Source organism: Apus apus, chromosome 24 (genome assembly GCF_020740795.1).
Source record: "Apus apus isolate bApuApu2 chromosome 24, bApuApu2.pri.cur, whole genome shotgun sequence".
Taxonomy (NCBI): domain Eukaryota; kingdom Metazoa; phylum Chordata; class Aves; order Apodiformes; family Apodidae; genus Apus; species Apus apus.
The window spans coordinates 760327-989523 of record NC_067305.1 but is presented as its reverse complement, the minus strand read 5'-3'; the positions used below and the strand labels follow the sequence as shown (position 1 = coordinate 989523).

At 49.1% G+C, this 229197-nt stretch overlaps 11 protein-coding genes across 27 annotated transcripts; 7 read left to right on the top strand and 4 right to left on the bottom strand.

Annotated features, from left to right (window-relative positions):
• Positions 1 to 6400: 6400 nt before the first annotated feature.
• Positions 6401 to 15406, top strand: ANGPTL4 (angiopoietin like 4). Its single transcript, XM_051639902.1, has 7 exons — positions 6401 to 6931; positions 7539 to 7649; positions 8127 to 8259; positions 12380 to 12493; positions 12580 to 12675; positions 12974 to 13249; positions 13815 to 15406. Exons 1-7 carry the CDS (start codon positions 6410 to 6412, stop codon positions 13994 to 13996), a joined length of 1434 nt encoding a protein of 477 aa, XP_051495862.1. The 5' UTR covers positions 6401 to 6409; the 3' UTR covers positions 13997 to 15406.
• A 6806-nt stretch (positions 15407 to 22212) lies between these two features.
• On the top strand, positions 22213 to 40062 carry RAB11B (RAB11B, member RAS oncogene family). Its single transcript, XM_051639907.1, has 5 exons — positions 22213 to 22328; positions 28644 to 28839; positions 31385 to 31578; positions 34102 to 34182; positions 38256 to 40062. Exons 1-5 carry the CDS (start codon positions 22289 to 22291, stop codon positions 38399 to 38401), a joined length of 657 nt encoding a protein of 218 aa, XP_051495867.1. The 5' UTR covers positions 22213 to 22288; the 3' UTR covers positions 38402 to 40062.
• Positions 40063 to 43626: 3564 nt separating this feature from the next.
• MARCHF2 (membrane associated ring-CH-type finger 2) lies at positions 43627 to 82144 on the top strand. Of its 2 annotated transcripts, XM_051639906.1 has the most exons (6): positions 44378 to 44500; positions 48353 to 48555; positions 55887 to 56104; positions 60347 to 60542; positions 76217 to 76426; positions 79377 to 82144. In XM_051639906.1, the coding sequence occupies exons 3-6, from the start codon at positions 55929 to 55931 to the stop codon at positions 79533 to 79535; spliced, it is 741 nt and encodes a 246-aa protein (XP_051495866.1). In that variant the 5' UTR covers positions 44378 to 44500; positions 48353 to 48555; positions 55887 to 55928; the 3' UTR covers positions 79536 to 82144. The 2 variants fall into 2 exon arrangements, with proteins under 2 accessions (XP_051495865.1, XP_051495866.1); XM_051639905.1 differs by lacking the exons at positions 44378 to 44500; positions 48353 to 48555 and adding an exon at positions 43627 to 43702.
• Positions 82145 to 85754: 3610 nt separating this feature from the next.
• LOC127394151 (RING finger protein 39-like) lies at positions 85755 to 90803 on the top strand. The gene is made up of 9 exons (XM_051639960.1): positions 85755 to 86104; positions 86205 to 86257; positions 86612 to 86737; positions 87049 to 87144; positions 87379 to 87603; positions 87814 to 87836; positions 88461 to 88564; positions 89380 to 89439; positions 89686 to 90803. The coding sequence occupies exons 1-9, from the start codon at positions 85780 to 85782 to the stop codon at positions 90198 to 90200; spliced, it is 1527 nt and encodes a 508-aa protein (XP_051495920.1). The 5' UTR covers positions 85755 to 85779; the 3' UTR covers positions 90201 to 90803.
• Positions 90804 to 91233: 430 nt separating this feature from the next.
• LOC127394129 (E3 ubiquitin-protein ligase TRIM11-like) lies at positions 91234 to 94793 on the bottom strand. 4 transcript variants are annotated; one of them, XM_051639910.1, is made up of 4 exons: positions 94508 to 94793; positions 94303 to 94377; positions 93618 to 93799; positions 91234 to 92539 (listed from the first exon to the last, which is right to left on the bottom strand). In XM_051639910.1, the coding sequence occupies exons 1-4, from the start codon at positions 94560 to 94562 to the stop codon at positions 92492 to 92494; spliced, it is 360 nt and encodes a 119-aa protein (XP_051495870.1). In that variant the 5' UTR covers positions 94563 to 94793; the 3' UTR covers positions 91234 to 92491. The 4 variants fall into 4 exon arrangements, with proteins under 4 accessions (XP_051495870.1, XP_051495869.1, XP_051495871.1 ...); XM_051639909.1 differs by having other exon boundaries at positions 91234 to 93147; positions 93722 to 93799; XM_051639911.1 differs by having other exon boundaries at positions 91234 to 93078; positions 93722 to 93799.
• Positions 94794 to 96282: 1489 nt separating this feature from the next.
• Positions 96283 to 108243, top strand: LOC127394123 (butyrophilin subfamily 1 member A1-like). 2 transcript variants are annotated; one of them, XM_051639901.1, is made up of 11 exons: positions 96283 to 96424; positions 97599 to 97703; positions 99641 to 99985; positions 101067 to 101348; positions 103160 to 103264; positions 103841 to 103861; positions 104466 to 104486; positions 105089 to 105109; positions 105582 to 105602; positions 106067 to 106099; positions 106883 to 108243. In XM_051639901.1, exons 2-11 carry the CDS (start codon positions 97619 to 97621, stop codon positions 107398 to 107400), a joined length of 1452 nt encoding a protein of 483 aa, XP_051495861.1. In that variant the 5' UTR covers positions 96283 to 96424; positions 97599 to 97618; the 3' UTR covers positions 107401 to 108243. The 2 variants fall into 2 exon arrangements, with proteins under 2 accessions (XP_051495861.1, XP_051495860.1); XM_051639900.1 differs by lacking the exon at positions 96283 to 96424 and adding an exon at positions 96887 to 97103.
• An 812-nt stretch (positions 108244 to 109055) lies between these two features.
• On the top strand, positions 109056 to 112730 carry GP1BA (glycoprotein Ib platelet subunit alpha). Its single transcript, XM_051639880.1, has 2 exons — positions 109056 to 109309; positions 110241 to 112730. The coding sequence occupies exon 2, from the start codon at positions 110244 to 110246 to the stop codon at positions 112374 to 112376; it is 2133 nt and encodes a 710-aa protein (XP_051495840.1). The 5' UTR covers positions 109056 to 109309; positions 110241 to 110243; the 3' UTR covers positions 112377 to 112730.
• A 1442-nt stretch (positions 112731 to 114172) lies between these two features.
• KLHL33 (kelch like family member 33) lies at positions 114173 to 119270 on the bottom strand. Of its 3 annotated transcripts, none has more exons than XM_051639879.1 (5): positions 119240 to 119270; positions 117925 to 118431; positions 116809 to 117742; positions 115548 to 115718; positions 114173 to 115032 (listed from the first exon to the last, which is right to left on the bottom strand). In XM_051639879.1, exons 2-5 carry the CDS (start codon positions 118424 to 118426, stop codon positions 114456 to 114458), a joined length of 2184 nt encoding a protein of 727 aa, XP_051495839.1. In that variant the 5' UTR covers positions 118427 to 118431; positions 119240 to 119270; the 3' UTR covers positions 114173 to 114455. The 3 variants fall into 3 exon arrangements, with proteins under 3 accessions (XP_051495839.1, XP_051495837.1, XP_051495838.1); XM_051639877.1 differs by lacking the exon at positions 119240 to 119270 and adding an exon at positions 118965 to 119228; XM_051639878.1 differs by lacking the exon at positions 119240 to 119270 and adding an exon at positions 118971 to 119228.
• A 2150-nt stretch (positions 119271 to 121420) lies between these two features.
• On the bottom strand, positions 121421 to 126261 carry NDUFA11 (NADH:ubiquinone oxidoreductase subunit A11). The gene is made up of 4 exons (XM_051639908.1): positions 126133 to 126261; positions 125957 to 126049; positions 123023 to 123145; positions 121421 to 121600 (listed from the first exon to the last, which is right to left on the bottom strand). The coding sequence occupies exons 1-4, from the start codon at positions 126212 to 126214 to the stop codon at positions 121488 to 121490; spliced, it is 411 nt and encodes a 136-aa protein (XP_051495868.1). The 5' UTR covers positions 126215 to 126261; the 3' UTR covers positions 121421 to 121487.
• Positions 126262 to 129327: 3066 nt separating this feature from the next.
• Positions 129328 to 180034, bottom strand: RANBP3 (RAN binding protein 3). 5 transcript variants are annotated; one of them, XM_051639881.1, is made up of 19 exons: positions 179976 to 180027; positions 176378 to 176518; positions 166378 to 166433; positions 157073 to 157276; positions 151657 to 151693; positions 151483 to 151569; positions 149177 to 149248; positions 147997 to 148062; positions 145946 to 146038; positions 144731 to 144834; positions 140361 to 140480; positions 139633 to 139736; positions 138983 to 139061; positions 138215 to 138317; positions 137195 to 137319; positions 136453 to 136573; positions 135690 to 135832; positions 133713 to 133893; positions 129328 to 132688 (listed from the first exon to the last, which is right to left on the bottom strand). In XM_051639881.1, exons 1-19 carry the CDS (start codon positions 179995 to 179997, stop codon positions 132645 to 132647), a joined length of 1902 nt encoding a protein of 633 aa, XP_051495841.1. In that variant the 5' UTR covers positions 179998 to 180027; the 3' UTR covers positions 129328 to 132644. The 5 variants fall into 5 exon arrangements, with proteins under 5 accessions (XP_051495841.1, XP_051495843.1, XP_051495842.1 ...); XM_051639883.1 differs by lacking the exon at positions 176378 to 176518 and having other exon boundaries at positions 179976 to 180034; XM_051639882.1 differs by lacking the exon at positions 140361 to 140480 and having other exon boundaries at positions 179976 to 180028.
• A 12068-nt stretch (positions 180035 to 192102) lies between these two features.
• On the top strand, positions 192103 to 226906 carry LOC127394120 (excitatory amino acid transporter 4-like). 6 transcript variants are annotated; one of them, XM_051639896.1, is made up of 13 exons: positions 192107 to 192472; positions 202801 to 202961; positions 213529 to 213786; positions 214588 to 214725; positions 215518 to 215722; positions 217442 to 217484; positions 218093 to 218433; positions 220574 to 220807; positions 221859 to 222053; positions 222499 to 222633; positions 223590 to 223693; positions 225882 to 225908; positions 226576 to 226906. In XM_051639896.1, the coding sequence occupies exons 3-12, from the start codon at positions 213573 to 213575 to the stop codon at positions 225884 to 225886; spliced, it is 1614 nt and encodes a 537-aa protein (XP_051495856.1). In that variant the 5' UTR covers positions 192107 to 192472; positions 202801 to 202961; positions 213529 to 213572; the 3' UTR covers positions 225887 to 225908; positions 226576 to 226906. The 6 variants fall into 6 exon arrangements, with proteins under 6 accessions (XP_051495852.1, XP_051495854.1, XP_051495851.1 ...); XM_051639895.1 differs by lacking the exon at positions 225882 to 225908 and having other exon boundaries at positions 192105 to 192472; XM_051639892.1 differs by lacking the exons at positions 225882 to 225908; positions 226576 to 226906 and having other exon boundaries at positions 192103 to 192450; positions 223590 to 223996.
• The last annotated feature ends 2291 nt before the right edge of the window (positions 226907 to 229197 follow it).

Below are 229197 nucleotides of genomic sequence, written 5' to 3'. Positions count from 1 at the left end.
CCATCTAAACCCAGACTGGTTTGGGTTGGAAGGGACCTTAAAGCTCATCTAGTCCCAACCCCCTGCATGGGCAGGGACACCTCCCACCAGCCCAGGTTGCTCCAAGCCCCATCCAACCTGCCCTTCAACACTGCCAGGCATGGGGCAGCCACAGCTTCCCTGGGCAACCTGGGCCAGGCTCTCACCACCCTCACAGCAAAGAATTTCTTCCTCATATCCAAACTAAATCTCCCCTCTTTCATGTCGAAACCATTACACCCTCATCCATTCCCATCCCTCCCTGCCCTTGTCCCAAGCCCCTCCCCAGCTTTCCTGGAGCCCCTTCAGGCACTGGAAGGTGCTCTCAGGTCTCCCTGGAGCCTTCTCTTCTCCAGGCTGAACATCCCCAACCCTCTCAGCCTATCTTCATATCCAGGTGGCTCTTAAATAACTCCAGGGATGGAGACTGTCTTGTTGGTCCTGAGAAAAGTGTGGATGAGAGCAGAGCTCCCAGCAAGGTCTGCTGCTGAGGGTTTTCCTGCCTTGCCCATCTGTGTCTCCAGTTATTCATTCTTGCAGTGTTCTTGCAGGGAACCAACCTCCTGAACAAAGCAAGAGATGAACACAGTGTGTGGGAGAGCTCTGGAGGCCAAGCAACACCTACCCAGAGGGTGTAAGGTGTAGGTACACCTATCCTGCAAGGTGTAGGACAGGAGTGCAAGTCTCCAAGGACCAGCACAGCCATCCTGCATATCCTGGAGTGGCTAAAAACCTTCCTGGGCAACATAAGTTACCCCGAGGTTTATCATACCATGCAGCCAAAAAAGCCATTTGTGCTGTGTCAGGAGGTCCAGCTGGCAAGGGGCTGTGCCAGCAGGGTGGAGGGGTCATGGCCACCAGCAGATGCTGACTGATAAGCACCAAACAGTGCCAGACCCACCTCCACCCCCGTAGCAGAGGAGGGGATGGGTGACCAGGAGGGACAAAGGGACAGCGGGTGCACTTGCTGTGGGCTCCACTCACACTTGCCACAGCAGCTCTCTCCTTCCAGAAGCTCTGGGCATCTCCTTCCAGAAACTGTGAAGGAAAAAAGGACATTCAGAAATTCTTTGGAGAAATCCCCTGTGACCCCGTGTCCATCAAGGTCACTTCCGAAGCCACTGTATCAGTCATTAATCAAAGGTTGTTAACAGAAGGGCAGCCACCTTTGGGAAAGCAGAGCCCAGCCCTGGCTTTGGTGGTCCAGCCCTTCCTGCACAGACTAGGGAGCAACCCGAGCACGACAAGGGGCAGCCTCATCCCTGGGGACCTGGAGCTCCCTGCGCCGAGGAGCTGTGAGTCCAGCCAGGAGAGCCCCTAATTCAAAACGCATGTTGTTTAAATCCAGAGATGACTGCAAAAATAAGGGTCGGTTTCTCTGGCCGCCAAACCTCCCACGTTAACCCCAGCCCTCCCGTTTCCTGCCTTCTGGCATGTGTGACCTTCCACACAGTAACCCCGGCACCCCTGGGGAGCCTGGGATGGCAGGAAGAATAAAGGCTGGCGAGGACTTGTGTAACCCTCATCCAGCCTCGCCGGGAAAATAAGGAGGCTGCTTGGGCAGGGGTGTCTTGGGCCTTTTATGTGGGCTTTTCAAGCACGAAAATGGGCTTTCCTGCTGGGGATCCCCCCAGACAAGAGGAACCCCAGGGCAGGGTGGCTGCAACCCTCACTCCCCTCCTCCAGAGCCTGGAGGGAACGTTTCAGCCCGACATCTCTGCTCGCTTGGGCTGCCAGCAGTTGACCCAGGGCTGTCCTGTGCCAGCAGGGAAAGCTGGAGGAGAGAGGATGGGAAAGGAGCGCGGCAGCTCCCGAAGCAGCTGGTCCTTGCTGCGGGTCGACGCCTGCAGCCAATTTTCCGTGTTTCTGACTCATCCTGCTTGGAAACTCATCTCTGCTCAAGCAGCACCATCAACAGCAGAAGGTTTTGTGAACTCACTGAGGGGAATGAAGGAGTGTTCCTGGCCCCAGGGCAAGACGAGGCTGGTGCTCAGGCACCGCCTGCTGTCCCCAGGCCTCTCAGAGGGACAGGGTATGACCAGGCTGGTCACTGAGCAGCTCCAGGCAGGTGGCAGGAGCTGGGCTGGTCCCTCGTGCCCTGTGCTGGGGCCAGGACCCACACAGCCCCTCCCCAGAGCAGGGATCTGGGGAGTCTCATTCAGCAAAGCTTGTGCTTGGGAAGGGCAGGAATAAGTGACTCAGTGCCTGGGGTTCAGCAGGCAGAGCTGTTCCCCTGGCAGGGCTGGATGATAGACACGTCACTGCCAGGACCAGTTCTGAGCTGTCACCAAGGTGGATGGGGTTCCTGCTCCAGCCGGGAATGCTGCCAGTGCCTGACTTGGTGGGACGTGCTGCTGCTCTCAGCCAGGGGCCAGCAGGAAATCCCTGCTGGATGTCTCCCACCTCCGCTGAATCAGAATAACTGCTCCTCTGGAAAACCTAACTTTATTCCCAAAGCAGTGACGGCATCATTCACACATGCCCTGCACCCTGCTCCTTGGATCCTCTCTTAGCTTTGTCTTTTCCAACAATGAGGCAGCACTGTGAGCAGCCTTCCTGTAAGTCAGCATCTCTCCCATCCCGCCCGGTGACGTGAGCCCAGGGCTGAGCAGCTGCAGGAATTCACGGGAGTTCAGACCAGGCTGAACTTTCGCACAGTGACCCCCAGGTCAGCGTGGGGAGGAGTGGGTTGGAGAGAGGCAGAGAACAAGGATACCCATTGCAGCCTGCCTGCTGGCAGCATGCCCTGCAGGGGACAGGGATAGGGATGGGGAGAAGAACAGGGATAGGGACAGGGATGGGAATGGAGACAGGGACAGGGATGGGAATAGGAATGGCACAGTGATGGGGAGAGGGATTGGGATGGGGACAGTGATGGAGATGTGCTGCCAGGTGTGGAGGGCCATTTGGAGGAGCTACTTGAGGTGCATGCCATGGATATTGCCTTTCTTGGCCAGCTGGACTGGGGAGATTCCACGGGGATGGGGTTGGTGATGGGGATAGCAATGGGAATGGGTGTGTTGAGGGATGGGAATGGGAACAACCCCTGTTTCCATGGACAGATGACCACAAAAATAACTTCCTCTGAGTCCACTGTTCCCTCACCTGGGCATGACCCCAGTCAGGGATGACCCGAGCTGGGCAGACCCCAACAAAGCACGCAGGGACCTGGGGGGAGCCCCAAGGGCCACTGCACCCTGCTGCTCTCTGGGCTGCTCCAGGGTCCCAAGGGCTGCAGGGTCTACTGGGCTGGGGCAGGATCCTGTGGGTCCCTCCTGGGGATGCACTCTGCTGTGCTGGGTAGAAGGTCCTTCATCCCCCACAGGAACAAACCTCAGCCCTTCCCCAGCCCCAAATCGGGCTGGGTGGTCAGGGCCCCACAGGGATTTCATCTGAAGCCCTTTTCCAAGCAGGGCAGACCAGGGCTCCCTCTTGACACAAAGAAATGCCCTGGCCAGGCCATTTTAAGCTATATTTAAACTGGACTGTGTCTGGCTGTGCAGAAGGCACTGTCCCAGTGACCCATGGTCGCTCCCAGCCCAGGAGCTCAGGGCCTCCAGGGAATCTGAATTTGTGTATGTTAAAAATTTGTATTTCTCAGGGCAAATTGGAGATGTCCCAATAGGAAAATACAGCCAAAGGAAAACGCATAAATCATGTGTCTTTTCAACAGGCTGTGGCTTCTTACATTACCTCTCTCCTGCCTCAGCACAAACACTAGCCAGTGGCAACACGTCTGCCTCGGCACCCGGCGTAACCCCCTTGTTTCCCAGGACAAGCTCCAGCGTTGGGTAACGGCTGGGCAGGGAGCAGGGCTGCACACAGGATTCATTTCGCCTGACATCATTAACCCAGAGCAACAGTCAACACATGAAATTGTGCTTCCCTGTTTGTCCCAGTGGCTCAGGGGTTGGTGTTTCCTGGTTTGGAGGGCTCTCGGGGTGCTGAGTGCTCCAGGCGCAGGCTCTGCGGGCACAGCTCCTGCCAGATCCCTCTCTCCTAGGATGCTGAAAACTGGTGGGGCCACCTGAAAATAATTAAGTCTAAAAAGAAGAGTGTTCATGTTTTTTTTTTTTCAGGGGGGATGACCACATCTGGGAATTTTTGGCAGAGCTGTGACTGCCCCTCCAGCACTTGGGGGTGGTGGTGGATACAGCGGCAGGTCTGTTCCTTGCGGGGACAGATGTCCAACATCTGGTGTGACCTGGGGGTGCAGGGGCACTGGGCAGCCAGGTGCACCACAAGGTCCCGCACAGGGACCACAGGCCCCTCGGAGAAGCCTTATGCTCTCATCCTGCCAGGGGGTGACTCCTCCCCATCCCCACCTCTCCATGTCCCCAGCTCCCCTCCAGCAGCCGGATGAGCACAGAGGGGCCCTGCAGACACCAAAGGCTTGGAAAAAGCAGCAACCACAATTAGCATTTTTTGTGGTTTCTTTTTTTCCCCTGCAATTACCTATTTTTCCCCTTCTTTTCCTTTTTCCTGATTTGAAAAATTCCTTCTGACCATGGAATAAAATGAGAAATCACCCGCTGGCAGAGGGGGCTGGGGGTGGTCTCCAAACGGCCTGCTGAAATTTTCCACATTCCTCCTTTCTCAATTTCTACGTCTGTGACTCCCTGCTGTGCTGTCCCTGCTGGCTGCCTTGCCCCTCCCTCACCCTTTTCCTTGGAAATTCTTGGATTCAGCTCAGGGTTGGAGTAACAAGAAACCAGCGGCTGGTGTTTATTCCTGCAGGAGCCTCCACACCTTTGTACATAAACACACCCACACAGAAGAGGTGCATCACTCCCAGCAGCAGGGAATTGATCCCCACAAAGGAAAGAGATGGGAAACCCTGAATGTTGGTTGCCTACTTGGGGAAGGGAAAGTAAGTTTGGCTGCTGCAAATGTTGGTTCCACATGTCAGTGGCAGGGGAGAGGCTGGGCTGAAAAGTTACCTCTGCAAAGCTGCAGTTAAAGAGAGCGGCAGATCTGAAATGCAGACCGGGCAAAAAGCCCTCAGGGGAGAGTCCTGCAGGGCAGGAAAACTGCTCCCCACGGCCACTGCCTCTGGGAAGCTCCTGTGCCACCACCCTGCTGGCACCCTCCTGTGACATGGTGACTCCTGGACGGGTAAATCCTGCTGCCAGTCGGTTTTGGACGAGATGAAAAAAGGCTTCCCACAGGCGGGGGCAGGGCTGGGAGGGCGGGGGGATGGAGGCAGAACCGTGCTGGGTTCCTGAGGGCTGAGCAGGGCCGAGCTGGGCCCCAGCCCCCGCCGCAGCCCCGGGCCACGGAGCAGGGCCCAGCAAGGGGCGGGAAGCCGGGATTTAACCTCTAAAGATGGTGAGGAAGGGAACGCAGCTCCCGGCTCTGCGATGGGCTTTGTAAAGGAGGGACTGAGGGCGGCAGCGGGGGGGGAGCCCCAGGGCTGCATCATCTGCTCTGCGCTGCAAGGAGCCAAGAGCGGCTCAGTCGCTGCACAGGAATTCCTTCGTGGGGAGAAAAACAGACTAAAAATCCCTTCAAGGCAGTGGAAAAAGGCAGGACAAGAGGGAAGAGCTGGTAATCCGAGTCCAAACACTTGCAAATGAAACAAGATGCACGTTTTTTGCAGGAGGGTGATTGAAGCCTTAGAGGAGAGAGGAGTTAATCCTTGGGAATCTTGGAGACAGGGACAGAATGTCCTGGTCCTCTCAGGTGCACGGAGGAGCTGATCCCAATCGTGCCCTGCAGCCCCTAATGGGGCATCACGCAGAAGCCCTGTGCCTGCCGTGGGCAGCTGTGCCAGGGGCGCCCAGCAGAGCCCTGCACCCACAGTGGGCACCCACTGCAGGGCCCCAGCACCATGGGGCATGTCCTGGAGCCCTGCAGCACTCGGCCACCCAGAGCCAGCAGCTGGGGACAGGACACGGGTGCAAGCACATGGTGGGGCAGCACTCATGGCTGGGGGCTCCCCGGGGGGCGGGAACCAGCCAGCAGGGTTTGGCGGGGTGAGGGTCCCCAGTGCTGGGTGAGGGGCAGGATGGTCAGCAGGGATGGGGATGAGGATGGGGCGGGGACAGGAATGGGGATGTAGACAGAAATGGGGACGGGGTCGAGGACGAGCACAGGAACAGGAATGGGAACGGGGACGGGGATGGGTGTGAGGACGGGCGGGGCTGGGTTCAGCGGCGAGGGACCGCGGCAGCCCCGTGCGGGGAGGCGGGTGCGGGACTCGGAGCCGTCGCTGCCTCGGGCGGCGGGAACGGGGCGGCCCGAGCCCGGGGCTGGCGGGGGAGGGCGAACAAAGCGGCGGGGCCGCACGGGCGGGGAGGGGCCGGTCCCGGGGCCCTCCCCGCCGCCGAGCACGGGTGGCAATAAAAGCGGGGCCGCGGGAGTGGGGCGCGCACTGGGGGTACTGGGAGCGATGAGGCTGGCGGGGGCAGCGCTGCTGCTGTGCGCTGCGGCGGCGGCCGGGGCACCGGCACCGGCACCGGGACCCGCAGCGGGGCGGCCCGGGGCCGAGCGGCGGGTGGCGGGCAAGGAGCGCAGGGCGCATTTCGCCTCCTGGGACGAGGTGAACGTGATCGCCCATGGGCTGCTGCAGCTCGGGCACGGCCTGAAGGAGCACGTGGACCGCACCAAGGGGCAGATGCGGGAGCTCGGCAGCCGCCTCAGCGCCCACAACAGCTCCCTGGGGCGGCTGCTGCGGCAGGCGCGGGAGGCGCAGGAGCGGGGACAGCGGCTGCGGGACAACGTGCGGGAGCTGGAGGGCCGCGGCCGGCAGCTCCTCAACCTCTCTGACGCTCTGCGGCAGCGCCTGGAGGAGGTGGCGGCCGACAAAGCCGAGATCCAGGGGCGGCTGGAGCAGCTGGAGGGCCGTGTCCGGCAGGCGCTGCAGGCGCGGCCGAGCGGGAACCAGAGCGCCAGGGACCTGGGAGCGCTGCAGGTGAGCGAGCGGCGCCCGCCGGCGGGGGGACCCGCCCCGGGGAAGACCCGACCCCGCACCCGCTGCGACCGGGCGGAGCCGCCCTGGGGGACCCGACAGGACCGGGCGAGACCCGACCTGGTGGGGGGACCCCACCCGCCATCCGCGGCGGCTCGGGGGGACCCGGCTCGGGGGGACCCGGCTCGGGGGGACTCGACCTACCCTGGGGCACCGGGAGCGACCTGGGGGCAGCGAGGGGGGGTCCCTGCCTTCCCGGGAGCGGCCGCGGGAAGGGCGATGGCGGACCTGACTGGGCAACGGGAGCGGCTGGAATGGGGCATCTGTGGGGACCAGCTCTCCCGAGACCCGGGCGACAGCCCGGCAGGGTGGGGGGACCCGTCTTTCGCGGGGCACTGGGAGCAGCGGGCGGGGATCGGCCTCAGGAGCAGTGGAGGGACGTGATGGTCCTGGGGGCACCGGGAGTATCAGTGAACCTGCTGAACGGCGCTGGGAGTATCAGTGGGGACAGCCCCGCCAGGGGGACTGCCCCCCCCGGCTCCCAGCCCTACATGCAGCACAGTTGGGTCTCCCCAGAGCTGCGGGGTTCACCTGGTTCTTCCCCCCACAGTCCCTAATGGATGCACAGAACTTGCGAATTGAGGAGCTCTTGCAGAAGGTGAAGCAGCAGCAGTACAAGCTGGACAAGCAGAATCTGCAGATTAAAAGCCTGCAAAGCAAGGTGAGCTCCCATCCTACTCCGTGGCTGGGCGACCACAGCCTGGTCCTGCTGTGGGGACCCCGGCAGCCCCTCTGGCACCGTGCTTGGTGACAGCAGGACTGGCTGTGCTGCTGCTCCCTGGCTTTGGGGGTCCTGCAAAGGCCATGGCCCTGGTCCTTGTGCCTCAGCATTGGTGCAAACTGCAACTTCCCAGTATTTGCACAGAGCAGTAGGAGGAACTGGTGTGTGGGAACAGAGCCTCTCTGGGCTCCTCCTTTGAGTTTATCTGCAGAATAAACTCGTTAGCATGGGTGTGAAAAGCCACAATAATTTCTGGCTTTGTCAGTCTGGGGTAGCTCCTATTCCTCGAGATTTCTGGGAGAATTCAGCCCCAGCTCTGGTAACAGGGGAGTGGCTGGTGCTGTGGCAGCTCCCCTGAGTACCAGCATTGAAAATCAGCTGCGATAAAATCATTCTGACTTGTACCTGTTTTTTTAGGTCAATCTACTCATCCCCTTACACCTGAAGGACAACAAAACGCAGTCTCTGAAGTGGAAGATAAACCCGAAGAAAAGCCTCAGCTTCACCAACCAGAGCCAGAATGCTAGTGGGGAGCCCATGCTGACACAGAGTGAGTATCACCTCTGGCCCCTGCTCCTCCACACTGGGGCAAACTTGCAGCAGTTGCAACCATTTGGAAACAAAAGGTTCAGTTGTCCTGAGTCAGGATGTGAGATTTGCTTGCAAAACCAGAGTTTGAGAGCTTCGCTAGACTGGGGAGATCTGGAGCACAGGCAGGATCCTCACTTTCTGCATCAGTATTAGTCCAACGGGAATTTAAGGATTTAAGAGGAATTTTTCTGCCTGATATTAAGAATGCAGTGGGGAGCAGGGAAATGCTGCTGGCAGGTATTTGTTCAAGAGGATTGGCAGGTGGGGGTTGAATGCAAGCAAGAAAGGAGATCTCTGCTTCTTGGAGTTAACTCTTGTTCACTTCCTCTACCTTTACCAGACAGGGTCTGCTTCTCAGTCTAACTGCTGGCAGAGAGGAGGGTTAGGGAGCCCTGGACTTGGAGAGGAGAGCTGCATGCTTGTGTGTCCATCTCCCTTGGCTCATATTTAGGGCTCATATGTGAAAGACAAGGGCCTCTGCTCATTCCATGCTTAGGGGAAGGTGCTGAGCTGCAGCAAACACCTGGGCAGCAAAGGCACCAGCTACACCCCGCCCTGGGAAACATACAGCAGGCAGATGAGTGGATGCTGATCTGGAGCTCCTGGCTCTTCTTGCACCATCCTTTCTGCGGGCAAAGGCGCTGGAGCAGCTTCTGCAGAGCATGGGTCAGCAGAGTGGGTGTCCCCAGCAGCACAGGGTGTCCTGCAGCCGCCCTCCCCGCAGGGTTTGCTGCTGGGAGCAGCTGCTCATGTTGTGTCAGCTGAACCAGAGTGCTGGCTCCAGCCCTGCAGCTGTCTGGGGATGTCCAGTGTGAGCCAAACAGAAACCAGGCAGGGTGCAGATGCACAGGGGAATCCTGCCCGGGGCTGGATGCAATGGGAAGACACCGTAGTTTGTATGTGGAGGCTGGAGCTGTCACTGGGGTGCCTGAAGGCTGGGTGGGCACAACAAAGAGCTGCAGAATTGATGCAGATAAAGAGAGAGATGGGACACAGGGCTCCAGCTCTTCTTGGTGCTCAGCTCAGTGGGGCCGGCCAGCCCACAGCAGGGCTGTGTGGGATCTCCCTTGGACAGAGCTGCACTACTGAGCCAGAAAACTGTCTCAAAACCTACTTCTCCTTGCCCTGTTTTTCCCCAGCTCTGCTTTATGACTAGTACTCAGTAGTGTGTCCTAGAATCATTTGTGTTGGAAGGGGTTTTTGAAGGTCATCTAGTCCAACCAACTAGTCCAATCCCCTTGCTCCACTCTCAGGATATGCTGAAAGTGGGGTGCAGGGAGATGAATTCAGGTCTTTGCTACTTGCTGGTGACAGATGTAGGTTGTGTCTTTTGCTCTGTGCTGGCTGATGGTGCTGGGTGGCAGACAGTGAGGTCCCACAGCCCCAGGGACACTGAGACAGTGGCTGCAGGAGCTCAACACCTTCTCATGCCAGACTGAGCCCTGTGGGGACGCCTTGGGCATCCCCAGCACCCTGGGCATCCCCCTCTCCCTTCCACCTGGCTGAGCTGTGAGCTCTCCCATCCCTTGCTCAGCCCCTGGTGTTGACATCACTGACAGAAAACAAATCGCTTTCCTCTCTTTAGCAAGTAGAGTGAGTTTTCTGGCAAATCTTAAAGCACAAAATATCGGGGGGGGCAGCCCCCGTGGCCTCTGGCTGGGGAGGCTCGTGGCTGCTTTTAGAGCAGGCAAGTGGTGGGGGCTCCGTGTGCTGGGCAGAGCTGTGGTGCCAGCAGGGCTCTGGGATACGCTGATGGACTCCGCCAGCCGCCCTTTCAGAAAGACCCTTTTATTTGCATCCAAGGGACACAAGTTTTTTCAGGCTGGAGATGGCTCAGGGCCAAGCGTGTGAAAGTTGAAGGCTCGAAGCAGCCTGGAGAGTGAAAGGTTTAATCGCTTGCAGAAAGAGGATCACGTCTTTTGGCAGAGCCTGGGCCCTGGCAGCCAGCCCAGTAGGGGAAAGGTGGAGCCCCACGCGCTCCCCCCGTGGCACTGGGACTCCAGGATAATTGGGTTGGACTGGGGAGAGTGAGGGGGAGGCGAGGCCGACAGCTCCAGGCATGTCCCACCATCTGCAAGAGAGGGTGTTTATCCTGGGCTGGCGACCGCCCGTCATGCCTGGAGATCCTGTTGGGTAAATACGGGGGTGCCTGGGGCAGCCTTGTTGATTCTGCTGTCTTGTTTGGCTAAATAAAGGGGGAGGGAAAGAAAAACATCCAGAGCAGGCAGGAGGTCTTGTTGTTCTGCTGGTGCTGTAGGGATGTGCAACATGAACTGGAACTAACGAGCGTGTTCCTCAAACAAAAAGATTGAGCTGAGCCTCTTCAAGCAGCTGCATCTCAGTCACTGCTTGAAAGTCCCCATTGCAGGAGGGAAGCAGAAGAGATCCGAGTGCAGGGAGTGTGCCCAGGGCCCAGGAAACAAACATGCAGGGATGGGGTTGGTTTCTGCACCCGCCCAGCACCATCCTGCCCATGCTGGGAAGCGGTGGGAGAGGCAGTGAGGAGCTGCACGAGGCTGGGAAGGCCCAGCATCCCCTGGCACGTCCCTGCTGCTGCTGTTCTGAGCTGGGCTCAGGTGGTGGCTTTTCCTTCCCCTGAGACTGGATTAGTTCCCCTGGCTCCATTCACTTTGGAAGTGGGGATACCAGGATGCCCTTGGCCACCCTGCAGTATTGGTGGCTTTATGTGGTTTTGGTCCTTTCTGCAAAACACTTGCCCTTGATTCACGAGTGCCTGAGCCTGGGTGGGGGGCTGGGGGCTACATGCTTGTCCCTTGGGTGCACTGGTGGGCTCAGTGGCCCCAGTCCTGCACTGGCATTGCCCAGGGGTGTCATTGTGGCTCTGATGCAGCAGGGTGCCTAGCAAGGATGAGGACTGCTCTTGCCCTCAGCAGCTCAAAGTCCCCCTTTTTCTCCCTTTCTGCCCCATGTGAAGCCCCACAGCTGTGGGGCAGGCCCCTCTCCCTGCTGCCACCCCTGACCCTGGGACAGCTCTGGCAAGGGCCCCCCAGGAGACTGCAGGGGGAGCAGCACCCCAGCACAGCCCAGGCCTTGTCTGTAGGTTTCTTCACCCGTCTGTCCTGGGGTTGTGCTGGCAGCAGCTGTGAGCCACCAAAATCCATCCCACCCTGATGGGGGAGAACAGACCCCCTTTGTCTGGGGGTGCTGGGGGCACCTGTCCTGGCTGACAAAGAGCCCCTTGACTGCGCCGGGGGCTGAAGTTCTGCACATCCTCCTGTGGCCTTTTTGACTTGGGTTTTGTAACCGTTCCCCCCCAGCCCATCCCTCCCCGAGTGCTGCGGGTGGTGGCTCCTGGATGGACTTTTGTCAGTGCTGTTGAAATGGTGCTTTGCTGGCAGCTCTGGGCAAAGTCCCCACAGGGGTGGAAGGAGAGGTGGGAGCTGAGCCAGCACAGGATGGAGGGGCCAAGTTGTGGGGCCTCACCTGGGCAATCTGCTGGGGCTCCCTGCAGTCCACCCACCCCTTCCCTTACCCAGTCACTGTGTCTTGGCAAAAGGGTCACCCCAACCTGGCCCCAGGCCTGCTGGTGGCCAGTTGCTCAGTGGGATGCCTGGCTGGGATCACCACAGTCACTGGGAGCAAGAGGCTGAGTGCTGGTCGCTCCAGCACCTTCCCAACATCAGGGCTTTCTGCCCTGAGGCCCTTTGAGAGGGCTTCAGCTCTGGGGTGGGATGGAGATGCTTGCCCCTGGTATTACCCCACCCAGGACAGGCTGCTCCTGCCTGCACAGAGGGAGCTGGGAAGTTCCTCAGGTCTCTCCTCAATGGGAACTCTCCAGCCTAGGTCACCCCAGCTTGGCCTGATGCCTGGCTTCTGCCTTGGACAGAAGCCCAAGGAGCTGTGTTTGGGTAAATGGAAAGATACGGGGTCACAGCACATACAGATGCTGAAGTTGGGGGCCATTGACTCTAGCATGTGTCCAGGGCCATGGCCTCTGCTGCACACAGCTGGCCAGGCTCGTGGCCAGGGCTGCAAGTGCTGGGGCCATGGTAGGAGCAACCTGCTGAGAAAATGGAACTCAGGGCCATCGTCTCAATGGCTGTTTCCTTCCCCCACAGAGCTCCCAGAAGATTGCCACCAGCTCTTCCTAGCTGGGCAGCAAAGCAGTGGTGTTTTCCAGGTGCAGCCTGCAGGGTCTCAGCCCTTCAAAGTCTACTGCAACATGACCACAGGTAAAGCCATGGAGATGTCCCACAGCACTTTGCATGATGGTCTTGCAAATGGTGAGCCCAAATGACCATGTTTTCCCTGCCTGCAGAGGGTGGCTGGACAGTGATCCAGAGACGCACAGATGGCTCTGTGGACTTTGACCAGCTCTGGGATGCCTATAAGAATGGCTTTGGAGACCTTCATGGTAGGTGGATGATGGTGTCTGTCTTCTTACTGAGGGATAAGTGATTTCTTAGCACATGTCATTCCCCCTTGCTGGTCCCTGGAGATCTCTGTGTGCTGGAGCACAGTGCTGGGCTGAGGAGGGGGGATATTGCAGAGCACAAGTCCTGGTCTTTCTGACGTGTCCTGCAGGTGCCAGACAGCAATTCAAATGCTGCAGAGTGCTGGGTTGTCCCTGTTTATTTCTGGAGCCTTTTTATGTGTCTGCTTTGCATGGCCTGTTTGTGTCCCTGCAGCCAATGCAATGTATCTTGTTTCAGGTGACTTCTGGCTGGGCCTGGAGAAGATATATCAGCTTGTCCAAGAGGGAAGATACGATCTCCTGATTGAGCTGGAAGACTGGGAGGGAAATTCCCAGGTGGTTCAGTTTGTCTTTAGCCTTGGTGGTGAGAGCACAGCCTACACACTTAACCTGCTGGGACCTCTGTCTGGAGAGCTGGAAAACGCCATGGGGGACTTCAGGCAGCTGCCCTTCTCCACTCGGGATCGTGACCACGACCTCAAGGCTGACACAAACTGTGCCAAACACCTCTCAGGTTAGTACGAGCTCTTCCTTCCTAGTGACATGCGCCTTTCCTTCAGCACTCCCCTGTCTGGTGGTGGCCATGAGTGGGACAGTGACCGTGCAGGACCAGGCCCTTTTGATGTTGAGCCCAGCTTGTTCCCTGCTTCCCTAGGAAAGCTGCATCCTTGGGAGGGGCCGTGCAGGGAACTGGGAGGGAAGCTGAAACCAGGAGGTCTTAATGGTTGGCCCAAGCATCTGTCTTCATAACAGCTTTGCTGGCTCCTTCTGGTTTGGAAACCTTTCCAGCAAAGCAGAGGCAGGTTCCCAGGCCTGAGATGCAGCTGCTGGAGGGTTTGAGCAGGTTTTGCATGCAAGAAAGCGCAGCAGGGACATGCAGACACATCCTGAAGTCTTACAGGATCCATGCAGAGGTTTCCCTGTGCATGGGACTCATCAAGTGTGTATGAGGTGGTCTTGTAAGGTTCCTGAAGCCCTGGAAGAGGGGGAAAAATGGAGGCAGCAGCTGCCTTGGACCTGGCTTTGTTTTCTCTCTGGAAGTGCTGTGGGTTAAATCTGTCTCTGCGTTGCCTTGGTAGGTGGCTGGTGGTTCAGCACCTGTGGCCATGCCAACCTGAACGGGAAGTACTTCCGCTCCATCCCCCGCCAGAGGCACGAGCGCAAGCAGGGCATCTTCTGGAAGACATGGAAGGGCAGGTATTACCCCCTGAAGTCAACCACCATGAAAATCCAACCTGCAGCAGTGGAAGCAGAGCGCTAAAGCTGCCACTTGAGACTTGACCTTCTCTGTGGAGCACTGACCTCAGCTCCATTACTTGGTGTTTACAGAAAACAACCCCCCCCTCCCCGGGAAGTCCCTGAGGAGGCTTCCCTTGCTTAGCAGCCCTTCAGGGCATGACAACTCCTTGCTATAAGTAAAACAGCTCCATGTTGTTGATACCCCTGGATGGGAGCTCCCTAACAAGAAGAGGAGCCACCAGCAGGGACATGCACCTCCAGAGCATGCACAAAGGTCTTCCAACCTGCCACATGTTGCGGCAAGTTCAAGTTGTCTGGTGCTTTCTGTCCTGTCTGAACACTTCTGTGTGGGTTTTGGTGAGCTGGGACTGGGGGAAGGGGGGCACATGAAGTGTTTTGGCACCCTGGAGCCAAGCATTTGGTTTGGAGCCTCTCTGTATCCTGTCTTCCGCTGCTGTTCCCAGATGTCTTGTGTACTCTCCTGTGAAAGCCCTAGAGCTTCCTTCTCCTGTGGGGGCCTTGGGGCCATGAACCTTGGGCAGCTCCATCTGTGCAGCCCTTGCTCCAGGGCCTTCATCCCGCTGGGAATATGGGCTGTGGTGGAAAGGCTGAAGGACACCCTGTGTGGAAGGGGACCTCAGGCTGACTTAGCTTCCCTGGCCCCCGTGGCTTTGGAGCCCTGTATTTCTGGCTGTGCTGGAATTTGCTGGGCTTCCAGCTCCAGGAGGTGATGGGTGGGATCTTGCAGCTGGTTGCATGAGGGCTGAATCCTGGAGGGCTGAGTTAAGCTCTGCCTGGAGTTTGCCAGCCTGGTTAGGATGGGCAGTACGACAGCACAGGGGCAGAGCAGTGACTGTCCTGGGCAGGACCAGCCCTGCTGTCACCTGTGAGTCCCCTAGAGCTGGGAAGCTTGCTTCTCCCAGCAGACACCCAGTACTTCAGCATGAGTAGCATTGTCCCACTAGTGCCCCAGACCTTGCTCCAAAGGCCCAGCAGGTTTCTCTGCAAAAGCCACCCCAGCCTCCCTGGGTGCCCACCCTGATGTACAGCATCACCTCTGCCTTTGGGGTGGGTGTCTGGGGGAGGTGGGCAAAGCAGGTCCCCAATAACTGTTCTTAACCAAGCTGCCACCTTGGGGCTTCCCAAGCATCCTGCCCTATTGAAGTCATATTGACTCCTGTGCTAGAGCTCCTAGCTGCTAAATATTGTAAATAGTCATTTGTAGGATGGTGGATCTTGTTGATGAATTTCCTGTTTTAATTTGTTTCCATATTTAAATGCAGTGTTAATAACAAAGTGGTGTAATTTATATATGTTGATGCTGGGAAAAAAAAAAAAAGGCAACTGTAGTTTGTGTATTTTAAACTTTTTTTTTTGGTACTAAAATATCTTTTCTGAAGATGTCTTTTAATAAAAAGAAGCCTGTAACTGTCCTGCCTGGATTATTTGCCTGCTGATTTAACAGGAGAAGATCCGTGGGAGCTGGGTGAGGACTCTGGACTCAAACTTGACTTGGGAGTTTGATCTGAGCGCTGCGCTTCCTCCTGGCCTGTTCTCAGCTGCAGCCTGTGGGATGAATCCCTGCTGTAGCCCCAGCAGGAGTTAGTTGTTAGTCTGCTCGAGGTTTATGGGCCTCTAAATTTCTTTCCCCTCTGGAAACCAGGCCCTGGGGCAGCAAGTTTGCAGGAGAGGATGAGCTGCTTTCCTCATTCCCTGCTGGAGTCCTTTGCACCAGGGAGAGGTTCCTTGCAGCTGGCTGGAAAACCCTGTCCTGACTCTGTGACCAAGAGCAGAGGCTGAGGTCGGGGTTATCCAGCCAGATTAAAGCCAGAGCTGATCAGGACAAGCCCCAGTAAGTAGCAGCCTTTTACCTGCTCATACCACACATGCATAATCATCTCCAGAAGCGTTTATGGCAACTTGTGGGGAATGATTATGTATGTAGGAATGAAATGAGCTGGGGGTGGAGTGGGAGCTTTGGTTTTGATGGGTTGAACACCAGCTGTGCTCACAATCCCAGACATGTGGCCTGATACTGGAGCTGGAGAAAGTTGCAAAGGCTTCTTAGCTGGTCAAGGAAAGGGGACAAAAATTGCTCATAACAAGGAAGAGATGAGAGACTGCTCTAGTTCCCCAGAGCAGCTGGATAAATACCTGATGTACTAAAATGTGGCCCCAGCTCCTGTGTCTGTCATCCTTCCCTGGGGAAAAACCTGGGGTTAATGATAGCCCCAGGCAGAACTGCACAAACAGCCCATTAATACCCAGCCCTGTGCTGTTATCTGCTCCCTCCTGCATCCAGAAATACATTTTTAATGTTCCATTTGCTCAACTCAAAGCTTGGTTAGTCCCTGGGTACAGCAGCAGACGCTGGAGCGCTGCGTTCTAGTCCTGATGCTGAGATCAAACTGAGGTGGTTTTGTGCCTCAGCTAGAAACTGCAGAAGGAGCTGCACTGGACTCATTCACTGCCAAGTTTTGGGTTTTTTTTGCAGACCTGGGGTTTGCTTCCAGGGGTACATTTGATCGTCAGCATCTACGGGACGTGCGCAGTGGACAATGCCGGCCAATGCCAGTGCTGAGCTCTTCTCTCTGGTGACCAATGATAGGACCTGAGGGAATGGTGTGAAGATGTGCAGGGGGAGGTTTAGGTTGGACATTAGGAAGAGATTCTTCACCCAGAGGGTGGTGGAGCACTGGAATGGGCTCCCCGGGGAAGCAGTAATGGCTCCAAGCCTGAAAGTTTTCAAGAAACATTTGGACAACACCCTTCAGGGACATGGTGTGAACTTTGGGGTTGTCCTCTTCTGGGGCGGGAGTTGGACTTGGTGATCCAGGCTGTCCAAGGAGGTGCTTGAGCCACCATCCCTGGAGACCTCTAAACAGACAGATGTGGTGCCAGGGGACAGGGTTTAGTGGTGGATGCGGCAGAGTTAGGGTAGTGGTTGGACTCGATGATCTTGAAGGTCCTTCCCAACCAGAGTGATCCTGTGATCCTGTGATTGCAGCCAGGGGGAGGGCTGAATGCCCCACATCTTGGCTGGTCCAGGAGCTACAGCTGCTGCTTTCCTCTGTGTCTCAGCCTCACCCTGTTCTGCTGTGTAAGTCTCCAGGTCCCATCAGTGCTGATGCCACCCCAGTCCCCCAGAGCAGGGTCCCACACTGCAGCATGTGGCATCCTGGGGCCTTTCCAAGGTCGCTCTGCAGAAGAATCATGGAACCGTTTTGTTGGAAAAGACCTTTCAGCTCACCCAGCCCAACCACTACCCCTGTCTCGCAGCACCATCTGCATGAGATCCAAACCCCTCCAGAGATGGGGACTCCACCCCTGCCCTGGGCAGCCTGGGCCAGGGCCTGACAGCCTTTTCGGGGAAGAAATCCTGCCCAAGATCTAATCTAAGAAGCCAGTCCCGGCTTTTCATCTGAAACCCTCCTGCAAACCTCCAGCTCCTGCATTTCAGCGGGTTGTGGCGCTGGAGCAGCCGCAGCACCGGGAGCCGGGGGGGGGCAGCTCCCTCCAGCCACCGCGATGGCAGGGACAGCGGGGGCAAGGGCAGGGGGGCAGGAGGGGCAGGAGGGGCAGGGGGGCAGGAGGGGCAGGAGGGGGCAGGAGGGGCAGGAGGGGGCAGGAGGGGGCAGGAGTGGGGCAGGAGGGGGCAGGAGGGGCAGGAAGGGGCAGGAGGGGTAGGAGGGGCAGGAAGGGGCAGGAGGGGCAGGAAGGGGCAGGAGGGGGCAGGAGTGGGGCAGGAGGGGGCAGGAGGGGCAGGAAGGGGCAGGAGGGGTAGGAGGGGCAGGAAGGGGCAGGAGGGGCAGGAAGGGGCAGGAGGGGGCAGGAGGGCAGGAGGGGGCAGGAGGGGCAGGAGGGGTAGGAGGGGCAGGAAGGGGCAGGAGGGGCAGGAAGGGGCAGGAGGGGCAGGAGGGGGCAGGAGGGCAGGAGGGGGCAGGAGGGGCAGGAGGGGCAGGAGGGGTAGGAGGGGGCAGGAGGGGGCAGGAGGGGCAGGAGGGAGCAGGAGTGGGGCAGGAGGGGCAGGAGGGGGCAGGAAGGGGCAGGAGGGGGCAGGAAGGGGCAGGAGGGGCAGGAGGGGTAGGAAGGGGCAGGAGGGGGCAGGAGGGCAGGAAGGGGCAGGAGGGGGCAGGAGGGGCAGGAGGGAGCAGGAGTGGGGCAGGAGGGGGCAGGAGGGGCAGAAAGGGGCAGGAGGGGGCAGGAAGGGGCAGGAGGGAGCAGGAAGGGGCAGGAAGGGGCAGGGGGGTCTGGAGGGCCTGCCCTGCAGGGTCAAGGGGGTCTGGTCATCCATAGGCTGCGGGATCTGGACGTGGTGGAACAGGGTTTTGGGGCCAGAAGCACTGCAGGACAGGCTGGGGCTTCGGTCCTGGGGGTGACACGAGGCTGGCACCTGCCGCAGCCCCCAGCTCAGCCTCATCAGCCGCTTGAACCTGCTTTGGACCCCGAGATGCTCTCAGAACATCATCAGATCAGGGCGATGGGACTGATGTCCCAACCCAGCTGCATTTGGTGACCCCAGAAAGCGAGGAGAGCCCTGACCCCCTGTCCAGAGCCCCCTCCAAATCCTGCCCGTGCCTGAACAGCAGGAACAACTGCTGGGAGATCCCACAGTGAGTCCTCAAGTTTTTGTTTGTTTGTTTTGTTTTTTTTTTAATGCAACAGCAGCATTCAAGTTGTGTTTTGCAAAGTCAGGCAAAAAGGGAGGATGTTTGTGACCCCCCTGAGCTGCACCGGCTGAGCCTCCTGCACCGGGGCCACGAGATGCTGGGGAGGGAGAAGGCACATGCCTGCCCTGAGCCCACCCCCCTGTGGCCACAAGGAAACAAAAAAAGGCATCTGAAAATAATCTGTAACCTGATGCAAAGCCAAGAAACAGCAAATGAACAAGGGCCGAGTTCCCCACCCACTGACACTCCCCAAGCACCCCCAGCCCAGCCCCCTGTCTCACCAGCCCCAGCAAGAGTCCCATGTCCAAAGGTGTCCCTTACTCCAAAAGCCTCAGGGTGCCTGGAGGACTCCCCCAGTCCTTCCCAGCAACCTCAGCTCTTCTGCTGGAGCTCAGCAGCTTTGAGCACAAATCAGGTTTCCTGTGGATATGTCTTTGCAAGCACCAGCAGCTTTACCAGGGACACCTCCCAAGCAGACTGTTCTGGGGTGGCTCCTCGAGGTGCTCAGACACCCAGAGGAGTGTTGGACTAGACAACCTTTAGAGGTCCCTTCCAACCCAGACATTCTATGATTCTATGATTTCCTTCCAAGCCCCTTCCAGTGCCTGGATGCACTGGGGAGATGCCCAGATGTGGTTTCCCAGCCCAGCAGTGGAGTCACAATGTGTTTGCAGCAGGCTCTGTTTCTCACCCCATTTTCAGAGCTTGGTGCATCAAAAGAATGATTTCCATGGAGCAGGATGTCCCATGGACAGGGAGCTGTTGGTCTGGGAGCTGCCTTCTCACATGCTCCCACTCATGTATTAGCCCTTCTATTTGGGAAATGGGACCCCTTAGAAACCATGTCCCAGCAGGCCCAGGCTGTTCAGGTGTCTGGGGTGTTGAGGGCAGCTCAGTGCCACACGGCCCTGAGGGTCTGAGCCACCATCTCCCTCCTCCTCATCCCCACTCATGCCTTGAGCATCTCCCAAGCTCCACAGTATTAAGTCCAAAGCCATCTTTTGTCTTCCTTGCTGTCTCAGCCTTGCTCCTGTGTGTTACTGGAGAGTCACTAATCCTTTATCAGATGGGAGTGTTCATCTTCCTGAGGGTAGGAAGGTTCTGCTGAGGCTCATGGGCAGGTTGGATGGATGGGTCCAGGACAATTGTATGAGGTTCAACAAGGCCAAGTGCCAGGTCCTGCCCTTGGGTCACCACAACCCCAGACACTGCTCCAGCCTTGGGGAAGAGGGGCTGGAAAGTGCCTGTGGAAAAGGACCCGGGGGTGTTGGTCACAGCAGCTGAATATGAACCAGAGTGTGCCCAGGTGGCCAAGGAGGCCACCAGCATCCTGGCTTGTACCAGCACTGGTGTGGCCAGCAGGAGCAGGGCAGGGATTGTCCCCCTGTGTTCAGCACTGGTGGGGCCAGACCTGGAATCCTGGGGTCAGTTCTGGGCTCCTCAGCACAAGAAGGACACGGAGGGGCTGGAGAGTGTCCAGAGAAGGGCAGTGGAGCTGGGGAAGGGGCTGGAGCACAAGTGTGAGCAGGACCAGCTGAGGGAGCTGGGGGTTCAGCCTGGAGACAAGGAGGTGAGGGGAGACCTGCTGGCTCTGCAGCTGCCTGAGAGGAGGCTGGAGCAAGGGGGGTCGGGCTCTGCTCCCCAGGAACAAGTGATGGGACAAGAGGAAATGGCCTCAAGTTGTGCCAGGGGAGGTTGAGATTGGATCTTGGGAACAATTTCTTCCTGGAAAGGGCTGTCAGGGCCTGCACAGGCTGCCCAGGGCAGGGCTGGAGTCACTGGAGGGGTTTCAAAGCCCTGTAGATGTGGTGCTGAGGGACATGGGGCAGTGGTGGCCTTGGCAGGGCTGGGGTAACAGTTGGACTTGATGATCTTAAAGGTCTTTCCCAACCAAAATGATTCTGTGATTCTACAGACTCCTCCAGGGAAGGCAGGGCAGATGAGTTGCCACGAACGCAGCCCGGGAAGACAAGAAATCTGCTTAATGTGCAGAACGCGTTTCCCTGCACATCACAGGAGAGGGAGGGACTCGGCCTCTTCCCTGGGCGGGTTTGTTGCAACTACAAATCAAACACATTAAACCAGTGGACATGAGGCTGGGGTGTACATGTTGTGTGGGGCCACAGCTGGAAGGGAGGTCACCAGAGCCTGGGGACATCCCTGGGCCTCTCAGCAGCTCCTCTGAGGCAAGCCTGGCAGCTTGTGCGGTACTGGCAGGATGAATGGACATTGGGAAGGGGAAGGGCTTCCAGCTTGGAGCCAACAAAATCACAGAATGATCATGGTTGGAAAAGACCTCTAAGATCAACCCAGAAAAAACCACCATGCCCACTAGAGCATGTCCTGAAGTGTCACAGCTACACGTTTCTTGCATCCATACAGGGATAGTGACTCCACCACGTCCCTGGGCCTGTTCCAGTGCCTGAGCACTTGTGCAAAGAAATTCCTCGTGGTATCTAGTCTGAACCTCCTCTGGTGCAACCTGAGGCCATTTCCTCTAGTCCTATTGTTACTTACTTAGAAGAGGCCAACAGCCCCCTCTTGCTCCAGCCTCCTCTCAGGCAGCTGCAGAGCCAGCAGGTCTCCCCTCCCCTCCTTGTCTCCAGGCTGAACCCCCAGCTCCCTCAGCTGCTCCTGCTCACACTTGTGCTCCAGCCCCTTCCTCAGCCCTGTTGCCCTTCCCTGGACACGCTCCAGCCCCTCCGTGTCCTCCTTGTGCTGAGGGGCCCAGACCTGACCCCAGGAGGCAGGGTGCAGCCTCACCAGTGCCCAGCACAGCACGATCCCTGGTCCCACTGGTCCCACTGGTCCCACTGGTGCCGCTGCAGCCCCGGGCGGTGAAGCGGCCCTCGCTGTTATCACGGGCGCGCTCGGGAAATCGCCTCGAGCCTCGAGCCGGGTCAGGGAAAAAAAAAAACAAGGAAACTGTCGTGTCTCCCTGGGGGGATTTTTTTTTGCCAGAGCAGGTTTTTTCAGCAAGTTTTTAGTGCAGGAAGGTGAGACCCTCGTGATGAGCAGGGCAGGATCCGGCCCAAGCTGCGGAGAAAAGCCAAGACCACGGGCGAGGAAGTGAAGGTGTGACCTGGGGGGCTCAGGGGGCAGCCCCGGGGCCCCTGCCCCTCCGGCTCCTGCGCCCACCCCTGGGCCGAGACACGGGACACGGGACACGGGACACGGGACACGGGACATGGGACACGGGACACGGGAAACGGGACATCGGGACACGGGAGACCGGGACACGGGAGACTGGGAGACCGGGACACCGGGACACGGGACACGGGAGACCGGGACACGGGACATCCCCACCTTGGCACAGCAAGCCCCGCCCACCGCCCCACGCCCCGCCCCCCCCCGCCCACCCCCCCCCCCCACGCCCCGCCCACCCCGGGGCTCGGCACCGCCCCGTCTGTCACGGTCCGGGCTCAGCCCCCCAGCACCGCCCCTCCCCAGCTTCCTCTCTCCATTGGACAGCGGTTCCCGTCAATCAGAGCCGAGCCCGCCGCTCATTGGGCGTCGCTGATGGGTCCGGCGCACCGCCCGCCTCCTGCGGGCTCTGGCGGCCGCTGATTGGCGGCGGCGGGAGCGGCCCCTCGGCTGGGCCGCGGTGGGTGCCGGGCAGCCAGGGGGTCGGCGCCGCCATCGCCATGGGCACCCGCGACGACGAGTACGACTATCTCTTCAAAGGTAGCGCCGCGCCCGCCCCGCCCCGCCCCGCGCCGCGCTGCTCCCCGCGCCGGCCCGCCGAGGCGCTGGGCCCGGGCCGGCCCGCCAGGCCGCGCTGCCCCGGCCGCCGCGGCCTTTGTGCGGGGCGGCCCTGCGGGCAGCGCCCGCCGCCCCCGGTGGCCGCGGGGGCCCGGCTGGGCCTGGCGCCGGCCTCGCTGCCGGGCCGCGGCGGGGGAGCGGCGGCGTGTGGGGAGCCCTGCGGGCCTTCCCCGCCGCGGGGCTGCGCTGGGAGCCGAGCGATCCCCGGGCGGGGAGCCCTGGGGCGGGGGCCGAGGCGCAGCGCTGGGGCCGGGACGGCGGAGATGGGCTTCCCGCGGGGCTCTGCCGGCGGCCTGTGCTGTTGGTCGCCCAAGATCGGCCCTGATGTGGGGCCGGAGCTGAAAAAACTTCGGCTTCAGAGGCGAGCTCCGACACCGGCTGCTGCCTGGATACCTATGGCTGCGGCGAGGAAGCTTAATAGTGTTTGCTTGGCTTTGATTTGGGTTGTTTTGATACCTCTGTCCCCATCCCTGTGGCATTCGGGGTTGTCCAGCAGCTGCGTGCAGGGGTTGTGTGAGAAAACAGAGAACTGGGTGGGTTTACTGCTGCTCTTCTCGTGCTGGGCTGGGTCGTTTTTCTGGTTGATGTCCTGTGTCTGTAAAGGTTGCTGCAGGTCGGTGTCCTGCGTGGGTAAGGATGCTCGGGTAGACCCTTCCCCCAGAGCATCCTATAACTCTGCCTTTGAGACCTAAAGAACAGTGTGGATGGGTGCAGAACCTCCAGCCCTGTGCTCCTCAGCCCGTTTGACACTTTTTCTCCTGCAGTGGCAAGGTGCAAACCCTTCCATTCATCCCAAGAGTTTGCTCTTACAAAACGAGGCAAACAAGTGTGTCTGTGGGTGCTCAGGGGCTTTGGGGGAGTTTGGGGAGCACTTGTTGCCATGATCGTTTCCCTGGAGTTTGGAGTCAGGACACACTGCCCTGACTGTACCTGGTTGGAACACGGACAGCAGTGATTCCACACTGGAGTGTTGATGAAAGAACAATTACTCATCTGGTGGAAATATTTTATGCATGTATTTTTCTGTTTGGTGTGTTTGTTTTACAGGCTTCAAGTTAGTGGCGGGGGTTGAAACTCTTATATCTTTCCTGCCTATAAAGCAGAAGGTTAACCTCCAAAAATATGCTGAACTGTCTGGGCCTAAACTAGTTGCCTTCTGAAGTCGATTTCCCAGGTGGTTTAATAGCTGGGAACTTGAAAGCCTAACAATTTAATTTCTTTTTTTCTTTCTGTGAATAGTCAATTAGGTAGGCAAAACTGCATTCGTCTTTGAAAATAAGCTGTTAAGCTGTTTTGAGATGTGTTTTTAATTTTATCTGGAATGAAACTGAACCTGAAGTGATGTGGTCAGGAACTAGGCTTTTTTGTTGATACTGCAAAGTATCCTGGTCTGCTTCATAGTGCTTAACTTAATGAAAAGTGTGGGGGAGAATTGTATTTTTCTGTGCATCCTTTGGTTCAGGGTAGTTGTGTGGATGTTGTATTTTCTAATAAACAATCCCTCAAAAGCCCCTTCCCTATCTGCTAATCTTTTCCTTCCTTCCTTCTAGGCTTTTGAGACTAGGCTAGAAATAGAGAATATAAATGGGACCAAGTGGGATGGAATCTCCACTGTAGGACCAACTCCCCTTCCTTTCCCTTCTGCCCCCTCCAATCATGGAATTCCATTTTCAAATATCAAGGGGAACTGACATAATGAAAAAAATAATCTCCAGGGGTTTCATTGACTTTTGATTTAGCACCTTAGATACATAGATGGCTTCTCTTCTGTCACACACATGTAGTGGTGAGAGGCAAAAATAATGGTGGAGAAGGGTTGCAGTCTGGGATATTTAATTTTTATTACATTTAAGGTTGCACCATTTCCTGTACCACTTATTTCCAAAGGAAATATGGTTGGACTCTGATTTGCACTTTCACAGTTGTGCTTGTTCGGTAGATTTGCATCCTTGCATTGTAGTATTTAGGATGACTCCAGGTGAATGCAGTGTTGTTTTAAAGTCACAATTATACTTTTTGATATAGTGGAAGATCTGGAACTGCTTGTAGAGGAACTTGGGTCATTCAGCGTTGATTGTATTAATCAGCTTTATAAAAAGTTTAAAAGGCAAAGAGCCCCATTCGTTGTTAGTCTCTCTGATGTGAAATACTGCCTATAAAACAGCTGTTCAGGGGTGAAAATGGTTCAGGGGTTTGTAGCAGCAGTTTCAGTGTGTAGCTGTGACACTGTTCTTGGTGTCCCCTCTTTCACAGTGTCCATCAGCTTGTGCTTCAGCACTGGCCATTTCAGTAGGGCTGCAGGAGAGATGAACATTATTGGCTTTTTGAGTCTCACACACATTAGCCCAAAACTAATGTAAGGTTGGGTGGCACCCTGGGGAGGCCAGTGTGGTTATAGTCAAAGCTGCTCTGCTAAACTAGCACCTCTTTATTCTCAATTTCCCTTTACTTTTGTGTGTGTCCCAGCAGTCAGAGCTGCTTGTTTTATTGATCACAACAAAATGTTTGTTAACAAAATGACTGAGCCAACCTTTGTGAGAACAAGCCGAATGCTGTGTGCAGAGCTGCTGCAGAATAATGAGGCTGTGAGGATCTTGTAGCTGCGTTTCAGTGATGTAACTCAAGCAAAGCCAGTGGTTCCCAATTAGTTTTGTAGCTGGGCTGGTTAAAAAGCAGGAACTTCTCATGATGAGTTTTGAATGGGTTAGATCTGGAATTCAATTAATGACCTTTTAATAATTGTTAAAATATTAGAAGCCTTGTACCTATTAAATGTGATCTGCACATTAATTTTCCTCTCAAGAAAATTAGTTATTATCAGTGTTTATTTTAAAAATCACATTTGATAATGTGCAGATGTGTGCTGGGTCATGAAAAAGGAAGGAAAAAGCACATGTAGAAAAGAGCTTGCTTTTTACCTTTCTGGGGATTTAGACTTTGTCTTTATGTTTAAGTCTTAATTTAGACTTTATGTGCTTAATATTTATTATGAGCTCTGCTTATGTGGTCTCTGCTGGAGGGAATCTTAATCTTCTTGATTGTTCAAAAATAAGTTATTTTTGCCAGATGAATAAACTAGTGTATTTAAAATTCTGTCACAAACTTGATCTTTTTTATCTTTCTTACCATCAGTGTATTGCCCTGGATTTTTAATTCTGTCTTTCACTTGCTTTGTCCCAAGGTCCCCAGGTGTGGGATTGAGCCGTGCTTGGGCAGCTGTAGGTGTGTGTTGTGAGGCCAGACAAGCCATGGGATGCAGAATGGTGATGGTGACTGAGGTCTGGATGCTTTGCTGCTGACAGATGGGTAACCTGGTGAACGGTTACTAGCTGACTGGCATGGGATGGTGGAGGAGAGAAACTGGAGGAAGGCTGCAGGAGCAGTGCCACAGCCCAGGGTGTAAACAGGGCACTCAACAGGGCTTGCTTGTGTACTTCCAGCCATCTGATGATGATTGGTGCTGGTTCTTGGTTGGGGTCACTTCCAAGGTAAAACCAGTGCATCTTTCCATCACCAGTGTGACCCTGAAGACTGTTTAGGAAGTATGACTGTCAGTTCTGGTGAGATGTGTTTAGGGAGTGTTAAGGCTCCTAGAGCTGATTTGGAACATTCTTTTCTACTCTGTTGAGGCTTCTGCATGTGAACAGGCAATGCTGTCTGGTGTCCAAATGTAGGAACTTTCTCAAGATCTAATCACTTAGTCCAGAATCTGGAAGGTATCTTCTTGCTCAGTACACATAGAAAATAAAAGTTGGTTGGTTCTGTTTCCCTGTGGACCTCCAGTCTTTGTGTCCTTCCCCTGGAAGGGGAAGTGCTTGTTAATTCTCAAGATTAGCACTTGAAGACTGTAGGTAGAGAGCATGTTATTGACTGAGTTGGGACCTGGTTGCTGTCCTTTAGTACTTCTGCTTCCAGTAACTTCTCGAAAATGTCCTCTTATGAGCTGTGCTGGAATGTGAAGCAGCCCAGGAAAGGGCAGCCTGGTGCTTTGCTGCCAGGTTGCAGCAGAGGCAAATAACCAGCTAAAGTAGTGCAGGCCCCCCTGAATTTTCTTCCTGCAACAAATGGAGTTAATGACCTGAGAGCCATTGGCATGGGTTATGCACAAAGCTGGTAATTTGAAGATGCCAGATCATAGGAGGTGGCTAGAACCTGGAGAGAGGCTGTGCTTTCCTGTGCTGCAGGTTCCCGAGATGGTAACTCCCTTTGGAAACAGTTGGAAGCTTCAGGGTTTTCCCGAGCTGGTCTAGCTTGTGTGGTGGATGTTCTTACCTCCTTTTGGTTATGGTCAGGGCTTTGCTGTAGGGTCCAGCCTACTCCAAGCCAGCAGATCACTGTGCAAAATGGGTGACCTTCAGCCTGTTCTTGGAACACCCTGTGGAATTAGTGATGAAAAACTGTTGGTCTGGAAAATAAAGCTGACCAAATCCTAGAGTTAGAGCTCGTAATAAAATCTTTTTAATATATCTGTTCTCATACTCTAAAAAAGCCAGTTCAGGCTGTTTGCCAGTGGAGGCAGAGCACTGTGAGGAACTGATTTAAGCTGTCCTGGGTGGGGAGTTGTGGCACCTTGCCACGATCCACACTGGCTGCCCATTCCTACCTCTGTTGTGTTTTGACTGCTCAGCTGTGCTAGCACAGTTGCCCGTCTCTCTGTGCTGTCAGCTGGATGAAATGCTGGGGTGGGGAGTCTGAAGCATTTCAGCCATCTCCCCATGCAGCTCAGGAGCTGTCACAGCAGAGTTATGAAGGGCTTCAACAGAAGGATGGGAATGTGCTAGCAGGGGTGGGGAGGTACAGAACTGGAGCAGTGTGGCTGCCAGAGCTGCATCCTGAAACAATGGCCTGAACAGAAAAAAAGCTGTAATAACACTGACAGACAAGTTTGATCCCTGGCCCCAGGAGAACACTGGTGAGCTCATTCTGGAAGTGTGTAATGAGAAGAGTCTTCTGTAATTTGTTGTGGAGGGATCAGGAATGTTTTCCACCCATATCTGCTTTTCTGTAGGAAAAACAGATCATATGAATGAGGAAGATCAACAAATCTGTACTTTGAACCAAAGCAGGAAACCTTCCTGAGGCTGAAGAAACCTGGCTGGGCCCACCTTTCTCCCTTCTGCTGAAGCCAGGATGCTGGAATGCCAGTTGTGTACAATGCAGTATTTGCTGAGGCTGAGGGAGGATGGCTCAATTGCCTTTAGTTTTCTTTCACTTTAGTTCTATCTTGCTGTAGTAGGTAACACAGAGATTTAAGACAGTGTGTGTAGTTGCCTTAGCTGCACAGTAAAGAACCTTGTATGACAAGTCTTGTCTTTGGAGTTGACAAGAAGGTCTCCTGGAGAGCCTGGTCTGGCATGGCTGGGAAGGAAGGACCAGCCTGCAGAGGTGTGCCCTGGGGTCAGCAAGGAGCTTCAGCCCCAGTGTAGGGGAAGCTCCTACTACAAGATGTACCTTCTATTTTCCTTTCACTAAAGCTGAGGTTTGTGTGCTAAAGATCCCTCTGCTGCAACATTTTCCTGTTAACATGGCAACACCTTGTGTGGAGGCAGAGATTTTTAGCTCATCTTTTAATTCTCGTGCAATCTACTAGACCTCATATTGCTGAGTGTTCTACTTTGCTTTGCATCTTGTTTGTAATATCAAATGTCTCCTATTTTCCCCTTTCTGTGGTGAACATATGAATTAATGAAATTACTGAAATAAATCACCCTGTATGACCCCAATGGGAACTGCAAGTAATTGTTTACTTACCATGTTGTTCATTTGTTTTTAAATAATAAAAGTGAGAGTAGGCTTATAGTGTGCCCAGGCATTTGTCAGGCAGACAGATAGCCTGTTGCCGTGTTCTTGGCTGTAACATTTCTTAAAATGTGGTTTGCAGCCTTCCTCTACAACAGGTTGAGTGTGCAAGGGGACATCTAATCAGCTTGAGTTGCTGGCGGTGACTCGGGGCCTGCAAAGCAACGTTTTGTTGTTGACAGTTGCTGTAGCAACGTCTCATTTCCATCTCTGAGGAACTGAGCAGCAAAAAGGCTCGGGGCTGTTTTGGGGCTGGGGAGGCAAGCTGGGAGTAGTCAAGTCTGAGGTGGTGTCAGCACAACTTTCTCCTGTGTTCATCTGGCTGTGCAGCTCCTGTGGGTGCTGCCTGCAAGGCACTGCAGCAGCCAGGTAGCACCACTGCACTGGGTTAATGCTGGTGTGAAGAATTAATTTCAAAAATAATGTCTTCTCTTTCAGTTGTGTTGATTGGAGACTCTGGAGTTGGGAAGAGTAATCTTCTGTCACGTTTCACACGCAATGAGTTCAATCTGGAGAGTAAGAGCACCATTGGGGTGGAATTTGCAACCAGGAGCATCCAGGTGGATGGCAAGACAATAAAAGCCCAGATCTGGGACACTGCAGGACAGGAACGATATCGTGCCATTACCTCAGCGTGAGTACAGGGTCTTTGCTCAGGCTAACAGCACAGTTCTAGCAGAGATGGTGTAGGTAAATTTATGGGTAGAAAATTAATGAAAATAATTTGGGACACGTGACAAAATAGTGGGATCATAGGCAGACTTCCATGCCAATCCAAGTCATAAAATAGCAAATACTTTTCTGTTCCTTGATTAATACAAATAAAGTAGTTTTTAGATTTTAATGCTATTATTACAGAATAAAAGACAGCTTAAATTAAAAGTGTGGGAAACAATGTTTGAGGCTTGTGTTTTGAGTTCTTTACCTTCCTTTGATGTGCTGTCTTCATGGCATGGAATGAGTGCCATTGCTGATGGAAGCTGGGAGCAGTTTGGCATCAAGTTTTGGTCTAGGCGTGCAAGCTTACCAAAACACCAGAGGGGTCTGGTCTTCATTTGTCTCTTCAGTCTTGAGACTGAGGGTATTTTTAGGACTGTCCACAGCCACAAACTCCCTTGAAATCTCAATGACTTTGAATTAGTTTCAGCCCTGAAAATTAGGTCCAGGAGTGCATGCTGAATAACCAGGGAGTGGAAAGGCAGCTGTGATAGTGCTGACTCTGCAGCATGAGGCACATCCCTGTTTAGAACAGTGGTGTTGATAAGCTTTCATGTACAGCACCTTGTGAATCCACACAGTGTCTTAAGCTGTGACCTCTGGGTGTATCTGTTTCTATGCAGGTGGGAGGCAAAAGCATCTTTTAGAGGAAAGAGAAAACCCTCTTGGTAGGCCTAGTTATCCAGGGCATGTTCTGATCAGTGGGTTGACATTTTTAGGTGTTACAGATGTGTAACAGTTTTTAAAGGTATGAACTTGTTTCTGAATAATAGACAGATGAAGCCATTTGTATTAAACTCAAGGTAAGGGGAGTGGTTTTTTTTTTATTGAGGTGAAATAGGGTAATGTAGAATAGATGGGAGAAAAATAGACGAGCATGGATCCCAAAGGGAATAATCTATAGGGAAGGAAAGCAAAAATGAGGTAATGCAGAAACAGGTGTAAGTGGTGATTTCAAATTGCTTCTTTTCCATAATTATGAGTGTGGTTTTAAGAATTGTTTTAGTAACCTTTAAATTGTTTTGTAAAAGCTTAGCAGAAAAACTGCTGGCTGAGACAGGTTCAACAGCAGACTTGGCTGATGAGAATCAGTGCATCTGTAGTCCTGGGATCCTGCCTCTCCTTTGTCCTGGCACGAGCTCTTGCCTGACACATCGCTGAGCCCGTCCAGCTCGCTAAGCCAGCAGAGCTCCAGCCACCAGTGAGAGGTCCATGTTTTCTGCTGAGGTGGTGCCCTGTTTCGGTTGAACAGTGCTGGTAGAAAGGAGAAATGGTAGGATTGTGTGGAAGAGAGATATGGAGGTTATAGGATTGCTGATCTGGATTGGCTTGTGCTGTCCCGAGTCCTTGGGTTGACTTGAAATGGGCCCAGACTGACACTGAGGAACAGGTTCTATTCTCACTGTGGGTAAGTGTCAATAGAGCCCAGAGTCCTCCTCTGGAATTTTTAAGAGGAACAGAGGAGGCATTGGAAAGTGTGCCCAGGTGGCCAAGAAGGCCACCAGCATCCTGACCTGCATCAGGAATAGTGTGGCCAGCAGGAGTAGAGAGGTGATGGTGCCCCTGTGCTCAGCACTGGTGAGGCTGCACCTCAAGCACTGGGGTCAGTTCTGGGCCTCTCACTACCAGAGGGATGTAGAGTTGCTGGAACATGTCCAGAGGAGCTACCAAGCTGGTGAAAGGTCTGGAGAACAAGTCCTGTGAGTAGAGGCTGAGGGAACTGGGATTGTTTAGTTTGAGGAAGAGGAGGCTGAGGGGAGACCTCATTGCTGTCTGCAACTGCCTGAAGGGAGGTTGTAGGGAGGTGGGAGTTGGGCTCTTCTCTCAAGAGAATAATGACAGGACCAGAGGAAATGGCCTGAGGTTGTAGCAGGGGAGGTTTAGCCTGGATATTAGAAACAATTTCTTTATTGAAAGAGTGGTTGGACAGTGGAGTCACCATCCCTGGAAGTGTTTAAAAGAAATAGAGATGTGGTGCTGAGGGACATGATTGAAGCACTGAACGGGCAGATGAGGTTATGGTTGGTGGATTTAGGTTATGGTTGGACTTGATGATCTTCAAGGTCCCTTCCAACCAGGATGATGATGTGATTCTTTTCCTAGTAGAATAAGTTATAACTTCACAAAAACCTTCTAGCAATACTGATTCTGAAATGCATGGTGAGTTTTCTTGCAGACAGTTTTAGCAGACTAACAATGCCACGGCTTCTGCAGGCTCTTCAGCATTTTGGAACATACTTCAGAATTTTTTTAGGAATGCCATTAAAGAACCCCAGCATTTGGAACATGATTTTAGGCTTAAGAAAACCCAACAACAGTATTTGCACCACCACAACTTCTTCCAGAGAGGGTTGGAATATTTTTAACTCTTTAGGAGTAACTAGGATAAAAGAGACGGATACCAGGTTGGTTGGAGTAACGGGGACAGAGCTCTCTGTAAGGAATGTGCCTTGTGCTTTCAGATATTACCGTGGTGCTGTTGGGGCTCTTCTTGTCTATGACATTGCCAAACATCTCACCTATGAGAACGTGGAGCGCTGGCTGAAGGAGCTTAGGGATCATGCAGACAACAACATTGTCATCATGCTGGTGGGAAACAAGAGTGACCTGCGCCACCTCAGAGCTGTGCCCACGGACGAGGCCCGGGCCTTTGCAGGTTTGTAGACAGTGTGTTCTGGGTTGGTGCTTTCTGAATTTGATGATACTGGTACAAGCTGATGGTTGATTGCAAACAGGATGAGCCAGCAGTCTGCCCTGGCAGCCAGGAGGGCCAACCTTGTCCTGGGGTGCATCAAGCAGAGCGTTGCCAGGGAGGTGATCGTCCCGCTCTGCTCTGGTGCAGCCTCACCTGGAGCACTGCCTGCAGGGTTGGGCACCACAACATTAAAAGGACATCAAGCGATTGGAGAGTGTCCAGAGGAGAGACATGAGGATGGGGAAGGGTCTGGATAGGATGACTTACGAGGAGCAGCTGAAGTCACTGGGATTGTTCAGCCTGGAGAAGAGGAGGCTGAGGGGTGACCTCATTGCAGCCTGTGGTTCCTCAGGAGGGGAAGAGATGGGGCAGGTCCTGATCTCTTCACTCCTGGGACCAGTGACAGGACTGGGGGAAATGGCAGAAGCTGCATCAGGGGAGGTTTAGGTTGGATGTCAGGAGAAGGTTTTTCACCCAGGGGGTGGTTGAGCACTGGAACCAGCTCCCCAGGGCAGTCGTCACAGCACCAAGGCTGCCTGAGTTCAAGAGGCCTTTGGATGATGCTCCCAGGCACATGGTGTGATTCTTGGGGTGCCCTACACAGGGACAGGAGTTGGACTCGTGATCATAATGGGTCCCTTCCAGCTCAGCAGATTCCATGATTCTATGAAGCTGTAATCACACCGTTGTTGTCCAGGACTGAACTTTCACCTTAAGGGTGGGTTTTCTGACATTAAAAAAAGGTGTTTAAGAATTTTTTTTAAAGAAAAATACTTTATCTTATTAAATAGTATGTGTAGTTGGTTTATTTTGGGTTTGTGTTTTGTTTTTTTTTAAATCTAGTGGTAGCACATGTTGTTGAAACGATGTCCTTGAGCTGCCTGATAGCTGAAGATTAAACACTTACTCTAGCAAGGCTAGAAACGGTAAGGAACAGTTAGAAGAGGAAAGGTCACAATATAAAATACCACAGCACAAAATGTCTTTCCTTCCTTCCTAGAGGCCTGGTTCTACTGAGTACATGTCAGTGTGGAGAGCTGCAGATTAATAGTGACTCTTCCCTTCGATGGTGCAGTTTCTGCTCCAGAACACTGATGCGTATAGTTGTGTCATCTACTTTCATTTAGATGCAGTGATGATTGGACTTGGAGATTATCAATTGTTAGGAGAAATCAAGTGGGTTATGTGAGCTTCTCTCTCTTCCTTATCTTGCAGAGCACTGGCCAAATACTGTTTTGCCCTTATAGACCTAGGGACATACAGCTTACCTTTTTGTGGCTATCAAGCTTGAAGGTGGAATTTAAATGTACAGCCTTTAAAATCCTTCTAGGAATATTACCTGGGCTTGCTAAAACATGTTTTCTGCAGTTTTCTAGTAAGCAGGTATCCTGTAAAACCACTTTATATGTTCAGATGAACAAGTGAGCTCTATATAAAGGAAGAAAAACAAGTTAGTAGGCAGCCTAGGTAGTGCATTATTCTGGTTGCTTGGTTTAACATCTTGTTTTTTGTCCCTGACTTTCTACTGAAGCAGTTTTAAATAGCTACTCGTGGCACAGGTGGTGCCATATAAGCTCTGTGCCTGAAACGTGCCTATTTCTGGGCAGATGGTGTGTGCCATTTTAGGTGTGAGTTTAGGTGTTAATCTTTTTTTAAATTAAAAAATATGTATCTTTTGCATTGTAAGAGGAAAGAAGAAAATAGGCTGTATTATTAGGGGTTTTATTGTAATTTGGAGGTGGACTCTGATTAGGTCTGCTTTTATCTTTTTGGTGTTGCTGTGGAGAATTGTGACTCATCTTGCAGCCCAAGTGCTAGCCCTGTGCTATTCCTCCAGGTTCCTCTAGGACTGAGTGATCTGTAACCAGAGGAGAGTTACGTGTGTTGCTTGACTGAACAGGGGCTGCAGTGGGGAAAATGTTCTCACACTGTGGTCAAAGGTGATGCTGCTGAAACACTAGAATTACAGAATCATAGAACATGTTGAGTTGGAAGGGACCCATTATGATCACGAGTCCAACTCCTGTCCCTGTGTAGGGCACCCCAAGAATCACACCATGTGCCTGAGAGCATCATCCTCAGGCTTCTTGAACTCAGGCAGCCTTGGTGCTGTGACCACTGTCCTGGGGAGCTGGTTCCAGTGCTCAAGCACCCTCTGGGTGAAAAACCTTCTCCTGATATCCAACCTAAACCTCCCCTGATGCAGGTTCTGCCATTTCCCCCAGTCCTGTCACTGGTCCCAGGAGTGAAGAGATCAGGACCTGCCCCATCTCTTCCCCTCCTGAGGAACCACAGACTGCAATGAGGTCACCCCTGCCCACTAGCAGCCAACTAAACAGTGCACCAAGTTGTTCCTAGTATAACATGACTAAAAGAAAGAGACTGTGCCCTGGCTGATTTGGCTGAAAAATAAAGGTGAAAACCTTAAAGGTGAAATAAAATGCTATTAAAGTTTTTAACTGAACCACTTGTTATTTATTACAGAAAAAAATAACTTATCTTTTATTGAAACTTCTGCTCTGGATTCAACAAATGTAGAAGAAGCCTTCAAGAACATTCTTACAGGTATGGTTTGTTATGGATTCAGAGGAACTTCTGAGCTAGTGGGTCATCTTCATGGGCATGTTTTCTAGAATGCTTTGGAAGTGAATGTTGGGAATGATGGTTAGTTTGCAAGCCTTCTAATCTTACCTTTCTGTTCTGCCTCCCACCCCACACATATCTTTCTGCCCAAGCATCTGGAGGTTTTTAATCTCCTGTTGTTCCATATATCCAAGCTATTGCAATAGCACTGTTGCAAAGTCACTAGCAGTTCTGTGCCTGCACAAAATTTAGGCAGTGAAGCCACAGCCACACTTGGAAATTAAACATTCCAGTGTGTTGTCTTGCACCAAAGCAGACTGGTGCATTGTATTTTTGTCCAGACTACTGAACTCTTGGCAGCTGCTGGTAAGCAGGTAGGTGACCATGCAGGCTGCCTTCTGGGAGTGTCCCTGAAGAGTCCCAGGAGTTAAGTATGTGAAAATAGTCACAAGTCAAAAGGAGGCGAGAGCTTTGACTTCTCCTGCCCAATGATGTTCCTCAGCACATATAACTGCTGTGGATGTGGCTGCTCAGTGCAGTGTCCATTTGCAGCTTCATATTTGCTGTACATGTGGGAATGCTCCATGGCTCGTGCAGTGGGAGCACTGCATGTAGCATCAGAGGTATTCCACTCTAGTGGATTTAGGCCTCTTCCAGACTGAGGCTTAGAATTTCCATTCCTTAAGATGGAGCTGTTGCCTGCATGTATTTTCTTGGAGTGAGGGAGCACCCCACTACAGGAGGATTCTTCAGGAAGGCTTGATTACTGTAGGTACACCAGCACGTCCTGCTTACTGTGCCAAGCCATGGCCAAAGCAGGGATTTCAAGCTGGTGTTTTGCAAATTTGAGCTGAAGGCTCATTTGGCCTTTGGAAGAGTGCAGCTCTGTTCTGGGCAAAATGTAGGATAGGGAGAAAATGCTGCTTTCCTTCACAGTGAGGTTGGCCAGGAAGTGAGAGTTCTACAGTCATGAGGTAGGAGGAGGAAAGACAGGGTTGAAGTGGTGAGGTTACATGCTGTGTTGTCACTTCAGGTGGGGTGGGTAAGTTTCCCAAACTTGGGGTTTAGTCTAATTTTAGTCCAGTTTTAGTTAGACTTGAGTTTATGTAGGTGTGTCAGCACTGTATGCCTTAGCACTCTGTGTTCCAGAGGATGTGTTCCTCTGGCACCAGTCTGAGGGGACTCTGTGTTTGGGTGGCTCTGTGCCTGAGCTAATTCTTAGAAGCAGGGTCCTGGGAAGCATGGTGCTGTCACACCCAAGGGTGTCAGAAGGAAACTAGTCTGCAGGACTGCTGCATTGGGGCTAAGAAACCCTGATAAACTTGAGCATCTCTGCTTTCAGAGACTTTGCCTTCCACTCTGTGTTCTGCAGTAGTAGTATCTCAAAATACAGTTTGAGGCAACAAGGAAATTGATGTAGTCTTCCAGTCCTCAAATAAAGTAATTGGCAAAAAACCCTTAAAAATCATACCTAAATAGGAAGAGGCCTAGCAAACAGGTATTGGATTACTGTTCTACCTCTGGCTGCCCCGTGAGATCTGAATCTTGTCCTGAAGGAGAGAAAATGTCATGTAACTTGTCAGTGTGTTTGTTCTGTCTCTTGAAAAGCTCTTTAAGATTCATACTGTGAACAGGCAAAGTTGGCAAGATCCAGTTCCTGACTGTGGCTGCCATAGCTGAATTCTAGCCCAATCAACCATCTGTAGTCTCACCCCTCTACACTGCTTTGTGGTGCCTGAAACATGTCCCACAACATCTCAAGATGAGCATATTCTGACCTTTTTTGTAACCAGATACTGATTTTAGTTAAACAAGAAAGCGCCCTCATTCTGGTTCTGCTTGATGACCAGGAAGTGTCTGGTCTATGTTGCTTATTGGATAAACCAGATAATTGGCTTTGTATTATTGTTTCTTGATTCTGTATGAATGAGAGGCTGTTCCTAGGAAAAGAGCTGAGTTTTAATTGATTGAATTCTGTAAGGCAGGCTCTGCTAGGTTCCTTGTGTAGGGTTGTGCTGGAAAGCAGGTAGAAGTGCTGGGATCACTAGGTCTGGTTCTGGCCAACTCTGTTGGTACCAGAAATATGTTGCAATTAGAAGAAGATGACCAAGAAGAGGCAAGCAGGAGATAAAGGATAGCCAAGCTGCCCCTGTAAGTAAGATGCCTGACAGACTAGAAATTGTTTATATTTTCTGCTCAGCAAGATTTGCATTATCAGAGCTACTGGTGAAGCACCTGGAGGATGTTGCTGTTGAGACAAGGCTGTAGAGCAGACCAGCAGATGCCTGAACTGGGACAGCCTCTCATGCAGGGCAGCCTTACAGCAGGTCCCCTGCTTGTCTGTGGCACTTGGCTGGAGCTGAGGCAGCTTGCCTGGTGCTTTGAGATGGGATCCATGGTTTTGGCACTGAGCGTAGTTTTGTGGTTGCCATTCCTCCTGTCTTCCCTTGTAGTGTTGTCCTGAGGCTGACCTTGGGTAGAGAAGATGGCCTAAGGTTGCTCGAGGAGAGAGCCCCGGTGTGGTCTGCTGTGGCAGATGAGATATTTAGGGGACCAGAACTCCAGCTGAGGTCAGGCCTGGGCAAACTGAACTCAAAACACTATCTCTTAGCAGCATCTTGGGCTCCCAGAGGTTGTTCAGTTTAGGAATAGTGAGGATGTGGCTAGAAGGACTGAGTAGTCCTGAAAAGGCTTTTCCTAAAGTGTTTGCCTGGAGGAGAATCATCCTCCTAGGAGTGGAGAAGAAATCTGGGAAAATCTGCTGTGTAGAGCAGTGAGTTGGGAGCCACCATGGGGGACTTGGAGGAGGAAAGAGGGTGGGAGCAGCAGGACAGGACTTTTGTTACTGGCCACCAGTTTGAGGGATCACTAAAGTCTGGGGAAGAAAACCACACCTAAAGAAAACCAAGCAGATGCTACCTCAAGGAAAAGAGAGCTTGGTGAGGACTGAACAGCAGTGAGCACCAAAGGAGGGGGTGTGACATCTCTGAACATCTCATCCCCTTCAGCAAGAGGAGCTGAAGATGGCCAAGGGCAACAGGATCAGTTAAAGGTTTCCATCTTAAACAATTTAAACTTGTGCAGCTTCTTAAAAAAAAAAGCCAAACAAGATACATACCCACATAGTCCCCCATGATTTTGAGTTTTTACTCAAGATTTGGAATGTTGATGTTTTGAGGCTGTGGCTGCATGAATGTGACCTTAATATTTACCTCAGACTTCCAGGGAGGTACTTGCCCTTTTCCTGTCTCACAATGGAGGGAAGCTGGAACAAGGGCTCATAGTAGGTGTATTAAGTAATTGAAAAAACTTTCAATTTAAATTATTTCTACTAACATTGCAGCTGAAATGGTTTTGTTTATGAAAGCTTTTAAGCTGGCAGTCTCTCTGCAGCAGTTACAACTTTGTGGATCTCTGTGCTTTCAGGCATAAATTGAGTCAAATAAATTAATTGTCTTGGGAAAAGCATTTTCAGATCAATATGGGGCTTTATGGAACCATGTGGCATTTCACTGTCATAGGTGGGAAAACTGATTTGTTGCAGAGAGGAGTAGGCACTTCAGTCATTTGGTAGCAGCAACTTGCCAGGAGCTGAAGTGTGAAATAGCTCAGTCGTTGCTGCTGCACGAGGACGTTTTGCAAACATCCTGTTGATCAAGGTTTCTAGATCCTGTTGCCCAGTTTTTAAGTCACAATTAAGATTATTCCCAGCTTTAGAAATGAGTGTTCCTGCTTCTTTCTCATTTAAAATGCCTTTTAATAGTACCCATGGTCATGGAGTCACTGAAAACACTGTGACAGGAAGTGCTGCTGTGGGAGGCAGTAAGGAATCTTGTCTTAATAACTTTTCCACTCAGAGCTGGCGTGTCCATTGCAGAGCTGGAAAGCGTAACATGCCACAGCTGGTCAGATTAGGTTCCCTTTCACAGCTCTCAAGTTAAAATCTTCTCATTCTTGGGTTCAAACATCTTCTGTGACAGCTTGCTGGGCCATTTGTACGTGCTCCCTTGCAGGCAGGGGCTGTGTGGGCTCTAACAAGTCTGCTCTCCTTTCAGAAATCTACCGCATCGTGTCGCAGAAGCAGATCGCGGATCGGTCCGCGCACGATGAGTCTCCAGGCAACAATGTCGTTGACATCAGTGTCCCACCAACCACCGATGGACAGAAATCCAACAAACTCCAGTGCTGTCAGAACCTGTGACCCGTAGATGACTCTCGTGCCCTTCACTTCGTCTGTGCTTCATTTAGAAACTTGTGTGCACTTCTTATCTCCTGTGATTCAGTGACTCCCTCTTCCCTCCTTTACCCCATTTCCAAGTCCCCCCTTTCACCTTAGAGCTTTAATTGTAGGGTTAACATTCCCTTGCCCCTGAAATCCCCTTCAATGTGGTGACTTTTGGGCTTGAAATGTAGGCACTGATCTGATAGACATCTTTTTATTGGAATATCTGCTGCTGGATATTATCCCATGAAACGCTCTCCTCACACAGTTTGGGTTTTTTGTTGGTTTGTTTTTTCTGGGAGAGAAACCATGGGGACTTGACTATAGCAGTTGAAATAACTACATTTAGGTGACAAGGTTTTTTCTTCCCTTAGTCAGATTTTTTTTTCTTGTGTTTCTGTAAACATGGGGGAGAAATTAAAAGAAAATAGCTATCCTACCAAATGCTCTTTTTTCTATCCTGATCAAGTCTCACAGTGAGGTTTTTAGTGGCTGCACACACATAAGAAAGCTGTTGAAAATAACATTACTTATTGTGTAACTACCCCTAATACAGTTAGTCTGGCTGTGTAGTTTACTGTTTCCTGCTTGGGAAATCATTCTCTATTCTTGTTTTATTTGGGAACAATGAAGTATGTCTGCTTTGCTTTCTCTGCCACCATGAATGCCTGTGCTGCTTGTGCAGGCTTTATGAAGTGGCTTAATATTTATTCATGGCTTATGTTAATCAGTTAACATTATTGTACATTAAGTGCCAGCATATTGATTTCAGAGACCTTTTGCAACCTGTACAAGTAGGCTTATTCTGTAGTGTAGATCAGTGTATGAAAGCAGGATCTTCTGTAGTTCCAGGACTTTTTTTTTGTTTTGCATGCTGCTTTTTCTCTAGATCTCTCCTACCCCTGTTTGAGTGAGTGAAGCAATATTTTCATGTCATGTATATACCTGCACTTGTAGGGGTTTTGGTTGTTGTAGAGAAACACACCACTTTATACGTTTTGTAAAACTTCTGCAGAACCATAGCATCTTGAACTTACTCTTCGTTCTCTTTCACTATTGACCTTGGGCATACTCTCCTTGACCTCTACTAAAAGGCATATTAAGATTTCACTTAACTACTAACCTGTTGTTTTCCTCTTCTGTTCTGCTGAACTGCAGACTGTAATTCTGAAATGATTGTACTTCACCTGATGTAACAGACTTGTCATCAGCAGGGCTAACTACTATAATATTTTGGTTTGCTGGATGGGAAGAATGTTATCACAACCTTGTGTGGTCTGTCTCTTGCTAGCTTGTGAAAATCTTCTGTGATGGCTTCTCATCATTCACTAGCTCTTACACACTTGCATCCCCTCCAGTATATGCTAAGTGTTATGATGAGGCAAGTACTGGTGAAACTGTCTAAAGGAAGAGTTGGAGCCCATCTGCTGCTCTCTGGAACTAGTGAAGCAATTCGCAGGGAATTTTTGCTCTGTATTCTGAGACTGTACCTCACTTGATGAATCCTACCTGCCTCTTAGTGAGTCGATTTTTTCTGATACAAAGCAAATATGAAACTGTGAATTGTGCTTGAAGGGAAAGTCTGACATTCCAGTCTCAACTGTTCTCTCTGGTTGTGTAATAAAATTAAGGGCGGTTAACTCTGATGGCTTTTCTTTTCAGATTTCCAGACCAATGCCTTTAATTTTGTACTGTATCCACCTAGAGGGCTATAGTTGACAGTAAAGGGTGCACATGGTGCCTAGAACTTCCACTTCTCACTTTTGTGTAGAGGACACACTCAAGGTGAAGGGGTGCATGCTTGCAGCCTAATTCCATTGAATGAGGGTATGAATTCCTCTTTAGGCATCACAGTGCTGTGTCCCAGTTCAGGAAGCACTCCCAGCATTTGGTGTTTACTTTAATATAGCATCCTTTTGAGAGAAGGTGCAGCCGGTGGGAACTAGAGACATCTTTTTGGTGGTTCTAGACCAAAATGTGATGTGCAGTCAGTGTTTGGAAGGCTGGCAGATGGACACACCATCAGAGAGAATGGGAATTGCTGAGATACTGAAAATATCTCATTCACAAACTGGTGGACACTACTAGAGCTGGGCTCCTTAATTTTTTAACTGAGGAGTCATGCTGTTAAGACTTACCAGTTCAGGGTGATATACTAACGTGTTTACTCTGCAAATCCTGTTCTTAACATGAAGTTTTTAGAATCAGTCTGGCCTGGTGCAAGAAGCTGAGAAGCAGTTTAGTCACTTCCTTATCTCTTAAAAGATACTTTCTTTGGCCTTTAAAATTGTTGAAGGCTCTAAACTTTGCCTAAGAGTCCCAACAAAAGGTTAATGTCTTAAGTGCTGTTAAATGATGTGGGTATTGAAGAGACCTTGTTACAACTTCATTGCATGTAGACCAAAGACCCCTCAGAGCAGGTGGATCTTGGACCTGTACTGCTCATGCCAGGGGGCTGGGATGATTTTGAGGCCTGTTGTGTGACGTGGAAAAGCCACTCCTGCTGCAGGGCTGGTTGGTACATCCAAGTGGTGGGAAGCATGTGTGCACACAGTTGTGTGAGCACTGTAAGTTACATGGTGGCTTTCCTTGCTGTGGTCACAGCTCATAAGACCAAGGATTGTTTCTGTCCCAGGTTGCTGTGCTGCTCTTCAGGCACTTGGAATGCAGCCTCCTGTGGGCTTGAGGGTTCTGCCTGGACTAACCACAGGGCCATGACTGCCACTAGAAGAGGGACAGTGGACCAGTTCTGCCTGGTAAAACCACCTCCACATGTACAGACAGTACCCTGGTGTCCTGCTGAGAGCTCTGTGCACTCCAGAAACTACAGCTACAACCCACTGTTGGTGATGGCTGTGGAAATTGCAGAGGGAAGACCTGGAGGAATCCTGAGGAAGCTGGAACTGTTGAAGAGCTGCTTAACACTCAGAGCTCTCCAACAAGCCAGGCTCCTTAACCAGGCTTCCTGACATGGAAGTTACAGTTCAGTGTCACCTGGACTGCTTCATACTGCAGCTTCACTGGCTCTGTCTCTCAGTATTCCTGTTAGGAAAAAGAAAAAGTTCCAGCTCTTTTTCATCTGCCATAAGAGGTTTGAGGGCAGAATTTGACTTACGTGAAACTCCTGGTGACAGGAACTCTGCCTGTGAAAGGAGGAACATGCTATACTTGCTTTATTTGGGTGTTTAGCATGACTTTCATTTAACTAATGAAAAATAACACTAAAAAGCACTTGGTGCTTACCACCCAGTGTCAGTAACATTCACCTCAGCTGAAGGCTCCTGCTGATATTTAGAACAGGTCCTCCAGTGGAGAATTAGACAGGAGTCTCTTCTGCTTACTACCCTGTTAATTATGGGGAGACTAAAAGCTAAAATTCACACATAAAAGTGATATGTTGGTGAGTAAACAAATTAATTGGGTAGACCACCTCAATCTAACTTCTTTTCCTTCCTGTTGAGTCAGATGCTTGTGGACTAGGTGAGTTAAAGTCTGGAATCTTCAGCAAGAGTTTGTTTATAACCTGCAGAGGACAGGAATGTTTGGTTCATAGGGAAGTTTTAAACTCTGTACTTGCATACATGTAAAAACCCAGTTGATGAGTGACTTGTTTGCTACTTTAAAGGGATTTTTGGGTGTGCTGCTGAGACCATCACAGTTTGGTAGAAGGAGAAGGCACTAATGGCTTCTCCCCCCTGTGGCTGCTTCTCAGCACTTCTAGCAGGTTAGAAGCAGTAGAAAGATGCTGCAGCCTGGAGACCCCCCCCATCTGAGTGCTGTTCTGTTAGATCACTTGTAATCACCCCACAGTGTGGGGCTGGTAGCTGGGTATGCTTGTGCAAACAGGGAGAGCTCCTTCAGCTGGTAAGGGTTGGACTGTGCCTTTTATTTGAGCTGCTTGGAAAAATGTACAGTAGGTATTTTTGCTTCCCAATGCTCTGATTCCTGCATGCTCTGCTGTTCCAGAGTTGTGGATGTAATCTGTTCATGAGCTGTTAATGGTTGTGTCTTACCTGTGCTTGGTGATTGTTTCCCCTCCAAGCATGAAGGAAGAAATTGCTTAGAGGTTTTGGACTCTGTAGAAGAAAAAGAAAAAATCCTAATGAAGTGACTCAGTCACTTAGGGAGGCCTTTTTCCTTCATTAAAAAAACCACAAACAACAAGAAACAAACATAGAAACAAAACAAAACTCCCTAGGAAAAACAGTATTAAAAGTGGGGGGCTGAATTTCAAATAAGAAATGAAAAATCAGGCAGTAAGAGGTGAAGACTCCCTGTTCTTCAAGTAAAATACAGCAAGTCAGGGCTGAGGTTGGATTCTCTCAACTTGCAGAGTATTTAATAGTGTCTTAATAGATACTACAGTTTAAATGGTGATTAATGGAAAGTTTCCATGGAATGAGTATCTCCAGGGCTGCAATGTTTTGAGAAGTAACAGTAGTTCTTACTTCAAGCCTTTCAGGTAATGCACAGTAGGGTCTATCAGGCTGTGTAGGCTATAAATAGCACTGGACCTTTATGCAACCCAGAAGAGAGGTTCCTTTCCGTTACTTTTACTCCTAGTTCCTGTGTTAAGTGCAATTCACTTTGTAAATATACACATCTCTTGATTTTTGTGCATGGTTCCTGCTGTACTGTGGATATAAAGACTGCCCAATCAGCCCGTGTGCGTCAAGTTCTGTTCCAAACCCAACGGCAGGATCAGGTGCGAACAGCGTTTGTGGCCGGGGGTGCGTGACCCCCAGAGCTGCTCGAGGGGCTCTTCCCATCGCCTCAGCTCTCGCCCGAGGCTCCGGGGCGCTCCCGGTGACCCGGGCTGTGCGGGCGCTGCTGCGGGGAGCCCGGCACGCGGTGCCCCGCGGAGGGACGGAGGAGCCAGGGCCGGGGGCTCCGCTCTGCTCCGGGGGGGTGAGGCCGCCCGGCGCTGCGGGAGCGAAGGGGGGGCCGAGGTGCTCCCGGGGCTGCGGGGGGGGGGGGGGGGGGGCAGCGCCGGGGCCTCCGGGCCGCTCCCCCGGGGTCCCGGGGGCAGGCGGGGGGCGGGGCCCGGCGGGGGGCGGGGCCTCCTGCCGAGGCGCCATTGGCCGGCGGCCGTTGCCAGCGTGGGCGCGTTGCGACGCCGGCCGGGTCCAGCGCGCTCCATTGGGCAGAGCGTCGCTGACGTCACAGAGCGGGGCGCGGGGATTGGCGGTCGCCGGCGGGTGGGCGGAGCCCGGCGGCCGCAGGAGCCGGCGATGGGGCGGCGCGCGCCGCGCTGAGGGGCCGCGGGCGCCGGGACCGAAGGTACCGGGGGGGGGAGGGGCGGGCACCGCGGGCTCGGAGCGCACCGGGACCGGCCCCGCTGCCGGGCGTGCCGGGCCGGGCTGCGCTCCGCTGCGGTGCTGCGGAAGCTGCGGGCCGAGGCGGTGCGGCCGCCCAGGGGGTGGGGACTGCAGGGCCCTGGCAGCCCTCCCGGTGTCCCGGTCTGTCCGGGGGGCTGTCCCCGCCGCGGGGCCCGGCAGCGCCCCGGTGTGTGGCAGCGCCCCGGTGTGTGGCAGCGCCCCGCTGGCCGGGCCGGGCCGGGCTGGCCGCGCTCTCCGCAGCCGCCTCCCCGGGAGCGGCCTCTCCCGCGGGAGCAGCTGCACCGGCCCGGGAGCCGTGCGGCCCCTGCGCGGCCTCCCCCGCGGCGGCCCGAGCCCTGAGGCTGCGGCCCCGCGGGGACGGGCTGACCCCGGCCTGGAAACCCCGGGGGGGCGGGTGGAAACATCACCTGGGAGGAAAATGTAGGCCCTGGAGCTTTGGAGCAGCGATTTTTTACCTGCTCATCGGCCTTCACCTCCCCAGGGATAAGGTCCGTCGGCAGGTGCGCTGCCTCGGCTGTTTTCTCCTCTCTCGCAGCGCCGCTGGCTCGTGTTTCTGGGGCACGTTCTGAGCCTCCTGGGCGCTGCGGGGCCCGGCAGGGAGTGCACTGCCCTGTACCTAGAGCTTGTTACAGGGGTCTCCCAAGAGGAAGAGTTCAGTGTGACAGCCAGACTGGAGAGCTTGTCACACTGGTGTGTTGGAGCAGCAGCTGCCCTGCCCTGGGGCATGAGCTTGGAGTTTGTGAGTGGTTTTTCTTAAACTGGGACCTGTCACTCTAAACTGGTTTTCTTGAGACAACTGGTAGGAACAGACACCAAAACTGCTCATTTGTGGGGTTTTCTGAGGGATGAGCCTCTGATTGTGACACTGGAGGTGCTTTTCTCTCAAGTCTCAAATATTTGCTCTTATCGTATGAGCATGTTCTCTGTGTGACTGGGGAGACCAAGATTATAAACTGAAGAGCCACACAGTGGCCTTTGACTGAGACTTCTTGCTTATCTGTGCAACTGCCTGTGCTGTCAGTACCCACAGAAGTGGTTGTCACCTAAACATGGAGTGACACATCTGTGCTATACCTTGCTAGTGCTCTGAGGAGAGTCCAGGCCATGGGGTGATTTGTCCCGGTAGAGGAAGCCGTGGGGAAGGTGACAGGAGGAGTGTCTGTAGAGTCAGTGTTGATGGTGACTGAGTGGACATGCTAGGGTTAGTCAGACCAGCTCTGGCTTTTAATCAAGCTTGTTTGTATTCAGTGCATCATCTCTGCAGTGTCCAGAGACAGGGCTTCCCTGCCCTGATGTGTCGTTTATTTGCTCGTGCTTCAGGGACTGTTTGTATCCCCCTCTCAACCCTCCCTCCTACCAGCCCTCGTTTTCTTTGGGACTCTCATTCTTTTGCTCCTTTCTCCTTCCATCAAGCATTTCTCTCTGTCTCTTTCCCTTCCAATACAGTTTCTAGTGCTTTCTCAACCTTTTTTCAGGTTCTTGTCAAGAATGTGAGTGATGCTGTTGAGGTTGGTTAGCTTTGATGGTCATGACCAGTCCCCTTTGTCCATCCTGGTTGTGGGGACATATGACCCTGCTCAGCTGCCAACGTGGCACGTGCACAGAATAATACTTTTAGCAGCTGGATGTCTTAGCCTTGTCTTTCCAAGGCTTAAGTGTTTGAATACTTTTTTGCACCTCCAAAGGGATATGGAGGCAGCTGCAGGGAAGGGTGTTTGGAGGACTAGAAGAGTGCTGGTTTCTCAGGTGCATTTGAAACTCTGTTGGTATGTCTTGCTTCGGAAGCAGAGGCTTGAAGAGAAAGGAACTGGAAGATCCCCTGGTGGTGTGCACTGTAACAGTGAATTTAAGAACTCCAGTTGAGGACACAAGGTCTAACTACCCACACACACACTCTGTGGGGTGTTACAGGCAGCCTCATCAGTCAGGAAGTCTTGACTTTGCCAGGAGTGAACCAGGTGGCACAGGAAGCAGCCAAGTGTGAACTTAATGTGGATGCCAGGGACAGTAAATAGCAGCTGTAAAACTTGGGTTGTCCGTGTGTGGTGAGCTAATTAACACCACTGGCAGCCTTTAAGTGGAAACAGGAAAAAAAAAAAAAAAAGCATTGGGACTGATAGTTTCTTCTTTCTGATGTGTTTGCCCCCCTTTTTTTTTTTTCCTGTGGAATTGCACTGAGGCTGCAGAGTGAGGTCACCCCACACTGGATGCCAAGCAGACCATGCAGATGAGCAGTATGACAAATGTACTGATTGTAAACAGCTTCCAACAGAATTCCTGCCTTAATAGATGCTGTGAGAGGGGCTTTTCTGTTCTAGGTTATTGCTGCTGCCCCAGACCAACCAAGTGCAGGACATGGTGGTTCCCTGGGAGGAAGTCAGCATGGAGCCATTGAAACAGTGTGACCAAAATCAACCCAAAATGCATCCAGTGCCAGCTGAGCAAGTTAAGGCTGCAGGTCCTCAGGATGTGACTTTGTGTATCTGCCTGCAGAACTACTAAAAGTAAAATGTGCATTTAGGGGCTTTTTTCACTATTGTTTAAAATATCTTGGCTTTTTACACTAGAAACCACAGAGCCTTTTCTTAGAAGATCAAGGGAGGAATCAGGCATCCTGAACTGTAAACTCCAGGATGAGTTTATTTTTCCCCCACTTGACTTTGACTCAGCTTTGGATATTTGGAGAATGCAGAGTTTCCATTTTCTAAACTGTTGTTTTCCCCCCTCAAGACTGAAGTTCACAACTGGTCTGTCTGTCTTTCCTGCCCCCAGTCCTATTTACTCTAGTTGACTTAAGCCTCTGCGTGCTTTTAGCTCAAACCCTTCCCATGAGAGAGAAATTATCTCTGTTGACATATGTTTGGCCCCTGGAAAACACCACTTCTAAGTTAGTAAAACCAGGCACACAGTCTCTGTGATGCAGAAGAGAAGCCATTTGAAAAATAAAGCTGTGGGTCACTTTTATGTGAGGGGAATGAGCACAGCACCAAATGAATGTGAAGGGCAGGCAAGCAGTTTCCATGGAGTTTGTGTAAATTAGCTTTCTCTGGTGTTAAAACAATGGATTAATTTGTGCTGAGGCACTCTTTGTGCCTTATTGGGACAGATAATGTCACACATGTGGAGAGCAGGTTTTCCACCTCCCCAGGTCTGGTCTTGTTCCCTGCCCAGCTTCGGCTGCAGCAGTGCTGCTCCCAGTGGAGGATGCTGTCACATTCACTGTCAGCTTTGTTGGGTTTGCTGCAGTTAGACTAGGTCTGCTCGAGCTCATCAGCACTGTGGCAACAATTGCAGCTCTGCTGGGAGAGGTAGTTACCCCCTTGCTGAGCCTTTGAGAGAGTTCTTGGCTGGTGATCCTGCTGTTTAAAACCTGGGAAGTGGCTACTGAGCTTCTTAGGTTTTTTTTTTTCTTTCTTGCTGGTGGAACATGTCTCTCTACAGCTGTGATGGTTACAGGTTGTGAGCTCACTAAACACTGATGGTAGAGTGCAGGATGGCAAAATCCTAAAGGCATGGAGTGACAAAGTGTCTCAGGGCAGGGACTGAACCCTTTGTGTCCTCTAGGAAACTGAACAGCCCTGCTGGAGCTGTACAGACCTGCAGGTCTTCCTACCTGTCAGTCCTCCCTGCACTAGGCCTCTCTAGGACAAGCAGTGTTACAGTTTGGGAACAGTGATTTTTGTCCCCATTTTCAATCAAAATAGGCATCCATAAGTTTTCTTCCAGATTTTATGTAACAATTCTAACTCAACTTGTCAGTTCCTGCTTTAATACAGGATGCTGATGTGTGGTTAACCTCGAGGACAGCCATGCTGGAACTGCTCTTGAAATTTTAAACAGTTGTCGTGAAGTCAGTGATGGACTGAAGGAAACATTCTCCTGCTGTTCCTAGAAAGAGGGAATGAGGGGCAAGGAGCAGTACTGGCTTGGCAAACGTTAAGTACAAACAAATCAAACCTAGTTTCTAAGGCACTTCTCTGCAAACAGGGGAATGCATCAAACTCCTGCAGTCTTGGCTTTTAACACCTCTTTCTTTGAAGCCTTAAGGGCTTTGGTCCTATTTCAGCTGAAAGCTCTTTGTGTTTGGATTTGGGAGTGGTGGAAAGGAGAAAGTAAACTACAATTCTGGACTGCTCTCACTTTGTATTTCCTCCTGTTTTTTCTTGTACTTCACTGTAGACAATTCAGTTGAGACCTGTGCCTCCAGAAAAACTAGAAATGCAGCCTAAACAGAACATTGCAGACTGAACTGGGAGAGAGAGGCTGAGATTTTGTAGCACTGATGCCAATGGTGAAGTTTCAGTTCAAGACTGAGGAGGAATTTGTAGTGGTGAGGAGTGGGCAGAAGGGATATGCTGGTGAAATCAGCCAGTCCTGCTCTTTGGCTGACCATGGAGAAGGAGAATGGTCTCAGTTGGTGCCTACTTTGGAGCTCTTGAGGTACATGTGGGTGGTGGGGTCAAAAGTTGCAGTGGCACCTTTGCTAGGAAGCTCTTGAAAAGAGTTTGGGATTTATTTTGGGATGCATTAAGAAAAGTGTGGCCAGCAGGTCAAGGGAGGTTCTCCTTCCCTTCTATGCTGCCCTCGTAAGACCACATCTGGAGTGTTTTGCCCAGTTCTGGGCTTCCCAGTTCAAGAGGGACAGGGATCTACTGGAAAGAGTTCAACAGAGGCTACAAGAATGATGAAGGGATTGGAACGCCTGCCTGAAGAGGAAAGGCTGAGAGACCTGGGGCTGTTTAGTCTGGAGAAGAGAAGACTGAGAAGGGAACCTTATCTACAAATACCTGCCAGGTGGGTGTCAAGAACGGGCCAGACTCTGTTCAGTGGTGCCTGTGATAGGACGAGAGGAAACAGCACCAAGTGACAACACAGGAATTTCCACCTCAACATGAGGAGAAACTTCTTTCCTGTGAGGGTGACAGAGCCCTGGGACAGGCTGCCCAGAGAGGCTGTGGAGTCTCCTTCTCTGGAGACTTTCAAGACCTGTCTGGGCATGTTCCTGTGTGATCTGCCCTGGGTGTTCCTGCTGCAGCGGGGGGAGGGGGTGGACTTGATCTTCAGAGATCCCTTCCAACCCCTGTGATTCTCTGAAAACTGACCGTGCTAAAGAGATCTGTACAGTGAAATAGCTAGATTGAAAAATATAGATGAGTTAAATTCCAGATGAAAAGCAATCTGCTGGAAGACTAGCAGGCTGCCTGGTCTCCAGCAGTGGGAGCGAGAGGGGCTGGGATGTGCTGGCAGGGATGTGCTGCCAGCTCCAGTTTCTCTCCAAGCAGAGCATTATTATTTGTATAACCATGTAAATGGTGCTTTACAAGCCAAGGATAATACTGAGGAGAATGTAAGTTCTCTCTGGCATGGGATTCTCAGTCCTAAAATAATGTTTTGCATCCTTCTGAGTGATGCCCTTTGAGGGACTGACTGGTCCAACATTGTGTGGGTGCTTCTGTGTTGATCTGGTGCGTGTGTTGCTGTTACAGGAAGACTGTGTTGGTATTGTTGTTGTTGTTATTCTGATGTATTACCAAGAACTGGAAAATCAGTTTGTTCTGAATAAACTGAAACTGCTTGGGAAGTGAGTGAACAGGACTGGGGAGTCCTTGAGTTTTTCCAGTGCTGCAGATGCTACCTCTCTGAAGGGAGCTCCCTGCAGCCATGGGGTGAGGAGGCAGTATTTTTGTGTTATTGCTGCAGTTATTTTGGTAGAGGACATGGGTGCAAAGAGAAGTGAGAGGCCACACAACTCTGGTGCCTTCAGGAGGCAGCACTGCAGGTGGGAGCAGTGCAGGGATGTGCTTATGGGTGGGGGGAACAGTTGATTTCCCCACAGATGGGCAGCACTTCTGCAAGTATTGCTTTATGGGCAGAATAACCAGTATTTTTCACCCTGGTTCGTGATCTCAGGAGAGCTTTAAGGTCTTGCTGATGCATTTCTCTTTCCTGCAGAAGGGGAGGGATAAAATACAGAGGAAGAGGTGGGTAGAAGGTCTGTGTAGTTGCAGTACATGGTGAATTGTGCTGCTGTGCACCTCGCAAAGCTGATGTCTTTTGAATACTCAGAGGAGCAGCAGGTGTTTTCCATGTCCCAGCTGCTTTTCAGTTGTTTCCTTATGAAACTTGTTATTAAAATGTCTGCATGGCAAATTTTTGGTTGGAGATATCCTCTGCAAAGAATTTTTTCTCCTCATGTTGCAATTCGTTATTCCGGATGTTGGTGATTAAAGTGCAGTAAACTTGCCTTTCATATGGTCTTGTGGCAAATAACAAGTCTCAGAAGATCTGAGATAACTTTGTTCACACTCCAGCTGTAACACATGGTCTGATCTTTCCCAAGTACAACTTCTCTTCTTCTGTGTTTGGAAAACAAACTGATATGCCATCAAACCATAGTCTAAACAATCGAGAGTTCAGAAAGCTTCTAGAATATGCCTAAAGAGTGTCTTGGTATCAAGAAGTTTTGTCCATTTGTGCCCAGGAGGAGCCCAGTAAGTGGAGGCTGTGCTACTATTTTGCTGCTGCCGAGTTGTGTTACTGCAGTAGTTGAAAGGCAGCAGAGCTGTAGCCCTGGCAGTGGTAGAGAATGTACAAATATGACAAAGACAGGAGTCCAGAAAGGCTGCTTCCTGGAAGTATCTGACCACTGTCTGGGTGTTACATGGTTAAACTTGGAGTATCTAATGAAGGCTGGAAATTTAGCCCTAGGGAGGAGACAGGGGAGCCCCTGTGGACACTATCTCAGCCTGTATGGTTTGCTGTTGAAGGTGCAGGAGCTGGTTCCTGGTGTGAAGCTTTGTTAGAAGGTTCATGAGCTTCCACAACATTGTCCCTTGATTGATTTATTTTTTTTTTTTTTCTGTCCTCAGGGTTTATTTTGCCTTGAGCTCAGGGTCAGGTCTGTCCCATGACAGCCTGGTTCACAGCCTTGCTCCCTTGGCACTATCTGAAGAGCAAGTTAATGCTGAAGTTTTTACAGCACGTCTTCTAACTGCGACTGTCAACCAAATGTTTCAGGCAAAGCAGGAAATTGAGAAGCAGCCTGGAGAGCTAAATGCTTTCCTGTGTGTGTTCTACCAAATTTTAAAATGCCTTAAGAGCTTTTGTGTGGCATCAGGTTGTATTTTGAATGTTGGGGTATATGTCATGAAACGCTAAACAGGGCTCGTTGCACTCTGACTTGTAGGACAGTTGCATTCAGATGACCTCTGAGCAGATGACTGAAGAGATTCCTTCCCAAGTCCTGGGTGATGGGAGAGTTGTGGTGAGGTCTTGTAGCAGAATTCCCTCCTCAGTGCCTGAGGGCACATCTTGTGAAGTTTTAGAGCTATCTTCAGCTGATGGATCAAGTGTGGGCAGATCTGTGATTGGCTTTTCAGGGACTGTAGGGTGTTAGGCAGCAGACCTGCAGTGGAGTTTTCAGGAATCAGGTAGTTGATGTACAAATAACGTACTTAAACAAAACTGAAAACAAAGCCCATCAGCAGCTTTGGGCCAGTTCTTGGCTTATTTTGTTAGGCAACCTTTTAACAGAAGCAGGGAGCACTACAGACCACTCGTGGCATCCTGCCTGTGCATGTCTTTGGTGGCAGTGTCTCAGGGTCTGTAATCACTGGGGGTGTGAGGGTCTGGAGGCCAGAACTTGCCCTCCATGATAGGCAGAAGGTGGGGTACCCTGCCAGTCTCCCAGAGTGGACTGGTTGGGCACTGCAGCCACCTGCAGCAGCAGAGCTGGGTGCTGAAAGACTTGCTGCAGGCTGGGGTTGGACTTGGGCCATGGAAAGACGTCTGTTAGCGGGATGAGACGGGACGTGTGGGAGCAGGTGCTTAGATGTGGTGAAGGAAGCAATTCTTTGTACTTATCTCCCTCAAGAAGTTTGTGTTCAGATGATCCTGGGGCCCCAGGATCTGGGAAATCCTGTTCTCATGTTGAAAAGGAAAGCATTGATGTTTGGAAATGCCCTGTAGCAACCAAAACCCTTCAGTTCATTGGTGACGTTTGCAGGATCACATGATTAGAAGACACAGTGTCTGCATACCCGAGTTAGCTAAAATGGATTTGAAAAGCAGACTGGGTGGCCTTGCTCCTAGGGGCTAAATACCAGCTTGTGTGAGCAGCAGTCAGAGCTCTGGCAATCTGCAGATAGGGAGTGCGTTACTAGCTAAATTAAAAAACAAACAAGCAGACAAAAAAAACCCAAAAAAACCAAAAGAGGTACTTGTGTACAGATGGGTAGATTATGTTGGCTACAGAACTTGGTTATCTCCTGGCAGCACTGTGGGAGGTGCCAGGTCTTGGTTATAGTAATCAGGGAGAGGAAGACTCAGCTGCTGGCAGCCTTGCCAGGCGTGGTGTTTTCCCTTGGTGGATGAATGCCAGGGAAGTTAATCTGTACAGAAGCTGACACATGAGCTGGACCTGAAGGTGGAGCTGGTTCTAGTTCCCGTTTGCCCTGGATCCTTAGAGTTGCTCCAAGGGTTACACCAGTTGGTAGTCACCACATAGACGGGCCACAAGCAGCCCAGAGGAGCCATGACCTGCACCCAACAATTCCCCTTTGCTGTGCTCATTTAACTTTGGCCTTTCCTGTTATTTTTTTCATCTTGACTGTGGATTTTCTCTTTGTGGCTTTGATCAAGGTATTCTTCTGGCCTGCTGTGGTTTCCCTGTCTGGGCAAAACAACTGTCTTACCAGCCTGCAAAGTCTAAATATGCAGAACAGAGCTGAGGGACCCTTTAGCTCCTTGTGTTCCGCTTGCTCCTGCTGGGCATGTCTCCAGGATGGAGAGCCCAGCTTCATCTCTGCAGTCTTGACCTGCTCAGTCCTTTGAGGGGGTTTTGAAGCCTCTCTTGCCCTTAGGATGATATAAACTGGGTTGCCTGTCTCGTTGCAATGCCAGAAGACTTGACAAGGGGGATATTTTGCTGGCATGTGTTGCGTGAGCAGCGTGGCTGGCAGGATCCTGCACCAGCACTGTGGGCTCTGCCACGGAGCAGTGAAGAAGCACCAGCTGCTCTTTGAGGAACCGGCTCATCTCACTGCACATGTTTGAGTTTTGGAGGCTTAGTGCAAAACTTGGTCTTTTGAACCAGCTCTCCACAAACAGGGTTTGTTTTTCTTCAATTTTGAGTAATCTCTATGAACTTGAGCCATTATATCCTGGATCCGCTCGGGAGCTGAGGATACAGAATGTTGCTGAGAAGAGACTTCTGATTTATCTGCTCATGTCTAACTGTGGCAGCAGAGGGGATATTGATAATAAACCTAATAATGTCTCAGAGACTTTTTTAAAAATTGAAAAAAAGATATATATCCCCGGGGAATGGGCTCAGAAATCACAGCTGCCCAGAAAAAAAACCAACAGTGTGTGGTCCAAACCAGCTGTTTGGGTCTTGATTCTGACTCTTGAGTTTTTGGTGTTTCTGTTGTAATATTGGGTTTGGGTTCAATGACCTGTTGACAGTTGTGAGGGAAGGCTGTGGGTTTCTGAGCTGAGCCTGGAGGGAGCCAGGAGAGGGACTGGCTTGGCTGTTCATGTTCAGCTGGGTATGAAATTGGGACTGGAGTGCACTGCAGATGTTATCTTTGAACTTCAGTTACTTTCTCACTAACTGGATCCATGAAAATCTTGCTGCTTTTCCTTTGTACTTGCTGAATGACATGAGTCAGATAGTAAAGCAATTGACTTCAGGGTCCACCCTGGGATGGACCCTGACAAGGAAATGCCAAAGAAGTTGTAATAGAAAATGGCACGTTTCCTGCTGGACGGCGGGGTGGCCGTTCCCTTCCAGCCTGGAATGGGGCTGCCAGGGCAAGGACACGGTGCTGCCTGGATCTGTCAGATGAGGAGTACAAAGAACCTCAGTATAAATACTCCCAGGACACAGGGAGTGAGGGCAGTTTTATTCCAATACTCAAAATGGACCTTTTTCCTCCCGACTTAAAAATAAACAATGTTTTGGCTGAACAAATGGAACCGATTTTTTTATTAAAAGCATATATCTTTTCCTGCCTGGTTCAGCAAGAGACCTTCAGAATTCAAAGAACTCTGTAACTTGCAAAACAGCTGACTTAAATAATTCCAATAGCATTTACTTTTTGCTCTTTCAAGCTGGAGAGCTTGTAGCCTTTTTTTAAAAAAAGGAGAGCAATAAAAACCATGGCTCTAACCCTGTGAGCTCTTTGCAAAGGTGGAGAGAGAGGCTGAGTCTGTTAAGTTCATTTTTATATTGATGGAAAGATTCCCATTTCTTTTGATGGGGATTGACCTGCCCACAAGCTCAAGCCTCTTTCTGTTCAGAGGTAGAGGAGGGATTACAGGTAGTCCTCCAGTTGTCACTTGGTGGTGAGACCCCAGTGAAGTGCTGTCTCCCTCTCAAACACATTCACCATGAAAGGAGCCATCCTCACAGGCAAAGCCCTTGGTTGTGTAAGGGTTGCTTAATTTCCAAGCCACGAAGGAACACTTGTGCTTGTTCAAATCGGTGTTTTCAGGGCTCCACACTGGGTTTTTGTTTTCTTCCTCTGTAGTCTGGCCAAGCCTTCAACCAGGAACAAGCCCATATTTTCTTTAGCTATTTTAGTTTGATTTAGGCTTAGCTGAACCTGATGAAACTGCGGTTGCATGGGAATGTTTGACTCCTGTTGTGCACAGAAATCTTGAAACCAAAAAGCGTTTCCTTGGATGGGATGATGAGGGCTTGTTTGCCTGCTTCCACCTCCACAAGATGGAGATTGAAATTCTCCCCTACCCTTCTAAATTAAACAAACCTAATGATTTTAATATTTCTCCAGGAAGTTTTGGGGTTATTTTTGTTTGGGTTTTTTTGTGTTGTTTTTTTTTGTTTGTTTCTTTCTTTCTTTAATTCCTCCAGACCTTTTATCCTTTTCACTGCTTTCATTTGAGCTTTTACGGGTTTGTTTCTCTCTTGAAATCCAGTCACCAGGATGAGATGCCATTCCAGTGATGATCCCAGCAGTGCTGGTGCACAGGAATTGCTGTCCTGTGCAGTCCTGTTTACAGACACAAGGATTTTGGTCTTTCCCAGCAGTACGAGGTTGTTGGCTTCTGTTCAGCTTATGACTAATTGTAGCCCCAGCTCTTTATTTCTGCACAGCTGCCTCTTAGGGACCAGGCTAAAGGAAATTGGAGAAAATGGGATGTTTCTGAATCTGCAAAGCTCGCCTGTCTTTGGGATTGAGGTAGCCTTGCCAAGGAGGAACAGGGCTGTTGCTGACAGCTTGGGTGAGCTGCTGCCTTCCCTCAAAGGCAGAGGGTTCTCTGTCTACATGTGACTCATCTGTGCCAGCTCCCAGTTTGTCACATTGGGCTTTTTCTCTCCATTTTATCCCCAATTCTTGTGTTTGTTGCTTGTTCCTTCTGCTCTCTTTGCTGGGTATATCACAGAGGTGCTGAAAGAGTCATGTGGAAATCGTGATCAGTCTAATCTGTTGGAAGAGAAAGGAGGAAAACTGGCCCATTGTCCTTTCCTGGGAGCTCTTGGAGCATTTTCAGCGCTTTGGGTGGTTAATACTCTCATGTTCATTGTTGGGATGTATCACATGGGATGTGGAAAGGGAAGCCTGTATGTTTGTGTAAAGAAACAAAAAAAAAAAAAGGAAAATCAAAGATGGGCTTTGGGATCCTTTTGAGTTTGATGGACAGGCTTTGAAGGGCTCAGAAAGCACCTGAAGACAGCTGAGACATGGGCCTCCCTGAACTGAGCCGCACAAAGGGGTTTAAGTGCCTTGTTTAGGTGAAACTGCAGCTTTTACTGGGGGTATGAACGTAAGTTCTCAAGACAGCTAGAGCCAGGGTGACACTGGCTCTTGGGGCTTCTGGTTGCCTTCTGTGCATTGGCACATTGGGCTTGAAAGGCTTTGTCAGGTTAAAGGGTGTGTACCAGGAATTCTCTTACAAAAGGCAAATCTGCAATTCTGATGTTAAATTATGGAGGCAGGACACTTGAAGCCTTAATTTAATGGTAAGGCAGCCTTGCGAAGCCTATTGAAGGGGACAGCAGACTAGCAAGACCCATGGTTGCTGTGCCCCCGGAGCACAAGCCCTGGTGGGGCGAGGGGGGTCCAGGGTGCTGGGCTCTCACGGCGGTGCCATCCCCGCAGGTCTCAGTGCCACCGGCCCCGGCAGGGGGGCCCGGAGCTGCCATGACGACAGGGGACTGCTGCCACCTGCCCGGCTCCCTCTGCGACTGCCCGGGAAGCGCCGCGCTCTCCAAGTCGGTGGAGGACTCGGACATCGGCCGCCCACAGTACGTCACCCAGGTCACCCACAAGGATGGACGGCTCCTCTCCACCGTCATCAAGGCGCTGGGCGCCCAGAGGTGAGGCTGCTTCACAGGAGAGGCTTGGGATGGCTGCGCCTTGGCTTTCTTCCCCTGTTTTTCGGTGACTCTAGGGGTAGAGGGAGTTCCCTGGGGTGCTGGTACTGGGTGCAAAATCCCCTTTAGCCAGGTGTTTCCCAGGCCTGCGCTCTCGCTGTGGGAGCTCACACCAGTCACACGTGCTGGTGGATTGGCGTTCATGCTGGTGGATTGGGATTTGTGCTGGTGGATTGGGACTTGGGTGTCCATCCAACCCCCAGACCTGCAGCCACCCCACCATCACACAGCCTCTTCCTTTGTGCCTCTGCTTAAGCCTGGCTCAGCAGTGGTGGAGGTGGGACACCATGCTAGCAAGGGCAGCTTGCTGTTCATGGAGATTATATTAGGGCTGAAAATGGAGCACAGCCCCTCTTCTCAGATGGTTTTGGAGTAAAGGCTTGGTGTCTGCAGCCCCAGGGAGAGGGAGGGTGCTTGTGTTGTAGGAGCTGCAGTGCCCAGCTGTTTCTGAAGGGCACTTGTGGCAGCTTCACTTGCTCGTCTTCCTGATGTGACTTCTCATCATGTGTTTTGAGCAGCTTCCAGAGCAGAGGACACTTGGCAGCATTGTTCAGTCCAGCTAGCGAGACGGTCTCGTTTTGTGTTCAAACCCTGTCTGAACAGCTGGTATTATTTTTCAATGAATTTGGCCAAATGTTGATGAGGTGTGACAGAGGTGACTGCAAATGTGTGGGAGGAGAGTAGGAAAGCTGGAGGAGAACCGAGGCAAATGTAATTGCTGTATCTAGCAAACCTGGAGCAGGTCAATAAAAATGGAAACTGAGCTTGCTCTCTGACCACAGATAAGCTGGGCAAGAAGTTGTGCAACCCCTTAAAACTTATAGGGTGTAAAAATTGAGTGTGGAAACTGCCTGGGATGACAGGTTAATAAAAACCCAACAGGATTCCCTATGTGAGTTTCTTCACCAGTTCATTCATTGTGGTGGTGATGAGTTTCAGTCTCTTCCTTGCTACCAGCAGTTAGCAAAGCAGCATGACTGTACTGGAAGGTTGGATTAGGGATATGTTCTGTACAGGCTGCTGGAAAACTGTTTGAGAGTGTATTGTGTGGGACTGTGACTGGGCCCCCTCCCCCTCCAGACAGGAAGGAAGGAAAATGGAGTCTGATAAGAATTTTTTTTTCTCACACTGTCAGCAATTTTTTTCCTTCTGGATTGTTTATTGGTAGCCAAGGTTATATTAATGCACTGGAAATATGAAACTTTTCAAACAGGAAGAGAATGGATTAAATATCTTACAGATGCTTTTCTTAGGAAAGAACAGATGCATGAGAGGCTTGGGGTTGTTTTGGTCTGTCCCTGGCACTAAGGCTGTGTGGGCAGACTGTCATCTTGCTGTTCTGATACAGCCCTGAGCATTAGGGCAATAAAAGTTACCGAATCATCAAGGAATTAAGAGCAGAAGGGAATTCTGGAGGGCAACTGGACCAGCCTCCTTTCAGAGCAAGGCCAACTTCAAAGTTGGATCAGACTGCTCAGAGCCTTGTCTGATGTAGTTTTCAGTATCTCTGAGGGTGGAGTTTCCACCACCTCTCCAGATTCCTGTTGCAGGGTTTGTTCTGGCTGAAAAAGTGCCCTAAATAAAAAAAAACAAAACACGTGCAAAGGAAGAGAGAACCAGGGTCAGTGGTTCACCAGTAATGTTTTCATAGAGAGAAGGGGATGGTTAGTGGGTGTACACAGCCCTAAATATTGAAGTAAATATTGAATATTGGCATGAAACCTGCTAAACATTCAGTTGAAAGTGATGGAGATCCATGGTGCAGCAGGAGAGAAGTCTTGCTGCTCTAGTGAGCTGACATGCACTTTGTTTCTGGCTCTTCCCTTCATGCCCCACCAGCGCTTGTGCCCGATACGCTCCTTTTCCTTGCACTCTGTTTCTGTGTTTTGCTCTTGCTTTCTGTTTTGTCTGGTTGTGCAAACTAATGGAAGTAACTGCACAGCTTTTGAAGACTGCAAAGTGCTTGTTCTGACTTGTGTTGCAATCCCACAAACTTCTTTTGCAGTCAGGTGGGTATTTTTTAAGTCAGCAGAGTACGAACTGTGAGGTGAGATCAGCATGGATTTTGTACTGTCAGCAGGATGTGGAAAAGGTGATAGCTGGTAGAGCTCTCCTGGGTTTCAAGAGGGCATGTGGTAGGGTCTTTGAAATAAAGATACTCCTTTCTCACCCTCCCTCCACCCACAAATCTGTGCAATTGTGGTTGTAAGAGAATGTTTGTTGTGTGAAAGAAATGGCCAGTTGGAAGGTGGGAAAGACATGAGAAACCAGCAAGGCTCGTTTCCATGGTGCAGTAGCCCTGCACTGGGCCTCTGCTTTCCAGAGCTTTGTTCTTAAATGGTCTCAACTGAATTGCTGAGAATAGTAAACTTTGGTGTCAAGAGCCATTTGAGGTTTCCCAGGGAGCTCAAGACATCACTGTATGGGGCTGGCAGATGTGGCATAGGGCTTCTAGGAAATCTGTGCCTTTGGATGCCAGCTGGGATGCTCTTAGTCCTAAAATAGCACTAGATGTCTGAGTTTAGGGAATGGAGTGTTATTGGAAATGCCTGCAGGCTAAAACGGTGGTTGCACTTCAGTGTGCAGTGATGCAGAGGAAGAACAATAGTCCAGGATTTACAAATGTGTTCATGGGTTTGGAGGAAGGAGACCTTGGGCATTGCATTTGAGGTCATGTGCAGCAGTGACCCAAAGGCAGTGAGATACTAAGGTTTGGGAAGATGATGAAGAACAGAACACAGTTACTGCAAAAATCCCTGGTGTGCCCATGTCTTGAAAACTGTAGTACTGGTTCCTGCAGCTCTAAAAGGATGTTCTAGAACTGCAAGAGTTGGAGGAAAGGGTAGTGGAGGGATCAGAAAGGTGGATGTGTCTCTGTGTAAGACATGACTAGATAGGTTAGGACTCTTCTGCTCGTGAAAGGGGTGACTGTGCAGTGGAGGTCTGTAAATCCAGGGCTGTGGAAAACAGAAAACATGGTCTTTTACGGGACAAGAATCAGGGGATAGTACACAGAACAATCAAATGAGAGGTGTCAGGTGAAAAGGGCTTGGTTCTTTGCGCAGCTAGAAAAAGTTCTTTCTACAGGAGGACACTGGATGCTCTGAGTTTACATAGGCCCCAAAAAATTACTTTGTGAATGGCAATTTGCTGTATGAATATCATCTGATACACCTGAGTTAAGGCTGCAGGACGCTGGAGCAGAAGCACCAGTAGGGCACAGTCAGCACTGCCCGTGAGAGGCCTGAGGGAGCACCTTGGGTGGTTTGCATATGATCAGTGCAGGCCTCCTGTGGGAAGGGTTGCTAGTGTCTCTGAAAGTGTTTGAAGCATCTCTGGTTCTGTGAGGTCCCAAGAGGGCAGAGCTTGAGCATGACCAAAGAAATTTGATTCTGTAGTTGAAACTTCCAGCCAAGGAGGGGGTGAGATGTGGTGGTGGTGGTTGAAGCACCAAGGCTGGTTCTCTGCATGGCAGAATGCAGGCAGGATGAGGGTGAGCTACTGCACTGTGATGGGCAGAGGATTTCTATGCTGAGAACTTAGTCTGGATGTCTGCTTGCCATGAAATAGGTTGTGTCCTTGGAGAGCTGAGCTTCCAGGGTCAATTCAGTTGTGTCTTTAGATATCATTGTTCCTTCCACAGTTCCTGCTAAACCCAGGATGCAGAGCAGAGATGGGGTGAGAGTGGGTAGGTGATCTGATAAGTGCCACTATGACTGCAAACCTTGTGAGTGGCTCCAGGTGTCTTGGGTCACACTTGGACTAGCACATGGACCATCAGCTTCACTTTGGGCTTCTGGATTTGCATCAACGCTTCAGGGTTGGTTCTGGGTCCAGTGTCAGCCCCTGCCCACTGTGAGTGGAGCTGGAGTCTGGGACATGTGCTGCACTCCCTTCTGTGGCCAGCTGAGCTGGCCAGGCTGCTGTGCCAGCTTCTCTTGAGTGTTGTGGTGCTCATCAACATGGCTTTCAGATTTTACTGACCTAAAACACCCTGGGCACCTCCACGCTCCCCTGAGTCTGGTTTCTTGCTGCTTCGGGGCGTTGCTGTGTGCCTGGCACACTGTGCCACCTGCTGCTGCCCTGCGTGCTGGGGCCTGGTGGGATCAGACCCTGTGCCCCAATGTGGCTGTGTTGTTCTGCCTGCTCTGACCGTGACCTCATTCTGTTTGTCTGCCTCTTCAGTGATGGGCCCATCTGTCGAATCTGTCATGAAGGTGGAAATGGGGAGGGACTGCTTTCCCCGTGTGACTGCACAGGAACACTGGGCACCGTGCACAAGAGCTGCCTGGAAAAATGGTTATCCTCCTCCAACACAAGTTACTGTGAGCTCTGCCACACAGAATTTGTTGTAGAAAGAAGACCGAGACCTTTGACAGAGGTACCACTTTTTTCCTGCTACACTTTTATTTCCTTACCATTTGAGAGAAAATGACTCATTTGTCCTGCTGTCTTTGTGGTTCTTGCTGTCTCCTCCTGCTTGCAGTACCTTGGCACCCACAAAGAGCAATTTGTTGAGAGAGATCAAGTCCCTTATCAGACCAAGTGATATAGTTGCAAAAATGCATTAGTGATGTTTGGGGCAACTCTTATCTGTGAACCCCACTGTGCTCCCTACCAGTGGCAGGTTGCAGGACTAGAGAAAACATTGCACTTATAGATGCACTTTAGTGCCTGGGCATGGAAACACAGAGGTCACCGCATGACCAACTGAAACATGAAGCTCTCAGAAATACTCTCTTCCTGTTAGTTTTAATCTCATCGCACAGTATGTTTGTGCAGCTCTCTTGCATGTGACTTCCTTCTCATGTTCTGCTCTGAGAAGTGAGATGTGGCAATTGCTGATACTGCTCATAAAAGAACTGTTCTTCCTTGACTAATACTGATGTGTACTTCAAAGCCTTTGGGTCTTGCTCCTTCCTGCTGAGCTGTGGTGCCCTGGCACTGCCCAGTGTTCCCCCCAGTTGAAGGAGAAAGCAGGACATGATTCAGCCAGTCCTTAAGTTCGTCTTGACCATAGGGGGACCAGGTTCCTGATGGATCCATCATCCTCCCAGGGTTGGAAGGCACAATCCAGGCTCTGGTTGGTGGGATGGTTTTGTTTTGTATTTTTTTTTTTATCACAAGGCTCTCTTTATTCTCCTGTTTAAGCAGTCTACTGTGCTCACATTTCAGTCTTCCTTTGGCCCCTGAAGTTTTTAGCAGCTGCTTGTAACAAAGCCCTTTACATGTGGGGAGCAAGGACAGCTTGGACCAGACCATCTTCTGACCTCAGAATTCAAGTGTACTTCCCCAGAAAGCAATAAGTAAATCAGTGAGTTACACTATAAAAGGCTGTAATGGTTTGTTTTAGAAGATAGCTTAATCTGTTGAAATACATGTGAGTCGTGTTGGCAGGTGAGCAGGCCAGGTGGATAGGGCTGCTGCTTCTGAGGGTGCTGCAGGACATGACCTTAGTGCCTCTTGCCCCATTCAGTGCCCTGGGACAGGCTGCCCAGAGAGGCTGTGGAGTCTCCTCCTCTGGAGACATTCCAAGCCTGTCTGTACGTGTTCCTGTGGGATCTACTGTAGGTGATCCTGCTCTAGCAGAGGGGCTGGACTAGGTGATCTCCAGAGGTCCCTTCCAATTCTGATGACTCTGTGACTGGGGAAGCATGCAAGCTTCAGTTTGCAAAAATTAATACTCAGTTTTAATGACTGTTTAATTTGCAACTGACTGTCATTAACTTAACAGCCCCAGACAAGATAAGGCTTTTAGACCACAGTGCTAAATGAAACCAGCTGTTCAGCAAAGCAGTTTGTAGAAGAGCATCAGTGGTTGGGGCTGTCTGAGTCTCATTGCTTGTCTCCCAGCTGCTAAACCATATAAAATGGCTCTTTGACCAAAATCTCTCAAATGGTTGTTTCAGGGGTGGAAAACCACTGCTGTAAAACATTTGGGAAGGGCTGTATCTTGGCTTTGAGGACTCACTGCAGGCAAGTCCAGTAACAGTGAGCTTGTTAGGGCTTATGCTGGCCAAAATCTTCAGTAGAGGTTTCAGATGTTTTAGCTTAAGAGCTAGTAAAGTATTCATGCCCAGAACAAACATCTTGGGATGTATTAAGAACAGTGTGGCCAGCAGGTCAAGGGAGGTTCTCCTTTCCCTCTAGTCTGCCCTCCTAAGGTCACATCTGGAGTGTTGTGTCCAATTCTGGGCTTCCCAGTTCAAGAGAGACAGATAGACTGGGAAGAGTCCAGTGGAGGCTACAAGGATGATGAAGTGACTGGAACACCTGCCTGATGAGGCAAGACTGAGAGACCTGAGGCTGTTTAGTCTGGAGAAGAGAAGACTGAGAAGGGAACCTTATCTACAAATATCTGCAGGGTGGGTGTCAAGAACGGGCTGAGGCGGCAGCTCCGCCGGGTCTTGGTCTGGTGCAGTTCAGCTGTACCAGGCACCTTGGGTGAGGGGCTCCTGCTGGAGCAAAATAGCTCACCTGGAAAGACCACCTGTTCTGTTGTACTCCTCCCACTACACAGTAAAATGCTCTGATCCCTGCCTGGGGTCTGGGGAAAATGTCTGGGTGGTCAGTTTCTCCTTTTCCTTGAGAGTTGTTACAACTGCACTGAAACCTGCTCGTCAGCAGTGGCAGTGAGATCCCATCACCATGGGATGTTGCTTGGGCTTTTCGTTCACTTGGAAGCCAACTTACAGGCCTTGGCCACTTTCAGAAGCAGGCCTGCTCTTGGCAGAGGCTCTGCCCTTAGCACTGAAATAGCTGGTGAGGGCTTTGCCAGCTTGCTGGCACTTACCATTGATACCCTCTGTCTGCAGCCTGGTGTCATCTTGTCCCCACCCCAGACTGGGTCAAACCTCTTAACCGCATATTTTTGGGAAGTGTCATCCCCAAGCTGTTATTCTGAGAAAAGGGCTGGGGAAAGAGGCTGCTTAGCAATTTAAAAATGACATGGTTCCTTCAGTCTTCTTATTAGAAATTCTCTGTTTGTTTCTTATGGGGAGAGGTGGGGAGTGTTTTGAAACTTTCAGGGAAGTGATGCTCCTGTGTGGGTGCTGTTCAGTAGCTCTGATAAGGTTCTGCTCTTCACCAAATACAAATGAGAAGTCAAAATAGAAATGAGTGAGTAGGGGAGAAGTGGGATGGAGACTAAGACTGGGAGCAGTGTAGGAACATGCTTTATGGCAGTGGGGTTGTTGGAAGAGCCTGTCCCAAATGCAAAAGGCTCTCCAGGCATCCCAGCTGTCTTCTGCTGTCATGTGGCCGCCATGAAGCCCACAAAAGAATTTGGTGACCACCTGCTGATATTGGTCCTCACAGGACAGTTGGTGCTTGCTGCTTGCTGTGTTCCACTGTCAGCCTGGGGAGCCTTGGAGCTGCTCGCCGTGGCTGCAGCAGCCACTGGTCAGCACTGCCCCATGGCAATGGGCATCAACCCCAGGAAAGATGAGTGTTGTCTCTGTGTGTTTGAAGAGCCTTCAGGAGCAGAGAGGCTGCGAGCTGCCTGTGGGCTGGTGGAGACACCTTGGTGAGTGCTGCAGGGAAGCTGAAATACTTCTGGGGAAGTTGCAGAAAGTTCTTGGAAGTCAGGAAGTGCCACAACCAAAATTGCCTTAGTTTTTACTTCCTTTCTGTTGTGCATCTGCATTGTCCTGTGGTCTCTATGTGGTCACAGACTGTGTTTTCCAGGACAAGTGCATGGGTGAAAGGTGCCCACTAGCTAACTTTGTGTATCCCCTGTGTGGTGTGGCTGTGAGCTCTTTATCCCTGCTCAGAAGACAAAATGATTCATTTCCTCATGGGCTTCTCTGGGGTACTTTGCTGTGATAGATGAGCACTTCCCAAACAGTAATTTAATTTTGCAACCTTCTTTAGGGAGGGAAGACAGCAACCTTGTTCAGCATGGATTAAAGATAATTTTTAATAGAATTGGATTTTAATTTTCTTTAAGCAGCCATTTTTTTCATGTTATGGACCCAGAACCATCTCTGGCAGCCATGGGCTCACCTCCTGGTGAGGGTTCAGTGTCTCCTGCCATTCAGCCTAGCTTGGTTGTCTTTTAACTAAGAAGCTGATTGAAAGCTGAAAAAACCACAAAAGGCTTTTGTTAACTGTTAGACTGTGAGATCGATGGGCTGAGTGCTTTTTGGGGTATGTTTTGACCCAGTGCAGGTGAAGATGGTGGGTTGAGGTGCAGTCCCCTGTGCCTGGGGAGGGTCTGTAGCCAGAGGGGCAGGACACTGCTGTGCTGGTACCTGCAGGACTTCTGCTTGGCTCTCTGAAATGGTCTTCAGGACAGGAGGGTTGTGGACTGGGACTGGAACGAGGAGCACTTTGGTCACAACAACCCCATGCAAAGCTGCAGGCTTGGGGATGAGTGGTTGGAAAAATCCATGGTGGGGAAGGACCTGGGGGTGCGGGTTGACAGCCAGATGAACATGAGCCAGCAGTGTGCCCAGGTGGCCAAGAAGGCCAGTGGCATCCTGACCTGCATCAGGGATAGTGTGGCCAGCAGGAGTAGAGAGGGGATGATGCCCCTGTGCTCAGCACTGGTGAGGCTGCACCTCAAGCACTGGGGTCAGTTCTGGGCCCCTCACTACCAGAAAGATGCAGAGTTGCTGGAACGTGTCCAGAGGAGCTAGCAAGCTGGTGAAAGGTCTGGAGAACAAGTTCTATGAGGAGAGGCTGAGGCAACTGGAATTGTTTAGTTTGAGGAAGAGGAGGCTGAGGGGAGACCTCATTGCACTCTGCAACTGCCTGAAGGGAGGTTGTAGGGAGGTGGGAGTTGGGCTCTTCTCTCAAGTGAATAATGACAGGACCAGAGGAAATGGCCTGAGATTGTGGCTGGGGAGGTTTAGCCTGGATATTAGAAAGAATTTCTTTATTGAAAGAGTGGTTGGACAGTGGAACAGGCTGCCCAGGGAGTCACCATCCCTGGAAGTGTTTAAAAGAAATAGAGATGTGGTGCTGAGGGACATGATTGAAGCACTGAACAGGCAGATGAGGTTATGGTTGGTGGATTTAGGGTATGGTTGGACTTGATGATCTTCAGGGTCTCTTCCAACCAGGATGATTCTATGATTTATGTTCCCAGCAGAGAATGCATTGGCCCAGCCTTGGAGAGTGATGGTTTTCTAGTACTTGACTTTCCTCCATCAATGTTAGCTTAATGTGCATCCATATGTTTACAGGTAAGGGATCTAAATCTATGAGACTCCAGCCAGCATGGCTGGCAGAGTCAGAAAGTGCAAAACACTTTTATGTGTGACCTGGAAGAATTCAGTTGATATCTAGATGAAATGTTCAAGCCATGAGTTGCACTGCATACAGCTTTCTGGGAACAGGAGAAGGTTCTTCTTAGTTTCAATAACATTATGCACAGAAATGCACAGTTATTGCCTCAGATTCATCTTCAGGAAACATCCGTATCTTTGCTGTCCAGAGCATTGTAGAAGATGGTGCACAGGCCTTTGGAAATCAAGTATTGCTTCAGTCTAGGCAGAATTTTTCCCAGGTCACAGATGTTCACACAGTTCTCCAGCCAGGTTTGGGTTTATTTTTCCTAACTTTTTGTATCTTACATCTGCTTCAGCCAAACCTTGTTCTTTAGAGTCCTATATTCTATGGAAGGAAGGAAATGCCTCTTGTGATCAGTTAATCCTTGCCTGCTTAGAAACACAAGTTAGGATGGTCAGTTTGCCTGGAGGTGCCTGACTTTTCTGGCTCTGGGAAAACCAAGGTGGGTGCTGTTAGAGGCAGCTCGTTGTACGAGTCTAAAATGAAAACACACTCCTTCAGTGTTCTCCCTTCCACATAAACCCCTTTCTTTGGTTGGTGGCTAAGTCCATCACCAAGCTATTTTATCTTACAAGGTGCTGTCCCTGCTGAAGATGCTTTGTCCTCTAGAATTTCATGGACAGAGACATTGGTACCGTGTTGGACGCGTTGTGTATTTCTCAAAGCATCATCAAGGGTGATGCTGTGGCTTTGTTTCCACAGCCACAAGCAAGTGTGGCCATCCTGCACACTCCTGGTCTTCCCCCTGGCTGCAGTCACTGCCCCTATGGTGAGGTGGGAACATGGCTTGGGCCACACACTGTGTTCCTGAGTCCTCTTTGCTTTCCCAGGTTCCCAGGAAAAGTATTTCCTTGCCATGGCTGCCTGGTGGTGTGTATTTCACTGGGGCACTGACCTTCTCATTTATCTTTTCAATTCATTAACCACTTGTAAAATGTTTTACCCTGTCGTTAATTTTGTCCTTTCTGAGTGTTTCTAAATGTGCTTAAGAGAAATCCCACCTCTGCCCCTAGAGATGACAGGATAGTCTTCTCAGCAAGTTTGCTGCAGACATGAAACTGGGAGGACTGGCTGATTCACCTGAAGGCTGTGTGGCCATTCAGCAAGATGTGGACATGCTGGAGATCTGGGCAAAGATTAACCTCATGAGGTTCAAAAAGAGCAAATGCAGAGTCCTGCACCTGGGAAGGTACAACAAAATGCACCAGTACAGGCCAGGAGGTGACCTGCTAGAGAGCAGCCCCATGGAGAAGGATCTTGGAGTCCTGGTAGACAACAAGTTCTCCATGGGACAACAATGTGTCTTTGTGGCCAAGAAGGCCAGTGGTAGCTTGGGGTGCATCAAGAGGAGTGTGTCCAGCAGGCAGAGGGAGGTTCTCATCCCCCTCTACTCAGCCCTGGTGAGATCTCACTTGGAGTGTTGTGCCCAGTTCTGGGCTCCCCAGTTCCAGAGGGACAAGGATCTACTGGGGAGAGTCCAAGGGAGGCCACGAGGATGATGAAGGGACTGGAACACCTGCCTGATGAGGAAAGGCTGAGAGACCTGGGGCTGTTCAGTCTAGAGAAAAGACTGAGAGGGGATCTAATGAATGTCTATAAATACATGGGGGCATCAAGAAGGCAGGGACAACCTCTTGTCACTTGTGCCCTGGGACAGGACGAGGGGCAATGGATTCAAACTGGAGCCCAGGAAGTTCCACCTCAAGATGAGGAAGAACTTCTTTGCTGTGAGGGTGACAGAGCCCTGGGACAGGCTGCCCAGAGAGGCTGTGGAGTCTCCTTCTCTGGAGACTTTCCAGACCTGTCTGGATGCCTTTCTGAGTTATCTGACCTAGTTTTGGTCCTGCTCTGGCAGGGGAGTTGGTCTCAATGATCCTGACATTCTGTGACTCCTGTTTCATCTGGGTCAGCTTTGGTTTCCCTTCGGCAGGTGCAGTCCTGGTGTTGGACAATCCCTGTGGGTCTCTGCTGAGCAGCCTGGGTCTCCATGTGGAAGTGTCCCAGGCTGGCAGGTCAGGCAGGGTCACAGCAGCAGCTGTTTAATCCCAGGGAAACTTCAGTTCTTGTTGGAGGAATGATGCATTTTTGTCCACACTTTGTGTTAATCAGAAGGAGAGGAACCCTGGGGTTAGAGGACTCAGCTCTGAGGGTGGGCATGGATTTCTGGTGCTGAGGCCAAGGCTCTGGCTTTGCTGGAATTGCTAGGGTGTTGAAAGTCAACAACATATCCTGCTGGTAAAAGCTAATGAGCATTATACATTACTTGTTTATAGTGCGTCTCTAAGCATTTAATAGCTTTGCTAAGGCAAAACTCATTTCAGACAGCTCACTAATTCCAAAGATTTCTCTGGTGAATCAGTCACCCCTGGAGCAGTTTACCCATACCCTTTGTTCCCAGATTTCTGTTCTTGCAAGCAGGACTCAAGATGGACCCCCAAGAAAATTCTGCTTCTGTGCCCTCAGTGCTGGTGCTTTCCTGCAATCTGGGTTTTTAAACATGCTTGAAAATGGCAGTTTTAGCAGTATCTGTGTGTCCCTGTGCCTCTGCAAAACAGCTCCTTCCAAGGGCAGAGACTGCCATTCCTTTGGTCCTGTTGCTTTTCTAGGTATTTTATTATGCAATTTTGATTAAAAGATGCTTATTTCTCACTGACTGCTAATAGAATCATAGAATCACAGGGGCTGGAAGGGACCTCTGGAGATCATCAAGTCCAACCCCTCTGCTGAAGCAGGAACACCAGGGCAGATCACACAGGAACATGCCCAGACAGGTCTTGAAAGTCTCCAGAGAAGGAGACTCCACAGCCTCTCTGGGCAGCCTGTCCCAGGGCTCCATCACAGGAAAGATGTTTCTCCTCATGTTGAGGTGGAACTTCCTGTGTTGTCACTTGGTGCCGTTTCCCCTCGTCCTGTCACAGGCACCACTGAACAGAGACTGGCCTGTTCTTGACACCCACCCTGCAGATGTTTATAGACATTCATCAGGTCCCATCTTGGTCTTCTCTTTTCCAGACTGAACAGCCCCAGGTCTCTCAGCCTTTCCTCATCAGGCAGGTGTTCCAGTCCCTTCATCATCCTCATAGCTTTATGTTGACGTAAGTTGGGTATTTTATAGAGGTCAGTGGATTTTGGTTTTGGTCTCATAAGGAAAGCACAACTTCCAAACACAAGTGTCACCTGCAGCAAAGCATGTTAGACATTCTCCAGGCTGTTGCTTGGCTCTCTGGGTCCAGTGCAGTGTGGGACACCTCCTGTGGGTCTGCCACCTGCAGTCCTTCTTCTCCACTTCACTAGTCTTCTGTACCACTGTAACTGTGGGAGGTGTTGCTGGGTCTCCAGTACCAGCAAAGTGAGGTTTGCAGGGAGTCAGAGCAGTATTTTTATTACTCTTCTGTTATTATGAAAATAACTTTTGCCTCTGGGCAGTTGCTGCCCCCTGCCCCCCCCGCCTCCAGTTCGGAGAACTGAGATGTGACATAAACTCCCCCACCCTCCTCCTGCCTTATCTTCCTTGCAGACAGACTTTTTTCTTTGCTTTCCTTGAACTCTTCTGCTGAACTCACTGCACCATTTGCTCTCTCGTCTGTGCTCCTCTGTGCCAGCTTGTCTTTCTCTCAGTGCAAGCCCATAATAGACTCCTGTGTCAGCTTGGCTCCAGCTGAGTCCCATTCCTTTCTTATCTTTTCCTTTCTCTCTTTGCTTGCATTTGCTCTCTGGAGATGCTTCTCTCAAATCCCACCCTGAATCCTGTTGGTATTTCTCCATGCACTCCCTGGCATTGTTACGGTTGGAGTTAAATCTTCAAGGTCCCTTCCAACCAGGATAATTCAATGATTCTGTGATTGCCCTGCAAACCTGGAATGGCCTCTTTGAGGCCAAAACTGGAAATACTTTCTCCCTGCACTCTTGGCACTTACCAGTACTAGTCTCTTCCTTACATGTCCATCTTCACCACTTGGAGCAGCCCTGTCTGTGCCCAGAGGATCCAAAGGAGCTGCTGCTGGGGGGATTTCTCTGGGGTGCAGCTGCTGGTGGTGCTGTGATCTCACCTTTGTGCATGTTGTGGCACCAACCACAGAAGCACCCACTGTTGTGTAGGAAAGTGTCCTGTGAGCTGCAGTGCTGCTGGTCCCAGTTTCTCTCCTGTCCATCATTTCTAGCACTCCTGCAGCTCTTGCTCTCCTTGGGTCAGCCCAGTGCCCTGTGCTTCCCAGGCTGAGTGCATCGGGGAGGCTCCGGGCCTGTGCCAGGAGGGATTCAGCTTGTTGAGGTTTGTGGAGCATTGAGGGCAGGTGGTTGTGCAGTGGAGAAAGGAAGATGAGGAGGGACAACTTTGCAGCATTTAGCTGTTCTGCTTGCAGTGCTAGGGATGTTTCTGGGTGTTGGCTTCCTGAGCTCTGGGTACTCTATCAGAAAACATCCCTTGGACAATCCTGCTGGGCTGCCCATGGAGCACGGTGGCCTGCAAGGAAGTTCTAGCCAGGCACCTGCCTGAGCAGCCACAGGATAACTATTCAGTGGACAGAAAGGTCATGAGATACTGTATAGAAACCTTTTGTTTGGAAAAATCCTGTAAGATCATCTAATCCAACTGTTAACCCAGCACTGGTGAGGCCACCACTAACCCATGTCCCTCAGCACCCCATCAACATGGCCTGGAAATCCCTCCAGGGATGGAGACTCCACCACTGCCCTGGGCAGCCTGTGCCAAGGTCTGGCAACCCTTTCCATTAAGAAATTGTTCCCAAGATCCAATCCAAACCTCCCCTGGCACAACCTGAGGCCGCTTCCTCTTGTCCTGTCACTTAGGAGAAGAGACCAACCCCCCTGGCTCCAACCTCCTCTCAGGCAGCTGCAGAGCCAGCAGGTCTCCCCTCACCTCCTTGTCTCCAGGCTGAACCCCCAGCTCCCTCAGCTGCTCCTGCTCACACTTGTGCTCCAGCCCCTTCCCCAGCTCCACTGCCCTTCTCTGGACGTGCTCCAGCCCCTCAGTGTCTTTCTTGTGGTGAGGGGCCCAGACCTGACCCCAGGATTCGAAGTGCTGCCTCATCAGTGCCCAGCACAGGGAGCTTTCCCATGTTTACTCAATAATTTTTCCTACAAAAATTGTTTAATCTGATTGACCACTTTTTTGGATTTTTTGCAAGGTTTGTTTTAAGTCTCCAGTGCAGCTGGCTTCCTCCAGCCAATGCTCCTGTTGTGGCTGTGCCTGTGCCATGTTGTGGCTGTGAAGTATTTGGGGAACTCTGTGGCAGGGTCAGCTGGTGGGATTGGAAGGTCATGCTCTCACCAGAGCAGCTGGTCCAACTGTGAGAGACCAGGGCACGTGCTGGCCAGAGACTGCTGATCCCACTGGTGCTGGTCCTGTTGGTCCCACCTGGCACAGGATGCCATCAGCTGGCATGGGAATGCTGCGTGCAGCGTGGCCTGAGAGGGGCTGGCAGCTCACAGCCAGGCACGGTTTGCAACACAAGGTGAGCTGAAAGAATCCATGAAAGGTTCTTCTCAAACACCCACTTGTAACCTCCCAGAAGAACTGCAAGGTGCTGAGCACTGCTGGGACAGTTCCTCATCTGTATGTTCCCCTTAGTCCCAAGTGGCAGAATGCAGCCTGGCTCTGAGACATGCAGGGTAGCTGGGATGGGCTGTCTGGGATACACTTCTGTGATACTGTGAGCTCTGCTCTTGGCTTTCAGAGGAGCTGATGATCTGATGCCTTTTTCTGCCTTTCTCCTGCATTCTGTCACCTAGAGCTCACCCTAGTTTCATGGCCACTGCAACACACAAATATCATAGACTCACAGAGTCTTCAAAGTTGGAAGGGACCTCTGAAGATCATCTCATCCAACCCTTCTGCTAGAGCAGGGTCACCTAGAGTAGATCTCACAGGAACATGTCCAGAAGGATTTAGAATGTCTCCAGAGATGGAGACTCCACAACCTCTCTGGGCAGCCTGTCCCAGGGCTCTGTCACCCTCACAGTAAAGAAGTTTTTCCTTATGTTTAACTTGAACCTCTTGTTTGTGCCCATTGCCCCTTGTCCTGTCACTGGACACTGCAGCAAAGACTGGTCCTGTCTTCCTGACACCCCCTGTAGATACTTATAAGCATTGATGAGATTCCCCCTCAGTCTCCTCCAGGCTGAACAGCCCCAGCTCCCTCAGCCTTTCCTCACAGGGCAGATGCTCCAGTCCCCTCAACATCTTTGTGGCCTGTCCTGGGCTCTGAGCTACTCTCCAGCAGGTCACCCCTCAGCTTGTACATGAGGTTATTCCTCCCTAGGTGCAGTGTCAGATCCTTGTCATCTGTGAGTCCAAGAAACAAACACCCTTCCACAACGTGCTGATGCCAGTAGAAAGAACATCAGGGAGAGCCTCAGGGTCCTGCTGGAAGACAAAGAAAAATGGTTGTACCCGGAGTAACATCTTGTCATTTCCAGCAGAGTGTCCTGGGACCCAGCTCATAGGCACAGAGGGCAGCAAGAAGCCAGCTCTCCCCCTTTCCCTTTAGTTTCCCTGCAGCTTGGAAGCCCTTGGGTTTTGGACTTGGCCTGGGAGAAGACCAAGTTGTTCTTCTGTTGCTTTCCCAAGTTTACTGAGTAGTTTTTCCTACAAAAATTGTTTAATCTGACTAACCACTTCTTTGATTGTTTGCAAGGTTTATTTTGAGTCCTGTATGCATCAGTGTGCTGCTCTGCCAGAAACCCTGTGCCCTTAGGGTGGCTTATTGTATTCTTTTTTTTCCTGTGTCAGTGGATATTGGCAAAGTACATCAACTACTTCAGAAGGAAGTTAATTTGCTTCCTGCCTTTACATGTTTGATTCCCATTTTAGGGAGGAAGAAGGAGTTTTGAAGGTCACAAGGAATATAAATAGAATAAGATGCATGAAAATACACACATGCCTTCAGTCCCTGAGATTCTTATTGTATGAGGGTCAAAAGTGAACCAAGATGTCCTCTTAGGGGGATGGTGTGCTCTGGGATTGCTGCTGTAGGTGCAGTCAGGGTAATTCAGCATTCACCTGAGTGCTGAGTAGCTGGGGCAGCTGGGTGCTGGCTGGAAAGCCAGGCACACAGCCAGGGCCTTGAATGGTGGAGCTGCCACTGCCATGTTTGTAGGAGCAGCTGTCCACCCTCACTTCCTCTTAGGTTGCTCAGGACTATGTGTGTGGTCCTTATCTTCCCCGCACAGCTCATCAGCACTAATCTCCTCTGCAGAGGAACCACACAAGGGGTGACTTGCAGGTCTGCCTCCCTTCTGCCAGCTCCTCCTGTCCAAACCACAGTTGTGGCTGCTCTGAAATTTCTCTCTGGCCATGAACTTGTGCTCAGAATGGCTTTTAAAATGCTTCTAACTTGTCCTCTGTTATTGCAGTTGCTCTGTGCTCTTCAGCTCACAGGTTGCTCTCTAGCTTCATTTGCTCTTGCTCTGTTTGGGTCTCCCAGATGCTTCTGGTCATGTATCTAAAATACCTTGCTTGTCAGTCCTCCCAGCTGAAGTTCCTGGCCAGGCTCTTACCCATTGCTGCAGCTTCCTTCTCTGTTCTGGACCAGCCTAGTGTCCCATCACAGGTGCCTGCAGAGCTCCCTGTGCTGCTGCCAGGGCTCTGACCATCCCAGCATGTTGCTGTTCCTTGCCTGGATTTGCCATCTTCTGCTTTGCTTTCTTTTCCTATTTCAGCAAATGTCTGCACTTCTCACCCTGTCCTCACCCCCCTGCTGCCTCGTGCTGTACATGCCTCATGTTAGACTCTCTGGAGTTAAATCTGCCCAGACCTGTGTGCCCCTTTCCATGATCCCTTCTGGGCCAACACTTTCTGCTTGCCTTTCTGGCCAGAATCACAGGATTGTCAGAGTTGGAAGGGACCTCTAGAGATCACCTAGTCCAACTCTCTCACTGAAGTAGAATAACCTAGAGCACTTTACACACGGCTGCGTCCATGGAGACTCCACACCCTCCCTGGGCAGCCTGTCCTGGTGCCATGTCACTCTCACTGTAAAGAAGTTTTTTCTTATGTTCAGCTGGAACTTTCCGTGTTCCAACTTGTGCCCGTTGCCTCTCATTCTGACACTGGGAACTCCTGAGAAGAGCCTGTCTCCATCCTCCTTCCACCCACCCTTTAGATACTTGTATACATACAAGCCAGCCATGAACTCAGGTTACTTGTGCTGTTTTGACCAGTGTGGCCTCACTAATTTCCTGCACACCTGCCACCACCCTTCTGTATTGCTATTTAAACAGTGGTTTCCCCTGTAGGGAAGGAGCTTTGTGTGCATAGTACTCAGATCCCTTTTCATGCTGCCCGTTCAAAAGTTGGCACCCTGCTCTGAGTCTGGCAGTGGGATTTGCCTGCCTGGCTCTGGCTGCCTCGGGGATATTCCCTTCCCTATTGTCACCGTTTGACTCAGGTTCAACAACAAGGCTCTCGATCCCCTCCCCCTCCCACCCAGGTAGGGAAGGAGAGAGAGAAAAAGAGAGAGAGACACTTGGCTGGATTGAAAACTAAACTAGAAAGCTTTAATTAAACACTAATGATATAAGAAAATATATACAATTATATACAGATATGTTCAGGTTTGTGCAAAAGCCTCTCGCCTCCTCCCACCCCCAGCAACTCCCACAGCATCCCCTGAGCTGGGAACAGTCCTGGAAAATCCTGGAGCTGCTGGAGAGAGAGCAGAGTGATGAGGGTCAGGAGAGCTGGAGCCTGGGGGTCCACGGTGAGGGAGGGACGGAGTCCTCCCTGGACGCCGGCCATGGGTGGAGGAGAAGGGCAGAAGAAGCAGGAAGGAAGTTGTCTTCTGGGATCTCTGACCTTCCCCTGAGCTCACGCAGCTCTCTGGAATGGAAGATCTCTGGCCAGTTTTGCTGTCTGTCTCACTCAGCCTCCTCCGGGGGGAGATCTCCCTGTAGCATCTGAGCTGGCAGAGTGAAGGTGCGACCTTGAAGCCCCAGCAGGTAGAGAAACATTGCACTGTTGTCAGTGCTAGTTGGAACACTCTGCTGCTCGTTAAAACAAAGCTTACTGAAGGAAAAAAAAAATCAGTAAGATTGGCTTCATCCTGGCTCAAACCAGGACACCTGTGCTGACTGTGCCTTTTCAATCACATTCTCCAATTATTAATTTTTGGAGAAAAATCAAATCGTAAATGAGACCAGTCATCCTCATGTAGGAAAGAAGAAAGGATCCAGCAGCCCAGCACACACAACTCGCAGTAAAAACGTGCTGTAACAACTCTGGGTATTGGTAGGAACCACAGCTGCTTGCTGTTCCAAAAAAAGGAAGGGAAAGGCTGAAAATATGATCATCCCAGGAAAACTAGAACAATTGCTGCTGTCAAAGTCAAGCATCTAAGAAGAACCCATGATGGAAGCAAGTTCAGACTCCTTAAATGTTTAGAGATTGCCTGACGAGGGAAACCTGCCAGCCACAGAGAAGCTGCTGGTTTGTGAGAGCTGCAAAAGAGAACTTGCAAGGCCTCTTGGAAACACAGAGCAAAGTGCTGTAACCCCCACCACGATGCAGCAAGAGAGCAAATGGAAAAGAACACACCAGAATCTGCTCTGCCCTGGTCCTGGCAGGTCTGTTCTGCCTGCAATGTGGTGGCCAGCAGGTGACCACTAGCACTGGAAAGGCCTTGGGATTTTGCAGTCATGAGGTGGAGTCTTCAGCAGCTGTGTCTGTGTGATCCTGCCTTGTCCCTTCATGGTCACTTGTGATCCACTGAGATCCGGGAGGAAGCTGTGGGGGCCCTGCCCACCCAGCCAAGCTTGGTGTCCCTCCTCACCTGACAGATGTGCTGCTTTCTCTTTAGAAATGCCCAAATGCTTTCTCAGTGAGAAAGATGCAGATTTGGGCACAGGTTGTTCTGTAAAAGAAAATGGGTTTGTCTTTCCTTCCCCTGCTGGGACCAGCCCAGCACCAAGGCCCACTGGATGCTCTCCTGCTCTGTCTGCTCAGGTGCACAGCTTTCTGCAAGTTATTTGTTTTCTTCTTGCTTTTTTCATATTCTTTTCCCCTCCAGCCTTGTTTCTTAGTTGCTGAAGTGACAGGCTGTTTTCCTCTGTCATCACCTCAGTGCTCATACCAGGTGTGGGGGTGTTGCCTTCCCTGCTGAGGGCCCTGCAGGGCACCCCAAAGCAGCAGTGCTGGGGATCACTCCAGCCCCACTCCAGCTGTGTACTGGAGAGCACTGCTGCAGAGCTGTCTTGCACAGTCTTTCAGGTGGACCTGGACATTTCATATTTGATATAAATCAGGAGTGAAATGCTAAAACCCTGTGATTATCTGAAAGGAACCAGAGGGCTGGATTTGGGACAGCTGCCCTCGTGGCTAGGCCTGGCCACAGACCCCAGTGCCCCATAGCCCCTAGACCAGCTGCAGAGTCCTGGGTATGTTTCCACTGAATCTCAGTCCAAGACCTGTTAGATCTTTCCTAACCCAGGCTTTACTGCACTAACCTCCCTGTCTCTGCTGGCTGCTGCCTGCTCGTCACTGCCCAGGCAGCTCCTGTATTTCCTACTGCCTACCCCTGCAGATACGCTTCAGCTGTCTCTTCCTTTCCTTTGTTGGTTGTTAAAAATACATTTGTTGCTCTCCAGCTCTATTTTTGTGAAGGTTTATGTGAGTTAAGTGCATGCCCCAGGTACATGCAGACCTCAGAGAGGTGCCAGAGATGTCAGAGCTTCCCAGCACAGCTGCCCTGTCCCACCAGCCCGCCGCGTGCTCTGCTAATGCCCTGTCTCCCTTCCTTCCTGCAGTGGCTGAAGGATCCCGGTCCCCGCAATGAGAAGAGGACCCTTTTCTGTGACATGGTGTGTTTCCTGTTCATTACTCCCCTGGCAGCCATCTCTGGCTGGCTGTGTCTGCGTGGGGCCCAGGATCACTTGCAGTTCAACAGCCGGCTGGAGGCCATCGGCCTCATCGCACTGACTATTGCACTTTTCACAATCTACGTCCTTTGGACACTGGTAAGTGTCTGCTGCCCAGGGCCTGGTTCTGTCCACAGGGTGATCCAGGCTGCAGTTTACACCACATGGGTGCAGCCAGCATTTCTGACTCCCCTTGTGAGAAAACCTTGGGCTCCTTCTCTTGCACGTCCATTTAATTGTCTTCACATGGAAGCTGCTAAAGTTGTTGCTGAAAATAAGAAACCACTTCCTGATCATCTGCCTTCCAGATGGACACACGAGCTGTGTTCCCTGGGGTGTCTTGTACCCGGGTGCAGACATGCTTGAGGTCTGGTGCTGGCCAGGCAGTGCTCCAGGGGTTGTGCCTGTTCCTGTTTTCAAGGAGAAACACAAACTTGGTACCCAGGTGGTTTAGGGAAAAAATAAAATCTGGAAGATGTTTGACCCCTAAATAATCTGCCATCATATCCCTCCATGCTTTGTGCTGCCAAGCACAGGTTGGCCATGCCCAAACGAGGTGCAGACTGGCTCTTGGGGATCTCTGTGGCCCACAACTAAAAAAATTCCTACACGGTATTTTTAAGATGTCAGTAGCACAGAAGGACTTGTACAAGAAACACTCTGGCCATGGGGAGACCTGACTTCTGTCTTGTAGTGTGGCTTTTGGACTTGACCCCTGAGCCAAGGCTGGGCATTCCTGTTACAGTCATGGAATCACAGAAGAGTTTGGGTTGGAAGGGCCCTTACAGTTCATCTAGTTCCAGCCTCTGCAATATGCAGGGACACCTCCCACCAGCCCAGGTTGCTCCAAGCTCCATCCAACCTGCCCTTGAACACTTCCAGGGTGGGGCAGCCACAGCTTCTCTGGGCAACCTGGGCCAGTGTCTCACCACCCTTACAGCAAAGAATTTCTTCATAAATTCTAATCTCAATCTCCCATCTTTAATCTTTAAACTGTTCCCCCTCCCATCCCTCCCTGCCCTTGTCCCAAGCCCCTCCCCAGCTTTCCTGGAGCCCCTTCAGGCACTGGAAGGTGCTCTAAGGTCTCCCTGGAGCCTTCTCTTCTCCAGGCTGAACACCCCCAACTCTCCCAACCTGTAAAAGCTCTGTGTGTGCCCCTGTCCTGTCAATACCCTTTTCCAGCTGCTTGCTGGGCAGCACTACTTTGGGAAGGGAGGAAGTGCAGTTACTGGAGGAAAAATATTAAGCCCCAAAAAGCTGGCAGTGCCAGCCACAGCCCATTTCCCCCCCATCTTGTGCTCTGACCTCTGAGTAACAGCTTTCCTTGGGCTGAGGACATCCCTGGCAACTCTCCCACATGGACTCGGGTGCCAGGGGAGTGTGAGTTGGTGCTGCAGCCTTTGCTGTGCAGGGTGCCTGCAGCAAGGGTGGTTGGTAGGTGCTGCCAGCAGCACGCAGCGCAGCACGCAGGGAAGTGTTGAGGAAAGTCTCCCCTATTGCATGTACCTGCTGCTTAGGGTTATTTCTGTAGAAAGCAAAGCTGAAATTGGAAACATTAAGAGGAAGGGCTGCTGTTGTTGTCCCAAGACTGGTCTGGAGGAGCTGGAAATTTGGAGGAAGTGGAAAAATGTGGGGTTTTTTGTGAAAGAATGAGTCCTGACTAAAATGGATCTAATTCTACTGTGCTTCACATTTCCTTGAGCAGAGGAAGACATTAAGTGAAGCCCCTTTATCCACATTTACTGTATTCAAATGCAGTTCTCCTGTGCTGCTGTGGGCACAAAGTTCCCATTCCATGGGTGGGTGGTGATGGCTGTGATCAGGGTGAGGATCACAGCGGCCAAGACGTGGCTTGCTGTGGAGCAGGAGTTTTCCTTGAGGTTTGCACAAATAGCTCCCCATTCACACAGTGTCTCCCAAGACTGCAGGAGCAAACAGCCTTATTCCCACAGTTGTTACTACACCAGGAAAAAGTGATCAATAAGCACAGATCAATAAGCTGAATTACCTCGATGCTGTGGCACGACTCCATTTCTCATAGCAGGTGTCTGAGACCTACCCAAAAGCACCAGGAGCACCGACTTTTCCTTCTCAGGTATACTTCTGGTACTTCCTACTTGCCAGCTAAATGTTTCCTGTACTTTTACAAAGTACAAAAGCCTGGTTTTGATGAGTGGCTGCCTGGATTTAGTATTTCATTTTCTTGCTTGCAATTTGTAGGAAAATCAATAGGAGGGAAATCTGCTGGTTTTAGTCCTTCCTCAAGAAATTCTAGAGAAGTTTTATTTCAAAGCTAGGGAATCAGCAGGAGCTGGGAGAAAATCTGTAGTGGTGTTAATGGTGAAGGGACACAGCAAGGAGTCCAGCCCGCCGGGGAAGCACAGCTCAAAGCTCCCTCTTGTAGCGTTGCTCTGGAACTACAGGGCAGGCACATTCCTCTGGGCCAGGCTGGACAGGTCCCCTCCAGCCTTGGCATCCTCTCCTGTCTCCCTCCCAATTCCCTAAGTCTCCCAGGTCACAGCATGGTCAGAAAAAATTAGGCCAACTGATGTCCTGTTGTTGCAGACCAGGGAGAGAAGGCTTTTGCAAAGGGCAGAGAAGATCCACCAGGATTGGTGAGATAGGAGGCTGGTTGGATTTAGCCACTTGAGGCTGGTCCTGGGGAGAACCCCTCATTTTGCCCAGACTAGGGGCTGAGTTCAGCCCATGACTAGGGTGAGGAGGTGAGCTGTGGTTCCTCCCTGCCACATCTCACCAGGCTGGTACCAAACCCAGCTGAGCAAACTTTGTCCCTCTGCCTGGTGCTGCCAAGAAGGCCCCTTTAGCTGTACCGTGCACAGCCTGGTGTTACTAGGAATTCCTTGATTCCTCATCAGAGGTGTGGGACCTGGGGTGCCCCAAACTGTTTCATGGTCAGTGCTGCCTCCCTTGGCCGGGGAGGCTTGACAAGGAATATATAGAGCAGATGAGTGACCACCTCCCCAGCCCTGTCTGAGCTTGCCCCCTGTGACAGGGGTTGGTAACCAGCCCGTGCATTGTCGCCCGCCAGGTTTCGTTCCGCTACCACTGCCAGCTGTACTCGGAGTGGAGAAGGACCAACCAGAAAGTCCGTCTGATGATCCCGGCCTCGCGGAGCCCTCACCCCGTGCCCCACTCCCTGCTCTCAGCCAAGCTCATGAAGAAGACTGCGGATGAAACCACCGTGTGAGCCATCCCTGGGCTGCTGCACCCCGTGGCTGCGGGGCCAGGGCAGAAGCAGAGGGGACCGGGTGTCCCTGCGTGCGCAGGGAACGTGGCCCTGGTGGCGCTGAAGCAATCGTCCCACCCCGAAGGACTTGGTGGTCAGCACGTGCTTTATGCTATGGCAAGTGGACAGATAATCAACGTTCGTCATGTGAAATGGCCCAAAAGAGCCAGACGGCAGAACACACCTGTCTGCAGGGACACTTCCCTCTAACTAAATACCATACTTGGAAAATATCTTCCTATATATATATATATATATATATATATGTATCTATCTATATATAATATTATTTTTTAATGGCCATGTGTATTGTGTTTCAGTCCTTTTGTTTTGATGTTCTAAGCTTCAGTATAGAAGCTGGCAGCCTGATCTCATTCAGAGGTTAAATCTATGCCTTTTCTCCAAAAGAACACTTTTTGTTGGCTGTTCTTGAAAGTCCCCTTCTTTGCACTAAATTGGTTTTGATAATACTGCAGCAGCCTCTTCCATTAGTTTTTGGTCTCTTCTGTGGTGTTTCTGTCCTTTCTAGAAAGTTGTGTGGTTTTAATAATTATTATAATCCCAGAAGGAGTAAAATTATGTAATACTGAATGGAGATATTTTGTATTGTGAAGTACTGTAATTTTGAGAATTTCAAAAGAAGTTTCAAAATGAGAAAATCTTTTCCTGTGCAGACGTGATCTCATAAAATGCTTTCCTTGCAGATCCTGGCTTGTCCCCAGGACTCGGATGCACTCAGCTCCTGGCATGTCTGGCAAAGGTAGATGGAGGATCTGAGGGTGGGCAGTGATGGCTCATACTGGCTAAACCCACCATTGCCTTTTGCTTTTAAAAGATTCAGAAAGGAACTTTCCTGACCCCAAAAGGTGAGAGTTGGAGTCTCTGTTTGCTGATACCTTTCCCCATCCTGAGGCTGGACCTCTCGTAGTGTCCGTCGCAGACACCCCTGGGGGGACAGGCCGTGCCCAGCACAGGAGGCCTGGGCTGTCTCTGCGCCTTATTTGCACATTCCTTGGCAGCAGCTGGAGGAGCTGCTGTGATTTGGTTCATCCCTGAACACGCTGCCTGTTAGGTGTCTTCTAGTGAAACACCCCAAGTTCACTGGTTCCCAGAGAACAGGTTCTGGGCCCTTTCTCCTGTGGGGCTGCATTCCTCCTCCTTCATCCTTCATCCTCCAGCACATCCAGCTAATGAACCCCTGTCTTGGAGTGCCCAGTCTGAGTTTGGCTGTAGTCCTTGCCTCTCTGCTGCCTCCCCACCCTGCCAGGCCATGCCTGCGCTTGGTGCTGTGCTGTCCATGGGTGGAGTGGGCCCCAAGGACACTTGGGGTAGGGGGACTCCAAGGGACCTGTGTCCCTGCAGCGTGTGCTGGTAGTCACACGGCGTGTCCCCCTGGACCCAAGTGGATCAATCAAGTGGATTGATCCCTGTTAGATCGAGACCTGTAATTTCTTGAATTCAAAGCACAACGTGTCGATCCTTATCTCTAGCTGCAAGGCAGGATGCTTTTCCTTTTGTGTCCCCTGTTCCCTGACCCTAGGCTGGAAGTCACCAGTGGCATGAGCAGCAGTGGTCAGTGCTGTCTCCCAGCCCTGGGGCCTGTGGCTGTTCTGTCCTTCATCTCCTGCCCCAGGGTTCTCATGCACCTCATTGCTAGCCCAGCACGTCTTGCAGCAGCCTCTCTCTGCCCAGCTGTGGACTGGGCTGACCTGGTCTCTCTTCTGAGCACGAGCATCTCGTTTGATCATGAGGTGATTATCTTCTGCTGCAGCCACGCTGTGTATTTTGGCTCCCCTCTCTCTGCCAGCCACCCTGCCTGTCTCTTCCCTTCTGCAATGTGCCCGTGGACACCTTTCCTTTTCCCTGCCATGTGGGAGGGACTCAGCCCCCAGAGCTCCTGGAGCCTTGTGGTGCAGAGGGGCCTCTCTAGCCCAGCTCAGCTGTGGTCGCAGCACGTCCTGCTTCCCCGCGGTGCTGCTGGGCTTCCCGCAGGCACTGCCCCCCCTGCCCTCAGCAGTGAGCCCTGTGCCACTGCTCTGTGCCTTGTCCTGCCTCCCCCATCCCTCAACACCTCCCCAGCAAACCCTGTGTCACCAGGACATTCTCAGTGAAGGAAAATTTGGGGGTTTAGTTTAACCTTCCCAGCCGTGGCTGCCTCCCAGGAGCTTGGTCTTGCAACACATCTAGTTGTGGTAGGTAACAAAGGATGTGCCCTCCCACACCTGCCTTCCCCTAGTAAGGACTTCATGGAGCCAGTGTTTCAGTTTGGAAACCCACTGTTGATCCAAACAGGCAACTGTGAAAGCCCTGGCTGGGGGCAGCTGGGGCCTGGCCCTGTGCTGCTGAGCAGCCATGGCTTCACCCTCATCTTGTCTTTATCATAGTTGCCAATAATTGGAGTTGTTTCTTGTGCCCCTGCAAAACCCAATAGTGACTTTTGGGGTCTTCTCCTTCCTGGAGGAGACGTTCAGCTCGTGGATGTGGGAAATCAGTGTCTGTGACCTCCCACATTCCAGTGTCATGGGGAAACGGGCTGTGCAATTATGTAAATAAAAGTGAGACAAACTTCAGCCTGTCGTGTTGTTACTGAAGGAGGTGGGAGGGCCTGAAGAGCCCAGGCTGCTCCCCTGATAGCAAGCCCCAGGAGCTGGCTTCCCGGACTGCTGCAGGCCTGAGAAAGCTCCCTGGTGTGGGCCAAGCATGGAGGTGATGTTTGGGCCAAGAAAGTCCTTTTGGCCTCTCCACACGGTGGCTGTGGGGCTGTCCAGAGTATCCCAGAGGCTCTGGCTGCTGGTGCTGCCCCAGGACCAGGGGCTGTCCCACTGCTGGCAGGGCTGGCCCAGCCCTTGGCTCCAGGGTGCTGGGAGGTGCTGGGTCTGTGCCAGGCCCTGCTCTCACCATCAGCCCCTGCTCTCATCCAAGGTCTCCAAACACAGTCTCCAAGGCTGTGGCGTGTGGGGCAGGAGAGGCTGATCCAGGCTCCTGGGTCACACTGCTGCTGGCTCTGGGAGCCATCCAGGGCCAGTGCTCGGGCTGCAGGGCAGCACAGGGCAGGACACCTGCCCAGCACTGGGTCTAGCACCTCAGAACACCCAGGAACCATCATCCCCTGGTGAGATGAGGAGTCCTGTCTGAGCCCTTGGCCATGGGGTGGACACTGGACCTGCATTGTTCAGTTGCATATTAAAAGTGCCACTCAAGACATTGCAAACCCAATGTTTGAACAGGTTTCCAAGGCCCTGGACAAGGCCTTAGCCTTGGGTTAGACCTTGGACAAGCTGGGAAATCAAGAGAGCTCTGGTTTATATATATTAAAAGAAGTTTTAAAAGAGGGTTTCATGTTCCTGAGGAGAAGGCTCACTCCAGTCCTTGAAAATAAAAATGTGCTGCAGCACAGCAATCTGCCCAGGATGGGAAGAAGAAAAAGCAGCAGCATCCAGAATTGTGTAAAAGAAACAGCAAACCCAGAGAAAGAGGGCTCACCATTGGAAAAGGAGATACATTTTAACAGGGATGGATTTCATTCACAGGTGCTCAGAAGAAAATCTGTGCAAGATTTGGGTGAAGCATCTCACACCGCCCAGGAAGACCTGTTTGTTGAGCTGTCTCCACCACCCATTGCTGCAGCCTTTCCCCTGGGGAAAAGGAGGATTCACATAGGTCTGATCAACACCCTGCTCTGCTTGGTGCTTCCAGGACAGGCCCTACCTTGGTGCCAGTGGGATCACCAGCTTCGTGTTCCCCCCTGGCCTCCACATCCCCAGCCAACCTGGGCTCCTCCAGCGCGGCCCCGCAGCGGCGCTCCGTCCCAGCGGCGACACACCAGCCACGCAGGGCTGTGGGACAACTGGCTCAGGCTGTCTCCATGAAACATGCCCCTTAGGGGACACATACTGGTCTGGCCTTGCTTTTCAAGGAGCTCTCTGTTCCTGAAGCCTTCCAGCCTGCAGTGGCACAAGAATGCAGATACCTCTTGCACAAGAGTAGAGCTGAACTGAAACTCCCGTGTCTTCATGGTGCAGTCCTGAATCAAATTGCTACATTTATTTCTCACCAAAATATTGCAATTATGCGACTCAGCTGCCAAAGAGTTGATTTTATTTTTTTTTTTTTTTTTTTAAATGGGTTTTGGGCACAGCAAAAAAGAACCTGTTAAACCTTTTTGCACCCTCCAAAAGACAAAATTCCAGTGAAGAGGATCCAGGGCACCAACCTGTTGAGAAAACCAGCTTTGCTCTGGTCTCGGCTTTCAGAAAGCTATTTCCTTTTCTTGGTTGAGTGAGGTGTTCCTCACCACACAGGACAAGTCCTTGGGGGTGTTTCCCATGACAAGGAGGGTGCTCTGTGCTGCAAAGAGGCTACTTGCATTTCAGGGCCTGTTTTGGGACTCTGCAGGGATGTGCTGATGGCTGGGACCTCTCCACAGGGCCTGAGGCTCTGGGTACCCACCAGCTCCTCCGCATTAAAACTGGGCTGAGTTGTGCATGTTTTCAGCATCTGAGATTTACTCTCCAATTCCAGAAACCACAGCAATGAGGAACTGTAATGATTTTGCACAAGGCAAATGAGAAGAGTAAGTTTTCCCATCGTATTCCAAGCCAGCAGCAAACTAAGAGGGTCCTTATATTTCAGGATCACATGTGCTTCTCAGTTTTTGTCTTAAACAGAAAGGGACAATAGGTGAGAGGGAAAAAAAAACAAACCATGAAATAGGGCACAATCTCCAGCTGCAGTGTTACCTACCACCATATAATCCTGCAGAAAGAGAATAGAAATGCCCAGGTCTGCTCATTTCTGGGATGCTTCTGCCCTGGACTCTCTTGGGTAAAAAAAAAACAAACCAAACTCAGAGGTGTCCTGGCTGGCACCAAAACAGACTCTCCTTCCTAGAAGTCACAAGTAGCTTCACTGTCAGGAGTGACCCTGCCATCCAAGTGTGTCAACACTTCATTTTTAAGAGCTTTCTTCCCTAAAGCAGGCAGACACAGACCTGTCACCTTCACTTCCAGCTTGGTGACTTGATTTCTGATGCCACTTCAAACCAAGCAGGTGAAATCCCTCATCTGAGGGCCTGATGACAGAAGATCTCCAATCTGCACAGCCCTGCCTGGGTGGCCTGGTGCCTGTGCCCTGTCCCTCCTGTCGTGGCAGCCCCACAGGAGTGACAAGCGTGGCACCAGAGCCAGGTCACCTCTGAGGGCCAAGCCCTCCAAGGGGAAAGGCAGGAGGGCAGCCCCCCTCAATCCACGGGGACCAGGGGGATCAGATCGCAGCACTGCAAACCCAGCTGGGGAGTGGGACAGGCTTCAAGAGAAAAACGGCTGCTCAGAAGCAAAGCTCCAAAGCAGCTGGGGGTGGGTGCACAGGATTTCTTCTTGCAGATGCAAACTGAGCTACGAGGAGGAACAGGAGGAGATGTTAGAGTTCAGGGCTGGGCACGTACCCCAGCAAGGGGGCACTGGCCTCAAGAGGGGCCACACTGGGGGAGCCTGTGCCACCTCCTGCAGCCTCTCAGCAGGGCTTTACTCCTTTGTGGTTGTCCAGGGACACAACAGGGCTCTGGCCTCCACACCTTTATGGGTTCATACAAAGAATTCAGTCTGTGATGCAGAAAATACTTGCCTGGGGCAACACTGGGAGAGTTTTGCTCTTGTCCCTACCCTGCCTTTAATGGAGAGGTGACAAACCCTTGCAGTGAAGGGCTTCTGGCTCAGCAGCTCAGTCACCTGCTTGGTCTGCTGGGACACCCATGCACAGACACATGGGCCGTGCATTTGAGTGGCAGGGGAAGGGGCAGATTAAAGAGGCAAGGAAATATGTGTAAATATCTTCAAGTCCCTACAAAATAGCTATCAAAGCCACGCGCACTGATTCGTGCAAACACTCTCAGTGCTGCTGATGCTGCGTCCAACCAGCTGCCTGAGCTCAAAACAGATGGGGGTGAGGACAGCAGGGCTTCTTCTGGGTTAAAGTCAACCAGATCGAAACAGCAGATCCCACACACGCCTCAGTTTAAAGGAAGGAAGGGCTGGGGGGCTGTTCCTTCCCCCCGGGGTCCCGCAGCTGGGGCTGCCCCTGAGCCTCTCGGGGTCCCGCCCTGCGGGGTCTCGACGGCGCCTCCTCCTCCTCCTCCTCCCTCCCTCCCTCCCGCCGTTCCCGGTACCGAAAGCGAAAGGGCCCGCGCGGTTCCGCCCCCGCCTCGGCCATGGCGGCCGTCGAGGAGCTCCGGGAGGAGGCGACTTGCTCCATCTGCCTGGAGCTGTTCCGCGCCCCGGTGATGCTGGGCTGCGGGCACAACTTCTGCCGCGGCTGCATCGCGCTGTGCTGGGCGCGGGCCGCCCCGTCCTGCCCGCAGTGCCGGGAGCCCCTGCCCGGCCGCCGCCTCCGCCCCAACCGCCCGCTGGGCAACATCGCCGAGCGGCTGCGGCGGGGGGGGCCCGCCCGGGGGGCCCGAGGTGAGGCCCCGGCAGCCCCAGGGCGGGGGGCCGGGCTGACACCCCCTGCCCCCGGGGGGCCGGGCTGTGCCGGGCGCTGAGCGGTGCTGGAGAGCGCGGGGGTTGCGGCCCGGCCGGGTCTGCAGGGCTCGGGGGGGTCTGTTCTCCCCCTCTGCTTTTTTCTCTTCCCGCCCAGTGCGGTCCCGTTGCTGCCGTTCCCCTTCCCCACGCTCCGTGGCTCGGTGTAACGTAAGGGCACGGGGACTGTCCTCAGCGCTGTGTTGTGCCGTTTATGTATGTGATGCAATAATCTCCTGCCCTGGTGGCCCCTCCGGCGTGGCTCTGTCTGCCCAACCAGTGACTGTAACCAGTCTTTCATATTATTTTGATTTTTGGCATCTGGCCTCGTAGGGATTCTACCCAGGCAGGTGGGTTGTGGTTCCCCTCCAGCTGCTGGTGCTGAGCTCCTCTCTCACATCACTAGCACTGGTCCTCAGCAGCTGGTTTTGGGGACATGCACCCTCCCAGCCCCAGTGGCTGACCCACCTGCTCCAGCAGCTGAGGACACAGCCCCAGGTGCCCACATCCCCCCTCTGACTGCAGCAGCTGCCACCAAATCCACTGGTGCCACTGCCCCCAGTAACTGGCACTTTGTCCTTGCAGCACTCGCACCCACAGGATACAGAGAGCTCGTGTGGAAGGATAACTATGGAAGGATTTAATGAGAAGGTAGGACAGGCTGCGGTGACCAGGGCTGGGTCAGACAAGAGCACTGACCAGCTCCATTTCACCTGTGACCAGTCCCTCTTACACCCATTTCTGCTTGTTCCTCCTCAGTTCCTCCTCAGTCCCCTTTCCCTGCATGTTCCCTCATCTTTTCACACTCAGAACAACCCCGTGAGCATCCTGGGTCCACAGGCCTAGAGACTGACCCTGAGCCAGAGGCTGCTCGTTGTCCAGCTCGGGGAACAGACTCCTTCATGGACACGAGGCGTAGGGGTGGGTGGTGGGCAGCTCCTGAAGGAGGTCTCTTTTTCCAGGAGCAAATAGAGTCCCAGCTGGAGAGCCTCAGGAGAGAGAAAGGAGAACTGGAAGAACAGAAAAAGAAGGAGCAGGGGGTCTGCCAGGACTGTCTGGTAGGTGCACAGTGCTACTGGAAGAAGTTTGTTTGGGGAGGGTGAGGAAAGGTTGATTCTTGGCCTTTGGAGTTGGGGGATTGAAGCATGTCCAGCTGTTGGTGCCTGAAAAGCAACCCAGGAATCCCAGCCATGCTCCACACCAGAAAGTAAAAGCCATGGCTGCTTTTAGTTGCTGCCTGTCGCTTTCCATGGTCCCACCCCATCTTGAGAGGATTGTTTCTGCTCCTGAAGGAAAAAGTGAAGCTGCAGAAGCAGAAGATTGTGCCTGAATTTAAGCAGCTGCGACAGTACCTGGTGGAACAAGAGTGCCTGCTGCTGGCTCAGCTGGGAGAGCTGGAGAAACAGATTGAAACAAGATTGAAAGAAAATGCTGCTAAATTCTCCAAGAAGATTTTTCATCTGGATGGCCTGATCAAGGAAAAGGAGCATCAGCTGTTGGGACAGGAGTCCCTGCAGGTGAGTTCTGCTGAAACACCAGTTCTCTCTTGGCAAACAGCACATGAGGCACCAGCAAATCAGAAACATGCCTTGAGCTAATCTTACCTCACCTCGATTGACTTATTAATTTGGCCTTGCTGCTGTGTCTGTTTGCTGTGTAAGGGGAATGTGAGGAGGGTGTGTGCCAGGTAAGTAGCACTGAACTGCCTCTCTCTTTCTCCCATCTAGGACACTGGGGATGTTTTGAGCAGGTATGTGTTGCTTTCTCCTTTACATCACTCTGCTGGTTCAGGCTTGCAGAAGCAAGAAGCTTGCAGAAGCTGTGTCCTGCCCCCAGGACACAGCTAGATATCTCAGATACTAGGGATGCCCCATTGATGTTCATATTCCAGTTTTCCAGAGGCTGATGAACTGCTCTGACTCTACCAAGGAAGTCTATCCCTGGGGAAGTATCAGAGGAGGACATTTCATTTGGAGGGTCTCTAATTGCAAGCCTGGCTGGCTTCTCCATGATTGATGCAAGGTGACCCTAAGGCACAGGGACCAGGGTACAGTGCCTTTGGCTCAGGGCTTCAGCACTCGGACCTGACACAAGTTTGCTCTGAAGGCACAGGGTCACTGGGGGCACCAGGACCATCGTTCATAACAGAAATTTAATTGGCAGTTTGAGCATCAGGACAGAGTAGTGACCTAGCCAGTGAGACCTGGTGCTCTTATGTAAATTAAAACCAAACAAACCAACCATAAAACAAAAATGAAAATAGGAATGAACTCTCTGGAAGGTATTGGTTCAGCTGGAAAGTGGTCAGCAACTGGCACTAACAGGAGAGTGAGTTAAAGGAGGAGTTTAAATGCTGTGGCTTGTGTATCTTCAGGTGTGAGAGCATAAAACTCCAGCAAAAGGAGCAGCTGAGCCATGAGTGGATGAAGGAGCCCAACACCAGCTCAGGAAAAGTTTCCGTGGCAAGAAAACCCCAAGGTACAAAGGGAGAAAAAGCAGAAGATCCTTGTGTAGCATGTCCCCTGGGGGTCATGGCAGAGGGGTCACAGCTGAACTGACCCCACTCTCCCCTGATCACCCCTTTCCTCCCCACTCTCTCTTGATCTCCTTTTGTTTTCATTTTTCCCCAAAAAGAAGAGTCTACATTAGTGTCAATTCACATCATCAGCTATGGAGCCTGCATGAATGTGAACCTGTTTCAACCCCCTTTGTGCTGCTACCCCACCTTTCTGCTCCAGATCTGTGGTCCAGACCTGCTCCATGGCTGGAAGTGGGTCAGGGACATGAGCAAGTCCCACATGTCCAAATACATCCAAAAGATTCTCAGCTTGTGCCCTCTTAATGAGGAATCTTATCCCCAGAGAAGTGCTTGAGATGACTGGCTGAGCCTGGCATCATGCAGAGTAATTGAGGCTGGAAGGGACCTCTGGAGGTCATCTGGTCCAAACCTCTGCTCAGAGCAGGTACCACTGGGTGGGACTGCTGTGTTTTCTCCAGTTGCGTTCTAAACCTCTGACAACCAAGATCCACACTCCTCAAACCATCTTGATGACCCTCTAGACATGCTGCAGTATGTCCATGTCCATCTCGTCCTAGGTAGCCCCAAATTCTTTCTTGCTCCTGCTGCTTTAGGTTTCCTTCTTCCTGCCTCCACTGGAGACCCAGCAGAGTCAGCAGTGCTGGCACTGGGGAGGGACGGTGCAGTGTCCCTAGAGCTGGTCTCTAGAACCACCTCCCAGAGCTGGTGTCACCCAGACCTCACAGATGACCTCTAGGCTCCATCTCTCTTTCAGATGCTTTGACAACTGACACAGAGGAGAGCGTGGAGGAATCACAGGGACTGTACACAAAAGGTCAGTTCTGCTGGGGAGCCTCCTCCACTTAACCCTGGTTGGGAGGGTCACAGCTCTTGTTTTGGAGGACATTGAGTCTTCACGTGCCTTTGCTCAGAGCTCTCCATTTTGAGCTAGGCACCTTTGGGAAGAATAGTATTGCCAGATTTCCTCCCAAGCCAGGACCAAACATGGACCCAGCATGGTGAAACCCTTCCCAGGGCTGATCTCTACCACTCGTTCCTTGACCCATCTTGTCTCTTGCAGTGAGTGTGACTCTGGATCCAGACACAGCTCAGTCCCGGCTCGTTGTGTCTGAAGATCGGAGATGTGTGGCTCAGGGAGTCCCACAGCAGAGCCAGCTTGACAACCCAAAGAAATTTGACCCGTGGCCTTGTGTGCTGGGCTGTGAAGGATTTGACTCGGGGAAGCCGTGCTGGGAGGTGGAGGTGGGCTATGGGTCTGCCTGGGCTGTGGGGGTGGCCCTGGAGTCCGTGAAGAGGAAGGGACCAATTGACATGAGTCCCACTGGGGGCATCTGGGCCGTAGGGCAGTACAAGGAGAAGTTCCAGGCTCTGACTTCCCCATCTCCCACCCCTGTCCTCCCCAGCACGGCCCCCCGGAGGGTGCGGGTCTGTCTGGACCATGCAGGGGGGCAGGTGCTGTTTGTGGATGTGCTGAGCCAGGCTCTGATTTTCACTTTCCCAAGAGCTGTGTTTGCGGGGAAGCGAATCCACCCCTGGTTCTGGGTGGGTAAGGGGTCCCAGCTCAAACTGTCCTGAGGAGGTGTGTCCCTCTGAGAGGGGTCTGCTGTGGCCACCCTGCCCTCCTGTTACTAACCCATCTGGTTAGTCCTTGGGGACTACCATCTGCTTCCAGATCTTCAGCCGTCTCCATCTACAGACCCTGAGCCTCAGAGGCTGTTGGACTCCTCTCTGCCTGCCCATGGAGAGCAGGAATTGCCTTGCTAGGAGCAGAGGTCTGTGGGCTTCCCCATCATTGGTCCTACCACAGTGGAAGAGGCTTTTGGAGCAGTGGTGAAGAAAGGCCATTTCTGGGGACATACTTCATATACAGGAGCCATGAGGGGACTGAGGGGCACGGCAGTGGCCGTGCCCTGCCTAGTGATGGTATGTTCTCACTTAAGGAAATGGGAAAATGGGTAAGGAAGGTGAAACCTGTCCCACCTGGCCATGGGGTGACACTGTAGCCCTGAAGCTTCCATGTCTTAATCCCTGTGTTTGGCCTGATTTAATTATTGTGAAATTAAGAAAACACAAGTAAATCCATCTCTTTGGGAGGTGTTGGTAGGATTTACATCTCCAGATAAACTTGTGGGTGCAATAGTGATCACTGTTTTTTTAATAAAATGAGTGTACTGGTAATTCTTCAATGTCTGACTATTCAGTTTGTTTCTCTGGTTGTGATGAGGTTCTTGAAAACAAAATCTAGAGGTTTAGATCTTCTCTGGGCAAGGAACTAATAGCAGGAATTTGCTGAAGCTGAGGAAGTGGCAGTAGGAATTGCTGGTTTGAGACCAGCTGATCTGTAGAGCTGCCAGGATTTGTGCATAGCATGGTAGAAGCAAAAAAGATGAATAACCAAAGTGATATAAATAACCAAAGTTCAAATGCTGATCAAACAAATGTGAAACTAAATCCTGCCCCACAGGACCTTGCTGACAGTTGAGAAGGGCTTTGAACACGTTGGGTCCATCTACTTCTGTTGAAAAAGCTGCCCTGGGAAAGGGAGGTTGGGGACTGGAGCAGAAGGATTCAGAGAATGGTAAAAGGAAACGACAGTACAAACACAAACTCTGCCTAGGATGTTTAATACAACCTCTGGAAAAATGGGTTGTGGAAAAGCATCTGTGAAAGTCGCAGCTTGCTCAAGGGTGATGCCCACCCCTTGTCCTTGCTCTGTGGTGACCTGCTGGAGTTGGCTGTGGTGCTGCCATGGGGGTTGATTCCAGCTCTACCAGACGCACCCAGATGTATCCAGCTGCCTTTGTGCTCGGGCTGTGGGATCTCACCTTCCTCCCAGGGTGCTGGTGCAAGTGCAGAGCTCTTGCTCCCTCTGCACAGGCACAACGTCAGTGCCAGCACCAGGAGCTGAGGACGTGCTGGCAACCAAGGTGTGGGCAGCCACTTGGAGATGTCATCCATTCCCAGCAGGGAACGAGTTTTGGGATTGGTTCCTTGGATGGTCCCTTGGGTGCTTTGCTGTCCTACACGTGCAGAGCCCAGAGGCAGCAGGATGTCACCTGTCCCTGCACACTGCCAGAGACTGGCCCTATCCTGGGGCCAGGACAGGGTCTCTGTGCCTGACCTGGTTCTGCAACACTGTCCAGCTGCTGGAGCAGGCCAGGGAGACCAGTGCTGCAGACTGTACCCAGCGCCCACCACAAAGGTGATAACTGAGTTGGTACCAAAGGGGTCCAACCAGCAATAGGGCTGGAGAAGATTAAGTCTATGCTAGACCCAGGCAATTGTCCCCTTTGCCTACGTTCACCTTTTCTTCTCCTAAGAGCATAAGTTAGCAGAAGAGGACAAAGCAAGGCCCTGGGAGTGGAGAACCTCCCACCTTTTCCAGGTCTAGCGTGTCCTTTGAACATCGTTTCCCCAAAATGCCAGTTCTCAGAGCAGATCTACTGGAAGGCACATCTGGTGAGGAGCAGCTGAGCACAGTGGGTTTGTCTCATTTGGAGAAAAAGAGGCTGAGGGGTGACCTCATGGCTCTCTGCAGCTTCCCAAGGAGGTGGAGAAGGAGGTGCTGAGCTCTTCTCCCTGGGTTCAAGGGACAGGATGCCTGGGAATGGTTCAAAGCTGCTCCAGGTTTGGACTGGACATTTGGAAGCATTTTGTTACTGAGAGGCTGGTCAAACACTGGAACGGGCTTCCTTGAGAGGTGGTTGATGCCCCAGGCCTGGCAGTATTTGGACAATTAACAATCTTTAACTTTTGGTCAGCCCTCCAGACCTTGATGGGGGTAGATCAGAGAACAGCAGATCTGGTGCAACTGACTTGCCTCTGGACTTCAGACACCTCTCAGTTTCTTGCTTGCTTCCTTGGCTCTAGTGCTCTGCTGTAGGAAATGTGCTTGATGAACACACCAGTGAGAACTGGAAATAAGGCAAGGAGAGGCTTTGGATGTAGGGAGGAGATAAGTGTTATCATGAGCTCCAGCATCCAGCTGCGTTTGGGTTTTTTTTTTTAACTTCATAATTCAGCTTTATTGAAAAAAGCCAGAGAGATGATTCCAGCACCTTTTCACAGAATCACGGAATCATCCTGGTTGGAAGGGACCTTGAAGATCATCAAGTCCAACCATACCCTAAATCCACCAAGCATAATCTCACCTACCCATTCAGTGCTTCAATCATGTCCCTCAGCACCACATCTCTATTTCTTTTAAACACTTCCAGGGATGGTGACTCCACCACCTCCCTGGGCAGCCTGTGGCACTGTCCAACCTCTCTTTGGGTAAAGAAATTCTTTCTAATATCTAATTTTTTGGACCTGCTGTATTTTTCATGGTCTTGTACAAAGCAGCTCTGCAGTGCCTTGGCACTTCATGCCACTTTCCTGCACTGAGGCCACCTGGAAACAAGCTCCTCCATGCACTGAATCTCTGTGCTCCCTGTGGTCTCTGCAGTCCCATCTGTGGGGTGGAGGGAATGGAGGAGACTCTTTGGTGACATCCATCTCCAAGATCTGCCAGTCCTCCCACCTGGGTGGCCAGACGAACCACATGAGCAGAAGCCATCAGGATGCATGACCCTCCCAGTTCCCAGCACCCAAATCCAAGCTGATGGTGCTTCCCCTCTCCAGTCTCCCTGTGCCACCCCTGCTCCCTCCATGTCAGGGGCACAGCCTGAGCCACGAGTCCATGCCCACCCACAGCCACGGGCACAGGGTCTCGCTAGGACCTGGAGCCAGGCAGAAAGCAAAAATCAAGGCTCCATTGTCAGCATCAGCAAATGCCACCTGCCTGTCTGTGAAGTCCAGGTGGACCTGGAGAACCCTGGGGAGACAGGCAAGGTGCAGGGGGGTCCAGTCAGGGTCAGTGAAAGCGTGGTATTGTCCAAACCACTGCCCCACAGCCCAGATCCCCTCCTGAGGGGTAAAACTGAGGACCCCCTTCCTCCTGACAGACTCCTGGGCCACCCCCACAGCCCACCAGTCCCCTGCCTCGGCCACCTCCACCTCCCAGCAGTGGCTCCCTGTGGTGAAGCCCTGGAGGCCCAGCACGCAGGGCTCCACGTCGAACCGCTCGGGGTTGTTGGGCAGCAAAGCCCACTCACCCCCCCGTCGCACGCCCCTCTGGTCACCAGCCAGGATCAGGAAGGGGTTGGCAGTGTCTGGGTCCAGGGTCAGGTTGGCTGGGGACAGAGGAGGAGAAAATGCTCAGGACAGGCAGCCCCAGAGGTGCATCAGGGCACCAGCAAGAGAAGGGACAGGGTGATGCCCTGAGCCTGGGTATCACCAGTGCTGCCTGAGTGAAACTGGCACATCTGGGCCCAAACCAAAGTGACAGACATCACCCCAGAACCCCAAATCCCTGTTTATTTCTGTGAGCAATGGAGGGAGCCAAGGAGAGCAACTCAGGTGGTGGGTCTACAGCACAAGGAATTCAGCCACCAGAGTGCAGCCCAGTGAGGGTCAGCCCAGGCTGGACAAGCCCCAGGTGCTTTGACCCTGACTAGGGAGGAGATAAGTGTTCTCATGAGCTCCAGCATCCAGCTGTGTTTGGGCTTTTTTTTTAACTACATAATTAAGCTTCATTGAAAAAAGCCAGAGACATGATTCCCACACCTTTTAAAGCATTGACCAGGACCATAGCATAGGATGCAGGTCCCCTTCCTCTTCCCTTCTAAAAACTCACCCCTTCCATGTCTCTGCTCTGCCTCATTGGCCAGAGTCTCCATCTCGTCTCTCTCCATCTTGGATACCATCATGTCTGCAGAAAACCCACAGGAGGGGAGGCAGGATTCCCTGCTCAACGTGGAAATTGCAAGACTCAGAGACTGCCTAAAGATGAGAAAGAAGCAGAGGGAATGATGGAGAACTCCTGGCATTCAGGCACTCACCTGCAAGCCAGAAAAGGTTTTGGGTGGGTCTGAAGGTCTTCAGGCTGCTCTCCATTCTCCTGACCTCCTTAGCTCATGGCTGGACCAGGCTTGTGCAGCACTTCCAGCTTGTTCCAGTGAGGAGATTGAAGTCTGAGGGGCTGGATGGCCTGGAGAGCAGAGCTGGGAATCTGATACCTTCTATCTGTGGTGACCACCCCACTGGAGCTTCCACTTCCCCTCCCCTTGGTGACCACCTCACATGCCCTGAAGCTGCTGGTGGACATGTAACCTCATCTGACACTTGAATTTGGGAGCTCCTGCAGTGCCTGTCCTGTTTACATCACAGGATCTGCTGCATCTCCCCTCCCTCCAGCCAGCTGCCAGGGGGTGATAAGAGCCTGCTGAGCTGCTGGAACAGGCTGTATCTTCCTGCAGCAGAACGTGCATCTCCAGCCTGGTGGGATGACACTTGGTGACACTAGCTCCAGAGTTGTGGCCATGTACCCTTCAGTTATCACCTCCCTCTTCTCCCCTCGGCGAGGCCCCCGATCAGGCCTCATTCCCAGAGCAGGTGCTCCCACCTCCCGTGTCCCCTCCACGCTCCTGGCAGGGACAGGAGGGTGCTTCACCAGACGTCCCAGCACACCAGCTTCCCCAAACCAACCATCCTCCGTGGCTTCGTCTCTTGGCTGGAGGGAACTGCTTTTAAGCAACTTCTAAGCAAGTGCAGGGCTTTGCTCCCCGCCCTGCGCTGCCTCTGGTGGGAATCCCAGCTCCACCATCTCCCTCCTTCCTCCTGCTGCCTCCAGGCCTCGCTCTGGGGACCCGCAAACCGCTGTTGGTATCAGCCTGGCGCCCTGGTGCCACTTCCCCACACCCATCCCTGCTGGTACCCATCCCCCAGTATCCATCCCCCAGTACCCATCCCTGCTGGTACCCATCCCTGCTGGTACCCATCCCTCTTTGTACCCATCCCCCCCTGGATCCCCCCGTGAGAAACGTCTGTCGCGCCAATGACCAGCCCCACACGGATCCTTCAACGAAGCACAGTTTATTGACACTCTTGCCAGAATGGGTGACCTAAGCAAGCAGGCACACCCATAGTCAGGTGAATAATGGTTTATATTCCCTATTCCCCACGCAAAGTTCCCTCCCCTGTTTCCCCCCTGGCTGGGCACTCCAGGGTTTACAGCCCATCTGATGCTTCAAATTATCCTATAAGTTTCCCGCCCCTGTTTACACATTCCATTCTAGCAGTTTACTTTTTACCTTTTAAGGTAAAATTTTGACCTTTCTTGCCCCCTTGGCTGTCTTCCCAATTAACAAAATGATCTATACCTACTGGTGCCATCCTGCCCCGAGGAGCAAGATAGAAGTGGCTTTGTTTGGTCTTATCTTGGGCCATAAATCCTGCTCCATGTTCAGATCCCCCAGATGGAGCCCAGTTAAGTCCCTCAGTTTCTTGGGCTGTAAACCACTCCCGGTGTCCTTGGAATGTGCAAATATCTCACTTATCTCAAACAAACTATATATTCCTAACACTAGGGTATATACATATGTATATATGAACCAAACCCGACACTATGTTTCTAAGACTAGAATGCAAAATCAACACTACATCTCATTTCTAACACCCCCTCCCGGTACCCATCTCCTCCCAAGCCAGGGTCCCGCGGGCCGGGGCTGCCCCTTGGAGGAGGAGGAGGAGTTTTTCTGGAGCATTGCAGAAACTGACCAAGTAAGTCAGTGAGTTTCATTTTCAGCAGAGGAAACGCAGGAGGAAATGGTGTCAGGGCAGGAAGCAGGGTGACGATTTACGTTGGTTTTCGGGCAGGGAAACGCTTGGCTTGGGTCAGGGCGGCTGCTCCGGACACGGCGGGGACGGCCCAGCTCCTGCCTCAGCCCCGGGACCAGCAACAAGCTCCGGGACTACAGGTCTGTTGTGTATTTTGGAAAGCTGCAGATTGAAATCACTTCCTGTTGTTTGCCACAACCGATCATGGCTTTCACCTCTCTTTAGCAAAGCCAGGGCTGAGTGAGGTTTTGGGGGGTTCAGAGTAGGGCCAGGGTCCATCTTGGCTGGGTGTTGGATTAGCCACTGAATCACAGATTGGTTTGGGGTGGAAGGGACCTTAAGGATCATTTAGTCCAATACCCTCTGTCACTGGCAGGGACACCTCCCACCAGCCCAGGCTGCTCCAAGCCCCATCCAACCTGCCCTCCAACACTGCCAGGGATGGGGCAGCCACAGCTTCCCTGGGCAACCTGGGCCAGGGTCTCACCACCCTCACAGCAAAGAATTTCTTTCTATATCTCATTCAAATCTCCCCTCTTTCAAATGGAAACTGTTCCACTTCATCCTCTCCCTCCCTGCCCTTGTCCCACATCCCTCCTCAGCTTTCCTGGAGCCCCTTCAGGCACTGGAAGCTGCTCTAAGGTCTCCCTGGAGCCTTCTCTTCTCCAGGCTGAACACCCCAACTCTCCCAGCCTGTCTCCAGAGCAGAGCTGCTCCAGCCCTCCCATCATCTCCGTGGTCTCCTCTGGACTCACTCCAGGAGCTCCATGTCCTTCTTGTGTTGAGGACTCCAAAACTGGACCCAGCACTGCATGAGGGGTTTGTTATTTTGCTTTCTGTGGTACAAGACCTCCTCCCACTCTCGGTGTGATGGCAGGGGCTGTTCTCCCAAGTCCCACATTTTTCCAGTATGTGGAGCATGTGGCTCCAGCTCCATGTACATTCAGTTGGGGCTTCTCCTTCTTGTCCTGCACCTTTCCATCTCTTTCTGAGAGCTGGATAAGAGAAGCAAAGGCTCCATATTAAAGCAACTCCACTTTTTCATGGAATTAGAGATGTTGCAGCTTGTCTTTTGTTTATCCATGGGAAAATCCTGCAGCTTTTTATACGAGTTGGGTACTTTGTATGTAAAATGCCAAGCAAGGTCAGGCTGATGATGGAAAACATTTGGCACCTGAGGCTTTTCCCTAGATACTATAAGAAGGGGCTGCAATTAGCACTAAACACTTTTCAAAGTGAATTCTGCCTTTTTAAAAATAATTATTCCCTTGTTTGTCCTTCATTTTGCCCATTTCCTCTCTTCTGTGTCTCCAGGTTGTGCAGCAGTGAAGAGGATGCTCCCCAGTTCCCACCTCCACTGCTCTCTGCCAGCTTTTCTCATTTATGGTCTCATATTCCACGTTTGTGAACTGCAGCAAGGTAGGGAGCCCCTGACCCCTCTAGTGTTGCTTCAAGCCTGAAGATCTTCCTGGCTGCCAGTGCAGCTACTCCCCATGAAGGGCAGAGCCCAGAGCAGGGTCAGGGCCTTTGCCATCAACCTTGTCCAATTCCAAGAGCTCCAGCGTCTCTCTGGATCCTGGTTTGCTCCTCCAGCCATGTCAGCACAGGTTGACACGACCTTGCTGAGCTCAGGTGGATGAGCTGATTAGAATTGGCTGCCGTTGCCCTCTCCACTCTCCCTCTTCCCAGCATGACATTGCTTTACTGGGCTGTGTCCAGCGTGCACTGGGTCCTCTGCAGGATCAAGTCAATAAAGGGAAAAGACACAAAAGGAAAGGACATACGGGGGGGAAACAAACAAAAAGAAATCTGGTAGAAAAAATATTCAAAACTCTTTCTGTTAAATGGGTGACCTGAAGCAGCTTCTTCAGGGCAGCCCTGGCAAAAGGGTGCAGCACGACAGTTGACTCAGAAGTTACCTTAACCAAAAAAAAAATCTTGATTTGCTTTTCTTTTCCTTCAACCAGAAACACCTTTCTCTGGGAGTGGCCAGATTATTAATAAGTCTTTTTTAAAAAAAATTCCCCAAGATGCCCAGACCACCTGAGACATTTTAAATTTCTCTTGTAATTAGTGTGAACAGCTGAGGATATGAGTTTTATTAGTACTTCAGGTGTCTGCTTTTTCCAGCCCACCACCCACAGGCCTTCCAGCCAACTCCTTTTATATCCTGTCTCCTCACACTAAGCAGAACAGGCAGCACTTGTCCCCTTGGAAACAGATAATCAGTTAGGGATTTAAAGACCTTTCCTAGTAGCACAGGACAGGGAAGCAGAGAAGCAGGAGCAGCCTGGCCCCAGCCCACCCACCTCCTCATGGCAGGGTCCCTCTCGATGCTTCGTGTCCCCTGGTGTGGTGACACTCCCAACGTGGTGGCACAGATGGTGGCACACAAACCATGCTCTGCTGCCATCACTGGTTTTCCCAGCTCAGTTTGCTGATGACACCAAGCTGTGTGGTGTGGTTGACATGCTGAAGGGAAGGGATGCCCTCCAGAGGGACCTTGACAGGCTGGAGCATTCAACAAGGCCAAGTGCAAGGTCCTGCACCTGGGTTGGTACAACCCCAGGCACAAATCCAGGCCGAGGGGAGAATGGATTGAGAACAGCCTGGAGAAGGAACTGGGGGTGTTGGTAGATGAGGAGCTCAGCATGAGCCAGCAGTGTGCACTTGCAGCCCAGAAATCCAGCCACATCCTGGGCTGCACCAAAAGAAGTGTGGCCAGCAGGGCCAGGGAGGTGACCCTGCCCCTCTGCTCTGGTCAGACCCCACCTGGAGTGTTGTGTCCAGTTCTGGAGCCCTCAACATAAGAAGGACATGGAGCTCTCGGAACAAGTCCAGAGGAGGCCACGGAGATGAGCACGGCTCCACGGCTCCACAGCTGGAGCAGCTCTGCTCTGGAGCCAGGCTGGGAGAGTTGGGGTGTTCAGCCTGGAGAAGAGAAGGCTCCAGGGAGACCTTAGAGCACCTTCCAGTGCCTGAAGGGGCTCCAGGAAAGCTGGGGAGGGGCTTGGGACAAGGGCAGAGAGGGAGAGGACAAGGGGGAATGGATGAAAACTGGAAGAGGGAGATTTAGGTGAGACATGAGGAGGAAACTCTTTGCTGTGAGGGTGGTGAGAGCCTGGCCCAGGTTGCCCAGGGAAGCTGTGGCTGCCCCATCCCTGGCAGTGTTGAAGGGCAGGTTGGATGGGGCTTGGAGCAGCCTGGGCTGCTGGGAGGTGTCCCTGCCCGTGCAGGGGGTGGGACTGGATGATCTTTAAGGTCCCTTCCACCCCAAACCAGTCTGTGATCCCATGATTCTCAGATTCCACAGAAAACTCACAGTTGTTTCTTCTTCCCCCGGGGGTTTCTCCCAGCTCCACTCAACGTGACAGGACCCCCTGGCTCCATCACCGTGGCCGTGGGCAAGGATGTGGTGTTGCCCTGCCACTTCTCCCCGGGGCAGAGCGGGGACCTGGAGGTGACGTGGTTTCGGGAGCACTTCTCGCCCTTTGTGCATCGCTACAAGGGGGGCCAGGACCAGTACGGGGAGCAGATGCTGCAGTTCCAGGGCCGCACGGAGCTGCTGCGGGGCGGCCTTGCCAGGGGCAGCGTCGACTTGAAAATTTTCCGTGTCCAGCTGTCTGACAGAGGGAATTACACCTGCTTTATTCACCGTGACTCAGATTACGACGAGGCTGTGGTGGAGCTGAAGGTGACAGGTCTGTAGTTCATGTCCCTGGGACCTCCAGTTTACTTGCTTGAAGCTTCTTCCCAGCAGTGGTTTCAGGTTGTTGCTTTGGAAACAGGGTTTTATTAAGTCCTGTGGTTGAAAATACCAGGAATATCTCAGAGAGGTAAAATTGCCCACTGAGGAGCCATGAGGAGCTCATGAGGTGTGCTACCTGCTTCAGAAGTGTTCTTGATGTTATTTTCTTGTAATAAGTGGGTGTGAGGAAAAAAATGGCATTGGGTAATGTAATAAGAATCTTTTGATTCATGTGTTTATATTTAATATCCAGGCCTGCAGGTTATTTTGCTGCAGTAGTAGCCTCCAGGGCAGATCTTTATGTGAAAAAGACTGCAAGAAACTTCCTGACTCCAGGTGACACATCTGCAAAATCCCCTGGGATTTGTCAAAGTTCATCCCTTCTTATCAGGGAGGGGAACAGCCAGGCCACCTTATTCTCCCAATACCCACCAGCCTGTGACCAGCAAGGGAGGTGATTCTTCCCCTCTACTGAGCTTTGGTGAGACCCCCCCCTGCAGTGCTGGGTCCAGTTCTGGGCTTCACCCACAAGAAAGACACAGAGCCTTTGGAGTGAGTCCAGAGGAAGTAACAAAGGAGATTAGACAGCTGGAGCAGCTCTGCTCTGGAGCCAGGCTGGGAGAGTTGGGCTGTTCAGCCTGGAGAAGAGAAGGCTCCAGGGAGACCTTAGAGCACCTTCCAGTGCCTGAAGGGGCTCCAGGAAAGCTGGGGAGGGACTTGGGACAAGAGCAGGGAGGGATGGGACAAGGGAGAATGGTTTTAAACTGGAAGAGGGAAGATTTAGGTGAGAAGAAAGTCTTCACTATGAAGGTGGTAAGACCCTGGCCCAGGTTGCCCAGGGAAGCTGTGGCTGCCCCATCCCTGGCAGTGTTGAAGGGCGGGTTGGATGGGGCTTGGAGCAGCCTGGGCTGGTGGGAGGTGTCCCTGCCCGTGCAGGGTGGTGGGACTAAATGATCCTGTAGGTCGCTTCCAAACCAACCATTCCATGATTCTGTGGTCCCCTGGGATCACCCAGCACTCTCTGTTTCCCGCAGCCAGTGGCTCTGCCCCTGTCCTGGCCCTGCAGCATTACCAGGATGGGGGGATCCGGGTGTCCTGCCGCTCGGCCGGCTGGTTCCCGCAGCCCCAGCTGCTGTGGCAGGATCCCCAGGGCCAGCACCTCCCGTCCCTCTCGGAAAGTGTCACCCAGGACCAGAGCGGCCTCTTCACAGCAGAAAGCAGCATCATCCTTGCCAAGGGTGTGAGGCAGGAGCTCTCCTGCTCGGTCCGACATGCCCTGAGCAGCCAAGGACAGGGATCAGCTCTTCACATCTTAGGTGAGCCGGGGACCCTGCCCTGCTGGTGTTCCCGGGGGAGCTGCCCTGGGCAGCTGCGTGTTCAGCACATCTGGGGGCTTCACCCTGCAGGTGCAGAGCTCTGCTGCTCCGGGCAGCACTTGGGTAGAGGAGCTGCCAAACTTCACCCATTCAGTCTTGAAGTGCAGGTTTAGGGGGTAAGAAGGCAACGCACACTGAAGCAGAGTTTCTGTAGACTCTGGGTTAAGTAAGGTCATAGCACTGAAACCAAGCAAAAACAGAAAGAGAAACCAATCAGTCTCACCTGCCATGGATTCCTGTTCTACTGCTTTGGGATGAGAAATAAGTAATTGTTTCAGCATCTGCATATCATGAATATGTTTTTGTTTTTCCTTGTCACTCAGAAAAGCTCCGTTTTTACTAGACAAACAATTTGGGGCAGGGAATGTGTCAGAACAGAGATGCAACAGTGAGCTGGACTAATCAGACACCAAACTGTGCTGCTTTGCAGCTGCATCCTGTTGCTGTTTGGGAATGAACAATTTTGGGAGATACTTTTTTCCCTGGGAGACCTGTACCTTTCTCCTGGTGATGCTGCTCTGCACTGGAGTGTTGTTGTTGATGTATTTCCCTGTTTCTGATCCTGTGTTACCTGATGAAATGCAGTATTATTTTTCCCCAAAGCAAAGCAAACATGATTTAACTAGAAATGAGTCAATTAGAAATCCACTGTCTCATCAAAAATCCCCCACGATGGGTGCAGACAAAATGTCATCAGTCTCAGACCAGTGCTAAACTGCCAAAATGGATTTTTTAAAAAAATCATATTTTTGGTCAGTTTGTGACTGTGACAGAGACTCTCAAAACCACAGGGGAGCTAAGAATGAATATTTATTCCAAGCAATGCTGTTTAGCCCTCTGATAAATCAAAAAGAATAGCACAGATTCAGGTGTTGTTGGGAAGATTAATACACTGCACCACAACTACATAAGAATTCCTAAGCTTTTTTGATGAGGTCTCTCCATCCTGAGAAGTTTCCTCGGGTGGCATCCCAACCTAAGGAGTCAGCTCCCTGGCAGACCCGCTACTCCAAGGGAAAACCCAACCAGCTTCCTGGTGGGGAACTCTTTATAGGCTAGGTCAGATCTGACCTGTGGCCATTCATTCGTTATTCTACCAGGGTCAAGACACTCCATTGGCTGGGGACCCTGTCATAGAATCACAGGGGTTGGAAGGGATCTCTGAAGATCATCCAGTCCAACCCCCCTGCTGCAGCAGGAACACCCAGGGCAGGTCACACAGGAACGTGTCCAGATGGGTCTTGAAAGTCTCCAGAGAAGGAGACTCCACAGCCTCTCTGGGCAGCCTGTCCCGGGGCTCTGTCACCCTCACAGTAAAGAAGTCCTTCCTCATGTTGAGGTGGAACTTCCTGCGTTGTCACTTGGTGCTGTTTCCCCTGACCTAGGGGTCCCACCCCGGCAATCCCCAAATGGCCTCCTAAAACCAGGTACCACCCTGTCTGCTGGCAGTTCCACAACCCAGAAGAGGTTAAGACCAGAAATGGGTCTCATCGCCACCCAATCTGACCAACAAAGTTGGGCCTCTTTTGCCAGCTCCACAGAGCCAAGCAAATACTGTAACACCCCCCCAGGGAGTCGGGGGACACGCGTGCTCTGCCAGGGTGAGGAGCTGGAAACCAGACAGCAGCTGATTTTCATCCTCAGTGGGATTCAGACGCACTTGGGATGAGCTTGTGTAAAATAGAAACAATCTACTTGCCGTGGCTGCTGGGGGAGCAGTCTGACCCCCCTTCGGGGATTTTCTTCTTCAGATCCCTTTTTCCTGAACGCCCATCCTTGGATAACTGCCCTGGGCACTGTCCTGGTTGCTGTGGTTGCTCTTCTTATTGTCACTGTTTATCTCCTGAAAATTAAAGGTATGATGCTGGTGCGGTGCCTGGGGAGGGGCTGGGGGGGTGTCCCATTCAGCTGCTTCTGGTTTTGAAGGACAGGTGGGTTTGGGAAATGCCAGGATGGTCTTGGAGCCTTGTTGTGGTGTGTCAGACACACGTACAGTGGGAGCTTAAAGACCCTGGGATTTATTTTTGGAAGAGAACAGGAAGGTTGTTTCTCCACCAAGAGGTTGGCAGAAGGCAGCACCATTGATACAGCTCCAGCTCCCATGCCCCAGGTGAGGGTGGATTCTGCCCACAGAAATGGAGCAATCATTTGCCCCATGAAGCAACCCTGGCACTTTTGGAAGGCCTGACAGTGCTTCTTTCCTGGGGCAAGACCCCTCTGGGGGTAAATAACACAGTGGGATAAAGGAAACTGGAATCCTTTGTGTCTGGCCAAAAGGAGATGGGGTGGGTGGGTCGTGGTGGCACTGCAGAACCTCGAGCCTCACCAGCCCTTCTGCCTTGCAAGGGCTGTACCTCCTGTTGGGAGTTTATCAGTGGTCTTTGGAAGAGATGATTTTAAAAATTATTTACATTTCTTTCTTTCCTTCACAGGAAAGCAGGAGAAAAAAATAGGTAAGCTTTGCTTTCCATTTTCAAAAAACTGAAGAATTCCCTCCAGTGGAAGAATTTGTGGGGCACATTTCTGGGGGATGTGTCTAGTGGCTACAGAAAGTTTTGAAATGATGAAGTGAGGACATTATACAATGATGTTGTAATTGCAGAACCAAAGAAAGTAGGAACAGATGTTGCACCAACAGCGAACTTTGCTTTCAGAGGGCTCTCAAGGTTCTTCCCAAAGCTGGAGAAAACATCAGGGTAGCACATTTCATTTTGCAGGGGCCTCAGCTTTGTCTTGTCACTAAAAAAACACAGGGGCAGGATGGCCAGGCAGCAGGGAGGGTGAAATTCCACCCCACAAACTTCCCTCGTTGCTGCAACCCTGCCCCTTCACCTCGCCCAGGCTTCCAGCAACACAGCTCTGGCCTCTGCCCAGGGTGACTTCAGGGAGGGTGGGCAAGAGCTCCAAAAGTCTTGAGAAGAAAGGTCTTGAGAAGCCTCTGGGCAGAAGTTTTTTCCATCAAGAGCAATTTTTAGCCTCCTGCTCACCCCAAGAACTGTATCAGTGGAAAAGGACTTGGCTTTGGTGTTGATGTTCTCTTCTGGTTTTGCTTTTCAGCGATGCAGGAGGCAGCGCTACGTAAGTCCTGCTCCCCATCTTCCCTGTGAAATCCTCTGTGGAAATGTTCAGACTTTTTTATTCATCCTCTCATTCAGTCTGAATGTCCTTTTTAGGAAGATTCTTTACTTCCCCCTCCCTTGACCCCTTAATAATATGAAAATTGACTCTGAAAAGTCATTAGAATTTTTCCCTGAGTGGCTGTCAATGCTTTTTGATACTCTTATTTTAATCTAAGTAGTGAAATAATACTGAATATTTCTTGTTTGTTCGGGGAAGATTATGGCAACTTGAGATTTTGAGAATTTTCTTATAAAAATGCAGTTTGATTACTAGGAATCTTAAAAAAACCTACACAACCAAACTCTTGAGGAGAGTACATAGTTGTCTCTCTTTCTTCATTTACTTGGAGCTCATGGAGTTGCCAAGCAAGAGTCCTTTGGCTGCTCAGCATGGGGTCTTGCTAAATTGGTGCCAGTGCAGTGAGGTGACGTTTTGTTCCCCAGCAATCTGCATCCTTGCAATCAGAGAATAAATCAGTGCCCCTGCACCCCAGCCCCTCCCCCTGTGCCCATGGAAGGGACTGTGTCAGATCCTAACTCATGGCTCTCTCTGTTGTTTAGGGGATCGTGATGTAGAAATTGGTGAGTCACCTTCTCTCCCTTACAAAGGATCTTTTTACAGAGCCTGTGTAGGGTGGTAGTGTGTTCTGTTTGGGTTTGGTTACTTTTAAAGTGTGAAGTGAACCAAATAGTGGTTGAGGGGTGGGGAGAATGGGAGAGGGGGAATTTGGGAATCCAAGCATTGAAGATGGTGTCTGGGGCTGGGCATGGATGGCTGCAGGTCAGGCAGGGGCAGAGTGCCCTGAGCACTCTTGCACCATGGTTTGATAGGAGTGCTGTGTAACGGATCCCCTTGAAGGTGAGTGACCTGCCAGGGACCTTTTCCTGCCCCAGAAATGAGCAGGACAACCTGCACCACCCCCTGCAGAGCTGGTGATAGGAGGGGGCTTTGCATGGCCAAGCCCTGGCAGGAACCCACCTGCATGTTATGGGAGAAGTTATATCCAAATCAATATCCCAACAACCATTTGTGCTGATTTATCTTGTTTTTCAGAAAAGCAAGTTGGAGAACTTGGTGAGTATCATTCTTCCTACATGGGAGACTTCTCAGTTGGGCCATTTTCTCATCTGGGTTTTGCACGTATGCCCTGGTTTCTGCTTTCCTTTTGGGAAAGGAAGAGGTAGCAAATTCTGAGCTCATTTCAGAAATGTCCTTTTCCTTTGCTCTCTATGTGTTTTTAAACTGTTCCCTGTAATCCTATATTTAGAAGAAAATGCTTTCCGTTTTCAAAGAAAGTAGAAGCAGACCATAAATATAGGTCTGAATCAAGGACAGGCAGGATTGTATTTGTGGGAAATGGCTGGAGCCCTTTCACAAAGCCAGACATTGAAGCTGTGAACTGACTTGCACAAATAGAGCCACAATTCAGACAATGTTTCACTCCCCTGGCACATTGTTATCCTGAGCTAAGACAGGACAAGTCTGTTCAGATTACCTCTCATTTGTTTTAAAATTACTTCTCTTGTTTTTTTTTAAAGCTTGGAGAAGATACGCAGTGCCTATAGAAGAAGGTAATCAAAGTTTGTTCTTTCGGGGTGCTGGATCATCTCTGCTTTATTCTTCCTTCCTGGTGGTTCCCCCTCCTGCAGTGGTGCTGTTGGGACAGAGATGCTTCTGCTTACCCTCCCTTCACAGCAGGAACTGTAACACCCCAACCCCCTGTTCGTTTCATGCATGTCCCAATTTCAGGGAAATCTGGAGAGTCCTGGTCCTCAGTGGGCAGTGCTGGCCCTGTTTTAGTGACATGGGGACTTTTTCAGCCTGGAGGTCTGTTGATACCCTCTTCCCTCCCTGCTCAATGTAATCTCTGTGCTTTTCTGTTCCTTCCCATCACAGAATTTTAGGGGTTGGAAAGGACCTCAAAAGATCATCCAACCCAACCCCTGCTAGAGCAGGTTCCCCTAGAGTAGATCACACAGGAAAGTATCCAGACAGGTTTGTAAAGTCTCCAGAGAAGGAGACTTCACACCCCATCCAGGCAGCCTGTCCCAGTGCTCTGTCACCCTCACAGGAAGGAAGTTTTTGCTCATGACTACGTGGAACCTCCTGTGCTCCAGTTTGCACCCAGTGCCCCTTGTCCTGTCACTGGACATCACTGAGAATAACCTGCCTCTGTCCTCCTGACACTTGCCCATGATGTATTTATAAACTCTGATGAGGTCTCCCCTCAGTCTCCTCCTCTCCAAGCCTGCCAGCCATTGCTTGTGCCCTTTTTATTTTCCCCTATGCAGCCCCAGCAAAGATCTCCCCTAGGGTGAGCTGTGCCCTGAAGTGTGACTCCATCTCTCCTGCAGTGAAGGTGGTCCTGGATCCAGACACAGCCCACTGTGACCTGGTCCTGTCTGTTGACTGCAAAAGCGTGAAGCGCAAAGACACGCGGCAGGACGTCCCCGACATCCCCCAGCGCTTCAACCCCTGGCGCTGCGTCCTGGGCTGCCAGGGCTTCACCTCGGGGAGGCACTGCTGGGAGGTGGAGGCTCTGGACGGAGGAGGATGGACCGTGGGGGTCTCCAGAGAAGATGTGAAGAGGAAGGGAGAAATTGAGTTTAAACCAGAGGAGGGCATCTGGGCAGTGGGGCAGTGGGCAGGGCAATTCCAAGCTCTCACGGCCCCGAATCGCACTCTTCTCCCTGAAATCCAGACTCCCAAGCGGATCCGGGTCTCTCTGGATTATGAAGAGGGTCGGGTGGCATTTTTCAGTGTTGATGAGGAGATTCCCATCTTCACGTTTCCACTCGCGTCATTTGAAGGAGTAAGAGTCTACCCCTGGGTCTGGCTGGGTCCTGGGACATGGCTCAAAATGTGGCCCTGATGAAGTGGAGGGAGTAAGAAAAGGCTTTTTTAGGGAATCTCGGGAGTTCGGACTACAGGAGGGATTTAGGCTGAAAGGAACTTGTGGAGTTTTCTGTTGCAACCACCTGCTCACAGCAGGGCTAACCTCAGAACTGGTGTAGGTGTCTTTGCACCTTGTTCAGCTGAACTGTGTAGGCTCTCCAAGGGTGGAGAACTTGTTACTTCTCTGGACTCTGTCCTGGTGCTGTACCTCCTTTGAGAGGAAGAATTAACCCTTTCTTTTTGAACCATAGAATCACAGAATGGTTTGAGTTGGAAGGGGCCTTTGAAGGCCACCTAGTCCAACCCCCTGCAGTGAGCAGTTACATCTTCAGCCAGATCAGGTTGCTCATAGCCCCATCTGGCCTGAACTTGAATGTTTCCAGGGATGGGGCTTGTACCACCTCTTTGGCCAACCTGTGCCAGTGTTTCACCAACGTCATTAAATTATTTCTTCCTTATATCTAGTCTAAATCTCCCTTGTCCTCTAACAACAGGCACAGCTAAAAAATCTGTCCCATCGTTCTTACAGGCTCCCTTTAAGTACAGAAAGGCCTCAGTAAGGTCACTTTGGAGCCTCTTCTTCCTCAGGCTGAACAACCCCAAGTCTCTCAGCCTGTCCTCATAGCAGAGGTTCTCAAGCCCTCTGAGCATCTCTGTGGCCTCCTCTGGACTCACTCCAACAGCTCCAATGGTCAGTTTCCCCACTTGCTAGTCATGACTGTCACCTTTCATCCTCACTCTCTACCTGTTGGACAATGCTTCAACAGAAAAAATGCTCCTGCAACAGGGATTACTTCTGAAATGTACAGAATAAAGTTACTTCCACAGGATTTGTCTGTGTGTTTTAGCACCAAATGTCTGTGTCTAAGATGTTGTCTCCACCTCCTTTTACCCTGTGTGAACTTGAAGGACATTTTGAAAAAAATCCATCCAGGAATGGAGCTTCCACAGCTTCTCTGAGCAGCCTGTTCCAGTGTCCCACCACCCTCACACCAAAGGATTTCTTCCTGATCTCTAACGTAAATCTCTCCTCTTTCAGTTTAAAACCATTCCCCCTTGTCCTCTCACTACAAGCCCTTGTCCCAAGTCCCTCCCCAGGTTTCCTGGAGCCCCTTCAGGCAATGGAAGGTGCTCCAAGGACTCCCTGGAGCCTTTTCTTCTCCAGGCTGAACACCCCAACTCCCTCAGCCTGTCCTCATGAGAGCTGCTCCAGCCCTTGGATCATTTTCATGGGCCGGGTTTGGGAGTGAGCGTGGGAGGGGACACAGAGGGGCAGGTGACCCCAGTGGCCCAAGGAGATAACCCACACCAGGCGGTGTCATCCTCAGCAATAAGCAAGGGGGGGGAAGTGTTTCCAAGGTTCTGTTGCTCAAGGACTGGGCATTGATCTGCTGGTGGGAGGTGCTGAGTGAACATTTCTGCTTCACTTTTTTTCCCCTCTCTCTTCCCTTCACTTATTAAACTGTCTTTATCTTGACCCACAGGGGGGGTTTTTTTCCTCACCTTTGCTTTTCCAGTTCTATCCCCCATCTACAGAGGCTGCTGGCTGGATTTGCCCCTCCATGATCCACAGAATGGACAACCAGTAGAAAACCAGTACCTTTGCAGCATCTCCCCTTGCAGCTTTTGGGTGACCCTCCAGCCCTACAGTCCAAATGCTCCACAGTGACCTACAGGGCAGGGAAGTGGAGACAGCTTGGAACAGGCAGCAGGAGGAACCGCAAAACCGAGCTCCTTCCTCTGCCTCTATCTCCTTCCCCGGTCTGCACTGCGGCTGCTCCCACAGATGGTAAAGCTCCCTCAGCTCTCCAGAAGAGCCATTCCTGTTTTTCCTGGCGAGCCAGAAAGAAAGGATCCCTTGTCTACACCACAGACAACAAGCTAAGGTAATGTGCAGAAGCTGCTTCTCACTGGTATGCCAGCTGGGCTGTGGCCCCCAGGTGGAGGTGCCTCCAGGGTTGAAGCCCAGAGGGTGCTGAGAAAGAGCTGCTTTGGGGCAGGGGAAGGGGCAGAGGCTTGTGCAAGGGACCCTCTTCCAAGGATATAAAAAGGTGCAGCTTGGGGGGTAGCTGGGGGGTAAAGGCTTCTCCTGGATGCAGCCGTTCTCCTTCACTGCACAAAAGCAAGTTACGGAGCTGGTCTCTGGTTGAGCCTTTTCCCAGGGGAGGGTGGTGGGGCAGCAGAGGGCTGTGCTGAGGGACAGGAGCTGGGTTTGGTGGCTCAGGAAGCCACAGCTCCCTTCCCCCGGCTGTGCCTGCTGATAGAGACCTGGACAGGCCCTGCTGGAGGGACCCAAAGTGGCCCGAGAGCCAGCACTGGAAGGTCCAATGCTGAGTCCAGAGAAGCAGTGGCCATGGGGGCTGGACACACCATGTCTGTGCTTGGGAAGCTCTTTCACATGGTTCATGCTCCTACTTTGTGAACCTGAGCTGGTGTTGGGGATATTGAGGGAGCCTCTTCCAGTCCACAGCTGGCCTGGACTGGGCTGGGGGATGTGCGGGGACACCAGCACCACGGAGCTGCTGCCTTTGAGGAGGGGAGAGCAGCCAGGCCACTCCAGTGTGAAGCAGGTTCTCCCTCCCACAGAGCAGGATGAGGTGAGCAGGACAGAGATGGTGGCTCCTTGCTGAACATGCTGCCCTCCAAGGACAAGATGAGGGGTGGGTGCTGGCAAAAGGTGTGGGGCTCATCTCTCAGGGAGGAGCTGCAGGGCTCAGAGGGTCTGACAGGGCGTGTCGTCAATGCTGTTCATGCAGGAAGAAAGGTGATGTGTAGGTGCGTTCCTGCCCAGCACACTCCTCTGATTCTCCCCTCCAGGCCATGCAGGTCCCTGCCCTGCTCCTGCTCATCCTCCTGGCTCTGCTGTCCACGGCCAGTGCTGCCCACCCTGGTCAGCCCTGCCCCTCGGAGATGAACAAGATCAAGGACCTGCTGGAGGTGAACTGCACGGGACAGGATCTCAGCGCGGTGCCCCCGGGGCTGCCTGCAGACACGGGCATCCTGCTGCTCAGTGCCAACCGCCTGGCCTCCCTCTCCACCGCTGCCTTCCTGCCCCTCGCCCAGCTGCAGGACCTCGACCTGTCCTACAACGGGCTGGTGGCTCTGCACACCGGGCCCCTGCTGCCCTCCCTGAAGGAGCTGCTGCTCTCCCACAACGCGCTGGGGACCCTGCCCGCCCTGCAGGGCCTGCCTGAGCTCACCCGCCTGGCCCTGGCCCACAACAACCTGGCAGAGCTGGCCCCGGGGGCTTTCCGTGCCGTGCCGCGGCTGCAGGACCTGGACCTGCAAGGGAACCAGCTGCGGACGCTGCCCGAGGAGGCCTTTGCGGGGCTGAGGGCACTCAAGGACTTGGACCTCTCAGACAACCTCCTGGAGGAGCTCCCCAGGGAGCTGCTGCAGGATCTGCAAAAGCTGGAGACCCTCTGGCTCTCAGGGAACCGCCTGCAGACCCTGCCCACCAACTTCTTCCCCGAAGGGCACCTCTTTGCCTATGTCTTCCTCACCGAGAACCTCTGGCACTGCGACTGCGACCTGCGCTACCTGAGGACCTGGATCCAGCAGAACGAGGGCAGTGTCTATCAGCCAGAGCGGGGCCTGGAGATGTCAAAGGTGGAGGTTGCCCCGGAGAAGGTGCTGTGCTACAGCCCCCCCGAGCATTGGCAGAAGCCCATCATCCACTTCAAGCCCAATTGCGGCAACGTGGGGGACACAGATGAGGACGAAGAATATGATTATGATTTTAGGGAAGAAAAGATGGAGAAAACTCCCATAACCACCTTCCTCCCCTCACATCCATCCCTCCCCAAAGAGCACACTACCGTGCCCCATACCCAGCCTCCCCTTGCTACCACAAGACCTCCTCTCAGCACCCCTTGTAGCTCCACCCTTGTCCCAAGCACTTTGCTTGCAACACCGGCAAGCACCAGAGCTCCCAGCACTACCACTCCTGCTCCAGCCAGTCCCACCATCACAGCTTCACAGCCCCCAGCCACCACCACCAGTCTCACTGCTGCTCCTGCCAGCATCCCACACAGATCCACCACCCTTATTTCCACCACCTCACTGCCAACCACTATGAGTACCAGATCTCCCAGCACCAGCAGCTCTCCCCAGACCACCCTTACCACCAACACTACCAGCACCTATGCCAATCTCGTGGTGTCCACTGGTGCATTTTCCCCCACTTCCACAGCAGTATCTTCTACTGGCATGCCAGAGGCCTCTTCCAGTGCCAGGTCTTCAGATCCTTCTCTGACATCGCCCACTTCAATGGTCTCCACCGCCATGCTTTCCACTCCTGCCCCAACACCACCAGCTCCCCTGGAGACCACCCAACCTGCACCTCTGGCCCTCTGCCCGTGTTCTACCCCAGAACTGGCCATACCTGTGCTGCGCTCACGGGCAGGTGGGGAGGCTCCACAGTGGGGACAGTGGGTGCTGAGACATTGCTGCCTGTTGCACTGGGTGCTCTACCTGGCTGCCTTGATTTTCCTGGTCCTGTCTGTGCTGGCTCTAGCAGGCTGGCTGGTGTGGATATGTCTGGTGGGATGGCCCTCCTGGCGCAAGTCCCTGGAGGGCCAAGAGATGCAGCATCCTCTGCTGAGGTGGAGGAAGTCGACAGGAAGCCCTGCCATGCATCTCAGCAGCTTCCAAAGCCCTGTCCAGCGCCCCATGTTCTGTACCATCAAGGAAGTAGAGCTGTGCCCTGAGGTCACGTATTGCACGATTAAAGACCTGGGAATACAGCGTAGTCCTCCTGCAAGTTCCTCCTTCTGCACAACAAAGGAGCTGTGGATCCACCACAAGCATCTGAACACTTCGTTCAAGTCTTTCTCCAGGAACCTGATGGTCACTGACCTCGGCTCCCTGAGGGCCCCTTCTGTGTACAGCCTGGACAGGGGTGTCAAGGCCATTGGTGATGTCAGAGTGAAATATGCTGGCAACACCTTATAAATGCTTCTGAATGTTCAGAGAAAGAGGTGGAGGTTTCTGCTTCATAGTTTAGTGAGGAAAGATCTGCTTGCCTGGGGGAAGCTGTCCAGCTCCTCCCCCTCATAATACTCTCCCACACCCAGAGCTTCTAGATCAGCACTAATTACTTGGGTACTTGTTGGGGGCAGAGAAGGTTTCCTGGGCTGGTCAGTGACCGTTTGGGACTGACACTGCCTCTTTCCAGGGTGCCTGTGGAACACGGAGCTCACTTTCTGCCCCAGCTGCTTTTGTTCACATGATGCACGTAGTGATGCGTTCAACTACCAACTTCGTGCCAGGCTGTTCATCACACAATAAATACTCTCTTTGCCTAAACTTCAAATGGGTGCTGGATTCATTTCATTGGACCTTCTATAGTCCTGGCAGGGTACAGTAAAGGACAGAATTGTCTTCAGTACCTGAAATGCTGAAGAGAGAGAAGAAAAGTCCCCTTATACCCAGCTTCCTGACTTCTGTCCCAGACAGGGGATTCACACTGTGGGATTGAATTGCATGGAAAAGCGTCCCAGTGCATGTCCCACTGTCACCTGAGAACTGCAGGAACAGTAAATGTCCATGTGTCTGCACGTGACCCCCCCATGACCCATCGTGGGATGGCTGGAAATGGGGAGGAGGGGAGGCGGCTTCAGTGGGTGATGGATGTGACTTGTAAGGGATTGCAGTGGCACAAAATGTCCAGGGGCTGGCCAAACTTTGTGGCCACCTGTGCAGAAGTCAGTCAAACATTATGGGAGGTGTGAGGAGGAGACAGAAGTTGTCACTGGCAGGGGTCAAGTAACAGGCCCCAGCACTAGACTGGATGAATCACTTTGGCAGTTCAACACTGTTCCAGTTCTAACTGTCCCAAGAGTGTCATCCATCCACTGTGGGTCAGCTGGCCTCTGCCACATTCATTAGTGGGTCCACAGAAGGGTAGGTGTCTCTGTCCTTGGCCAGCTGGGGTGTCTGCTGCTCATGCTCACGTGTGCTAGTGCACCTCTGGACACACAAGCTCTGCATGTGTCAGCAAGTATTTGTCTGTTGGTGCTGCCTCTGACCCACCACACTCTCTCCCTCTTCCTGGGGCACCACAAACAGTCCCAGAGACCACAGATTTGACCCTCAATCCCTCTGAACAACTCTAGAGATTATTCCAACAGCCCAAGAGACCTCAGATCTCCTCAGATGATCTGAGGAACTCATGGATGGCCCCAGGAAGACGCCAGTGACACCATGAGCCATGATAACCTGCAACACACCTCCCCCCACATATCCCAAGACCCTCAATGTCCTCCCCAAAGGGCCCACTGGTACCCCAATATCTCCCAGCATCCCCATTACCTCCCCCTCTGCTTGCAAGTCCTCCCTAGGATTCTCCCCTGACTCCACACAACAAACACCCCTGATCACTCAGGAAAGCCAAGACCTCCCAGAACCACCTCAAAACCTCAAAGCCCCCAGGAATCCCCAGTGCTCCCTGCCTTCCTTGCCATCTGTCCCAAGCCCCTGGCACCCCCAGGGCTCTTCTACTTCCTCAGGATCCCCCATGCATCCCAAGATGCTTCAGTCAACCCCAAGATGCACACACACCCTCCCCCAGGGCCAGTGAACACCAGCACCCAGAGTCTCCGTGCCCCCCAGGGGACCCAGGAATCCAGGCTGTCCTGGTCCTGACCACCACCCACCCAGGACACTCAGGCTGTTGTTCTCCTGCTCTCCTGCTCCAAGATGCAGCTGGTTGTCCGGGTTTTCCAGCAGAAAAAAACAAGACTCAGATGGGCAGTTCAGGAGCCACTTTTATTTAACCCGTGTGAGGGGGTTGAGGAGTCCCCAGCTCCCCGTGAAGGGCTCAGGGCAGGGGAGTGCAGGGCTGCAGTGTGGGGAGTCTTTGTGTCCCAGAGGTCCCCGCAGTCCAAGGTATGTACCCTGGAGGCAGTGGGGTTGCTGGAAACCATGGGAGGAACCTGTTCTGGGGGAGGGAGCTGGAGGCAGTTTCATCCCATAGGTGCCCATGGATGCTACCTGGAGATCCCAGTATGGGCTGCAGAGCTTTTAGTCCCTCTAAGTCTTATTGGGGGTGTCAGGTGATCTTGAGTGGCCCTGAGGGTAGTTGGGGTCACGTAAGGCAGTGGGTACAGTGAGGACACAGGCTTGGAGGTCAGTGTAGGGGTGGGGCAAGGTGCCCCGGGTGATCCAGCGCCGGGTGCCCGGCTGGTAGGCGTGAATCAAGTGGGTGTCCCTGTAGGTCTCATGGCTGTAGCCTCCCAGGACCAGCAGCTCCCCCCCCAGCACTGCTGCACCCCCAACTACATGGGCATGAGGCAGGGGGCTAAGGAGGACCCAGCTGTTCAGCTTGGGGCTGTAGACCTCGAAGGCCAGCTGGTCCTTGTAGCCAGTCTGCCCAACCCGCTGGCACAGCCCCCCGGCCACGTAGAGCTGCCCACCTGCCTCCTGCATGACGTGACCTGCTCGCTGGCCATTCATGGGGGCCAGGGCTGTGGCAGGGACCCCCAGGGCGTAGCGCAGCAAGGACGCCTGGCACTGGCCCGCCTCATCACATCCCCCTGACACGTAGATGGCACCATCCAGGGCACACGCTGCGTGCCCACACAGAGCCATGGGCAGGGGCTGGCACCTCCTGGGCAAGGAGAGAAGGAGGGCAGGAAGGGCGGGTTAAGCAGGGCTGCCCTGTGTGCTGAGTCCAGGCCCAGGGGTTCCCCAGTGAGCAGAGGCTCCAGCAACCACTTGGCTGGCAACGGTGCCCAACATGCAACATCCGCCAACACAGAACGGATGGCTGAGGAGCAGCACCATTCAACACTCTGTAGCCCCCAAAAGACACCACTGCTCACCACCACAGTGGACTCTCCTGATGGACAGTATTGGCCAGTGCCCAATGAACATAGTGGGAAGATGTTTAAATTACTCCTACCATACTGCTGGCCAAAAGTTTATTCACCACCCAGCTGGCAACACTGGCCAACACCCAGTGTCCCCCAGGGGACAAGGTTGCTACACGCCCAGTAGACCTCTCCCACAGGACACTGTGGGAACATTCTCCATTGGAGGCTCAGTGACCCAAAGACCACCACTGGCCAATGCAAGAGGCTGCTAGGGCAGAGGAAAGCAGGTGTCCACATGAAGTGGTCTCACCTCCAGGTGTCCTTGGCCAGGTCATAGCACTCCACAGTGTCTGTGCAGTAGAGCTCCCCTGAGCTGCCCCCCAGGGCATAGATGACATCCCCAAGTGCCACCGCAGCAAAGTAGCTCCGCCCACAGGTCATGCTGGCCAGGCGCTCCCAGGAGTCCTCCATGGGCTGATACCTGGGTTGAGAGGGAGAGGCAGCAAGAGCCTGTTACCTACCGCATCATGAGGTGAGGTTGGCACCCCTGAGGGCAACAACCCACCTACAACTGGCCAACCCCATAATGCTTTACGGCCATATAGTCATCTTGCATGGGAATATCCCCTCCTGCAGGTCTAGGACAACTGCCCACCACCAGCTGCCTGGCACAGCCACATCTCTGCCAGACAAGCCCCTGCCAGACACTTCACACCACCGACTCGGGAGAAACCAAAATTTAACCGTGAGAAAAAGGCAACTCAATCAAGTGCAAGAAATGAAAATTCACCATGAAATAAAAGCAACTCAATCATATCAGGAACAGCCCAGTTCAGGTCACAGGCCTGAAGATCCCTTCTAAAAACCTGTGTTGTCATTTTTCTATATTGCATTTGTTTAACGTTACTTTTAGTAAGTATCTCACGTTTGATTGAGTCGCCTTTATCTAATCATGAGATAACCCAGGACAGCTGCAGAGCAAGGTGGACACCTCTGATGGCCAAGCACCATGAAGGTGTGAGGTTAATCAGCTCTCACGTGTTGCACAGGGTGTGACCCACCCACTTGAACTTCCCCGTGTTCACAGTGGCCTTGCAAAAAACCAGGTCGCGTGAGCAGAGCCACTGCTCCCCGGGGGTCTGGTCATGGAGCTGACCCAGTGCCACCTGCTGATCTATGTACACGTGTCCTGGCAGAGTCACTGGTGTAACTGTGTCTGGTGGCAAGCTGGTGGTGGCGGCCATGTGGCTGGCAGTGTACCATTGGCACCTGGCACCGTTGGACCAGCTGTCCCTTCCCGCCTCCTTCTGGGTGATACCAAACCCATACTGCCCTGAGGCACCTCCAGGTAGGAGCCTCCCTGCCCTACCCCCCCAAATGCCCAGGTGACTCTCAGAGTGGGACCCCCAGTCCTACACCAAACCACTCCCAGAAAGCCTTAGGGCCACCTGACCAGCTGCAACCCCATCATGCCTTGGCTCCGTGGGGCAGCTCTAGCTCCACCAGCACTTCCTCAAATCCCACAGTGTCCAAGTACCATGTGGCTCCTCTAGGTCCTCTTTAGCTCTCACCTGTAGACACTGGCCAGGGTGTCATGGACCCCATAGTAGCGCTTTCCACCCAGGACATAGAGGATGTTGCCCACCACAGCTACAGCGTGGCGGAAGCGTGGGCCGTCAGGGAAGTGTCCCAGTGGCCGCCACTCCACCTGCTTCACCAGCCCCACAGCACTGAGGTAGCGGTGGGCAAACCAGAGGTGTCTGCTGGGCTTCCGGGCAGCCAGGTTGGCTGTCACTTTGTCTCCACCACAAACCACCAGCACCTCTTGCAAGGAACGCACTCGGCACGGCAGCTGGGCCGTGGGGGCCAAACTTGCTATGATGAGCTCACGGAGGATCTTTGGGTCAGCAACCCCTGCAGTCACTGATGGGACCTTCTTCAGCTCCAGGCCAGACATTAGGGCAAAGCGAACAGATGACAGGACTTCCTTGGCTTGATCTTCTTCAACATCTCCGTTGGCCATAAGCCACCGGGATGCTGCTTCCAAGGTCTCCAGTTCATAGAGGACATTGAGGCCATCAGAGCGGAGCAGGCGGATGAGAAGGTGTGCAGGAAGATCCAGGAAGGCTGGTGTGGCCACCACACTGGGAAAGGTGGCCAAGATGTAGTCCTCGGCTATGCGGCCCACCTGGGCCAGCCCATAAGCCACAGCAAAGGCCAGGACGTCCAGGCCAGTTTCTGGGCTCAGATCATGGGTGAAGACATCCAGGCAGAGGGAGAGGAGCCCCCAGGCCTGGTAGCGCAGGGAGGTCTCGGCTGCCTCCAGGACCACAGACCATGGTCCTGCCACAGCCCCCGTGTAGGCAAAGGAGAGGAGGAGGCGCAGCTCGGCTGGGGACAGCTTCGTGGCCAGGGGGGCCGCCGGGTCGTGGGTGGCCTCCCTCATGGGGCAAGTGAAGAGGGCCCGGAAGAAGTCACAGGAGCAGCTCAGGGCCAGGCGCTGAACTAGGGGGAAGGACAAGAGCAGTGGGGGCAGCAGGGAGGCTTTTTGCACCACGCAGACCCCTCAGAACTCACGTCCTGGCCTCCTCAAGCCCCCCTACTCAGTCCCCAGCATCCCTGCCAAGGGACCCCACTGTCCCAGCCCCATCCCCCTCCCCAGCCCCAGCTCAGGACCCCCAGCTCACCTGGGATCACCTCATCCCCCGCCTGGAGCTGGAGGTCGCAGCCCAGGCCGCTGGCGCGGAGCTGCTCCATGGCTCTTAGTGTCTCCCACTGCTCCTCCAGGGGTTCGGGGCCCCCCTCCCGGGCACAGGCAGCCACCACCCGGGGGGCCCCCAGCGCCTGGGCAGCCTCCTTCACCTCCTTCTCCCGGCCGTGGGGCACCGCTCCCCCATAGGCAAAGGCCAGCAGAGCCCGCCAGCCCCCCAGCGTTGCCCCAGGGGGCAGGGGGACGTGGGCTGGGGGGCCCTGGCACAGCTCTCTGCTCCGGCCCTCCAGAAAACGCAGGAAGAAGGAGCTAATGGAGGCCAGGACCACCGCATGGGCCACATCGCCCTCCGGGCCCACGGCCACGTCCACCAGGTGTCCCGCCGTACGGAGGCGCTCGGCGGTGGCCAGGAAGTGTCCGGCGTGGGCCTCGTCCCGCAGGTGCCACTGGGCTGGAGCTGGTCCCTCTGCAACCCACATCCTGCCTATGGGAACACATGGAGCAGGGGTGAGTGTGTCAGCCCCACAGCCAGAGCCTCTGGCCCATGGCAGGAGTCCTGCCTGGGGACACGGCATCCTGCCCCACAGTGAGAGCCCCTGACCCGCCAAAGCCTCTGCCCCACAGCTGAGGCCACCAGGAACTGCTGCTGCCCCATGGCTGAATGTCATGCCCCTTGGGCAGACTGCAGCCCATAGGTGATACCAACAGGCCATGTCACTGCCCCATAACTGGGGCTCATGTCCCTCATCTGCCTCATTGCTGACCCCTCAGAATGAAGCTGACCCACAGCTAACGCTGCTGCCCCAGCCCCACAGCTCAGCCTAGTGTCCCCGATCAAACCCTCCACCCTATAGCAGCAGCCACCAAGCCCTTCCCCAGCCACTGCCCCATAGTCCCACCTACTGATGCTCCCACAGCAGCAAAGTGGTCCCCAAACAGCTCCCCAGTGATGCTGCCTGTCCCATGCATTTGGTGCATGGCACCAACTGCTGTGCACTGTCACCAACTGCTGCGCACCGTCACCTGCTGCGTCGAGCTGCCTGTGGCGTGTCACGACGCGTGGCCCTGCGAGTTGCATGCTGTGTTGTATGTTGTATGTTGCATGTTGTGTGCCCTCTGGCACTGACTGCCGGGGTGCCGCTCCTTGCTCGCACGTGGGGTGACACTGCCAGGTGCTACACGCTGTCACCCCGGCCCCGTCACGCGTGGTGCCCCACGTGTTGCGTGTCCCTGCCGGGCCTGCCCTGTCCTGCGTTGCTGCGTCCTGCTGCCACACGCCCGTCCCCCCTTACCGCCTGCCGCTGGTTCGGAAGCTCCTGTGACCCCCCAGGAATGCGTCTGGGTAATTATAGCCCCGAGCAGACACGTGGCCGTGGCCTGGAGCTGCGAGAGGCTGAGGCAGAGGGAGGTCCGAGCCCCAGGACAGGGCACAGGGGACACCCTGGGTCCCTGAGGACGGGCAGTAGGGCGGGTGGAAGCCACAGGGGCTCTGAACCCCAGGTCACCTTGGGCAGGTTCTGTTGAGGGTCTCTGGACCATCAGAACCCCCTAAACCTTGCTGATCTCCAGAGCCCAGGGTAAAGCAGGGCCCCCTCAAAAGTCCTCAAGTGGGAGAGAAACAAACCCTGCTCACCCCGTGGGGGGTGACAGCCCCCCACTCCCACTGTGCTCCTGAACTGGAACCCAACCCCACTGACACCCCACCCAGTACTGAAGAGCCATGGGTGCCCCAGCCAGGGAGCACAGCAGGACAGGGTCCCCTTGGCTCAGCTCCAGCTGCTCCAGGACCATCCTGTGCCCCCCAGGACACTCTCCTGTCCACAGATAGTACACACCAGGGAGCAGCACAACCTGCCAGGGCTGTGACTGTGTCTCCCCGTGTTGCTCTGTCCTCTCCTCTGCTGTCCTTGGGGCCCTCAGTACCTTTGTCTCCTGTCCCCTCACACCTCCCTCTGCTCCCCTGCCCCAAAACCCTGCTTTCCCTAGTGCCCACATTTCCTGCCTCCATTAACTTGCATTCCCACCCCCAAATGTCCCGTCCCTGCACCCACATGTTCCCATCTCTCTGGTTGAATTCTGCATCCCCAAAGATGATTTCACAGCCTCTCCAAGTCGATTTTTCAGCACTTTTCTACCCCAACTGTGAGAACTTTTTTTCCCCTTCTATCTAGTTAGAATTTCACTTTCTGCCACTTGTGCTTGTTATTTCTCATCCTTTCATCCAAGTCTGCCTTTTCTGAAGCCATCAAGTTGTGAAAATCCAGTATTAAATCAGCCCTTGACCTTTTTTGGTCCAGGCTGAACGATGCAGTTCTCACCATTTCTTGTGCATCTTCTGCCTCTACCCTCTACACCTTCTTGGTGGCTTTGCTGACAAGTTTGCAAACATGCATAGAAAATTCAACCAGACACAGCCCTGAGCAACCTGCTGCAACCTTGAGCAGCGAGATCTCCAGGGATCCTGTCCAACCTCTGCTATACCCCAATTCTAACCCTGAAGTTGTGGGCTCCAAACCCTAACTGATGGACTCAGAGAATCACAGAGTTATTGAGGCTACCCAGAGAGGCTGTGGAGTCTCCCTTGCTGGAGAAATTCAAAACCCGCCTGGACACATTCCTGTGTGATGTGCTCTCACTGGTCCTGCTCTGGCAGGGGTGTTGGACTGGGTGATCTTTCGAGGTCCCTTCCAACCCCCCTAAGATTCTGTGAGGCCTGAAAAGACCTCTGAGATCATCAAGTCCAGCCTATGACCAACACCACCACATCTCCAGACCATGACACTAAGTGCTACATCAGCCTTTCCTTGAACACCTCCAGGAATGGTGCCTCCACCACTTCCCTGGGCAGTCCATCCCAATGTCTGATCACCCTTTCCAAGAGGAAATGCTTCCTGATATCCAACCTAAACCTCCCCTGGAGCAGCTTCAGGCCAGGCCCTCTGCTCCTGTCACTGGTTTCCTGGGAGAAGTGCCCAGACCTCACCTGAGCACAACCTCCCTTCAGGTGGTTGTAGAGAGTGAGAAGTCCCCCGAGTCTCCTCCAGGATAAACAACCCCAGCTCCCTCAGCCTCTCATCAGACTTTCCCTCTGATCCCTTCACCTCGGTGCTCTCCTCTGGACCTGCTCCAGCACCTCAAGATCCTTCTTGCAGTGAGGGGCCCAGAGCTGCACCCAGAACTCGAGGTGAGGCCTCACCAGTGCTGAGCACAGGGGGAGAATCACATCCCTGCTCCTGCTGGCCACTCAGTGCAGTGCAGTCCCAATCCCTGGCAAAAATTCTCTGGACCCACTCAAAGCCACAAGAGGAACTCCTACAAGTCCAGCCTAAAGCCAGTAATTGTTCCCCTCCAGCCTGTGTGCACAACAGACACGGAGGTGAAGTGCGGGAGTGGCCAACCCAGCTGTCCCAGCTGCTCAGCCCAGCCCCGACCCCACCAACAGCCCCACAACAGCAAGACTTTGTGACAACTGCTGATGTGACAGTATCTTTATTACTCAACACCTGCTTACACACAGCATCCAGGGAGGAGAGGCAACATTCACAGCTTGGGAGGCCCCGTCAGCCTCCAGCCCTCCTTGTTGCCGATCTTGATCAGAGCAGCAGTAATTCCAAGCCCCAAACACGCAGTGGTGCCAGTCATGTAACTGTGGGCTGGAAAACACAATCAAACCACAGAGGATCTGTTAGGGCACAAGTACTATACAGTAGATCTTGACAGATTCTGCAATTTTTCCAAGACTTACTCACAGTCCCTTGCTCATCAGTAATGTTGTTTGCCACAAGAAATCAGAAAAGTGACGTTTAAAAATTGTTTTCTCAGGCTTTTAGCTTGCAGTTTGAAATATCAATTTCTATAATCCATCATGCCATCTCCTTACACAACCTTAAATTGCTTATTTCAGTGACAAAAGTAACAAACACTGCTTCAACCTCTCATGAGCTCAACAACTAGAAAAAGCAAAGATTAATTATTTTTCACAATTACAACTTCAATACATCTCATCTTTAACAGGCCCACAGAAAACAGAGCTGTACAAATACCTGCAGGAGCTAATTGAGCCTGACAGGATCACAGGAGAAAGAACCATAGAACATGCTGAGTTGGAAGGGACTCATCAGGATCACGAGTCCAACTCCTGTCCCTGTGTAGGGCACCCCGAGAAACACCCTGTGTACCTGGGAGCATCATCCAAAGGCTTCTTTGAACTCAGGCAGCCTTGGTGCTGTGACCACTGCCCTGGGGAGCTGGTTACAGCGCTCAAGCACCCTCTGGGTGAAAAACCTTCTCCTGATATCCAACCTAAACCTCCCCTGATGCAGCTTCTGCCATTTCCCCCAGTCCTGTCACTGCTCACAGGAGTGAAGAGCAGCAAGGTACAGCCTGTCCCTCAGAGTGCATGAAGAACTCAGAAGGCAGATATTCTCCATGTAAAATAAATCACATTTATTTCCAAGAAAACATGGATCTCCACAATTATGTTTTTCATACCCTGCAATTTAAAGTTGTAACTGGCAGTACTGGGTCAGACCCTTTTTCATTCTGTGCAGCAGCTCCAGGTTATCTCTGGTCTCCTCTGCAGCCCTGTGCCTTTTAGCAGGGGCATAGGATGGAGCACCAAACTGGTATGGAGTTTGCATGCTGAGATGAATCTTTACCATATACCAGTACCTGAAGGGGCTCCAGGAAAGATGGGGAAGGACTTTTTACAAGGGCTTGTAATGAGAGGACAAGGGGGGAAGGCTTCAAACTGTAAGAGGGAGACTTAGGTTAGAGATCAGGAGGAAATTCTTTACTGTGAGGGTGATGAGACACTTGTACAGGTTGTCCAGAGAAGCTGTGGAAGCTCCATCCCTGGAAGTGTTGAAGGGCACACTGGATGGGGCTCTGAGCAGCCAGCTCTAGTGGGTGGTGTCCCTGCCCATGCAGGGGAGTTGGAACTGGATGATCTTCAAGGTCCCTTCCAACTCAAATCGTTCTATGATATGCCTGACATCAAGATTATTTTCAATTTTTCCCTAATAGGACTAAAACCAGAAAGGCTTCATTTCATTCCAGGCACTACCCACATGTACCTCTTGCACCTAAGACAGCTCCAGTTGCACATCCACCTATGAAGTAGTTTAAGGGATCCTCTGGTTCCTCTCGGACCTGGGCACTGAGGCAGGTCGTTACGCCAAACACAGCTCCTAGTGTAGCTGTAAACAAGAGGTGGAAAATCAAAACAAACTCCTGTGAGGAACTAAGACTTACATACACACAAAGTACATTTCTGAGACACACAGTGCCAGTGAGGTGAGGAAAAGTTAAGATCTGCTTTTGGTTACCCAGGGGGACCACATCCTGACCACTATGGTGAGAGACTCAGAATTATACAAGTCATAGAATCACGGACTAGTTTGGGCTGGAAGGGACCTTAAAGATCATCCAGTCCCACCCCCCTGCATGGGCAGGGACACCTCCCAGCAGCCCAGGTTGCTCCAAGCCCCATCCAACCTGCCCTTCAACACTGCCAGGGATGGGGCAGCCACAGCTTCCCTGGGCAACCTGGGCCAGAGTCTCATCACCCTCACAGCAAAGAATTTCCTCCTGATGTCTGGCCTCTTCCACTTTTAATTCATTCCCCCTGCTCCCATCCCTCCCTGTCCTTGTCCCAAGTCCCTCCCCAGCTTTCCTGGAGCCCCTCCCCAGCTTTCCTGGAGCCCCTTCAGACACTGGAAGGTGCTCTAAGGTCTCCCTGGAGCCTTCTCTTCTCTAGGCTGAACTCCCAACTCTCCCAACCTGTCTCCAGAGCAGAGCTGCTCCAGCCCTTGGCTCATCTCTGTGGCCTCCTCCGGACCCTCTCCCAGAGCTCCATGTCCTTCTTATGTTGGGGGCTCCAGAACTGGACACAGTGCTCCAGGTGAGGTCTTACAAGAGCTGAGTAAAAGGGGAGAATCCCCTTCCTGGACCTGCTGGCCATGCTGCTTTTAATGCAGCCCAGGATAGAGTTGATTTCATGGCTGCAGGCGCACGTTTCCAGCTCATGTTGAGCTTCTAGTCCATCATCACTCCCAAGTCCTTCTCGGTTCCTTCTGGTACCTCCTCCAGCCCAGCCATGCAGCCACCCTGTGCCCTGCAGGTCCCCAGGAACCTGCACTGTGGCAGCACCGGGGCAGCTGCCTCCAAACAGCTATGGAGAAACATCAGCACATCCAGCAGGGTTATTAGAGCCCCTCCACATGGGGCAATGGAGCCACCCCACACAACTGGGAGTAAAGGAACATTTCTCTGTAGGACACTCCCCCTGGTGTAGGGGACAGCAGAGCTGTGTTCAGGTCTGTGCTGACACTCAGCTCACGAGTCCCTGTGAACCCACCTCACAGGGATCCAGGGAGAGAAACTCAGGGGTCTCTGCTCTCCCTAAGGTCAGTTTGTCCTGTCACTTTATTCCTCTGCCTGCCCTGAAGCACCCAACAATCTTTGGATAGTAGAAAAGTGGAGTTTGTAAATTATTCTCTTTGCAAGCAGATTTTGATTTTGTAAATTGATTTCATAAACTGAATGAAGAACTTTCAAAGTAGCATTGTCCTGTTCACTGAATTACATACCTCATCTCCCCAGACCCTGATGTACCTAACTGGAAAGTCTGGCAAACAGCTGTGTCAAGCAAACACACTGAAAGGTTTCCTTTGCCTCTAGCACAAGTTCTTGATCATGACATATGAAACTGGCTACCAGGCACCATCGGCAGATTTCAATCCATCTTTCTTGGGAATAACAAATACGCCTAGGATAAAAATGCTCAGACTCTGTGCTAAACTACTGAACCACAAGCTTATGCTACAAACCCCTGGTTTTTTAGCAGAAAATGCACTTGAGTCTAAAGTCAACTGAAAAGAGCAGTGAGGAAACAAAACCCACAGACCAATGACTGTATTTCAGCTTCCTTGCTTTGCACCACGGAATCTGTACGTGAAGCATCCAGCTTTACACCACAGGTTCTGGCCCCATAACAGGGGGCAGGATAAGCTCTTCCTAATGTGTGAGAACTGGTGAGAGGAGCCAATACCCTGGGGTAGGATTACCAGATCTATAGCAACTGTAATTTGTCACATTATGTGGTCCATTATAATGACCTTCTATGGCTCAGCTCATTAGAGGAGATTCCAGGTCCGGCTGCAAAGCTCTAAAACAGATCTGGCCTGCTTATGGACCTGCTTCCAGCTCAGAGCACAGGGAGAGACAGAGGTGACAGAAGCCACCAAACTACACTGAAAAACAAGTTTGGTGAGAAGGAAACTGTGCACTTGCCAGCTGTGGATGTGCACCTGGAACAACCCCTCAGTTCCCTGCTTCTCTCTTCAGTGACCACTTTCTCTTACAAAACCTGGGCAACTCAAGACACCTACGTGGTTCCTTCTTGGCAACAGAGCATGACAGGGGGAAAAATGTTCCTTTTGCTATCAAAAGCACTGTGGTTGCTCTTCAGCAAGAGCAGTTCATTAAGAGCAATGCCTAAATATATGAAGTAAAAAATACTTGTTACCACTCTATGTTGTCCATACACCAACTGTTTTGCAAATCCTGAAACCATGTACTTTATACTTTAGATTGCAGAAAAATGCATTACCTAAACTTCAAATAAAGAACCTGTCTTTAAATAAAGATGGGAGGCACAGACCAGCTCAGATTTATCTTCAGCCTGAACTACCACGGCTGTTTTCTGTCTCAAGCATTAACCCAAGAGTTTCTTTTGCTGTCACCTGAATGATACCTGGTGTTACACTATCCCGCAGAAAAAAAAATCATCCAGGTGTGAATAACTTATCCTATTATTTTCCAATTTGATCAGTAAGTACCGTCTGGGAGGAAACAGCCAAAGGAAACACCCGCTGCAAAGCTCTGACCTCTCTGCTCTCAAGCCGTTTTGGCTCCTGGCTCTGTCCTTACCGCCACGACCGGCCTGGCAGGTGAGCGGGGGAGGAAGGCGCGAGAGGAAAGCGGGCCGGGCCGGGCACGGTCCTTACCCATGGTGACGGTGTCCGCGGCCGCCATCTGCAGAGCGGCCAGGGCCGAGCTGGGCTGCAGCAGGATGATGCGATAGGCCGCCCCGACCAGGCCTGCAAAGACAGGGCGGCGTCAGCCCCGCGCCCCGCCGCCCCCGGCCCCGCTCCCCGGCCCCCCGGCCCCGCACCCCGCCCACCCGCGGCGGCGCCCACGCGCGTGGCCAGCCAGGCCCGGCGCGGGCACTGCTCGCCCTCGGGGCCGTCCCAGTAGCCCGACATGGCGCCGCAAGGCCACGGCCGCACCGCGCGCCCGCCGCGCTCTCGCGAGATCTCGGCCCCGCCCCGCCCGCCAGGGCCCCGCCCCCCGCGGCGGCAGCTGCGGCTGCGCGAGGGGAGGAGGGGGGGGGGGGGGGGCCCTGGGGGGTCCTCGTGTCCCCGTGTCCCCGTGTGTCCCCCCGTGTCCCCCCGTGTCCCCTCGTGTGTCCCCCCGTGTGTCCCCCCGTGTCCCCCCGTGTCCCCTCGTGTGTCCCCCCGTGTCCCCCCGTGTCCCCTCGTGTGTCCCCCGTGTCCCCGTGTGTCCCCTCGTGTGTCCCCGTGTGTCCCCTCGTGTGTCCCCCCGTGTCCCCCCGTGTGTTCCCTCGTGTCCCCTGTCCCCCCGTGTGTCCCCTCGTGTGTCCCCGTGTCCCCCCGTGTCCCCTCGTGTGTCCCCGTGTCCCCTCGTGTGTCCCCCCGTGTGTCCCCTCGTGTGTCCCCCCGTGTGTCCCCGTGTCCCCCCGTGTCCCCTCGTGTGTCCCCCCGTGTGTCCCCTCGTGTGTCCCCCCGTGTGTCCCCGTGTCCCCCCGTGTCCCCTCGTGTGTCCCCTCGTGTGTCCCCCCGTGTGTCCCCTCGTGTGTCCCCGTGTGTCCCCGTGTCCCCTCGTGTGTCCCCTCGTGTGTCCCCCCGTGTCCCCTCGTGTGTCCCCCCATGTGCCCCCCCGTGTCCCCCCGTGTCCCCTCGCGCGGCGCTGCCCGTGTCCCCCCGCACGACCCTGTCCCCGCCGGCGCCGCAGACCCCCGGCCCCTCGGGGGTCCCTCGGGGTCCCTCGGGTCCCAGCGCACCCGCCGGGTCCCCCAGCTCCCCTGGCTCCGAAGCTGCTCTCGGCTGCCGAGCTCGGGGTCTCGACGTGCTCTTCATGGCTCCGACCCTCTGATTGTTCAGCGCCGGGTGCTTTGTGGGGGTCTGGGGGCTCCGGGTTGCTGGTGTGGGGTCTTGTGGGGGTTTTGTGCGTACGGGCTGTAGCTGCAACTGGTACTTGGACTGATTTTTATGAATTCTCAAGGGCTCCAGCTGTCCCTGCACACGGTTCTGCTTCTATCTCCATTTTTTCCTTCTGAATAAGAATAAAGATGTTTTGACACACTTAGGCCACATTGTTGGAGGCTGCAATGTATGTATTTATTTTTCCACAACTCCCTGCCCTGCCCTTCCAGCCAAGCTCTCCCACTGCAGTAACTCCAGCAGCTGAGTGGAACAAGTGCAGAACTGGAATGGTGCCTAAGCTCCAGCTTTCTCTCACCTGCCTACTTCTCATTCCCCTTGATGTGAAAAGCTTATTAAATACCTATTTGTGCCCTATGCTGGAGTCCCCTCAGCACCCCTTTTCTGGGGTAGGAGCACAGAGCAGCTGGAGTTGCTCACTAGCTCCTTCTCCACGAGTTATCCCAAGGAACAGCTGTTCCCAGCCTTCAGAACCACCCTCCTTCCCAAGCAGGGCCCTGCTGCTGGGGGTGGGAGCGGGGTCTGCACCTTCCCAGCCCCTCAGGGGTTTGTGCAGCGTGTGAGGGGTGGGACTTGGCACCTGGCTGCACCCCACGGGGCTGTGCTGGGCAGACCTGTCCTCCTCCACCCAGAGCTGTGCCTGGTGCCACAGGATGAGCCTTCACCACGGAGGCTCCTGCTTGGAGGCAGCATCAGGAGCGTCTACTGCTGCCTCTGTGCCCTACAACGGTGGCTGCTCCTACAAATGCAAACCCAAATGCAACCAAGCGCCCACAGGCAGTTTCTAGAAGGAAGCAATTGATAGGGCAGCTTTATTCCTTCTGTCAAGCCCTTTCCAAGGACATTAACAAAGTCACCACGCATGTTTAACGTGCCCTGGCCTGGCCCTGCTCCTTCCAGAGGTGGAACAAGCCCCCCCCAGAGCCACAGCTACCTCAGGCACTGGTGCACTGCTATGGGTTATTTTTCAGAAGCCTGGCCCTCAGGGTCCTGAATGTTGGGAGAGGCTTTCTAGTCATCTGTCTCTTCTCTGTCATCTAGTCATCCAGTCTCTCTTTCCATTGCAGGAAGGTGAAACTTATCAACAGCCAAGTTCCAGAAGTCCATCTAGGTAAGTAACATCACTCTTAATACCTCTAATGTGACTCCACATATTTTGAGATATTGACAATGGCTGCAAACTGGTTACGTATTAGTTCCCTTAACTGTTACATGGGGAGTGGGAATGACTTGCCATCACACTACTAGCTGCAAATAACTTGGTTTCCTTCTCCATTTGAAATTGTTTTAGAAATTAGGGCAGAAGCACCTACCAGCAAGTCACATTAAAATATTTCCCCAACCTCCCTCTTTTTAGAGCTTTTTCTTAAACAGACCTCCTATCTGCTTCTGAGCTCCCACTCTGAACTCTCCTGGACAGGAATTTTATCTTGTCTCCAAAACAGACTCCAACTGGTGGCATTGTACATCTAGCAGGCTGGACATGGACTGCTCTCAGGGTGGTTACAGATGTCCCCCAGCTGGGGGCTCATCTGATACCTCCTGGTCCCCTGAGCAGGAGGAGGACATCACATCAGCATCAGAGCTTTGCTTTTCCTGGGCTTCATTAGAAACATAGAATCGACAAGGTTGGAAAAGACTTTCAAGATCAAGTCCAACCATCCATCCTCCAACCCTCAACCACTAAACCTTCTTATGAAACCCCATGTCAACCCCTTTTTGAACATCTCCAGGGATGGTGCCTCCACCCCCTCCCTGGGCAGCCTGGTCCAAGGCCTCACCACTCTCTGTGAAGAAATTCAGCTTTCTTATCTTTAAACTCCTTGTAAGGAAGTAGTGAAAAGGAAATTCTGCATATTAACTGCAAGAGACTTTTATTTACAGACAGTATCTTTGAGCATTTCTTTACCTGTACCATAACCTAGGAGACAGGAATTAAGATTGACTTGAAGAGTCTGGTTTAGCAATTCTCTCAGCACCTCTGTTGCTCTGTGCAAATCCTCAGGGGGAAAAAATTCCCCAGGAAAATAAAAACACCTTCATCAGAAATTTACCTGCTACCTGCACAATGGACTGGAGTTGTTTAAGTGTGTTGATGTACAGAAAGACCAAAGAACAAGGGGAAAAAAAAAGCACACAGTGAAAAGTCAGTTTAATGAAATCTTGCATGACAAATTATGGCAATTATCATAATTGGAATTCCTAAAACTAGGTAAGATTATGGGGAAGTATGGTAAATTTTCAAATATGTAACATGTTTCTAGAAAGGAAAGAAACCATTTTCTACACTCACTGGGAGAGTAAGAGGCCAGTTAAACTGCAGAATGGGACACAGTAGAACAGTCATTTAATGGCAGTGATATCTAAGCAATGGAATTGACACCTCAGTGACTGGGACCAGGGGGAGAGTAATTTCAAAAGTTGGGTTCCTTTATTCCTGCAGGCTTCTAATGACTTGGACAGCTGCCCAACCTGGTTTCACTGGAGGGCTCCTGAGGACTAGTTTATTTAGATCTTTTCTTGCCCTGTCTTCTCTGAAGTAGTCCATCCTGCACTGGGAACTGACTAGAGAAAGATGTTGTAACTGCACATTTTCTAACATTCATGTTCATTTTTCCTGGGGATGTCATTTTATTTTTCGTTTTGTGGAAAAGAGGTTTACTTCTAGTATTACTAATACCACTATTCTTGCAACATTTTCCCCCATCAGGTGTGCTCAACTTGATTCCACTCCTCAGTATCTTGTCTTGTTTGTTGACAAAAGTTTTAATGCAGTTCCCACATCCTTTTTGTTATGACAGTCTTACACAGATCTTTCAAAACACATTATGATGTTACTTGTCACTAGTTTTTTTAAGGCTTAACCCAGAGAGAAGTCACTGCTTTGGCCTAACACATTTTGTTGGGTGGGGTCTGAACTCAATCTATGGCCAATTCTTTTAGTGGTTCACACTAACATTTTCCTCTTCACTATAAAAAATACATGTAAAGCTGAAATAAAATGTCAAGCAGTAAGTAACTGCCAAATTTTTTAGAATGCTGTAAGGGGGTGGCATATCACCACTAACCCCATCAAAGCAAGCCTGCCTATGCCATTCTTCTGAATCTTCATGCAGTTTGGGACCTTGACCAAACACCTGCTTCTCCACAAGGAGGGCCTGCTGACCAAAGACACCTCATGAATTTTCTTTATGCTGACAAGTAGCTTTATCCTGCAAGGTTGTTGGAATGAGTAGTTTAAATCTAAGTGTCTCAGTGTAAAAAGATCCAAGATCCAAATTCCAGATCACTTATTTGAAAAGACAGTGACCCCAGACCTTGTGATGCAAGAACAGTTGTGTGGGTATCAGAAAACACGCTCTGCTTCTGTTCCTGGGCTGGTTGTGCATGGGTAACAAACCTTCTAAGTCTAAGGAGAAAAAAAAAAAAAACAAACAACCCAAAATGCAAAAAGACATGAGCAGACAATGCAGAGAAGTCACAACTGCAGTGGGCACAGCTAATAGTTCACCCTTCTCACTCCCTGGAAAAGTAAACCAAGATGTTCCTTCAAGGGCTATAAGGCAAAGCAAAGCCCCTCCCTGCCCCAACAGCTTAAATCTCCAACAATTGTTAACAACAGACAACAGGTAAAACTGAACATGTTCTCAACTCCCAGTGAAGAAAAGCTTGTTTCATTCAAATAGAGACAATAAGGACTCTTCTGCTTTTTGAATAAATTTCAAAATTGCTTTTAAGCTACAACCTGGGGTTTCATTTTCAATTCATGCTACATTAAATGCTTCTTCACCTTTTAATTTTCTTTTAAATGGTGCCTTTTAGGTCTCCTTAACCAGCAGGAGAAAGAGCAAGGAAATGAGAAATTATCAGTATTTATAAAGAAAATAGAACAATTTGGGGAGTTTATAGGGAAAGTGACCTGGGCACTGTTGTGAAAGTGACTACCAAATTCCAATTTTGCTGGGCAAGAATACACCATGTGTTTTAATAACGAAACTCAACTCTCACACAAAAGGCCCAAATGATTAGAAAACATCCAAAGTAAAAAGTGAGTTATGGTTACAGTAGGAGTACTTCAGAATTATACACAGGAAAACACATTCTGGCTTTTATTTTGGTGGAACAGAATACAATATCCTTCAGCCCAAACTATTCAAAGCTGGCAATATTACCTTTTTCTTCATGCTGCAAGACTTCAGGAAACAGAACAGGGACAGGAAGGGTTAGAAGTTAATTTTCTATTTAAGGCCGTGAATTGAGCAAGGTCTTTAAAAATGTACTCAACTTTAAGCAGGAATAGTTGCATTGGCTTCAGTAAGGTTATTCACATGTAGTTATGTCAGGCAAGTGCTTAAATGGCTTGTTGAATCAAGCCATTAAATGAGAGCTGCTTTATTATACAGGTTTATTTTAATGGCTGACAGAGCTCATTACATGAGCCTACTTTATTCTTCCAAGGGCTAACAGCTGTTTCCTCGTCAACTTTTCTGAAGGTGTAACCTGCATGCCTCCTACACTTTACTGTAGCCACAGAAACAGGTAATTATCTAAGAAAAATTGTATGCAACATCTATTATATATAGTGGCTTAGCTCTCCCTTAAATAGTAACAGAAAAGAACAGTACAAAACAATAGTTTCACTTTTTCAACACACAAGAGCATCTTCTTGAAAAACTAAAATAAAAAAGTTTCACCACAATATAAATCCCCAAATAAAAATAATTAAATGGGAAGAAAGAAAAGGAGTTAGCAAAACGTCCTGTGGACTTGAAAGTCTCTTATTACTGCATTAAAAAAAGCTTTTCTGGTGAACCACCATGTTTTGTTTCTCTCTGTTTACAAACCCACTAGCCAGGGAACAACGGTGCCCACAACCTACGTTGGGATTAAAAGGTAAAAACATCATCTGCCCCATCTGCAGTCCCAAAAACCAAAAGAGAATGAACCCAAAGGGGCAGTCAGTGAGCGTAGAAGTGGTGAGGACACGGTTTCCCTGCAGGTGGCAGAAACTCCTAAGGGGGAGCAGGGGTTATCAAAGCAGAATTCAAGTTGGAATCATGTCAGAAAGTTCTATCTCGGAGGCCTGCAAGAAATGAACTACTGAAGAAACAGTCAAAAGGTCCCAATGAAACGCTGTGACAAGCTGTAATGTGCCATTTCAATTACAGGGATGAGGGGAAATGTTTGGTTTTTGTTGTTTGTTTTTTTTTTTGGCTCATCAATATGATGAGCTTTCACGTCCCAAACCACATTCAGGTAGTTTCCAAGTCTGCTTTTTTTGTGTGGAATCTACTGATCCAGACCAAAAAACCAAACAAACAGAACAGGGATGCACAGTTCTTAAGTCCTGGAGTCTTCAACACTGCCTGAAATAATAGCTGGCCTGGGGAATCCAGAGGTGCCTGCAAGATGGTGTTCATAGCAGCCTTGCAAGCAGATCCACTCACATCTGCTATGTGCTGCCAACATTCTGCCCGTTACCTTCATCATTAGGACCTGAAACAAACAAAATAGTTCTTTGTCATAAGAAATGTATTTTGTTTCTTGCCTTACAATAAGAGACCTGCCCCTGGGAAGCCCACACAAGTCTCAGATTTAGAATTTCAATGACAGATGAGAACTGTGGAGCTCTCCTCGCCCCTGCCCATATCTCACTTCTCCAAATTAACTTCTATTCACTGCAGAATTTTATGTTCTTGACTGAACTGGTTTGGGGATCCCAGTAGCATCCCAGAGCCTAAGAGCTCCATTTCCAGCCTCTTCAATCCACCCACTGCTTTTACGATATTCATTCCTTGCAGTGAAGCAGGATGGAAGACTGGTGTCTGTCAAAGGTGGGATGTTCTGAGTCAGAGGAAAGCAAAGCACAGATGACTCTCAGTTCAGGAGCACAGAAGAAAGTTTGTTTTTTTCAAATTATGGTCTCCTCATGTGCAAAGAAATTAACTACACTCTTTCCATGCCCCTTTGTAAACCTTCTCCTTTCCAAACAGCACTCAATGGTCAGTCTGGTCCTGCCTGCTGAAAGCTGCCCAAGACAGTCATTTCAGGTTTGATGTGCAAACCTTGGCCATGCTGAAGGCAAAAATGAAACACACAATCCCTTAAAAGTCTCATAAACAAAGCTAGAACCAACTGAAGCACAGAAAACCTCTTCTAAACTGTGACATGTAACTCAGATGGAAGTAGCACAGGGGCCTTTTTACCAGTTTGGAGAAGTAGCAAGAAACAGTTGCATTAATGGTGCTTAGGGACATGATTTAAACACTGAACAGGTAGATTAGGCTATGGTTGGAAGACTTAGGCTATGGTTGGACCTGATGATCTTCAAGGTCTTGTCCAACCAGGATGATTGTGATTCTGTAAAAAGGCAATTCATGCCATGATTTATTCCACAACCACCCCTGAGAAGCAACAGGCCAGAAGTACATCTGTGATACACACCTAGAGAACAGTCTGCCTTAAAGAGCAACAGAGAAAAATTTATGGAAACCAGGCACCCTTTGTCTTTCTTGCTTACCACTTCCAGCTGATCCTGAAGGTGCAATGACATCATCATCACTGTCTTCCTCATTTGATTGTGTCACCTCTGGCTCAGGTGCTGCACTCTTGACTTCTTGCTCTTGCTCCACTCTACTCCGCAAGGCCAAGATCCGGTGGTGCAAGGCAGCAAACAACTGCCCTGTGTCTTTAGAGCTTGCCTACATTTTATTTTTTAATATTCAGAAACAAGAAGAAGGTGCAAGGAATTTAACAGAATAAAACAGCTGCTTAGGTAATACACGAGACATGCCAAATGTCACCATCTACTTTTCAGCTTCCTCATATAGGGTTTTTCAAGCTAGATGAGAATGGGTTGTGCTGTAAACAGCAAGATCTAGACACTAAAATCTGATGGGGGAGAGTAAGTTCTGCTCAGCAGCAGCTTTCTCTGGCTAATAAAACCAGTCCTAGATTATTTTATACAATCTTCACCCAGGAGTCACGCAGCTTTCCTGACACCTCTCAAAAGCTTATGCTAAAAGGAGCTGTAATTTAAAAGTTTGCCTTGCACAGGTTTTTCCAGGTTTGTCATTCACTCAACTTTACACATCTGTTAAACATAATTAACTGAACTGTTTCATGATGCAGTGACAAAATTTCAACACGAGAGGAGAAAATGGAATGGACATGCAGGAAAGCAGGTAATTATTCAATTTTTTTCTTTTTTTACACTCTGACACTGGTCAGCTGCTCCAGAAGGAAGCATTTGTGACAGCCTGTCCAATCATAGATCTTTTTTACTCTCACAGGTTAATGTTCACTTCATGCCTTCAGAAGAATCCATCCTTAGGCCTATCCAATTAATTATATAATGGATATTATTTAAAAGGGAGATCCCTTCAACTACTATGAGACTCTGTCTTCACTATGTCAATTAAGTCCTCACATTAACTTCTATTACTCCAAGTTAAATGTAAGGTAATGATCCCATTTCCCAGATTCTTTCATAAAAATCCCTTTCCATCCTCCCTGTCACTTCAATCTCACACCTCTAAATCTCCAGAAGTCCCCTGCAATGAGCTGTAGTGAATAAGTTACTCCACACCAGACACTTTTTATCAATATTAACTTCAATAATGAATAACCTGAGAGATTAACTCAAATTTTTCAAATCTAGGAAAATGCTGAGCAGAAGTTCTTATTAATTTCATTCATTTCACTGCTTTTCATCAATGGATACTCAGCTGATGAAGAATTTTAATTTCTGATCCATAGAATACTTAATTCTTCAGCAACCCCTTGTGTAAAAATCAGTCAAAATTTTGTGTTCAGACTCCCCAAACCTGTAAGTGCTCTCGGCAGGTATCAGAGAATGACCTTTCTGTGTTGCTGATTGTACCATGACCTCCCAAATGTTTTAGTCTAACTGGAATTGATGTTTCCCCATTTCACAGACACAAAAATTCCTTTCACTGTCTTGCTACTGCTGGGAATACTCTGCATGAGAAGAAAATCCAAGTGAAAATGTGCTACCCTGAACTACTAACACAATGCTCTTGGCAGATATTTAGTGTCTCACTTCCAGTGAGCACCTACACAGCCACCCACACTGCAGGCAGAGATTTTCCTGTGCTACAACTTCTGGTAGATCTAATTCTGCTTAAGTTGCTACACAGAAATCTATGAAATGTCTATTTCCCTTGATAGTAAGAAATTATTTGCATTAATCTTACACTATAGTTACAGTCTCAGTAGGCATGGAACAGATCCCACAACTCCATGGTTAATGCTTTGGACCACCTGGCTTCCTAGGGCAGCTTTTTATATGGAATTTTTTCATAACTTAGTGAGGCTTCTCAGACAAGCCAAGTCTGCCAAGACCCTTGTCTTTGGGGAGGGGGTGGCAGCAAGGAGTTAGGGTGCAAAGAAGAATGGAACTTTACCTGAAGTAGTCAAAAGAAAGCACCAATTTTAGTAGGAAGGTTAAGATTTAAACAAAAAAAGCAGTACTCACTGATATAAGAAAAACTTTAACTCCCTGGTCCTCTGTATCCATGGCAGTGATCCGGATACTCTTCTCACTGGCTTTATCAATCTGCATCTGGGCCCAGAGCTTGGTATTCAAGATTAACCTGAGACTCCCCTGGGTCCTCATCACTAAAGCCAACATACAAGATCAGTTAGGTGGAAAAACACACCAAAGGAAGCTAAAAACAGCCAACATGCCTCTTTATTGTGTGAATGCTTAAGACTCTTTGCAAAGAATATCAAGGGAGAGCCCTTAAAATAGGAATCTTGTCCCAACTGTTAATCAGAAGAATGTAGGTGATTAAAGATTATCAGTCATGTCTAAAGATATTTAGTCTTATATGTTAATACATCAAAGGCTGGATCTGAGCTGGTATCTCATGCTAATGCATCTTCCTGCCAGTCTGAAAAATCGTGCACTATTCAAAGAGGCTTTTCCCACCACAAGGGCCCTGTCCCAAACAGCAAAAAGCCCAGATCTCAAGAATGTTAGCAAAAATTTCTGGTCAAGTACTCTAGTTAAGTAGAGGTTTTCTGGGGAAATGTAACTGGGACATTTGCTACCATAGAAGGATAGGGAAAGATCCTCTCTTTGGAGGAAATGCATTTAAACTGAAGCAAGAGAAGAGGTTCAAACTGCTTCTGCATTCCTGTAGCTAAGACACAAGATATAGTGGATGCAGATGTGTCATGGAAGCATCCTATGAAAACAGCACTGACTGTCACCTCGTTCCCCTGGTTCCTCTTACCCAGCCGAGACTGTAATGTTCCATCATCTGTTGAGGCCATATCATTGAGTCTCAGAAGTCCTCGACCTCTTTCCACCCAAGACTGAGAGTTTTTATCAAATACAAACAGCTTGCACTGAATCTGCAACAGAAAACTTCTCTATAGCACCGTGGTTGATTGAATACTGTATTTTATATTTAGTCACCTAAAGCTGATGTACCTACAGCTGTCCTTTTTTAAGGACATGCTGAAGTTAATAAGAATATTTAAAGTAATAAATAATTACAATGTTAAATAAACCAGAATTAAAAATGAAGTCTTTAAGATGTGACTGAATATTCTTCTAAAACACCAATAATCCAATTAAGTGCCTCAAGACAAATTACTGAGTACTGTTTTATGGTGTCTCATTAGCAAGAGAAGAGAATGCTGGCAATAGTGCATTCTGAGTTTTTAAAAACCTTTGCTTGTATGATATTGAAAGAACTTGAAAATATTTAGTTCATTTAAATTTTCTCCTAAGAATTGTTTTGAAAGCATGCTTAAGATTCATCTGGGTGGCCCAAACACTGTACTTTTTTCAGAAAGAGGAAATAAAAAAAAACAACAAAGTAAGGATCTGATCATAATTATCCAAAGTTTGCACTTGAACCCAAGAAAGCACATTAGAGATCTAGAGAATGGCCGACTTGTAGGGAATCAGGTGACTGGACATCCATGTGAATCCTCGTAAACTCAAAGCTCCTCTGCTCTTTTTCTTACCTGCAAGACATTGCTTTCAGCTTCCTCCCCAGTAATCACTTCAACCTTGGCTAATAAACACTTCCTGGCTGTTGCTTTAGTATAGGCTGCTGCAGACTCTGCCAGTGATTCTGAAATATTATTAGCTGAACAACATTTTGAAAGTTTGAGAATGATGAGTATATAATTAGGTAAGATTTATAAAGGTCTCACAAGTACAGTAAAATTTAGAGAAATAAGGTACAAAAGACAGACATTAACAGGACATTAGGAACAGGACTGAAGTTGAAAGACAAGCTTTAACTTCTGCTTTAAAGACTTGTTTTAAAAGCACAAGTACATGCAAGGGACAGAAGAGGCAAGTTACTGAAAAATTCTGTCCCCACATCCAGCATTTCAAACCCTTTGCTGACACATGGACATCTGTGCAACTGCAGGTGCTCCAGCAGTACTGACACTGCTACCAGCTACACTGTTGTGCTGACACACATACCACACAATTCATTTTCTGTTTTTATTGTGGCTTGCAAGCTGTTTGCTGGAGAAAACCCACAGCTCCCAAAATTTCCAGAAAATCTTGCCAATCTCAAGAGCCACAAGAGCCTAGAACCCAGCAAACAGTTCTTGGTTCAAGCAACACATCTGGGGCACTGACTCACTACAAAATACATTTGACTCCGACACATCCAGTCACTGAAGTGTCACAGAATTGTTATTAAACAGTTTGCCACACTTATTCTACACTATGTAGGTCCAAGTACCTTCTCTGCTAGTTCCCTCTACTTCCATTCTGTTGAAGCTACTCCCAATCCCACAGAAGGACCATGGGAAAGACAGTGTAGCCTCTACATGTTTAATATGAGAGACAAAAGGACAGGAGGACCTAGAGCACCCAGCTCCTCCCACCACTCGTCTGCACCTTTGGTTACTGAAGTTAGTAAAGGCAACATTAACATGTTATGGTCTTATGAAGCAAAGGTATCTTGAAAAGAATTTTCACAAAAATTAACTAGCATGCCTAAATATTATTTTGTTGTTCACCTTTCTCTGGTGTGGCTTCCTGAGAAGATGATTCAGAACCAGACTCTGTAGCAGCATTCTCCTTATTACTCTCTGTACTACCTTCGTTTGATTTTGGTGGACTCTGTTGCAAAAAGAAGGGAGGTCAAGAGAAACGAGCAAACACTGATTTTCAGAAGATCAGTGCTCCAATACTGAGGAAAGGCCTAGTGTTTATAAATCACACAGCTGAAGAAGAATCCCATATATGACACGTTCACACTAGAAGCAATCCCACTGCTCCCTGGCCAAGAAACTGAAGGGGGCCTGACCTGAACACCAGTTCAAATTATTTAACCCTGAATTGAAACCAAATTTCAACCCTTATTCTGAAGTTCTGTTCAACAAGGCAAAGCACTTCAGCTGCAGTTCAACTCCAGCTACTTGACTGAGATCCTCACTCAGTGTTAAGACAGGTGTAAATGTGCAGCATGAACCAGCTCCCTTTTGCACAAGCAGAACAGTAAAAACAACAGTAGAAAACAGTGAAGTACTAGAAGTTTTACCTGCAGGTGGGGGTGCTGCAGAGACGGGGGGTGGTCCTGGCAGGGAAAGCCTGGCCAGCATGGCTGCTGCCCACAAGAGCTCCTAACAAACCCCCCTGCTGCTCTCAGGATGTTCCCTACAAGGGCAACTAGTGAATCTGTGCCCCAGTGACAAGAAGCATTATAGGTTATCAAAACTCCTCAGTGAGCAGCAGGAACACAAACTACTCTCAAATCACAACATTTCACACCAGTTGTTACTCACTAGGACTCGCTCACTCATGTTCTGTCCAAAAACAAACTTGTTGCTAGATGCATCTGTGCTGTTTGTAGAGTTCTCTGCACTGAAAAGACAAACAAGCACCAAACAGGTTTTATAAGTCAGGAAAATACCTGTTTATCTTCTACTGATGAAATTCCTCAAAAAGTGAGGAACACTGGCTTTGAAAATTAAACACTGGTTGACACAGAAACAAACAAAAATGAATTCAACTTATTATCATAAGAGTACCTCCTGCTTTTGTGGAATTAGAATTCTTCCCTTTACCCATATTGCACATGAAACATTTTGAACACAAACACAGCAGAGATGTCTAGACGAGTCTACTGCTAGGTCCAACTTATTCCATCACTGTTTCTTTCTAATAATTCATGAGAAGACCTCTCATTTTATGTTTGTTAGGTTTATGAAGAGGCTTTTGTGAGGACCTGGGTCAAGTAAGAGGTGTCAAATCCATCTGCCTTGACCAGATGATACCAGGATTCCCCCAAATCTGAAGTTTGACACCTTATCCTTCAGAAGCTTGGATTCCCACTGACCCAGAATCAGTCCTGCATCCAATAAAGCACAGAATCACACATACTTCTTAACACAGAATAAAGAAAACTGTCCTGGAGGTCTCCCTGAAGTCTCACCTGGAACTGATGTATTGTAGAAAATAATTTGTTGCAGAAGGTAGGTCTGATGTAGGAAGGCCAGCATTCTGCACATCAGCAGTTTCATGGCTTTCATCTCCTAGCTATAAAAAGAATAAGTACATACTGACAGTTTTAACTACTGACCACAACATTTTCATCTCGTTCTTTCACAAATCAAAATTCCATCCACAAACACTTTCTACAACAAACCACTATGGGCATACATCCCAGTATGACTTTTTCTTTTGTTATGCTCAAACCTGCCTCCAACAGGAGGTACTAACAATCCCTACTCAGTCACTTCATGCATAGGTTGCCCTATTTTTCTTTTCTCACATTTGCTGTGAGGAACACTTCAGCTTCTCAGGAACTCGTTTTAACTTAATTCCAACCCAAAATGTAAAAGAATTCATCACACACACTGGCTTTAGAAGTTACCTATGACTGCAAGAGATGCATTCTTTTTTGTAAAAGCTTCTTATGCTACTAACCAGTATTACTTTTTTGCTAATGTCTGGAAGACCCACTTTACTAAACAGCCAAGCAAACTGTATTCACAGCTTCTAAAGCTGCACATATACATAGAGGTTCTAACCCTGTATATAGTGGCTTCAAAGTACTTCATGAACAGTGTGTTGTGCTCACACCAACAAATGATCTGTTCCATTGCTTATTATCCTCACTTAAAACACACCAACCCTTAGTTAACTTAAACACATATTTACCTTAACTCTATCTCTTAAGTTTTGCCCAAATACAAATGCTTGCTGAGCATTTAGTTCTGCCTTTTCACAGCTGTCATCATCTGAAGTATTGTTGGACTCTCTTTTCTGACATTCTCCCGCCTAAAGAAAGGAAACGGAAAACCTTAGCCCAGGGAATTGAGTTTCTTTAAACAAAACACAAGTGTCATGATACAAAGAGTCCCAAGGTCACTTACAATGACAAGCCAATAACATCTCCAGATAACAAGGCAAATTTTGCATTTAAAAAAATTCCTCTGTTGTTGTTTAGAGCATCTTTCCTAACAAATCACAGAATAGTAAAGGCTCAAGAGGATCTCTCACAATCATTTGGTCCAAGCCATGCTCCAAGCAGCATCAGCTTCAAAATTCTGGTAGGGTACTGAAGACCTCTACAGTCAAGTCTCAAGAAAATGCACAGATGGCAGCTTTACAGTTTGGGAGCCTGGTTCAATGCTCAGCTGCACTAAACATGTTCGTTCTGTCATAAGACCCAACTGGAATCCCCCACCCCACCCCTCATTTGTTTGGTAGGCACTTCCAAGTCTCATTTGATCTCACTACAGCCCACCACTAGATAGTTGAGGAGAACTATTCAATTCCCTCTCTCCTAGCCCAAGCTTTTTCACTCTCTCACCAGACACCACGTGCTCCAGCCACTAATCACCTTGGGGGCTTGTAAATGTCTTTCATGTACCAGCAAATCCCAAACTTTGCACAACACTCCTGCTGCCAGAGCCCCTGTGGCAGTGTTTTCCCATTTTAGGTCTCATCTAATTACACTCAGGGTCTTGTACCTGCAAACCCCTATAGTGGTTTTGGGAAGCAATTGCAGCCAGCATGGGAATGGTCCCCTCCCTCTTCTCTCCTCATTCCCTACCCTGTAGCTTTCGATCCACATTAGAAGACTCAACACTAAACAGCAGCTGCTCCTCACTAAAGCATGCTCCCATCAGCATTAAGGGCACAAGCAGAAAAAAACCAAACCAAACCAGTAGGAAGCTTGATCCTGATGAAAACTATAGAGTTACCATAGGAAGAGTATTATGGGAGACCACCTGCTCCACTCGAGAGAACATCCAGAGGGAAGATGCTTCTCCAGGGAACCTGTCTCTTGTCTTCCTAGCTGGTCCATAGGAAGTTTCCCTTTTCTTTTCCTTTTTGCTCTCCCCTCCTCCAAAATGAAAGAACTGCCATGCTTAGAAGCAATCCTATCAGCTCTCGACCATGCTAATAAAGTCTGCACATGGGAACTAGCCTCAACATCCTTCATGTGCCACCAGGATCTGCAAGAACTTCTCTGCATAGCTGCTTTCTAGCCAGTTACTCTTTGGTCCTTGTGACACAAGTTATCTCACCCAATGTACAGGGACTTTGCATTTGTTGACTGTCAGTTGGTTTCTCTTGCCTCCCATCCCTCTGAACAGCCCTGCTTTCCAACATAATGACCATTTTCCCCTTCCCTCAGTTTACTGGCACCCACGAACTTACCAAGATTCATTTCACCTTGCCAGGTTGTTCATGTAAACATTAAATAGTAGTGACCTCCGTAACAGCCCAGAAGGAATGCCTCTAGAGACTGACTTTGAACCACTGACTGCTACCCTTGAAGCTCACTGGTTCAGCCCATTTTCCAGCCACTTGAAATTACACCCAACTATGATGATGACACTGGGGACCATGCATATCAAAGACCTTGCTCAAGTCAAAACAAGAGCCAATCACGTCAGAGGGGAAAAAATAAATCAGGTTGGTCACCATGTTTTATCCATGCTGGCTGTTTCAATCACTCTAAGGTACTTCAGATCTTAGGACTCCTTCACCAGGGAAAGAGACGAAGGGGCTGAGCAGTCTCTACTTTCCTGGAGACTCTTTCTTGTCCTTCTTGAAGATGTGTGCCGTGTTCTCTTCTTCCCCAGTAACAAGGACCTCCCACAGCATCACAACACTTTGATGAGAGGCAACAGTCTCACAGTGACACCAACCAGCTCCCTCAGTATTCATGGACTTGCATATGTCAAACTGATGAGCCTTCAGCTAATTTACTGTATTACCCCACACCTCCCCTAGAAAAAGGGACCTGGCAGACCTGACTAGACCTCTCCAGTAAAAATCAAGACAAGGGCATTGAACCCCTCAGATTCTTTCACATCCTTCATCACTAGGTTCCCTCCAACATTTGGCAGCAGGACTATATTTTTTCCTCCATCCTGCCTTTGCTGGTAACGCACACACAGAAGCTCTTCTTGAAGCCCTTTCACCCCTGATCATTTCCAACTCTAACTAAGCTTTTTGCTTTCCCAGTTCTCTGCCCACACATCCAGGCAATACCTTTGTATATCTCTCAGGTCCCTCGACTTCTTTCCCAACTTACGTACACTGTCTTTCTGGATTTAAGAAGCTCTTAGTTCATCCATGCTGGCCTCCTGCCACAGTGTCCTACACATTGGCATAAACCACTCATTATCTGAAGTGGTTGTCCATAAAGATAAGCCCTCCTGAGCCCTTCTGTCCTTCAGGATCCTATAAACAAACTGAAGTCTTCTCTCCTAAAGTTTGGGTCTTTAATCTACTGATCTTCCCTTAGGATCTCAAACTCTTGGCTCCTCACTGCTGCAATCACAGCTACTCTCAAGCTCTTTGCTGGGAATACAGCTCCAGCTGAGTACCTTCCTGGTCAACTTATCCAGCAAAAGAACTGTTCCCAACTTAATTCTAAAACCTCCAGGAGCATTTCTACCAAGACATGTTACCATTTTATCAGATGTCAAAAGTACTTAAAGCTCCCCTTTAGAACCAAGGTCTTCAAGCTTCCAAGGGCTTTAGCTACTTTCTTCTCTTTGATCAGTCCAACTCTAAGGCAGTGGTGGGAAAAGAACACTGGACTGGGTCCAAAGGAGGAAATTTTTCACTGTGAGGGTGGTGAGAGACTGGCCCAGGTTGCCCAGAGAAGCTGTGGCTGCCCCATCCCTGGAAGAATTCAAGACCAGGCTGGATGGGACTCTGAGTAACATGATCTAGTGTCCCTGCCCATGCAGGGGGCTTGATCTAGATGATCTACATGGTCCCTTCCACCCAAAGCCATCCTATGTATCTATGATACTCTCGCATTGTTAACAATACAACTCACCAATGCTTAACATTGCATCCATAGAGCAAACCACTGTCTAATGAAGCTACAAAAAAACCCACCAAACCCTAAAAAGCCACCCAAAACCCACTGACTCTCAAAATCTGCAAACATCCTCCTCATGCTCTGAGTCAACACATCTTCAGATGCCAACAGTTAGCTCAATGCCTGCAGGAAGGAAAGGACTGGACTCTGTACAGAAGAGGGAAGGAACTATTTCATTACTTTCAAGATACTGAATAAATGACTTTCAATGCACCTGGATGTCTTTTTCTCTAGCTGAAGCTTTTCACCCCTCATCACCTGCACTCCTCCTCCACCATTTCCTGTAGGGAATTTATTTGCTGTCACTGCGTTTCTACCCACTATCAGCTCCTGTTTCTAAGGTTCTGTGTGTTAATCATTTGTTTCAGTTGCCTGTATGTTTTCCACCCTCACATCTCCCACCACAATTCCAGTTGTTAGGAATGAAGGCAACCCCAGTAAGGCCATCATCCATGCACAGGGGATTGCTGCTCGCTAGGCAGGCCTGAAAAGAAAGACTCCACACGTGAGCAAACTATCTAGTTCACCCAGCTCAAAACACCAAAGCCTTTACAGGCAGGAACAGCAACTCAGTCAACATTTTCTAGTCTGCAGCCTGACAAGAGCACCAGTCAGACCTGGTGACAGCCACTAAAGAAAACAACAGTTTTCCTCCTAAAAGACAATTTCATCTTCTCCTGACCCACTCCGTGTACACAGAGTAAAAGATGGGCCTGTAGGTGAAAGATGCATTTCTTCATGCAACCTGATCAGATGAAAAAGCAGTATTTTATCAGTCCACTGAACCAAGACACCCCAACTACAGGAATTCATGGTCTATGGTAGCAACAGCATAATTCAAGCAGCAAAACAATTTGACTAGAAATAAAGCTAGAAAGACTAAAAGAACCAATGACAATAGAAGCAGAAGTGAGCAATTTATATATTTTGAAGAGGAAAAAGGAATGAAAAGTGATCATAAACTGTGGATTCAATAAATCTTTGTTACAATTCTTGACTTAATAAATACAGCATACAATTAGGACAGTATTAAATCTACTACACCTGAAGTGTGCTACCATAGTACGGATAAATAAGGGGGCTGTAACTGCACTCACATTACTAAATAGACTCTGTTCAGAGATCACTGTTTTAAAGTTTGTCACCTTAAATGTTCTCCCATTCCTCTTCAACTCACCTTGTCTTCACAGTCAGAACTTTTCAGTGTTGCATTACTTAGTGATTCTGATGTGGTTGCAGAATCTGGAGGGATATTTACACCATTGGTGCCACTGCTGAGAACTGCAATAGGGAATAAAGGAATTACATCAATTCTCTAGATGCTTAGATTGGCCTAAAAGCAGTCAGTCTTCTCCAGCAAACTGCATGCTGTTTTCTTGCTAAGTCCATAAAATATTGCAGTGTAAATTACAGAGTCCCCATACTATTTTGCAAGAGACACAAGGACCAGGATTCAGCAATTCTTAGCAGAATCCAAATTCCCAATGCAGAAAACGAAGTCAGTAAAGAGTCCCTTACTGAATCTATACAAACACTGCAGAGACTCCAACATATACCACTTCAAGCAACCCCCCTGCTCCAATCTGATACTGTTCATAGCTACCAGAGCTCCTCTTTGAACTGATCTAGCTACCTACACACTGAAGTCCCACTGAAAATTTGTATCCCAATATTAAGTCCTCTGTAGAATCCAATTTGGGCCAACAGGTATGCCAAGAAATCAAGCTAGAAACTTATGGATGTATGCTAGATTCAGCCTTAACTGAAGTTATTTCTGTTTCCGGTCAACTGAACTCACAACTGAGAAAAGGCAGAGGGCTGGGGAAACACAGGAGTTTCCCAGGGTTAGGAGACATGGGCACCTTCAACAGATTTTTTGCTTCAGCTTTCAGTTTCCTTCATGCCTATTTCTATTAGATATATTGCATAACAATACATTAAGCTTAATATACATGACCAAACCAAGAATTAAAAGTGTATCTCAAAGTCACAACTCCAAAATAGTCCCCAAGTCCAGTGATTTGGGCATTTTACATCACGGTGCAGCTAGATGAAGTCTGCCCCTACTGTTCAGTTGACCAGCAGTAGCTTATTAAACCATGGTCAATGCTGCCATTTGACATTGCCAGTCCACACCCTCAAAGTCTTTTTATTCCAAAAACCAAGGCTGGACTATGCCAAAGGTGGAGGCCTGGCAATGTCACAGTCATTCTACACAAAAAAAGGTCCCAATGTGACATTCTTTATGTAACAAAGATTTACTTCACATTTAAGATGTTTCTTTCTGAAAGGAGAAACCTAGAGAAAAACAAAGCCAGGTGCTGAGTAAATCCAAACCAGTACACTAAACAGATCTTGTACTTTTGTTCTAGAAAGCAAAAGCAATATTTACCCATCTGTGAGAAAGCTTTTGGCTGTGGTGCCTGTAACACTGCTGGACGTAGCACACTGCGCTGCTGCTCCTTTGGCTTCTGGCTTGGGAGTCCTGCAAGTACAAAGGTTTTTCAAAGGGCTATAAAGCTCTGGAGCTGAAAAATTCAACTTGATCTAATCTTCTCTGTAACTGCTTCAAACAGAATATGCAATGGAACAGCAGATACTTTAAAAGCTTCCACCCCCATCTTTCCCATCTCTCAGCCTCAAAAATACAATTAGTCCCACAGAGACAACAACTTCCCAGCCTTAAAAGACACTTGAAAATCTATTCTCTACCTTATCCAGGAAAGCATAGGAGAGTTTATGACAACAACTCAAAAATAAAAGTCAAAATACAAGAGAAACGAAAAGCAAACAATCAGAGATGTGTTCAACTACATCCCAAGTCTCCCCTTCTCCTTCCAATGGAGCAATTTTGAGATACTAATAAATGTGGGGTTTTTTGTCCTTCATAAAATCAAATGTAGTGTAGTAATCTTACATGTTGTTTTATTTAACAACCTTTTGGCTTTTTGCATTAACCAGGCCTCTTTGGTGTGCTTTGGTGAGATACATGGCACCACAACTCTAATTCTGCTCTGGCACAAAAAGCCAACTGACCTTAATAAATAGAAAACATCTGAAAGTCGAGAAGGTTATGGCAATTTCAGAAGGTTCAGTTTTCTTCATTGAACAAAACAAAGATGAACTCTTGATCCAATGCAGAAAACTGCAACAGAATGTACTCATAGCAACTCAGCTGAATATTTTGCAACTAGTTCCATTTTGGGCCATCCACATTCAAAGGACACGACAGCCACCAAGCCACAGCAATAATCCCAAGTCCAAATGTTCGTTTGTCAGCTGAAAAACCTTGTTCTTTTTTAAATGTAACTACTCTTCCTGCAAATGAATTAAATAGTTTCCACATCTGGAGTACTGTGTCCAGTTCTGGGCTCCCCAGTTCAAGAGGGACAGGGATCTACTGGAGAGAGTCCAGTGGAGGCTACAAGGATGATGAAGGGACTGGAACACCTGCCTGATGAGGAAAGGCTGAGAGACATGGGGCTGTTTAGTCTGGAGAGGAGAAAACCAAGACGCGACCTGATGAATGTCTACAAATACCTGCCAGGTGGGTGTCAAGAATGGGCCAGACTCTGTTCAGTGGTGCCTGTGACAGGACGAGGGGAAACGGCACCAAGTGACAACACAGGAAGTTCCACCTCAACATGAGGAAGAACTTCTTTCCTGTGAGGGTGATGGAGCCCTGGGACAGGCTGCCCAGAGAGGTTGTGGAGTCTCCTTCTCTGGAGACTATCAAGACCCATCTGGACACATTCCTGTGTGATCTGTCCTGGGTGTTGCTGCTGAAGCAGGGGGGTGGGACTTGACCTTCAGAGGTCCCTTCCAGCCCCTGTGATTCTATGATGACTTCCATCACCAAAATAAGTTTTGTTTCTTTCTCTAATCCTAAGGAGCTGTAATGTTAATGTCTTTCCCTTATTAGCTAGGTCTACCCCACCAAAAGGAAGCTCAGTAAGAGCCAAGCCAAACTGTACCACAGAACAGGTAGGATCAAGAACCTATCATCAAAAGCCAGGGAGAGGAGGAAATGGGAAGTGAACAGCTCCAACTGTGCTCCAGCCTGGCCCCAGACTGAGTGCCCAGTAAGGGCTGGAACTCTCAGTGGACTCCTGGAGCACCCCTTTTGTCCCACTTTGTTACCAAAGGAATTGAGCTCGTGGAGCCCACGATTACTGCAAGAATTGAATCAAAACATGATAGGCAGAGACAACTGGGAGATACATTTCAGAAATCCATGACTGATCCCAGCCAAAACTGGGATGTGTCTGTACATGAGATAGTGTGGATGGGCACAACCACTTGGAGAACACAAGAGTTTTTTTCTACATCAACACATTGCCCTGATTTGAGCCACCTTCCAGTTACAATAGCAGTTTGAGGCGACTCCTGTCTAAAATGCTTGAACTGGTTTCTTTGTAGTGCTGAAGAAAACACTGATCTCACCTGCACTAGGTGCCTGACCATGGATAAGTATTGGTGGCTTCAGCCGGAATCCACTGCTCTTTTCCTCTAGAAGCAAGATACAAAATTACAAGGACATAACTGGAACATACTACCTACATTCATTCAGTCATGAAATTCCTCTTGCTTTCCACACTGTAACAACTCACACATTTCATAGAAATATCCAAAGAACAAATTCTCTTTTTCCAAAAAAAGGCTGAATTTCCAGCAATCATAACAGCAAATATACAAAGACAGAAACAGAGTTGTTGCATGAAAAACATTCAAAATTGTTTTTCAAGAGAAACATGAAACAGACTATTTTCACAAGAGAAATGGGAGTTCTGTGAAGGCCTTAACTGAAGTTTAATAGAGTTCTTAAGTGAGAATCAAACTAAAGAAAGGACAAGCCAAAGTATGACTGAACATGACAGCTGCTAGCAAGCTCCCTACGGCTAATTGACCGAAATGAAGTTAAACTTCATTGTCTAATATTAGTTTCTTCTAATTCCATTAGCTTTTACCTTAAGCTTTTATAGTATGAAGGTAAAAGATTACTTCGCTTGTACACAGGTAAGACTTTTAGATAAAATACCAAAATCTTGAAAAAATAATAATCATTAATCCACAGCCACTACAAAATGAGTTCCTAAGAACTTAAAAGGTAGAATTATAAAACATTTCATTTTAGGGGCATATTGGCTGTGCTCAGAATAAGACAACTCAACACCTGATCATCTTACTCCACTTCATTATTTCATGCCATTTAAACATAAGTATACAAACAACAGTGAGTAATAAAACCAGCAGTACTGTCAACAGGGGGTTGAACATCATCATGACCACAGATTATGGCTGATTTGATTTTCAATATTATAAAACAGTATCCAAAATAGATAAACCAAAGTTTCCCTTTAAGTTTCATCTTGAGATTAACAGGTGGGCACAGAACCTCACTGTAGTCTTCCACCACCACTCCCAAAGAATTCAAGTATGTTGATATTTGTTATTTTATTTACCTACAGCAAGCACGAAATGAAGCAATGAAGTGAGCAAGAGAACAGCTGTAAGATCAGAACCATCACCACTTCCACTCTCCCAGACAGGGTCCTCAGAAGTATCACAGTACAGAAGGTGACAGCAATTTGCTGAGAATAAGCTGAAAAATGAGGAAGCTCACCTGGTTCTGAGTCAGAATTGCCTGTAGAGGGTTCACAGAAGCTTGATGGCATAAAGACGTTGTTCTTTGTTACTGCCAGCAAGAACAAAAGAAAAATAAAGAGAAGTGTTGTTGCGATAGGGGATGTTTAGGCTGGACATTGGAAGAAACTTCTTCCCTGAATGGGTTCTCAAACACTGGCACAGGCTGTCCAGGGAGGTGGTTGCAATCACCAACTCTGGAGGTGTTTAGATGTAGTTGTGATGCTTAGGAATACAGTTTAGCACTGGACTCTGTAGAGCTGGGTTAATGAGTTGACTCAATCTTAAAGGTCTTTCCCAACCAGAACAATTCTGGTGATTGTTCTTAATTATAAATTCCATTCCCAGACATAGCAAGGCTGCAAACTGAAAATTATTTTTCTAGTAATTAGTTTTGTTTACTTTAGGTTTTCCTTTCTTCTAAACTAAAACAGCCACAGAAATAAACAGGTCACTGTCCATAAAATCTCCTTTGTTTCTCCTGAAACAGAAAAAGAGACTTTAATTGATTCTGGAGGGAAGATTAACAGAGGATTCCCAGTTTAAATTGTATCTGAACTAGAAATTAAATGTGATGTTAGAATGAACAATATAATTACAAAATACATGTGACATTTCAAAGGGGCCTGCTGAAGAGTGGCTGCTGACACCCGGGCTCCTCAGAAGGCTTCAGAGTGAAAGCACAGCTTGCACTTCGAGCAACTCACGTTTGGACTGTCCTGCAAGGACAAAAAGTCTACAGAAACAAATGAGAGTACCTCAGAGCAATTTGAAGATGTTTCATTTAAGCATAACAGTCAACAAAAGAGCAAGAAAATGTTGGAAGGGAACAGGCAAAGTAGAGTGTTTCTTTTCCACCCTTTGCTGGGACCTAGAGAAGCCAGTACTGAGGGGCTTGGTCCAGGCCCTGGTCAGCAGCTGAGTGACCTCTGGTGTTGTGCACAAAGTCACAGACAATGCAGCTTGTGAGACAGAATTATCAGAGCAGATGCATCAAGCGTCACAAGGCAACAATAGCAGGCTGGGTTTTTTCTCTCCAACAGCTCATCTTGCATGAGGTAAAGAATGACAATATTTATCAGCTCTTTTAGCATCTATAAGGCTGTGGAAGCAGCTTAAGCAGGTTGAAAAGAGAAAGGAACCTCATCTCTGAACACTGTGACACCAAAAGATGCATCATTTGCCTCTTGCACTAAAGTTTTAGATTTTGGGGGTTTTTTTTTCTATATTTTCTTCCTCCCTTTAGATTTTTTCTTTTTACTACAGACTGTCTTAAACATGATGGAGGTTTCATCTAAGTAAGATTTCCCTACCTTCAATAAAAACATAACCTCACAAAAAATTTAAGAGTTTTGGAAAGTGAAAGATTTTCTGTAAAGCAAGGCCATCAAACACTGCCAGCAATACCCAAAGAAGCCTTTAAGGAAGCTGTCATTCCAATCAAAGTTGTCACTGCTTGGTAACAACACACATCAGAAGAGAACGAGGGAGTCAAACAGGGAATAAATGACCACATCCAGACAACGTGCTTCACAGAGAGTGGTGAGGCCTTGGACCAGGCTGCCCAGGGAGGGGGTGGAGGCACCATCCCTGGAGATGTTCAAAAAGGGGTTGACATGGTGTTTCATAATATGGTTTAGTTTTTAGGGGTTGTAGGGGGGATGGTGGGACTTGATGATCTTGAAGGTCTTTTCCAACTTTGACAATTCTATTATTCTATTTTTTACTGTTCCTTTGTTTTTCTCATCTCCTTTTTTTCCAACTAAGGAGAAAAGTCTCCAAACCTGCCCCAAGCACTGACATATCTTTAAAATAATTCTCAACCAAAGCTAAAAACTTCATAATGTCTGTGAAGAGAGAAGGCATAAATTTTAGAGACCATTCCTGAGGGCGAAGGCAAATATCTAACATGACCATGAATTATAATTTACCCCTGGCCTTCCAGTAACTAAGAAAGAAGTAGTATTTATATAAATTTGTTAAGATGTGTCCTGATCACAACAAATCAACAAGATTTCTGCTGAATTCTTCAAATTTACAGCATAAGATTAAATGCTGAAACTACAAATATATATAAACTTACAACTAGAAAATATGTTTAAAAACATCTCTATCAACTCCTTTGGGCTTCAATGAATTTGCTAACAGACCATGGACAGAGTCAGAGCACACAGCTGCTGAGGTCTGAAGCCAGCAGACAGCAGTAAAAATGCTGACATGAGTGAGGGGAAAAAAGAATTCTAAGAAGGAAATCCACCTCATACATCATATTGTAACAACATTTACCTGACTGAGAAGGAGGGAATTGAGTTAAGGATGAAGTTCTCTCACGCTTTACAGGTGGACAGTAGCTCCCATCCTCTCGATCAGATTCTGCAGAACAAAAGCATTAGAGAAAATGCACAAAGTCCTGGAGAGATATATATTTGTGGCTTTTCATCTTACAATCAAATCTCTTACCATCTCCATCTTCCGGACTTGATCCATCTGCTGATCTCTGAAATTAGATTACAACAATAAAACAAAAATCACACACTGAGCATTTCACTCTCTTCAGATACATCAAAATGTTTTAATCATCAGTTTGAAGACTTCTTCTGTTCTGTCAACAATATACACCCAAGACAAAGCATTATTTTTATGACTTATATGCAGGCATATTCAGTTTCACTCAGATACTATTAAATAAATTAAAAATATTTTCTTTACAAGGAAGATACCTGCACGTTCATCTCCAAGCACTAACATCTTTAGAGACCACACAACAACCATTACAGTTATTTTCTATATACTGAAAAACTGAAAATTACAAGCTTCAAATTCGGTTTGATTTTAAAAATACCACAGAAGTTCCAAGCTCCTGAACATACCCCATTATTTACAAGTTCATTCCAAAGCACTTTTCCTAATTAATGTAATTGACACTAGCTCCTTCAACAAGAGGAACTGGAGGAATGTCTTCCCAAGCACACTCTATAACCTAGCACTCTGACACTGACAGGAATCAGCACTGGATGGTCTTCCACAGTACCAGGAATAAAACAAGAAGCATCACATGCTACTATCACAATATTAAAGAAGGCTTTGAACAAAGGCTCTACATCTTTCCTGAAGATTTGTAGGTCTCTCCCTACTTGCTCTGCCAGTTCCTCAGCCAATATAATTCCCTTGTTCCTACAAGGCATAATTCCACAATGGATCCCTTTCACTATGGAAGGTGACCAGGGCAGCATTAGTACCTTCATTCTCATTACAAAACCTCTTGACATACTGGACCTTCTCCTTAGTCCAACACCACCCTTCCACCGTACTGCTGCTCAGGACACTGACACCTCCTCTTCACAGGGTCTCACTGGAGAGCTTGGCTGGCTGGGGAGGAGCAGCAGCTGAGGGACAGAGCCTGCAGCAGCCCCAGCCCTGTCCTGCCCCATGACATCAGCCACACTTTGGCAGAGACACACCAGGACTGGCCCACACAAGAACAGGCTGAGACTGCACAGGACATCATCTGAGAGACACATCCTGGGTCTAAGGGTACCAGAAAGTACAAACCCTTCTATTTAGCACTGCATATATATTTAGAACCTGGTATCTGTATTTCATGCAATGCTAATAAAAACCCAGTTACACTGAGTTTTTTCAAGACAATTAAGTTTAAGGGGTTTTCTATTTTGCTTTACATTAACAGAAAAGAACAGCTCTCTCACTAGCATCCTAGTGAAGTACTTCTGAAACCTTTGGCACAGAGTTCTGGGACACAACCCCCCCACCACATGGTTCTATCAGCCCAATCACATTAATACTGTATGTGATGATCCACGCTCTTCCTACATAATTGGTCAATGAACCCACACTACTGGAAGATGGTCCTATTAGGCATCTCCCTTGGTGACATGCACTGGTTTCCCAAAATATAAGGTTAAGACGGAAAACCATGATGTCATCTGTTTCAGAAACCAGCATCTGAAGTCAGAAAAAATTCTGTTGTACACAGGAAGTGTTGTCACATAAACCAGGCACTTTTTTTTTTTAATTATAGCAAAAATCCTGAAAGCAGAAGAAAACTATTTTGTAAAAAAAAATTTTGAAGGGAATTGCAGATTTCCATGTGCAAAAATTCTCAAATGTCAACATGTGGTTTCTCCCTGACCTCCAAAAACTTGAGCTGTTATTGAAGCTGTAAGATACTGAGGGCAAACCAGAGCCAAGTATATACTATTTCCATGCTTCCTAGTCCAAGAGTTTTAGGAGATGAAAGCTATGCAAGAGTCCACACACCAAGTTACAGCAGTTACTGACATTGCCAATCCCAGTCAAAGTAGGTGCTGCACAGAATTAAAAGGACTTCCCTTTCTCTCAAATGTCTTTTTTCCCCTACATAGGTACCTAAAAATCTAGATCATTTGGTTTGCTACCTCCCATCCTTACCCATTCATACACTGCTCAGACTGTCAATTATTGCTTGGGGAAGTTGGGACAGACCTTGCAAGTAACCTGTGTTCAGTGGCAGGTTAGATGGGGCTCTGAGCAGCCTGATCTAGTGGGAGGTGTCCCAGCCCATGCAGGGCAGTTGGAACTCTATGATCTTTAAGGTCCATTCCAACTCAAACAATTCTATGATTCTAACTCCCACCTGAAAAATTCAACAACACTTTCAAAATTTTCATAGACTCAGGAATTTAAAGGCCAGGGAACAAAAAAAGTCCATCTCTTGGGTTGATCCTCAAGCACAGAAAGGCCCTTCTTTATGTTTCTCAGTAATGAAAACTGAGCATTTAAGATACCCAGGTTTGATTTTTTGTTTTCAAATGACTGAGAATATGCACAAGTTACCCCATCAATTTTATTACACTCAGCATTCAGTAAAAGACACACACCACTGTTTCCTTGCTTTTATTAAAAAACTTGCTATTAATATTCACTGCCCATTACTTGGGAATTCACCTCTCAGGTCTCCTCAAACCTGGGATAAACCTCAAGTTTTTGCACTATAATAATGTTTCCACCCGTGACCAACTCACTCTTAGGGAACTTGAACATGATTCCTAAATCCTCCATAGTTATCAAAAAAGCTTTCCAGAAAATAAAGCTGTATATTCACATGATCTAATGAAGCCTGATTTCCCACAGATCCTACCTAGATGACAAACAATGTGGAATTACCTACAATGAGAAGGCAAATGCTTGAAGCAGCCAGATGTTCTCTCCTCTTTAGTCTGCCTCTTCCCACAGACTGCAGAGGAATACAGAGCTGAGATCTCCACACCCCCCAGCACCTCTGGCCCAGCCTGACAGAGTCAAAGGCAGATGGAGGGGGTGGGGACACATAACCTGTATTAGCATAAGCTTCATCTTCTTATGAAGCCCCACTCTAAAGTAACTGCTGCAGCCAGAAGTTGCTTATGTGAGTGAAGCTGGGAAGACTAGACAAAAACAAGGAGAATACCTGCATGAAAGCAGTTTACTTGACAGGCTGGAAAAAACATCAGATTACAATTGGATTATATGTTTTACACAAGCATACAACACAACCAAAATGAAAGCCAGGACCATCTCATCCTGTAAGGAACCACTAGGGTGACCCAACTTCTCTCCATTCAGTTCTTTGACATTAGAACCTGAAGAGACACTTAAACTAGTAACATCACAATCTATCCTACGATTTACTCCTCATTTAAGAAGAGAAGCCACCTTTCACTTACTCCCTCCTCCCCCTACTTTTAGAAATCCAGGTACAGAAGTTACAATTATTGCTCAATAGAAGCTTCTACAATTCTGACAAGTTTCTGATTATCCAAATTACTTAAGACCTCCCAACTTTCTAAAAGTACAAATGAAGGCAATTAACAATCCCCTACTGAAGGACAAACACTGCTTCTTTACACCCATTACTTCCTCACACAGTTGTTAGAATAAACTAACAGAGAACTTACACAAACTTCAACAAATTTGTCAGTTTTTGTTTATTCACAAAAAGGTTAAGAAACAGGGAAGGCAAGGGAAAATTCACGTAAAGCAAAAAAGGTCCATGTTTAATTAGGTGAAATCTATAAGAGTACACTTCCAGTGCTCATCTATGAAAAATATATTTAAGATGTAAAAAGTCATATATAAAAGGAACTTCAGAGAATGTTACAGCAAGTCTGCAATCCTGACACACTGCACATCCACAAGCATCACTGAACTGCCATGGCTGTTGCTTAAAAGCTGTTCCAGAACCTCTTCAACAATGCAGTCCTGCTGGCCCTGGCTACCTGCTGCTGTAAGCTGGCTTTGGCTGAGCTTGAAGTCAAGACATTGTAACTTACTCTGCAAGAGGCTCCACCTCTGGCCACAATGTGGTCTTATCTCAGACACATCCCTGTGCATGTACAAACACCAGTGAGGAATCAAGAAACAGTTTCTCTTCTTCAGAACCAGTCTTAATCCATCATTGACCCAAAGTCATGGGAGGATTATATTTTGCTCCAGCAAACCAGAATGAGAACTCTGAAGAGGCATTGACCTTCACTGTACTTCAAGGTAAGAAAGAGCTTCACTCTATGAAACCAGGACACTTGGAAGACTGTTTGCCAGGGCAATGTGACTAGACTGAGCACTGTCCTGTTCCATAAAGTGAATGGAGTAAAGTTCAAGGATGCATCTATTGTGCACGGCCAAGGATTCCTGCATATATTCCCCAACAGCATTTCCGGTCCTTTAATTTCTTTTCAGATCTGGGTCAACTGAGGTAAGATTTTCAGCTCTTTAAGAACAAGTCTAAGATAATGACCACTTGCTGCAGTTTTCCTGAACATCTGGTTAACACAGTTCTCTTGGCCAGTTCTAGTAATACCGGCAACTTCAAGTTACAGAAAACTGACATTGAAGAGTATGGCTCTGTTTACCAGATATATTTTAAAATATTAATCCTTGAAAACCTTAATATTCAAAAAACAAACTGAAATGGAAAAATTTCTGCAGCAGGTCAGCAAGCAACAGTCTGGACTAAGGTGCTTAGCCTACAGCTGTTTGTACCTTGCGATGACCATCCATCCAGCACTGGGTTTACTTGAAACAGCCCATTATTGAAAAAACCAAGAACTAGTGCAAGAAAGGGTGCAGATGTTGTGTGGAGCAGCCTTAACAGGCAAGGATCTACCAAAGAGTACATGTGCGTGTGGTCACAATGAGCAGCGACATTCGCCTGCACCAAGGAAACATTGTCCATCAAGCAGCAAGATTAGGAACACCTTAAAAATTGCTCTGAGAGACTGTATGGTAGTAGTCCTTTAATCACCTAAACTTTGAAAAAATACTTTGCTGTACCACCAGTAGAAAGATCTTAAATTAACAGCACTGACAGCTTTTCCTACCTCAAGGTAATGGTTGTTTGGGTTTGCTCCCCTTGCCAAGTACTTAAATTCAAAATTCTGCTTTAGCACCTTTCTGGCTGCTTTTCATCTGCTAAGTACATTACACATTGGCATGACAAGGTCCTGTTTGTATCCAGTGGAAACACAGAATTAGCTGCCCACTCTGTCAAGCTGCAGCATTATGGCTCAGAGGGAATAAACAACCTAACTGCTTAAAGGAAATCCCTCATGTGTACCCACTTCTCACTCATTTAGAGGAGCTTTATCCTTAGCAAACACACAGTTTACACCCTACATTTTAAAACTGATCCTTGATGTGTTTTCTATAATTACACCCACTAAGGAGTCCCAAACAAATTTCATTTATACTAACTGGAAGCTTACAGGGGACTAACACTACAGATCAAAGACCCAGACAGCTAGTGAGTTGCTCTACCTGAAGTTAACAGATTCCTTCTAGAGGAAGGAACGTTTTTCTTTAATCCCTGAGCAGCAGAAGTACTTGGTAGGTTCACACTTACCCCTGCCAGTTCTTGTTGAATAGGAGCAAGCTGGGCTTCAGAAGCGAGACTCAGGGAAGCACTGACTGAGGCAAGAACCGGAGCAGGATGCTCAGAGTCGTGCTCACCAGCTGATCCTCTGTGACCCAGACCATGGTGGGGGGGCTCAACCTCTCCCTGTGGGTCCTCGCCTGAATCCGACAAACCTTTTTGCTCTGCAGGGGACTGGGAGCAGAAAAGACAACGTCCCTTCAATGCAAGGCTGCAACATGAGAGAGCAGTCGTTCTAGTGAGAAGACCTGCTAAGGCCTTTTAAAATTCCACTGTTTTCACTTTAGGGCAGGAGGAATTGCTTGTAGCTTGGACACCAACAAAAACTTGCACAAAGCAGGGAACAGACCCTGCTTCTTTTTTGTAAATTAAAAACTTTGCATGTCTATTTCAAGGAAGGAGTGCCAGGATAGCTAGTGCACACTCATGGTATTTGATATTTGCTGAACTTCTGGCACAGACTCTTTACATTTCTTCAGATCATTTAATGCTGCAAGTCCCCACTTGTAGAATTAAACATTAAGCTTTACCATATTCTGTACATGTCTGAAGAATGAAAAAGTTAAAGGCTTTGAGTCTTAACAACTGTATTCTGGTAAGGAACTAAATTATAGTCCTTTGGATAATATGCAGGCCAAGGATGCCCTCCCATCTACAATGTGTTGGCTGAACCTCCTGGTGTCTTATTGTGAAGTATCTAGACAATCAAGCAGCTAGGTGAAGATGCCACTCAGAAGAGTTTAAGCTTGGCTTACTCTCAGAAAACATTCAGTAGAATGAAGAGAGATTACAAATGGTCCCCATTGCCCAGTCTGTGCAAAGCAGTGAATAAACATTAAAAACAAACAGCAGCTTTTAAATATTAAGAGCCCAAAGTTCTTCAGCCGTGACATTTGGCCTGTCCTCAAACACAAGAAAGTACTAAAAGACAGCAACACATGCAATTTTATCAGCAGTTTCGTTCAATGAAGTTACTCAAGTTTTAAATCTTGCAAGAAGTATCTATCATTAAGGCTCAAAACAGTCAAAATATATTTAATGGGGATATGTCAGGAAAGCTGGGGACACTGTCTTCTTATTTTAATATAAAGCTGTTACTAACAGACCTAAACACTAACTTAAAACCCCACAGAACAGGAGAGGCATTAAAGAAACATTTTGTCACCAAAAAGTAAACCAAGTCTAGCAATACTATTCTTACCTCTTTGGCTCAGAAACTGCAACTGGCCAGGGCACTTAGAATTTATGTATGTTATTCATACAAAAAGACAAGGGGTAAACACCTCCACTGCAGGTTTTACACTCATTACTCCTAGTCTCTTTTTTCTGCTAAGCCTCACTTTCAAAGTTACCAGCATTCCAAACATCACTCAAAACTGTCCTCTTTCCCTTCAAGGGGAAACAGCCATAAAAAAAGTACAATAATTAAGTCACAAGTTACCCACATCGCACTAACTACAAAGGCAAATAAGCAAGTGAGCAACATCACTGAAGATCCAACTCTTCTCATGGCTTACACCACAGGTGTCCCCTGGTCCTCCACTACCCCTCCCTATGTACCTCACCACACAAACCTCTTCCCACACCTCTTCCATCTGCTAAACCTCCTCCAGCCACACGTGGGGCCAGAGGCAGGGAGCAGGGCCGTGCCTGTGACAGCTGCTGCCAGGGAGGGCATCTTGGCACCCAGGCAGGTTTCTAGTTTTCAGGAAACATGCAAAACAGTTTTAATATCTCAATCTCTGTCAACAGTTACCAGAATCTGCAAGCTCTCAGCAGGGTGATCAGAAGACAGCCAGCAACATAACCAATTGTGCTTGCCTTCCTAGCTGAAAGGCTTCCTACTTTTCCAGTGGTCTGGGGAGCTACAGCAGAGACAAACCTCAGCCCCAGTCCAGGTGCTGCACCAGTGATGGAGACTACCCTGCCACTGCTCAAATAGCCTTTGAAGACAGAACCCTAAAAACCACACTGGGGGAAATGCTGAAAGCTACAACCAGAGCAGTACTAGGAATGGGGATGGGAAAGACTGTCCTTGCCAACAGCCAGAACGCACCTCAGATGAGGTGACCATCCCCAGGGAGCTGGAGACAACAGGAAACAATCAGGAAACTGAGATATAGACTCTGGGGCTGAAGACAACTAAGATTTAGTGCGCATAAGAAGCAAAATAATGCATAGGAAGAGGATACAGAACTATTTCCACATAAAGACAGCTAGATAACTTCTTATTCCTCAGCCATAACACACAGAATCCGGAGGGAAAAGGCATAGGAACATAAGGATTAAATAATGAGTGGCATCTAGGATGGCAATGCAGGGACTCCCACAGAGGAAGAGCTGAAAGGCATCCAATTAAACTAGGCTATAACGAGTTCAAAAAAACAATACGAAACCAAAGGAGACAAAAGGCTCACCCTGCTGAGCCCCTTGCCAGAGGTTCATGCAGATGGTAGCTGCTCACATGCTTGGCTTCAGCAAGAAATGGGAGAAATTCAAAGAGGAAAAAAAAAACAAAGGAGTCTTACCAGCAATTTACCTTGACTTCTACCACAGATCATAAAACTGCTAACGATTCAATTGCTAGAGGCAAGAATATTCAATACACACTCATGTTTATAGGCTTCAAAGTGGAAACAACAAATTTTTCTGCAAATAATTCATATCGATGCAGTTTAGAATATTTCAATGGAGGCTAAGTAAACATGGATCAGATTTTAGTAATTCTTTTAACACGTGGCAAGTATTTTAAAAGGTGAAACAAGCAAGGTAACCTTCTGGCATAGATCTCATTTCTATCCTAAATAAAACTGGAATATATACTCCAAGACTCCAAAAAGAAACAAACAAAAATAATTATTGCCAATCACCACTTTTATGCTGAAAAATCTGATGCCAAGATGAGCATTTCTTGGCCAAGTCAACACATAAATTTATATTGTTTTAAAAACTGAGATATTAAATTGATCAAAAACTACTACCAGCTTCAGAATTTTGTGAACTATGGTTTACGTCATGGAAGACAAAACCAATAAAGGCCTCAAGGATTTGTCAAACCAAACTGCTCCAAACAGAAGTTTGTACAGGCTGTTATTAAAAACTCACATCCAAGGGAAACCCTTAAGCTCCTAAAATTCGTTTTTGTCTTCAGCCATCCTTACTACTGAAAGTGTTTTCTAATCTCTCAACTTCATAAATTCCAATATAAATTCTTGTTCAAAGTTCTTTGCAGCTGGTGAAGAACAGTCTATTCTCTGCCTGTTTTGCTGTAATGTTTTATGTCTGTGATGATTTGTGTCTCTCCTTGAGCCTCTTCTTCTCTTGAGGAAACATTCCTTTCAAGTACAGCTCTATGGAGAACTTGGCAGGAATCTGCTCCTGTCTTTTAAATACTAAGGCAAAGATCAGCGGAGGGATTAATGCTGAGATCAATGGAGGGATTAACACTGTTTGGAAGCCACCTACACAAACTCACCTTGCTCAGCCAGATCAAACAACACAGATGTTCTTAAAATGCAAAAAGAACACACCTAGAGTAATTTGGCTTCCTCTGCATTGCAGTAAATAAGGAGATACACGAAGAAATACATAAAAACTGAGATTAATATGATGCTAAGAATACCAAATATAGGTAATGAAATAATAGCCCATTTTGTAAAGACAGGCACAAACACTCTTGGGTCAGTTTTTCCTCACAATTCTAAGTTGTGGTATATATGTCTCCTTTCCTCATTCTCCCCAACTAGCACCCATGTCTAATGGCCCACAAAGACTACTAGCTCTTCCCTAGTCCATTGACATAGTCACTCCAACAAAGGCGGCCACTAGGTTGTCAAGGCAAAACTTGCCCTTGGCGAAATCACCACGTTGGTGTCTCAAATCACTTCCCTGTCCTCCATGTCCCTAGCACAGCTTCTAGGAGGATCTGTTCCATGATCTCTGGCACAGAGATGAGGCTGACAAGGTCAGCAGTTCCCAGGCTCCTGCTTTTTAAAGATTTCCTTGTCATCCACCTCTTCAAACTACCAGGCAGAAAGCAGGCATTTCCAAATCATACTTTGTCAAACCAGGACTTCAACCAATCCCTAGTTTATGTATTGTCTACTGTAACTGTCTCCTTTCTAAACTCATGACCTTATTTTCCAGGCTACATGGGAATCTCCATCCTTCTAATCACTTAAATAATTTTTACAACTCCAGATGTATTTTTAAAGGTCCACAGTTAAAATAATGATAACAGACTGAACAACTTAAGGACATAAAGAAAAAGTACCCCTTGACCTTTATGACCCAGGTGCCAGTTAGCCCTTAAACTCTTTGCATCATTGTGCAGCATCACTTGAGTACGGGATATGACCCAAATATCACATAACTTGTCTTCCTCCAGAGCCACCCTTAAAAGCTCACCATGACCAAGTCACCTACAGGAAGCAGAATACTGATCAAGACTAGTCATAGAACAAGCTAGATATAAAGTGTTCTTCTCTGCATCCTACCATTTCCCCAAACACAGGCTGGTGGAAGGAAGAGAACAAGGTATAAGCTACAGAACAGACAATGGATTGATTTAAAGTGCAAAAGTATTTTTTAAATCCAAGTTGAGTACCTTTGTAATTCCCATGACTAGGAAGTCAGCATGAGCCCAGCATTGTCAGAATCTATGACTGGAAGGTGACATGTTTGGACAACTTGCTTATTTACAACAGTACTGGTTACATTTGTTTCATAACTACTTAAAAACATGTCAGCGCAAGAAAGACTTCAGAATACTTTGCTCTCAGAAATGTGTGTTAAAAGTTCACTTCATAAAATGACAACAATTTATCATAGAAAACGTTGTATCTACCAACCAAAAGCTTTAATTAAAAAATACTATAAAAAGTATGGTATAGTTAATGTATAATCTATTGGGATAGATAGTGGAGTAACTAATATTCTATGCTTAACACAGAAAGGTTAGGATTTTACGTTGCTTTTAGATCTTAGCAGCTACAAGTCTTCCTCATCTGATGCAATTTTCTAACTTGTGTCAGGACCAGAAGCTCTGCTTGTCAGAAAAATTAATAGCAGTGTACAAACAAGGAAGATATTTGGATGCTATCATTCAGGTATTTAAAAGAACTATATTTCACCCACTGTAAAAATAGTTTGCAAAGAGTTAAGGAGATAGGAAAACGAAAATGGAGATTCACTCGACAAATGTGGTAAGAGCCAACGTTACACCCACCATTAATTGATAACTACAATAAAAATCAGAACAGATTGACTAGGCCTGTCTTTTTAGCTGCAAAATAAAATGACCAAAATCTCCTTACTGAAAATAAAATTAAGAGGCATTATTCTGAACACCATGCACTTTGTGTCCTCTCTAAATAAACACAACAAACTGCAGGTTCTGATGTTTTACTAAACTGTCTACAACCTTAGCTGGAACAACCAGTTAAAAATTAGATTCCAGACTATTTGTGCTGCTACATGCTGAATGCTTTCTGACTTACATTTGTACATTAGAGGTCTGACACCTCACAAGCACAAACTTGATTACACATTTATTGGAAAAAAAAAAAAAAAAAAAATCTTTAACTTAACAGTAGACAACATTAGCTCCAGAAAGGCCAGTTAAGACCACTGAACAACATCAACCCAGCCCTAGCACTGAGGGTCTGTAGACACTGCAACCAAAGAATTCCGCTCAGGATGTCCTGTTTGATGCAGAAGAGCACTAAGCAAACATCTAAACAGTCATCGTGGACAGCTAATTGAACACGCAATGCAATGGCTTCTCCTCACTCTCAGCCTGTGGCCAGATGGTTGTGTTGGCACTGAAAAGCTGCGGTCAACACTGTGCTTACAGCTCCAGAAGAAAGTCAGCTTGACTAGACAGACATTTTGCTAAATTAAAATTGTAATTTGCACAGAATGATAGAATCTGCTGAGCTGGAAGGGACCCATCAGGATCATCGAGTCCAACTCCTGTCCCTGTGTAGGGCACCCCAAGAATCACCCCATGTGCCTGAGAGCATCATCCACAGGGTTCCTCAACTCAGGCAGCCTTGGTGCTGTGACCACTGCCCTGGGGAGCTGGTTCCAGTGCTCAAGCACCCCCTGGGTGAAAAACCTCTTCCTGATATCCAACCTAAACCTCCCCTGATGCAGCTTCTGCCATTTCCCCCAGTCCTGTCACTGCTCACAGGAGTGAAGAGATCAGGACCTGCCCCATCTCTTCCCCTCCTGAGGAACCACAGGCTGCAGTGAGGTCACCCCTCAGCCTCCTCTTCTCCAGGCTGAACAATCCCAGTGACCTCAGCTGCTCCTCAGAAGTCATCCCATCCAGACCCTTCCCCATCCTCATGTCTCTCCAATCGCTTGATGTCCTTTTTATGTTGTGGTGCCCAACCCTGCAGGCAGTGCTCCAGGTGAGGCTGCACCAGAGCAGAGCGAGACAATCACCTCCCTGGACCAGCCAGCAACGCTCTGCTTGATAGAGAAATTACATACTTTAGAAGTGTATTGTTTGGCAACTGTTTTGAAGTTACTTTTGTATTTTTTTCAAAATGGTGCTCTAGAAAAAACTCATCTGCTAATAATTTTTTCTTAAAACTCTAATAAGAATAATCTTTTGTGGCAGGCAACACCCTAACCCAGACACTTTGTGTGGATACAGTAACAGAGCTAGTAGTCTTTCCAAAAATACAGTCAGAAGTCTCAACTAGTGTGTAACCCAAGTCACCTTTTCTTTATTAAGTGGATTAAAGGGACACTCAGCTGGACTGAGTGCCAAATTCTGATATATCCAGCATGAATTAAGTGGCTGTTACTTTTGGCTAACAACACCATATTCTGACTATTACTATTGTATTAACACTACAAAAACCAGCTACTGGCACAAGCAACAAGCAGGCTTTGGCCCTTTATTTAATAAAACAGCAAGAAGCACAGCACTGATGATTCTCTCACTCTTTTTCCAATCTCAAATCCATACAGTACAAGCTACTAAAATCATTACTAACCATGCTCCTCTCCCTTGTTAAGAAAATTGTACATCTCCACAAACTACATAATTTAACATAAGCATTTATGTTTGTTACTGAACATATTACTGAGAATCTGGCAATCAATGACAGATGCCACTGGTAGACTCTTCATAGTCTGCCACAAGGGACAAGCCCTGTTGCCCAGCCAAGCCAGACCTACTCCACACCCAGGCTGGCCATACAGAGCCCCCTCAAGCACCACCACCACTCAGGATTTAGATCAACTTTTAACTCATTTCTAACCGCTGGACCTTCCAGACACTTGGCTGACACTGAGGCCTGTCACACACAGTCCCTGTGACCTCACAGGCAGGACACTCAGCTACCTATGGAGCAGCACCAGAGCACTCAGCATCCCCAGAGACACCTGGGAAGACTCAAGCACAGATCCCTCTACCTGGAACCCTGGGTCCTCTCTGCAAGCCCAAAGAGACAATAAGCCTTTAGTTAAGATTTTTTACAAATATTTTCTTGAGACACACTATAGTGCAACAGATCTGCCCCACAGCCCAACACAGGAGCTTGCATGGCTGAACGTTGAAGGCAGGCACAAGGGGCAGGCTCCCTGGACAAGGTGGGCACTCTGTGCTGAAGCAGAAACTGCAACAGGAAAAAAGCTTGAGAGCACAAGACCTGCCATCTTAGCACTGAAGGAACAGAGTAGCAAACAAAGGACACAGGACCACAGTTCTCTGCCTGGGTTGCACATTGGTATCATCACTGCTTCCAGACTGACTGTGGCAGCATTATCAGGTTAAAGGACCTCTGGGGGGGAAACTCAGAAGGGACCTCAGGAACAGTCTAGGCAACAGCAGGTGACTGGGAGCTGTTTCCTGGGACGAAACTATGTGATCCAAATGGACAGCACACACACTAGCACTCCATTCATTCCAAAGTACACGTAAACAGTCCTTGTAAAAAATTTAATTGGAAGAAATATCTCAAAAGTATTTACTCTAAGATATATTTTATTATCTAGTAACAGAAGAATAGCAGATATAAATACTTTCTAAGCTGACAAAAGATTAAGATCCTCCTGAGGAATATGCCCACTAACCCTGTAAGAAAGCTAGAGACTGGCACGTGTTCCAAACCAAAGAGAATCTGCAAAATGGTTCAGTATTTCTATTAAAACATTTGAGAATATTTTCTGACTGCACAGATAATGTAACAATCCAGTGATTTAACAAAAAGTGAACTGTGTACATGAGTACACTTCTCTTGGTTCCCACCAGCTTCAGCTGAAACAAAGGCTGTCTTGATTTATTTTTCTTCCCAAATATTTAACAGCTTTTATTAGTACTATCACACAATAGTGTGATAGTAATTTCTTATTAATTTCTTTTCTTAGTTATATTTTTGCAATATAAGAAACTGGAAGGCTTATTGTTTGGGAAAAAAAAGGGAAAACTACACCCTAGCACTCAAACATACATTTTTGTGTGTCACTTTTGAAGTGAAAAGAAATGCAAACTATACTTCACTCACTCACACAGCCATGGTTTTCCATTACAACTATTTCAATTTGATAGCAATTTCTGCTAAATGGAAGGTCCTGCTCCGTCCTTCAACTCCTATTTCTCTCCTGAGCTCTACTCCTCCTGCAGCCACAGGATGAGCTGTACCAGCTTCTTGGTTCAGCACAAGCTCAGCCACAAACACCTTACACAGTGGTGTGGAACCACCACAGACCCAAAGCCAGGGGACAGGACCACAGGGCGGGGTTAGAAGGACAGGACCACGAGGAAGGGGTAGAGGACAGGTGAGGGAAAAGAGTTACCATTTCCAAGGTAATCAGACACTTCACAGCTTACTAACCAAAGACATGAGATGCATGTAAATATACTGCAGTGAAAATACGGAGGTGAAAAGCAAAACCTAGACCATGGCTTTCTTTTATTTGTCCTAACTCTGTTATCAGAAAAAGAAATTTTATCATTTTCTCATGCAACTGCAACTGCCAGCACTCCTGTCACATTCTCTTTTCAAATTACAGTTCTGAAGATACTTTTTCTCCCCAATTTGATCTGTGTTCTGTCTGAAAAGCTACTCATTTCATGCCACCATTGTACATCTTCCCACCTTCAGCCCTCCAGTGCCTCTTCACCCTATGTCCATTAACAACTTGAATGCTCTATTATCCATCTTCAACTTCAAAACAATAAAAAGAGCTGCTCACCATGAAATGAGTCAGAGCTACAAGACAAAACAAACAAACAAATGGTATCAACATCTCCTTACCTTCTGTGCTTTATCCTTCTGAAATACAAAGACAGGTGGAGCAATGGCAGGTTTTTCTGTAAAAAGAGAAATCATTGGGGTTTTTTCCAACCACATTAATTGTTGACTAATATGAAAATGTTACGTTCTATGATACTTTTACCAACAATGCATCCCTAAACCAGTTAAATCTCAGTTACACAATTGTTTCCATTCCTTCCAACATGAAATTATGAGGACTGAATCTTCAAAAGGGAAAAAGAAGTGTTTTAGGAACAACAATACAACTGGTATCCAAATGCTATCTGTCTTCTCTCCAGACCTCTCTACTTCAGAACAGTAGCTTTACTCTAGTCAGGGAAATCAGCAGCCACTTTGCTGCACCAATTTACTTTTTGAACAGACCACTTTTGCAGGTAAAAGCTTTTCCTTGCACATAGAAAAAAGCAAACGCAAAGAAGTTTAGCTGTGCACACCCACATACCCCATTCTCAAAGGTCACCTAACTCTGGTACTGGGTTATACTTGTATTTCATTGTCACTGAAACCTTTAGAAACATCCTAAATCTTCAAAACTTGCAGGCCTACAATTTCAACAAAATATTCCACGCATGTTTGAGACCTCACTTGGAGTGCTGTGTTCAGTTCTGGGCTCCCCAGCTCAAGAGGGACAGAGATCTACTGGAGAAAGTCCAATGGAGGCTACAAGGATGATGAAGGGACTGGAACACCTGCCTGATGAGGAAAGGCTGAGAGACCTGGGGCTGTTCAGTCTGGAGAGAAGACTGAGAGGGGATCTAATTAGTGTCTCTAAATACATGAGGGCTGGGGGTCAAGAAGGCAGGGACAACCTCTTGTCACTTGTGCCCTGTGATAGGACAAGGGGCAATGGATTCGAACTGGAGCCCAGGAAGTTCCACCTCAACATGAGGCAGAACTTCTTTCCTGTGAGAGTGACAGAGCCCTGGGACAGGCTGCCCAGAGAGATTGTGGAATCTCCTTCTCTGGAGACTTTCCAGACTTGTCTGGATGCCTTTCACGGTGATCCAGCCTAGTTTTGGTCCTGCTCCGGCAGGGGGGTTGGACTTGTTGATTTTCAGAGGTCCTTTCCAGCCCCCAGCATTCTGTGATTCTCTGATATTCTTAGAGACGGACCAGTTTTTTCTGCTTCATTTAAGAGCACATCTGTTTCCTACTTGTCAAGTTCCTATTCAAATATTAGTGGGACACTTTTCTAAACAAATCAACACTTAGTCTGCAAGAACATAAGTAAATTCTAGAATTAATGTTTGTTTTCATCCCTAACAACCACAAAACTCCCTCAATGCCCTTAATGACAAAAACAAAAAAAAGGGGGGGGGGAATAAAGCAGAAGTGACCTTTCCTAGAGTTTAGCAAACTGACACACCTTGTACATGAGTTATATTTGAAAAGAAAATGCACATGCACTCAACAACCCTCCAATATATTTGTGGGGCTAAAGATGAGTACAATATTTGAATCTATCTTCACAGGGAGACTGCTGTGAAACAAGGGGATTCAGGGAGAGCTGAATTTTAGCTAATTTCTTTGCAAAAGTTCCACCTTTGCAATGATTCAATCTCAAAAATGAGACTGGACATCTCATTTTTTTAGAAAACTTTAAAACTTGAAAGGCTACCACAGAAAAGAAATAGCCATCTAAAAAGAAAAAAGACTCCTCAAATCAGTTGCAGCATCAGTAAAGTACCTGGGTCAGCATTTAAGGAAAAGGGGGTGAGATTGTCCATCTGGGAACTGCTGGCTACCAGATCAGATTAGCTGAAAAAGTGAAACTTGACCTAAGAAACACACAAAAATGATGAAAATTATTCCAAAAAACCGATGCATTTGTGAGGGTGGAAAAACCTCTTTCCATCCTTCTGTGGGTCTAACTCAGCAGCATAACCCAGTAAAACTGATTTTGCAAGACTGACATAACTTGTTCAAAAAAGGTAAAATTAAAAATGAAAACAAGCTCCTTTCTACAGCATTCTGCCTGCTCTTTCCCCTCCCCCCTTTTTTTCTCCCCCTTTATTTTCCAAGTTCTTCTATCCTTTGAATACTGCTGAATCTTAAAAATGCTTATTAATGAAACCAATTCAGAGAACCTATTTAAAAAATGAAAAATAATCTAACAAGGTCCTCAAAAAGGACTTAACTGCTATACCTGCCTCAAAAATACAGTTTGCTGAAACAAGCCTGGGATCCCTTTTGATTCCCTTGGCCTCAGTATAAACCTCCCGTGGGAGGCTCCATTTGGCTACAGTCCAAGCTTTTAACCCTTTACTTCAAAGTGTAATTTCTTTACTTATAATTATTTCTGTATTTATATATAGTATTTATATATTTCTTTATATATTTCAAATTGTATTTCTTTATATCACATTTCGTATACTTTAGTGTTTATTCCTGCCATTATTACAGCTACAAGTAGCATGAATTCTACTAAACTACTTTTATACAAAGCAGTCAATAAATTCTGTATTAGTGTTACTCCCTTTTGGAGATCTGCCTGAAAGTGGTTGTGTAATGCACAAACACATGAGACTCCTGTACCAAATTCCACAGATACCAAAGAGGACCAAACAGAAAAGAACTGCTCGGCTGTTAGTGCTTAATAAAGGGTTGAAGTTCTGAGAGAAAAGAAAACAAACAAAAAAAGCAGATCCAACAACAAAGTGCAGAGAAAACATGGGATGGCTGACAAAAGATTAGAATGGGGAGTCAAAGAAGTTGAGGCAAAGGAACAGGACAGAATAGGAGATGGAGTCTGGTGAGGGAAAACTGAGCAGTCAGAACAGTGAAAAGCTCACAGAAAAAAAAATAAATGGTTGAAAGAACCAAAGAAGAAAAGAGAGTGTAAAAAATAAAAAAATATTGAAAATGGTGTCCAGCTATGGCAAATGAGACTGGGAAAAAAGCTAGTAAAACAAAACATTAGCAACCTTGTCAGTCAAGGTGAAAAAGACACTTATGCAACATAAGAGAGTTTCTGTCCACTAAAGGAACACAGTCCCCCCAGAATCAAGATCTAGGATTCTCACTATTGCTCTTGCTGGCTGTGAGACCAACTGACACGATGGCATCTGGCAGGAACAACAAGACAGCTCATGGCTGCCAACTACAAGTGCTGTGGCAGGAACGTTCTTGACAAGGGAACACTTGGTCACTGTGCACTTCCCAAAGTCCACAACCAGACCCCAGTGCAGGAAATGTTTCCCTAATTTTAGCCCAAGACAAGAAGGGATCAGTAGATTGCCTAATTCTGCCACCTTCCTTCAACACTGCATCTTTTTCTGGGCCTTATTGTTTTAGGAAAACATTTTCAAAGACATCAGTTACTGAAGATATTAAAAGCAAATTACTATTGCCCCTGATAATCTAATACCTCACTTGGTTAAAAACTCCAGTGTCAAATTCCCCATTCAACTGTCTGGGTTCAGCTTCCAGACCTGATTCCTAGTTACAGTTTTTGAGTGCATTTATATACTAGATAAAGAGCTCTTCTCTATTTAATATTTTTCCTGAAGCACTTACACAAACCATGTCTTCCTATCAGCTGAAGAACCATCACAACCAGCTGCACTTTTACAGAACAGAAATGTAGATGTTAGGCAGTTGTGGGTTTTTTCCCACATGGTGAACATGGAAGCTTATTAACAGGGCAGCAACTCCAAAATGAGAATTACACTGTCATTTGTACTAGCCAACATCAGAGGTGGACAGTGATGTTCTCACTTGATGAGCACACTTCCATTCCACAAGGGGTCTGAAGGATGACAGTACGAATCTGTCCGATCCACAGAACTGTCAAGTTAAAGGGAAAATAAAGCAGGATAAAGGAAGGAAACTTCAAACTTCAGATACAATAGAATCATAGAATGGTTTGGGTTGGAAGGGACTTGGAAGATCATCTAGTTCCAACCTCCCTGCAAGGGCAGGGACACCTCCCACTAGACCAGGTTGCACAAAGCCCTGTCCAACCTGGACTGGAACACCTCCAGGGAGGGGGCATCCACAACCTCCCCAGGCAACCTCTTCCAGTGTCACACCACTTTAACAGTAAAGAATTTCTTCCTAATGTCTAAACTAAATCCTCCCTCTTTCAGCTTAAAACCATTACCCCTTGTCCTATCACTACACACCCTGGTAAAAAGTCTCTCCCCAGCTTTGCTGTAGGTTCCCTTCAGATACTGGAAGGTCTCTATAAGGTCTCCTGAAGCCTTCTCTTCTCCAATACATGCAAACAACATGAGATCTCCTCCACCTAAGAGATGAACAGACAAAGCACAGTCCTTTGAAGGTGTGCAACAGGCTCATTTTTTCTCCAGACAAGCACAGCAAAACAAGGAGCTGGACATGCAAAATCCAGGAAAATTTTCTAACCAAGCCAGCCTCAGTAAAGGTGTTCTGAGAAAGCCCAGGCACATGAGAAGGAAAGCAGACCTTCAGTAATTACTGTCCTGGAGACAGTAAGTCCCCAACCTGAAGCTCTGAAACTCATACAAACCACTTAGTTTCATCTCAATGGTGGTAGGGCTGTCAAACCACTCTGAAAAATTACTGAATGCACAGAACTCTTCCTTGCAGTTTATGTGTAAATTTCGACATTTCAACCTGCACCAGTAATTACAAAAACACCAAGAGTTGGCATTCATGGGCTAAATTCCTTTAACACACTCAATTGTCAAGTCATTAACTATCAATATATGCCCTATGTGCTGTCAGAAAAATGTATGTACTATTATACCTACTCCACTTTCTTTGTGAGCCATGGAAACCAAAACACAAACTGAAAATACTCTCAGTGGCTCAGGCAGAGGCATCATCTTGAAGTCATACATACTATTTACTGTGAGATTTTTTTAAGTCAGATGCACAACTATTTTTATATTTGCAGCTCTACTAACTCTGATGTCAACCATGTTTCCTGCAACTAGATAAACCCTGGCTTTGTTTTACCTCTCCATCAGTTCTCACCAATGCAACCATAGCAGTTGGCGGCATCCCTAGGGGCCTCAATAGTTATTTTTGCAATATAAAGGTTTACATTCTCACTGCAGCATTAAATGATTCATTACTGAAAAACCCAACAGGTATCTTGAGTGCATGGATGCAACACCATGTCCCTTTTGAATCCACAGCTGAAGGTCATGTAAGTGAAAAGACAAGACAAGGTAAAACTGCACAAAATGGGGGCAAAAAAGCCAACCTGGTACATTGCAGAACAGCATTTCTTTATACAGTTATTAGGCTTAGAGAGTAAATCCTATGCCAAACTAGTCATGAAGGCCAAGAAAACATCCTTCTCCTTTGCCACTGAGACCACTGTGTCTGCACAGGATAATCCAGGTTGAAAGGGACCACAGGAGATCTCTAGTCCCACTTCCTGCTCCAAGTAAGGTCAGTTGTGAAGTCAGAGCAGGTTAATCGGGTTATCCAGTGCAGCCTTAACCTTGAAGGCTGGAGGCTAAGCAGACCTCCCAGGGTAATCTTTTCCACTGCTTCAGTGACCTCATGGTGAAAAAAAAAAAATATATATATATCCTTTACCTATATTCAGTTTGAACACCTTGTTCTGCCTTTTGTCTTTCATCCTCCAACACACACACCACTGTGATGGGCCTGGCTCTGCCTTTTCAAACACCTCCTCAGAAATCCTGCAAAGCTCCAAATGTGCCCCTCAAAAGCCTTCTCTTCTCTAGACTAAAGAAGCCCAGTTCCTCCAGTCTCTCCTCAAAGATCACCAACTATCTTGGTGACTCAAAATAATCTTTATTTTTAGAAGGAACTCAGGCCCTGTGTCATGGAACAACCCTCAAGTCCTCACTGGACCTGCTATAGTGAAGATAATTTATTTTTAAAGCTACAAACTACACCGTTTCAAACATTTTCTTTCAGAATTTACTCCAAATGACATTTCTAAGTGCAATAGTGCCTGACTACATGGAAACCTAGGCAAGAGGCAGAAAAAAAACAACACTGAGAAACTTTCAGGCAACCAAGTCCTTGCTTGGATCTGAAGAAGCAATCTTCAACACTAAGGGCATCCAAGCTGAAAACAACTGCTGTGACTTTAACTCATTATAATACATCACCTGAGAAAATAAGTGCATCATGAGCAATGAAAGTATTAAAAAAAGAACAATTAGGTTGTTAACTCTCAAATAATATTCAGTGGTACTTTATTTCCTGCAAAAGGTTTATGAGGGTCAAGAACCATTTAAGTTCAAAGTTAAGTTTAGTTATGCTTATTTGAACAGCTCCAGCTGCAAAAATGTTTTTTTCACTTTAATACTATTTAAGTTCTATTTAATACTATTAAGAGCAGGATAACCATGCTAAAAACACATCTTGAGAGATATATGGAGTTTGAAGCATCATAAAATTCTCAAGGTACTGATAACAAAATAAGACTCTTCTCTCTTCCAACAGCTACAAACAGACTGAAAGCAACGCGCAAGCAACCACACCAACACCTGATACCCAAATAAGATCCCACAAGCAAAGTCCAATCATACATGTCAGAGAGTACAGGAAAAATGACTGGATCATTTACAAGTGAACATATTGACATCAGAAAAAAAGATTCTTCTGCCTCATTTTCACAACTGTGATAAGTTGTTTTCTATGAGGCAAAACATCCAATGTTCTCATTCACCTTCAAACCCCTTATTTTTTTTGTCTCCTGAGCAGGGAGACTGAGGGGGATCTTATAAATATCTAAAGGGGGTGTCAGGAGGATGGGACCACTCTCTGTTTTGCTGTGTTCAGTGACAGGACAAGGGGCAATGGGCACAAGCTGAAGCACAGGAGGCTCAAGTTAAACATAAGGGAAAACTTCTTTACTGTGAGGGTAACAGAGCCCTGGGACAGGCTGCCCAGGGAAGTTGTGGAGTCTCCTTCTCTGGAGAGTTTAAAATCCATCTAGACATGTTCCTGTGGAATCTACTGCAGGTGACCCTGCTCTAGCAGGCCAGTTGGACTATCATGATCTTCAGAGGTCCCTTCAAATCCTGACCACTCTGTGATTATGCAATTCCTACAGCACGAGCAAGCAGGCTACTTCCAAACAGTACTTCCATGGCTGGCACAGGAAAGTAGAATGCCACTGACAGATTTAAGAAGAAATAAAAATTCTATACATCATATCTAAAGCACAAACCTTCTGTGTTTCCAGAGCACATGTTACTTCATTTCTAAAGGCCTTGTAGAATTAACAGAACTAAGCTGCCCTCTGCATTAGGTAATTATACTATTTCAGCTCAGGTACTTCACATAAAGCAAAACTGTCAGAAATAGAAAACAGCAGCTTATTTTCACGTGACAGGAAGAAGAAAATAATGAAGCAGCCCAACAACTTTGCCAATATTTATAACACAAAAGTGTTAGCAACCATTATTCAAGTACACAGTTATATTTTGTGAATAAAATAGTATTTTATAACATTTGGGTATGAATTATTAGGACATTTAAAAAAAAAAAACAACCAACCAAACAACAACCCAAACCACTCAGTCTAACTTTGTGCCCACTAGCTTCTCTGAAGTAAATCAGCACGGGATAAAGAGATCTTGTCTATAGGGTCAACAAACATCAGGGATTCCAGCTTTTCCTCTCAAAGGAACAATAGACCTTCCTCTCTCCAAAAGCTACTGTAAGACAAGGGGGGGAAAAAAAACAACCAGAACCAGCAGAGAAGCAATGTCAGCATCATACAATTCCAGCAGAGGAATGATCCTTCTACACTGAAAGAAACTTGTGGATTCTTCTGTAAGTTTAAGGCAGTTATTACTTCCCCCAGAGGAGGGCCACAAAGATGATCCAAGAGCTGGAGAACCTCTCCTAGTAAGACATGCCAAGAACATTGTTCAGCCTGAAGAGAAGGCTCTGGGGACACCTTCTAGAGGCCTTCCAGTACCTAAAGGGGACCTACAAGAAAGCTGTGGTGCAACTTTTTAAACAGGCAGGTTAGCGAGAGGACAAGGGGTAACAGCTCAAAACTGGAAGAGGGGAGAGTTAGGTGAGACATTAGGAAACACCTCTTCACTGTAAGGGTGGTAAGACACTAGCCCAGGTTGCCCAGAGAAGCTGTGACTGCCCCATCCCTGGCAGTGTTGAACGGCAGGTTGGATGGGGCTTGGAGCAACCTGGTCTCACAAAAGGTGCCCCTGCCCATGGTCCCTTCCAACCCAAACCATCCTGTGATTCTATGATACACAGTAAACTTGTTATGATCAGAAACTCTATGCTTAGTAATTTCAGAAAGCAAAATAAATTTGTTCTGGTATATAAGAAGGGAGTTTGCAAACACAGATGATGTAGGTACCTCCAGAAAGGGAAGCATGAAGAAAGCCCTGAGAAGCAATTGTAACTTTTCAATGGCTGAAAGGTGATCAACCAATTAATTCTCAACACAAGGAGATCCTGTCATCTGAAGAGTGGCTTCAGAAGCAAGTTAATACATGAGTAGTGGTTTGTTTGTATGTAACAGTAGGTTAATGAGAAAAGCATTCAGATTTACATGAATATATCCCTGGCAGGAAGTTGTCTGGTTCTCTAGGATACCTCACTGCCACATGTGCAATGTGTCAGTTTTAAGACGTGATCCACTTAGAACACCAAAGAACATCATGTTGAATATCTCAGAGAAAATTCCTAATACCATTCAGTAACTACTTTATACTACTTTTATTAGCAGTAACAGCAGTGCCTACCATTCCAAAATCCTGGTTTTCAATTATCAAATTTCTCACAATGACAGCCCCCAAAGCCTTTATCACAATATCACTAAATCTTTGTGACAAATCTGATCCAACTACATACAGCCAGGAAGAAGTTACTCTCCCTTTCTCTTCATTAGCTCCACACTTAGCAGCTCATCTCTCTTGATCTGGATCTATTTCTAGGAAACTTCACAGTACAAACTTCTCCAAGAAGTGGCACTTGAACCACATCATCCTTCACCCTGCTTCTCTGCAATCCCTTAATGCAACAACCTTCTTCTGCCATGACACAGCTTGTTCATCAGATCACTACAGAGAGGCAAGTGCTCAGTTTCACCAACTCACTAGAGAAAAAGGAAAGACAAGTGAATGGAAAAAATTAAAGGAATTGTTATAGTGTAGTAAATGAAGCAGTTACTAGAATATTAGACAGAATGCTTGTAATGCTTGTTTTAGTGCCTAGGGGTTGTAGGGTGGATGGTTGGACTTGATGATCTTGAAGGTCTTTTCCAACCTTGACGATTCTAACTTTGAAGAAATGCATCCCAGAAAATCATCCAGTAAAACAGTCTGAAGGCTTAAAGAACATTGGTAGATGGTTACTTAGAGGCAGCACTGACACCTCAGTGGTGATTTAAGACGAACAACAGACTAAGAGAGACATCAGAATCTAGAAATAATACATTGTTGGCAAAGGAAATGACAATGAATTATCTGAAACAAGGAGTGCCATTGTAAAAGCAAAAGGTTAAAAGAACTTTGCATCAGTAAGATGAAAGGACAAAGACAGAACAAACCAGCATTTTTCAAGGCCAGAAGGAGGCTTGTTGCAGTAATCAAATGGGTAAAAAGTCTAATTAGAGTTTCACTTGCATGAACAGGCATGAAAAGCTACTGTTCAAACAGGAAAAGCAAAAACAATCTGTGAGAATGACTTTCTAGGTACTTGTGTCTACTATGTGTCCAAGAATAATTAGCTTCACACCTCCCAAAGTAGTATGATTGAGACAGCACTGCTGCACAGATCAATCTAGATCAAGGAATATTTAAGAGCTTTAATTACACCAGGCTTGTGAACATGAACATTGAGCTATCGAATACTTCAAACAAGAGAAGATCGATATGAAATAGAAGATCAAAGTATTATCAAACCAAACCAGTCAGTTCATGTATTTGAATGAAAGTCCCTGGGCATAAGGAAATCAACATTCACCTACAGAACTGGAAAAATAAAACAGATTGATGTATTTAAGAATGAGGAGAAGCAAAGTCACCTGAGAACATCATTGCCACGTCAGAGACAGCAAACAAGGCAAGGAGAAAGACCACGGAATTCCCTTTCAGCAGGATGCCAGTTCCACAAAGCATGCAGGATTCATACTGGTGTACAAAGAACTGACACCTCAAAAATGGAACTGAAGGAGAGAAAACTAACATCAGGCAATGCAGCTAATGATGTAGGAATGAACAAAGACAATAGCTCAGAAGCAAGATGATCTTGCTTAATCTTATGAGAGATTATATTACATTCTGACTGCAAGAAGAAACAGAAGAGGGAAGTACGAAGATGGCAACTCTGGAAGGATATGCAAGTACAGACTAAAGAGACTAGCAGGTGAGGGAAGTCACTGGAATCAGGAAAGGGTTTGAAGAGAAAAAAAAAACAAAGAGAAGGAAGATCAGATGAAAAAACAAGGACTGCACCACACTTCCCCCTGACTCCACCCCAACAGTCTACATAATTCTGAGGAAATACAGAGGTATGGGTGGCAACACAAGACAAGTCAGCATCAAATGATGTAATAAACATCAGTAACTTGGAATTCATACAATCACGGAATATTAAGGCTGGAAGGGACCATAAGGATCATCAGGTTCCAGCCTCCCTGCCATGAGCAGGGACATCTCCCACCAGACCAGGCTGCATACGCCCCATCCAACCTGCCCTTCAACACCTTCAGGGAGGGGGCAGCCACAACCTCCCTGGGCAACCTGTTCCAGCACCTTACTACCCTCATGGTAAAGAATTTCTTCCTGATGTATGACCTAAATTTCCCCTCTCTCAGTGTAAAATGATTACCCCTGGTCCTGTCACTGCCCTCTCTGGTGAAAAGCCCCTTCCCAGCTTTCCTGTAGCCCCTTCAGGCACTGGAAGGTGCTCTAAGGTCTCCCTGGAGCCTTCTCTTCTCCAGGCTGAACACCCCAACTCTCTCAGCCTGTCTTCATATGAGAGATGCTCCAGCCCTCAGATCTTTTTTGTGGCCCTTCTCTGGACTCTCTCCAGCAGTTCCATGTCTCCTGTGCTGAGGGCTCCAGAGCTCTACACAGCACTCCAGGTGGGGTCTCACCAGAGCAGAGGGGCAGAATCCCCTCCCTGGCCCTGCTGGCCACACTTCTTGTGATGCAGCCCACGACACAATTGCTCCTCTGGGCTCCAGTGCTCACTGGTGGCTCATGTCTAGCTTCTCATCTCCTCCCACCCCCAAGTCCTTCTCCTCAGGGCTGCTCTCCAGCCATTCTCCCCCCAGCCTGGATTTGTGCCTGGGGTTGCAGCAACCCAGGGGCAGGACCTTGCACTTGGCCTTGTTGAACTTCATGAGATTGGCACTGGCTCACCTCCCCAGCCTGTCCAGATCCCTCTGGATGGCATCCCTTCCTTCTAGAGTGTCAACCACACCACACACTTGGTGTTGTCAGTAAAGTTGATGAGGAGACACTCAATCCCGCTGTCCATGTCTCCAACAAAGAGACTGGTCCAGCACTGGTCCCAACACTGACCCCCGAGGTACCACCACTCATCACTTGCCTCCATCTGGACAATGAACCATTGACCACAACTCTCTGGGTGCAGCCATCCAGCCTATTTCTGATCCACTGAGTGGTCCATCTGTCTAATCCATGTCTCATCAGTTTGGAGACCAGGATGTCACGTGGGACAGCGTCAAATATCTTGCACAAATCCAGGTAGATGACATCAGTTGCTGTCACCATCCACCATCTCTGTAGCCTTGTCACAGAAGGCCACCCAATTGGTCAGGCACAACTTGCCCTTAGTGAAGCCATGCTGGCTGTCACCAATCACCTCCCTGCTTTCCACGTGCTTTAGTAGAGTTTCCAGAAAGATCTATTCCATGACCTTCTGGGCACAGAGGTGAGACTGACCAGCCTGTAGTTGCCTGGGTCTCCCTTCTTCCCTTTTCTAAAAACAGGGGCTATGTGACCTTTTACCCAATTGGTGGGAACTTCACCAAACAACCATGACCTCTCAGATATGGTGGACCAAGGCTCAGCAACTGCATCCACCAACTCCTTCAGGATCCATGGATGGACCTCATCAGGTCACACAGACTTATGCACCTTCCGGCTCTTTAGATGGTGACAAACCTGTTCTTCTCCTACAGTGGGGTGCTTTCTTCTCCCAGTCCCTGCTGTCTCCTGCTGTGGCCTTTGTGATGAGGCTGGAGCACTAGCCAGAGAAGACTGATGCAAAGAAGAGAATCTCAGACTCCTCAATATCTTGCACAACTAAGTCTCCCATTTCCTTCAGGAGAGGACCTACATTTTCCTCGGTTGTCCTTTTAGCCCAAACATACCCATAGAAACTTTTCTTATTGCTCCTTACACCCCTGGCAAGATTCAGTTCTAGCTAGAACTTGGCTCTCCTTCCCCTTGAGCTTACTGTTTCCCACTAGAACAGGCAGGTAAAGTGAGGGGTTTGCACAATTAAAGTAACCATTTCCAAACTTATAGTTGTAAAAGAAAATAATAAACTGTCAAAATCTATTACAAGGTAAACAGAATGACAGGATTTACATAATATCATTTAGTTTCTCAAAAACAGTCATTACACACTTGACTATTTATTACTATCCCCGGGATCACTTATTTTGCCACTCTGGGCACTAACAGCTCATCCTGAGTTTGGGAGCCAGCAGCACAAGACATGCTGCATCCCAGCATTTGTCAAATAAACTAAGCGCAATTATGTGGTTAGCTGCTTGTATACTTCATCTTCAAAAGCTACACCTACAAGAGATGTCTGATACCTACTGTTTAATGTTAAGATCAGAACTGTAATTGCCCTGGTACAGAGTTCAAACACAACAAACAACTTGGAAAGAAGGGGCCTCACACCTTCCATTCACCCCCTTCCAGGCATTTCCCTCCCTCTTTCATTAGTGGAGAATGAGCAGAAACAGAGACAACCAGGGGAAAAGCTGGCTTTGCAGAGACTTTGAGGGAAGTCAGTCATTCTCAAACTGTTGATGCTCATCATCACTTAAACAACATCACCTCAGACCAGAACACCCAAATCCTACAGTGGTGCAGCCCAAGTTTTCCTAAGCCTCTTCGGAGAAAAATGAAAACACCGTTTCTTTACCTCAGAGGTTTTCTGCTTACAAAAATAATTCCAAAAATAATACCTCACCTAGTTTTACATAACCACCTCAATTACTGTCTTACTAAGGGATCAACACGAGTTGAAGCTCAGGAAAGGTGCTGACAATGACCCCAAGAAGCAACTCGACCGGGATGGGTGGGAAGCGGATCCAACCTCCCCTCGGGCCCGTTCCGCGGCGGGGCCGGCGGCAGCACGGACCGCCGCCCGCGGGAGGCACCCGCAGGCCGCCGCGCCCGGCCCCGCAGCGGCCCCGCCGGGCAGAGCGGGCGCGGGGAGCGGGCGGCCCGGCCGGGCGCTCCTTTGTCCGGCCGCTCGCCCCAGAGGGGCCGGGGCACGGGGAGGCCGCGCGGAGGGAGCGCTCCCGACGGGGACCCCGCGCCCCGGTGCGCCTTTGAGAACGGCCGGCGGGGCCGAGGCCGGGAGCGGCCCCGCGGCGCCAGGAGCCGGTCCCGCCGCCCCTGCCCACCCACCTTCGTTCGCCAGGTCCGCCATTTTACTTCCTCAATCGCGCCCACAATGCATCGCGCCGCCGGACGGCTGCGCCGGCCCCGGCCCCCCGGATGCGCATGCGCCAGGTCATCGGCGCGCGGGGGGCGGCGCGGGGGCGGGGCCTCGGGGTGCGGGGGGGGGGGGGGCGGGGGCATGGGGGGGGTGTCTGTGTGTGAGTGAGTGTGAGTGAGTGTGTGTGTGTGTGAGTGTGTGAGTGTGTGTGTGAGTGTGTGTGTGTGTGAGTGAGTGTGAGTGAGTGTGTGTGTGTGAGTGTGTGTGTGTGAGTGTGTGTGTGTGTGAGTGTGTGTGTGTGTGAGTGTGTGAGTGTGTGTGTGAGTGTGTGTGTGTGTGAGTGAGTGTGAGTGAGTGTGTGTGTGTGAGTGTGTGTGTGTGAGTGTGTGTGCGTTTGTGTGCGTGCGTGTGTGTGCGTGTGTGTGAGTGTGTGTGAGTGTGTGTGTGTGTGTCTGTGTGAGTGCGTGAGTGTGTGTATGTGAGTGTGTGTGTGTGTGTGAGTGCGTGAGTGTGAGTGTGTGAGTGTGTGTGTCTGTGTGAGTGTGTGAGTGCGTGAGTGTGAGTGTGTGTATGTGAGTGTCAGTGTGTGTGTGTGCGTTTGTGAGTGTGTGTGTGAGTGTGAGAGTGAGAGTGTGAGAGTGTGTGTGTGAGTGTGTGTGAGTGTGTGTGTCTGTGTGAGTGTGTGTGAGTGTGCGTGAGTGTGTGTGTCTGTGTGAGTGTGCGTGTGTGTGTATGTGAGTGTGCGTGTGTGTGTATGTGAGTGTGAGTGTGTGTGTGAGTGTGTATGTGAGTGTCAGTGTGTGTGTGAGTGTGTGTGCGTTTGTGAGTGTGTGTGTGAGTGTGAGAGTGAGAGTGTGAGAGTGTGTGTGTGAGTGTGTGTGAGTGTGTGTGTCTGTGTGAGAGTGAGAGTGTGAGAGTGTCTGTGTGAGTGTGTGTGAGTGTGTGCGTGAGTGTGTGTGAGTGTGTGTGTGCGTGTGTGTGTATGTGAGTGTGTGTGTCTGTGTGAGTGTGTGTGTGAGTGTGTGTGTCTGTGTGAGTGCGTGAGTGTGTGTATGAGAGAGTGTGTGAGTGTCAGTGTGTGTGTGAGTGTGTGTGCGTTTGTGAGTGTGTGTGTGAGTGTGAGAGTGAGAGTGTGAGAGTGTGTGTGTGTGCGTTTGTGAGTGTGTGTGTGAGAGTGAGAGTGTGAGAGTGTGTGTGTGAGTGTGTGTGAGTGTGTGTGTCTGTGTGAGTGTGTGTGAGTGTGCGTGAGTGTGAGAGTGAGAGTGTGAGAGTGTGTGTGTGAGTGTGTGTGAGTGTGTGTGTCTGTGTGAGTGTGCGTGTGTGTGTATGTGAGTGTGAGTGTGTGTGTGAGTGAGTGTCTGTGTGTGTGTATGAGTGTGTGTGAGTGTGCATGTATGTGTATGTGAGTGTCAGTGTGTGTATGTGCGAGTGAGTGTGTGTGTGCGTGTGTGAGTGTGAGTGTGTTTGTATGTGAGTGTGAGTGTGTGTGTGAGTGTGTATGTGAGTGTCAGTGTGTGTGTGTGAGTGTGTGTGCGTTTGTGAGTGTGTGTGTGAGTGTGTGTGTCTGTGTGAGTGTGTGTGAGTGTGCGTGAGTGTGAGAGTGAGAGTGTGAGAGTGTGTGTGTGAGTGTGTGTGTCTTTGTGAGTGTGTGTGAGTGTGCGTGAGTGTGAGTGTGTGTATGTGAGTGTCAGTGTGTGTGTGTGAGTGTGTGTGCGTTTGTGAGTGTGTGTCTGTGTGAGTGTGTGTGAATGTCAGTGTGTGTATGTGTGAGTGAGTGTCTGTGTGTGTATGAGTGTGTGTGTGCATGTGTGTGTATGTGAGTGTCAGTGTGTGTATGTGCGAGTGTGTGTGAGTGTGTGTGTCTGTGTGAGTGTGTGTGAGTGTGCGTGAGTGTGAGAGTGAGTGAGTGTGCGTGAGTGTGAGAGTGAGAGTGAGTGTGTGTGCGTGTGTGTGAGTGTGCAGGACCCAGACGTTCGGTCCTTGATCCCGCTCAGCGCTGCCTGACGGGGTGGCGGGACAGGCTCCCCTCAGCTGCTGCCCCGCCCGGGAGCCGCGGGCACGTCCCCCCCAGCCTGGTCTCCAGACAAGAATTCAGATCCGTTCTGTTTCAGGAAGGCTGCTGCTTTAGCCCCGAGATCAGTGCTTTGCCATTCTCCGTGACTTCTGACTCCATCATCTCCGGAACTGGCCGCGCTGCTCCAAACAGGCCGCAAAGGGACCCTGTGTCATGTGCACAGCACAGAGACCGCAGGACGTGACTGCGCTCCGGGCCCTGGACGGTGCCCCGCGCCCTGTTGGCTTTGTTCAGCGCACCTGGGCTGCCCCGACAGCTCTGGCTGGGTCTGCTCCCCGGCCGACAGCTCAGACACACAACTTCGGTCCTGCCCCTGTTCCGAGGTGGTGGCACGGTATGAGGACAGCACGCCCAGTGCCTGCTCATTGGAGCACACCCCTCACACGATTCCTGGTGGGGCCACAGCTGGAGACCTGTGTCCAGTTCTGGGCTCCGCAGTTCAAGAGAGAGAGGGAAAGAGTCCAGGGGAGGGCAACAAAGATGACTGGGGTTTGGAGCATCTCCCTGATGAGGAAAGGCTGAGAGAGCTGGGACTGTTCAGCCTGGAGATGAGAAGGCTGAGGGGAGACCTTGTTAATGCTGCTAAGTATCTGAAGGGTGGGTGCAAGGACGATGGAGCCAGACCCTGATCAGTAGTTCCCAGTGACAGGACGAGGGGCAACAGGCACAAGCTGGAACATGGGAAGCTCCATTTAAATATGAGGAAAAAGTTATTTACTATGAGGGTGAGAAAGAACTGGAACAGGCTGTGGAGCTTGTGGAGTCTCCTTCTCTGGAGATATTCCAAACGCACCTGGATGCAGTCCTGGGTGATGTGCTCCAGGAGATCCAGTTTTAGTGGGGAAGCTGGACGGGATGATCTCTAGAGGTCCCTTCCATCTCTGGAAGGTCTGTGGTTCTGTGGTACCACACCAGCGTGGAGCAGGAGCCCAGGGCCAGGCCTCTGATCCCTCCTGCGAGTACCGTGAATCTAAACCATGCAGGACTGGCAAAACAAAAGGCACTGATTTAGAAAAATTACAGGATACCTTTCTTTAAATGAATGTCCTTTGTCAGCGTTTGGTGGAACATTTCTGTACATCAGACAATACTATCTGGAGTTGGACTAGGTGATCTTCAGAGGTCCCTTCCAACCCTGATAACTGTGACTCTGTGAGTTGTATGATTATTAGTGCAAGCTGCATTATCTGTTGAATGAGCAACACAGTGGGCATAATAAATCCAGGTGGTTTCTAAAGGGTGTTAGGGACAGATTCTTAGCACATTTTCTGGACAGGCCATCTATCTCAGCTGGACACCCTCCTGGGGCTGGTAGTCATGACCAAGGAAGGACTGTTTGGGCACGTGATAATCAATGGCAGCCTTGACTGGAGCAACCATGAAATTGTGAGAGTGGGAAAGGCAAAGGGCAGGCTGCAGACCCCTCGAGTGAACTGCCTTGGGGTTACTCAGGAATGGGTGAGATTCTGTGCAAGCCAGGTCTGAAAGACAAAGGAGCACAAGAGAGCTGGCAGCTCATTAAGACATCTTCCTCAAAGCACAAGAGCAGCCTTCCCAGCAACCAGGGAATAAGTAGCTATGTTGGGACACTTGCTACTATTTGATGTGCTACATTGTCCTGAAGAAGTAATCCCCAGGGTTTTGGAGGGCAGGACCCTGGCAATGGCATCCACAGGTACGTGGAGGACACACAGCAAGCCTTCAGAAATGTTTGGGCTGGGCCTGAGCAGGAACCTCTCCTTTCTGCAGCTAAGAATGGGAAAGAGATTTGGAAAATTATTGTTTGTCAAGAAAAAGTCCCAGATCCTCAAGGCTGCTGAGCTTGTTGACTTCCATGGCAAATAAGCATCTAAATTCTGGAAAGGATCCAAGGCTTGAAATAAAAGGAACATGGCAGAGAAAAGCATTCAAGGAAATTAATAACAATTAATATTAATTAATTAATCTGTGATTGGAGCAGAGTCTGAATAGAAAGTATTTGAGTGCAAAGCCTGATGCATGATGCCTGTAGGGAGGCTACAAAGGGAGGATGGGCAGTGAACCCTTCAGCTTCAGTGGCCACTGCTGCATCTGCTCCCTGAAGGGGATGGGTAGAGCCACAGCTGCACTCAGAGACCAAGTACAACTATTCAGAGACTGGAGGCAACTTTTGACAACTAACAACAGCCAAGAAAACCTCCAGCAAGCACCTATGAGAACAGGAGCATCTGACACTGCAAACAGTACAGGTAATGGAACCCGAGAGTGGGCAGAGCAGAGGGCAAGGAGGCAGTTGCTGGCCTTAAAGTGAGACCTTTGAACACCTGACATCACAGGGAGTGAGAACACCAACACTGCTCAGTCAGAATTAGCCCCAGGCAATTACTGAAGCTCTGGTCACTAGGGTGCAGCATTTTTTATTTGATCCCAGCTAATTTAAAGCTGATTTTATCATCTTCTCTGATCATGGCCTTAGACTTTCAACAGCCTTGTAAGATTTTTCTTTCGTGCTCATCACAGGATCACTCTGTTTGGAAAAGACCTTCAAGATCATCGAGTCCAACCACTACCCTAACTCTGCCGCATCCACCACTAAACCCTGTCCCCTGGCACCACATCTGTCTTTTTAGATGTCTCCAGGGATGGTGGCTCAAGCACCTCCTTGGACAGCCTGGATCACCAAGTCCAACTCCCGCCCCAGAAGAGGACAACCCCAAAGTTCACACCATGTCCCTGAAGGGTGTTGTCCAAATGTTTCTTGAAAACTTTCAGGCTTGGAGCCATTACTGCTTCCCCGGGGAGCCCATTCCAGTGCTCCACCACCCTCTGGGTGAAGAATCTCTTCCTCAGGTCCAACCTAAACCTCCCCTTGCACATCTTCCCACCATTCCCTCAGGTCATATCGATAGTATCACGTATTACTCAGGTTGGAAAAGACCATTCAAGATCATTGAGTCCACTGGCAGCTTCCAGGGCTAGGCAGCCTGAGTCCATGTGTGGGTCTAGACCCTGTCTGTGCGTCTTCCCTGGAGAACTGGATCACATTTAGTGTAGACAATTTGCAGAGAATTTAGTTGAAAACATCCATGTGTCTCTAATCACACAAGAACCATAATTTTTAGGGATACATAATGTGGCTCACTTAGCTCCAGTTTTTATGGAACTGAGTTCCTGTCCCAAAGCAGACATGTCCTACAAACTGAGGCAAACACAACTGTTAAAAGGTGTGAGAGTAATTACCCATGATGTGAGTATCTACAAAACAATAATTACATTTTTAATTTAAGCCTTTATTCTGATAAAGATATCCACTATGGAAAATTTGACTTCAGAGCTTTAAAGCCTGTTAAACCTACAAGAAACTGTGAACATGCTTTTATCATGGAAATGTTGGGCAACTTTAATTATAGGAATTACTGTACTGGGCTTCTCTAATGAATACATGGTACAAGCATAGTGGGTGGTGTGACCTAGTTAAGAGAAGTGATTTAGCAAGAACATACCTCAGAAAGTTACACTCACTAGACCTTAAGAGCCAGCAGGTCACAGTGTGTTCTCTATTCATGTTCTAATTAGAGCCCATTCCTCTCCAGCATCATTAACAGTTTTATCCTAACAGACTGAAAGCCAGATTCTGATTTAATTTCCCTTCAAGTCAGTATATAATGAGACCAAGGTAAACGGGATTCTGGCACTTTATTATTTCAATAAAAAGTAAACTCCACCCCACCAACTTTACAGTTCCTGTGACTTTTAGAAATTAATTACAAGAGTTATCTGTACCTTGTGAGCTTGTCAACTTGCTGATATAACTAGAATCTATTTTGGGTGCATGCCATTAAGATACTATAAATGCCATACTTTCTGATTAGTACTATTGTTAGGTCAGCATTTCTAAAGGGACATGGCCTAAAAGTCACTATGACTTTGACAAATTAAATATTTTCCGTGGCTGAGCTCTCTCTCAAAAAAAAAAAAAAAAGAAAGAAAAAAAAAAGAAAATAAAACAAACCCACAACAAACCCCCTAAACCCCCCCAGTGTTGGAAGGCTTTCTACTTCCAGGACTTTGTAATTTGGATGATCTCGGATCGTGAAGGTTTTACAGTGTTGTGTTCTCTAGCAGGACAGCAACAGCATCACGTGGCATTTGAATCTATAGCTGCCAAGCTTTGATCAGCTGGAAAAGAAACAGAGACTCAAGAGTGAAGACACATCAGGTCATCACAAGCTCATTTCCAGCTCTATGGCTCTGCCTGTGTCCTGGTTCACACCCTGTTGGTCAGTAGTGTAACACCTCGTCTGCTGCTGGAGTGGACCTGGCTCAAGTAGCAAGTTGTACCAGAGGCCTCCAGAGATCTTCTACCAGCACTTCTGTGATTTTCAGTGCTACACTGACCATTATTCACTGGAAGCATATCCAGGACTCTGTGTAATCAGGTTCTGTTGGAATTGATCCAGTTGAAAACCTATTTTTTTTCACTTGTCTCTGCACTGATGGGGTTATTTTCCAGAGGACTCATTACCCAAGAGAGATGGCAGGGATAAACAACCTTATGAAGGATAAGACTTCTTTTTCAGCAGCGTGAGTTCATGCCAAATTCAGCTGACCAATGTCAACATGAAAGCTGTTCCCACAGCACTCTCCTGAAGAAGCTGGGTTCTCATGGTTGTATCCTTCATTGGGAAAAAAACTGGCTGGATGGCTGGGCCTAAGGAATTCCAGCTGTAAGGAAAGCTGTCATCTCCTGACAGTTTTGAGGAAGCCCATGTGAGGAACCAACCACCTATACAGCTTGCACCTTGTCTTTTGTCTGGTATAGCTTCAGAAGGCTTTCAGAGTGTAGTTAAATTCAGCTCCTTCTAATACTTTCATCTGCAAGGAATCACAAGTATTGCAGTGGGAAATCTACCAGGTAAAATACTTGCTATGTTGAAAGGATCAATAGGTCCTATCAGTGGATTGATTCAGGAGTGAAGCTCAGCAAGTTCAACCCACTGCAGGACTGAACCTGGCTTATGAGAAGGATGGAATATTATGGGGCTTACTCAGCATTTCCAGGACTGTGTGCAAGTTCATCCCCAGGCCCTGGGACAGCGTGGGACACTGTGCTTAGGTGAAGGGGAGTGGGTGAATGGGAATGGGTTTGTGTTACCTGCTTTGCTCCTGACAAACAGCCCAGCTGAGGGAAACTAGAATTTGAATGACTTCCTTCTGGCACAGTCCTGCTCATCTGGCCATGGCTTACAGGCTGCCCCAGAAGAGCAACCTGGTGTTAGTGGGCCATGGCATTGGGTGTGATCACCAGCACCCACTTAGATAATAGTCCAGGATGACAAGAAGGCTTCCTCAGCCCTGAGAGCAAAGGGCCACAAAGGGATGTGCCAAAACACAGGACCTGTGGGCACAGTCCTAAAGATGCCCTGGTGGGGGTCACACTTCCTGGGCAAAAGCTGATGTTTTCTGTCAGGGAAGCAAGCTGGGTCACTCCAAGCTGTCATTTGCTTCCAGCAAAGTGCATGTGTGCAGGGGCAACTAAGCCCACACAAAACCACAAAGAAATGCCTTCCAAAGTTCCTGGTCTGTAGTTCACTTGGAATGTGGCTGCTGCTGCTGAACTATGACATTCCAGGCACACTGGTCCAGGACTCAAGTCAATGCAGTGTTGGTCCTCATAGCCCTGTGTGGGTGCTACATGAGGATGGAGCCTGAAAGTGTGAGCAAGACTTTCAGGAATTTGGGCTCTTCAGGGGCTAAATTAAAAGGCTTAGAAATCTCAAAAGGCTTAGAAATCTCCCTCAGCTCCCTGCACTGCTGGGAGACCCTGGCAGTTTGGGCCAGTGTTTGGCACAAACAGTGTTTCCTCTGAGTTTACCTGCAAAAAAGGAGTTTTACAGCCATTCTCTTGACAGGATTGGAGAGCTTTGTTTTTTCCCTAGGACTTTTTTTTCTTGAAGTGCTTTCCCAAAGTAGTGATGCAGTACTGGCATATGGACCAGTGATGTGGGGAATCTCCATCATTGGAGAGTTTCAAATTCAACTGGACCAAATTTGTCTGAGAAACCTGATGTAACTTTGAAGCCAGCTTTGTTTCAAGCAGCAAGTTCAAGTACAAATTGACCTGCCCTACCTACATATTTCTGTGATTCTTAGATCTATTTGATCTCTTTCATTCTTAAAAAGACTGTCTGAAAAAGACAGTCTGAAATGGGCTGTGCAGGAAGAAGAGGAAGAGGACATGGACAGTTATAACTCACCCGCCTGTCCAGCTGAATAGGATCAACTTACAAAAACATGTCAGATCACATTTGTGGTGTTTGATCCCAAAGTTCACTCCCAAAGGTTCACACTCACAGCCCCAGCCTCCAGAGACCAGCAGCTGATTTTTACTGGAGCATTCTTCCTTCTGAACATAACCACTAGATGGGGAACCAAGCACTTGATTTTTCACAATTTCTTACTGAAAACTTTCACTTCCCTGGTTTTGGCTGTGCTCATACAGCTCACCACGTTCTTGCCTCTCTGTTTAGCATCCCTGCATAGTTGCCTGCTCTGGTACCCTGTGCTGTAGCTCTGGACCCCAGGATTTCAGCCCATCCCGGTTTAGAAGTGTTGCACTAGACCACAAAGGAAAGGTTGTACATCTGGGGGCACACAGCACGCAGGCTCAGATCTAAAAAGGCTGTATAGAAGCTTGGCTCTTCCAGGGAAATTATTTAACACACAAGTTTGCCAATGCACTCAGCTGCTGGTCACTGGAGGCTGGGGCTGTGAGCATGAACCTTTGGGAGTGAACTCTGGGATCAAACACCACAAATGTTTTCCTTATCTCAGCACTTCAGTCACTATCACAGTTACCTGTGATATGCTGTATTCAAGCAACACCTTTCTCTGTCAGTGCCCACAGCATTCCTTCCTCCCAAAGCCTCGTGTGCAGTTGGGTGTCTCTCCCCATGCTGGAGATGAACTCTCCCACCTGTTAACCTGAGTCTGTTTCCTTCTGCATCACATCTGCTGGGTGCCACCTGGGATGCAGGAAGGGCAGTGACCCTTTTTCCAAGCGAGGCGCCGACACGCAGGCTCTCACCAATGAAGTGCCGGGGGGGATGACACAAGTTTTCTGTCTCTGTACAACAAGAAGAGTTTACTGAAAGATGAAAACAAGAATTTTCCTGTAAACAAACCCAAAGAGAACACGCTTTTGCTGATTGTTTTTAAAAAAACTTTCAGATCTTTTAAAGTTCAGCATGAACACAACCAGAATGTACCATCAACCTCCTTCCTCAGCTTTGCAAAACAATCTTACATAGTTTTACAGCAATAGTCTGTACAAATCCAGTATCAGCCTCCTCTCGTCAAACTTCCCTTGTTTTAAACCTGTAGAAGTGAGCATCATATTCAAAGGGTCTTCAGATCATCGTTGCCATTCTGCTGATGAGGACAGTGAGACAGAAATAGTCCTTCAGAGTCCCAGCAGATCAGAGCCACATCAAGTGTGCTTATGAAAGCTGATGTAGAGCTGGTCCATCCTACTGACGCTTGTTTCACTCTAGATCCAGAAAGGAAATGTCTCAAGTGGGAAATCAGATGTGTGAGACTCAGGGCAATGCTGGACCTTGTCAGCATTGCTGACTGCCTTACACCTCACTCGCCTAAAATAATCAGAAGTACAAAGCTGCTGAATGACTGAGCCATCCCTTCCTTGCTAATAGTGGGATCCTGATGGAGGCAGAAGGGCTGCAAATGATGTGGCTGCAATGAAGGCAGGCTATGGAAAGTGCAGAGTAACTGTGGCAGGTTGCTTCTTTGCCTTTCACCCAGTGATGGTCAGGTCTGTGGAAACTGGTTCCTGCAAATTAGCTGAGAAGCAATTAAGACTGGTGATCTCCCACTGCCTCTCTAGAGTTACAGCAAATTCATTTTACCTGCTCTTCACACCCTCCTTTTTCTTGGTGCTTCTGTAATACAAAGTGTAGTACAAGTCAGAAAAATTAGTGTATCATGGACACCAAAAAATCCTGTCTTTTTTTACTTGTCCTGCTAAGATTAATGCAGGAGATTTTTGGAATCAACACATTCCTGCATCTTGCTGGTTTCTGACAGGTCTATTGCTGTAGTCAGTAAGAGGCAATTCTGCAAAAAAGGGCTCCTAAGGAGATCTGAAATGTTGCCAGTAAGCAAAGTAAAGCAAGATTTTGGCTCCAATCATCTCTCCTAAGAGGCTTTGCTTTGAGCACTGCATCCCTCTATGGATGCTACAGACTTCAGAAAAGATGTGGAACAACTGGAGAGTCCAGAAAAGGCAAGAGCTGGAAAACATCACCCGTGAGGAAAGATTGAAGAGTTCTGAAATGTTCAGTCAAACTGGGATGGTCTCAGTGGCTTCCCTAGGAGTAAAGTCCATAGTGTACAAATCTGTGATTCCATTTCTTCAATCTGTTCATGAAGATCAGGTGAAGATGTTAATGAAGATTATCTTCATCTTCAATGTTGCTGAATCAGTGCTGTGTCCTGCAGGCATCTGCCAGCCCTGCCTCCATTTCATCTTCTGGTGCTTCTGTCTTGTATAGTATCTACATAAACTGGATTGGACTCAACAAGGGACCCAGAATGCTCACCACTGTCAGGTAGATTAGACCCCTAAACCATGGGTTTCAAATCTGCCAAGATAGAGTAGAGATCTGAATCCAGATCTTCTGCTCCTGTGAAGTGGATTTATAATTGTCTATGAACGGAATAGTAAGGTATTTATTATTTTGGCAGGGGAAGAGAAAAGGAAGAGAAGAGAAGAGAAGAGAAGAGAAGAGAAGAGAAGAGAAGAGAAGAGAAGAGAAGAGAAGAGAAGAGAAGAGAAGAGAAGAGAAGAGAAGAGAAGAGAAGAGAAGAGAAGAGAAGAGAAGAGAAGAGAAGAATTTATGAAGCTGTTTCTCAGAAGCATATTACAATGAAAGTGATTTCTCTATTGAAACAGTGCTGGCATCTTAGACTATTCTTGGCTTCTTCTAAGGTGACCATTCACTGTAGATCTAGAAATGGTGACTCTTGCTCAGTTAGAAAGTAAACATTTGCTGAAATGCATGAATGGGAGCAGCAACTTCTGATACAGGAGTTGGTGCTGGAGCTGCTGGCTGCAGAGCCTGTGCTCACAGTGTTGTACAGGACACCCAGCTGGAGGTCAGCTGTGCAGCCCGTCTCCACGGGTGGAAATGATGACAGCAAGACCTTTCTAGAAGGATCCCACCACGGCCTTGAGTGGTGCCAAGGCAGCATGAGCTAAGGGAAGAGATCAATCTCTAAAAAGAAAACCAAGCAACCCCCTCCTCCGTGGGTGCGTGGGACGGACCCGCAGCACACGCAGCATCCCCGGGCAGCGGCGGCAGCGCCGGGAGCCGCTGGGCCAGCCCGGAGCCGCGGGAGCTGCATCCAGGGCTCGGGACAAGGCTCCTTTGGCCTTTCTCAGGGCCCCCAGTGCATGACTGTGTGATCTGAGAAGGTCTTCCTGTGTTTTGACTTTGCGAAGGTTTCATTGTTAACAGCAGACAGCATTACTCTCAGCTGTAGCCAGTTTGATCCCCAGGACAAGCCCTGTCTCTCAGCTCTCACCAGTGCAAGACCCGACCCCAGCCCCCCCGGCAGCAGCTCCTGCTGCAGCCAGAGCCCCTGCCCGAGGCCCCCTGGCAGCCAGGAGGGCTGAGCCGGCCAAGGGGGGCTGAGTCCAGCCAAGGGAGGCTGAGCCCGGCCAAGGGGGGCTGAGCCCGGCCAAGGAGGGCTGAGCCGTGCCAAGGGGGGCTGAGCCCGGCCAAGGGGGGCTGAGCCCGGCCAAGGAGGGCTGAGCCGTTCCAAGGGGGGCTGAGCCCGGCCAAGGGGGGCTGAGCCGTGCCAAGGAGGGCTGAGCCGTTCCAAGGGGGGCTGAGCCCGGCCAAGGGGGGCTGAGCCGTGCCAAGGAGGGCTGAGCCGTTCCAAGGGGGGCTGAGCCCGGCCAAGGGGGGCTGAGCCGTGCCAAGGAGGGCTGAGCTGTGCCAAGGAGGGCTGAGCCCGGCCAAGGGGGCTGAGCCCGGCCAGCCGCCCGTCTCGCCGTGCCCCGGCTGCACAGGCAGATGTCCCCGCACCGCCACCCCTTGTCCTTGCCCTGCCTTCCAGCCCGGCACAGGCAGCGGGGCCGGCAGAAGTGAGAGGCACAAGGAGCACGGAGCAAACCGTGGATGTGGTGCTGCTGCCCAGCTGCTCCTCTCCCAAGGATTTCTGTCCATCTGCAGGAGCTCGGTGCGCGGCCTCACTCTGCCATTGGGAGTTTGCAGATGCAGTCGTTCAACCCAAGCAGGCAGAGGCTGCTTCCTGAGCAGGCTGGGGCTCCCCCTGCCTCCCGAGCCCCCCAGGTCCACAGCATGAAGGTACAGTGAGAACCCTGGAAAGGTAATACTCAGATTACTGCACAATTTTGCATGAAGACTTTGCTATTCGTACAGGAGATCCCAAATGTGGGCAGGACTTCTGATCTGGGGAAGCATTAAAGGTGCTAAGGGACTTGCAAAGACCAGAAAATACTTTCTTATTACTGCTTTTAGAGATTTTTTTGCCCTTTCCCACTGTCGTGGGAAAAGGTGAGGAGGGTGTGGGATATCTCTGATATAATCTCTTCTTACAAAGTTTAAGCAAATCCAGGTTTTGTGAACAGAAGCTCACACACTCTGACCTTCAAGAAGCAGCTTCACTTTTGGGCTTCATGTAAGTAAAGGCAGGACACTGACACTGTCACTCAGTCTAGTCTTTCACATTTTCTACCACTCTGTGCAAGATATGTATTTTAACCAGAACTCAAGAAGTAATTTTGTGCTAGATCCCTGAAAATGCTGGTTAGACTAAGCAAACATCACTTCTTTAAATTTCAGTCCTTCTTCTGATACCGTATTTTAACTTAGTGGACCTAGAAAGTGCCCACAGACCTCCCCCATCAACTAATTTTTGAGGTAATGTTTGAAACATGGATGCAACTTATATGTGCACCTAAAAACCTGTCTAAGGGGAATCATATCATGGAGCTGAAGCCTTATTGAATAACCTTATTACTAAGTACCTAAGTGAAATCTTTCAGACAGCACCTCACTCCCCATCTTGTCAGTGCCAAGATCATGTTATTGCTCTAAGCTGGATGTTTTTTTCCCTTGGATCATTGCTCTGCATTTCCTTGTGCCTCCCACCATCAGAGGCAGACAGGTCCCTTGCAGCAAGTGGGGCTGTTACAAGAAAAAGCCTGAGTCATGTTAATTTCTTGATTTGCTGCTTAAATCCAAAGGTTTCTGTGTTATTTCCTTGCATGCTATTGCAAGGAAACCAGCAACAGTACATTCAGTGTGAAGCAATTTCAGGATTGACAGCTGCCTAATTCCCATGGGATTTTTTCCCATTGGTTAGTGCTGGGTTAGCTGGTGACCTGAGTGACATTGCAGCACGAGGCTTTCTGCCCTGGCACTCGCAGGCTTTTCTCACCTCCTAACAGGGGACTAAACAAACCTCCAGCAATCACAGCTGCAAATTCAGAAGGTAAGAGCGTGTGCATGGGTGGGAGTGTGGCAAGAAGGAGGAAAAATGTGTGCAAATAAGGCAGAGACAGAGATGGGATCTGGGAGCACATGGATGCTTCCGGTCCTCAGGCACTTGGGATCCCTTCAGTGTGGGCAGGCTGTTATGAGCATTACTTTAGCATTTGTTAGTCTTTAAGTAAGAAGAGTAAGTTGAGCAATTCTATGCACTTTAGCAGGTTTTGAGCTAATCCAGGGTGAAGAGAGGTTGTTGAGAGCAGATGACTTAACAGAGGTGCAAGGAATTAGAGCATCAGAAGAGCTGGTTTCATGCTCAGCTTGTCTGGAGCTGGAAGAGAGGTCAGTTCTGCTGGCATCCCTGTTCTGAGCCTCACTCTTCATGTCACTCTGTAGTGACTGACAGTGCAAAAAACAAAAAAAAAATATTATGAAGCAGAGCAAAGGAGTAGCAAAGCAGCTACTTCTTATCCCAGTGTTAAATGAGGGATGAAGAGATAGTGCAGGTGTCCTGGCAAATGTGGCACAATTCATGGAAGCAAAGCAGAGCAGCAGCCCAGCGAGCAGATCAACGCCCCCCGGCAAGGTTCCCTTCCCAGGCACTTCAACAGGGTCTGCTGCGACAAAGAGGAATGGAATTTTCCAGCTGGGTGCTCAGACTCCCCGTGCCACGCTCCTGGCTCCCCTCCGTGGCTGCTCACTGATGCCCGTTTAGCTGCGGGCGATGAACTGTGAGATTTCTCAGGGGCTTCTCCTGGGTCAGGAACAATCACTGGAAAAGTAGATCAGGGAGCTCACAGAGGAGGTGGCCTGATAAGCTGGGAACGTGCCTTCCCTTCGGCTCAGTTTCTGTAATGAGCTAAGAGACAGCTTCTGTTGCCTCTGTTGACAGTGCCCAAACCAGCCCCGCTCCAGGCTTTGCTGTGCAAGGACTTGGTGCCTGCCCGAGCTCAGCCTGACACCCACCGGCACCTGGGGCCACTGCTTCACCCTCTGCTTTCTGATCCACGAGAGGGGATGAGGAGAAGCCTCCCTGCCCTGGGCTTGGCGAGGATACTGCGTGAGAGGCAGAAGGTGCCGTGAGGTGTGACTGCCCGTAGCTGGCCAGGCTGTGTCCTGGCAGGGACAGCCAGCCCAGACCACCCTCCATGGGTATGGAGATCACCCAGCTCTGAGTCCAGAACTGAGTGCTCACACTGCCTGCACGTGCCAGGGAGGCTCAAGCACCAACTCTGTGCAGTTTTGGTGGGTGAAGAGTGCCCAGCAGACACTTCTGTAGCACTAAATGGGGAAAAACTATCATGGAGACACCAGCTCTGGACAACTATAGGAAGGGAAGGCCACACCTTCCCCTGAAATACTTCAAAGTGATCAAAGATGTAACAGGAACGGAAAAGCTTGTGAAGCTCATTCAACTGCTAATGTGAAAGCCAGTTTAATGACTTAACACTGCATTAATATATTTACACCTGCAAAAGAGTGGCCTGGCAGAGGTCTTGCTGACTGGACAAGATCCAAAGATGGGCAGATAGCTAAATACCACTTTGATATAAAATACCATTCTCAGCCCACAAAGGCAGATAGGCAAAGAGATGCACTTAGCATCACCTACAGTCCTTCAGAGGAGATTCTGTATCTTTGTGATACAGCTCCAGGAGATGCTCTACATTGGGAAGATTAGAAGATTCCTGCTGGATCCAGGAACTTTTGAGATCTCCAAGTGATGGTCTTATGGCAAGGCTCTATCCCAAGGAAAACAGATGTTTTGTCAAAATTAGGAGCTCAAGAAACATGACCAAGGGGTGTAATAAGAAGACTGAAATAAGTCATGTCAAGAAGAGAGAGGTAGGCCATGCTTTTCTGAGAGAGAACTTGAGAGAATGAAACACAAAGTTCATCAAGAGTGGCTGAAGGCAGCTGGTTTTAGGAGATTCTGCAATTCAGTGAAGGAAAACCAAGGGTGTTGATTTCCTCTAGAACTCTGCTTTCTCTGAAGTCCTGTAGTTGAGAATCCTTCTCCTTCCAGAAAGCCAGTGAATAACTAGACAATCAACTACCAATGGAAAGATGGAAAGAAAATTGCAAAATCAGACCCCAGAAGACAACACACTTGGGTCTGTAGTCTTAAGATTTATCTCACTTGGGAGGAGAAGAGGAGGAATGACATGAATTTATGCTGAGGAAAGCAATTATTTGAGGGGGCACCTGGAAGAAACTTGGAGGTGCTGCTGTCCCAGTGACTGCTGCAAGATCATCCACTGAGACTAAGTCTTTTATACTCCAGATCTCATTTGCATTTTAGATTCTAATTGTGTCTGCAAGTGCTGTATGCAATAGTGTTTGCACACCCACATTGCTTGAGCTGTGGGCTCTTGCTGTGTCAATGTCAGCATTGCGATTAACGTTAGTAAGCTCAGTCCAGCTCCTCTAGAGCAGCACCTGACTGCTTCTTCCTAATTATCATGCATTATTTCCAGGGTCAGGTAGACCCAGGCTTACATAATTTGCTGAAATTGTGGTGAATTCATCACCACCAGAAAAGAGTAATGCAGGTTCAGAAATTTTTCTAAATAGTATATTCTCCTTAAAAGAAAATTAATTAACACAGGGCTATTCCTGTCCTGTAAAAGGAGGTCAGACTAGATGATCACAACTGGTCCCTTTTGTCCTTGTAATACATACACACATACACAGTGTTAGGAGCTGTTGGAGAAAAGCACAATGCCAACAGTAATACCATGCAGAGAATGCTAAAGAAAGTGGGCCAAGTTAAATTTGGACAAATATATCATCAGAGCAGCAGAAGTAAAGCATTTCCATCCTGTTTTCCCAGCTCAGAGAAGAAAGACTTGGTCTGCAGTGGTGTCAGACCAAGCTGCTTGAAACCGCAGTAAGGCTTTCTGACTTTCTTGGGTTTGTACAACACACTCTAACAGGATGCACTAAAGAAAGTTGTGTTGTTGTTGAAAGCCATGCAAGGCATTCCCTTGAAGGAATTAACTGCCAGTTCAGACATTTCAGGTTATTAATATGGAGCAGGGTGTACACAAAGGTGCTGTGTCTCATCCCCATAAACAAACCACTCTCAGAACAAATAATAATTGTTCAGACAACTGCTGCTGCTGCCAAGAAATATTGTTTGCTATGTATGTATTGCTTGCCTACATCAAAATGGCAATCAACCCATGTGGTACATGCCACGTGCAGCCCTGCAGCTTCCTCTCAACACAGCTGCTCTTTCAGTTGTGGCCTATCTGCTACCATGGCTGTCCTGGGGATGCCACCATCCTGCACTGAAGAATTAATTTCATCCTCTTTGGCTTCCCAGGGACCTGCTAACATCACTCAAGCCAGAGACTATTCCAGCCCGATTGCTTCCAACAACTAGTGTTTCCTGAGCCCCCAGTTCTTGTTGGGTGGGATTCCCTCCACCCCAGCCATTCTTGGTTGCTCAAACATTCCCCAGCTGTGGCAGCAGGGAAGGAGCTGCTGGGAAGGAGCTGGGGAAGAGCAGCAGGAAAGAGATGCTGGGAAAGGAACAGAGCAGAGATAGGGCAAAGTGAGAAAAACTCTGTAAAGATGAGTATCCTCAAAAAAGACTCTGGATGATGGAAGAAACCACTGCAATTTGAGCTTCACTATTTGAAAAGCATAATTCCAAAGGAATGGAGTGAGATCTGGCAGGAGATGAAGGGATAAGAACTGAATGCATCCTTTTCATACAGTTATGGGCATCCAGCCAACCTGCCAGTCGGAATTGCCTCTTGCTAGGCAGAGAGTGGTTTTCAGAAATAAAGGTGTGGGACAAGGGAAGGTTCAACCATTGTATCTACCCTGGCTTCTCCCTCCTCCCAGGGCAACTGTGGCACACTCATCTTGTGCTGTGTGAACACCACCCTTCTCCACTGCAGGAAATATTCTCATCAAATTAATTAGAGTTTCAATAAGAAATAATATCTTTGTAAGGGAGGGCAACCCCTGGGAGTGATGCTGTCCCTCATTCTGGCAGGATGCTTTTCACAGTGCTTCAACTGCTGTATGAAGATGGATGTGGAGAAATGCCACATCTACCTGTTGTGAATTCACTTGTGAGGCTGCAGTGCACATCTGTCCCTAGAGCAGCCAGACCAACTGGGCACATCTGGAATTCAGCTCTCAAAACTTAGGAGTGACTGGGAGAGAACTTCCTAGTGCAGAAGGAAGCATCTCATAGTGTGTGTAAAAACTTGGCTAAGAGCTAAAAGGCCAGTAGAGCTTGGGAGAGACAGCCCTGGTACTTTGCTTTATATGACTAATTAGCTGAAAGTGATTTTCCATCCATCTGAACAGAGAACACAAACTCTGCAAATCACCACCAGGCAGCTGGCAGCTGTTAGTATCCCTGCTGAAGCTGCTGCTCACAGAAGCTGTGACTGTGAACAGGAAGAAAGCTGCAAAACCTGGAAGTGGAGAAGCAGTTTGTGCCTCACAGCCTGGCACAGACTGCAGGAGGCAGAGAGGCAGTGGGAAAGAAGCAAAGGAGTCTGCTCATGGAAGAAAAGACATTAAAAAACAGTGCTACATGGGCATTAGAACTGTCTGTGTGCTGTGCAAAACATGGAAAAAAATTTATTCCCAAGTCATGCTAAAATAGAAAATAGGGTAGAGTTAAATGTATAAATACAATAGGGCCAAATATATAAATACAATAAGCCCAAAAAAGGTCTTTAGGAGGAACTTGTTTATGGCATGAAACCTAAATCAAGCCTCTTTCAAATACATCAGGCAGAACAAGTGCTAGGCAATTGGTGGTGCCAGCATGGGGCTGGAAGGACAAGTCAGAGGTGGATGAGGGCAGGGAAGAAAAGCTAAGTGGCTCCTCACACCTACTATGCTGGGGACATCCAGATGAGTTTCCAGCAGGCAGCCTTCTGGGGAGAGAGCAGGGGATTCATTCTTCAATGGAGGTGTCAGCAACATCTGTTAAACAACTTAACTAAGTGGTGTTGCTAAGACTTCAGGCATCACCAGAGCAATCACCTTGGGCATCTGCAGATTTCTTTTAAAAAGGCACCAAAAAAATAATCACACAAAGTCCTGAAGCAGACCTCCCCGTAGAAGCGTGCAGCACAAGTTCCCCGTGCACCTGGGAGAAGCAGGGAGCATGAGCTGGGATTCAAAATAGCTGAAACGTGTCAATCACAGACACTCTCAGCAGAACCAAGGAGAAAACAAGGGCACTTTTGAGAGATAGAAACTTCAGGAGCTCACAGAAGTTTGTCTCACTCATAAGTTGAAACAATCCAGTAAAAAATTTGGGGGAATAATTTTTGTCATCAGATACACCTTTTTTTTTAACTATCACTTTCTCCATTTTGTTGTCCCATCAGAAACTCTAAGCAAAGTGTCCTGGCAGGTGCTGCCAGTGAGAACTGCATCAAATGTTCTTTCTCTTTTAGCCCTCCTGGGCCTCTTCTCCTTGGCCTTTGCTCACTCTCCAGGCTGCAGAGGGATGATGCACCCCAGCAGCTGGGGTACAGAGCGACACTGCAGAGTTCTTGTGAGAGCTGCAGTCTATCCAACAAGGTGAAAAAACATATCATGAGAGGCACTCACGTGAAGAAATGTTACAGCTCTGGTGGGAGTAGATTTACATCAGTCTGATCAAAGCCAAAACATTCCTTTATAAACATTTCTGAATTTTCCTGAACTTCATGTGTTGCAAGAGTTGAAATTTTGACTTTGTTTCAAAACAGGGCTAAAATAAATGTTGAAATATTGGCACTTCCCAAAGGAAGGAAATTCCATTATTTGAGCTGCTCTATGAAACACAAAGGAGATTCATTTGCAGAAACTCTGCAAAGTTGGAATTAAGGTTACAACTGCATAATTGGACTCTGCTCCCTAGGCCAAGGGAACAGCACAGGATACAAAATTAATCCTAACCCCCCAATTAAGGTTACTGTAACAAGAAGAGCAAGACCACAAAATTGCAAAATCCGGGAAAGGAAGGCTTGAAGGATTGCTTAACACACAAGAACACCGTGGCAATTAGCAACTGGGAATATCCCAGTGGCTTCCAGAAAACATCCACGTTCCCCTGCCATGTCCAGGTAGGGATGGTTCCCATACCCACATGTCCAGGATGTACAGGATGCTCCTCAGAGGGGGGTGTCAGCAGTCCAGACATACCAAGCCCTTTCAAAAGACTGATAGAATAAATGTGTATTGAAAGACAGTGTCACCAGGGGATGCTGGACACAGCCATCTGCTGGGGTTTTTCTAACCCAACCCCACAGCCTCCATGTCTCATCCAGGGCATGCAGAGCAAACTGAATTTGCACACTTAGCCCATTGCTAGGTGTTTTTTAAAGATCCAATAGATAATCATGTCTTTCTTTAAAAAGCAAAGAGATTGTAAAAGAAGTAGTTGCTCTACTGGACATGCAAGCCGTCTGTTAAAATCTGTCCTCAGAAGTCCTTGGCCCAGAATGGCACTTGCTTAGGACTGAGGTCTTTCCAAGTTGGGCAGAGGGCAGGTTTAAAGAGGGAGTGGGTGCAAAACAAACTGTCCTGTCCCTATGTAACATTTTTAGTCTACTTGTGAGATTAGCATAAATCATGTTGATGGGTGCTTTGTGAAGAAAATCACCAGGGAGGTGATTTCAGAAAGCTGTTCCAGGCTGTTTCCCAACAAGCTCTTTATCTTCAAATGGCTGTGCAAGAACTCTCTTGGTAAGGTGACTAAGTGTCAGGAGGCACAGTTGTCATGTCTTTTCTGATTGCCTCTCACAAGAGTGACATTGTGAGTGTCCTTTTTACCCGTTGCTGATAATTTATGGTGCCATGTGGCTGCTGTGCCCTAGGAATGACACTCTTGGAATGAGGAGGAGTTGCTCACCATGGGGTTGGTTCCCAAAGGATTGTTCCATGCTGGAAAGGCTCTGCCTGGGCATCAGGCACTTCCATTCCAAGGGAGCAGAGCTCTTCACCTCCTCCATGGCTTCAGGCTGTTGCTCTGTGTCCTATTTAATAGCTCAAAGTTGTCTGGAAATCACCACAGCTGCAAATCAAAATGAAACATGAAAAAAGCTGCTGAAGGAGAAGGTTTGAAGCCTTTGTCACTGTGCATTTATGGTTCAAAAAGGCCAAGGAGGATTAACCAGGCGATTAAAAAACTGGGTAGGACTTAGCCCAGATTCTAGGAGCAAAGCTGAACTTCAGGAAGCAGAACAGAGCAATTACTCCCTGTTAGCCAAGCATTTCCCCCAGCACAGGGTTGAGGGTTGGCTGAGTGCAGCTCTGCCGCTCTCTGGGCAGTGTCCAAAATGCTCCAGGGCAGCAGAGCCTCCCGCAGACACTGAGTGGGGAGGTCGAGAGCATTTCTGTAAGAAAAGCTGCTGGACAAGCCACCGGGAGCAGCAGGGGCAGGAGGAATGAGAGATACTCTTTCTCTGGGGCTGCCCAACGGCGGCCGATGCTGTGGACCCGGCGGGAGGAGCAGAGATCAGCCCTGCACCAGGCTGCCCTGCCACCACCTGCCTCTGTGGCTGGACTGGCTCTCAGCACCATTTCTCAGGAGTGTTTTGGGTGTGTGGTGCAGGCAGAGTGCTGGAGTCTACTCCCCATAAACAGGAACATTCATTTGGGAATAAAATTATGTCCTTGTGTAGCCTATTCCAGCATGAGTTTTGCTGGAAAGATCACTGAAACTTTGCAGGGTACAGGGCTTGGGTTTCCAGTCCCCATCTGATGCTTGAAGGACCTGGGACCTCATTGAGCTCATGCAGCTTTCAATAGGAAGATTAGTGCTATTTACATGTGAGCAACTGAGTTGTGTGAAGACCAAGCAATTAGTCAGGTGCAGACAGTGTGTTCTTGTCTCCTGGTGGAGCTATGGCCTGTGTCCTTGCTGATTTGGCAGATGAAGCAAGTTAAAAAAGGCAGAATGACAGAGTTAGTCAAGACTCCAGGCCCCAAATGGCCTATCCAACCAAGTCCTGCCTAATCACTGTCCTGATTTATGGTTGGGCTTTGTGATCTTACAGGTCTTGTCCAACCTAAATGATTCTATGACAATGTCTGCAAAAAGCCAGTTGGTGTTGGGAGCTGCTCCTTGTAGCCTGGGCTCAAGAGGCCTAACTCTCCTCTTCCCAAAGAGTCTGATGGGGACATGGGGCTCAGTGGGATTTCAGTTCTAGGACTCTCTGTCAGATGAACCTGACACTTTGGCTTTGACTTGCCCCTTGCTGGATGAGTTCAAACTCTGTGACAAGTTCTGGCTGCAGACACAATTCATCACTGTTGAGATGCTGAAGCTGGAGGATGCAGCAAAGCCCCTGCACTGGTGCCACCTGAATTGAGGAACAGGCTACAATCAGGAAACACCTGGTATGTCCCCTGTGAGTCATGTGTCTGGTAGAAATAGGAACAGAGTTACTGCTGTAATCTTGGTGCTGGGGCTTGTTTTTTGGACATAATTTTTCACTCTGAACCAGACAGAGGCAGCAGTGGCTGTGTGGTGCTCACACCTGCAGTCTTGTGGTTTTGGCATTAGTGGAAATTTTGAAAGGTGGGACTTCTGTCAAAAAACTAGAGCAGGAATCAATATGTAAGAAAATAATGAGTAAAGACTGGAAGTTTTGCCCACTTCCTTGGAAGCAGAGTGTGGCTCCCTGACAGACTGTGTTGCTAACCAGTTTCCTCTGCACACCCAGTGAATTGATTCCTCCTTGTCACTTGCCTAATACACCAACAGGACACTACAGGGATCTGGCTGAGGCACAGGCACATGTGCATTCCCTTGGGCTGATGGGGATGAACCACAGGAGTGTGACTGGATCTCTGAGATCCTCCTGGCACAGACCGGACTGGTGAAGGACCTGCCCGTTCAGGGTAACCAGCTGTTGCTGCTGGATGGAAGGAACAGACTGAGGGGCAGGAGTGGGATGGGGATGAGATCTGGCTCTCATTGAGCAGCTTGCCCTGCTCTCTGTTACTGCTAACTCTTTTTGCAGCTGGCATGAGGAGGCAGAAGAAAGCACAAAACCACTGGTAGTGTCAAATCCACTGTGGACTATATGCAACACCATGGTGATAGGTGCTTTCTGTCTTCTGCTCTCCTGCAATCATCGAAGATGTTTTCAGTCTCCTCCTCCATGCCACTCCCCCACCCCCTGCTGCCATGTATCCTGAACATATTACTGTCTTCCTTTCCTCTCTCAGGAGGTACTGCTCAGAGCTCTCTGCTAATGCTGTACCTAAGGAGAAATTCCTGCATCCTGTCTTTGAGCTTAAAGAATTAAAGAACCAAACAACTCAGAATAATCCCCCAGGAGGAAAAAGACCCGCTGCCCTTCCTGCCTGACAACCAGCACTTGTTCCAGGTGAGTGGTTTTGTCAGCAAATCTGAATGCATGAATAAGAGCAGTGCCAGGTCCAGGGGCTGAAGCAGGACAGGAGGGTGGCAGGACGTTTCCTTGGGCGTGTGCATGAGAGAGCAGCAGGGGTGACTCTCACCCAGGTTTTGGACAGGGGACTGCCAAGAGGGGAGTGCTTGAAAAGTGGGACTGGATGCTCTGGGCTGGGGTGAAATGCCTGGTGGGCAGCAAGAGAGAGACCTTAGCATGAGCAAGGAGCAGTGGGGAGATGGGTTCTTGTCCTCCCAGTATCGGACTTAGGCCCTCAACACTGGTCATTGTGTCACTGTAGAGCTTAGCTGGGCTGAAATTTCTGCCCATTGCAGATTTCTCTCCCCTAGCTGGTGCTCCCTCACCGAGCTGGCTCAGTACCTGGACCCTGGGCAGATCCATTCTCTTCCTGGGTCCGTTGTCATGTGAGGATCTGGCTGGGAGGGAGCTGGCTGCCAGGCAGTGAGTAGAAAATGGAGCTATCCTAGCACTTCACTGAGCAGAAAGCCCTGCCAGGGGCTGCTATAGCAACACAAAGATGGTTGAGTTCACCCCAGTTGGGCTTGTGAATGGAAATTTTCAGCACAGGCACTTTAGCTGCATTGCTTTCAGCTTATACTGCCTGTCCCAAGGGCAAGCGATGGGCCAGGCTGCAAAGGGTCCAACAGCAAGAGGGGTGAAGATGCTTCCAGCCAGGGGGTCTGTGAGCCCTCTCTATCCTACTCCTCAGGACTGAAAAACCCACTTCATAGCAAAGTGGCTGGATTCAGTGCTCCTGACCACAGGCACTGAGCTACTGACAGGGGAAAGTGAAGCAGGAGTGGAGACATCCACCCCTCCTTTATCATCCTTGCAAAGATGGTCCCTGCAAAGCACCTCAGCTGGTGGTGGAGCACCCATAGCTTCCTACTCTGGAATGCCAATGATCTGCCCAAAAGCAAAGCAGGGCTTGAAAGCTGCTAACTACAGTTGTCAGGCAGAGTCTGGAGGGTGATGCAGGGCCCTGCCTGCCTTGTCTCGAACAGCCTGGCACATCCTTGCAAGCACTCAGCCTTCCCTCCCTCCACGCAAGGAAGTCCATTTAACTTCTGCCCTCTCACTAGGTGGCCCAGCACCAGAAGCTGCCCACCTTGGACAGACTAGAACAGCTTTCTCAGTGACCCTTTGCCTTGCCCCTCCATATCTGCCCAGCTTATCCCGACCTCTCCCCAACCCCTCTCCTGTAGAGATTCCTTCCTCTTCTCCCCCTTAGGGTGCTTCCCTGTTGCTATCTCTGGAGACTTCCCTCCTTGCAAATCCTGTTGGTTTTGATGCTGAACATAACAGCAGCGTTTCCTTGGAGACAAGAGAAACAGTGGGCTCAAAAGTGCTGATTTTTTCAGTCTTTGGCTGGCTTTCAGCAATGAAGAAAAAGGGAGAGCTGCTTTAGCAGAGGGAAGAGGGAGCCTGGGGGTCTGCCACCTTTTCCAGTGTTGTCCCTCTGGCAGCAAGGCTTGCCCGAGTGCCACTCTGTGCCCTGGTGTGAAGTACAGGCTGTGCTGACAGGGCTGCCTTGGGACTGCATTGCTGCTCCAGGCCCTGGGGGCTGGTGAACCTGGGAGAGACTGCGGTGGGCATTGCTAATTTGGCTGATTTCTGTCAGTCCCTGGAGTAAACTGACTAATTAGATTAACCCCTTGTGTGTTCTTCCATGCTGACATTAGCAATAGTGGGACAAGGATGTAAAGCACCAGCATTTCATTTACTGTCCCCCATCCACTCAGTCTGAGTGCCACCTGAATGTGGCACCTGAATGTGGCACCTGAGTGCCACCCAGTGACAACTGGGTTTGTCCCAGCCAAGAGCCTGAACCTGTGAGAATTGGCTGACACCTTCTGGCCACGTTAGCCATCAGAAAGCCAAGCCAGGGCACCATGCATAGGCAGAGGGTGGAGGGCATGGGCTGGCTGATGATATTCTGCCTCATGAGAGAATGAAGTGCAGGGCAAGAAGGCAGAGAAGGTCTTCACTTGGACTTCTAGTTTACTTTCTCCAACAAGAGAGATCTGCAATTCCACATCCTGCCAGTGGTCAGACCTTCCTTGTCCCTGAGGAGTATTCACAGCAGATCCACTTGGCTGACACCTCCCCCTCTGTGGAGGCACCCCGGGGGTTCTCACCATCTGTCCAGCAGCCACAAAGAGCACCAGGTCATTTCCATGGAATAGCATTCTCTTGTCTATCTTTCCGTGTGCTGCAAGAGTGCTGTGCAGGGGTTAGAGGGAGAGAGAGGAGTGGGAAACCAGGCCATGGCTCTGTACTAATTATACATGTCAATCAGCTCCAGGACACTGCCAGGGACAGAGTGTGTCAGTGCTGTCTGAAAAGTCCTGTAAAGCCTTGTCTCACAGCACATCAGGAGAAGATGGAGGGATCACAGCATGTTGGCAGGGACCCCTGGAGGTCATTTAGTACAACCCACCCCACTCAGAGCCAAGTCAACCACAACTGGTTGCTCAGGACCATGTCTAATCAGCTTTTGAGTATCTCCAAGGATGGTGACCCCACAACCTCTCTGGGCACCCTGCTTCAGTGTTCAGTCTGCCTTACAAGTAAAAGCCTCTCCTGATGATTTGAAGGAATTTCCTGGTGTCCACCACCTCCCATCTCATCACTGGGCAATGCTGAAAATGCTCTGCCACTATCTTCTTTACACCCTTCCTTCAGGTACACATTGGTAAGAGCCCCCTGAACCTTGTCTTCACGCTGAATAGTCCCAGATCTCTCAGCCTTTCCTCATGAGAGATACTCCAGTTCCTTTATCAGGGATACTCCAGGCCCTTTATCTTCTTTGTGGCCCTTTTTTGGGCTCTCTCCAGTGTGTCCATGTCTCTCCTGTGCAGTTTCCCCTCAGGCTCAGTCAGCTCAGAGCCCTGGGACCTCAGAGGCTGTTGGGTGCGACTGGGGCGAGGGCAGAGCAGCGCGGCCGAGGATGGAGATGCCTTCCCCGTAGACTTGCATATAGTTTCTGTTCCTGTTGTGAAGGAGTGCTAAGCCACGGGAAGCTCTGTTTGGGCAGTGAGTTTCCCTCACTGGTTACAAACATACCAGTGAAACAGGTTTTCCCTGGGCAGCACAAACTCTGTCTGTTCTGCCTGGAAACACCGAAAGCATCACTGCTCCACAGAACTGATCCTCTCTGGCCAGCACCACTGCCCGGGCCTCTTGGGAGCTGTTTTCCATGTGGAACTGGGCCCTTTCTTAGCTGTGAAGCTCTGCAGATGCAGATGCAGCCCGTCTCCAGCTCCCCCCCATATCCTGCCCCCAGATGCAGCCCTATGGACACACAGCACCAGGCACTTGCTGCACCAAACACTCCCCAGGTTCCAACACCATTCATGGGGCTCTGCAAGGCTCCCCCACCACCGTGGAAGAGGTAGACAGAGAATCTATGAACTTGCCCAGTGCACAGGCCAGGTTTGTAGCTACACACTCCTGTGGACAGACTACCCTTAACCCCTGCTGAGAGCCCGACACGGCACCACTCAGCAGGAACATGCTTGTGAGCCCCCATGGATGCAAACTGCCTCGAGACAGACGTGCAAAGATTTTCACTGCGTGAAAAAGAAACCTCGGGGCGGGACTTTTTGCATGGGCATGTAGTGAGAGGACAAGGGGCAATGGGTTAAAACTTGAAGAGGGGAGAATGAGATTAGATATTAGGAGGAAATTCTTCACTTAACAGGGTGGTGAGAGCCTGGCCCAGGTTGCCCAGGGAAGCTGTGGCTGCCCCATCCCTGGCAGTGTTGAAGGGCAGGTTGGATGGGGCTTGGAGCAGCCTGGGCTGGTGGGAGGTGTCCCTGCCCATGCAGGGGGTTGGAATTAGGTGACCTTTAAGGTCCCTTCCAACCCAAAACTTTCTAAGAAACACAGCCTGCTTCTTGATGTTGCTGTTTGAATAACTGAGTGCAGAAATATTTCAGTGATGGCAGCATTATAAATGTCAAACATTGTTGATGTTTTTATTTTTCCTGAAGCTCAGCCTCCACAAAAAAGAACCCTGTATCCTCAGGGACCAACTCCACATACCTTGTCTCCAACAAAGCCTTGTCAGGGAGCAGTGTGGGCTTGTACCTCCCAAAGGGACTGGCAGCCAAGCACAAGCTGGTGGCCATCAGGTCAAGGTTTGGTCAGCAAGAACATAGCCAGGTGGCCTCAGAGCCAGACATGCCAGACAGGCCTAGGAATGCCACTCATCCTCTCAGAGATGGAAGGATGGTCTATGTTTGCAGGTCATCATATGACTATTTTATTTCCTGTCTCCTCATTTCTTCCCTAATAATTGCTAGCAGTGTTTTTCTGCCAGCCTGTACTTTCATGTCATATTTCCAATATCTTTTTTAGTCACTAGAGTATAAAATGAAGAGTTATTTTTCCACGTTTACTGCTTTTCACTTATCCCCTCAGCAGTTAATCTTTCAGGTCACTGTAAGCAAATGAGTAATTCCACACTCTACAGTTTCTTACTGGGCCTCACAACTGAAATCTCTCTATTGGCAAAAATAGCCAAGAAATTCTACCCCTTTTGGTTTTGTGTTACCACAGAGGATCATAAGTGGATCTTCCCTTCCATCCCATGATGCATCCATGCCTGTAAAAAACTTTCATACAGGATCCTTGCCAAAAGCTTTTTTTAAAAATCCGATTGATCTGACACTGAGGTTATATCCTCACTGATGTGGTTTTTTCTTCAATTAGTTGCATTTCATGACTGCCTTTTACTTCTGCTGCTCTCCCGAGTTCTCCATTTTAACCAGCTGGCCTTTCCTCTGGAAGAGGGGCATGGATGCAGGGGGCTGAGTGCCTTGGAAGAGTCTGTATCAAAGCAGATATTCCAGATCATTTCTCAAGAAGCTTCTCTGCTGTGTGCACATTGTGGTTTGGACCCAACACGACAACAAAGAACCAGCCCCGTGGCCGCTCACTCATCCCCCCTCACACACACCCTGGGATGGGGAGGACAAACCCAACTAGAAGCTCCTGGGTCGAGACAAAGGACAAGGAGGGTTCTTCACCAATTGAGGTCCCGGGCAAAACAGACTCAACTTGGGGCACACTAGTAATTTAATGTCACACTAATCAATGCCCACAGGACACAGACACACACAGAGCAGGGCTCACACACCTCACCCCACCCCTCCCTTCTTCCCACCCAGTGCTCCTTATTCCTGGGCCCCTGCTCCCCATTTCTCTCCCTCCTTCCCCCTCGTCAGGGCAGATTCCTCACAGTCCTGCCCTGCTCCCCACGGGTCCCTCCCATGGCAGAGTCCTCCACCAACCTCTGCTCCATCAGCCCTTCCCACCAGCCCCGGAGCTGCTCCAGCACTGCCCAGAGTCCTGGGGGAACAGGCACCTCCCCTGCCCGGGGGCTTCCACAGCTGCACCATCCCAGCCCACGAGCAGCAAATCCAAGGGGAAAGTGCTGCACGCTGGATGGTTTCAGCTTTTCTGATGTTGGGTATTTAGAAGAGACAAGGCATAAAGAGGAGGGATGTTCCTCAGTACAAGTTGGAACAGATGCATCCCAGTTAATTCAGAGAATTTGTGGTTTCTAGATCTTTACATATTCTTAAGCACTATTGTCTTCCTCTCCCCACATTGGAAATCTGCTCCCTGCATAGATAGGAAAACAAACACACAAAAATCTGCCAAGAGCAGGGCAGAAGAATCTAGTGCAAAAGTCTTCCTTCCCCATTTTTTACTTTCACCATCTTCTACTGATGTCCCTAAAATAGCCCAAATTCCACTGCTGATGAGAAACCTCATTGCCAGGAACTAGGCATTAGGTTTGCAACACTGACATTTATTGCAAAATATCCTGTGTTTCCTGGTTCTAGCCTTGAAGTTACCTCCAAAAAATGTTCTCTCAAATATCAGTGCTTCTGGCAGAGTTGAGCCTGGAGAAACAGCTGTGAATAGGAGAATCTTCACCCAAAGAGAAAAGCCACTTTCTTCCTTACAAGAGGGAAAATCAAAGCCAGTGACAGACTGTTAATCTGCAAGAGTGTTTTGGTGACTGGCTGTGGCAGATTGAGAATTTATAGCTGATGCAACAGAGAACATTTACACAATGTCAGGCCAATGATGCAGAGGGAATGTGCTGTGGAGGGGGACACTATTGCAAAATATGCAGATGGAGAAAGGGAGCCAGTCAGGAAGAGGGTGGGGACATCACGGGGGTAAGTTCTGATGGTGAGTTCCTTCTGTGAAATAAGTTTTGCTCTGAGAAGGCAACTGAGCATATGGTGGGACATGGGATCAAATTACTAATCCTGAACTTCCCAATATCAAAAGAGAAATTTCATTTTGTTTGCACAAAAATACATTTTGCACTGCATGTGGATGGGGAAACATCTGGAGAAAAGAGCAGGTGAGTCCCTTTGCAGGTGTGGGTTCTACTCCCACTTTGGCTGTATTTGTCCTGTTGCTGTATTATGGTCCAACTCTAAGAAAGGCAAGTTCAGAGGAGAGATGAGTCTGTTTTCTGTGTTTAGGGGCTGGAGCGTGTCCAGAGAAGAGCAACAGGGCTGGGGAAGGGGCTGGAGCACAAGTGTGAGCAGGAGCAGCTGAGGGAGCTGGGGGTTCAGCCTGGAGACAAGGAGGTGAGGGGAGACCTGCTGGCTCTGCAGCTGCCTGAGAGGAGGCTGGAGCCAGGGGGGTCGGGCTCTGCTCCCAGGGAATAAGTGATGGGACAAGAGGAAATGGCCTCAAGTTGCACCAGGGGAAGTTTGGATTGGATCTTGGCTGCCCAGGGCAGGGGTGGAGTCCCCATTCCTGAAGGGGTTTCAAAGCCCTGTAGATGTGGTGCTGGGGGACATGGGGCAGTGGTGGCCTTGGCAGGGCTTGGACTTGATGATCTTCAAAGTCTTTCCCAACCAAAAGGATTAAATGATTCTATGGTTCACTGTGGGTTTCCTCAGGTCACCATGGGGAGTGGGAAGCCTGGTTTGTGTGTAACAAACCCATGATGGGTGATTTCAGAGCCCTCAGTGGGACTGTTCTCACTTCACTAAAGAGAGGGGAGCTTTGCATGTCAAAGGAAGTTAGCACTTCTCCTGACCAAGGTGTGCTGGGTTGCTTGATGAAGAGTGAGTCGTTTGGGAGTAAGAAGGAGAGCTCTGGGCAGGTGAAACTTTCTTTGGTGGTTCTGCTTTTAGAGGTGATTGCCTTGGGTGGCAATCTGTAGGCAGTTGCACCACATCCCTGCTAACTGGAAGCCAGCCAGTGTTATTCCAGTCTACAAAAAGGGCACGAGGGAAGATCCAGGGAACTACAGACCTCAGCACCTCAAAAAAATAGGGAGATTATACTGTGAATTATTGAAATGTAATTAAAGAATAATGCAGTAATCAAGCAACAAAGGGAAAGTCCTTTTTAACTAATTGGTTATCCTCCTATGATAAAGTCCCCACATGAAGGTGGTGGATGGAGTTTTTCTGAATTTTAGTAAGGCATTTGATACTGTCCCTCACAGCCTCCTTCTGGACCTCTTGGCCAGCTGTGAGATGAGCAGGTTGATGGGACTCAGGATGAAGAACTGGCTGAAGGGCAGAGCTGAAAGTCTGGGAGTGAATGGGGCTACATCTGGCTGGTGACTGGTCGCCAGGGTTGTTCCTCAGGGCTCAGTCCTAAGGCCAGTGCTGTTCAGTATTTTGATTGGCTTCCTTGAGAGGTGGTGGATGTCCCAAGCCTGGCGGTGTTTAAGAGGTATTTGGACAATGCCCTTAATTATATACTTTAACTTTTGGTCAGCCCTGAAGATTGACTACAGAAGGGATTACTCAGTGAGTCTGTGATGGCAAAGGGTGAGAGCTGAGAGGTCTTTGTGGGCGACATGGACAGTTGCATTGAGTGGTTGAGAATGGATCAAAAACAGTCCAGAGAAGGACTTAGGGGTGATGGTGGACGAGAAGCTCAACAGGAGTCAGCAATGTGTGCTGGAGCCCAGAAACCAACCTTGTCCTGGGCTGCTTCAAAAGCAGTGTGGCCAGCAGGTCAAGGGAGGGGATTCTCTACCTGTACTTGGCTCTTGTGAGACCCCACCTGGAGCACTGTGTCCAGTTCTGGAGCCCCCAACATAAAAAGGACATGGAGCTCTGGGAGAGAGTCGAGAGGAGGCCACGGAGATGGTCAGAGGGCTGGAGCAGCTCTGCTCTGGAGACAGGCTGGGAGAGTTGGGTGTTCAGCCTGGAGAAGAGAAGGCTCCAGGGAGACCTTAGAGCACCTTCCAGGGCCTGAAGGGGCTCCAGGAAAGCTGGGGAGGGGCTTGGGACAAGGGCAGGGAGGAAGAGGACAAGGGGACATGGATCAAAGCTGGAAGAGGGGAGATTTAGGTTGGACATTAGGAGGAAATTCTTCACCCTGAAGGAGGTGAGACCCTGGCCCAGGTTGCCCAGGGAAGCTGTGGCTGCCCCATCCCTGGCAGTGTTGAAGGGCAGGTTGGATGGGGCTTGGAGCAGCCTGGGCTGGTGGGAGGTGTCCCTGCCCATGCAGGGGATTGGAACTGGATGATCTTTAAGGTCCCTTCCAACCCAAACCAGTCTATGATGATGATTCTATGATTCCTTGTAGGGCCAATGATGCCAGTAACTAGCAAAACAGAGGATACACAATATATGAAAGTCCTGGCTCATTGGAACCTGACAGCCTCCCTATATCTGGGAGGCTACTAAAGAAATTATAGAGGTCTGTTCTAGGGCACAGGGAAATGGGTCAACCTAGACCTACTGTGGAGTTCAGGAAGCACAAACTGAAGGAATATGTACTTTGCAGTTTCTTTCTCTTATGTGTAGCTGTGAATACTAGGAGGTCTGGCAGTGGAAAGGGGACAGACAGGCAAAGTTTTCACCCAGTCTGATGTACATTGGCTCCATCAATAGATAAATGCAGGGTGGTGTAATAAGAATGTGCAATCAAGCCAGAATCAGCAGACCAAAATCCACAGAATACTGTTTGCTAACCCAAAAGCTTGGGTGACTGCAGCAGCACTGCAAGGTTCCTGCAGCCAAAGCCTCAGGAGGGCTTTGAATGACTTGTCTGGGCCACCCCAGGTGTCTCTGCACTGCCCTGAACCTGACAAAGGCATCTGTGCAATCACATCTATCAGAATGAAGGTTTTGCTCCATCTGTCTGTTGGAAATGACCTTGCAACGTTGTACCACAAATTCCTCTCTAGGGCAATGTCTTCACTTCATGACTGGCATTTATCTGGGTCTGAACAGCAGACACTTGATGTGTATTTTACACTGCAATGTGTTTTACATTGTAAATGATGTGTATTTTACAACATAATCCAAGTTGTGAAGGGGAATCTGGGAATAATAGTAAAAAATGAAGAGTTAAGGAACAGTAGACTGCTCCAGGCCTTGCAAGCAGTAAGTCATGGAGCAGAACTGGTCCTTTATTTACCTCTTTGGAGTAGGTTTGATCTCAGTCTTGGTATCTGTGAAGATAAGACAGCAGGTGAACCTCATCAGTGGAATGTGCCATACTTGAAATACTCCTTGAAAGTCCTGTTGTTCCTCAAAGCACAGCCAGCAACGCGTTATCGTCAGGCTCCACAGATGGCAAAGGGATTATCTTGCTTTCTGCAGAACAGCCAGTGCCACTCGCTGACGTGGGGAAAGCTGTTCTGCTTGGTCTTGTTTGGAACAGTTTATGTACAGGCACTGGTTTTATTGCCAGGTGATAAAAACTCATTCCTGCCCAAACTGACAGAACTCCTAAGAGCAAGCCTGGGGGGCTGCAAAGCCCTTTCTGGCTGCCCAGGCCATACAGATCACTCTTCAGTGCAGGCTAGCTTCTGCAGAGGCCAGAGCTTCTCCAGAGACATCAGAGCAGTTGTGACAAGACCCTGGCAGCCTTTAGATGCCTGTCCCCAAGGTCTGCTCCTTGCAGAGTGGCAGAGGAGTTCATTAATTAACCCTAAATAAACCTGCTCAGGGCCCGAGGGAAATGACCAACATAAGAAGGACATGGAGCTTCTGGACAAAGTCCAGAGAAGGGCCACGGAGATGATCCAAGGCTGGAGCACCTCTGATAGGAGGACAGGCTGGGAGAGTTGGGGTGTTCAGCCTGGAGAAGAGAAGGCTCCAGGGAGACCTGAGAGCACCTTCCAGGGCCTGAAGGGGCTCCAGGAAAGCTGGGGAGGGACTTGGGACAAGGGCAGGGAGGGAGAGGACAAGGGGGGATGGATGAAAACTGGCAGAGGGAGATTTAGGTGAGACATGAGGAGGGAATTCTGGAGTGTGAGGGTGGTGAGAGCCTGGCCCAGGTTGCCCAGGGAAGCTGTGGCTGCCCCATCCCTGGCAGTGTTGAAGGGCAGGTTGGATGGGGCTTGGAGCAACCTGGGCTGGTGCGCGGTGTCCCTGCCCATGCAGGAGGTTGTAACTAGATGATCTTTAAGGTTCCTCCTAACCCAAACCGTTCTTAGATTCTATGATCTATCAGGACAAGGGGCGGCTCCTGACCTTATGCTTTCCCTCCTGTGCTCCTCCCTGCCCAGCACAGGCAGAGCCGTGCCCTGGGGACTGCCCAGCCGTGTTGGCCATGGGCGAGCAGACCCACGTCAACAGCCTGTTCCTGAACGAGGAGGCAGCCAAGAGGCTCCACGGGGAGGGCCGGGCCCATCGCCTGCGCCAGGCTGTGCAGCGCCGCGCCGCGCGCGCCAAGAAGCGGATGCGCAGCATCACTGCCGAGGGAGCCAAGAGCTTCTTCAGGAGAAATGCCTTCGTCCTCTTCACCATTGCTGCAGTCTTACTAGGTAGGAAGCTGGTGGCAACACTGGGCACCGTTTATAAATGTGCGATTAAGTTTGTTCATTCTCCAAAGATTTTATTTTGTCGTAACAATTTAGCTGGGGAGATAAAGCTGAGGAGCTGACAGCACCAAAGGTTGTCCAGATTAGAAGTACGTTTTTGTACAAGGACAACAGACCTTGCACAGGGCATATGTGAGAGCATCCTTGTTGTTCCTGACTGCAGCTTAGGAACAGCCTAAAACAGAAAGGATTTGATGATCCAGCTCCTCCAATCCTCATTAAAAAAAACATCCATTTTTGTTCAGAGGCTCCTTGTGACTGTAGCTCCAGGCACAAGATTCCTGCCAGAGCTTTGGCCTGACACTACCAGAAGGGGGAACTGGTGCAAAGTGCTGTCACACAGTGCAAACTGAATCTGCCCTGCAGATAGTGGGTTGTCCCAAGGTTTTGATACATGTTGTATGTCTCTGATTCACTGGCTGAAATCAGCTTTAAAAGGGGGTGGGCAAAGTCTGTGAACTGCGTAGTCACACTTAGGTTAGGCTGGGAGATCTTGTCTCTGATGACTGCACTTTTGTGCTCATGAGCTTCCTGGGAACAGACCCCAGAGGAGCAGCAGACAGAGCAACAAGGAGACCTGTGATTTAAGCATGAGATGCTGTGCACATAGATAAGTCAGAGGGAGAGAGAGAGCATAGAGTAAAAACTGGATCACAGCCTTTTAGAAAAAGAAAGAGCATTTGCTCCTTCAGACTACTGGATTGCACTGTCCCATTTCCATTCTCATCCCTTGCTGATCCACAGGGATCATCCTGGCGTTCTCCCTCCGGCCCTACCAGCTGACCTATCGCCAGATCAAGTACTTCTCCTTCCCTGGCGAGCTGCTGATGCGTATGCTCCAGATGCTGGTTCTTCCTCTCATTGTCTCCAGCTTGATTACAGGTGAGAAGTGTTTGCTGCTGCTTTCAGCCAAGGCATTTATCAGCAAAGAGGGATGCCAGCTGTTCTTGGAGCACCCTCTGTGCCCCAGCTGGAGGTGCTAGGATGAGCTTGGCTAATACTGACAAGCCTGAACCTACAGCTGTGGTGAACATGAGTCACACACAGCCCTGCTGGCTCAGGAGTGGGAAGAGCAGCTTTGTGCTTTCTTAGTTGACTGGGGAAGACACAGCGTGGGGTTTCCAGCACACAACACTTGAGCACTATCCTACATAACCTCAAATGTCAACAAGTTTGTTGCCCAAGGCAGCTGCAGGTTTCCTCCAGCCTAGGGAAGGTTAATTTATGTCAGACCAAAAGAGATGGTAACCAGCTGGAGAGATTATTTCATCCAGTTCATCACAGAAGACACAGCAGCCAGCCAAGTTTTCAGACAGCAGAAGGGACTGCAAAGCATTCCACCTGCTGAAACATACCACCATTAGGGCCTTAAAGGCCCAATGTACCAGGCAGGGATTGCTTCCCTCCTCAAAGCCTTAGGAGGAAATTGCTATATTCCCAGATGCAGCCTAGGACCCACCAGTGCTATGCTTCTTCATAACCACAAGCCACATTCTCCCACATCAACATCACCCTGGAGCTCCAAGTCTGCCCCTTGTATGCTGCACTTCCTAGAGACTCCATATCCCTGTCCAGCTCCCACATGTGTCCTGCACACTTTGAATCCTCCTTGGGCTTCCCCCTTCCCTCTAGGCAATAGACCTTCTCACCTTGACTCTCTGTGTGACTCCCTAGGAATGGCCTCACTGGATGGCAGAGCCTCAGGGAAGATGGGGATGCGTGCTGTCATCTACTACACAGTGACCACGATCATAGCAGTCTTCATTGGTATCCTCATGGTGATCATCATCCACCCAGGAAAAGGATCAAAGGACAAGCTTCACCGAGAAGGGAGAATTGAGCAGGTGCAGACCACAGATGCCTTCATGGACTTGGTGAGGTAGGTGAACAATGTGGTTTCATATCAACGAGGGCCCTGGAAGGTATGGATGTCCATGAGAACTGGGCAATTTCCTAGCACTACTTCCTCCAAGCCCAAGACCAGTGCATTCTATGAGGAAGAAATCAGGCAGAGGAGGTAGGAGACCTGCATGGATGAATAAGGGTCTTCTGGGAAAATTTAAATAGAAGAAGATTTACAGAATGTGGAAAACAGGACTGGCCACTTGGGAGGAATATAAGAATGCAGGGATGCAAAAAGGAAAGCTAAGGCCCACCTGGAATTAAATCTGGCAAGGGGTATCAAGGACAAGAAGGGTTTCTTCCAGTACATCAGTAGAAAAATGAAGACTAGGGGAAATGCAGGCCTGCTGATGAACGAGGCAGGTGCCCTAGTGGCAGAAGACACAGAGAAGGTAGAGTTACTGAATGTCTTCTTTGTTTCAGTCTTCACTGCTAAAGTTGAACCTCTTGAATCCCAGACCCTAGAGGGGAGGTAAGAGATAAGGTCTGGAGAGAGGAAGACCCTCCTGTCCTGGTTTAGTGGTTGAGGAGAGCCACAAACCAGAGGGCAGAACCACTCCCTGTTACCCCCTCCACCCTCCCAAGGGAAGATAAAAGGGGAATAAGGAAGAGAGACTTCAGGGTTGGAAATTGAAACTGGAACAAGTTTAATGCAACCAGTGGTGTTCCCCAGGGATCAATACCCAGTCTGGTCTTGTTCAATGTGTTCATCAATGACCTGGACGAGGGGACAGAGTGTGACCTCAGCAAGTTTGCTGATTATACAAAACTGGAAGAGGTGGTGACACTCCAGAGGCCTGTGCTGCTGTTCAGCGTGAGCTGGACAGGCTAGAGAGTTTGGCAGAGAAGAACCTCATGAGGTTCAACAAGGGCAAGTGTAGGATCCTGCACTTGGGGAGGAAGAACCCCAGGCACCAATAGAGGTTAGGGTGGATCTGCCGGAAAGCAGTTTAGAGGAGAAGGATCTTGGAGTCCTGATGGACAGTAAACTATCTATGAGCCAGCAGTGTGCCCTTGCTGCCAAGAAGGCCAATGGAATCCTGAGTTGCATAAAGAAGAGTGTGGCCAGTAGGTCGAGGGAGGTCACTCTCCCCCTCTACTCTGCCCTGGTGAGGCCACAGCTGGAATACTGCATCCAGTTCTGGGCTTCCCAGTTCAAGAGAGACAGGCAACAGCTGAACAGAGTCCAGGGGAGGGTAACAAAGATGATGGGTTCTGAGCATTTCCCTGATGAGGAAAGGCTGAGAGAGCTGGGACTGCCTGGAGATGAGAAGGCTGAGGGGAGACCTTATCAATGTATGTAAGTATCTAAAGGGTGGGTGCAAGGAGGATGGAGCCAGACTCTGTTCAGTAGTTCCCAGTGTCAGAACAAGGGGCAACAGGCACAAGCTGGAACATGAGAAGTTCCACCTAAATATGACAAAAAAGTTATTTACTATGAGGGTGAGAAAGAACTGGAACAGGCTGCCCAGGGAGCTTGTGGAGTCTCCTTCTCTGGAGACATTCGAAACCTGTCTGGATGCAGTCCTGAGTAATATGCTCCAGGAGATCCAGCTTTAGCAGGGGAGTTGGACTGGATGATCTCTAGAGGTCCCTTCCAATTCTGACAATTCTGTGTTTCTGTGTGGCCAGGAAGCCCATGCTTCCCTGAGAATCAAACAAGACAATAACTCTTTCCTTGTTTTATCTACTGCAGGAATATGTTCCCGCCCAACCTGGTAGAAGCCTGCTTCAAACAGGTATGAAGTCCCACCTGGCCTATCACTTCCCTTTGCACCCTGTGCCCCAGACCATGGCCCAACCTACCTCTTTAAGGGATGGAATAGAGATTGGTTTATGTTGCCTTCACACTGCCCCAAGTCTGACTGTTCCAGGAGGCTTTGGAGTCATTAGTCGGTGTCATAGCAGCCCCCATGCAAGCTTTCCAAGCTGTCTCTAGATGGGGGCTTCAATCTCTGCCCCATCCCATGCTCAGAGTCAGAAAGGGTTTGTGCGATCTCAGGTAAAAGGCTTGGGCTGGCAGTGAAATGAGAGCAGATTCACCAAGGATTTGTCTCTTGTGTAGTGCCAGTCTCTTGGAAGCAGTATAAAGGATTATCAGAGAAGCCAGATCTCTCAATCCTAGGGATATTAAATGCTCTGATGGTCTCTTTTGACCTTCCATTCTATGAACTTTTTGATCAAAGTACTAAACTACAGAGCTTAAGAACTGTCAAAGCAAGTTTCCTACACACAGGTCAGCAGTGAACTTGCAGTACTCTCCTTTCTTTGGGAAGGGATGCATGAGCTTAGCATGTTGTCCTGAGCTCCTGAGCCTGTGAGTGCATCTGATAATCTGTCTTTTCAGTACAAGACACAGTACAGCACCAGGGTCTTCACCAGAACCGTCCTCCACAGCAGCAATGTCACAGCAGGTGTGACAACCACTCAGAACCCTGTGCCTGAGAACTTCACTGGCATCCTGGAGAACGTCACTCATGCCCTGGGGACCATCTCCGAGGTGCTGACTTTTGAAGAAGTCATTCCCATCCCGGGCTCAGCCAATGGGGTGAACGCGCTGGGGCTGGTAGTGTTCTCCATGTGCTTCGGTTTGGTGATCGGCAGCATGAAGCAGAAGGGACGGGCCCTGCGGGAGTTCTTTAACTGCCTCAACGAAGCCATCATGAGGCTGGTGGCCATTATCATCTGGTGAGGAGCACGGCCGGTTGGAGCAGGAGGTCTGCAGGTGCAGTTTCCACTGACCTGATGAGAAGTGGGGTAGCTTTAAGGATGACATGCACAGGAAAAGCAGACGGACACAGCTCTCCTTTGGCTCCACCAGGCTGGAGGGAAAAGTCTGGATGGGATACTTTCTCACATTTCATTTCCTGTTTTTTGTTTTTACCTTAGAAATATCAGGTACACCAGGACTTGCTTTCCTTGAGGCTGCTGGAAACATCTTTGGAAGACCAGAGAGCTGGAGTGGAAGATCTCTTAGCCTTACCAAGAGGGGTAGGGTGTGAGACTTTCCCACCAAAAGCTTTCCTTCCAGCTATGTTCCCGGAGTCTGACTTAGCTATGAATCACAACAACCTATTGCCACTTCCCTGCTACTCAGGGTGGCACCTGAATGTATTAATTAGCTCTGAGAGCTGAGGTGGGTTGACAAGGGCAACACAAAGTTACTGCCTTTCAATTTGAGGTCTCCCAGATTCCAACCCCTCTAGAGCTCTGTTGCTTTCTGTGTAGGCCTGCCTGTGGGACATGGTCCACAAGCAAGGCATTGCTGAGATGAGTCTTCTCTAGAAGGCAGCATTTTACCAAATCTTGTTACTGGAAGCTCTTTACCCATGTAGGTAAAGGTCTAAAGGCTCCAGTTCTAAATAGAAAGTTGTAGTAGGTACTGAGAAACAGGAGAGATATGGAGCTGGCAGAATATATGGAAATGTCTGACAGGAAGGGGATCTGTCAGCCCTGCACCCTCTCCCGTTTTATATCACTCCAGCTTCCATTCCCTGGTCTTCTAGTCACAATCTTTTATCTCAGAGCAACATCCTGGGCATAGGGGACACAGCAGAGTGTTGAGGAGCCCCAGCCCCACTAGGATCAGGGCACAGAAGACAGACCATGAGAACAATGGAACAAGCAGACCTGCACACTACTCCCAGAAACAATTTCAAGGTGCCTTCAACACCCCTTTCAGCTCCCTCTTACAGTGAAGGAAGGCAGGGTGTTGATGTGTAGCTGGTTACACTCAGGAAACTGCCTGTGCACATAAAGGAGGTGCTGTCTGGAGAGATGTCCTGACCTACGAAATCCTGCTGCTGAAGGAGGCAGGACTGTCAGCTGCAGCCCAGCACTCCTGAAGCCACAGGCTGCAGAGCATCTCCCAGGAGCTTGTTTCTCCTGGGGAGATCTGGTCAGTGGCTGCAGCCACAAATTGTCTTCTAAGAGGAAGGTCAGAGGAAATGAAATACCTGTGAAATCCTTTCCTGAAACTTTTCCAAACCTCCCAGGCTAAGTTGGAATTTGGCATGTGTACCTCAGAGCCTTGTGCATGAATTGCATGTGAGCTCTTGAGCTGTAGAGGCCAAGCCCTGAAAGGCGTGGCTGGGGATTTTCTTTGGTCCAGTTATTTGTCCATGTTTAGTTTAGTACCCATGATATTCTCCATGTCTGCATCATGGCTTCCTTTCTGTGGAGCCTCACTGCTGCTCAGAGGATGCATTGTTATGGAGGGGGAAAAAAGCTACAAGGGATGGAAAGGATAGCAGTGTGTCTCAAAATGGGGTCTTCTATGAGCCTTGGCTGCTTTCACACATGTTGGTGTGCCCACATATGGATTCCCTGTATATTCCTATTCCCTAAATGTGAATGTCTGAAGATAGCAAAGCTGATAACCCAGAGCCTATAAGAAACTATTGCTTTTTCTCCCCAATTCCCTGGTTCTCCTGTACTTCCCTTCCCTTCTCAGTAAAAAAAATACTCTCAGCCCAAGCCCTGTTAGGAAAGGAAGGGACTTGGAAGACTCCCCTACACAACCTCCCCTATCAATTCTACAAGGAGTGTTGTGGAAACATGTAGAGAACCCAGAAGGAGGAGGAAACCTCCACCAGTACCTAAGTTGTGTGCACAACAGTGCTGGGGTCCCCGACATTGCAAAAAGTGCTGTGTTTTGACCATGTGTTGAACAAGTCTCAGCTCTTTCCAGGTTTCCTGGAAGGAATTAGGCTCAGTGAGAACTTCTGGTGTGCTGCCTTATTAGGAATTTGTCCAGACAGCATGCATTAAAGATGGTGTGAAAGTGTGGGAGCCAGTTCTGAGCACCAGCCTTCTGTTTCTGCCACAGGTATGCTCCAGTTGGGATCATGTTTTTAATTGCTGGCAAAATCCTGGAGATGGATGACCTGGCAGTCATGGGAGGCCAGCTGGGGATGTACACACTGACCGTCATTGTTGGACTCCTCATCCATGCCCTCTGCATCCTGCCACTGCTCTACTTCATCGTCACTCACAGAAACCCCTGGGTATTCATTGCAGGGCTTCTGCAGGCCCTCATCACAGCCCTGGGCACCTCCTCAAGGTATGATGGCTATATAGGAGGAGGGTTGGGGGCGGTGTGGATACTCTGAGGCTGCTTCTCAGCACCCTGTTGTCCTCAGTGCAGCACTGTGATCTCACAAGTTCTGGCACTAGCAGCTTTTTGCACTGGCCCAGCCAAGCTCATGTAAGAGTGGAAAGATTCCTACTCCCATGCTCTGGAGCCTAATGATGTGGTTACCTCTAACCAGCCGTGCATGACCCATCTTCCTTCTTACCAAACATGGTGGTGACTCTGCTGGCAGCACTGAAATGCTGAGCTCTGGACAAGTGTCAAATCCCACCGAACTGCAGCGTTATTTCCTGGGCAGGTCCCTTGCACACACACAGGTCCTCGCAGACGTTTGCACATCCTGCTGTCCCAGACACACTGCACACGTCCCAGGCATGAAACCCAGGCAAAGGCAAGGACACCTGTATGACCTGTGGCACAGGCTGCCAGGCAGCACAGACACAGCAGCGGATTGTTGGTAGGTGTTGTTTCACTAAGGGTCCTGCTTCTTGCTGTGTTCATTTCCTGGCAAGCACAGGTCAGTCTCTCCCACATCCATTCCCACACTGAAACATGTCACATTTTTCCTGCTCATGTTTTCTTTCAGAAACAATTACCTGCTTTCTCTGCAAGATACATTCTCACACATGGGTCATTCTTTTTGCCTTATGCACTGGGGGGAGTGAGAAAGAGCTCAGGTTTTTTTAATAGCTGGAAAAGTTCTGGTCTCGAGGCTTTGTCCTATGTCCTGAATCCTCCAGCATCACCTTCGTTTGGTGTTACACAGCATCATCAGCCTCAGGGCTACAAAGCCCCTGCCCCAGGCCCCTGAGAAAAGCCATGTCTGAACGTGCATCTGCAGTGTGCACCGTATCTGCGGAAGCCTTGCTTAGACTGTTCTTTCTCCTAGCAGCTTCTGGCCTCTGGCTCACTTGGCAGGGTGAAAAAGCAGGTGGGTAAGGTCATAAACCAGGCAGAGGCTTAGTCTGTCTTCTAAAGTCAGCACGTACCCAGATTGTGTTGTTTTGTAAATTCCTTTCAGCTCAGCAACCCTGCCCATCACCTTCAGGTGCCTGGAAGAAAACAATGGTGTGGACAGGCGCATCACGAGGTTTGTTCTGCCTGTGGGAGCTACAATTAACATGGATGGCACCGCTCTGTACGAGGCACTTGCAGCCATCTTCATTGCACAAGTCAACAACTATGAACTTGACTTCGGGCAGATCATCACAATAAGGTGACTTTTGAGTTACAGGGCTACAGGAAGAGCTTTGGGGTTGTTGGCTTATCTGAGGTGTGGTCAAGGTTCCTCTTTTGCTCAGAAGACACAGTAAGGAAAAGAAAGTATGGAAAAGAAGGGTGTACTAAACTTCCAGGTGTAGAAGCACATATGATTTGGATACCACACCTTTGAGGCTCCACTTGAGCCCTTATCACATCTCCAGGCACAGGCTGTCCCTTAGCTAGAGCTGCAATGGGCAGTCTGTTGTGGATGGGTGCCTGGCAGGGGGAGCCTGGCTGCCGTGTTGATGTCCCATGTGTCACCACCCTGCTGGGTGGCCAGGGCAGAAAGGCTGCCCTAGTTCTAGGTTAGGAGTTTGAGCTGTTTCCTGATGTTTTTGCAAACACCACTACCTCTTTTCTTCCCTTTGCTGATAGCTGTGCTTTCCTGTCCCCTGCAGCATCACTGCCACGGCAGCCAGCATCGGAGCCGCAGGGATTCCCCAGGCAGGACTGGTCACCATGGTTATAGTGCTGACCTCAGTGGGGCTGCCAACTGAAGACATTACACTGATCATTGCTGTGGACTGGTTTCTGTAAGTCCTCTGCTCAGCAGCATGCACTGCTCTGTGCTCCCTGCCAGTGCTTACAGGGTTTGTCTGTCCTGCCAATGTCTCAGCTACAAGCAGTCTCAGTAACCTGTATAATGACACTTAAAAGAAACCTGTATCCATGAGACCTTAGCACAGTAGCCCCCTCTGCTCTGCCCATGCACTTCAGTGACCCAGTGCAGAACAGGGAATGCAACAGAGCAGGAAGGAATGCAAAGACTATGCTCAGGGTTATCAGTCAAGGAAGGCTCTCTGAGAGTCATTTTCCTGTCAGTGTCGAAGAGACAATTATTAGAGTAACTTGAAAAGTAGAAAATGCCATTGAAGATGTTTCTGTAATAGTCTTCGTCCCCTTAGCTGTTACTTAGGAGCCTGCCCCCCTACTCAGCCTTGGTGAGGCTGCACCTTCAGCCCTGTGTGCAGCTTGGGCACCACAGGAGAGGAAGGACATGGAGGTGCTGAACAGGGGACAGAGAAGGGCAACTAGGCTGATTATGGGTCTGGACAACAGGTCTGATGAGGAGAGGTTGAGGGAGCTGGGGCTGTTCAGCCTGGAGAAGAGGAGGCTGAGGGGAGACCTCACTGCTCTCTACAGCTGCCTGAGAGGAGGCTGTGGTGAGGTGGGTGTTGGGCTCTTCTCCTTGGTGACCAGTGATAGGACAAGAGGAAATGGGGTCGAGGTGCACCAGGGGAGGTTCAGGCTGGATATGAGAAAAAAATTCTTCACAGAAAGACTGGTGAGGCCTTGGAACAGGCTGCCCAGGGAGGTGGTGGGGGCACCATCCCTGGAGGTGTTCAGAAAAGGGGTAGATGTGGTGTGTCAGGAGATGGTTTAGTGGTTAGGGTGGATGGTTGGACTTGATCTTGAAGGTCTTTTCCAACCTTGATGATGGTTTCCCAACCTATGATTCTATATTTCATTTTCCCCTTTGATTTTTCAGGGACCGCCTTAGAACGACCACCAACGTCCTGGGGGATTCTCTGGGGGCTGGAATTGTGGAGCATCTCTCCCGGCATGAGCTGGATGCACAGGACTGCGAACTTGGTAATTCTGTGATAGAGGAGAAAGAGCAGCTCTCCCACCTGGTTTGCCCACTGAAGGACACCCACAGGCAGCCCAGAAGTGATACAGCTGTGTGAACTCAGGCAGCAGAGTGCAGATAAATGCTGTAAAAAGGCAAGACTTGAAAGAGAAGTCCATAGTGGAGGACAGAGAAAGATCCACTCTCCAAGATACACACTTTTCTCCCCAGTTCTCCCACACGGCAGTCTTCCCTGATCCTTTTTCTCCCCCATCTCTTTCTGAATGGTGAAAATTAAACTGCAAAGAAGGTTTTATTCCACAAAAGCCTGATTTAGTCATTCTTACGGGGTCCAAGAGTCAGACCTGAGTAAGGAACACTTAGTGAATTAACTGGACTAGGAGGTCTTTGTTTCTGAGCTAAAGTATGATCACAGTTAAGTGGCAAAGTGGGTTGATGACACCATCACCTCTGGACTGGCACCAAAATGGTGCCATGATGATTCCACCCTACAGGATACAGCTGCAGAGCCTTCACTTGGTCAGTGCAGCATGTAAGCTTTTGGCTTTGGCCACTTGGAGATGTGTGCTCCTTGCTCACAGTCCTGGTGTTTGCAAAGATATGAAGATGATGCTTCCCGAGAGCTTCTCACTCCTCTGGCAACCCTTTGGCTGCAGATACAAGTCACCCAGCTCCTGAAGGAATGTAGGACCATACAGCAGGGACAGGGCTCAATGTACTGGCTGGTAGGACATGTAGGGGTCAAGAGGCTTTTCACTAGTGGAAGCTGCTAAGGCATTGTGAAAGCAGCAAACAAATAAAGAATTTATTATATCCATTATTGAGCCTCTGACACAGCTCTCCCCTCTAGCAAGCTCTATCAAACACTAGTCAACTGCATTTGTTTAACAAGCTGGCTCTTCTTGGTGAAACCGGAGGGGAAAGGCAAAATCTACACTTTGCCCACCTGAGCAGCTGGGTGGCATGTCCGTGCCAGGAATGACTCCCACTCCAGGTTTGCTCAGAAAACATTTTCACTCCTCATTGTAAAACTCCTAAGGAAACTGTTCCTTTGCTCCTCTTTGGTTATTTTCAGAAGTGACTTCCCTTCAGTCCCACTGCTCCAGAATGTCATTCAAAGTATCTCTGTCCTTCTACAGCTCCTTATCTTTTATAGGCAGTACCAAACCACTTCCCAGCACTTGTACAAGCTGGCCAGACCTGAAACTCAGAAATTCTGGGTAAATTGCTCTATTCCTACCAAACAGAGCTCAGCTTCTGCTTAACACACTTGGGCATAAGCCCACACAACATCCAAAACATTCCAGAGGCTCAACCAAGAAACAGGGACCTGCTTCAATCATGCTCTTTCACCCTTCCCTGGCGTGGCCAGGAACACATCCTGTATCTCTCACTCCAGCAAACAGGACCAGCATTTGCTCCATAATATCCAGATCCATGAACATCCAGAAAATGAATGTGTAGACATAACCAAGAAGACATAAAGGATCCACAGTTTTTGGGCTACTACAGTGTAGCTGGTCTGCTTTAGAAACGGTGAAGCTCAGAAACTGCCTCTTGTTGCACAGACAACTATCTGAACTGGGCAGCTTTTACTTGAGATCTGTTCGTTATTCTGAACCAGAATATCACTTAAACCCCACTGCCCTGGCTTTCCACACTGATCCCTCTCATCCAGAAGCCCTAACCATACACTCAGAGGTGCACCTAAGTGGACCTCATTAAAAAAGACCTCAGAGGCACAAGCTGGAGTCAACTTTGCAAACTACAACTGCACAGCTGCCCATGCTTAGATCCCCAGCACTAGCACAGCTTCCTAAAGCACATTTCTTGAGATGTCCAAAGCCAGCTCCTGAGGCTCTTTTTGGTCCTTCAGGAAGTGTAGGATTATATATTTGTGCTGCCACATCCACATCCTGTAGGCAGGTTATTCTGTTTTTATGGGCTGTATGATTGTTGGGATCAGAGACACATGCATCTCTTACACACACAAGGGGATCACAAAGCAGGGTACATAGAGGTGTTGTAGCTCCATGTAGCAGTAGGTGGCTCCAGGCTGTTTCCTGACTGCTTATTCTAACCAGATCAGCTCTAGCAAGCGAGCAGGATAACAAATTACTATCCTCCTCTTTGCAGCATTTTTTTATCATGTATGAATATTATTATAATGTCTACTCTTCTCCTTTCTAGACTAAACAGACCCAGTATACCTCACAGGTAATCATCATTCACCTTCCTCTCCTCTGGACTTTTCCCTCGCTGTTCCACATCTTTATTTAAGTGGAGTGAATAAAATTTGACACAACAATCCAACTAAAGATTTATCAGTGCTGAGTACTGAGGAAAGAATATTTCATGTATATTAAGATTTAGATCTTAGACTCAAGTTACCATAGCTTAACAGCATGCTATGCATCAACTTGGTCAGGATAACTGTCCACAATTAATACATACAGCAAATGTAAGTCTGTTCATCTTATCTTAAATCTTTGTGAGGTTAGACTCTTACTTTGATGAGATGGCTGCACCTAAAGGCTGGATCTTAATCAAAGAGTTCTAAGATGGACTGCATCAGCTTGTATCTATAGTGGGCTAAAATAGCACTAGCTTATCATTCACACAGCTCAGCTGACATGAGTCTAAACCTTCATAAAAGAACAGACCTGCTTATAAAATCCGATAAAGTGCTTTATTTATTCATAACAGCATGACAGCATTTTACGCCACTCCAGTGGCAATATATGATAATTCCTACATCATTCCAAAGCAGAACTGCTGCCCAGCTAGTAACTGCCCAGACTGTGTTTGCACAGCTGATTATTGTTTCCTGAGTAATTTCTATTTGTCCAACTGAACTGCACCTTTTGTTTCTTTTTTTTTTCAGACTATTTGTCCAACTTTCCAAGAAAGCATTGAATTCTAACTCTGAGGAGACTTTCTGTGTGTAAAGGGAAAACTGATGGATCAACTGGAAGAAAACAATGTTGGATTGGACTCTAGCTCAAATGGGAATTAATTCTGAGAAGTCCTATGGCTTGGGTTGTACAGAGTCAAACTAGATGATAGTAAGGGTCCCTTCTGGCTTTATAATATATGCACATGCTTCATGGTTTAGAGATATTGCAAAAGGACTTTCCAGCCCAATCATTTTTAAAAGCTCCCTGGAAGGATCCTGATGGTAGATGGTACTTTAATAAAACTCAGCAGGAGTCTGACGTGTTTTCAGTTGCTGTTAGCAGACACGTAAACATACCACAAAAGGGGCTCTCCATACCTCATTGCATCAACGTGACCTCACATGTTCCCACAAAGTCCACTCCAAGCCTTGCCATTTGTGATTTCCTGCTTTCAACACAAGATTAAAGGAGCACAAACAAGTAGAGGCCTAATTTTCAAATACTGCAAACCAGTCTTCCATGGGGAATTTCAGAATTCAGCTCATAGTTTATAGCTCTGGTGTTTACCCATGTTGTTAACCAGTTTATGATTGGGATTATCTGTTTACAGTACCTGAACAGTAAAGAATTGTCATTAATTTGCATATATATATATAAATACACACACACCTCTACATATATGTATTAAATGGGTACATGTGTACAAACACACATATACACAGAGATAATTTTTTGTTGCTAATCCAAGAAGGAAAGGCAATACTAAACTCTCACTCTGCAAAGCTGCATACTTCATTTTGATGCCCACCTTGATTTACCCAACTCATCCCACCCTTAAAACAATGGAGGCTATTTTACTTCATTCCATCAAGGAGTCTTCCAAGGAAGGAGCTCAGTGCATGCTGATCTTGAATTGTACCTGCTGATGATGTAATGAGACCTTATTGATGCACAGAGAAAATTCTCCACTTTGTCTTTCACTTCCCTGCACATATTCCAAGGATCCCACATCCCCACAGAATCTGACCTGGCAAGAAAGCAGGATGTAAGAGGTCAGCCAAGAACACAAAAGTGTCTGTCCTCCTTCCAAACCCAACTCTGACCTTGTACTAACTTAGCCTTGAAAACCGGGTAACTGAAAGTTGCCAGAAAAATAATTTTATCAAGGGTATAAATTATCAGCTCTTTGAGAGTTTATGCAGTCTTCTCTTTACTGCAGTTCTGCTGCTTCTACTTGCAGAAACTGAGTTTCTCCTATTTGCAAACAGATTTATTCCTAATGATTATAAGGGCAACACTTGGGATGAAACAAAGAGCTATCTCAATGCATACAGACATGAGGAGCTCTTGGATTGGGACACATCCCTTCAAAATTAATTTTAAGAGAGAAAATCCATGAAGAATTGGGATTTTCAGACAACAGGCCATTTATCACATTATGTGTGTGATGCATCTGCATTGTTTCAGAATCAGATCTGCCCATGAAAACTGCCCTGAAATTGTTCTGCCCAAGGAAGAGCAGTGGAAATCAGTGCTGTGCAGCGTGTTTGTCAGCGTTGGCAGTTTGACTGTGTCAATTCCCAAGGGCTTTTTCTTCGTGCTCTGAGTTTCAGTGTTAACAAAAATAGTTTGCATATTTGAAAAATAAAGGGAATTTTTTCCACAATGCTTTCCCATTCTGTTGGTTTGGGTTTTTTTCTATTTTTCCTCAGGACCATGACCTTACAAAGTCATGGATGTTACTTTTGGCATTATGTATCACACTTCCTTATCTCCATGTGCCAATGTCATGGGTCAAATACTAAATTCAGCCTTTTACAAGGCCTTTCTCTAAAGCTTTTTCTTTGATGCCATCTTTTGCACAGGTCCAAGCTGCATGAGGCTTACTTCACATGCAGTACACAGCAGACAAGCATGTATTTCCACCTAGGAAAACCACCACAAATAAAGATTAAGTGGAAGACATCCCTGGGGCTTAAACAGTAATGAGTTTACCTGACTAAAGTGAAATGCTGCATTAACGGCATGTTTTTTGAGCAAAGTGAAAGCTGTTAATTCTCCCCTTGACATCCCTTCTTCTTGTCTTCTGTTCCCTAAAGGACAGGGACTGAGGTAACGTGGCTGATGGTGCAAGGGCACCAGGGGTCAGGGCCCGGTTCCACAGCACCCAAGAAAGGCAAGAAGCCTCAGCAAGACTGAGAGGTGATGGTCAGCCAAGAGTCCAGACCATAGGACAATAAGATGGTGATGAAGAAGGTCGGTTGAGCCAGGGTGTGGTGGCTGCTGGGAAGGCACAGTGACCAGACAAGGCTGACGTCAAGCTCTGAACAATTAGTCCAGGGATTGGAGTCCAGACCAAGTGTCCAGAGCCAGGCAAGGCCCGAGCGGCTGCTGAACTAGAGGCCTCTGCCCCTGCAGTGACAGCCCAGGGGATGAAGGCCCCGGGCGGAGCCGAGAGCTCCCGCAGCGCGGGCAGGGGCGGCAGGTGAGGCTCCCAGGCCCCGCGGCCCGCCGGGGCACGCGGGCGCGTCTGCGGACAAGGCCGCGTCTCCGGCCTCCCCGTCCCGCGGGCAGCTCGGCCGAGCGACCTGTGCGGCGCACGCAGCCCC

Bases quoted from the DNA above. Each gene is read 5' to 3' on its own strand.
- NDUFA11 (XM_051639908.1), bottom strand. From the start codon at position 126,214: ATGTCGGGCTACTGGGACGGCCCCGAGGGCGAGCAGTGCCCGCGCCGG. The intron at 126,050-126,132 runs GTGGGCGGGGTG...CTGTCTTTGCAG, and splicing joins GCGCGTGGGCGCCGCCGCGG to GCCTGGTCGGGGCGGCCTAT. The intron at 121,601-123,022 runs GTACATGTGGGT...TGTGTTTTCCAG, and splicing joins AGCTGTCTTAGGTGCAAGAG to CCCACAGTTACATGACTGGC.
- LOC127394123 (XM_051639900.1), top strand. The intron at 105,110-105,581 runs GTGAGTCACCTT...CTTGTTTTTCAG, and splicing joins GGATCGTGATGTAGAAATTG to AAAAGCAAGTTGGAGAACTT. The intron at 106,100-106,882 runs GTAATCAAAGTT...TCTCTCCTGCAG, and splicing joins CGCAGTGCCTATAGAAGAAG to TGAAGGTGGTCCTGGATCCA.
- KLHL33 (XM_051639877.1), bottom strand. From the start codon at position 119,025: ATGCAACTCGCAGGGCCACGCGTCGTGACACGCCACAGGCAGCTCGAC. The intron at 117,743-117,924 runs GTGAGCTGGGGG...CCTTCCCCCTAG, and splicing joins GGGGGATGAGGTGATCCCAG to TTCAGCGCCTGGCCCTGAGC. The intron at 115,033-115,547 runs GTGAGACCACTT...CTCCTTGCCCAG, and splicing joins CTGGCCAAGGACACCTGGAG to GAGGTGCCAGCCCCTGCCCA.
- LOC127394120 (XM_051639892.1), top strand. From the start codon at position 213,573: ATGGGCGAGCAGACCCACGTCAACAGCCTGTTCCTGAACGAGGAGGCA. The intron at 215,723-217,441 runs GTAGGTGAACAA...TATCTACTGCAG, and splicing joins GCCTTCATGGACTTGGTGAG to GAATATGTTCCCGCCCAACC. The intron at 218,434-220,573 runs GTGAGGAGCACG...TTTCTGCCACAG, and splicing joins CTGGTGGCCATTATCATCTG to GTATGCTCCAGTTGGGATCA.
- ANGPTL4 (XM_051639902.1), top strand. From the start codon at position 6,410: ATGAGGCTGGCGGGGGCAGCGCTGCTGCTGTGCGCTGCGGCGGCGGCC. The intron at 8,260-12,379 runs GTGAGTATCACC...CTTCCCCCACAG, and splicing joins GGAGCCCATGCTGACACAGA to AGCTCCCAGAAGATTGCCAC. The intron at 12,494-12,579 runs GTAAAGCCATGG...CCCTGCCTGCAG, and splicing joins CTACTGCAACATGACCACAG to AGGGTGGCTGGACAGTGATC.
- LOC127394129 (XM_051639909.1), bottom strand. From the start codon at position 94,562: ATGGAGAGCAGCCTGAAGACCTTCAGACCCACCCAAAACCTTTTCTGG. The intron at 94,378-94,507 runs GTGAGTGCCTGA...GGTTTTCTGCAG, and splicing joins AAACCTTTTCTGGCTTGCAG to ACATGATGGTATCCAAGATG. The intron at 93,148-93,721 runs GTGAGTGGGCTT...CTGGCCACCCAG, and splicing joins GAGGGGCGTGCGACGGGGGG to GTGGGAGGACTGGCAGATCT.
- RAB11B (XM_051639907.1), top strand. From the start codon at position 22,289: ATGGGCACCCGCGACGACGAGTACGACTATCTCTTCAAAG. The intron at 28,840-31,384 runs GTGAGTACAGGG...TTGTGCTTTCAG, and splicing joins TATCGTGCCATTACCTCAGC to ATATTACCGTGGTGCTGTTG. The intron at 34,183-38,255 runs GTATGGTTTGTT...CTCTCCTTTCAG, and splicing joins CTTCAAGAACATTCTTACAG to AAATCTACCGCATCGTGTCG.
- RANBP3 (XM_051639881.1), bottom strand. From the start codon at position 179,997: ATGGCGGACCTGGCGAACGAAG. The intron at 149,249-151,482 runs GTAAATGTTGTT...TCTTGCTGGCAG, and splicing joins ATTCCCTCCTTCTCAGTCAG to TAACAAAGAACAACGTCTTT. The intron at 139,737-140,360 runs GTAAATATGTGT...TTCTTTTTATAG, and splicing joins ACTTAAGAGATAGAGTTAAG to CTAGGAGATGAAAGCCATGA.
- MARCHF2 (XM_051639905.1), top strand. From the start codon at position 55,929: ATGACGACAGGGGACTGCTGCCACCTGCCCGGCTCCCTCTGCGACTGC. The intron at 60,543-76,216 runs GTACCACTTTTT...TCCTTCCTGCAG, and splicing joins GACCGAGACCTTTGACAGAG to TGGCTGAAGGATCCCGGTCC. The intron at 76,427-79,376 runs GTAAGTGTCTGC...GTCGCCCGCCAG, and splicing joins TCTACGTCCTTTGGACACTG to GTTTCGTTCCGCTACCACTG.
- GP1BA (XM_051639880.1), top strand. From the start codon at position 110,244: ATGCAGGTCCCTGCCCTGCTCCTGCTCATCCTCCTGGCTCTGCTGTCC.
- LOC127394151 (XM_051639960.1), top strand. From the start codon at position 85,780: ATGGCGGCCGTCGAGGAGCTCCGGGAGGAGGCGACTTGCTCCATCTGC. The intron at 86,105-86,204 runs GCTGAGCGGTGC...CTTCCCGCCCAG, and splicing joins GGGGCCGGGCTGTGCCGGGC to TGCGGTCCCGTTGCTGCCGT. The intron at 86,738-87,048 runs GTAGGACAGGCT...CTCTTTTTCCAG, and splicing joins TGGAAGGATTTAATGAGAAG to GAGCAAATAGAGTCCCAGCT.